The 288,358-nt window shown below is 42.1% G+C and overlaps 2 protein-coding genes and 1 pseudogene across 2 annotated transcripts; 2 read left to right on the forward strand and 1 right to left on the reverse strand.

Moving 5' to 3' along the window:
- The first annotated feature begins 44,276 nt into the window (after positions 1-44,276).
- On the forward strand, positions 44,277-223,233 carry LOC136881149 (homeobox protein goosecoid). Its single transcript, XM_067153815.2, has 3 exons — positions 44,277-44,529; positions 119,445-119,716; positions 223,084-223,233. Exons 1-3 carry the CDS (start codon positions 44,277-44,279, stop codon positions 223,231-223,233), a joined length of 675 nt encoding a protein of 224 aa, XP_067009916.1.
- Positions 152,203-155,414, reverse strand: LOC137502183 (uncharacterized). Its single transcript, XM_068229228.1, has 2 exons — positions 155,205-155,414; positions 152,203-153,233 (listed from the first exon to the last, which is right to left on the reverse strand). Exons 1-2 carry the CDS (start codon positions 155,318-155,320, stop codon positions 152,318-152,320), a joined length of 1,032 nt encoding a protein of 343 aa, XP_068085329.1. The 5' UTR covers positions 155,321-155,414; the 3' UTR covers positions 152,203-152,317.
- A 7,575-nt stretch (positions 223,234-230,808) lies between the features above and the next one.
- On the forward strand, positions 230,809-235,396 carry LOC137502199 (uncharacterized; annotated as a pseudogene).
- Positions 235,397-288,358: the final 52,962 nt, after the last annotated feature.

Consider the following 288,358-nt stretch of genomic DNA (forward strand, 5'->3'; position numbering starts at 1 on the left):
AGCATGAGCATCACGTCTCTTCGTGTCTCGTTGGTGTAATCAGTGTAACCTATCTCACATGCAAAGGTGTACTAAAACTGTATGCGGTGTAAATAAATCTATTATCCATGAGGGGTGATTTATTTATGGACGATGTGGAGCCGCCTACAACCAAGACTCCATAAATGGTGACCCCGTGTATAGAGAATACGCTCATACCATAACCTATCTTGGACCACGTGTTTCACCACAGATCACGGCATGTTACCACATTTTATTTCAAAGAGGCATTAGACTGTTTACTTCATTGGAACTACCACGTCTTTCGATATGAAACTAATTCGACAAACGACAAAAAACAGTCGCCAGGATCCTAACGGTCGTCGGCGATAGGCCTACTCATCGCTTCAGTCCGCACGCGGCAACTGCACGCCGCATCTGCTACTCTTCGAGAACGCAACATTTCATCTAACAACTTGTATGTATATAACCTACATTGTATTTGTTCCGGAATATTGCAAAATTATTCGTTGTGAAGTTGTACGAACATTACAAAGAAATCTATGCAATGGACAGTACCTAGTTTTCTAACCACAATTACAATATTGGTGTTAAATTGATGTACGCAATCCAACAATCTTTTGTGCAATTTTCTTTTCTTTCTCTTTTTGCTAATTAAGGCCTAAGATACAGACTACTCCACAATATAGGACTACCTTATTTGCTGTTCAAACAAGTAAAATTACTTCAGAATAGCCTACTCATGCATTACAACTGATTGAATTGTTGTACTTTTATTATATACTTGTATATATATATAAATTATTGGCATAAAGGAAAAATATCCACTGATGACAGTACAGGATAGGTCCAAATACAAAAAGCTCGTGGAAGGTCACAGATGGACAGACACCAGGATCCAGATTCAGATCACGGAAGCCGAGAGAAAGAGGAGGAGTGAGAGAATGAAGAGGTATTTGGGAAGAAAGAAGACGTACCGAACAAGTCACTCGTGATCCTCAGGGGTCGTAACGAACCTAATAATAATATATATAAATAGTAATCGTACCTTTTAGTGATTTCTAAGTTGTTATATTACAGGTATAACATACAATTGCATTATATGGACATTCCTCAAGACTTAAAATGGACATTGGAATCCATGGTTAATATTTTCATACACAACCAAAATCAATGTATAATCTCTGCAAGGTTATTTTGTTAACTTATCATAGTTTATATGTTTGTGAATCTCTTATCATATGCTAGGCCTACCTGTATAATATTTAGTTTCCAGCTAACCTTTAAGATTGTTTCAAGCTATTTGTAAATTTCTGCTTGTGCTGCTCATCCTCACACATCTTCATTCCCTTACAAACACAACTACACATCGTACCTCTGACTACTTCTTTGTCATATTGTCCGGTATTTACAGAAGTCTTATTTTCTTTGCCCCTGTGTTGTGTACCCATCTTGAGTATGGCGAAGGATCGATTAAAAGCTTTAGAGGAACAAAATAACAACTTACAGAACCAACTCCAACAACTTATTGCTTTGAAGAAGCCTTTGCAAGAGCAGAACAAAGCATTACTAGCTCGGCTCCAGGAGCATGAGTCTGCTGGTACCGTTGCTACATCTAGCAATATTGGCCAAGTTGCCAAAATCTCTGCAAAGCTACCACCGTTTTGGTATGACAGACCAACTGTTTGGTTCGCCCAGGCTGAGACTCAATTCAGGCTCGCAGGCATCACGGCCGACCAGACTAAATTTGATAATGTAATTTCACATCTTGACACCAAGGTCATAGCCGAGGTAGAAGACATTGTCATTAACCCCCCTGCCACAGGACGTTACGAAAAACTAAAATCTGAACTAGTCCATCGCCTTTCCGTATCTGAAGAGCAACGAGTTCGCCAATTTCTTGGTGACGAAGAACTCGCTGATAGGAAGCCATCACGGTTCTTACGTCACTTAAAGTCATTAGCCGGTAGCTCACTTCATGACGAAAGTATATTAAAACAACTTTTCATGCGTCGACTACCCCAACATTTGCAGGCTATATTAGCGGCCCAGTTAATGACTCTAGCTGATATAGCAGAGCTCACAGACAAGATCTTGGAACTTTCACCTACTGTCACACCACCATATAGCCACTTGGCCATACATTCTACAGCTGCGCCGAACACTTTAGCTGCCCAGGTGGAGGAATTGACACGTAAAGTCAATGCCCTGGCCCGTAACCAGCCCCGAGGCAGGAGTCACAGTAAGAGGAGATCTAAAAGCCGTGACCGTTCCTTTACGCCACAGAGCCGGCTTTGTTGGTACCACAAAAAGTTCCAAGATAAAGCTGTAAAATGTACTAGTCCCTGTCCCTGGCAGGCGGCAAACGGAACGAACAGCCAGTGGAGACGGCAACTGTCTGTTCTACATCGGGTCGCCGTCTGGTTTTTTTTTTTTTTGCTAGGGGCTTTACGTCGCACCGATACAGATAGGTCTTATGGCGACGATGGGATAGGAAAGGCCTAGGAGTTGGAAGGAAGCGGCCGTGGCCTTAATTAAGGTACAGCCCCAGCATTTGCCTGGTGTGAAAATGGGAAACCACGGAAAACCATCTTCAGGGCTGCCGATAGTGGGATTCGAACCTACTATCTCCCGGATGCAAGCTCACAGCCGCGCGCCTCTACGCGCACGGCCAACTCGCCCGGTTGTTTATTTTTGATCAGAATACCAAAGCTATAAAGCTATTTCTGATTGACACTGGATCTGACCTTTGCTGTTTCCCGCGTAAGCTTCTGGGAAGCACTTGCAAACACTCTGGGTATGAGCTGAGTGTTGCAAACGGTAGTACAATCAGGACGTACGGTAGCCTTTCCATGAACCTCAACCTTGGTTTACGTCGTGACTTTCGCTGGCAATTTGTCATTGCTGATGTTAGGACAGCCATCACTGGTTCTGATTTTCTGGCTTACTAGAACTTACTCCCTGACTGCCGGAACAGATGCCTCCTCGACGGCACCACTGGCCTACACGTTAAGGCATATGTAGCCTCTATCGAACAGGAAAGCGTAAAGACTGCTGTGGTATCCACCGACTCACCTTTCAGCATGTTGCTCGCTGAGTTTCATTCCATTACTCGCCCACCTGGGATCCAACGTGATGTTAAACACAATACTGTACATCACATTAGGACAACCGAAGGCCCACCGGTCTCTTGTCGACCTCGTCGTCTAGGACCTCAAAAATTGCAGATAGCGAAGAAAGAATTCCAGGAGATGGTAAGGTGCGGTACAGCGAGACCTTCTAATAGTCCCTGGTCCTCACCCTTGCACCTTGCACCTAAGCGGGACAACTCATGGCGTCCTTGTGGCGATTACCGGGCACTGAACGCAAGGACAATACCTGACCGCTACCCGGTACGACACATAGGAGATTTTTGCCATAACATTGCTGGGTCAGCCATTTTCAGTACGTTTGACCTTATCAAGGCCTACCAACAGATCCCAATTCACCCCAGTGACATTTGCAAAACAGCCATAATGACACCTTTCGGGCTGTTTGAATTTCCCTATATGTCAGTTGGATTACGAAATGCTGGGCAAACTTTCCAGCGTTTTATGGATGAGGTCACTAGAGATTTAAACTTCTATTTCCCATATATTGACGATATCCTGGTGTTCTCACGGGATTCTGACGAGCATATGCACCATCTCCGCATACTTTTCCAGATATTAGCTGATTACGGTGTAGTCATAAATCCATCCGAGTGCGTATTAGGTGCAAGTGAGGTAACCTTCTTGGGCTATCGGCTCTCAAAGGACGGTACAAAACCTCCACAAGAGATAATCCAGTCTCTCCGGGAATACCCTCTACCGAAGACTGTCCAGGGCCTCCGCCGGTTCCTGGACATGGTCAACTTCTATAGACGTTTCCTACCACATGCGGCTGAATTGCAGGCACCGTTGGTGAACGTCCTAGCCAATTCTAAGCTGAAGGATTCTAAACCCGTCCCCTGGACTCCAGAACTGCAACGTGCTTTCCACGAATGCAAAGAAAGCCTAGCGCAAACCACTCAACTTGCTCATCCATTGCCAGATGCGCCTCTAGGTCTCTTTACCGATGCATCAAATACTCAAGTTGGAGCATGTTTGCAACATAAAGTTGGACACCATTGGCAGCCCCTAGCATTTTTCAGCAAGAAGCTTTCTGCGCGTCAGGGTAACATGGCCAGCCTATTACAGGGAACTGTTAGCTGTGTACGAGGCTGTCCAGTATTTCCACTATATACTGGAAGCACAACACTGCACCATATATACGGACCACAAGCCTCTGCTTTATGCATTTTGTCAACGCAGAGAAAAATTACCCCCAGCCCAACTTAATCAGCTGTCCTTCATATCCCAGTTCACAACTGATATTCAGCATATCAAGGGAGCAGATAACGTTTTCGCCGATACAATGTCTCGTGTTGAAGCCATCTCACTAGAAGATGACTACGCTGCGCTGGCTCAACCCCAAGCGGACGAAGACGAACTCAAAGCCTTATTTCATGGTGGTACGTCGTTGACATTAGAAAAAGTAACCCTCCCGGGCAACACGACTACCATTATATGCGATACATCGACAGGAAAACCCCGTCCGTTCCTGACACTTCCTTTTCGACGCAAGTTCTTTGACAAGCTCCATAACTTAACCCACCCAGGCATTCGACCCACTTCTCGTCTAGTCTCAGATAGATTTGTTTGGCCATCTATTCAGAAAGACACTCGTGCCTGGACTCGTGCTTGTTTGTCGTGTCAACGCAATAAAGTGACGAGGCATAATATATCTCCTTTGGGGAATTTCGGAGCATCCACAGGCCGTTTCAGCCACATTCACGTGGATATTGTTGGCCCACTGCCTGTCTGCGAAGGCTATAATTACCTCCTCACTGCTGTTGACAGATTTACTCGCTGGCCAGAGGCATGGCCCATGCGCAGCATCACTGCCGAAGAAACAGCCGATACCCTAATAAGTGGTTGGATCTCCCGATTTGGTCTCCCCACTTGTATAACTACTGACCAAGCAAGACAATTGGAGTCTACACTGTTTCGCAGACTTTTGACACAATTTGGTACAACGAAAATCCGTACAACCAGTTACCACCCATCCGCTAACCGTATGGTGGAGCGTCTTCATAGACAGTTAAAAGCTTCGCTGATGTGTCACAGTGCAACGTGGATGAAAGCCTTACCCCTAGTGTTACTTGGCATGCGTGCGGTTCTTAAGGAAGATCTGAAAGTTTCCCCCTCCGAACTAGTTTTTGGGGAGCCTCTACACCTCCCTGGAGAAATGGTTACTTCTTCGCCCAGTCCTTCTACTCCAGTTGACCCTTCTGATTTTGTAAATCACCTAAGGAAGGTAATGGCCGAACTAAGACCTGTTCCTGCCTCCCGCCATAGTCAAGAGAAAGTATTCGTCTTCAAAGACTTGGCAACTGCCTCCCATGTTTTCCTGAAAGTTGACCATGTGAAGCCTCCTTTGCAACCCCCATACTCTGGTCCTTACCCTGTAGTCAGCCGTGGTGAGAAGACTTTGACACTAATGATTGGAAACAAGGAAGTAGTAGTGAGTACAGACCGTGTGAAACCTGCATACATAGAAACAAACCTTGCTGTTCCTACCCGCACCAACACACCTGACACATCTGCTACCCCCATTTAATCCAGTAAACCTTGCACTTATTTTACACCTGCCTTACCTCATGCGTCATCACCACCCAGAAAGTACACAACACGATCAGGACGAAGAGTTCGCTTTGCCCGTCTATTCGATTTGTGAACTTTCCTTCTCCGTGGGATGGGGGGGGGGGGGGGGTGATGTGGCGGCATCGGGAAGAATGAACTCGCCCCACATGCAGAACGCACCCTTTTGCACGATGCAACATTGCATCAGGGTATAGCTTGCTAAACTAGCGTCATTCTGCGGCGTGGAGTGAGCATGAGGCATCACATCTGTGTCTCGTTGGTGTAATCAGTGTAACCTATCTCACATGCAAAGGTGTACTAAGACTGTATGTAGTGTAAATAAATCTATTATCCATGAGGGATGATTTATTTATGGACGATGTGGAGCCGCCTACAACCAAGACTCCATAACTTTAACACAAGTGAACTTGACTACTTGAAATATGTAATTTTCTTTAGGGATAGATTAACTTAAAATATTTACAACTGATAAGCGTGTGCAAGTTAAGGATATTTTCTTGTGAAGTAATATCTCGTTTACTGAAGCAGAGTATCTCATAATAGTGCATTAAAATGCAAGTCTAATGACAATTTTGAACTATCAACGTATTTAATCTTTCGTCGCGAGCGCGTGATATTGTACCGCTTTCTACTCTACCGCAGTCAGGACTTGTAAACATTCGCGAGATGTAACATTTCGTCACTTTGAATAGACTGTGATCTCCGTATGATAATACTTGTAAATATTCACGAGATAATAACATTTCGTCACTTTGAATAGACTGTGATCTACGTGCGAAAACACTTGTAAATATTCTCAAGCTGTACTTTTATAAACGGCGATTTCCAGAGTCATAATCACTAACAATTTACTGCCAGATTTTGTACGTGTGCCCTTAACACGATACTGTGCTCGTCGTCTGATTCATAAATCTGAAATAGGTTAGTTAGGACACTTAATCAGCATTACTAGTCAGCTGAAGGTTTTTGTGTTTTTAAACCCAACAAAAACGCGTTAAAACCTGACGAGTGCCTATTATAATCATGTCTTCCTGTCAACGTGGGACTGGAGACGTGGTTTCAACGAGGGACATGGGACGTGGTCCAACGAGGAAGTTGAACGTGGTACCATGGGTGATGACGTCACGAACACGGCTGCCAAGGACGTTTACATGCTATTCGCTGAACCGCATATCTTCACAATTCAGTCCTGAGTTCCGGATTACAGGTGATATGAGTGTTTTTCAGACTCTTTTTAAAGTTCCACAAAACTAACTTTTCATTGGTGGAATATTAGAATCAGTGGATTTCGATGGCAGTTCAACAAACCATTTATTGACTCTTAGTGGGAATCGTAATGTCCTAGCAGTTTCATCACAGTGTTTGAACTTCAGTTCGTAAAGAAACAATAAGATGTCACCACACCAGCATGTTACGGTTCTATTCTTTTTTCAGGTGTCTCTTGCTGGAGTGCAAGAAATTTGATGAGAACTTGAAAAGGAAAACAAGGAACATATATGCAGACACTAAAATGGTGATGAATGGTAACTTTTTATTCTCTGTGTTCTAGAAATTTAGGGACCAGTTCAACCAATAGCTCATCAGTAGTAGCCTGGGATAGGTCAATACCGATACAGTCCATTTGTCCTGAATCTAAAATATCTGCTATTAGAAGTTGATCTTCACTGGAATAATCTTTCCTAAACCCGAACTGCCGTCTATCAAACCAGTCAGTAATTTCGCAGATCAATAATTTCGAAAATAAGACAATTGAATTTAACCGTCTTTAAATGTTTCTCTATGAATGTATTTGTACCGAAAAAGTAAATGATTTTGTAACATTTTGGCGAGGAATATTGACTGTGCCTCTGTGGTGTAGTGGTTAGTGTGATTAGCTTCCACCCGCCAGAAGCCCGGATTCGATTCCCGACTCTGGCACGAAATTTGAAAAGTGGTTACGAGGGCTGGAAAGGGGTCTATTCAATCTCGGGGGTTAACCTGAGTGGAAGGGGGTTCGATTTCCACCTCAGCCATCCTCGATGTGATTGTATGTGGTTTCCCACTTTTCCAGGCAAATGCCGGGATGGTGGGGACTACCTCACTTTACGCCGCGGCTGCTTCCTTGTCTCACCCTTTCAATCTTCCTATCCCCCTTCCTCAAGACTCCTGTTCAGCATAGCAGCTGAGACCGCCTGGGTGAGGTACTGGTCGTCCTCCCCAGTTGTATTCCAGACCCAATGTCTCCTGCCCTTGAGGAGGTAGAGTTGAGATCCTTAACTGAGTCCGAAGGAAAAACCAACCCCAGAGGGTTGACGGATTAAGAAAGAAACAATGAATAAAAGAAAGAAAGATATGGACTGTTCAATTTGCCTCGAGTTTGAGGTTCTGTTTGCGAGCCTTATTTTCGTGCTTCTGAGTTAGGGTTTAGCCTGACTCAGGCAAGGGTTTTACAAATGCAGTTACTCAAAGGAAAAGCAAACTTCAAAATGATGAAATAGTTTGCTATTCGGGACGAAGTCTAGTAGGATGCTGAACAGTTGGCATCTAAAACAGGATTTTGTCTACTCCTTGGCTCCGTTTCTTTCTTGCGGGGTTGGGGATGAGCGAAGATGATTTTATAAGGCATTATTTTACGACCGGATACCCTTCCTGACGCCAACCTCAGTTGGGGTCTGGGGCGATAATCTTCATGTATAGGGAAACAATATATCACCGAGGTCGATAACTGCAGTAGCTTAAGTGCGGCCGGTATTCGGGAGATAGTGTGTTCGAACGCCACTGTCGGTATCCCTGAAGATGGTTTTCCGTGGTTTCCAATTTTCTCACCAGGAAAATGCTTGCGCTTTACTTTAATTAAGGCCACGGCCGCTTCCTTCCCACTACTACTCCTTTCCCGTCCCATCGTCGCCATAAGACCTATCTGTGTCGGTGCGACGTAAAGCAAATTGTAAACCACCGAAGGGGAATCTGAACGACCAATGATCATTGCGAAGAGGTCCTCTATCTAGTGATCACCTCCCCTCCCGTGCCAGCCAACATTCTGATTGTAAAAACGTTTTCTACCAACTAATCACGATAAGAACTTGACGCCTTAACAAGTATGGCCACGACGCCGGAAGTGTGTACACTGGTCGTATGGAGCGTGAGACTAAGGCTCGCCGAGTGTTTAGTTAAATCCCATAGTCATACGGGGGTCGAAGGGCGGTCCCCCGCGGTGTGACATGGAAATGTCATCTCGGCTGTTGGCGCCACTTCCGACGCTCCACAAACAGCCGGCGGGGATTACTCGACATTCGGATTAGCGGGGCGAAGCGAGGCGACCCGAATTGAATCAACAAACACTAAAAGATTTCGCCTGCAGCTTTTTTTGTTATTACGCAGACAGTAGTATCAAATGGAAGGCTCGAAATATGTAAGCATTCCCATTTAAGATGGGTTGAGAATATTTTGTTAGAGGAAAATAAACGGATAAGCCTTCTGCGAGTGAGGGTGTCTCTCTCAGGCTCTCCACATCTTATCGCGGAGCGAGCACATCTCAAAACTCTTTACTGTTTATTGGCCTCAGTTCTTAGATCTTTCTCAACACAGTAATTAAACTACTCTTGTAGTATCCACGGAAATATAACTTTTTAAAATTCTCCGGTGCTAGTAAAGAGAAGGAATTGCTCCGAGACTACGGATAGATTGACTGAACACTGTCTTGGTGTAATAGCGACTTCTATCTTCACACTTAATGTGTTTGAGTCATCAGTCCATAGAATGGTTTGATGCAGCTCTCCATGCCACCCTATCTTGTGCTAACCTTTTCATTTCTACGTAACTATTGCATCCTATATCTGCTCTAATCTGCTTGTCATATTCATACCTTGGTCTACCCCTACCGTTCTTACCACCTACACTTCCTTCAAAAACCAACTGAACAAGTCCTGGGTGTCTTAAGATGTGTCCTATCATTCTATCTCTTCTTCTCATCAAATTTAGCCAAATCGATCTCCTCTCACCAATTCGATTCAGTATCTCTTCATTCGTGATCCGATCTATCCATCTCACCTTCAGCATCCTTCTGTAACACCACATTTCAAAAGCTTCTATTCTCTTTCTTCCTGAGCTAGTTATCGTCCATGTTTCACTTCCATACAATGCCACGCTCCACACGAAAGTCTTCAAAACCATCTTTCTAATTCTGATATCAATATTTGAAGTGAGCAAATTTCTTTTCTTAAGAAAGCTCTTCCTTGCTTGTGCTAGTCTGCATTTATGTCCTCCTTACTTCTGCCATCGTTAGTTATTTTACTACCCAAGTAACAATATTCATCTACTTCCTTTAAGACCTCATTTCCTAATCTAATATTTCCTGCATCACCTGCCTTCGTTCGACTGCACTCCATTACTTTTGTTTTGACTTATTTATTTTCATCTTCTACTCCTTACCCAAGACTTCGTCCATACCATTCAGCAGCTTCTCAAGATCTTCTGCAGTCTCAGATAAAATAACAATATCATCGGCAAATCACAAGGTTTTGATTTCCTCTCCTTGGATTGTGATTCCCTTTCCAAATTCCTCCTTGATTTCCTTTACTGCCTCTTCTATGTAAACATTGAAAAGGAGGGGGGACAAACTGCAGCCTTGCCTCACTCCTTTCTGGATTGCTGCTTCTTTTTCAAAGCCCTCGATTCTTATTACTGCAGACTGATTTTTATATAGATTGTAGATAATTCTGGGTTCTCGGTATCTGATCCCAATCACCTTCAGAATCGTAAATAGCTTGGTCCAATCAACATTATCGAATGCCTTTTCTAGATCTACGAATGTCATGTACGTGGGCTTGTCCTTCTTGATTCTATCCTCTAAGATCAGACGTAAAGTCAGGATTGCTTCACGTGTTCCTACATTTCTTCTGAAGCCAAACTGATCTTCTCCCAACTCAGCTTCAACTTGTTTTTCCATTCTTCTGTAAATAATACGTGTTAAAATTTTGCAGGCATGAGATACTAAACTAATGGTGCGGTAGTTTTCACACCTGTCAGCACCGGATTTCTTGGGAATAGGTATAACAACATTCTGACGAAAATCGGATGGGACTTCTCCTGTCTCATACATCTTACACACTAAATGGAATAACCTTGCCATGCTGGTTTCTCCTAAGGCAGTCAATAATTCAGAGGGAATGTTATCAATTCCAGGTGCCTTGTTCCTATTTAGGTCGCTCACAGCTCTGTCAAACTCTGACCTCAAAATTGGGTCTCCCATTTCATCAGCATCAACAGCCTCTTCTTGTTCCAGAACCAAATTATCTACATCTTTACCTTGATACAACTGTTGGATATGTTCCTGCCATCTTTATGCTTTGTCTTCTTTCCCTAGAAGTGGCTTTCCATCTGAGCTCTTAATATTCATACACCTAGATTTCCTTTCTCCAAAGGTTTCCTTGATTTTCCTGTATGCAGCATCTACCTTTCCTAGGACCATACAACCTCCGACATCCTTGCACTTCTCCTTCAGCCATTCTTCCTTAGCTACCTTGCACTTTCTATCCACTTGATTCTTTAATCGCCTGTATTCTTTTCTGCCCTCTTCATTTCTAGCATTCTTGTATTTTCGTCGTTCATCAATCAGGTCTAGTATCTCCTGAGTTATCCACTGATTCTTAGTTGATCTTTTGTTCCTTCCTAACATTTATTCAGCAGCCCTACTGACTTCATCTTTCATGACTCTCCACTCTTCGTCAGTTGTGTTTTTTTCAGCCTTTTCATTTAGTCATTTTGCAACATATTCCTTGAAACAATCCCTCACACTCTTTTCTTTCAACTTGTCTAGATCCCAACTTTTTGCATTCTTTCCTTTTTTCAATTTCTTCAGCTTCAGATGGCATTTCATGACCAACAAGTTGTGGTCAGAGTCCACGTCTGCTCTTGGGAAAGTTTTGCAATCCAACACCTGGTTTCTGAATTTCTGCCTAATCATAATGAAGTCTATTTGATACCTTCCAGTGTCTCCAGGTCTCGTCCACGTATACAACCGTCGTTGTGGTATTTGAACCAAGTATTGGCAAGGACTAAATTATGATCGGTGCAGAATTCAACCAGCTGACTTCCTCTTTCGTTCCCTTTTCCCAATGGAATTCTCCTACTGTATTACCTTCTCTTCCTTGGCCTACCACTGCATTCCAGTCTCCCATCACAATTAGATTCTCGTCACATTTTACATATTGTATTAAATCTTCTATCTCTTCATATATTCTTTCGACTTCCTCATCATCCGCTGAGCTAGTAGGCATATAGACCTGCACTATTGTGGTGGGCATTGGTTTGGTGTTTATCTTGACGACAATAATTCTTTCACTATGCTGGCCGTAGTAGCTTACCCACTGCCCTATTTTCTTATTCATTATTAAACCAACTCCTGCATTTTCACTGTTTGATTTTGTGGAGATAATTCGGTAGTCGCCTGACCAAAAATCCTGTTCTTCGTGGCAACGTACTTCACTTACATCAACTACATCTAACTTTAGTCTATCCATCTCCCTTTTCAGATTCTCTAATCTACCACAACGATTGGAACTTCTAACATTCCACGTTCCGACTCTCATAATGTCAGTATCCATCTTCCTGATGATCGCCCCCTCTCGTGTAGTCCCCACCTGGAGATCCTAATGGGGGACTAGTTTACCTCCGGAATATTTTACCCGGAAGGAAGCCATCATCAGTGCATTATTCATACAGAGAGAGCTGCATGTCCTCGGGAGTTAGTTACGGCTGTAGTTTCCCGTTGCTTTCAGCCGTGTAGCAGTATCAACACAGCTAAGCCATGTTGAGTATTATTACAAGGCCATATCAGTCAATCATCTAGACTGCCGCCCTTGCAACTTCCGAAAGGCTGCTACCCCCCTTTCGATGAACCATTCCTTAGTCTGGTCTCTCAACAGATACCCATCCGATATGGTTGCACCTGCGGCTTGGCTATCTGCTCCATTGGGACACGCAAGCCTCCCCACCGCGGCAAGGTCACATAGTTCGCAGGGGAGGCCACACTTAATAGAACTGTACAATCAAAGTGATCTCCGTGCAGGTGATGAAGGCTCTTGGGGGGGAGAAGAAGATAAAGTGAGAGTTCTGTGCCCGGCCTTGGCTTTGTACCTCTTACGTCGCTGTGAGGGAACTCCGTGGTAGTTCATTGCTCCCTTGCTAAAACCAAAACAGTAATTAGTGCGATTAAGAACTGTAACAAAAAGTGCAATAAACAACTGCGCCACTGAACAAATCAAATTTCTGGAACACATAAGCCTAGTTTTTGTCCTACCCTTGAACAACCCACTTTCACACAAAAAAAGTCGTAAATGAAATTAGATTTCACCGAATTTTACCACTTGCAAAATAATATTAATATCCCATTGATGCAGAACCAAAGTTCAAATAACTCTCATTTCTTCACTCTATGCACACTCGTCGACTATGCGCCCTCTTTTTTCACACTCGCATATTGTAGAGTGGGAAATCATAAGGAGCCATGTACCAAAACCCTTATTTTGAAGTGGAAGAGGGGAAAAGTGTATATTTCTTAATTTTATGTTATTTAAAATAAAAAAAAACCATTACGTGCACATTCATAGGCGTACAGCGTAAATAAAAAAGAAAGCAATTAGCATATTTGGAACACAAGATCATTTGTAAAAACATAAGTAACTCCCTATTCTCCTGCAGTGAGAGTGTTTGCTTTACGTTGCACCGACACCGGTAGGTTTATGTCGACGATGGGACAGGAAAGGGCTAGGAGCGGGAAGGAAGCGGCAGTGGCCTTAATTAAGGTACGGCCCCAGCACTTGCCTGGTCTGAAAATGGGAAACCACGGAAAACCATCTTCAGGGCTGTCGACAGTGGTGTTCGAACCCACTATCTCACGAATGCAAACTCACAGCTGCGCGACCTTAACCTTACGGCCACTAAGTATTTCTTTCATAACCGATTGAATTCATCAACAATTGCTGACCCTGCAACAATGCGCTCTGAATAGCAATTATGATCACCCTTTTCTTCAAAACAGGGTCGCGTTTTCAATCTTCAGTATCTTCTAAATGAACACCACGCCTTGATCTTCTGATATCACAAGTATCCATGATTCCTGGGATATGCTAAGTTTGGCTGTGCTGATGAATTTTGTCTATCCTTTCTTGTATGTCCAAAAAGTCAGTTTTTTACTTGAGCTATTTTAAATTTATATGGGGGGTTGAAGATTGTACAATTTTCTTGGAGTCGTTTAGTATTTAGTTCTTCAGTCATGAATCTCATAGATGGTTGATGACGTCGCATTAAAGTAGAGATCTCGATCAGCTGATTGTTGGGTACTGGGAAAGTTTTTATTTTAATTTAATAATATGAAATGCGCACAAGCGTGCATAGGCTATAGCTATGAAACGTAATATGAATTATACTACTGTTCTTTACTGTAGTCTATTCCATTAATATTTATTTATTTATTTATTTATTTATTTATTTATTTATTTTGTATGGCATACAATAAACGGCTGGACGCATGGGCTCTTCCTGGAAGCTGTCTGGCACGCCCCAGTATGCAGCATATCAAGGATCTGCACAAGTTCCCTGACTATTTCATTATTGGTGTGAGGCACGATTTAATATCCAACAGTTCTCTATTTCAACTCTAGTCTGTCGTATAGAGCAAGTTTTATTCGAAAAACACTCTTGAAAACTAAGTGTGACAGCTGCTTGATTCTTTCGATAAGTCCAAGGTGTTCATCAATTCTAATGGACTTGTGATTTATAAAAGAGGCTGCAATACCCGTCTGATTTGCTGCAGTGGATTTTGAAAGTTGTTCATGATTTTGTCTTGAAAGCATAAAAATTCTTGATGAGTGACTGTTTAGTACCTGTGTTGCATTTTTCTCCTCAATCGGATATTGAATTAAGTTATTTATGAGTGTACTATACCTGTATAGCCACATCAACAACAGAGATGTTTGAAAGACCGCAAAAAGCTTAAAGAGAAAGGTACTGCGTATGTTGCCCCTAAAAATAGACAGATGTGTGAAATTATTTCTCTCCTACAGTATTTACTAGCTGATGTACCCGTGCTTCGCTACGGGATTCTCAGAAAGACTGACTTTGTGGTTTTCCTAACTGAAGTCAACATAGGTAATTACAAAAACGTCAATAGGAAAGTAGTGAGTCAAAGCAATTTTATCATATAAAATACTCGACCAAATGAAAAACCGCACATTTTCTCACTTTAACGAACAGTACTACGGTGTCGATCTAACAGTCCAAAGTTCCAGAGCTGGAATGACCAGGCCGCAGACAGCCGTGAACACTCCTCTGCCATTATTCCGTTAAATATGCACACTGCTCATTCCAATCAGTGCCCCAGAGTAGGGATTGAATAGCTCGAATGCTATGATGAACCAGTGTGTTACGTACGAGTAGTATCAGAACTTTTATGAGCCAGGGGAATGGCATGCTAAAGAAGAAAGTTATCTAACGCCCCAGCTACTTCCCGCCTATATACAGGCAGGCTGTTACACTCGGTACGACCGGGAGAGTTGGCCGTGTGGTTAGGGGCGCGCAGCTGTGAGCTTGCATCCGAGAGATAGTGGATTCGAACCTCACTGTCGGCAGCCCTGAAGATGGTAGGCCTATTCCGTGGTTTCCCATTTTCACACAAGGCAAATGCTGCTCCCGGACCTTAATTAAGGCCAAGACCGCTTCCCTTCATACTCCTAGCCGTTTCCTATCCCATAAGACCTATCTGTGTCGGTGCGAAGTAAGGAAAATTAAAAAACATCTCGGTACGCAGCAGTAATCCTATCTATGGGAGATGAGTGGCAACAGAAGACACAAAGCACATCACAACAAACAATGGTCAATGTAATGTTATTGTTGATCAATTTTATGAGCTTTCTGTATAGTAGGTCTTCACATTTAGTTTTCTTTTGACTCTGTGATATTGTCCGGCTCCATGGCTAAATGGTTTGCGTGCTGGCCTTTGGTCACAGGAGTCCCGGGTTCGATTCCCGGCAGGGTCGGGAATTTTAACCTTAGTTGGTTAATTTCGCTGGCACGGGGGCTGGGTGTATGTGTCGTCTTCATCATCATCTCATCCTCGTCACAACGCGCAGATCGCCTACGGGTGTCAAATCAAAAGACCTGCATCTGGCGAGCCGAACATGTCCTCGGACACTCCCGGCATTTCATTTTTTTTTCTATGATATTAGGACGTCTTATAAAATTATTTATAGCGTAGACAGTAGTTCCTTATTCCCAGACTTTACATACCGATTTTCATTAAATTCTGCGTACCCATTATCATATGACACGGCGCTGATAAGGACTTACGTTAGTAACAAAAATCCAAATCTACAGTATATATATATAATAAGAGTTTTGTCTGTACATTGCTCAGAATTTGAAAAGAATGGTATTTCTGTATCGATCATGTCCACAGTAACAAGAAAATGCAGTTTTTACTTTTCCGTAATGTCTGTCTGTCTGTCTGTCTGTCTGTCTGTCTGTCTGTCTGTCTGTCTGTCTGTCTGTCTGTCTGTCTGTCTGTCTGTCTGTCTGTATGTATGTATGTATGTATGTATGTACACGCATCACGAGAAAACGGCTGAAGAGAATTTAATAAAAATCGGTATGTGAAGTGGGGGGGTGAGCCGCTATAATCTAGGCTATAAATCATTTTATTCACGCTGAGTGAAATGGTAGTTTTGGGGAAGGCCTAAAATTCAGTTCTCAAATATTTATATTATTAGTGGTCATATCGATAAATACTACATAAGTAAAGTCATATAGAATTAAATTTCTGATCATTTACGTCTTATGCATTTTTACCGTACCGGCTATGATAACACAGATATTCATGAATTTGAATTTTTGTTGCTAAGTCCATATCAGCGCCGATCCCCGACAAAATGGGAAACAGAATTTAATGAAAATCGGTATATAGAGTCGGGGAATAAGAAACTACAGTTTAAGCTACAAACAATGTTATTCATCCTTGGTGAAATGGTACTTTAGGGAAAGGCACCTAAAATTTAATTCTTAAATACCTATGTTCTTGGTCCTATGGAAAAGTACTACATAACAAAAGTTATAGAGAATACAATTTCCGATCATTTATGTTTTATTCAGTTTTACCGTACCGACTATGATAAGAGTGGTATTTCAGAGTCGGAAGACAGTTAATAATGTGAAGGCCTCCAATATCGAAAGCGCGTAACATAGATCAACAATAACATTACACTGACCGTTGTTTGTTGTAATGTTCTTTGTTATGCTGACATTCAACTCCGATAGATGGGATTACTGCTGCGAACCGAGTATAACAGCCTAACTGAATATTGGCGGGAAATAGCTGAGGAGTTAGATAACTTTTTTCTTTAGCATGCCATTCTTCTGGTTCATACATTTTCTGATACTGCTGGTACGTAACACACTGGTTCATCATAGTATTCCAGCTATTCGATACCTACTTTGACGCGCTATTTTGAATTAGCAGTGTGCGCACTTAAGTCAGAGGCTCAGTTAGTAGTAGTATGAACTGGTCTAGAATTACAATTTAGGCCTATTCCAAATTATAGTACCACAATTCACTAAATAACTCAAAATTCAACCCTTAAAAGAGCCGTTTCTTAAGAAAAGCTTCTTCCTCTTCACTTTTATTAAATCTACATTCATTTTATTCCAAATTAGCAGCGAAAATGTGGTTTCTTCTCTGGCTTGGAGTAAAAATTGTCTCCACGTCAGATAGTTCTTTCCCCCGCCAGTGTGATGAATTGAGATTTTTCGACTCATCGGGTACTCCCAGGAAACAGATAAGTAAACGGGCATAGTTTTTGCGCTGGGACTATACACTATTTCCAACAAAAGAGTACTCTTACGTAAATGTTACAAACTACGGACTTGGAAGATTTGAGAGTAAGGAGACGAACTTATTGACTAAGTGGTATGTTCCAAGCTGTTCGAATAGAGTTGTAGAGGAATAAGCTCGACTGCAGCTTTTAAAAGGCCTACACGTATTTCACCAAACAGAGTTGCTAATGGATCGTTAAAGGCACATACAAGTAAGTTATCAATCAATCAATCAATCAATCAATCAATCAATCAATAAATCAATCATCAATCAATCAATTATCAATCTATTCTGATCTGCATTTAGGGCAGTCGCCCAGGTGGCAGATTCCCTATCTGTTGTTTTCCTAGCCTTTTCCTAAATTACTTGAATGAGATTGGAAATTTATTGAACTTCTCCCTTGGTAAGTTATTCCGATCCCTAACTCCCCTTCCTATAAATGAATATTTGCCATAATTTTTCGTCTTGAATTCCAACTTTACCTTCATATTGTGATCTTTCCTACTTTTAAAGACGCCACTCAAATTTATTCGTCTACTAATGTCATTCCACGCCATCGCTCCCCTGACAGCCCGGAACATACCACTTTGTCGAGCAGCTCGTCTCCTTTCTCCCAAGTCTTCCCAGCCCAAATTCTCCAAAATTTTTGTAACGCTACTCTTTTGTCGGAAATCACCCAGAACAAATCGAGCTGCTTTTCTTTGGATTTTTTTCCAGTTCTTGAATCAAGTAATCCTGGTGAGGGTCCCACACACTGGAACCATAATCTAGTTAGGGTCTTACCAGAGATTTATATGCCTTCTCCTTTACATCCTTACTACAACCCCTAAACACCCTCATAACCATGTGCAGAGATCTGTATCCTTTATTTATAATCCCATTTAAGTTATGTGATTACCCCAATGAAAATCTTTCCTTGTATTAACACCTAGATACTTACAATGATCCCCAAAAGGAACTTTCACCCCATCAACGCAGTAATTAAAACTGAAAGGACTTTTTCCTATTTGTTAAACTCGCAACCTGACTTTGCCAGTAGTCTCCCATGATCCACCCTATCAAATGCTTTAGACAGGTCAATCGCTATACAGTCCATTTGACCTCCTAAATCCAAGATATCTGCTATATCTTGCTGGAATCCTACAAGTTGAGCTTCAGTGGAATAAACTTTCCTAAAACTGAACTGCCTTCTATCGAACCAGTTATTAATTTCGCAAACATGTCTAATATAATCAGAAAGAATGCCTTCCCAAAGCTTACATGCAACGCATGTCGAACTTACTGGCCTGTAATTTTCAGCTTTATGTCTATCACCCTTTACTTTATATACAGGGGCTGCTATAGCAACTCTCCATTCGTTTGGTATAGCTCCTTCATGCAAACAATAATCAAATAAGTACTTCAGATATGGTACTATATCCCAACCCATTGTCTTTAGTATATCCCCAGAAATCTTATCAATTCAGCCGCTTTTCTAGTTTTCAACTTTTTATCTTATTGTAAATGTCATTGTTATCATATGTAAATGTTAATACTTCTTTAGTATTAGTATCCTGCTCTATCTGGACATTATCCTTGCAACCAACAATCTTTACATACTGCTGACTGAATACTTCTGCCTTTTGGAGATCCTCACATACACACTCCCCTTGTTCATTAATTATTCCATTATTTCATTCTTACAATCTATTTTCCGTCCTACAGGTCTTCTGGTGGCGTTGAGGTAGGAAAGACCTAGGAGTGGGAAAGAAGTGACCGTGGTACAGTCCCAGCATTTGCCTGGTGGTTAGGGCTGCCGACTGTGGGGTACAGCCACTTGCTCGGCACAAGAGTGGAATGAATGAGTTATTTTCATCTTTGGCGTGTTGTTACAGAACGTATGTAGTAAAATGTGTTTCACGTCCCATTCATCACTAGTGCATGCGGAACACCCTGGAGTCAGAAATAAGGCTTTTTGCGGGTAATGTAGTAAATAAGACTGAAAATGGAGAGCAGGTGAACAGTGAGCTAGCGTGTGCAAGCACCAGAGTGGTCAGCACAGTGCCTCCGTATGCGAACATCTATGATAGGAATCCTAAAGCTGCATGTAGAAACACCACTACAGTTTGTGTCAGCATCAAGCCTGTCCAGCGTTCGATCAGTGAGTCACCAATTCGATTAAGTTTTAAAATGTCATATTTAATTGCAAGGAAACTTAAACCGTTCATTGATGGTGAAGGAATGTTTAATTCTAGTTGGTGAGGAGTACTGCAGGCAGTCCCTTGGTCCACTCTACCCAGTTGGTGAACCGTGGACGGGAAACACCGGTGTGACGTAACCACACACTGCACTGCTTCCTCGCAACTTCAGGGGGTCGCAGCGATGTAGGGGAAACCCACAGTAGCACAACTGACGACTTGGACATCGTAATGTTAATGCTGTTTGTTTAACTGGCCACACATTATAAACAATTACATTTCAGCCCTATGTTTTGAAAAAAAAACTGTTCTAGTTTACGTGAAAGACAACCATGTTGTAACGTAAAAAAGAGCACAGCATAATACAGTTTCCCCTGAGAACACCGGATTAAGAATGGGGTTTAAATCAGACAACCTGAGGATTCCATGCCTGGCCTTTGCTGATGACCTTACTTTATTAGCAAACGACATGCATGAGGCCACTATGCAGCTTCAAACACTGCACTCTATTGCAGCTAAAGCGGGCCTCATGATCAACATTGGAAAGACCGAGTTTATGACCAACATCAAAGATGCCCCTACAACAATTGGAGTCAGTGATACAAAACACATCAAGAGAGCTAAAAAATGTGAAGTACCTCGGAGAGTGGGCATCAGAGGACCTAAGTGAAACGATGGCTCTTGAACAAAGGAGAATCAAATTAGACACGGCCTACCATGCCTGCAGAAAACTGTATGCTTCAAAGCATTTATCAAAGAATGTAAAACTGGGACACTATAATACAGTAGTCAGACCATCAGTCCTCTATGCAGCAGAATGCCTATCCCTAACTAAAAAAAACCCACTGAGAGCCCTGGAAGTGCTAGAACGGAAATTCCTGAGAAGAATAATAGGGCCAAGGATCCTACCAGATGGAAGGCGATGGTACAAACCCAACAATGAGCTCTACCAGCATCAAGAAAACCTCATAGATGCCATCAGGAGAAAACGTCTGACTTTCTATGGACACCTATACAGAATGGATCCTAATAGATTATCCCATAAAATCTTCAAGGTTGCTAACAAAGGCAAAGCTACTGGATTCCCCTGGACCAAACAAGTGGACAAAGATCTTGCAGAGCTTAATATTAATCAAGCCGCCATTACTGACAGAAATGCATACCGTTTAATGGTCAAAACTAAAACTTTCCTAACATCCCTTACATCAGCTAGCCACAAAGGAGCCGGGAATTGGTCAGAGGAGCGCAGGAAAGAATTCAGCGAGAAAATGAAGGAATACTGGGCCAACAGGAAGGCTCAAGAGGCCACTAAGAACACAATCCAGTATGCTAAAAGGGGCAGACGAAGACAAAAACACAGCTAGAACACAAGCACCGTGGTCCACAGATGGCCTAAACGCAAAGAGAGAGAGAGTTTCCCCTGCAATTTAGAAGAGAATCATACAGAATAATTTTGTGAACATTTTCCTGCATTTTCTGTTTCGTTGTTCTTTTAGTTTATCAATGTTAGGAAATCATATCTGGGCCATGTGTAATCGAAGTCTACATGTTAGGTTGTGATCTGGACCTAGCAAACCTTCATGGCAGAAAAGAATTGTTCGCACACATATCCTATGTCGAACCGAACATACATAATATCCGTGCAGTCAGTGTATGATGAAACCGTTCGATACCACGCCATGAACACAGAAAGACATACGTGCCGTTTTCCGCATCATTCTATGAGGTATTTAGTTTGCAATAGCACTACGTACACTACATAATCACATACTTTGGTAAAATAACATTAAATATTCATTCTATTCAAGTTATTGAGTCTATTGATTCGTAAGTTATTCTGTGTCAACCAGAGGTTTATGTGCAGCCTAAGTGTTCTTATGTAGAGCTACATTTATTGTGTGATATCGACATCAGTATTCAGTGAAGGAGTGAATACAAATAATATAATAATTCAGGCTAAATAAATGAATTTCATTTAAAACCGGGTTACGTTATCGGTAAATCGTCAGTGCGCAGTGAGATATTAAGCACAGAGAACATGTGCCATAATTAGCTCATGCGCAGTTATTAGAAGCAGTAAATGCCATAAATAAAATGTCGTCACATCAGCCAGGAATGTGTACAATAAGTGAAGAGTGACGCTCAGTTGGGAATAGACACATTAGCGAAAACATCTGTCTGTCACGAACAGGTGCGAGTGGCGATCTTCAGAGACACTAATCGCTACTTGTGGTAGTCCATCTCGAGCTTTTGAGTGGTTAGGCCTACTACCATTGTCGCATTATCTTGCTTCAAATAACCTGACTTCTATTTATGTTGGCATGTATGTGAGTGCTCCTCGAACCCAGGGTATACCTCTTCTAGAACGCGCCTTTGTGCCAGAAATATTCTTGAGTACAGAGACGTGGGACTTGCGACGACTTGGAGGTAGCAGTTTCCAGGACACCATAAAGTCAAAGCGGAGTTGGGTGAACCCAGGACCTTCTACTAGCGAGACGGCAAGTCATGGGTAACTAAATACGTATGGGTATCGCCAGATAACAGCAGATTGCACACCAAAATGTTAAGTTCATTCCAGTTATCTCTTAGCATGAAAATCCGTCAATGTCGCAGTAATATGTTAGTTTAACTTTTGGGTAAAATGCACTTTGATTTCCTGTATAATGTGTAGATAACGAGATGTACGAGTTTCAAAGGGGTATAGTTTATTTCTTATTAATTTTATTTCCTATCTTCAGTGTGATTATGGGTTAATCACGGCATTTATTTCCGGAAATCTGCATGAACTAGTGTATTACGCCCTATAGGTTGTATGTCTGCTTAGCAAAGCACTCTTAGATAGGGTGGATTTCAAGAATTCGGTACATTTCCACAATATTTCCAATTAAATTCAGACGTTCCGATCTTAAATTTCAAACATTAATTTGTTCAGGTGCTTCACAATTTAAATTTGCATGACTACAGACGTCCTCCCGTTAAGTGAAGAAGATAATTACGATTTCTCGAGGTGCGCTCGATACGCGAGTGTTGAGGGCCATCTACATGTTTTAGAAGGTATTTGAGTAGTGTGAACATTAAGTACCTGTGTTTGAAATTGAAGGCGATAGAAATGATAGATGAAGAATAAGCAGGATGGGAGAGATGATGATAATAATAACCGGGAGGCTAGTAGGCCTACTGAATGTTGCTGGGGCATTAGATATGAATAGTGCCCGTGGAGGTAAGAACATGTGAGAGATTGCGCGCACACACCCAGCCTAGAAGTGGAGGGAGGGATTCCAAACCGTCAGCTGTTTTGCACGCCTGTAACTGGCAGAGATAATATCGCTCAATTCAAACACTGTACTTAAATATTCACGTGCTTAGTTATTTGTTTGCGAAAGGTTATATGTTCATTGATTCAGATTTGATGTATTCCCTCCAGTTAGGATATTGAAATAAAGTAGGAGTGGGGCAGCACCTCGAAGCTAAGATGGCGTAGTTCGATACCCGACTGGTATCGAAATTCTTGCATCGGTACCAGAAGACCTTTAAGGGGTCACAGACTCCGGAGAGCATTAAAGCGTATTATTATGTGTGCACATGAATAATGCTCCAGCATACTTTATGTGTTATTGTTTATGCCGTGTGTGAATTGTAAGTTGATTCATTTGTGGAGTTTCAGGCTAACCAACGTTGAAGTGTCCGCATTGTTTATATTAGAATTAAGTTTATTACCCGTATAATCGGTAGCATAGTAATGTTTAATGTGATACTGTAAGAATTATAGTGATAGGCGACGACGCGATTTTCACGACTGCGTAATTAGTGGGGTAGATGGAATGTACTCGTCAAACATCATGTCGATCTGGAATCTGTAAAAATGATTCACCAGAGGTGCCACCGTCTTCATGTAATGTGTGTTGTTATGTCACAGTATAATGGATATTCAAATGATATAGCCTAAGTATTCAGGTGAAAGGGACAGATCCCTATTCATTTGTAGTGAAGTGAAGTGTAGTATTCGTATATGCGGTGTTAAGTGATTGTGGGTTGGGAATGCCAGAATGAAATTCAGGAGTGGATAATGAACTGTTAAAGGCATTAAATGGCATTACCCATGTATTAAGGTTTAGTGTGTTATATTTTTAAAATTTCCACGCAGGCAATTATGTGGCATCTCTCGACTGTATAAAGTTTCTTAACCAATGATTTCTCTCAGTGATAGAAAGTATGTTGTGAATGCGGTAAAAATCCATTCTTATTGTTTAGTAGATTCTGTATTCCTCTTACTATAGGGCCTAGTGCCCTTATCTCACACGACTACGACCTGTATGCTCTCGAGCGTACATGTTGCGCTGAATGGAAATAGGGAGGATGGGACTTCGATGCCCGGGTTTGAATTTTCCGAAATTCTTCATCCATGAGACCTTTTTGTGAAGCAGGATTTACTCTGTCGAGGCCCAGGACAGGTGTAATACATCCTCTGAAATCTGGGTTGGGGAACATTCTTTTAAAAATCAGCCAAGTCCTTTGTCGTTGAAGACACTGGCACCTGTTAGGAACGCTGTTGAATACAGGGAGACGTAGTAGAAAATGTTTCTTGGACTCAAGCTGTTGACGACTATTTTGTAGAATTTGCACGTATTCTTCAGATAGACGAATATTAGGAGCAGATTGCTACAGCTGTCCAGTTGTACTTCCTTTTAAAACAATAATCACCACTGCCACCGCCAGTTTCGCACTGTCTGCCTGACATCACACCGCCTGAAACTGTCCTTCTCTGCTTTAGGCCTTCTAGCAAACTACCAAATCCCTCTTGGGCGTCTATGGTTGAGTCTTTTTATGAATGTTGTGGGTAAACAATAATTGTGTCACCAGAGACCTTTTACACGCCGGTAGAGTACGACTTGGAGTGTGCAATGGACATTTTTCCGCACTTCAAAAATCCGACTACCTCTTGTTAACTTGCGACTCGGAGGCCGGCACTCTCCCACTGATCCCGAAGTTCCTCGTGGGGACCACTGTAAGAATCTAGGAAGGATCTTCATTGTGGTAATCACATAAATGGGATTCTAAATAAACAGTACAGATTTCTTCATACGGTTATGAGGGTAGTAAGATTTAAAGTATCTGGCAATACCAAGGAAGTGGAACAGTATTTACAATGTGTCAGGATTTCAAAAGAAACGGGATGAAGGTGCAAACAAACTAATGCAATGAGTTCGCATTGCGATGAACGGTATTCTGTAAGAAGGCCGAAATTAGCTTTACAGAGTCCTCAGTCCATTGAATCGGAGAATTCCCTTTCAGCTCCGAACAAACTGAAAGCTTTTACTTACAATGGGTGTACACCATAGAGTTGGGTGTATGTATGGGCAACTGCAAAATTTCTTTCAGCTCTCCTTTGATCATCTGGTCAGCCACCACAACGGTGTCGTGTCATCAAGTCAAGAACCAGTGAACTAAGTATCTCTAGGCCTATGATAGAGAAAGTGAAATCTGTCTCCAGACGAGTAACTGTAGAAAGTCTCCAGGACGAAGGAATTACGTAGAAGTACATGGTGTGACTGCCTCTCTTTGGTGAACAATAATTGAACGAGAAATGCAACCATGCAAGCTAAGGGCGTCAATCTTTAAGTTGATGACTTAAAGATAAAAATTTATAATCAAGCTTGGACGGACTCTTATCACAGGGATGGGGTGATAGTGCACTAATCATTAAGCAGGAGAATTAGAAATCAAAAGGCTAATTAAGGCAGATTGATTAAAGTAAACTAGGAAAATACTATTTATTATATTGAATATAAATGACGACGGTTTAACGAGAACTGAATTTAAAATAGGAAATGAATTTAACAAAAAGTTGAATGACTCTACTTCGCGAAAACTTGCAATATTTTTAACTCGCTTGCTCACCATGTAGTCTTGTTCTGCTGGTCCTTGGAAAGCTTCCACCCTTGTAGCTGGAACATCACCGGTCGTCTTTGAGATATCTTCATCTGCAGCTAAGTACCATTCCTGCCTTGCAAATTGCATCAACCACTAATTGGATGATGGCTTTGAAACTATCACTCCCTGTTATGCTCTATCCCATATATTGGAGATGAGCCCTAAGTCATAGTTAGAAAAACCTCCTTGGGTTATGTGGAGAGGATACTCAATTAATAATCCTTCCAACTTTACTGAAAATGTGCACTGAAGTTTCATTTCTATCTAGTTTAATACTACCTATTGTCTTAGACTGGTATAAACTGGTCTAATACAGAGCTGTTCGTACTTCCTGATGAGAGTGGCTATACACCCATCATTCAGAAATTCCTAAGTACCACGTCGTGCTAACGAAGTAATGAATGTAGAAGTGATAAACAATCACACTAGTCCACTATGGTACAACAACCATAAGACAAGTTATCAGACCTAATGCGAAATACAAGATAGAAGAATCAAGATTCCAGAATCTATCCTCTGCCAAGAGCTCCAACACGCCCTTTTATAACCTTTTCTGGCTCTAATTACAGGTCGCTACACGTGGTCCAATCAGTTGACACGTCTCTCCCCACTCCAGATATTAAAGTTGATGGCTCCCAACCATGATATCAACTGTTCTTCTATTAGCCCTTTCACTCAGTATCCATGGCAACATGACGCTCCTTTGAAAATATAGGCGGTAATCAGTTTGAATTATTCTGGTCGAAAAACAGTAGCTGTCGTTACAACGCTTGAACACGTGCTCGCTTTTCCCAGAATTTGATGTCTAAATTTGTCCTTCCTTCTTCCTCAATGATGTGGCAAGATAGAGGAAAATCTACTGCAAGTTAAATTTAAACGAATGTCGCAAGAATCTAAGTGAATATTAGGATATTCAGCCCTCGTTTACAAGTCGTAGTTACAAAGTAATGAAATGATAATGAGCAAATGATCAAACGTGAATTATAATAAAATTACATTCCAAGATAAATATCATGACGTTAAATTCCTGAATTGAAACGTCGTATGGCTTTTAGTGCCGGGATATCCCAGGAAGGGTTCGGCTCGCCTAATTACACATAATAAAATTAACATAATTACACTGTGACGTCTGGAACGTTACATACGCCCCCATGAGTTCTTAACAAATATCACATGAGTTGAGAACTCACACACTTACTCCCACATTGACTTGAAATACCTCTATTACCTGCCCATTACGAGCGACATTATTTTCATACAATTAATTATAATTATATCTCACTGTCTCCATATCACTCTTAGACTGCTTACCATTGCGAATGTCTGTTATTTCAGTTCATCTTGAGGTTTAGATACTAAATTATGCCCAACATGAGCAACTTTCCATTTTTTTAAAACAAGATTATCTTTGAGAATATAACATAATATATATACAATTCAGATTACAAACTCTCCCGAGTGTCTATTAGTCCTTTTACTCTCCATCTTTCCGACATTCTTTGCTAGATAGCAGTAACACGTTCTCTTCGAATCTTTTACGTTAAAACCATGGAAAACAAATGATACAACCAATTTACACCTTAATCACTCTCTCGAATGTTTCAACCTTATCTTGAAGCAGGATGCAATACACTTCACACGAATACACACGCGATTTAAGCTCACGGTAAAATTATTGCAAGTTAGAAATGCACATACGGGAAAATTAATTATTTGCCGTCGTCAGCTTTAATTAGTCTTCGGTAACATCTCAGAAAACAGATAAGATATACAATTTCATGGCCTCACATACAGAAAACAGACGATCTATCGGCAATGAACGAGCGTAAATCTACCGCTACACACAAACACCTCCCGTGTTTACAAACACAACTAGGAAATACCACCACAATTGAGAGGTTAACTCATTCCGCTCGTAGTCTGACATAACAGGTAGCAACTTCCCCGAGTTACTGACCTATATCTCACAATCCGGTTCAGCCACCTCACACGACAGGTATCTCCGTAAACTACTAATGTTATATGAACCATTCATTACGCTCTCGCATTCAATACACAGACGTATTGATCCATTACACTTAGGTACGACAATTAAGGGATTAATGTATTGACTGTTTGATAATTCAATCACATCGTCTGCTAACATAGCTTGAATCTGATCCTCCACAGCTATGGCATATTTGTGTCGTATCGGATACCGCGGTCCGCTGAATGGACTCTTATCCAGCACAGAAAAAGAATGCTCGTACAGATGGGTAACACCAGGTTTCTCGGAGAAAATCTCCATGTGTTTACATAACACTTCAAATAACTTGTCCTTCTGGACTTCATTTAACTGATTTCTACCTACGGCTTCTTTCAAGCCACATATTTTATCCTCATTAATCCACAACTGGCACAACTTCAGGCCCTCACTAGCCTCTTCATTAACTTTAGAAACCTCTCTCATTCTCCACACTGTACTAACTTCCGTTTTCCTCTGAATTTCCTCCTCAAACTTGACCTTGATATCCTCATTATTCCACCTCAAATTTAGCACTGAATCATTGTAATTTAACTGAGCCAATTTTAACGTTGACCAGTCAGATCCCAAGATAAGATCAAATATCAAATGCGGAATTACCAAACATATCTGAACGCTAATAAAATTATTAATACAGATCGGAACAGCTACTTGTTTACCACAAATTTGCTTAGACCTCTTTCCAACAGCCGTAATGATGAAAGTAGACTTAACAGGCATTTCCTCCAACTGAATACCCTGTTTCACTAATGACTCATACCACTGAGAACTAATACATGATATTTGGCTACCAGAATCAATAAAAACTTTAACCCACGCCCCCCAAACTTTCAATTTAACAACTGGATTGACTACTTCATTACTTGAATCTCCATTATTCTGCTCGGGTTCATACAACAAATCGTCTCTAATATCTAGGTCATATGGTAACACTTTCATGACAAGACACTTCGCTACCTTCGTACTAGGCTGGAATTCTGACCTAAGATTACAGCCTCTAGTTAGTTTAAAGGTTCCCTTTGTGTATTGACGTTGGACTCATTAGTACATTGCTCTGGCCCCCGTTGGGAATTTCCTGTCCTATATTCAGGTGCTCCGCTCCTACTGTTATGCTGAGGTCTGAACTGATTGCGAGCTTCGTGATTCTGTGTTCTTCCGTTATGTCTCATTCCGTTGTGATGACTAAAGCTCTGAATATTCTCCATTCTACTCCTAAGGTTACCTAAAGCATCAAAACTGCCTAGTAGGTTCTCCATCTCCTGAATAGTACCAACTCTTTGCATGCAGGCCGCTTCTCTCACCCTGTCCGGAAAATGTCTCAAAAGTAGTCTAACTACATCAGACCCCTCGGTTATACCATCTAAGTTCTGACAAATCATGACATGGGCCAGGAAGTATTCGGTCATAGTGACTCCCTCATGCTGTTTGTACCTCCCAAATACCACCCTTTCTCTCTCCCGAGCTTGTATCGCTTCATTCCAGAATTTCTCTCTAAACTTATTTCTGAATTCTTTCAGGTTCGTCATCGTTTGCCTATATACCATGAACCAAGACCGAGTTTCTCCTACAAAAGCATGGTCAATATTTTCCATAACGTCTTCCCAGTCCATAGACCCTTCCTCTAGACGCTTTTCAAACCGTTTTTCTATCATATTTAGGAAATCTAGCGGGTTCGTTTGTTTCCCATTAAATTTAGGTAGTTCAATTTCCCTAATGTAGCTATTTCCTAGACATTGCTTTCCCGTGAAAACCTGTTTATCCTTTGCCACCTGTTTTAACTGATTTTCTGCTTTCTCCATCCGGCATTCTACATCTTTGTCTCTCCTATCAATTTCGCTCTCCAAATTAACCTGCTTCTCTTTCAGTGTCCTAATTTCAATCTTATTCTCTTCAGCTATCGCAAACCTTTCTTCACTTGCCCGGGTCTCATCTTCTATTCTAAGCTTTACTGTGTCAATCTCTTGTTGGACGTGGTCTTTGAATACCCGTATTTCCCCTTTTTGAGTCTCAACTCTCTTATCAATACTAGTGACCTGCCTCATTACTTCCTCCCTAGTAGAGTTGCCTTCCTTCCCCATTAATTCCAGGAATTTACTTCTCTGCTCCGCAAACTTTTCTTCTACCTCTTTCCCTTGCCGTTCACATTCACTTTTCTGTTCCTCTAATCGCTTATTAAAATGTTCATTTTTTACCACCAGATCGCGTAACTGCCTACTGTGTTCGTCCATTCTCCGATTCGCTTCCTCCTTATTTTCCCTCATCTCCCTGCTTAATTCAGCTTTAGTTTGCTCTAACTGTTCTTTAAGTTCATATTTAATATTCTCAATTTTAGTGTTAGTTTGTTCTAATTCACTTTTAAGCTCAGATTTAGTTTATTCTACATCTGTTTTAATTTGTTCCAATTAATTTTTTATTTCAGATTTACTGTCCTCTATCTTACTCAACATTAACTGCATCATTCCCATTAACTGATCATTATTATTACTTTCATTGTTAGTGTTTACTTCCGCTTCGCCCCCCATACTACTATCATCTGACTCCATACTGACTTCTTTCTGCTTGCCTTCATTCTCCATACTACTTACACTTCTATCTTCAATTTCCTCTACTAGACTACACAACTCTTCCTCTGAACTCAATACGTTATTGCCTTTTATCGCCCGTCCACTGCGCAACATCCTCTCCTCTTTCGTCTGATCAGCCATGACCCTCCCCACAATCAAACACTCCTAATGCAACTTGGATATCCAAATTTTTTCCCATAATACGAATTGTGATATCGTTACTGTCATTAACTGCTCCGTACTTAATGATTTTCTCGCCCTACGTTGGAGCGGCATTTTATGTGACTGCCCCTCTTTGGTGAACAATAATTGAACGAGAAATGCAACCATGCAAGCTAAGGGCGCCAATCTTTAAGTTGATGACTTAAAGATAAAAATTTATAAATAAGCTTGGACGGACTCTTATCACAGGGATGGGGTGATAGTGCACTAATCATTAAGCAGGAGAATTAGAAATCAAAAGGCTAATTAAGGCAGATTGATTAAAGTAAACTAGGAAAATACTATTTATTATATTGAATATAAATGACGACGGTTTAACGAGAACTGAATTTAAAATAGGAAATGAATTTAACAAAAAGTTGAATGACTCTACTTCGCGAAAACTTGCAATATTTTTAACTCGCTTGCTCACCATGTAGTCTTGTTCTGCTGGTCCTTGGAAAGCTTCCACCCTTGTAGCTGGAACATCACCGGTCGTCTTTGAGATATCTTCATCTGCAGCTAAGTACCATTCCTGCCTTGCAAATTGCATCAGCCACTAATTGGATGATGGCTTTGAAACTATCACTCCCTGTTATGCTCTATCCCATATATTGGAGATGAGCCCTAAGTCATAGTTAGAAAAACCTCCTTGGGTTATGTGGAGAGGATACTCAATTAATAATCCTTCCAACTTTACTGAAAATGTGCACTGAAGTTTCATTTCTATCTAGTTTAATACTACCTATTGTCTTAGACTGGTATAAACTGGTCTAATACAGAGCTGTTCGTACTTCCTGATGAGAGTGGCTATACACCCATCATTCAGAAATTCCTAAGTACCACGTCGTGCTAACGAAGTAATGAATGTAGAAGTGATAAACAATCACACTAGTCCACTATGGTACAACAGCCATAAGACAAGTTATCAGACCTAATGCGAAATACAAGATAGAAGAATCAAGATTCCAGAATCTATCCTCTGCCAAGAGCTCCAACACGCCCTTTTATAACCTTTTCTGGCTCTAATTACAGGTCGCTACACGTGGTCCAATCAGTTGACACGTCTCTCCCCACTCCAGATATTAAAGTTGATGGCTCCCAACCATGATATCAACTGTTCTTCTATTAGCCCTTTCACTCAGTATCCATGGCAACATGACGCTCCTTTGAAAATATAGGCGGTAATCATTTTGAATTATTCTGGTCGAAATACAGTAGCTGTCGTTACAACGCTTGAACACGTGCTCGCTTTTCCCAGAATTTGATGTCTAAATTTGTCCTTCCTTCTTCCTCAGTGATGTGGCAAGATAGAGGAAAATCTACTGCAAGTTAAATTTAAACGAATGTCGCAAGAATCTAAGTGAATATTAGGATATTCAGCCCTCGTTTACAAGTCGTAGTTACAAAGTAATGAAATGATAGTGAGGAAATGATCAAACATGAATTATAATAAAATTACATACCAAGATAAATATCATGACGTTAAATTCCTGAATTAATTACACATAATAAAATTAACATAATTACACTGTGACGTCTGGAACGTTACAATGGATATGATTAGTGAAAAGTTCCAAAAATAGACCGTAAGCAGGTTCAGGGTATAGAAAGAGAATGAATGCATACAAGGAGACTGCAGTAGAAACACCAAGAGAATGCCTAGGGCAACTGTGTGTAAAGATGAGAAGAAGCGAACATCTTGGTGGAATGATGAAGTGTGGGCAGCTCGTAAACGTAAAAAGAAGACGTATCAGAAATGGCTCCAAACAAGGGCTGATGCAGACAGGGAATTGTACGCAGATGTTCGTACATGAAATACACAGAGTGAAACAAGTAATTGTTGAATCCAGGAAGTCGAGAGAGGATTTTGATAATAACCCGGAAAGACTAGATCAAGCGGCAGGGACAGTAATAAAGAACCTACAAGGGGAGGGAAAAATGAAATGAATAGCCTTTTAGGTAAATCAAGTGAACTCATAATAGATCCCAGGATATCACTGGACAGGTGGAAGGAATATTTTGAAAATCTCAACGGTAAAGGAAATATTCCTGGTGGTGTCATGAGCAACCGCACTCAAGGGGAGGTGGACGACGATATTGGTGAATTTACGGTTGATGAAATGGAAAGGATTTAAATAAACTCCATTGTTGTAAAGCATCAGGAATAGATGAAATTAGGCCTGAAATATAGTGAGGAGGCAAGGATGTAATGGCTTCATAGAGTAATAAGATAAGCATGGAGTGTTAGTAAAGCACCTTCAGATTTAACAAAAGCAGTAAGTGGTGGTGGTGGTGGTGAATTTTTGTTTCAAGAGGAAGTACAACGAGGTAACCATCCTCCAAAAGCAGTAATTGCACTTATCTGTAAGTAAGGGAACAGGAAGGATTGCAACAACTATCGAGGTATCTCATTGATCGGTATACCAGACAAAGTGTTCACTGGCATCTTGGAAGGGGAGGGTGCGATCAGTGGTTGAGAGGAAGTTGGATGAAAACCAGTGTGGTTTCAGACCACAGAGGGGCTGTCAGGATCAGATATTCAGTATGCTCCAGATAATTGAAACATGCTACCAGAGGAATGGGCAGTTATATTTATCTTATGTTTTGTAGATCTAGAGAAAGCATATGAAAGTACGGAGGGAAAATATGTTTGCAGTACTGGAGAACTATGGGACTATTTATTTATTTATTTATTTATTTATTTATTTATTTATTTATTTATTTATTTATTTATTTATTTATTTATTTATCGTATGGCTTTCAGTGCCGCGAGTGTCCGAAGACATATTCGTCTCGCCTGGCGCAGGTCTTTGTACTTGACGTCCATGGATGGCCTCCACTCCTAGATTTGCGGGGGGGGGGGGGGCTGATGGTAATTAGAGCGGGATAGGGTGAAACCCGGTGTCGACACGGCATCTACTCCTGTCGAAGAACACAAAGACTGCTTCCACTGGATTTTCCAGAACTGGTTACTCTGAAGAAGGATCTTTCAAAGTGCCCCACTGCTGTTTCCTTGATTTCAGGCGTTGATGTTCTGTTTGTGCAATATCTTGGTCAATGAGCAGCTCTGGATTCTGCTGAATGTTTTTCCATACCTTTAGAAGTGCTTTTGAGCTTCTTAGGGCGGCAGGTGAAATATTCCTGAGAACAGGTAGCCTTAGAGTGTTCGTACTCCGAATACATCCCGTGATTATTCGCATAGCTTGGTTGAGTTATATGTTTATTTTCTTAGTTCGAGCACTATTGATCCAGGTTGGACAGCAGTATTCAACAACAGAATATGATAGGGCTAAGGCTGTGGATCGTACGATGTGGGTATTAGCTTGCTATGATGTACCACCAAGTTTTTGAAGGGTATTATTTCTAGTTTTGATTTTAGCAGCCACATTCAAGAAATGTTGCTTGAAGGTCAGAGTTCTATCTACCGTTATTCCCAAGTATTCCGGTGTACTACAACACGGGAGTACCTGGTCTGTTGTGTAGGTGGAATGCAGATACAACTGTTTTCTGGGGATTTAGGCGGAGGCACCATTTCTTAAAGTATACATCCATGTCTTCATAGTTTTAGCGTCAGGAAAGTCGGAGTACTAAATCATCAAACAAATGTCATCAGCATAAATGAATTTTCTTGAAGTTGATTCCATTAAGTAGTGTATGCATAGATTGAAAAGGAGGGGAGCCAAGACAGATCCTTGAGGTAAACCATCGTTTAGTTTAAACACTCTACTTCTGTCATTATCGGAGTAGATCTGAAAGTATTTGTTGCTTAGCACATTATTTAATAAGATCGTAAGATAACGGCATGGGGTAGCATTCACAAATTTCAAAAGGGGTCCCTTGCGTCGAACAGTATGATAGGCAGCTGACAGGTCCAAAAAGGCAGCCACGCCATGTGAGTAGTGGGAGAGAATACCTGATCTGAATCCTGCTTTAGGTTGTTGGTTGTTTTAAAAGTTCTGTTGTATGTAACAGTGTTACTGAACGATAGTTTTCCACTTTTGTGGGATCTTTGTTTAGCTTCAGTATGTCTAATATTTTTGTTTTTTTGTTTTCTTCATAAGAGGTGGGGTGTTACCAGTTTTCACGATATTTGAAAAGAAGCTGGTTAACCATTTTACTGTAGCTTGTCCATAGTGAGCCAGAAATTCAGGGTAGATTCCATCAAATCCAGCTGCTTTTCCAAATTTCATGATTTTGATTGCCTCTTTAGTTTCCTTTTCAAGGAATGGAGTTGAAATTCAGGAGACTGTGGGGCTTGTGTTGGCGTTTAGCTGTTATTTATTATCCTTTTTGGTTTGCTTGTCTTTTATGCTAGATGTTTACCAAAATCATTGAAGATGACGTCTGTTTTTGATCTTTTAGTTGCAGGGTTTGATGAATCTAATTTCCTAATGGGAGACCAGGCATTCATGCTAGAGTGAAATGAATCTAGGTATTCTACTCTTTCATGGTAGCCGGGCTGAGTGGCTCAGTCGGTTGAGGCGCTGGCCTTCTGACCCCAACTTGGCAGGTTCGATCCTGGCTCAGTCCGGTGGTATTTGAAGGTGCTCAAATACGTCAGCCTCGTGCCGGTAGATTTACCGGCACGTAAAAGAACTCCTGCGGGACAAAATTCCGGCACCTCGGCGTCTCCGAAAACCGTCAAAGAAGTTAGTGGGACGTAAAACAAATAACATTATTATTATTATTATTATTATTATTATTATTATTATTATTATTATTATTATTATTATTATTATTATTATTATTATTATTATTATTATTATTATTATTATTATTCTTTCATTGTAGATCCTTCTTGAACTGTCATCCAGGGATTGGAGGAGATCTGTTGCATTGTCAGAAGTAGGACGTTCTTCATAATTCCTTTAGTGGATCTTCAATCTCTGTACTCCAGCAGGCATGTACTCTTTACGGTATCCTCTGGAGATACAACGTTTGTCTGCGCCTTTAACAACCGCAACAAATCTGCTGTAGTTGTTATACGTTGGTTTAATTCATCTGATATTGGAGTCTGTCTGTTTGGGTCCAGTTGGCTTTTTTGAAGTTCTTGGTTTAGAATATTATCGTGTGCACTTGGCTGAGTGACTCGTGACCAGCGACATGAGTAACATCATAAATTAATTTAATGTTTTCTGTTTCCATCCAGTCCTCAAGAGCTTCACCGTTAAGGACAATCTTGTTATAACCCCAAAGATGATGATGATGATGACTGTTGGAATGATCGAGGAATGTAGTTGGATATTCCTGGGGTGGTAAAGATGGGTTAAGCCAACTACCGTAGTCTCAGGAGGCTTGTATAGATACATTAACTATTGTCAAGTTTTCAATCTTAACTGGAGTAGTGAAATTATTTTCAGAGTTTACTGACAGCAGTTGATGATTTGTTATGTGATTTTTGACGTAGGTTGCAAAGGCCATAACTCGTATTGTAATTGAAGGCTATCAATTTAAAGCCCGGTATTTTCACTGTACTCTGTATTTGTAGTTCGTCTGCTGTGTGTGTTTCTTGGAGTACGATGGCATCAGCTGCATATTTCTGTGGGAGCCTGGAAAGACTTACCTGTTCCACGTTCAGCTGAAAAATGGACAGAGATGGTCCAATTGTACGAACTTGAACGTTCTGAAAATGACCGCTTAACTCATTCTTATTCATTCTTTGACCGAGAGGTCTTTTTCAACAGTTCGGTCTCAGCTTATCTCTGTTGTTTTCTTAGCACCACCCGTGAGACACGTGTAGGAGAACGGACATGAAGCAACGTAGACCGGTAGTATAGTAAGTGAGGAGCTCCCGGACTGAGGATAACAGTAACAGACATGAAAGTAGCGAGACTGATTTCTGGTACAAACAGGTGGCAACAGGCAGGAGTATAAGATAGGAGTGAACTCGATGGATGAAGCTGTACGGTGGTGGGGTCATGCGAGGAGAATAATGGACTCTGTTATGAAGAGTGAGAGAGGTAGAGGGAGAACAAGACTCAGTTTCTCACTATTCAGAGATCAAAGGTATAGAAGTAAACGTGGCCACAGGGTGTTTAGTAAGTTGACAGAGGCTGAGAGGCAACTAAGAGTGTGACACAAGTGTAGCGGATACAGTATCGTCCACTAATGGAGCTGTTAACACGCGCTTTGTCCGCTAATGGCGGCGTGGGAGCACACCGCCTGACGTTCACCCTCGCCACTAATCACAAAGGAGAGATGGGGGTAAGAAAACAATCACTTAGTAGCGGAAGCCAGTGTGGTGCTGCTGGTGATTACTGTTTTAAGACGAAGTACAACTATGCAACGTTAATCAGAGGGAAAAAATGGAAGGGGTGCGACACTTCGAAATGAAGGTATCGACCAAAGGAAGACAAGAGCCACGAAGGGCGTGAAAATGAAAGACTTCCTAGGCCTCAAGTGGTCTAATACCATCGGGGTCGGAAAAGACAAGAGTTGACCAAGGGAGGTGAAATAGGACAGATAAAAGTAAGGAGTATGGCACAAGTAAGTGGAAGCAAATGCCACGTCTTGGCTAAGGGCACCGTGGTCGCCAACCGAGAATACGGATATTCCCTCCTCCAAGCTCCTTCATGAACTTCAGAGAGGCCAATTACTATTCCCCTCGTGGATTGGTTAGTGGACTGATACGAGATATGGAGAAAACTTGGAAGGAGGTTAAAGCGAGTGTCGAAGAGTCTCAGGTTCGAATCTCGGCCAGTTCGCGAATTTTGGGAACGTCTAGTTAATTCATCTCGGGGACTAGGTGTTTGTGTCGATCACAATTACACACTACATATCTCTCCACTTAAAGTTGGCGACAGGAAGATCCCCCCCCCCCCCTTAAAACTGGGCTCAAGGGACTCTTTTGTGTTGATCCCAGCTAACTGTCGCGTTTCTCTACGGGGTCGGGTATCACATGAGACGAACATGTCGTGGCGGATTTTTATGACCGGATGCCCATGTTGACGTCGACTCCATCAGAGGAGTTGATCAGATGAAATGAATGAGGTCATATAAAATTATGATAATAGGAAGCTAGAAGGAGAAGCCTACTCCTGTCGAATAGCATCAAGGGTTAACGTCGCCATCCGACCGACGAATCACCATCAACAGCGTCATATGTTCTCACTCCATACGAGCACGCGATCTACCTCCCCTGCCCTGCCCCTGATGCTGAAATTGTTTCGCCCAGCGGGACTCGAACCGACTACCCACCGTGTCAGACCGTTTAGACCACAGTGTCCGAGGTATGAGCGATGCAGCCTGTCCCTGTTTTGAATGGTGTAAAAATGTTACTCATGCGGTCGGTTGGTGTATGTGTGGGCTTGGCAGACTGGCTCAGTGCAGAAAGCAACGGGAAACCAACTCACTCCTCATTTCCCTAGTACGCCTCTTCAGTGATGCCTAGCCCATCTATGACGTCTGATGGCGGAGCTGTTGAGGATCCAAGCAGCCTTCGGGCTAAGGACTGAAATAATAATAATAATAATAATAATAATAATAATAATAATAATAATAATAATAATAATAATAATAATAGACTAATAATGTCCACCTCTGTGGTGTTGTGGTTAGTGTGATTAACTGCCACCACCGGAGGCACGGGTTCGATTCCCGGCTCTGCCACGAAATTTGAAAAGTGGTAGCCTACGAGGGCTGGAACGCGGTCCACTCAGCCTCGGGAGGTCAACTGATTAGAGGTGGGTTCGATTCCCACCTCAGACATCCTGGAAGTGGTTTTCCGTGGTTTCCCGCTTCTCCTTCAGGCAAATGCCGGGATGGTACCTAACTTAAGGCCACGGCCACTTCCTTCCCTCATCCTTATTTATCCCTTCCAATCTTCCCATCCCCCCGCAAGGCCCCAGTTCAGCATAGCAGGTGAGGCTACCTGGGCGAAGTCCTGGCCATACTCCCCAGTTGTATCCTCCGACCCAAACTCTGAAGCTCCAGAACACTGCCCTTGAGGCGGTAGAGGTAGGATCCCTCGCTAGGTCCGAGGAAAAAACCAACCCTGGAGGGTAAGGAGATTAAGAAAGATATAATAATAATAATAATAATAATAATAATAATAATAATAATAATAATAATAATAATAATAATAGGGCCTAATAATAAATCGAGATGATCTGAGACTGTTCGTAGAGCTCTTTGTTTGTTTTATCTCGAACTCATGTGGGTTCCTCGATTATCCTCCCGTATTGTGAACATGGCGCGGCGGCCTCCGGGGAGCCCCAAGTTCCTGGTTACTCACTGTTTGCTCACGGCCGGCTCTCTCTGTCTTATTGGATTTACTTTAGAAAACCGATTTACATGGAAATGGACAAGCCATCGTCTCTTTGTGTTGAACTTACCACCAAGTAATTGAGTAAACTCTGGAAATCGCCTTACACTCCACAAACAATGGCTGCAGCTTAAAAACTATTATCTCCTACCTCTGGCCGGACTACCTGCAGACCTATACTTAGTTCAAAGCGGAAAATATACGTTCTCAAATGTTCTATTTCTAACCAAATGCAGGTAGCTTTTATTTGAAAGTTGTAAGGACCTCATATGAAACCTTTCGGGAAAATTATGTACTTTTTCTCCCATCTTAGTAAAATAATTACTTTGTGAGCGGTTGGGACTGTACTTATTTCCAAGCGTATTTCTCTCCCGATATTGCGTTTTAAAACATACATAATAATGGATTTTATAATGAATAAGGCAATGAATTAGAATTAGCCTACTTCAATAACAACTAAGACTTATTTTAACTTCTTTTTTACAAGTTGGTTTACGTCGCACCGAGACAGGTCCATTGGCGACGATAGGACAGGAAAGCTATAGGAGTGGGAAGGAAGCATCCGTGGCCTTAATTAAGGAACAGCCTGGTGTGGAAATAGGAAACCACGGAAGACCATCTCCAGGGCTGTCGACAGTGGGGCTCGAAGGCACTATCTTACGAATACTGGTATTTTAACTTATAGCCTACATCTCCCTATGAAATGCTGGCCTACAGTTAATTCAGTGTTATCTTCTATCTCGGAAGACATGTTCTGTTGATACCTGTGGCCCGAACATTACTAACATTGTGTGAAAACTGACTTGTTAACTTTAATTCCTTCACTGTCGTTATATTGTCACCCTTCCTGCAGTGCTCGTGTTGTTCTGTGGGTCGTCAGCCGTCAGTGAATGCACGAAACATTCAGCTTATTTTTATTGTGGCCCGAACAATTATCAGAATAAAAAATTATGGAATGTTTCTCTTTAGAAAAACGCATTTAAAGAGGAGCCACTTTGACCTCTGCCACTACCGTCCTTATAAATGGTGAAATATGTTGAGAGGCCATGTTTGTAATATCACCACATGGGGTGGGTAGAATACCTTTCATATCACAGCAGCCTGTAATCCACTTATTCTGTTTGTCTTCATTAGAATCTGTTTACTAAGCTCACATGCCCTCCTGTGTCTGTCATAACTTTCCTGCAACGTTTCCTTATCAATTGAATTATTCCAAAAGTCACAAAGGGAACATTGGTCCTTTTCAGGGACAATTAAACTGAGGTAGAACTCTCTTTAAAAGAAATATTCATGTAAGTTGCGTAGTTTACAGACCCTTCAAGCTCTCTGTGCAGATCTCAATTGCTTTGGAACCAATCATGTATCCGCGAGATGACTGCTGCTTTTAATAATGAAATAAATACATCGAGGTATTCAATTAGCCTAATATGATTTCAATATTCCTATGGTCGGATCTAAACCTTTGTGGTTAGGATGTTCACATTCACTTTAGTGAAACCATAATCTGATTTCGTATCATTTTATTCCCCCACTGTCACTTGGAACCCTACTCGCGATTTATCACTTGTAACTGTTCGATATTTTGGATCTATAGCAATAACATGTTTCGCAGTGAATGATCTTTGAACGTTTAAGTTATGTCACCTGATTCATCTTCCTTCTCCCTTCTTCACATCTGAATACGCCGCGCTGAGTGGCGCAGGCCGTTTCACCCCATCCTGGCTCAGTCCGAAGCTGCACAAATACGTCAGCCTTTTGTCAGTACCTTTACTGACACGTAAAAGAACTTCTAAGGGACTAAATTGCCGCACCTCGGCGTCTCCGAAAACCGTAAAAGTAGTTAGTGGGACGTTAAACAACATGATTTATTATTACATTTGAATCTTGATTTTCCTGGCAGCCTGGTTTCAATTAGCAAGCGAGAGCCTACCTAAGTCTGTGTTACGTTTTGACTTAGGTTTTTTCCTACTCCTCTGTGTTTTGTACTCTCTTCTGGACTTCCTTGCAGATGTTTTTCATAATGCCTTCGCGGGTATTTATGCTTCAGCGGACAACATGAAAACAAGCAGAATGCAAATCTGTGGGAATAAGCACATTATCCCGTCTAAATAGTCAACAACTTATTATACAAGTATAATGTGCCACTTCTGTGCTATGGTGAAAGTAGGAGTAGGCCTAAGCTACGTGCCGGCACCGGATTTCACCTTCTTCTGTTTGAAGAGGTTGTTCATAGCAGGCCATCGCTCACCCACCACACCTACACACAATCATCACTCTATCCACACGCTTACGCCGCAGTTACAAAACCGTGGCACCGGTCATGGTGCCAACCGTCTGACTCTTCGGTTTCAATATGAATACATAAATAATTAAATAAAATTGCTTTCACTTACTTTCCAAGGTAACATTTAAGACTTCATTCTCAGCTGGTGGAGTCTGGTGTGTAAGGTCCGTCATCTCATCATCTGAACTGCTTCCTGGAGGTTGCAGGTTTTGTCGAATTCTCTTTCATCCTGTAAACATCTTGTGTAGTGAAATATGGCTTGTAACAATCACAACGTTTCTTAAATATTATTTTTGGTTAGGTTCTGTTTTTCATCATAAAAATACTAGTTAACATTAAATAAATGTCTACATTTATATGCTGCTTACACTCTATTCTTGAAGTAGGCCACTTCCTTGATAAACCACATAACGATCGAAAAGCCGCGGAAATTAGCCTAAAACTAAACATTGTTGTAACTTGTACCGCAGTCATTACAATTTATCTCCTACCGCTAGATGATAAGTTACGCTGTGAACAACGAGCATAAATACCGTCTGTCTTGTAGCCTATTGGTTGGAGACATATTGTTGAACATTATTTCGCCAGCTGTTCTTACGGACATGTTCATCGGAGATAACCGGATTCTGCAGTTCCCACCAGTGACGTTAACGACCGACTCACTTCGAAAGCATTGTGGCTCCCGCGTTCGCCTGATTTGTCACCCCAGATGATTTCCTTAGGACGCTAAAACTATGTGCATACACTGGAGGATCTGAACAGGCATTACAAGGATCAGCGTACAGATGATGCGCAGAGTTGTCTCAAACATGATAAGAGGAACTCGCACGCGCATTACTGAACAGGAGGTCATTTCAAGCACATATCCCGTGGTAAATTATTCCAATCCCTAACTCCCCTTCCTATAAATTAGTGTTTTACCCGATTTTTCCTCTTGGATTGCACCTTTACCTTGATATGATCTTTCCTACCTTTGAAAACTCCACTCAAGCTTTTTCGTCGACTGTCATTCCACTGACAGCTCTTAGTCCCATGTAATTGTTTATTGTACATACATACATACATACATACATACATACATACATACATACATACATACATACATACATACATACATACATACATACATACATACATACATAGCCTACATACATACATACATAGCCTACATACATACATACATACATACATTATCATTACAGACTGTTATGCCTTTCAGCGTTCAGTCTGCAAGCCTCTGAGAATTTACTAAACGTCGCCACATATTTCTTTATAATTTAATACCGTTGTCTGGCTCCGTGGCTAAATGGTTAGCGTGCTGGCCTTTGGTGCAGCCGATCAACGGCCGGGTCGGGAATTTTAACCTTGCTCGGGGCCTGCGTGTGTGCGTTGTCTTCAACATTAGTAATCATCTTATGGAGGCCTCCATCCTCATAGACAAGCAGGTCTCCTATAGGCCGTCTACTAGATTCACAACTAAGTATTTTTTTTTATTTTCCACCTTGTCGATACATTAGTAGCTTAAGGCAACTTATTGGTTAAAAGTGGTACATGTTTCGTATATTATTAACTTAACATCTTCAGCCACACAACACTGTTTAGATGAAAAATTCATATAAGTTATTGACAAAGTATCAATGCATTTTTTTTTTTTTAAAAAAAAGGACACTTCTTTCTCTCAAAGCATTGTTACTTTGTCAATATAGGGTCTATGAATGTTTCATCTAAACAGTGTTGTGTGGCTGAAGATGTTAATAATATACGAAACATGTAGCCTACCACTCTTAACCAATAAGTTGCCTTAAGCTATTAATGTATCGACAAGGTGGAAAATAAAAAATACTTAGTTGTGAATCTGTTAAAGTGCGATACGGACCGTGAAGTTGATTTTATGTAAGGCCGTCTACTATGAAAAAATGACCTACACTAGACCTTTCCGAATACCATACGCTGTTGTTATTATTATTATTATTATTATTATTATTATTATTATTATTATTATTATTATTATTATTATTAGACTATTATTATTACTAGTCTATTATTATTATTATTATTATTATTATTATTATTATTATTATTATTATTATTATTATTATACCGTAAGAAGCGTTGCTACCGGAACTCATCTCCCGATTGGTAATAATAATAATAATAATAATAATAATAATAACAATAATAATAATAATGAAATGAAATGTATGGCTTTTAGTGCCGGGATATCCCAGGGCGGGTTCGGCTCGCCAGGTGCAGGTCTTTCTATTTGACTCCCGTAGGCGACCTGCGCGTCGTGATGAGGATAAAATGATGATGAAGACACCACATACATCCAGCCCCCGGGCCATTGGAATTAAGCAGTGAAGGTTAACATCCCCGACCCGGCCGGGAATCGAACCCGGAACCCTCTGAACCGAAGGCCAGTACGCTGACCATTCAGCCAACGAGTCGGACTATAGACTAATAATAATAATAATAATAATAATAATAATAATAATAATAATAATAATAATAATGAATTAATCCTGTTGACAAGCTTTTTCATTAATATGGCATGCGTGAGTTTCATTCATGAAAATTTCGAAATTACGATGTCTTGTAAAGAACAAATTCAAGAGCTAAAACCGGCCTAAGGTACGGTAACTTATGAGCACCACGTGAAGCTCCGTAATTCTTCCAAACTAAGTTGTGAGTTAATTGTGGTGTACCAAGACCCGTTCCCGTTCTCGTGGGGTAGAGGACAAGCGCCGAGTCTTCTTTTGCTATTGGTTTTACGAGGCTAGTCTAGTGGTCTGCTGTGAAAATGAAAAACAATAGGGAGCCATTTTCGGGGCTACTTGCAATACTCATGTCCCGAAAGCAAGCTCGGTAGACCGGGAATCGAAGTCGAGACTGTATTAACCGAAGCGAAGTATATTAAGTGCAGTGTGTGCTGAAGTAGGCGGATTAGCACGTAGGTTCGATTGTAAGATTTGATGAAGTCAGTTAAGTAGATCTCCTCACCCCTCCCAGTGGGGCTATGCGCGTCACCGCCAGCTTCAGGGAGGGGGTATGTGATGACAGGGGGCCGAGCCTGTAGCCCCGCCTGTCGGCACTTGGCAAACCAATCAGAGTATTGGACATGTGCAGCAGCATTCTCGGCTTGGTGGCTCCCGCGAGAAGACGCTCGACTGTCCAACATCATCATTGTCTGCTGATGGCGGCTCTGCTAATCGTGTGAAGTGTGATAGTGACTTGTGTGCAGTGTAACAGACATTAACTCGCCATGTTATTGGGCACGTGTTTTAATCCCGAACCTAAACATCCCACTGTGACGGCGCCTAGGGCGACCGCCTCTTCATCGTCTACGTCGTCGTCTAGCTCATCGTCGTCGCTCTTCACCATCGACAGTATCCTGGCGCCTCGCCCTACCGCCCCTCCGGCTCCACCACCCCCACGTCTACCCACCGTGCTGCCGCATCCGTTCCATCTGGCAGCCGCCGCATCTAGCTTCGGCGCCGCCTCCGCCGACTTTCTGGGTAAGTTTTAAACTGTTGACAATACACCTTGCTCCTTGGTCATTTTAGTAGAAAACGGGATTTTAAATCCTTTGCCCGCTTTTCTGGCTTTTCTCGGATAAAGCATGCCTCAAAACGAGAGAAAACTGCTAGAGCAAGAAATATGCTCCTTTATTTTGGTGCTGAGAATGCTTTTTCCTGGAAAACTGCCAGATTTTGGAAGAAAATGGAGAGGAACTTCTTTTTGTAGCAAAGTCCCTTGTTTTAAAAAGGTCAAGCAGCTTATTTATTTTGAAGAGTCTGGGACGCACACTTTTTCTGATTAAAAAAACACCTGCTTCCTCTAATAAGCTAGAGTACAACTTTCTCTCAGAAGTACGAGACAGTTTTATTAATAAACTGCTGAATTGTTTAAAAAGACCTCAGAAGTGTCAGTGCGGTTGAACTTAGAGAAATATCCTATATCATAGTCATAAACTCCATCGCCCTCTCAAGTATGTACAGCAAACACTGGTGGTCAGTCAAGCGCTAAGCTCCAAGAACTACTTGTATCCGATGTTAAAATGTTGCGAGAAGAAATATTTCAATTAACTTATAAAAACTGGCCCGTCCTCTTCACAGACTGCCGGTGAGTGGATTCCAAGACTCAGCCACAGCTCAGTTTACTCTCCTACCCGGTGTAGAAGACGCGCAGGCGGTTTCCGGAGACCCCGAGCACCCGTGCCGCAGAGCTATTCTCGTGACCTGTCTTGGAACTGTGTGTAAATACGACCAACAACCTGGTACTTCCATCCGACAGGCCACTGAATCGTTAGTCAGGGTTCGAATTTATATCCTGGTCTCTTGTTACAAACTTAAGTTAAATTAAACAGAAACGACAACATGACTATTTTATCATTTAGTCACTTTTAACTTGTTGTAAATATGCTTATTTTTGGTTACATTATAATTAAGTATTTTAGCCATTCTGCAAGTATTATTCGCATGTTTCATGCCAAGTGTTCTTCATTATTTTGAATTTTATTTCCTTACAAATAGTTTGTGTTTAAATGAAATGAAATTTGAAGGTATCGAATTCTACGAGCAGTACAGTAAATTGTCAAATTCGAAGTACGAAAGATTGTTAGGATTGTGCTGTTGTTCTTGTTTCGGACAACATCTGCGTCATATTTCAATGTTTTAAAGTCACATTTGTAAGACATAACTTCCATATAGGGCCTATATATATTTTTTGCTAGTTGCTTTTACGTCGCACCGACACAGATAGGTCTTATGGCGACGATGGGACAGGGAAGGGCTAGGAGTGGGAAGGAAGCGGCCGTGGCCTTAGTTAAGGTACAACCCCAGCATTTGCCTGGTGTGAAAATAGGAAACCACGGAAAACCATTTTCAGGGCTGCCGACAGTGGGGTTCGAACCTACTATCTCCCGAATACTGGATACTGGCCGCACTTAACCGACTGCAGCTATCGAGCTCGGTCAACCAATAATAATAATAATAATAATAATAATAATAATAATAATAATAATAAAACCTGAAGCACTATACGACTCGGAAATCTTGATCATTGGAAGGCAGATCACTTGTTAAAGACATAGAGAAACAGGAGATAAAAATATTTGGTGCAGTCTACTGAGAGGGAACAGAAGTCTCGGGAGCATTAAAGTTCTATGGCCACATTCTCAAAATGAACAATGACAGGCTCACCAAAAGGATTCTCAGCCTTGCTCTCTCAGGAACAACTGGCTTATTCAAATAGAAAAAGACCTTCACGAAATTCGCATCCCACAGGAAATTACTCAAGATCGACTCCATTTCAAAGAAAAGCATTCAACAACCACCATTTTGCTGAGAAAATTAGTACCAGGACCAATAAATTATGGACTGAGGACCGGAGGAAAATTTTCAGTGCCCAGATGAAGAGATTTTGGGACAAGAAAAAAATCACCATCAACCAAATAAGTTCTATCGCGCTGCACAGATGGACATAAGGTTGTAAAATATAATAATAATAATAATAATAATAATAATAATAATAATAATAATAATAATAAAAAAACCTGAAGCACTATACGACTCGGAAATCTTGATCATTGGGAGGCATTGAATCAAGGTGTCGTAAAGCTGCAGTGAGCTCGCAGTTGCGATCAACAGCATTCTGTAAGAAGGAAGTCAGCTCCCAGACGAAACTATCTTTACATCGGCCTGTTTTCAGACCAACCTTGTTTTACGGGAGCGAAAGCTGGGTGGACTCAGGATATCTTAATCATAAGCAGTGTTACCAACTGAGCGGATTTTCCGCCAAATTTGACGGATTTTTTGACGTATTTTCAAACTTCTTTTAACGATTTTCAGCGGTAACAATATCACCTTTCATCACCAGGAGAGAAAAAATAGAACTTAGTGTGGCATAATAGTCTTTTTATTCCTGTTGTATTGAACTTATGCTGCATACTAGACCAGCTCTGGCCCACAGCCTCAGTTACTGTACTCTTGATGAGCCGCGTAGTGTCGTGTTTGATAACGTGTTTCTTTTGACATCGGGTTCTTTTTGGTACGTCGAAAGAAAAGGTTAAAAACTAGTCAGATATTTCGTAAAGAGTAATTACATAATTAAACTTTAAAAGACTAGTTGCTTGAGCTTCGCAGTGATGTCAAATACGGACGGTGCGTCTATTGGCAGTGCAGCGAAATTGTTTGACATTCATTCTTTAAACAATAAAAACAGTAATGAAAGTGAAAATAACTTTCGAAATAGATTTTAAAATTTCTGTATGGTCTTTGCTGCTGAGAACTGCTTCATGTGGCTTCAACTCAGCACATCTGCTTCAGAGCGTGTAGTGTTCGGAGGAGAAGATTATGTTCTGCAACTGGCGAGTGTTTTAGTAAAACACTGCTATATGCTATTTTGCTTCAGTTCGAAATTTAGCGGAATTTAGTGGATTTTCAATTAAAATTTAGCGGAGAAAATATTTATGTTGGCAACACTGCCTAGGAGAATAATGGACTCTGCTACTGAGGGTAAGAGAAGTAGAGGTAGACCAAGGCGACGATGGTTTTCTAACGATTTAAATATAAGAGGTGTAGAACTAAATGAGGCCGCAACAATAGTTGCAAATCGAGGATTGTGGCGACGTTTAGTAAATTCACAGAAGCTTGCAGACTGAACGCTGAAAGGCATAACAGTCTATAATGATAATGTATGTATGTATGTATAATAATCTGAGAACGAATATCGCCTGATGTCAAATACAGATGTGTAGCCCTCCCTACTCTAAATGTGGAAAGCTCTCTCTTGTTTTGTACGGTCATCTGTCTCGAATATCACGCAGAATTCTTCATCTTGTGATGACTTGCAAAATGTAGGCCCTCCAACTCTATGGCCAGGATAACTTATCTGAGACACTGCTTCAGGACCTCGGTACACGGGATGAAATATCTTTTGAGAAGAACAGCATTCCACCACGATGGAGGAATACTGAAAAGAGTTTGCCGTCGTCTTAAGTGGCCAAATAATAATAATAATAGTTTAGCGCATGGTCTCTTTGGGCTCTAGATCCGGCTCTAGAATGGCTTTTTTTTTTTGCTATTTGTTTTACGTCACACCGACACAGATAGCTCTTATGGCGACGATGGGATAGGAAAGGCCTAGGAGTTGGAATGAAGCGACCGTGGCCTTAATTAAGGTACAGCCCCAGAATTTGCCTGGTGTGAACATGGGAAACCACGGGAAACTATGTTCAGGACTGCCGACAGTAGGGTTTAAACCGACTATCTGCCAACAGCTGCGTGACCCTAACCGCACAGCCAAGTTGCTCGGTACTGTATTAATTAATTACCGACGTCGATGTCAGAAAATATAAATTAAGAGAGCCTAATCTTGGCTTCACTTTCCGTAATGAACCCGCAGAGAAGGACGATCAGGCTGTGTCTCAGAGAACTGATAACATACCGCCTCTTGAGGCGCGTTAGGACTTACCTGAATTCATCAATGCGTAGGGAAAGATTTCGGCATTTGGCATCCATCAGTGCTGAAAGAAGGTTCATGACTTCATTTTCAAGGTCGTAAAACAACAGGCCGTTCTCCTCATAAATAAGATGCAATTTCAAATTATGTCGTTCATGTAGCATAGCTTTCTCACATTTTGCGGACCTTATGCGTACGTCTACCAGTAATTGCGGCTGCAAGCTATTTAAGTATTTTTAAAAAAATCTTGTAAAATAATGAATTATTCGTCCAGGTAACTGAAAGTCGAATATTTACTCTATACAGGCTCAAGCGAATGAAAAGCGGGCAGAGGGCGAGTCGAGTGCTCATCGCCTCGTGTAGTATAGAGGCTAGCTGTGTAGTGAAAGTCATTTTACTGTTTTATTATTTATTTATAAAATGTAGTTTCTATTTAATTTCAATTAAAAAGTAAATAAACTAACTTAAAACTTTATAGAAGTTTAGTGTTCGCTGCGACACACGACGAGTTTGGTAAAAACTAGACCGTCATCGCGCTGTTGTGTGGCTCCATGTAAAGTGTTTGGACGTCTTAGCTTTAAGAATAGATAGCAATACAGCGATGTGATATGAGTAAAACAAACAGCCATGTTGAATGGCAATTCGGGTACCGTTTTTCCTTCTTTTTTCTAGACTGATTTTTCTTGAGGTAATGTTGAGCATAACCGGAGTTGTAACTCGTGAGAGGTGTTATGCAAGATTCCCCGATAAAGGACGCACAAGTTTAAAGCCCTAATATTTTGATATGTTCATGAAGGCACGAGACTCTGTGTTTTTTAGAAGTATCAGCAGATACCGGGCGATTTGGCCGTGCGCGGCTGTGGGATAGTGGGTTCGAATCCCACTGTCGGCAGCCCTGAAGATGGTTTACCTTGGTTTCCCACTTTCACACCAGGTAAATGCTGGGGCTGTACCTTAATTAAGGCCACGGCTGCTTCGTTCCAACTCCTAGGCCTTCCCTATGCCATTGTCGCCATAAGGCCTATCTGTGTGGGTGCGACGTAAAGCCAGCCAGTTGCTCATTGTAACAGTGGGGCAAAATAATGATCACCACTAATGTAGGATCGTCGGGCCAATCTGTCTGTCACGCTGTTTCTCTCAGTCCGGTGGTGCGTGTCCGAAAACCGTGACAGTGGGACTTAAATACTTCACTTATTATTATGCGTGAATGGGTCACTTATCACCACGCATCATCCTTGCCCAGTAATCCTTCATTTTCATCGATTGTTGTATTTCTGTTCCTCCGACCAAGAACGCCTTCTCATCTTCCTCAAATCCCCTTGTGCGTACAATTCTCCTGATTACATTTCTGTCCTGCAGATTTGCTGATCCTAATTCAGGAATGTAAGTACTTAGGTGAATGATTGCTGAAAATGGCTATGAAAATACATCAGCATCTTCAAAAATTCAGAAAATGGAAATTACTTTCCAACACACAGAATAAACACTTACCCAGGAACAGTAACAGCTCTTTTCAGTGTACATCGCAAAACTTAAAGGAACAATTAGAGATTAAAGAAAGGATAATCATGAGAAAAATCTTAGGGCCCAGAATTAAAAATGGAATACATTGCCCCAAACCCAACTCGGAAATATATTTCAAAATATCTAAACTTACTGATACAACGAGACTGCGGCGAATACAGTACACAAGTTTTTGCAAATCAAACGTACGGCATCAAAATGATATAAGCAAGTAGAGAATTCTCGTTTGATAAGTAGGCCTACTGACGAATTTTATACTGTCCCAGGCCAAGCATTTATTTTATAAACATTCTTTGTGTGCTGAAAAGTAATTTCCATTTTCTGAATTTTTGAAGGTACTGATTTATTTTCATAGTCATTTTCAGCGACCATTCACCTAAATTCCTTTACTCATAGCCATAAGACCTTCTGTGTGGGTGCGACGTAAAACAAATAGAAAAAACCTTTACTCTTAAAATTTTATTCACATCAGTGGTAAGTTCAGGTGGAGCAGTTTTAATTATTATTATCATTATTATTATTATTATTATTATTATTATTATTATTATTATTATTATTATTATTATTATTATTATTATTATTATTATTATTATTATTATTATTATTATTATTATTATTATTATATAATTCGCTAGGGCCATCGGACCACGTTAAGTCTTGTTGCATTTGACACTGAACTTGACTTTCTTTAGAGCCCAAATTTCCCTCATTCTTTGTGAGTGGGCCTGCTTACGCTCCTCTGTCCAAGGGGCACCGTGTCTTCTCTTCGGTTGCTCGTCTCGGTTTAGCCCGTTCGTCAATATTTTCTTGCGGAAGCGATCTCTGTTAAGGGCGTCTTCAGCTGACATATCTAGCATTTTCAGGTCTTCTTTGGTATTTCTAAATCAGGGAATTGTGGTCATGGGGTTTGAATAAAGAAAGTAAAAGATCTCTTTACCTAATTTTCTTCCGCCATTCTTTTTAGATGACCGTAAAATCGTGCCCGTCTTTTTCGGATTGTGTCGGTAATTTTCTATATTTTGCTGTAGACTTCCTCGTTGGATCTCTTTTGATGGATTCTATTTCTGTACTTTGATCCCAAGATTCGTCTCACAGTTTTGCGATCTTTTTTCTCTAGTTCTTCAAGGAGTCCTTCAGAACTGTTTCATAGTGACGTATCTTGGTGTTTTGGGAAAGGCATTATTTGTTGTAGATTGTGCCGGATTATTATTGCCGGTAAAAATAGGATTGTTGACTGATGGCCACTTGAAGATGGCAGCCAGCAACTACGGATGTTGTAAACAGGATGGCTTATTATCATATCTAAGAGTGAAGCTTTTAAGTGCGAACAATTAAAGAAAAACAGACCAGGAAATCAATAATAATCGGAATAACAAATAAAGAAACATTTGTGCTGGAACAAAAACAAGAACTACCACGCCTCGATAAGGATATAGGCCTAGGCTAGTCCTAGGGATGTGTGAGTGCATGTTCGAACATAAATAATCCGCTTTAAAGTAAACTCACTAAGTATATAGTATCTTTGGTTATTTCAATGATTCCTGCTTACAATTGAAGTCAAATTTTATCTTTTCATAGAACATTATTCTTGAGTCTCTACCTATATGGCTTTCATTTAAGAAAAACCGTCTGCTATTACTTCTGGTGGTGATGGTGGTGATTATTGTTTTAAGAGGAAGTACAACTAAGGCAATCCTCTGTTACTTCTGGATAGGTACAGGGGAGAGCCACACTGCTCGTCCTGCAATAGCACTTTCTGGCCCAGCGAAGAAGGCAATGGCAAACTTGTTTACTTCTCTCTCTCACTATGCCGTAAAGTGTCGCCTTGTACGAGCATGCTCCACACAACCTCATCTGACGTGATAATACTTCCAAGATAGCGGAGCCTTCTTCTTCTCGAGCTGATAGCTCAGAATGTCTGCTAATTCATACTGATTTTCTTTTGTAAGTCAGAAACTGCAGATGCGAGTAGGCGACTACTCCAGAACGAATGGCGTTGAACTTCTTTACGGTGTGTTCGATAAACAGGCAGGACCTGGACTGTCCTCATTGCCAGCTCCAGCCTTCTTTCTAACAAAATTATAAGAGACAAGAAAATAATTGGAAACATATTCTTATTCATTTAACGTCACTAAAAGTAATTTACTATGATTTGTAACATTGGGGTCCTGAAGATGGTTTTCCGTGGTATCGCATTTATACACCAAGCAAATGCTGGGGCTGTACCTTAATCAAGGCCACGGCCGTTTCCTTCCCACTCCTAGTCCTTTCCTATCCCGTCTTCGCCATAAGACCGGATTGTGTCAGTGTGATGTGAAGCAAATATTTTTAAAGTCAGAAATATCAAAATCGATTGCTAGGATTAACTTAATAGATTAATTATTTTTGTTTCCATGCACATGAAATAATAGATCATTCTTGTAGTCGCGTGGAGTAACAGTCCAAGTTGACGGCTGCGGTTCCGTCTCAGACCATTGGTATGCCCACTGGTAAAAAAATTCTTGCAAGTCCAAATTCCAGCACCTCTGGATCTATTAAAACCATAATGGTAGGGCCTACTTAGTGGGAGGTAAAATTATTATTATTATTATTATTATTATTATTATTATTATTATTATTATTATTATTATTATTATTATTATTATTATTATTATAAGGGCATATGGTAGAGTACAGTCTATGTAATTGCACGGCCTGAGAGACCGTGGGCAGGACGCTATTTAGGCTGCCTGGCCGTTCCGCTCCTCTCTGCGAGATGACAATGAAGCGGACCTATAGCTGAGTTTGTTTTGATCGGTGAACATGGCGGGTTTGAACCTTCGAACGTCCAGCACTGATGCACGGAGGGAGCGGCGAATCTTATGGGTCAGTCTCGAACCTTGGTAGCCAACAGTTCAGTGAGATATTCCACAAGAAGAGCTGTTCGTAAGCTCGGCAGTAACAAGGAGCTCGGCTACCGTACGCTGAAGAGAAGAGTATTTGCCGCTCCACAAACCGGAATATACTTCTGCTGGACAGTCTGTTCCGCTCTACGCCGGCCGCCTTCGTCTAGACTAATTTTTAAAATTATTTTTGCGATTTTGGCTTTACGTCGCGCCGACAGAGATAAGTCTCATGGTGACGATGGGATAGGAAAGGGCTAGGGGTGATAAGGAAGTGACCGTGGACTTAATTAAGGTACAGCCCCAGCATTTGCTTGGTGTGAAAATGGGAAACCACGCAAAACCGTCTTCACGGCTGCCGACAGTGGGGTTCAACGCCCCTAACCGCACGGCCAACTCGCTTGGTGCCTGAGGAGAAAGGGAAACATTGTTTCTAAGTTTGAAATACAATAGCCTGTCATTGTCATGGGATGGGACTGACAATTGTTATGATGGTGACAGCAATAATCGAAAATATGAGCGTGTTGCGATTTATTGTGGGGGAACGTTACTCGGCTACGGAGGTGTGCGCCTCTATCGACCATGTAATGAATTAAAATCCGCCGTAGGATTCAATTAAATATGTAGCCTCAAGCACAAGCGAGCTCCACATAGACGATGAGCGGAGAGGCTTTTAAAAAGCTGCGTTCTCTACGAGATCTACACGAACACTCAATATTAATAGAACCACTAAATTCGTCGTGAATATGATCCGAATTATGTTTAATACATTATTATGATGGCATACATGCTATATACTTGTAAGCTATTGGTCCCCGGGCCTATAATAACTGTACCATCAACTGGCAATGAACGGTCGGAGGGTGGAAGTGTGCCACCATCATCAACAAAATAAGATAACACTTTCATTTAGAATTAGAACTTGAAGGTAAAACACAAAAACAATGCGATGCTTTCAAAACATACCTCTGTTCAGTAGTGCACAGTGCACGGAGCTACCCTGTGACCCCGGCCTGTTAGCTCAACTGCTCTAGTTTTTTGATAAAGCTCCTTCGTGCCTGGACTATTGGAATCAAAAAGCAATTCTGTTGGATGTTTACTTTTCATTTTGAAGTTTATATCATTACCTTTGCTATAAAAATACCACGATCTATTTATCCGCAGGTCTACCCCTGGTAACGAATCATGGTATCCGATATATATTTTTACACCCAGTTTTATTTCCCTCTCTGGTTTTTATATTGAGATAATAATTTAAAGTCCGGGTTTGTTTTCTTGTTCAAATATTAAACATTTTCACCTTCATAGGCTAGTGGTGAATCAATTCCTGGTAAATTAAATGAGGCAATCAACGTTTCTGGAGGGACTGGTGAGAATGCTAAGAATAATGTGAACTAAAGTCATTCTAGAATGTAATCATTGCAGTTGTAATACAATCTGACGTGGAAAGAACAGGGATACCAAAGTACGGACGCCCGGTCTGTTCTATTTTGTCAGTCAAAGAACCATCATAAGATACCCAGCGAAGTTTAGGCTTTCCCTCTTTTCTGCTTCTTGAATGAGGCATTCTCTTCCGTTCTAACAGCGTGTTCTGGATCTTCGAAGCCATGTCACGTTCTTTGAATAATTGTTCCATTTCACAGTTATGTAATGCACTCTAAATTCCATTTTCATACTTCGATTCAAACATGTTTGTTATTATTTTCCTGTCATTTAACCCTTTGTCAACATCCGTGTTTCAGATCCAAAGTCTTATACAGATTGTTCCTCTTCTTGAAGTGACTTCGTCTATCGCTCATTCCGGCTTTGAAACTTTCGATTCGCCAATTTCCAGAAGTAAATGAGTGTTTTTGCCGTAGAAACGATATGCGGGGATCAACTCTGTCTTCATCATATAACCGAGGTATTCAAATCTACGAGGAGAAATGCATCCTTTCAAACACCGGGTTATACCAGATGTTTCCAGTCAACGAGATGCAAAGCATTTCCATGTGACATTACATTACAGCAATAGTTGCCTGCTAGGGTTGTTCCTGTCAGTTCCATCCTTGGCTTTGTATGTGCGCAGCCAGTCACTCAATGGTGTGAACAGACTGATATGTAATAGCAACTTCTGGCTCGTCGAGGAAAGCAAGGGGACACTACCTCACTCCTCAAGCCTCTCCAGTGACAGCTGAACGCTCTTCTTAAACGTTTTCAAGCCTTTGTTGTTGCAGACGATGCCTGTAGGGATATCTGCATATACGTGTTCCGAGCTGTCAGTGGAGAGATGGCGTGGGAGGACATCAGTAGACGAATAAGTTTGGATGGTGTCTTTAACAGTAGGAAAGATTACAATATGAAGATAAAGTTGGAATTCAAGAGGAAAAAATTGGGGCAAATATTCGTTTATAGGAAGGGGAGTTAGGGATTGGAATAACTTACCAAGGAAGATGTTCAATAATTTTCCAATTTCTTTGCGATCATTTAAGAAAAGGCTAGGAAAACAACAGATAGGGAATCTGCCATCTGGGCGACTACCCTAAATGCAGATCAGTATTGATTGATTGATTGATTGATTGATTGATTGATTGATCCGCTCGGATGCGTATTATTGATGATATTTCCCGTGCTTCACACATGCGTTACCGGGAGAGTTTGCCGTGCGGTTAGGGCGCGCAGCTGTGAGTTTGCATCCGGGAGATAGTGGGTTCGAATCCCACTGTCGGCAGCTCTGAAGATGGTTTTCCGTGGTTTCCCATTTTCACACCAGGCAATTGCTCGGGCTGTACCCTAATTAAGTCCATGGCCGCTTCCTTCCAACTCCTAGCCCTTTCCTAAGACCTAAAATGCCAGGACGAAAAAGTCACTAGCAAACATACGTATCATTTCAGAGCAGACGTTGAACAGGAGAGGGAATAAAATACACCCTGGCGAACTCCATAACCGGAGGTCTGGCCTTCCATTCTGACACTGGCCTTTTGGTTCTGGTGAACACTGAGTATGATTCGAATATCTCTGCTATCAAGACCTGTCTCTTAGAGAATCTCAATCATCTGCAAAGCAAGGCATCTCATATAGTTTCCTCATATTTTGTATAAGTCTTCGCATGAATTATTTTGAGGAATTCTTTCGGCAAATGGCACATGAGTAGTCTTCACATTTGGCGTTCGCAGATCTCAGCCAATCCTCTGTAATGTTGGCTGTACCTTTCCCGTTGTAGTGTCATGTCACAGGCTATACGCTAGTCAAAACACATTCATTTGACTTAACTGGAGGAATATATGATACATCCCTGGTAAGAAGACGACATTGAACAGACTGCATGGAAGGGAAACGCACGAAGATACGGGGCCTAGTTCAGGTAATAACAAACAAAGGCGAGCGAATACAGATTCACGCCAAGGCGGTGGCGGTGGGGCGGGGGTTCTTGCGCAGAAAGGAGACAAGACACACAGGATGAAGGTAAATAATTAGATATTATAAGTAAAAAAGAGAATATACCTGGTATTGGTGTATTTTCAGATCCTTTGAGGTAACATAACTATAATATTGCGGTAACAGCAAAGATGCATAATAACAAGAGGCATGGCTTATAACAGTAATGCGCGACCAGCGGAATCCAAATTTCATTTTTTTTTAAATACCTAACTCGACAAACACTACGTCCATAGTGAGTGGGAAAGGTTAAACAAACTGCAGACACACAGGGCGTGATGAAGAGTCTCACACAAATGAGGTTCGACTTTCTTTTCCAGGATGACTAAAAACACGCAATGCTAAAAAAATCAAGAAGGTCCAAGTTCGCTTAGTTTAACCTCTTGTCAAAAACAAAGGAGAGGGATACAGATTAAGTAGTGAGAAAGACGTCGGTCCCGCGGTGTAGGGGTAGGGTGCCTGCAGGCCCGGGTTCGATTCCCGGCCAGGATCTGAGGGCTGGTTCGAGGTTCACTCAGTTTGAGGAGCTATCTGAGGGTGAGATAGCGATCACGGTCTAGAAAGCCAAGAATAACGGCTGAGAGGATTCGTCGTGTTGTCCACATGACACCTCATAACCTGCAGGTCTTCGGACTGGGCAGCGGTCGCTTGGTAGGCCATGGTCCTTCGGTGCTGTTGCGCCATGGGGTTTCACAGAGGAAGAGAGAGTGCCACAAGAAATTCTTAGTAATAATATCGAACCGCAACATTCTAAAGGACAGGCCTAATACGTTATGACAAATTCCAAGAGTAATTATACCAAAGGAGTTTCTAGCAGCAAACAACACACAAATGTGTTCGATCCGCCTCGGTAGCGTAACGGTTAGCACTAAATTGCTGCCGTCTCGGAGGTCCGCGTTCGATTCGCGGTACTGCCAGAGATTTAAGAATGGCAGAAGGGCTGGTCTGTCTGTCAGTCAGGTCATTAGCACGAAGGCTGGCTGGATCCTCAAATAGCACCGCTAAAGGCTATGTGGTCGCAGGGAAACCGCTACAAGCGATGACAGCGCCAACATGAGGCAAGATGAGGAGTGATGTAGTTTACCATTGCTTTCCTCACGACTTACTTTCTCCTGTGCAGGAGGGTGCACCAGCTCGGGGCGAGGACAGGAGTTTATTGCCGGGAAGTGGAAAACGAGCTTAACCCAGCGTAAGGTACAGTTCATTGCAGAAGAGAATATAATTACAATGTAAAAATGGATCAAACTTTCTGCACACTTGAATAGTTCACAATTAATCAACATGTTCACGCCATCTCATCACACGCTTTCCTAGTTGTGTTATGAAGTCAAAGAATCCCACATTTGGAACAGAAAGGACTCAAAAACAAACGTTACGGACACCGTAGTCTTGTACATGTAGAGATCCAACTTATTTATTCCCTTTTCTTTCACAAACGGAGATGAAAGTCGCATGGAAACAAGACGTAGTTCCACACGATTGGCTGGCTAGTTCACCGAGCTATCCTTAAGCTTATTAAAAGGAAGAATAAACCGCATTAGTGGTCGGGGCGTGACGCATGAGAACAAACAAGAGATGACTGTGGGAGTTCGGGCGTAGAGCTGACCATCATCCACCCAACATTGCAGGATCATCATTAACATCATCAGCTATCGAATCGTGCTGATCTGGTCTCTTATCGTCAGAAAGGTCGTGAAAATAACATTCCCAAATCATCAATTTTTCTTTAGTATAGGTTGCAAGACTCCCATTATGATCTACTAAGACTGAATTGCCTTTTCTAATGTTCAGATTCTCTGTTATTTTTTTGTGCAATTTGAAGGAGGTATTCTGTCTTATTTTATAATCTTCAACTTAGGAACATTTTTCTGCCATCCCATCTTGGCTTTTACTTCCCTATAGGCCTATGTAACATCACTGCGACTTAACTAAACCTCGTATCATCGACGACTGTTTTCTACTGAGAGGAGCTCGTATTCACATGTTTGAGATCTGTAAGATGGTTGTCATTTTAACACACGTTTCTCCATTTTGAAGGTTGTTCATATCAATCACCATTTTAGAGAACTTTCTTTAATTTCATTTTCACTGTGATCTCACCCAATATCAACTCTTGGGTATTTCTGAAACAGTGTTTGGCAAGGATGACATCAACTTGATTACGGTCGTTTGTCCTTTGTGTAGATTCCTCGAACCGGCTCCCTTAGTCCAAAACTCACCTCCTGAGTTTCCGTGATGATGTGTAGATCACGCTACTTGTTGGCATAACACGATCAGAATAAGCCGTGGTTTACACCCAGCGAGTTCTGTATTATAGCATTAGCTTCACCTGAGTCTCCAGTGGAACCTAACTAATTACACATCGGTCTACCGGGACATTCATTATTCACAATTGTATAATCGCCGCTTGCTTTCATTGGAACGGTTCATTAGTTTATTCATTCATTGAACAAATAGCTTACTCTTCTGGCGTGCCACGGAATTTATTCTCAGTAGCTTGCGAGGAGGATCGCCTTGGTTCTAGTAGAATGACTTGGAAGATTCTCGCTCTCTGTCCGTGGTGGGGCCACATTTCAAAAGCTTGCAGTCAGCTCAATGACGAAGCCTTTACTTACAACATAAATCAGCACAAAGTCAGTAGTCTAGGGTGATACGAATGTTCATCTCCTTGCGTAATTCTTTGAAGGAGTGAAGCCTCTTCTAAATTGCCACAAAGTTTATTTATTTTCAGTTTCGACTTTGAAGTTCTCCAAACTGCAAAATGAGTGTGTCCCGTTCCCAGCGGGGCCGACAGTCGACGTGCACCAGCATAGCCACAAGGCGGTCACTTACTCGAGTTTAAGTGATACAGGTGTGGCTGAATTACAGTAGAATTAATTAGATTAATTACTTTATTACATCCTTAAAACGCCAGTGAAATTCACGCTTGAACAAAGAGTTTTTATTTGTGTAACAACTGAGTCATGTAGAGAGGTGTGTAGGGTTCCAGTTCCAGGTAGAGAGTCTCGTGAATCAATTAACAACGACGGGATCACTTAATGCTGTAAAAAATTTTTTACAGAAGTAATCCCACACCATAGATGAACTTAGAAACAATATAACTACACTAATTCGGACATTACGCATCAGGAACTTACGCGTGTGAATAGCAACTGCATTAGAAGATGCCAGGAATGTTGACGGACACCACTTTCAACACCGCCTGGAAAAAAAAAAAGTTTGTACTCAAGATAAAGGCTGTTGGGTGTATAAATGACCAATAAATGTAATGATATCGGTATGTGGGAGGTGTATTTATTTATTTATTTATTTCATGCCTTCATTTGTGGCGAAGTTAAGGCTCACGGCCCTCTCTTACACTTAACCACATATCTAATAAACTTTATAAAACAGAATAATGAAATAACCACATATCTAATAAACTTTATAAAACAGAATAATGAAATAATTTAACAAAATATAAATCCTAACCTCATTCATTCTTCCATTCATACTGCCATTCATACAAGCTGGTTATACATTTAGTAGGTAATCTCGGCAAGACCGCTTGAAAGAAGCTAAGGAAGTGCAATTCCTAACACTAACTGGAAGGGAATTCCATAGCCTTGCACCAGACACTTGAAAGGAGCGGTTAAATGAAGATGAGCGATGCACAGGAATTGAGAGTGTCGTATTCGATCGTGTATTGTGTTCATGAGAGGAGGAGAGGAAATTAAACTTTGAGGATAAATACTGGGGTTTAGATTCATTCAGCAGACGAAATACGAGAGTAGCAACGTGAAGATGTCGTAGTTTATCGATTTTTAACCAGGAGAGAAGCTCATAATAGGGGGAGATATGAGTTGAAAATTTAATTGAAAATATAAACCTAATGCATGAGTTCATTGCCCTCTGTAATTTTAGTGTCTGTTCCATGGTGGCATCTATCATTACAATATCACAATAATTAAGTATGGGAAATATGAGGGTCTGGATAAGTTTAATTTTCAAGCTTAGTGGAAGAAGTGATTGGCGAGTTTTGAGAGGGTGAAGTGACGAGTGAATTTTCCTACAGATGCTTGTTATGTGCTCACTCCAATCTAGTGTGTCACTTATGATAATTCCAAGATTTTTTACCGACTTCTGAAATGGTATAGCTACACCACAAAGCGAAAGTGAAGGCAATAATTTCTTATTAAGGATATTTAACTGCCTTTGTTGCCCTATTATAATAGCTTGTGTCTTTTTAGGATTAATTAATAAACAATTCTTATTAGAATAGGAGCTAATCAGATTTAAAATGGAATTCATCTGATGAATCCCAAACTCAATATCAATAGCTTTACAGTGATAATATATTTGTAGATCATCTGCATATAAATGATACTTACAGTTACTGAACTGAGAAGATATATCATTGATATATAGAGTAAACAGAAGAGGTCCAAGCACGGATCCCTGTGGGACACCTGTTTGCTTCGTCTTCCAGTCTGTGGTAGTGCCGTTTATGACAACACGTTGTCGCCGATTGGAGAGGTACGAAGCAAAGAGCTGAATAGCAGAGGGACTCAGATTAAATCTTTGTAGTTTCGCTAATAATATGTCAATATTTACTGTGTCAAACGCACTACTGAAGTCAAGTAGAATAAGTATACTCACTTTCCGCTCATCTATAGCTCGTCTAATGTCGTCTGTAATTCTTAGCAGTGCCGTCCCTGTGCTATGTCCTTTCTTGAAACCAGATTGGAAGGGGTCACGCAGAGAATATTTTTCCAGATATTGTTCAAGTTGGCTATAGATCAATTTTTCTAGAGCTTTAGACAGTGCTGAAAGAATGCATACAGGACGAAAGTCGGATGCTACATTAGCTGGCGACCTTTTTGGAACTGGGACAACTTGTGTATCTTTCCATTTTGTCGGAAAATAACTACGGGAGAGGCATGCATTAAATAAGTCAGTAATAACCGGCAATATTATATCCATAATGTTAGTAATAAAGAAAATAGGGATTTCATCAGCCCCTGTTGCATGAGATTTAATTGAAATCAGTACTCGTCTCACTTCAGACTCTGAAACAGTTCGAAATTCGAAGTATGGACGATCAGATGATTGTTGTCGTATTATAGACTTGATGGTGGCCTGCACTATATCGTGTTCAGGAGTAAAAACATCTGTTGAAAAGTGTCTATTAATATCGTCAACCGGTATTTCTGGTTTAGCATGGTTCACAGGAGGCCTTCCAATACCTAATGAACGAAGTTGTCGCCAAGTACTACCAGCGTTTATATTATTGGATAGACGCCGGAAGTAATCGAATTTCTTATTGCGGATAATTTGTTTAATTCGATTACGCAGTACACGGTATTGTTTAAATGTGTCAGCTGATAAATTTCGTTTGTAACGTCTATATAACGAATCACGCTGAGCCATCAAAGATTTAATTTCAGTTGTCAGCCACGGACAGGGCGGCCGTGTTACTTTCACACAGCGCTTAGGAGCATGCTTATTGTAAAGTCCATGAATATGAGAATTAATATTTTCCAGTTTTTCATCTATGTCATTCATTAGTATTATGTCACCCCAAGGACATTTGCATGCATCTTCTTTTAGGTGATTGAAATCTATATTTTTAAAGTCTCTAAAAGTCACGTATTTCGACCTATATTTAGGAACTCTTAGCGAATACGCTAAGTATATAAGGTCATGAGTTGATATTTCAGGAACAGGTATTTGACCGTGTTTAAGAACCTTGTGTGGATTATTGGTTATCATGAGATCAATCAGTGAATCGGAAGAGACGGTGGAAGTATGAACGTGGTTAGTTGGTTCCAAGGGCAATATTGTCATGTCACAGGAGAGAAAAATATTTCGAAAACGTATTGTTTCACTAGTCCGAGTTAACAAATTTGTATTAAAGTCGCCTAGTATAATCACGTGTTCATAAGATGGTAAAAGTCTCATTAAATCGTCCTCTAACTCACCAATGCCCCCTGCATTTGGAGGCCTATATACAACCCCAATGAGTACTTTAACAGTGTCTATAATAATTTCAACAAACATAAATTCAGGAACAGGTGTATCGCATCTTGTCTGGAAGACAAGTATCAGTATGACTTGGTTCTGCAGTAATCTCACGTGGGCGAACTCAAGAAAAACTCCTCGCACAAAGTGATGAAAATAAAAATCCACAGCCTGTTTCTAATCATCAGATCGGGTCAGGATTGAAGGTGCAATCTAGCGGCGAGGATAGGAATTGCGCCGGCTGCCGAAGCCTGTCCCTCTCCTCTGGGGCAATGACTAATGACTGACAGATGAAATTAAATGATATTCGAGAGTGTTATTGGAATGAAAGATGACAGGGAAAACCGGAGCACTCGGAGAAAAACCTGTTCCGCCTCCACTTTGTCCAGCACAAATCTCACATGGAGTGACCGGGATTTGAACCACGGAACCCCAGGTGAGAGGCCGGCGCGCTGCCGCCTGAACCACGAAGGCTTTACACACAAAGCGATACGGATCGTAAAAACTCTTTGTTAGCGACAGAACTGTTCACCGTTATAATGAATAACGAGTTACAAATCACTGTACCCTCGGAAGTGACCCTTGTCCAAGAAGGTGCTTGTTTCAGTTCCACGACGCAGCTTTTAAAACGGAGCTAGGCTGCTCCTTGAAGGGACAAAACAACGATCAGATGTCGGAAGGGTAAACAAATAGCTCTACTGGTATGTGGGCCATAGCCTACTGAAGTGGAATTATTATTATTATTATTATTATTATTATTATTATTATTATTATTATTATTATTATTATTATTATTATTATTATTATTATATGTAGCATAGTCCGATCGCCGTTTTAGGTGTCTTATATGAAAGATCCGTACCAATCGATTTATTGTCATATGAATTCCATTAAGAATAGCCTATTTGAAATTAAGGAGATGTAAAATGTATTTATTTATTTATTTATTTATTTATTTATTTATTTATTTATTTATTTATTTATTTATTTATTTATTTATTTATTTATTTATTTATTTATTGCACACTGCAGTGGCAACTACGTTATACGAATACGGTGGTAGGCCTACTTACATCTGAACTATAGCCTACTGTATTCTAAGTTTATCTAACCTAATCTCGTGTGACAATAAAGTTCGGTGAATAGTCCTGTACTATCAACATAGATGAACAATGCATGACAGTGACCTTACTGCTCTTCGAAATATTCCCTTCCCATAACTATGCACTGCTGAAATCGGCGATACATGTTCTGGAAACTTTGCAAGGAGGCTTCCTTTGGGATGTCCAAAAGCCTCGTCACGTTTCGTTGGATGTCAGGAATATCGTCAAATCTCTTTCCTTTCAAAGCGAGTTTGATGCGTGAATTTTCGGCTCTGACCTTTTTCCGACGAGGGGATCCCGGAGAACGCCATTCCATGCTTTGCCGTTTCGTTTCAGGGTCGTACCTGAGACACCAGGTTTCATCCTCAGTGACAATATAGTTCAAGAAATTTGCTGTCGCATCTGCCGTTTCGACAAAATCCTGTGGAGCCTCTAAACGTGCCTGCTTCTGATCGTCAGTCAAGTGATGTGGCACAAGACGAGAACACGTTTTCCTCTTCCCTAACTTGTGGGTAACGATTTGTCGCATCAATTTACGATTAATCTGCAGTTCATGCGCTATCATGCGCACAGTTAATCGCCGATCGTTCGTGATTAATGTCCTCACCTTCTCAATGTTTTCGTCAGTGACGGCGGTCGCCGATCTCCCGCTACGGGGGTTGTCAGTAACACTTTCCCGGCCTCTTCGAAAACGGGCGAACCACTCGTACACACACTTCAAGGACAGTGCTTGATCTTCATAAACACGCACCAGCATCGCATGCGTTTCTTTCGGTGTCTTGCCAAGCTTAAAACAAAACTGGTCGTTCACATTCCTGTTCGCAGTTCAGAACCAACGCACTAAACACGCGCTGTGTCAAACAGGTCTTACACGGCACACACATGATGCTCAACTGAACAACGTTGGGAGCAGGTGGTCAAAACCTGCTGCTACGCAGGTGCAGCGTTGTGTGTCGCCAGTGTTGCCGGATCAACCATTCTGACTTTATTCACCAAACTTTATTGTCACAGGTTGTATATCAAGGCATATTTCTAGAAACTAACGAGCCTTATATTAATATGGTGGAAAAATCACAGGACAAAGTAAAAAAGACAAAACTAATTGACCAGTTTACGTACAAGCATAATATTATAGAACTTCACATTACAATACATATTTCTTTGATTTCCCCTAATTTTATGACTTCCTACAATAATTGCTTGATGAAGTTCAGTTAGAAACTCGCGCATTGGCAGACTGAAGGCAAAGCTATTATTTTTCTGAATGGCGTTGTTGAAGATACTACGGAGACTGTTCACCGGTGAATAATCCTGGGCGCACGTCCTGGTTTTAAAAATGCTATTGTATTTCTGGAATTGAAGCGAGGTGCATGGAAATTTAAGAGATGCAGAAATACAGGATTATCAATAGTATAGTTTACAACTTTAAAAATATATTTTTATTATTAGGCCTATTATTATTAACTTTATGAGGCCACATTGGACAACTTCTTCTTCGTTCATATCGGTCGACTAAGGACCACGATATTCAACTACTCTATCGAACTCAATAGCTGTAGTCGCTTAAGTGCGGCCAGTGTCCAGTACTCGGGAGATAGTGGATTCGAACCCCATTGTCGGCAGCCCTGAAGGTGGTTCCGAACTTTTACATCAGCAAATGCTGGAGCTGACGGCCGCTTTCTTCCCACTCCTAGCCCTTTCCTATCCCATCATCACCATAAGACCTGTATGTGTCGGTGCGACGTAAAGCAACTTGAAAACTATTGCGTTTGGGGTGGGTTTTGAAGTTTGCCCAGTAATTGCGCATCCTTCCTCTCCTACACCTGTCTTCCTTCTTGGTGGTTTGTCCTGGAACCTCCTCCTGAGAGATGTCTCTCTGTTCGTCCCACTTCCTGCAGATCTTTACTTCCATCAACCACGATATCTTTGTCTTCCTCTTTGGCCAGTAAACGAGAAGCTGACATGATGCGTCCTGTAGACGTGTCCTTAAAATGCTAGGCGTCTCTTCGCGGCCACGTCCGGAATTTGCCGAGTTTTTGGTTGGGTCGTCTATTGTGTTCGTTCCCTTCATTTGACTGCTCCTAATATCTTCATCAATATTTTTCTCTCCTGGATTTCGAGCTTGTCCGTGGGTCCCTTCCTGCAGAATATTAGGCCTTCTGAAGTATATTGCTCAGCTGGTGTGCCACTTCAGGCTTATTAACCTCGAGTTGATAATGCTACGCCTTCAGAGAGATCGAGTTCCAGCCATTATCTCATGTTCCTAAACCTGTTGATTTCCTTGATCGTTCCTTACTCCAGATGCAGTCTACAAGGAGATTCACTGATGTTCGTGTTGTATTGTGTTTTCTCAAAAGAAATGTCTAGCCCTACCTTTGCTGTTTGTTGCCTAAGAAAATTGAGTTGTTTCACTGAAGTTATAGAAGATATTAAATAGAAGTGCCAAGTCGTCGACGAATGCCAGGCAATCAACATTCAATCCATTGCGCTTGTGTCCCAGAGAGATACCACATGGTATAACCTATCTCGTTAAGTCCTTTCGCCACTCTCTTATTACCTTTCCCAGGGAGGAGAGGGGTGAGGTCGTCTCCCATCCTCTCCTTTGTCCAGAGGGTACCTTCTTCCTTCTTGTTCGATTGTCCTGGAACCTCATTTGTTTAACCACCCTCCTTAAAGTCTGCTGGATATGGTAATGGGTCTTCTGGTCAAGTCCAAGTTCCTGCAGAATTTTCACGAGATAAGATCTATCAGCTGAGTCCTACGCCTTCTTTAAGTCGCCAAAGACGATGATATATTTTTTTACCAGCCTGACTTCACGTTGAGTATCTGTTCAATACAAGAGAGCCCTTTTCTGAATCACCGTTGGCACTCTCCTAGTTGTAGATCTAGTTGCAGTTTAGCTCTGTTTACTAAGACGGTAATCTAAATTATTATGAATAATAATTGAAATAAAAGTAATCGAAATAAAATAATTAATCGAATTGTCCGTAGTATGGGCGCCAGAGTTCACCAGAATGGATCCCTCGAATTTGAATAAAGCATGATCATCGTCTCTCCCAGGGCGCGTACATAAAGCTGCGTACATCTGCTGACCTTCTGAAGGCGACTAAATATATAGGAACTGCACCTAGGTTCACCAATAACTCAACTGATTCTAAAAAAGTTTACTATATTTTGAACAATATGCGTTCATGAGCACCTCATCGACACACCAAAATATACAAAAAGTACACTCACAAAATACTGCTGGAAGACTCCATGTTTACAAAACAACAACAACGGTGGGAAACCAAAAGCGAGGACCAAGCTACCATTTGCAGTCAGACCATAGAACAAAGCACATGTATGTAGATAAATACCCTTCACTATCTCTGTGTATCAACATAACTTGCATATTGTCATAATTGGCACTTGGTATATCACACAGATACTGTACTTTTACAATACTGTGTTCACTGACTCTAACACTTGGTTTAAAGATACATTCACTCGAGCAACACACGCTTGTTGTTCCAGAACATAAATTATGGAAAGTCTGAAATACAGCATCCCACAGCTCTCACCAACATAGAAGACACCAAGCCGCCACAAGTGATACAACACCAAGTGCCCCAGCACTCCACAGTTTGTAGGTCAGTACTACACATCTTATTCCACAAAATTTCACGTCAACCAGCAAAGATTTACATCTCTTCTACGTACACCAAAGCCTTTAAGACAACCATCTTTCACAAAAGTTACATCTGCTCTACGTTCAACTCCCTCTCTGTTTTCAGTCAAGTTCCTCCGTCGTTTTCTCACATAGACCTCAGCTTCCCCCTACTCTCACATGATACGTCTACATTCGTCCTGGGCATCCAAGATACTCTTGCCATACCAAGACCACGCCCCAAACCTCTTCGGATCCCAAGACAATAACAGCAAGAAACGTCATAGGAGTCTGGACTGTTCCACATTGACTCACAGAAAGTTTCCAGTTGTAAATAACACTGTTTTCCCATCCGCTTATACAAACAAATTACTCATATCACATATGAAGACCTTCCAGCTTAAACTATTACGAATAAATATGTAACTTAAATAATAATAATAATAATAATAATAATAATAATAATAATAATAATAATAATAATAATAATAATAATAATAATAATAATATCTCTTACTTCTGAATACAGTGCGAGGGTGTGATATATGAACTATCACAAGGCCTTGCAGAAAATGTTGAATGTGACAAGTACCAATTTGACCTATTATTATTATTATTATTATTATTATTATTATTATTATTATTATTATTATTACGACAATGGCAATCTTCGTTATTTCATTTATCTGAATACGTACATTTATGATGTAGCAGTCTATGTTAGTGATAGAAGTTTTAACATTCAGAATTTATGATACACCGAGCTCGATAGCTGCAGTCGTTTAATTCCGGCCAGTATCCAGTATTCGGGAGATAGTAGGTTCGAACCCCACAATCGGCAGCCCTGAAAATGGTTTTCCGTGGTTTCCCATTTTCACACCAGGCAAATGCTGGGGCTGTACCTTAATTAAGGCCACGGCCGATTCCTTCCCACTCCTGTCCCATCGTCGCCATAAGACCTACCTGAGTCGGTGCGACGTAAAGCAACTAGCAATAATAATAATTTATGATACTGTATTTCGGATTGTTTCTGTCTTGATTGCAGTGCACGGTAGATATACCATCGCAGTATTACTTAGAGTATAGTAGCATTGTGTCTATTTAATTATTTATTTATTATATGCTGGGCTGAGTGGTTCAGACGGTTGAAGCGCTGGCAGGTTCAATCGTGGCTCAGTCCGGTGGTACTTGAAGGTGCTCAAATACGTCAGCCTCGTGTCGGTAGATTGACTGGCACGTAAATTAACTCATGGGTGACTAAATTCCGGCACCTGGGCGTCTCCGAAAACCGTAAAAGTAGTTATTGGGACGTAAAGCAAATGGCATTATGTATATATTTAAAACACTAGGCTGTTTTTTGTTACTGCAAGTTTGAGAGAATGACTGAACGAATTGACATCGTAAAGTATTCTGACGAAAGCTCTTGGTCTGTCGTTAAAAGCATAAACATTTCTTGCCGCTTATTTTTAAATTGTTAAAGAAAATATAGCATTGTGATTGGCCGCAACGCTGGCCAGTACTTCAAGGTCACCGCCGGCCATGGGACGTGACATTTCTACACAAATGAGCTGTCAGTCGTGAGTATTCGGTTAGCCGAAGGGTGACGGTCCCAATGGCAGCACATGTACTACTTACTTTTATTATTTAAAAGGATCAACTACTTCCCAGACAATCCGGGATGCCACAAGGACAAAATAATGTGAAACCAAAACTTTAAATTAAACAAGAACTCTAGAGCAAGCGCTGCTGTCGGCTGTGCTCTTCACTCCACTGCTAGGCCATTGTCATTCGCCGTCAAATACTAAACGTAAAGGCAACAATTTTATATCAATTACGGCTCCTCTAGTTATTATTATTAGTATGGCCAGTCTTAGAGCATACTAGCTGCTGTACCCGTGCTTCGCTACGGGATTCTCAGAAAGACTGACTTTGTGGTTTTCCTAACCTAAAATCAACATAGGTCATTACAAAAACATAAGTATGAATGTAGCGATTAAAAGCAATGCTATCATATAAAATACTCAATCAAATGGAAAGCTGCACGTTTTATCACTTTTAACGAACAGTGCTGCAGTTAGATTGCGGTGCCAATCTAATAGTCCAAACAAAGTTCCAGAGCTGGGATGACCAGGCCGCAGATCGCCATGAACACTCATCTGCCATTATTCCGCTAAATATGCACACTGTTAATTCCAATCAGTGCCTCAGAGTAGGGATTGAATAGCTTGAATGCTATGATGGTCCAGTGTGTCACGTACCAGTAGTATCAGAAAATTTATAAACCAGGGGAATGGCATGCTAAAGAAGAAAGTTATATAACTTCCCAGCTACTTCCCATCAATATTCAGACAGGCTGTTACACTCTGTACGACTGGGCGAGTTGACCGTGTGGTTAACGGTGCGCAGCTGTGAGCTTCCATCCGAGAGATAGTGGATTCGAACCCCATTGTCGGCAGCGCTGAAGTTGGTATTCCGTTGTTTCCCACTTTCACACCAGTCAAATGCTGGGCCTGTACCTTAATTAAGGCCTAAGGCACTCCTAGCCGTTTCCTATCCCATCGTCGCCATAAAACCTATCTATGTCGGTGCAACGTAAATCAAATAAAAAATACTCTGTACGCAGCAGTAATCCTATCTACCGGAGATGAGGGGCAACAGAAGACACAAAGCACATCACGACAAACAATGGTTAATGTAATGTTATTGTTGATCAATGTTATGAGCTTTCTATATTGTAGGCCTTCACATTTAGTTTTCTTTCGACTCTGTGATTTGTAAAATATTTTATACCATAAACTGTAGTTTCTTATTCTCCGACTTTACATACCGATTTTCATTAAATACTTTTACCCATTTTCTCGTTACTCGGCGCTGATATGGACTTAGTAACAAAAGTCCAAATTCATTAATATCTTTGTGATCATAGCCAGTACGGTAACAATGTATAAGACATTAATAATAGGAAATGTAATACTATATAACCTTAGTTATGTAGCATTCATCGATTACACCTCTAATAAGAAATATTTGAGAATTACATTTTAGGCCTTCCCCTAAACTACTATTTCACTCAGCGTGAATAAAATAATTTACAGCCTGGACTATAGAGACTTATTTCCTGACTTTGCATACCGATTTTCATCAAGATATGACTACTAATAACAATATTTGAAAATTAAATTTTAGGCCTTCCCCTAAACTACCATTTTCTCAGCGTGAATACAATTATTGATAGCCTAGATTGTAGCAACTTGTTCCCCAACTTTTCATACCGATTTTCTTTAAAATATGACCACTAATAACATAAATAGTTGAGAATTCAATTTTAGGCCTTCCCCTAAACTACCATTTCACTCAGCGTGAGTAAAATGATTTATAGCCTAGATTGTAGAGGCTCATCCCCCGACTTCACATACCGATTTTCATTAGACCACTAATAACATAAATAGTTGAGAATTAAGGTTTAGGCCTTCCCCTAAACTACCATTTCACTCAGCGTGAGTAAAATGATTTATAGCCTAGATTGTAGAGGCTCATCCCCCGACTTCACATACCGATTTTCATTAAATTCTCTTCAACCGTTTTCTCGTGATGCGCATGCATACATACAGACAGACAGACAGATAGACAGACAGACAGACAGACAGACAGACAGAAATTACGGAAAAGTAAAAAGTGCATTTTCTTGTTACTATGGACATGACCGATACAGAAATACCATTATTTTCAAATTCTGAGCAATGTACAGACAAAACTCTTATTTTATATGTATAGATTAGCTGTCACTGAAGGGACAGTCACTTACCTTGCGCACAATTACAACTTTGTCGATCCTTCCTACAAAGAACTGGGGCTCAAATACTCGGCTGCTGGTTAATACCCTGAAAGTGGCTATACCTTCAGCGTGTTTACAATGTAAGGAACTATTGGACATAGAGAGTTGCGTTATGTTACCTTAGTACTGAAGTAAAGATGTCTAGAAAGACCACCGTTTAGAAAATATGAAGTATTTAACTAATGCAAAGTTTGAACATTTTCACAGGAATATTTTCCAAATCTTGTCATCAATTTTACAGTACGCTTGTTTGTACAGTTTCAAATGTATGGGAAACTGTTGAAGAATGCTATGATATCATTAACAGTTCTCCAGTCTGTCCATCACCGAGCGAGTTGGCCGTGCGGTTAGGTCGGCAGCCGTGTCCGTGGTTTCCATTTTCACACCAGACAAAGGCCACTCCCAAGTCTTTCCTGACACATCGTCGCCAGAAAGTATGTCGAACACACTCTGTTCTTCAGCAGGTTGATCGTCTCTACTATGGCAGATCGTTCTCCTTCTCCCTATTCTGTCTCCTAGTACCGGGAGTCCATGGCCCACCTGCGCCTCCGTGGCTCACTCTGTCACGTTTGTGCTGGGCAAAGCGGAGGCGGGACAGGGTTTTCTCCGGATACTCCGGTTTTCCCTGTCATCTTTCATTCCAGAAACACTCAGCAATATCATTTCATTTCACCCGTCAGTCATTAATCATTGCCCCAGAGGAGTGCGACAGGCTCGGCGCTAGATGGCGGTAGGAAGAGGGTGAAACATAATAGACTCCTTAATGCTGAACGTATCCATCCAACGGACGAATCAGCATCAGCAGCGTCATATGGACACTGCGGAGGGGTTCTCGTGCACTGACGGCCCGGCTACACCACCTCTGTCTGTCTTACATCTAACGTTCTTCCACCCCAAAGTTTCAGCGTGTTCTACACAATATCTTGCAGAACCTCCTTGAATGGTTTCTAGTCTGATGTAGTGTGCCACTACTAGAGTCTAGCAGTATCGACACTAGCGGCAGTATGGGCGCTGTCTTGCTGCTTACGAATTTAAAAACTTTACGTACACAAAAGTTTTAATTCGCTGCATTACTTTCATATTTGCATTCCGTTTTCTAGTAGAAGACCACTCAGACCCTCAGTACTTGGCCCTAAGGTTCTAAATTAGATTTTCTGCTGGTGTTGATCATGCAAATTTCTTCTTTACGCAGGGCACACGTTTCCTGAACAATGGAGGCATAACTTGCACAGATTACACAGAAAAATTCTCAAAAATAATTTTAAAAAGCGAATAATAGCAACACCAAGGGCGACATTTCCTTCATCCTCCAGGCTAGGTAAGAGTACAACACTCTACACGCCTGATACAAAATAAAACGCTTTTGTTCGTTGTTTCATGGCATATGTCATTTTAAACAGGAAATTATAAAGTTTCATAATATGGAAAGAAAAAGATTTTCCGCCCCAAATCATTTTGCGTATAGGTGCCGTTAAAGTGTTTTCGGTTTGATCTCTATAGAGGTTGTTGTCAGATCGTGGAGTTATTGATATTTTCCCATGACTCGACAAAAATTACAGAACAAATTAATACATTTCGTCACAAGTTTCACATCGATTGGCCCCTTTGAGCAGCTAAGATCGTGCCGATATCGCATTAGGACAACACCACCGATAGAAGAGGTGTTGCTTCTTCTCAGACCACTGACTCCCTTACTTCGTCAACAGCGATGCAGATAGAAACAAATCAATTTAAAATTTCTAATTTCTGCCACAATTTTGGATTTCACTGTAGGCCTATAAGCCATAAAAGTACCTAAAATAATGACTTACAAGTGAACTCAAAAACTATTTTACCCGATTAAAATGGGTTCTAGGTGGTTGGTGGCATACTTCTTCCTTATAAAAATATAGCCTACTCTTTACGATATTTGCTAGTAGCTTTTAGAACATGCATTGCTGTACCTCTTGTAGTTCGTGACAAAACAAAGTCATCTCCGCACAGGCCATCGGTCAGTGTAGGCTGAGTGAACCCCAGGGCCATGTGCACTCCGGAAGTGGAAATCTCGTAAATCGAACCCACGACCTTCTGGGTAAACCAAGTACGCCAAGCAGCCCCTTTAGTTCCCGAGAGGTATGGCTTAAATTTTAAAAATGTGACAGCCGTCGTGTTTAAAATGCAGCGGCATCGCTTCGTGCAGATCGCGGCTGCGTCACTCGATATTGCTCTCCGCGAGAAGACATACAACTTGAAGTATTAGTCTCAGCAGCCATCTTTAATACTGGGCTGTCATTTTTACGGATGCTTACTACTACACTTGCATTATCTAAAAGTGATATTTTATCATTCTGCATGCAGCATCAGCATTCTTTCTTTGGCTTTCACCTTCCAAGTCGCCTTTATTCACGAATCACTATTTGTTTTTTGCATTGCATTTCTCTCAAGACTTTAGTAAGCCTAATCTTCCTGACAGAAGGCTGCGAATTATAATAATAATAATAATAATAATAATAATAATAATAATAATAATAATAATAATAATAATAATAATAATAATAATAATAATAATAATAATAATAATAATTTGAATAACAGACGATGTAATACAAGACAGAACAACTTTCAGAAGATTGATACAAAATGTCAAGGGTTACCGGGAGAAGGAAAAGAGTAAAGATAACTTAATAATATGTGGACACATGAGGGGAGGAACAGCAAAGTGAAACGATCAAGAACCACTGGAAAACAAGGATTAAGAAGGGTTACTTTCCGTGGCCCTTACATGGCCAGAATCGAAGAAAGAAGAAATAATAATAATAATGTTATTTGCTTTACGTCCCGATAACATCTTTTACGGTTTTCGGAGAAACTGAGGTGCCGGAATGTTGTCCCGCAGGAGTTATTTTACGTGCCAGTAAATCTATCGACACGAGGCTGTCGTATTTGAACACCTCCAAATAGTCCGGCTCCATGACTAAATGGTTAGCGTGCTGGTCTTTGCTCAGAGGGGTCCCGGGTTCGATTCCCGACAGGGTCAGGAATGTTAACCATCATTGGTTAATTTCGCTGACGTGGGGGCTGGGTGTATGTGTCGTTTTCATCATCACTTCCTCCTCATCACGACGCGCAGGTCGCCTTCGGGCGTCAAATCATAAGACCTGCACCTGACGAGCCGAGCATGTCCTCGGACACCCCCGGCATTTCATTTTCATACCTTCAAATAGCAGCACTCAGCCCGGTGCACTCGGGACTATTTGTTGAGGAGCCAATTGAAACGTCAATTGTTGAAACCAAAAACGTCATCTTTTTCAGGAGGAATAAACAATGGTCTACTGTCATTTGTATTATTACGATTTCACTGGGATTTTTTTTTTTTTTTACTGAAAGAGAACTTTGTTCTGCTTGTATTCAATTAACTTTGTCTGCATCGTTTTGATTTTTAATAATTTCAAATTTTAATGACTTATTTGCTTTCAGCAATTGACAGACTATACGAACACATTTTTTTTTTTTTTTATGACTTCATTTGTACGCGCACTTACAAAATGATCTGACAACATCTACGAACTATCACCAATAATCACTGTAGCTATGGCTTTATTCGGTCACTGGCCTCTTTGCATCAGGCACATGTACAGTGACTGGGATTCCTGGTAAGTTGGGTACACGATTCTAACACTGTCGATTTATCCTGGAATGATGGTCTCATATCTTTTTATTAAACGAAAGATATGTATCATTAACAAGCCATAAATGTACGGAAGAATCGCCGCTCCATATGAAACACCACTTTCTAAAACGTTTTGGGTCGCCAGTTGTCAAAATCTGGTATTTCTTTTTCATTTACTGTTTGCTATTAGTTCCTTGTGGGTGTAAATGCGGTCATGAGTTTTTATTTTCCTCTTATTTGCTCCAGTGTCGCAATCACATGGGAGGAATGAGTGACCTTTCTATTGGACATTTGTGTATTATCGTTTTCAGTATTCTTGCTTGAACCATGTCCGTACACATTAGTATAAGTTAAGTTACATGTGTGCCGAGACAGCCATCGGCGAACAAAAGAAGTTCAGTCACACTTTTACTAAGGCGTTTTTAATGTACTCAGGAACGAAGCTACAGCCTCTTGATAGAAATACACAGTACAGCCACAGTTGGCGCAGGTAGAATATCTGGTGGACTGCGATATGCACAGTATCAGTAGATCGCGTTCTTTCCTTTGCATCCTGACTTACGAACAGTTAATTCCGCTCCGGTGACGAGCTTGGCTCTTTCATTTAAATGTGGGCTTTTCAGTTTGACTTCAAGCTCTTCATATTTGCAAGAGACATCCACTTGGAGTCTACCAAAGGAATAATTAAAATTGTGCCGATAATAATTACGATAGATATCATATTTCACATTGAACATACTGAGCATGATCCATACCTTTAATTCAGAGTTCCTTTTGTGAATAATGTGAGGTTTTTGTGGGGAAAGAAATTATATGCTCATGAATGAGGGCAATAGTCTGTTCTGCTGTCTTATTGATGTTCGGATTTTCCTCGCGTTTGTCAAAAGTCCCCTTCTCTGAGGTAGTAATTGATACACACGCGCATTCGTCACTATGTGTATAGGACCTATTCCAAAAAAGGACCTCGCATTACATGGTAAAGAAACGTTGCATCTCTGTCCTTTTCACCACATTCTGGATCAGATTTCTCAGGACCACCACCTCCTTTGCATCAGTAAGGCGTTGCAGATATTAAGTCTTGGACATCTTTGGTAGGAAGATCGAGAAATTTTGCCAACATATCATTTTGTCGATTTACGTCAATAGAATCATAACATTTCAAGCTGCAGCTGATAGGAAGTTAATAATAAAAGAATGTCTGTCAGACATGAAAATCAGTATTACTCCTATTGGGGCTTTGTTTACATCTCGTGCACTGTTGTTTCAGAAGACTAATATTGATCTGCTATCTCTGGAACATAATCTCCTTTGTAATTTCGATAAGGGAGTATTTCTGTACGAGCTGCCTTTACCTGATTTCTATTATAATTTACACTATCGTTATTGTGGAGCTGCTCGAATGGAAGACATTGAACACTAAAGTGATTGTTAGCGTCACAAGACGGAAAAAGAACAAGTCTATCAATAATGTCTAAGTATACTTTCCACGCGGGTATGAGGAAAGACGAAACAAGTCAGTGACTCCCCCTATTTGGTTTCAACAACGAACAGCGTAAAGCGTACCTCCATTTCTCGGACGATGGCATGTTTCATTTCAACAACAAATGATTGGTTACAGGCTTAAATGTAATATGCAGTGGGAAAAAAAAAAAAAAAAAAAAAAAAAAACGAAAATTGATTTTTTTTTTTTTCTAATTGACAAATCAGTTAGGCAGCAAGTGGCACCGTACTGTGGTCGAGCGTTTCGCTGATCAGATCAACACCGACAGCCAAATGACGCATGGTGCAGCATTTAACTTACTGTGGCACAAAGTAGTCGGTGCAACGTAAAAGTGATGTTAGTCTCTCTTATTAAGACAAACGGACATTTTATTATCATTTTTTATTCTCTTCATGCCTATAATAATAGAGTAGGGCGTGGTTATAGCACCATCCAAGGGACTTGATAACTCGTGTCGTAATAAACGATCCGTTGTAAGCGAGATTTGTACTGTCAATCACGTGATATGCAAAATAACATAAAGCATTTAAACCTGACAAAATGTAAGTAGCCTACGTCCAACAGAAGAGTTTTGTCTTCTCCCGTTTGCCCAATAAACAGTTTCACTGCTGCGATGCCTCCTCTTCACTTCACTTACCGTTTGTACCTCCGCCTACTCTTCCATGCGTTTCGTAGTCACACTGATTCTAAATATCACAGGAATTCAGATAGCGGCAAATTATCCTCATCGTCAAATTCGGTGGCCTTAAAAACCCGCTTGGCGGAAAGCTGTGGTTATATGAGGTAGGCAACAGCTGACGAGTTACCGTGCGCTCTCGGAGTGGGAATAGAAATATGCTAACATTCTTTGAATTCATTTAACATTGGGTAAGTCAACTCGAAAATCTGGTACCAGTAGACTATGCTAGGAAATCTGCTGCTGAATTTAATTTGCCATATCTTGAGACGACTTCTAATCCTGCTAACGAAGAATGCAACACTTGATCGCGATTTTCAGTGTTGATAGTAAACACTACTCGACTATGATACCCTGTGTGTCAAAACGCTAATCTGTTTTACATTAAATTTGAAGCAGAGGCATCCTACACTTGTTTTTACCTCAGGCCGTTGAGTAGAGTACCTCTTTTCAGCCAGATTCTTGCTGCCAGTGCGACAGCTGACTCTGGCTGGAGTTACATTTTGACGGGAAATAACCGGAATGTGGTGTACAAACAAGCTCTCAGAGACAGGTAATTAGAGAAAGTCTTTCTTACTCTCTACGTCTACCAACAGAAACCAAACATTCCAACATTAGGCCTACTTAAAAAATTTCAACGCATTTTGATGCAGTTTCCAGTGGTTATTACCTCAAACGAGCATGACTTACAACAGTAGGCCTAAGTTATTTAAAATGATTATTAGTACACAGAACATTTCATTCCAGTGCCTGATGAAGATGGTACGCCGGCGAATTGCACCCCAGTCCAATGAAAGAAGAGGGTTAGCTTAACAAAAAAGGGGGTGGGATTTGAGGTGGGGTGTATCTATATCAATGAGGACTGGTTTGAATGAGGTGGGGATAGAAACCAGCATGGAGTCTGAGCAACATCTATTACTACATACTATTTTATGGCTTTTAGCGCCGGGAGTGTCCGAGGACAGGTTGGCCCCATGGGTCTTGATGTGGAAACCCGGTGTCGGCATATCGCCTACTCCTCTCGAGTAACTTCTCCATCAGACGAACAAATCACTATCAGGCTCTCGACCCTGCCGGCCCGAGGGAGTTAGGGGCCTGTGAGCTTGCATTTGGGAGATAGCGGGTTTGAACCTCACTATCGACAAATCTGAAGACGGTTTTCCGTGGTTTTCCATTTTCATACCACGCAAATACTGAGGCTGTGCCTTAATTAAGGGCACAGCCGCTTCCTTCCCACTCCTACGCCTTTTCTATAACATAGTTGCCGTGTGTCGTCTTTCTTTCACCCTTACACGGTGTCTCTCTCTCAAGGCAGCGTCACATCTGATGACAATGCGGGATGAAAATGAAATGAAATGTCGTATGGCTTTTAGTGCCGGGATATCCCAGGACGGGTTCGGCTCGCCAAGTGCAGGTCTTTATATTCGACTCCCGTAGGCGACCTGCGCGTCGTGATGTGAATGAAATGATGATGAAGACAACACATACACCCAGCCCCGTGCCGTAGAAATTAACCAATTAAGGTTAAAATCCCCGACCCGGCCGGGAATCGAACCCGGGACCCTCTGAATCGAAGGCCAGTACGCTGACCGTTCAGCCAACGAGTCGGACACAATGCGGAATAATAATAAGAAGAAGAAGAAGAAGAAGAAGAAGAAGAAGAAGAAGAATGACGCTAACTTGGCAGCTTCGCTCCTGGCTCAGTCCGGTGATATTTGAAGGTGTCCAAATACGTCAGTCTCGTGTCGGTAGATTTACTGGCACGTTTAAGAAATCCTGCGGGACAAAATTCAGGCACCTCGGCGTCTCCGGAAACCGTCAAAAGTAGTTTATGGAACGTAAACGCAATAACAACAACAACAACAACAACAACAACAACATAATAATAATAATAATAATAATAATAATAATAATAATAATAATAATAATAATAATAATAATAATCCTGGTTCAAACTTTCAGAATGGCGATGGCTACATTATACTTTCTAATTGTGAGCGAGGAAAGAAAACAACTTGATCTTCCCCGAGTTGCGAGAAATCTTTTTCTTTAAAAGTTAAAATATTACCCGCCTGCGGCAACAAATCCAATAGAATGCTGGCTTAGGGCGCGCCATTTGCATAAGAGATATGCAGATCAATGTTATCGGCTGTGGACGAGTCGGCTGAAATAATAACCGACCGACGGACCGTCTGTACTAGCTCAGGCAGTATGGGTGGAGCCGGCCACCAAGCAAACTGCCCCACACAACCTGTTTAGCTCTGTGGCGTCGCGGTCTTCACTCCACCAGCTGTAATTATCTGCGTTGGCTCCATTTGCTGTAAAATGATCGCGGATGAAAGTAACTTCCTGGTCCTCTCAGTTGTGTTGAGATTGTCTTCCTGTTCTACGAGTACCGTGTACCAAATATACGTAATAATATAAACAATAAAACAAGCAGTGGGCAGTGAATTGGATGTGCCAGTCGATAAAAGAGTGATTTTATTGGTTCTGTGTCATGTACTAAACATAACAAGGCTGTCCTTTTTTGTAACTGTTATTTTGTGTGCATCTTGTTATCTGATGAGGGATCAGTTCCTCAACTAAACAAGTATGGCTTAAGATAAAGATTAGAGGAACATGAACATTAATGGAGACAATGTTATTTTTAGGTCAGCCTCTGTGGTGCAGTGGTTACTGTGATTAGCTGCCACCCCGGAGGCCCGAGTTCGATTCCCAGCTCTACCGCGTAAATTTAAAAGTACGAGGGCTGGAACGGGATCCACTCAGCCTCGGGATGTCAACTGAGTAAACGTGCGTTCGATCGCCACCTCAGGCATCCTGAAAGTGGTTGTCCGTGGTTTCCCACTTCTCCTCCAGGCAAATACCGGGATGGTACCTATCTTAAGGCCACGGCCGTTTCCTTCCAACTCCTAGGCCTTTCCTATCCCATCGTCGCCGTAAGACCCATCTGTGTCGGTGCGACGTAAAGCAACTAGCAAAAAAAAAAACCAGTTTCCTTCCCTCTTCCTTGTCTATCCCTTCCCATCTCCCACTTCCACCCCCTCCCCCTCTGCAAGGCCCCTGTTCAGCATAGCAGGTGAGGCAGCCTGGGCGAGGTACTGGTCATCCACCCTAGTTGTATCCCAGACCCAGAGTCTGAAGCTCTAGAACATTGCCCTTGAGGCGGTAGAGGTGGGATCTCTCGCAGAGTCCGAGGGAAAACAGATAAAGAAGAAGAAGATGTTATTTTTAGGACTACATTTAAATTGTAGTGTTCAATGGAAAAGAAGAAAAACAAAATGTAATTATAGATGGAGTCCGCCTCTGTGGTGTAGTGGTTAGCGTGATTAGCTGCCACCCCCGGAGGTCCGGGTTCGATTCCCGGCTCTGCCACGAAATTTGAAAAGTGGTACGAGGTCTGGAACGGGGTCCACTCAGCCTCGGGAGGTCAACTGAGTAGAGATGGGTTCGATTCCCACCTCAGCCATCCTGGAAGTGGTTTTCCGTGGTTTCCCACTTCTTCTCCAGGCAAATGCCGGGATGGTACCTAACTTAAGGCCACGGTCGCTTCCTTCCCTCTTCCTTGTCTATCCCTTCCAATCTTTCCCATCCCCCGCAAGGCCCCTGTTCAGCATAGCAGGTGAGGCCGCCTGGGCGAGGTACTGGTCATTCTCCCCAGTTGTATCCCCCGACCAAGAGTCTGAAGCTCCAGGACACTGCCCTTGAGGCGGTAGAGGTGGTATGCCTCGCCGAGTCCGAGGGAAAAACCGAACCTGGAGGGTAAACAGATGATGATGATGATGATGATGATTATAGATGGAACTATTGCACTATAATATAAAGTAAACATGAATGTTAAAGAATATATCACATGCAATTTCTTATTATACTCACAAGAATAGTAGGCATATGTAATGTTCTTTTATACAGTGTGATTCAGCAGCCCAACTTGCTATTCCCCTGCAGGCGTACTTATGTCCAGTGAGCACATTTGCACACGATTCTGAACCCTAGCGAAATGTTATATCATCCGTTCGCAAAACATGTAGCAACGTCCTTTTACCATGTAACTATGTTCTTGTGTCGTGCCTCGTGACCGGGTGTAAAGAAGAGGGGAATCAGTACATAAAACTAGGTAACAGTGCAGTAATTAATGCCTTAAACACTGAACCGGGTGGCGTATGTGCTCTGCTATCGTCGTACTACCAACGTGTTTCGAGCAGGGTAGCTTAGTGGATGTGGTTAGGCGTTCGCCTAGCAATCGACGGAATGTGCCAGCGGCGGTTCGAATTCTGCATCGTTCAAATATTTTTGCATCGTTATGATGTTTGAATACGTCAACGCAGGCCCACGTTTGCCACATTCAAACAGGAGAATGGCACAGTTATTCATCTTCTGCCCTGCGCATACTCCGCTGACTAGGGTCTGAAGGTACTGTAATCTCTGGTGTCATTCAGTATGTTTTCCACAGAGGAATACATTGAACATGCTCCTCATTTATGGGGAAGCAAGACAAAATGCGTGCGAGGCACAACGCCTGTACCAGGAACGGTATCCCGACATTCCGCCGTGTTCAAAGGCTCTTAAGGACAACAGACGTGATTTCCAAGCAGCCACCAGTCCGCGATTGGGTGAAACAAAGCAGGCGGCTCGTAACAATCCACACATCAGTACTAAGGGGATTGCACAACAGGCGATCGCCAGCCAGCCGTCTGTCTGGCGAATATTCCATGAACATAAATTTCACCCATACCATCTTGAGCTACACCAAGAGCTCCATGGACGGGATTTCGAAGCTCGAATGGAGTTCTGTCGGTGGCTATTAGGGACGCTGCACAATGATGCAGCATTCGTATCACACATCCTGTTCTCGGAAAAATCGCGCTTCTACGTCAATCACCTCAACATGCACTACTGGAGTCTCTGGGTGCGACAGGCGTGAATGTTTGGTGTGGAATCTTGGGGGATCGTCTTATTGGACCTTATTTCTTTGAGGGCGTTGCACGGGCCCACGTTTCCTGTACTTTCTGCGTCAGGAACTCCCACTGTTGTTGGAGGATGTGCCCTTGTGGTTCCAACAGGATGGAGCTCCATCACATTCGTAACCATCTGAACGAGGAACTGCCAGGGAAATGGCTAGGACGAGGAGGCCCTGTTTCTTGGCCCTCCAGATCACCGGATTTAACGCCGTTACACTTCTTCTTGTGGGGACATTTGAAGAACGTCGTTTACATTGAAGCGCCGGGAAACCCCGACCAGCTCCGGCAACTCATCACGGACGCCTGCCGAGCAATTACACCTGGAATGCTTCAGCCGCAAGACGATCTATTGGACACCGGGATTGTGCATTTGCTGCGATAAAACATTGTCAGGGCAGCTGTCTGTGTCCGGCGTGCTAACTAATCGGCCACAATGAACTTACATTACGTGCGGTACGTACTAAACAGATATTTCAAACATTTGTAATCGCCCCGGACTCGAACCTCGCACCTGACATGCAAGCCCGCTCCGCACGGCACACTGCACAGCTTATACCAAGTATTAGGTTTACTGCGGTCACAATAACAATTTAGTGTTTCGCCGGCGTGTCAAGTTTATATAATCTAGAAGGCACACCCATGTCTTACAGTGTTTGATGCGAGTATAACATTACGCTATCCTATCATGGTGATGCGGTAAATACCAAGATATCCGGTTGTGTTGTCTGAGCATACCGGCAGGGCAGATGTTTTCAGGACGGAATGAGTATTGTGGGTTTCACAAAACTACATGTCATTTTGTTGTTTTTCATCCAATGTCTGGTACAGTTGACCGACGATGACCTCGGTGACTTTCTTTCAGGCTTCAATTTTCGTTCTCCTGTTCTTTTAATTTTCATTCTTTCTTTCTTAATCTGCTTACCGTCCAGGGTTGGTTTTTCCCTCGGACTCAGCGAGAGATCCCACCTCTACCGCCTCAAGGACAGTGTCCTGGAACGTGAGTCATTGGGTCGGGGATACAACTGGGGAGAATGACCAGTTCCTAGCCCAGGCGGCCTCACCTGTTATGCTGAACAGGGGCCTATGTGGGGGATGGGGAGATTGGAAGAGAAAGACAAGGAAGAGGGAAGAAGCGGCCGTGGCCTTAAGTTAGGTACCACCCCGGCATTTGCTTGGAGGAGAAGTGAGAAACCACGGAAAACTACTTCCAGGATGGCTGAGGTGGGAATAGAACCCACCTCTACTCAGCTGACCTCCCGAGGCTGAGTGGACCCCGTTCCAGCCCTCGTACCACTTTTTAAATTTCGTAGCAGAGCCGGGAATCGAACCTGGGCCTCCGGGGATGGTAACTAATCACACAAACGACTACACCACAGAGGCGAACTTAATTTTCATTCACAGATTGTAAAGAACCGGATATTTTTATCTTCCATTATTATTATTATTATTATTATTATTATTATTATTATTATTATTATTATTATTTCTGTCTAAATCTGCATCTTTGTTACTTTTTTCACACGCCACAATGTCTTTGTCATTGAAGAAATCTTTACTTTTATTTTCACGTCAGCAGGAAGCCTGTTCCCGAGAGCAGTGAGAGTTCGCTCGACAAAGGCGTTTGCTGGTAAATTTTCTAATCCAGATGGAACGTTTGAGACTATCAAATACCTTCGTAAGATATAGGCACCGTCCGCCTCTGTGGTGTAGTGGTTAGTGTGATTAGCTGCCACCCCTGGAGGCACGGGTTCGATTACCGGCTCTGCCACGAAATTTGAAAAGTGATACGAGGGCTGGAACGGGGTCCACTCAGCCTCGGCAGGTCAACTGAGTAGAGGTGGGTTCGATTCCCACCTCAGCCATCCTGGAAGTGGTTTTCCGTGGTTTCCCACTTCTCCTCCAGGCAAATGCCGGGATGGTACCTAACTTAAGACCACGGCCGCTTCCTACCCTCTTCCTTGCCTATCCTTTCCAGTCTTCCCATTGCCCACCAAGGCCCCTGTTCAGCACAGCAGGTGAGGCCGCCTGGGCGAGGTACTGGTCATTCTCCCCAGTTGTATCCCCCGACCTAATGTCTCAAGCTCCAGGACATGCCCTTGAGGCGGTAAAGGTGGGATCCCTCGCTGAGTCCGAGGGAAAAACCAACCCTGGAGGGTAAGCAGATTAATAAGAAGAAGATACAGACACACGAAGATAACATTACGCTTTTATTAAAGAAAAGTAGCCTATATGGGACAATTTAGATAATCTGGAAATACGGGTGGGCTTACCGTTACGTAGGTGCCTTGTGGACCGATCAAACTGTCCGTATAAAGTCGGTCGACACTGCATCTAACTATAATCACTGGCCGAGGGTTAGGGACGCGCAGCTGTGAGCTCGCATCCGGGAGATAGTGGTTTCGAACCCCACTGTCGTCAGCCCTGAAGATGGTTTTCCGTGGTTTCCCATTTTAACACCAGCCAAATTCTGGGACTCTACCTTAATTAAGGCCACGGCCGCTTCCTTCCCATTCCTAGGCCTTTCCTGTCCCATCGTCGCCGTAAGACCTATCTGTGTCGGTGCGACGTAAAACAAATTTTAAAAAAAACTATAGTCACCATCAGTCACTTCTTAGATGTCCTGTAGACTACCAAGCAGTTCTGCAGCTGCTCTAAAAGCTAGAACCGGCACTCAACTACACGTTACATCGGTTTCTGGAACATGCATGATCCGGGCTTTTAATTAAAAATGTGCTAATCTGATTCAAAATTTCATGCAGAATTCAAGAATATGGTCAGAATGTAGATATAATAACTCCAAACACGATAAAAATCCAAATTAAAATACGAAAGTGTCACGTGACGCAAGCACGCGATCTCATTGGTCTGACATCATCGTACAGGTTGGCGGTGTTTGTGTGCTGTGAAAAACAGGATACACTAACACATTTCTACTTTATGTTAGTGTCTGCTATAATTAAATTCGATGTCTGTACATTGTGTAATAATCTAAGTGTTACTTTCTGGACTTGAAGTGAATCCTGCCCAGACAGTGAAGCAGAAAACTTATAAAAGGTGCATAATTCCGATGTGCACTAATACATCGCATACCACCCCAAACAAATAGATTATAAATGTGCCAAAAGACCCTAAAACTAGGAAAAAATGGATTTTGGAGAGACGGAGAAATGCCGGTGATATATCGGAAAAGTCTACGGTTTATTGCTATGGAGATCATTTTTACGTTAACTTGAATTTCTTTGAACTTTTCCATGTCAGCTGTTCTAGTGGAATAATTTAAAATTTAATGTATGATGCCTTAATTAAATGCTTCAATTACGTATTAAAATATGAAAGTAATAAACAGTGCATAAGTTAATGCTGATTATTGAAGTATTCTCCAAACCTAACTCAAGCTTTGAGTAGGCTATCTCAAAGTAATAAATCAAAGAGTTTATGAACCAAATTGACAACCCTAATTATGCCAATTTATTTTTGCCATGGGACAGTATTTATTTATTTATTTATTTATTTATTTATTTATTTATTTATTTATTTATTTATTTATTTATTTATTTATTTATTTATTTATTTATTTATTTATTTATTTATTAATGAGGATCTTACATTTGTAAACAAATTTAGGCTACAAGTGAATTCGCTATAATATTAAATAAAGTAGGCATGTACATCATGAAACAAAGGTATAAGCCTATCTCTACAAAATCAATGCTTGTCGGTTGGGGTGGTGTCAGTCTTATAACTTAACTATACTCAGTTTTAATAATTATCGTAATATTAATTAAATAAATAACACAATTGCACACTGCAGTGAAAATGCATGACAGGCACCACTGCAGTGTGCAATTGTGTTATTTATTTCATTAATATTACGATAATTATTAAAATATTGTACAAACTTAGCGTAAGTTTCAGGTTATACATGCCAAATCAATAAACCGAAGAGTAAAAATCACAGCACCCAAAGACATTCCTATACTGAGTGACTAAAATGTTCTTGCTTGATAATGCTCAGCTTGTGAGAAACTAGATGAAGTCATATTTATCTTCAAAAGAGTAGCAAATGGTCAGCAAAGCTCATAAGTTATCATTTATTAATTAAAATGTTCTTAATATTCTTACATTTTCCTTAATCTGTAATTTTTCAGCTGGAAAATGATAAGGAGAACTGGGTTAAAATCAGAATAATGGGAGGTCCAATTAAAATGTGAAGTCGGGAGTCATCTCCCACATATTTGACTGCCAGTCAGACAGGAAGAGAACAATCATTCATTCACCGAGGCCTGCTGCTGCCAAACGTTTGCGAGCTGAGTTGATTGAAGAAGTGATTAGGCCAAAAGAAATGCAAGAGAATACCCTACCACAGGAAGTAGCTAAAGAAAGTAATGTTAAGGGGGCAGAAGTAAACACCTTGTCTCACAAAAAATTGAAAGGTCTACACGTAATACCAGCCATCAGATGTTGGAATTCAAGTAGTTCCTCATTTTTGAAGTAAGGCCATTCAAACTAAACTCCGTGTGACAAACACTGCTTCATTTCCAATGAAATTCAACCATCTGGTTCCATCCCCAATAAAAACAGAGCGTTCCATACAGAGCCTGTGAGAGCAACGACTCTAATTACAAAGTTGAACATGGTGTCAGTGACAAAGAACTAGACGAGTTACTTTCAAGTAAAATTAAATTGTTAAACAAAAATAAAATAATTAAGACTAGGCTAGAACTAATAATTAAATGTATGACTAAGCTGTATCTTGGATTGCCAGAGCAATGTTTATATGTACTGGAGTTGCTTGTCAAGCAAACTAACCTTGAAATGACCCACATTTTACTAACACTAAAAAAAGTTAGGCTCGCTGAACCATTTAATATTCTAGCAGATGACTTTAGAATTTCGGCCAGTTGTGCTAGTCCTTTAATTAGCTCAGTGTTTGAAGGAATTAATATTTTGGCCTGAAAGAAGCGAAGTTGTACAGTTTTTTCCCATGCCATTCAGGGTTTGGTCTATTATTGACTGACTAGAAATTGAGAAACCATCCAATTCAGTGCACCAAGCACTTACTTCGTCAGAATATAAACACTGCAATATATCTTCGACACCAGATGGTTTCATCACTTTCATTTCTGAAGTGTCGCGTAAGTGAATCTCTGTTTGAAAAATGTGACTTCCTTCTGACTGTGCAATTATAGCTGACAGAGGGTTCAAACATGTGGGGCCACTTCTGATACAAAAAGGAAGCACACTGGTGTACGTATTGGAAGATGTAATGCAGGCGAAGAGAATAGCCAGCTTAAGAATTCATATAGAGTATTCAATATGTTGAAACCTCATGCATGTGATGACCATAATTTAATGTCTGTGACTGATGAAGTTATTGTAATAGCTAGAGCATTGATTAATTTGCAAGCACCACTGGTAAGGTATTAAGGCTATTAATAGAGTCAGACAATTAACAATATATATACTATATATGTAATCAATGAATGAAACCAATTGCATAAAAGCAATCTGTTCACATATACTGTACATGTTATGTGTACTGGTATGTATATTAACATTTTGAAATGAATTAGGCATAGCTAGTTTATTTTGTACATTGGTGATAATCACACAATTGTATTTTATTTTATTTATAACATATATATATATTTACTGTGCCTTTTACACATACACACACCCCCTCCCACACTGAACCCCATCCATACCTGTCATACACGAATAACAGTTTTTTTCTATTCTTATATCGGCAGGCCTATTTTACCTGCAAAAGAATCTTTAAAATATAAATCAAACTCTATAAACAAAGGCCAGCCTTCTTAATACTTATGGAATTAACATTTCTCATAAGTACTGGAAATATGCAATCTTTCCAGAATTTCTCTCCATCAATGATGACTCTAATAGGTATTAGGGAACATGCGCGATTAAAATTTTATTTTTTTGAAAAGTTTACCATGAAATAGTTGGTAAACGTATTAGGCCTACATTGTGATGGATTTAAGTCTTTCTTTCCCTCTTAATCTGTTTACCCTCCAGGGTTGGTTTTTCCCTCGGATTCAGCGAGGGATCCCACCTCTACCGCCTCAAGGGCAGTGTCCTGGAGCGTGAGACATTGGGTCGGGGATACAACTGGGAAGAATGACCAGTACCTCGCCCAGGCGGTCTCACCTGCTATGCTGAACAGGGGCCTTGCGGGAGGATGTTAAGGGATAGACAAGGAAGAGGGAAGAAAGCGGCCGTGGCCTTAAGTTAGATACCATCCCGGCATTTGCCTGGAGGAGAAGTGGGAAACCACGGAAAATCACTTCCAGGATGGCTGAGGTGGGCTCGAACCCACCTCTACTCAGTTGACCTCCCGAGGCTGAGTGGACCCCGGTCCAGCCCTCGTACCACTTTTCAAATTTCGTGGCAGAGGCGAGAAAGTCTACGTATTAAAATTAAAGCCTGTCTGAAAGCGGATCATGGTACAAATCCTCCAGGGCTAAGACATTAGACAGAAGTAGCCTACACGGATATGATTAGTGAAAGGTTCCAAAGAATAGACAGAGAGCAAGTTCGGGATATAGAAAGAGAATGGGTGGCTTACAAGCATGCTCTAGTAGAAATACGAAGGGAATCTTAGGACCATCCGTGTTTGAAGATGGAAAACAGCAAACATCGTAAGGGCAGCTTGTATTTGTCTATAAATTCTTGCCCTATATGCCAGCCATCTTGTCCGATATAACATAATTCCCATAGAAACCACTCTACACTACACTACCACATAATCTGTATTGTTTAATTACATCTATGCCCTATCTAAGTAAACCCGCCATCGTTAGGGCGGGGTCGATGTTGCTTCACGAGTTAAGAGAGCAACATAACTGGCTGCCACACAACTACATACCAAACTGAATAAGAAGATGACCCAACATTACAGGGCCAAACATCTAGAAAACTTGGCCCAAATATTAAAATATGTCAACTAAATATTGAGGGCATTAGTAGAACCAAATGGCAAATTTTACGAAAGATGTTGCTAAGTATAACATCGATGTGGTTGCCTTACAGGAAACTCATGCAGATACTGGAGATCAACTTTGTTCTAGGAGGAAAATACTAGGATATGACATCATTGGCGCAACATACCATCATGCGTATGGAGTAGCTACATACGTCCGGAATGTTATAGAAAATGCCCATCTGCTATCATCTTCCACAAATGACGATATTCACTCAGTGACAATCAAAATTGGGGAAGTAATCATATGTAATATCTACAAACCACCAAGCTCCCCTTCTTCTTCAGACGTACCAACATCCGGCAGTCTTTGTAGGAGACTTTAACAATCACCACACGCAATGGCGATAGAGAGTATCTGATACCAACGGTGAGGCCTTAGTAAACTGGGCAGATGAAAATAATATCCATCTTATGTTTGATGCTAAAGACCGTAATCCCTTCCGGTCAGGACGCTGGAAACAGGAATACGACCCAGATTTATGCTTTGTCACAGCTGATGATAAACATCACCTAGTCAGCACTACCCACAACATTCTAACAGATTTCCCTTGTAGCCACCACCGCCCAGCTATAGTAGAAATTGCTACAAATATCTCATTGATAACCTCAATCGCATGAACCGCACGGAATTTAAAAAATCCAATCGGCTTTGATAAATGTCTAGGCTGGATCCCGAGCCGTTATCAGTACACCCAGAGGATATCGTATTCCAGGCTGGGGCGAGAACTCTATAACGATTTTCAAAGTAGTGGTGACAGAGAAATAGCAGATGAACTGATACATAATCTGGATGCTGCACGCCGACAGAAGTGGATAGAAACTACTCAGAAAATCGATTTCAAAGTATCCAGCCGAAAGCATGATCTCTGCTACGAAAATTAAGATGAGCTAGTCGTACCGTACGAGAAGATAATCTCGCTTTTATTTTTTGCTTTACGTCACACCGAGAGAGCCAGGTCTTATGGCGACGACGGGATAGGAAAGGCCTAGGAGTGGGAAGGAAGCGGGCGTAGCCTTAATTAAGGTATATCCTCGGCATTTGCCTGGTGTGAAAATGGGAAACTACGGAAAACCATCTTCAGGGCTGCCGACAGTGTGGTTCGAACCCACTATCTCCCGGATGCAAGCTCACAGCTGCGCGCCCCTAACCGCACGGCCAACTCGCCCGGTAAGATAATTTCATAACACCCAACAATATTGCTTCACACATTGTTAACACTTCTAAAGGAATAAATCATCGTGCGACCACAGCCAATATTAAACAAGAACTAAAAAATACTAAAAGCAACAACTGGTTCTACTACAGAATATTCACACGACATCACCCTCGAAGAGGTTGCAGCAGCAATAAAGGATATGAAACTTGGTAAAGCTCCTGGCTTTGATGGCATACTCCGCGAGTTTCTCATCAAATCTGGAAAAAATATGAGGGCATGGCTAGAAAAATTCTTCACCTCATTGCTAAAAACAGGGAATATACCTCGAGAGCTTAAACGCGCCAAGATAATTGATCTCCTTAAACCAGGAAAACGTGCAGATCTTGTGCAAAGCTACCGTCCCATTGCATTGCTTAGTGTGATAAATAAACTCTTGGAACGAGTATTGTTTAATAGGATTGGCCAAACAATACTTTCGGCGATCCCTGTAGAACAAGCTGACTTTCGTCCCAATCGAATTTGCGCAGATCAAGTTTTGGCACCCACGTCACATAGTGAAGCAGGTTTTCAGAAGTAGATAAAAACATCTGTGACTTTCATTGATTTATCAGCAGCCTATGACACCGTCTGGCAGCAAGGCCTACTTTACAAGCTGATGAAGATAACATGATTGGAAACAGAGGATTTCAGGTTATTACGGGAAACAAAACCAGTAGCCAGAAATTTCTCCAAAATGGCCTCCCTCAAGGTTCTGTTCTAGCCCAACTACTCTTTACCCTTTTCATTGGTGATATGCCAAAAACTGTCAGCAAAAAAATTGGATATGCTGATGACTGGGCCATTGCAACTGGGCACACTCACTTTGAATCCATGTAAGAAACTCTAACATCTGATATGTCTGTGCTTGCAGGGTATTTTCGAAAATAGTGGCTTCGACCAAATGCATCAAAAACAGAGGTGACTTGCTTCCATCTCAACAACAGACAATCCAATAGGACTTTGGAAGTCTACTTTGATGGTACACAACTTACCCACAATAAGGAACCAACATATCTGGGAGTCACGCTAGACAGGACCCTGTCGTTTAAATCACATCTCACAAAAACTGCTGCGAAACTGAGAACAAGAAACAACATCATACAAAAGCTTTGTGGAACCACGTGGGGATCATCTGCCACAACTCTGCGGACGTCTGCGTTGAGCTTGGTATATTCTGCGGCGGAGTACTGCGCACCAGTATGGTTGAACAGCGCCCATACTAACAAAGTTGATGTCCAACTTAATAGTACTATGCGCATTATTACAGGAACAATCAGTTCTACTCCCACCATCTGGCTGCCTGACGTAAGTAACATACCACCCCCTAACCTGCGAAGGAAAGTAGCTTTGATCAGAGAATACAAGATCCTAGCGAACACTGAACTACCGGTAAACTCTGACATCTCGGACCTCAAAATCAAACGACTCCGTTCGAGACATCCACCTCTTGCAGCCGACATCAATCACATCGGGTTCAACATCGGGAAGAATGGATGCAAAATGCTCCAGCTACATGCCTGGAAATGCCATGCATCGATAAGACAGTTCCAGGGTTTGATCAACCTCGCAAGGTATGGTCAATAGTGGTGGGACATTCGATTCATTTTACTGAATCGATTCATTTGATTCCGTTCACGTTACTGAATCGATACAGTGATCCGATTCACGGCGCATTAGTCACCGCTCCTACTGCATCTGTGTAGTATGTGCTGGTAAGACAGCAGCAACAGCATTCAGTGCTCGCAGTTGCCATCTGGTCTTCATACTATGAACTCCTTTCTTAGAAAAAATGCTAGTCACTCTAATATATCGAAGGTTTCTGGCAACGCAGGGTGGGAAAGGTTAGGATTAGGAAGGTAGCAGCCATGGCCTGAAATAAGGTACAGTCCCAGCATTTCCTTGTGTGAAAACGGGGAAACTACGGAAAACTATCTTAACGGCTGCCGACGGTGGGATTCGAATCCACCATCCCCCGAATGCAAGCGCATAGCTACGCGATACTAACCGCACGACAACTCGCTCAGTCATTTTTGAAAATATGTATTTTTCTATCAGCTGAGGATTTTTTTTAATCGTCATATTTTGTATAGGCTACCCGAGATGTACAGTAGCCCGCTGGTTTTCTGATTCAACATACTGTTGGTTAAGTTATTGTGTCTGTCCACATATGATTGAAGTCTTGTGCAACGATGTGACATATGAACTGAGAGAATACTGAGCCGTTTTCCTTTTTTAAAAATATAAAACAGGTACTTTTGAATGGTCATGAGCATGACTCATAGTCATAGGGCAGGCTAGAGTCGAGTTTAATTGTCAAATGTCAACTAATTTATAATACTAAGATTCATTAAACTAATAAATAGTATAACCTTATAGCCTACCTACTTACTAGCTACTTCAGAATTATGTTTTGACTACCTTTTTAACGCTGCAAATGAATGCATCTATTATATAAACCTCCCTGTAAGAAGAGGACAGTGAATGCAAATGGGTATTATTTTCAAATGAGCTGAGCTCGAGAGTGCATTATAGCATACGATTCTTTGAGTGTACGATGGCTTACTGTATGTCTCGCTGCAGCGGAAGCTCGGCTCTCCGCCAGTGTCCAGTGTGGCGATAAGGATCCGTGTGTATCTTGTGTTTCACTGAGCCGTGCTCGGTCACGATTCTTTCGGTGTAACATGGCTCACTGTATGTCTCTCTGAGCGGAAGCTCGGGTCTCCGCCAGTGTCCAGTGAGCCGATAAGGAGCCGTGTGTATCACGTGTCTCACTGAGCCGCGCTCGTTCACGATTCTTTCGATGTGCCATGATTCACTGATACACTGTCTCGCTGCAGCGGAAGCTCGGCTCCCCGTCAACGTCCAGTGAGTGCGCCACTCAGCACTGTCCGCTGGGAGTAAGCTGAATCGTGTGCCGTGAGCTCGCCGTTCCTGTGAATCGATTCACTCGGACACTTGAATGAATCGATACACTGCTTCGAATCATGCATTCAGTAGCCAACACTAATGGACTGAGGACGGGACACGGAAGCTGTGGGGATTCACTTTTTAAATGGCGAATGCCGTTCTCACCGGTATGCGACTGTGGTGCACCGCGGACTGCAGCATGGAGACTTCTCGTTAGCAATCCCAAAATGTAGTGAGTACATACAAGGTCTAGATGTTTGCTTGTAGTTTAATTCATTGATTATTGTTGTTCATTGTTTGCCATACGCTAAATAATGAAAAATCTGAAAGTAAATATGGTTGTGATATTAGACTATTTCAAATGAAAGAAAATACTAAATCTTGCTAACAATGCCGCACACTTGTGAAACACAATCCACAGAGTCCTTCGAAGATACCGAAAAACATGTCTTGAATGTGTGTGTGTGTGTGTGTGTGTGTGTGTGTGTGTGTGTGTGTATAGAAGTGTAACATACAGTAGAAGAAGTTTCACGAGTAGTGATATTAAGCCGTAATACATAGCAAAAAAGTGATTGAAGCGAGTTGGAGTCCAAAGTGTTTGAGTCAGTCGCCTACTGGCTCCTTCGTCTCTCCCAGTGGATTCACATAGTTTTTCTCGGTCGTGTCGTGGGAGATGGTCCACACGTGGGCAACACGCAGGATTTTACATCTCAGTTATAGAGACGTCAAAGGCAATCTCTAACATCACATGTCCGGCTCCATGGCTTTGGTCACAAGGGTCCTGGATTCGATTCCCGGCAGAGTAGGGAATTTTAACCATCATTGGTTAATTTCGCTAGCTCAGGGGTGGGTGTATGTGTTGTCTTCACCATCATTTCATCCTCATCACGACGCGCAGGTCGCCTACGGGTGTCAAATCGAAAGACCTGCACCTCGTGAGCCGAACATCTCCTCGGACACTCCCGGCACTAAAAACCATACGCCATTTCATTTCATTAAATACATTTCACTAGAAATGAAGACGAAAATAAAAGTGAAAATCAAAATACAATAGTATACTGCTAGGCTAAGAAAACTGAAGTAATAGTATAACATTATAACAGATTGTCTCTAGACAGCGGTAACGAATTCCAAGGAAGTAGGCCTACTGAAATCTCCGGTGTTCTTACTACGAACAGGACTGTTGAAGATATTGCATAGTGCAGTCGCTTAAGTGCTGCTAGTATCCAGTAATCGGGAGATAGTGGATTCGAACCCCACTGTCGGCAGCCCTGAAGATGGTTTTCGTGGTTCCCCATTTTCACACCAGGCAAATGCTTGCGCTGTACCTTAATTAAGGCCACGGCCGCTTTCTTCCCATTCCTAGGCCTTTTCTATCTCATCGCCGCCATAAGACATATCTGTGTCGGTGCGACGTAAAGCAAATAGCAATAGATATTGCATACTCGGTTCAGCAGTGAATTTATGTCGGCAGATACCTTTTTTGTACATACGTGGCGTTGTTCCTTGAATTGACGCGCTATAGGTTACATGGAGATTTAAGAGAGAAACGCATTCTGAATCGTCAGTTGAATTGTTTATAATTTGGAAAAGGAATTCCATAGCATCTCATTTTATTCGTCTTTCATGACTACCTATTTCGAAATTTAATAGAAGTTTCTGATGCGGTATCAAGTGCGGATACTTGCGTAATGTTGAGACATGACCTACATTTTTCATCTAGAACAGCGCACACCGCTTGCATATTCTAATTTCGGCCTGACTAGTGTATTGTACGCAGCCTGATAACGAACCCTCGGCTACTATTAAGTGAATATTAGTTCTCTATTTAGCAGTCCCCAAGATCTTTATTATCATTCACGAAGACTTGAGAAGAACAGGCAGTATACGTGACTTTCATCGACTTAGATAAAGCTTTTATCCGAGTCGATAAGCAGAAATCGATTAGAAAGATAGACGCCTCGTACTAAATACATAGAGAATGCTGAACACTGATTTGAAATCAATGAGACAAAGAGAAATGCCAAAATAAGAAGAGGAGTTGGGCAAGGATGTCCATTCTCCCCTTATCTCTTCAAAATGTTTATCGAAGAAGCCATCACAGCTATGAAAGAGAAAAGAGCTGGGATCAAAATTAATGGTAAAGAAGCACATTCTATAAGATTTCCTATTTTATTGATTTTAGACAGATCATTAATGAAAACTAGGTTAGACCGTGAACTATTCCCGAATTTACTGCAAAATCTTGAAAATGTTTGCTGTGAGATTACACATACTGCTTCCTAAAAAGGATTATTTTTTTTACAAGTTGCTTTACGTGGCACCGGCACAGGTGACGATGGGACAGGAACCCCAGAATACTGGATACTGGCCTCAGCGACTGCAGATATCGAGCTCGGTAAAAAGGCTTATAAGCGAGTCTGAGAATCCTCAAATTTTGAATTATTTGAGGAGAACGTTGTGATTTATTTTGTCACATCCCTCGTCAAAGTCTATGAATACAACATTTCTTTATCTAGTTCTATGTTTGTGGTAGTAGAATAGCCGTGCTACACCCCACATGTTAGATGGGACTCCGCGAAGCAACAAACAGTTGAGTTTCCAACTATTCTTTAATGATCGGAGCTATTTGTAGGGTACCGCACAAAGCAGACAAGAGATTTACTACCCCTTAGGCTACGTCCCTCAGGATTCCGCCTCCCCACTTTGAAACCGCGTAAGCTGTTTCCACATTTTTAATGCCTGCTGTCAGATTTTTCTCAAAGCTGTTTTATTTGGTACACTCACTTCTGCTGCTTGGAGCCCGCTGCATTAAACAAGAGAATTCAACCTTCCCAAGAACAAGGGTCCAGTCGTAGAGGCGGCTGAGAACCTCAACTCTTTTTCTTTAGCCGATACCTTCATTCTTCCCCTCTATGATCAGTCTGTCTCCTCTTTATGCTCGCTATTCTCTGTATTCTTCCTGAAAGACGTGACTTTCACGTTATTATTATTATTATTATTATTATTATTATTATTATTATTATTATTATTATTATTATTATTATTATTATTATTATTATTAGGCCTCGTTTTTGCTGACCACTCAGCCATAGAGCCGTTACTACCGATGTAGTATCGTCCAAGACGTTGCGCGGTTGCTGCGCAGCAGTTCTGCGGCTGAAACTGCCAAAGCAAACGTTCGATCCTACATTGCTATAAGATCTGACCTTCACTTTGAACGCGACTCTAAGTGGGTATTGAAGCGATTTCCTCTATTTATGAATTCCTTCTGGGAGTGAAGCCCGACTCATCTGTACTCACACCTCGTTGCTGTCCAAAGCAGACGGACGTACACATGTTCTCTCCTGTCTCCATGCAGCTGCTGGGAACACTGGTTAGAGGGTGTGTCTTGGTCTCTCAGCCACGTAGATCTCAGCTTTAGTTTTGACCATCTCCCTTAGCCACGGCGCCAAGAGGCAGATCTCGTGCACTACGCACCACGGAAACTGAAATCATTAGCTAAAACACTTGCGATATATTAGGATTTGGTACAATTATTACATTTATTGATTTTCTTAACTTTATTACAACTCAAGTAGAAACACGTGTGTAAGATAACAGTTGTTCATGTTCAGTGCTGCGAAGCATAACAGTACACAACACGGCTTACTCCAGTCATTTTAGTGGACAAACACGATTTGAAACGAGCATTAGTTACACAGGAAAACACACGGTTTGACACAATTGTATTCCGACCCATGAAAAAGCACATTAAAATCTACAAGGAACCGTATCAAACTCAATTTTGTCCGTGGGTGGAATAGAACGTTATGTTGAGTCCTCGAGAGATGTTGAAACATCATTCCGCGGTGAGGGGCAGAGTGCGAGTTCGCCGCAGGCTGTGAGGGGTGAGGGTGTTAATGTTCAGGTGTTACAGCGAGCGGAGAGCGGGGAGCAAACTTCATACATGCACTGAGCTTGGCTAATTCCGGGACATCTTATCAGCGGAGAAAACAACATTTGACAATCTACTGCTACGACGGTTGGCGATTGAACGAGTGCGCAGCCATCATCGGACCAACCTAAAGTGATCTTTTCGAAGTCCGATGAATAAAGATCGATTTATTTATTTATTTATCGTGTCAGAAGTACACATCGGCCCATTGTCATTCTCCTGTGAGTGAATACGTTGGCATTGTGGATATGGGTAGTCCTCAAGCATCCTCCCTACTCACCGGACATGAGTCTCTGTCACTTAGATCTCCGTCCCAAACTAAACAAACTACTCTGAGAGAGACACCGCACTTCAAGAGGCAGGTGGCACTGTGAAGATGCTTCTCGAGCATCCTCCCTACTCACCGGACATGAGCCTCTGTCACTTAGATCTCCTTCCCAAAGTGAAGAAACTACTCCGAGAAAGATACCAACGACACTCTGACAGCGGGTGTAACATGTTGCAGGTATGCTGCTTATACAATGAATGTCTTCGTGCGTATGCATACTTTGCCACAATTTCAATTAGTGTATTAATTCAAAAGCTAAATTATAATATTTGTTTTGGAGTATAAAATAACTATAGGAAAAGAAATAGTAATCATTCACAAAATGTGTCATAAGTTATCCCAACTTTGCCTTAATATTGTGGATTTAGCCAAGTCTTCCCTACTTATATCTACACAATCCTCTCTGTCAAAGATCAAGTTAGAAATAATTTCAAAATATTGTAAAACGATAGTTTTGAACAAACTGAACACCGATTACTGTTGGCTGTAGGCGGTGAGTGAGGGAAGGGTCCAGTATTAGAATACGTTGTGAGGGACTTCACCGCTAATGAACCAACTAATGGCAGAAGTAGGGACTTGGAAGAGGCAGAACATAGGCCTTCTTACGAAGTAAGATCGACCACTGAAAATATGTGGACCTGTAAACTCATATTTTACTTGATCTTTCTTGTCTTTATCTACAGAGATGCCAACATTCGCACTTTCGAGTGGCTATACCCTTACCTCCTCTCAGAAGGAAGTAAAACTACTCTGTTACTGTAATTACTAATTCCACAGTCACAGCCCTTGTAAATTATATTTATTTGATTTGTATTCATTTATTTATTTATAAATAATTCTACGAATATAATCAAACATTAACATGTTTACTTTCATTAAAAAGCATAGAAATGTCTAATTAGTAGTTTCACAAAATAGCCCGCAGCCAACAATCTAATCTCTTTCAGATCGGTTGAAGCTTATTTCGAAGTACGCATAAAATTTGTTTTCCGTTCGTAAATGAATGCCAACCAGTAGTAGCTTCCCTTGAGACAACGTCAGTGCTTCAGCGCTCGATGGGAGTAGTTAGTATGACCACGGCCGACTTCTTACCGGCCTTGACAATCGGGTCCACGCGCTGTAATATGAGTAGTTTCATAGCTCGACACGTGGCGCTGGCGGCCTAAGTTTTTGCGGTAGAAATGCATACACCTCTGTGGAAAATATACTGCCTTTCATATATTGGTGTTCTGTGCTTTCATTGCCGATTTGTCGTAATTTAGATACGTTAATATTGTTAAAATGTATCAGGTCAGTATTCCAGACGACACATCATTACTATCATCCGTCTTAGATTTAATCATGCGCTTACACCATTGTATAAATATAAATTTCACTTGTCAACTCACTCACTTTGTGTATGTGGTTCTCCCGACGCAGATGCTAACCATATCTTTTTCAATTGTTCTTTATATCGTTCAGCTAGACTCCGTTTTTTACATCACCTTGTTCAGCATAAAATTCCTTTGCCTTCTAGCATATCTTGCTTACTTTATAATTTGACACCTAAAATCATTTCATTAATTACCACGTTTCTTGATGACACTAACCTAACTCTATAACTAGATACTACATCATGATTTCATTGGTCGTGTGTTTTGGTGAGTAGACATGTTCCTGGATTCCTTTGTGTTCGATTGTATATCTGATAATTCATCTCCTCCTGTTTCCCTGAACCTGCCTTTCTACCTTCTATACGAAGTTTTAGCACTTGCTTTAATTATTCTTCCCGCTATATGAGTTCATCAAGTGTATATTGTATATATTGTCGAGTGTTTTTATTCAGTGCTCAGTATGATTAGGTGTCTATATAGTTCTTGTTAACTACATAAGAATATTGACTGGGCAAAAATTAATAAATAAGGAGCCCAAAAAAGTTCACGAAGAAGAAGAAGAAGAAGAAGAAGAAGAAGAAGGAGAAGAAGAATATTGTTAAATTATTAAACCTAAAGATTGATATTTGCCAAAATAATGTCGTAAAATGAAACTGCGGAGAGGTGGTGCAGTCCAACTGACGTTCTGATTTGACTTTCATCGCCGATTTATCTTTATTTAGAGGGATGTAGGGGTATTTTACATTAACTAATTCTGTTAAAATGATTGGTCCAAAATAATGTCGTGAAATGAAACTGCGGAGAGATGGAGTAGTCCAACTGACGTTCCTTAATTGTGAGGAATAATAGAAATTCATTTTATTATCCATAGCATTTAGATACATAGCAAAACTTACCGGAATACTTTTGTCCTATGATGTTAATCTTGAGATTAAAAGTCATTGTTCAATTACATTTATAAAATTCTTCAAATGCTGATGTCAGGAAGAGGGCTTGGTCAAAATATAAAAGTCTTATTTTTTTCTAATTAAATCTTCGGTGTATGGATAACATAAATATTTTGACTTAAATATGTTTAACTTTTAATTTCAATGTATATAGTTTCAGATTACATTTCATTTATACCTTGCACTAGAATTTTCAATAAAAATTCAGTGAGAGAAAAGTATTTTGAGTAAATACTTGGCAAACTGTTCATTGCACATGGTTCCTACTTGCCAGCGTTTAAATCTTGTTGCTGTCGTTTGGCAAATAGGACTCCACCTAAAGGATTATTCAGTGAAAAAAAAATAGGGGTAATAAACACCCGAAGATAGAAACGAAAAACTAAGGTGAAAGTGCTAATTCAAGGGTGGTTGTAGGGAGCTGTACTACAAACATAGGTGTCTAAGTCATCCTTGTGCTTCTAATGCCATTTCTGCTTCAGGCATATCTCCACATTATAACAGCTGTTCTACAGTGAAACTGAGATTTGAAAATGATTTTGTAAGTAAATATCAACAATATCAGAATTCATCAGATTATTTTTTCATAGATTTCAACGTAGCGTTCTCTGCTAAGCGTCAGCTTGTTAGTTGTAGTGGGAGGCAATAAGTAATTTCTGAAAAGTGTAAAAGCATTGAAATGATTTCCTGAAATGAAGGCTACAAACAACAGAACAGAGGAAGCAGAATTAGTGTTAGGGACAAAGTTATCACGAGAAATTGCTTTGAGACACTCCTTAGTTTTGTCCTGGTCTACAGGGAATTCGTGAAATGCTATTGTTCATTTGCTCTTTTTCCTGTTCGAAGTACAAAAGGGCACACACAATAAAAATAAAAAAGAAGTGGCGCATAAATTAGATTTAGGACGAAGTTACGACGAGAACCATTTTGAACCACTCATTGGCCATTGGCTGTGGCATCATACAAAACCATTAACCCGGCTCAAGGGAGACAGGGCCATCTTCCCTATCCTTCACTTGAGTAATTCTTGTCTGGCGCATCCACACTGCGGGGGTGGATATCCTCCACATCGGTAGGCCGGTGTGAAGGAGAGCTAAGTTCAGGCAGAGACCCAGGGTATAACGTGGAATCCATGCCCAGGGTTACGGGTGAAGACCTTAACAGCATCTTAGGCAGAGAAATGGTGAAGATGGTGAATGAGGCAACCCATCCTCTCTGGGGAAAATTAGAAGAAGAAACCACTGCCTTGTGGAGAAGAGTGATCTTCAAAGGCTAAGGGAGTAAACTCCGAAAGAAAATCCTCAGATGTGTTAGGCTTAGCAGGTCAGCAAATGAGTACATTTGTACCTGCTTTCAACTATAATACAAGCTTCGGATGGAAGTTTAAAAATGGAAATGGAATTGACAAGTCTCTGGCTACAGTTGCACAGTACGATGGCAATCCTGATGTTTGTGCAAGTGTTAGATCAGAGAACAAAACCCGATTTGGAACAATACATATTTTAACAATGAATGGGAAGGAAAATGAATTGATTGATCTAATGGAGAGACACAAACTCGACATCCTGGGATTAAGTGAAGTAAACTGGAAAGGGAAAGGAATGAAGAAACTAAGAAAGGGGTACACCTTGTACTGGATGGGTAACAGTAAAGAGAAAAGAAATAGAGTGGGATTTGTAGTGAATCAGAATGTTGAACCAATAGCTGAAGCTGAGTATGTAAATGAAAGAACTATAATAATGCACACACATGTAAACAAGGAACTACTGAAGATAGTACAGGTGTTTGCTCCACAGACAGGATGTAGCGTGGAAGAAAAACAAGAGTTCCTCAATGAACTGGAAACACATTGTTGGAGATGGGATCATGATAATGGGATAATGGGAAGTGATAGAATGGAATGTGAGAATGTTCTAGGCCCACATGGGTATGGCGATAGAAATGAAGATGGAGAGAAACTGTTGGACTTTTGTATAAGAAATAATCTGATAATCAAGAACACATGGTTTATGAAGAGGAATAGCCATAAGGTCAGCCGATATAGTTGGGATGGACAGTATGGAACACTCATCGATTTTATAACAACAGACCGAGAATGGGGAAGATACGTCATGAATATGAAAGATAATCCCCAGTGAAAGTATGGGAGGTGATCATAGATTATTAATTGTGGAATTAAAACGAGTAAAAATTCCTAAAATTGTCTTGAAGAGGACACTAAAGATTAGGATTTGGGAATTGTAGGAGGAGGATAAAAGAATGGCATTCCAAGATTGTATAAAAAGGAAGTTGCCTAACACGGAAATACGAAGTGGAGAAGAAGAGTGGGACAATTTAAGACAGTCATTTGTGGAAGCAGCAATTGAGGTATGCGGGAAAACAAAAGCAAAGGTTAAGGGAAAGGAGACAAAGTGGTGGACAGAGAAAATAAAAAAAATAAAGGAAAGGAACAAGATGAAGAAAGAAATGGATAGGGAAAAGCAAAAAGCATATCAGAGGGATGAGAATAAGATAGAAAGGTTACATGTGGAATACAAAAGATTGAAACTACAAGTAAAGAGGAGTATCAAGGAAGAAAAGGAGAAATGTTGGGGAGAGTTTACCAACAAAATTAAGCAAGGTAGTCGAGGAAATCAGAAACTATTATACAGAGTAATAAAATCGTAACGAATAAATCAATAAAAAAATCAAGGCATTAGAGAGAGGAGATGGATCCATAGTACATGACAAAAAGGGTCTTCAGAAGGTGATGGCAAAGTATTTTGAAAAACTTGATAATGAAGATGACTGCTCGGAGGAAGAAAGAGATAAGAAAATGGAAGAAATAGATGGAGAAGAAGAAGAGAACCCGATAGCATGGTTGGAATTTGAAAAAGCAGTGAAAGCAATGACCAAATGTAAAGCAAGTGGAAAAGACGCATTCAATGCTGATATGATTAAGGCAGCAGGAAGCATTGGACTAGAGTGGCTATACAGAGCCCTCAATGCCATATGAAAAGATGAAAGGATACTTGAACATTAGCAACAAGGAAGCATTGTACGACTGTTCAAGAAAGGAAATAGGAAGAAATGTGAAATTACAGAGGTATAACTCTATTATCACATGGGCTAGAGAAAGTCATAGACTAAAGACTGAGGGATATAATAGAAACACAGTTAGAGGAAGAACAATATGGCTTTAGACCGAATAGGTCAACAATAGACTTGACATTTACAGTGCGAACGATAGTGGAAAAACATCTGGAAAGGAACAAGGATATCATCTTCGTATGTTTGGATTTAGAAAAAGCTTATGATACAGTTAAGAGAAAACATGCATGGGAATGCCTACTGAAAAGGAATGTACCAAAATAATTAATTAACAAGATAAAAATGTTGTATCATGAGAGTAAAAGCAGTGCACAAGTGGGGTGTGGCGACACTGAAACATTTTATACAAAAAAAGGTCTCAAGCAAGGATCGTGGAAAGGGAGAAAAGGGAATACAAAGGCGACTGGACATTTGGAATGAAAATCTGAAGGAGTTTGGAATGGTAATGCACTGTGGAAAAGAGAAAAAAAGAAGCCAAGTGAACATACACGGAGAACGGTTAGAGAATGTAGACCAGCTTACATATCTGGGTAGCATTATTAATGGAAGTAATGAAATCAACCCTGAAATTAATAACAGACTAAGTAAAGGTATAACATTTTATCATCAAGTCAGAGAGCTTTTATGGGATGACAAAATTCCCAAGAGAATGAAATTAACATTATATAAACAGTATTTCATACCAATTGTAATGTACGGACTAGAAACGCTGGTAACTAATAAGAGACAAGATAGTAAGATCCAAGCAGCAGAAATTAAATTTTAAAGAACATCAGTAAAAAAGACAAGAAGAGATAGAATTCAAAATGTTAAAATCACAGAAAGTAAGATTGAGATGGTTCGGACATGTAAAAAGAATGGGAAAGGAACGGGTAACAGGAAGGGAATTGGAAAGAGAAGTTAAGGGAAAGAGACCAGTTGGAAGACCGAGAAGAAGGTGGATGGATCAGATTTGGAAGGACATTATAGAAGCTGGATTGGATGTGATGGAAGTAATGGAGCAGGAAAAGTGGAAGGAGAGAAAGGAGTAGAGGAGGCTTGTTAACCACACCCGGGCGACTGGAGTGGGACATTGATGATGATGATGATGATGATGATGGTGATAATTTGGGACGAAGTTACGCCGACAAGCCACTTTGAACCATCATTACATTTTTTCTTGTTTGCGAAAAATTTCTGTTCGAAGTACAAAATGACGCACAACAACATCGCATCTGACTTGAAAACACAGTTTCAAAATTCAAATCAGCACACTATACAATAAAAAATCCTAATTAGCGCACAACTATGAGCTCTCAATAACAAGCCAATGAGAACCTCATTGCGAACACATTACTAACACTTACAACAGCAAAACAATATAAATTAAACTGGAAATGCGGTAATTTGCTGTATAGAGCTTCCTGTCAGTGACTTAGGAGGCCAGCGCTCCAGCAACATTATGGTGAAACTTTCCATTAAGAGCTTTATGCTGCGCTTCACAAGCGATTGTCAAGGCCGGTGCGAGAGATCCATTCGGCCGTGGCAGCTATCCTCGCCACTACTCACGGTGGTGCTGGACGTGTGAGACACGAAGAGTTAAGATGGAAATGCAGGAGATTTAATTCTGAGTCCTTTATGTTGCTCTTTTTGTCTGCAAGGCAGACAGTTCACCCTTTATATTGGTTTTCATTGGACAAAAGCGCGCCAAAACATAGAAACATATTTTTCTTGGGAAATTATTCTCAGGAATAAAATGCTGGGAAACGATTTTTCAGGCAGTTGAATCCTCTATCTTGTTCCAGACAGCCATAAGAACAAACAGCTGGTTACATTGGCCTACTGGGCGGCATATGGGCCCAGGAAGAAAGTAAACCCATCCCTGGAGACTCGAGAGGGGGCGACCCCGAGTGGTGAATTATAAAAACCAACAAAGGAGCAAGCACAGGGCTATAATGACGCGTGAATAAAACAAGCGGAAAGGGTAGCGGGCGAGCACAAGGAGACAAGCCTATTAAAGTGTAATGTCTGCCTGCTCCTCCCCGGTTACAAGGTGGAGAAATACAGTTCAGAAAATTAAACATTTCGGAAAACTTCGTTAAAAGGGACTTTTTAATCATGATGATCATCATTGTCATGTCACACGCAGACGCCTCATGGTCGCGGCACTAACTAACAAGGAGCCAACACTTTCCACTCAAGAATATTAATGATGAAACTGATCTTCTTTCTTCGTGCACTTCCTCGTAAAGTTCCAGGTTGATTTTTCAGGTCGTTCTTGTAATTTTACATCATATTCTATTTCTATTTCTATGCCTTTGCTGGCAAGATGTAGTGTTTACAGTGCACTGTGTCTTCTGGTATGGGCTAGAGCAATTTTGTTACTTTCATTGATCTGTCTCAGTCTTATCCTTGGCTTTGACAATATGAAAGTGACTGAGGTATGAGCGATGCTAGTAATGCAGCCAGTCGCTGCTATGAATGGTGTGAAAATGTTCCTCATAGGGTCAGTTGGTGCATGCATTTCAGTGGGCTTGGCAGACTGATATGTCATAGCAACTTCTGGCTCAGTGAGGAAAGCAACGGGAAACTACCTCACTCCTCATTTCCCTAGTGCGCCTCTTGAGTGATGCCTAGGCCATCTATGACAGCTGATGGCAGTGCTGTTGAGGATCCAACCAGCCTTAGGGCTGAAGACTGAACATACACATTATATTTCTGTAGCTTCAATGCGGTTCCTTGCCAGTTTATCCAGAGTTCCATATGTAATGAACTCTATACAAATGACTTTACAAAGAATTTTTCACATCTATTTTAATATGTTTTGCTGGTTAAAATGTTGTTCTTTGTCATAAATGGCTTTCTCTTCACTTATTGTCCTCATACGCTAAAACATATCTGTTAGTGGTCACAGCAGACTGTTCGTCCTATAAATGTCGGGATAAACTGAATTAATTTTCCCGCGGAAACAAGAAAATGAATTATCAGTTCACTGCAGAGGATACGTGCTAGCTGGTGCGAGTGAAGGAGCCACTAAATGTTCATAAACAAGCAAACAAAGTGACTTGGCACTGTTCGCAGACCGTCATTTTTGATGTTCCTATTAAAATGAGGGAATGATAAAAAATTAAAGATGTTAATTCCCAATCGAAATATTCGAGTACATCCTTTATGTGGCAGATTTCGTCCAGATATCAGGAGAAAATGTTCGAAAGTAGAACTGCACAAGCCGGTGACTGATGAAAGTGTAGCTGACTTCCGGTTATCGTGAGCTACGTCTTATTTGTTTGAAACTGCGTTCTCTGAAACACCGAGTATATCCAACAGCTTCATTATTTACATTAAGCTGTGACAGGCTCAGCCATACGAGAACAAGCTCAAGGATCTCGGCTCTTCTGGTACCTACAAGAATGATAATGAGACTTCATTCACTAAATCTAATCCTAGAAACGCCGAGCTGACTGGCGCAGTCCGGTGGTATTTGAAGGTGCTCAAATACGTCAGCGTCGTGTCGCTAGATTTACTAGCACGTAAAAGAAATCCTGCGGGACTAAATTCCGGCACATCGGCGTCTCCGAAACCCGTAAAAGTAGTTAGTGGGACGTACAGAAAAATAACACTATTACTATTCCTGGAAACAGGGTCACCCGTAGCACAGTACGTCTATAGGGTTTTAACTTACGTAACTTCATAGCCCTTTGTACGCAATTGTAAGAAATTTCCATTTGCTGAGAAAGACGACAGATATTTCTTAGGAGAATTTTTCAAGTATTGTCCAATGTATTCAAGACTAGCAAGATACCCGTGCTTCGCTACGATAATTGAATGCTTAACGTTTTGAATTCAATCCGCCGAAATTCGTGATCTGACTCGTTTTCTGAGAGATTACGGCAAATTTCCTCCCATTTTTCAATCTCAATCAGTCAATACTGATCTGCATTTAGGGCAGTCGCCCAGGTGGCAGATTCCCTATCTGTTGCTTTCCTAGCCTTTTCCGAAATGATTTCAAAGAAATTGGAAATTTATTGAACATCTCCCTTGGTAAGTTATTCCAATCCCTAACTCCCCTTCCTATAAATGAATATTTGCCCCAGTTTGTTTCCAGCAATCGATTTCGTACCTCCCGGGCTAGGTCCAGGTATTCCACCCGGTCAGTTGGGTCCCTAAATCTTTGCCATCTTTCCCTACAAGCATTTTCAATATGGAACAAATCCTTGAGGAGATCCGGCGTGGTGTCATCTTGGGTGCCTTGGCGGTACTGAACCCGCGGCCGGACTGCAATCGTAGTCATTACCCGGCCAGGACCCTTTTTCAGCGCGGTCCGCACATTTTGACGACGGTCCAGAACATTATTATTATTATTATTATTATTATTATTATTATTATTATTATTATTATTATTATTATTATTATTATTACGGGGATACCCGTGGAGCAGAAATAGGTTCAAGTAGGTGCCGGGTGAATGGGTCTCTCTACAATATCAGGATTAATTTAAAACTTGTACTTCAGAAAACAACAACATTTTTCACTTAGGGAACATAAGAACATGTCAGGTACAAAAGAAATCTTGAAACGAGACTAGGAAAATCCAAGATCAGTGAATTTTACAGATTCTAGGCTTCAAGACCCTAGTTTTACAATTCCAGAGATATCGGATCCAGTTTACAAAACTTTAATTAAAAATAAGGATTCATTAAGTGAAGGGCAGAAATCCCCTAATTCAAGAGCACTTGCTCCCAAAATACAATATCTACCCTTCGAGGGGCACTCGTTACCCTTACAGAACTTTGAAATAGAGCTAACAGGCTCTTAGTTCCTTACTGCAACATTACATCACTCTCTGGCCTCACAGGGGTATCTAGTGCCCAACCTACAGGGCCTTTGCGAAAAAGAACGGCCCGAACACAAACTGAATGGAGGCGTACCCTGCACTCCAGATAATGAAATATAAAATCCTACAGGGCTCTTGGCCGATGAAACAGGGGCTATTCCCACACTACTGAGGTGGCTCCGATGGAAATAACGTTAATACATTACCGAAACGAAAGGTTGCGAAAACATAGCCACCTCAAACCAAGATGAAGGGGAGCTCTAGAGGGTAACTCACTCTCTATCCCCGATTTACAGTTAAAACTTTATGAAATCTTTACATTAGCCGAAAGAAGATTTACATATTAGAAAGGTATTGCTACATAGTTAAAGTTTAGGACCTTCCCCTCAGATAAAGTTACGGAGACAGCAAGAAAGATAGAATTTTATGTGGCCATTACCTTATAGATGTTCTGGCTGCCGATGAAAGGGACACCCCGCCTCCTGCCTTAACACACACACTTAGAAAGACGGCGATCAATTGGCAAGGAAACACGAAAAGCCGCAACTTAATATACCCTCAGGGAAGGTTCGACAGAAGTCAAGACTAATCCAGACCCGCCATCTCAAATTTTATTGGTGACTTCAAAGTGAACAGGAAATGTGGGATTGATTCAACATTAAGTACAAAAATTTATGATTGGCCAGATTCAAACCTGGCGGAAAGAAAAAGACGTGTTGCCAACCCAAAAATAAATGAACATAGAGTCAGTTATGGACAACCTACAAATACAAAACTTAAGTTATAAGTTCTTTCACCTTGCACCAGACTGCATGATCAGAGATTTTTGGTAGCGTCATCTGTACAAAAATGTCCAAACTTCTTGATGAATAGCAAACAAAACAAGGAGAAATTCAATCAGTTTAGGAAACTACCCAGTAACAAAATTACTTAATATTTCAGTAGTGACATCTTCTGATTAAAGTTCTAAGTTCATGTTGTATCAGTTTCCAATTTGTTCGATAGAGGAGTTTCTTAAGGCGCTGATTTTAAATGAGTGGAGTAGGGGTGCACTTCCCGGTACAATTATTATTATTATTATTATTATTATTATTATTATTATTATTATTATTATTATTATTATTATTATTATTATTATCATTATTATTATTATTGATGTTCTGGACCCCACAGCGAGATGCAAGACCGCTACTTGGCGGTAAATTATATCTGCTGCCATTGTCATTGCTGAAAATGTGACCAGCACCATCGTCGCGCGTAGGCGAGTGCGCGAGATTTCTGGCCACACGAATGATATACTTCTCTGCATTATTGACCTTATTATAGAGGTGAACAATTGCACGGTCAATGACATTCCTATCGTTTATTTCAAATGTGTTTAATTTTTTATTTATATGCCAGGGGAATCTACTGTAATCTAACTTTATGTTCTCCAAAGTAAAAGATGGCTCTTGAAAACGAACCCAGGAAAGATTAAAAATGATCAGTTTATGATCAGAATACATTATGAACAGTAAAATCAATTGGTCTCAACTCCTTTTTCACCTCACCGCCGTTAAATTTATTTATCCCCTCCCCCCCCTCCCGCCACCACCACCGCCGCCAAAAAAATAAGAAGGCGTGTTTCTTTATGTTTAAAGGAGATTCCAAATACCAATGTTCACGTCTGTTACCTTCATTTCTGAGATATAAGTATCCCCATAAAATAATTCACTTTTTCACTCCTTTTCACCCCCCCCCCCCTTTAAGTGAATTTTCCGGCAAAAAATACTTGTTTCTTTAATAGTAAAGGATCTTCTAAATACCAACTATCACGACTCTAACATCTTCAGTTTTTGAGATATGTGTCCTCATAAAGGAATTCAACTCCGTTTCACCCCCCCCCCCTCCCCAAATACCAAATTTCATGTCTGTAACATCTTCAGATTTTGAGATATCATTAACCTAATTAAAAGAATTCAACCCCATTTTCAGTCACTTTTACCCCTCCACCCAAGTGGTTTTTCAGATAACAAAAATGCGTGTTTTTTATTTTTAATAGAGATAAAAGTACTAATTGTCACTTCGGTAAATGTTAAGTTTTTGAGATATACTGTAGAAATTTTCATTTTAAAATTTCATCCCTTTTTTAGTTCCCCTTAAGTGGTGTTTCCAAAAACTAAATCACCTACGTTTCTTTACTTTTACAGGAGATTCCAAATACCAATCTTTACGTCTATAACATTTTACGTTCTGAGATATACTGTAGATATAGTCTTTCTAAAATATCACCCAAATTCGTCACTCCTATTAAACCCCCATTAATTGGATTTTCCAAAACCAAAAAAAAAAAAAAAAAAAAGATGTTTCTTTATTTTCAAAGGAGATCCCAAATACCAATTCTGTTTCTGAGATATAAGTATCCTCATTTAAGGCATTCAGCCCCTTTTTCACCCTTTTTCACCCCTGGTATTGGGATTTTCCGAAAACAAAAAAATATGTGTTTCTTTATTTTTAAAGGGGATTCTAAATACCAATTTTTACATCTGTAATCTTTAAAAAATTTGAGATATAGATACACTCATTTTTTAAAAAATATCACCCTCTTTTCGCCCTCCTCCATTAATTGGATTTTCCAAAAATGAAAAATATGTGTTTCATTGTTTTTAAAAGGGATTCTAATTACCAATTTTTACATCTGTAAACTTTTCACCCCCATTAATTGGATTTTCCAAAATAAAAACCATGTTTCTGTACTTATAAAAGAGATCCCAAATACCAATTTTTCAGGTCTGTAATATCTTCAGTTTCTGAGATATAAGTATCCTCATTTAAAGGCATTCAACCCCTTTTTCACCCCTTTTCACCCCTCCTTTTGGGATTTTCCGTAAACAAAAAAATACTTGTTTCTTTCTTTTTAAAGGTGATTCTAAATACCAATTTTTACATCTGTAAACTTTTAAAGTTTTGAGATACAGATACACTCATTTTAAAAGGTCATCCCCCTTTTCACCCTCCCATTTATTGGATTTTCCAAAAACGAAAAATACGTGTTTCTTCATGTTTAAAGCAGATCCCAAATACCATTTTTCAGGTCTGTAATATCTTCAGTTTTTGATATGTAAGTATCCTCATTAAAAGCATTCAACCAGTTTTTCACTCTTTTTCACCCTTCCTATTGGGATTTTCTGAAAACAAAAAATACGCGTTTCCTTGTTTTTAAAAGAGATTGTAAATACCAATTTTTACATCTGTAAACTTTTAAAGTTTTGAGATATAGATACACTCATTTTAAAATTTCATACCCCTTTTCACCCCCTTAGCAACGGAATATCCAAAAATCTCCCCTTAGCGAGCACCTACATTGTACTATAAATATATCCTCAAAATTTAATTTCGTTATGTCCAGTAGTTTTGGCTCGGCGATGATGGATCAGTCAGTCAGTCAGTCAGTCAGTCAGTCAGTCAGTCAGTCAGTCAGTCAGTCAGTCAGTCAGGACTTATTTTTTTAACTTATACAGATTTTGTTTTGATAGCACTGGACGTCGCCTTCTTCAATTCCCATCTTTCCGAAATATTTTAACCGTCCCACGGCGTTGAACTCCAACACCTGGGAATTTCTCTGGAAATAATCTCCTAAGAGCACGAGGGATAAACACTCGAGACCTCACGCTGCATCACCCAGCACAATTTTGCCTTTCGATTATTTTGATACAATTTAATTGAAATATATTTAGTCTGCGGCTTGCTTTATTTCAGAACTCAGAGTGGGTCCGTGACAGGTGATCCTCAGCCTGAAAATTAGGGAACCAGACAGAAATATGAAGAATACTTGGAGAATGTTGGTTTTGGCTGAGATTTTAAGGCACGATGCCTCACCTGATACCACGTGACTCTTCAGGTGAAAATCTCAAACTAGCATAGGTCGGTATTTGAACCTAAGTCTTGTAGATAGGAATCAAGCAGTTCAGCCACTACTACTGATCCACATAGGGGAATAATCAATTCTCTTTTTTAATAAACGTTTTGCCTGCAATCCCGCTTCAGACAAGCCTCACATGATACAAAGTCTGCGGAGCGAATTGTGATCCGTTTAGCAACACGTGCATATTTTCTGAGTTCACGTCATACTTTATCTCTCTTCACTTGGCACTGCGGATTACAGTAGCGACTCGAACGGCGCCCCGCCTGCCATAATGCTCTTAGAGCAGCGCCCGGACAAAGAGGATTTGCATACCGCGGCAAGGCGCCAGCCCAAGACGCACACAGCGACAGCTCCGGCACACCACATTACGTAAGTCACTCGCGTTTCTTCAAAGTTTAATTTGTGCCGCGGTGACATAAGAACTACTGAGGCAATTGAAACGTGCATAGACAGACATCGCCAAACAATTAGCTGTATTCCTCCGCGGTCCCATCCTCTGACCTGTAAGGCTACGTCATTGTGCTAGTGACACATTTGATGCATGAGTTCAGTGATCGTGATTATGAGGTGCACAGCAGCAATTAGCCACCATGGTTAAGTACACCTGTTGAAACACATCTTTTAAAACACAAATCGTATGATAGGTGGGTGTATATCATCTGTCCATCCGTCATTTGTTTGTAAAGTGCCGTCTTAAAGAGAGAGAGCATACTTGAAGATAGGTGAGCTCAGAGGGAGTGCACAAGTTAAATGTTGCTACAATCCATGCATGATAGAAATAGATCCTTTGATTTTGATCATGTCTGACGAAACTTGCTTTCACTTCAGTGGGTACACTCAACACCGGGACACTAAAAATCCCCACGCGATACACGAGTTACCTGTCCTTGACAAGAAAGTGGGTGTGTGGACGAGGATTGGACGTATAATGAAACATGGACCTCCGGACGATACTTGTATCCCATGTGTAACATATTGACTGTGCAGGAGACTGCGCCAACTTTGTGCGCCACTGCAGCTGTCCGGTAACCGGATAATTACCGTGCTAGCAGATTATGGCCAACCAGTTCTCCAGATCTCAATATATACGAAACAGAATCTCTATCGATAAAATCCGCGGACGACTTAAGCCCTTATAGGAGAATTACGAATTACGACATATGTCACGAAATATCCTGCGAAGATGCCAGGTACTCATACACTAAAATAAATGGAAATAATATTCAGGAAGTATTCTGATATTAAGATGTGAAAAGAAAAATCATTGCCTAATTTCCTTTTTAAGTGGTAATGCGACTGTTTCCTAATTCCTTCATGTTGAAGAGAGCAGCGGCTGTTTCATGGTGATCAGTAGGCTCAGCAGAGTGGCTCAGTCAGACTCGTGTCGGTACATTTAAGGTCACGTACAAGAACTCCTGCGGGACTAAATTACAGCACCTCGGCATCTCCGAAAACCGTACAAGTAGTTAGTGGGACGTAAAGCCAATAACATTATTGCTGCTATTCGAAAAATGAGACATATCCTATTTTTTGGTCGTCCAATGGCTTAATTTCGAGAACGGCTTTGCTGCCTTGCAAAGGACATGGCACTTCGTGGCTAACATGAATACAGTACAAAGTTACACGACCTTCTGATGGTCTCCATGCAGAGGTACAGAGTAGGGCGGTACATTACCTCCCTCAGGTGCTCACAACTCTAGAGTCTTAGAACAGGGCGGTACATTACCTCCCTCAGGTGCTCACAACTCTAGAGTCTTAGAACAGGGCGGTACAATAGCTCACTCAGGTGCTCACAACTCTACAGGCTTAGAGTAGGGCGGTACAATACCACACTCAGGTGCTCACAACTCTAGGGTAATAGAGTGGGGCGGTACAATACCTCCCTCAGGTGCTCACAACACTAGAGTCTTAGAGCAGGGCGGTACAATACCTCCCTCAGGTGCTCACAACACTAGAGTCTTAGAGCAGGGCGGTACAATACCTCCCTCAGGTGCTCACAACTCTACAGTCTTAGAGCAGGGCGGTACAATACCTCCCTCAGGTGCTCACAACTCTACAGGCTTAGAGTAGGGTGGTACATTACCTCCCTCAGGTGCTCACAACTCTAGGGTAACAGAGTGGGGCGGTACAATACCTTCCTCAGGTGCTCACAACTCTACAGGCTTAGAGTAGGGTGGTACATTACCTCCCTCAGGTGCTCACAACTCTAGGGTAATAGAGTGGGGCGGTACATTACCTCCCTCAGGTGCTCACAACTCTACAGGCTTAGAGCAGGGCGGTACAATAGCTCCCTCAGGTGCTCACAACTCTACAGGCTTAGAGCAGGGCGGTACAATAGCTCGCTCAGGTGCTCACAACACTAGAGTCTTAGAGCAGGGCGGTACAATACCTCCCTCAGGTGCTCACAACTCTACAGGCTTAGAGTAGGGCGGTACAATAGCTCGCTCAGGTGCTCACAACACTAGAGGCTTAGAGTAGGGCGGTACAATACCTCCCTCAGGTGCTCACAACTCTACAGGCTTAGAGCAGGGCGGTACAATAGCTCGCTCAGGTGCTCACAACACTAGAGTCTTAGAGCAGGGCGGTACAATACCTCCCTCAGGTGCTCACAACTCTACAGGCTTAGAGCAGGGCGGTACAATACCTCCCTCAGGTGCTCACAACTCTACAGGTTTAGAGCAGGGCGGTACAATAGCTCCCTCAGGTGCTCACAACTCTACAGGCTTAGAGTAGGGCGGTACATTACCTCCCTCAGGTGCTCACAACTCTACAGGCTTAGAGTAGGGCGGTAAAATAGCTCGCTCAGGTGCTCACAACTCTACAGGCTTAGAGTAGGGCGGTACAAGAGCTCCCTCAGGTGCTCACAATTCTACAGGCTTAGAGTAGGGCGGTACAATACCTCCCTCAGGTGCTCACAACTCTAGGGTAGCAGAGTGGGGCGGTACAATACCTCCCTCAGGTGCTCACAACTCTACAGGTTTAGAGCAGGGCGGTACAATACCTCCCTCAGGTGCTCACAACACTAGAGTCTTAGAGCAGGGCGGTACAATACCTCCCTCAGGTGCTCACAACTCTAGAGTCTTAGAGCAGGGCGGTACAATACCTCCCTCAGGTGCTCACAACTCTACAGGCTTAGAGCAGGGCGGTACAATACCTCCCTCAGGTGCTCAAAACTCTAGGGTAATAGAGTGGGGCGGTACAATACCTCCCTCAGGTGCTCACAACTCTACAGGCTTAGAGCAGGGCGGTACAATACCTCCCTCAGGTGCTCACAACACTAGAGGCTTAGAGTAGGGTGGTACAATAGCTCGCTCAGGTGCTCACAACTCTACAGGCTTAGAGTAGGGTGGTACAATAGCTCGCTCAGGTGCTCACAACTCTAGGGTAGCAGAGTGGGGCGGTACAATACTTCCCTCAGGTGCTCACAACTCTAGAGTCTTAGAGTAGGGCGGTACATTACCTCCCTCAGGTGCTCACAACTCTACAGGCTTAGAGTAGGGCGGTACAATAGCTCGCTCAGGTGCTCACAACTCTACAGGCTTAGAGTAGGGTGGTACAATAGCTCGCTCAGGTGCTCACAACTCTAGGGTAGCAGAGTGGGGCGGTACAATACTTCCCTCAGGTGCTCACAACTCTACAGGCTTAGAGTAGGGCGGTACATTACCTCCCTCAGGTGCTCACAACTCTACAGGCTTAGAGTAGGGCGGTACAATAGCTCGCTCAGGTGCTCACAACTCTACAGGCTTAGAGTAGGGTGGTACAATAGCTCGCTCAGGTGCTCACAACTCTAGGGTAGCAGAGTGGGGCGGTACAATACTTCCCTCAGGTGCTCACAACTCTACAGGCTTAGAGTAGGGCGGTACAATAGCTCGCTCAGGTGCTCACAACTCTAGAGTCTTAGAGTAGGGCGGTACAATAGCTCCCTCAGGTGCTCACAATTCTACAGGTTTAGAGCAGGGCGGTACAATAGCTCGCTCAGGTGCTCACAACACTAGAGTCTTAGAGTAGGGCGGTACATTACCTCCCTCAGGTGCTCACAACTCTACAGGCTTAGAGTAGGGCGGTACAATAGCTCGCTCAGGTGCTCACAACTCTACAGGCTTAGAGTAGGGCGGTACAAGAGCTCCCTCAGGTGCTCACAACTCTACAGGCTTAGAGTAGGGCGGTACAATAGCTCGCTCAGGTGCTCACAACTCTACAGGCTTAGAGTAGGGCGGTACAATAGCTCGCTCAGGTGCTCACAACTCTAGAGTCTTAGAGTAGGGCGGTACATTACCTCCCTCAGGTGCTCACAACTCTACAGGCTTAGAGTGGGGCGGTACAATACTTCCCTCAGGTGCTCACAACTCTAGAGTCTTAGAGTAGGGTGGTACAATAGCTCCCTCAGGTGCTCACAACTCTACAGGCTTAGAGTAGGGCGGTACATTACCTCCCTCAGGTGCTCACAACTCTACAGGCTTAGAGCAGGGCGGTACAATAGCTCGCTCAGGTGCTCACAACTCTACAGGCTTAGAGCAGGGCGGTACAATACCTCCCTCAGGTGCTCACAACTCTACAGGTTTAGAGCAGGGCGGTACAATAGCTCGCTCAGGTGCTCACAACACTAGAGTCTTAGAGTAGGGCGGTACATTACCTCCCTCAGGTGCTCACAACTCTACAGGCTTAGAGTAGGGCGGTACAATAGCTCGCTCAGGTGCTCACAACTCTACAGGCTTAGAGTAGGGCGGTACAATAGCTCGCTCAGGTGCTCACAACTCTACAGGCTTAGAGTAGGGCGGTACAATAGCTCCCTCAGGTGCTCACAACTCTACAGGCTTAGAGTAGGGCGGTACAATAGCTCGCTCAGGTGCTCACAACTCTACAGGCTTAGAGTAGGGCGGTACATTACCTCCCTCAGGTGCTCACAACTCTACAGGCTTAGAGTAGGGCGGTACAATAGCTCGCTCAGGTGCTCACAACTCTACAGGCTTAGAGTAGGGCGGTACAATAGCTCCCTCAGGTGCTCACAACTCTACAGGCTTAGAGTAGGGCGGTACAATAGCTCGCTCAGGTGCTCACAACTCTAGAGTCTTAGAGTAGGGCGGTACAATAGCTCCCTCAGGTGCTCACAATTCTACAGGCTTAGAGTAGGGCGGTACAATACCTCCCTCAGGTGCTCACAACTCTACAGGCTTAGAGTAGGGCGGTACAATAGCTCGCTCAGGTGCTCACAACTCTACAGGCTTAGAGTAGGGTGGTACAATAGCTCGCTCAGGTGCTCACAACTCTAGGGTAGCAGAGTGGGGCGGTACAATACTTCCCTCAGGTGCTCACAACTCTACAGGCTTAGAGTAGGGCGGTACAATAGCTCGCTCAGGTGCTCACAACTCTAGAGTCTTAGAGTAGGGCGGTACAATAGCTCCCTCAGGTGCTCACAATTCTACAGGTTTAGAGCAGGGCGGTACAATAGCTCGCTCAGGTGCTCACAACACTAGAGTCTTAGAGTAGGGCGGTACATTACCTCCCTCAGGTGCTCACAACTCTACAGGCTTAGAGTAGGGCGGTACAATAGCTCGCTCAGGTGCTCACAACTCTACAGGCTTAGAGTAGGGCGGTACAAGAGCTCCCTCAGGTGCTCACAACTCTACAGGCTTAGAGTAGGGCGGTACAATAGCTCGCTCAGGTGCTCACAACTCTACAGGCTTAGAGTAGGGCGGTACAATAGCTCGCTCAGGTGCTCACAACTCTAGAGTCTTAGAGTAGGGCGGTACAATAGCTCGCTCAGGTGCTCACAACTCTACAGGCTTAGAGTAGGGCGGTACAAGAGCTCCCTCAGGTGCTCACAATTCTACAGGCTTAGAGTAGGGCGGTACAATAGCTCGCTCAGGTGCTCACAACTCTAGAGTCTTAGAGTAGGGCGGTACAATACCTCCCTCAGGTGCTCACAACTCTACAGGCTTAGAGTAGGGCGGTACAATAGCTCGCTCAGGTGCTCACAACTCTACAGGCTTAGAGTAGGGCGGTACAAGAGCTCCCTCAGGTGCTCACAACTCTACAGGCTTAGAGTAGGGCGGTACAATAGCTCGCTCAGGTGCTCACAACTCTAGAGTCTTAGAGTAGGGCGGTACAATACCTCCCTCAGGTGCTCACAACTCTACAGGCTTAGAGTAGGGCGGTACAATAGCTCGCTCAGGTGCTCACAATTCTACAGGCTTAGAGTAGGGCGGTACAATAGCTCGCTCAGGTGCTCACAACTCTACAGGCTTAGAGTAGGGCGGTACAATAGCTCGCTCAGGTGCTCACAACTCTAGAGTCTTAGAGTAGGGCGGTACAATACCTCCCTCAGGTGCTCACAACTCTACAGGCTTAGAGTAGGGCGGTACAATAGCTCGCTCAGGTGCTCACAACACTAGAGTCTTAGAGTAGGGCGGTACATTACCTCCCTCAGGTGCTCACAACTCTACAGGCTTAGAGTAGGGCGGTACAATAGCTCGCTCAGGTGCTCACAACTCTACAGGCTTAGAGTAGGGCGGTACAAGAGCTCCCTCAGGTGCTCACAACTCTACAGGCTTAGAGTAGGGCGGTACAATAGCTCGCTCAGGTGCTCACAACTCTAGAGTCTTAGAGTAGGGCGGTACAATACCTCCCTCAGGTGCTCACAACTCTACAGGCTTAGAGTAGGGCGGTACAATAGCTCGCTCAGGTGCTCACAACTCTAGAGTCTTAGAGTAGGGCGGTACAATAGCTCGCTCAGGTGCTCACAACTCTACAGGCTTAGAGTAGGGCGGTACAAGAGCTCCCTCAGGTGCTCACAACTCTAGGGTAGCAGAGTGGGGCGGTACAATACCTCCCTCAGGTGCTCACAACTCTAGGGTAGCAGAGTGGGGCGGTACAATACCTCCCTCAGGTGCTCACAACTCTACAGGTTTAGAGCAGGGCGGTACAATACCTCCCTCAGGTGCTCACAACACTAGAGTCTTAGAGCAGGGCGGTACAATACCTCCCTCAGGTGCTCACAACTCTAGAGTCTTAGAGCAGGGCGGTACAATACCTCCCTCAGGTGCTCACAACTCTACAGGCTTAGAGCAGGGCGGTACAATACCTCCCTCAGGTGCTCACAACTCTAGGGTAATAGAGTGGGGCGGTACAATACCTCCCTCAGGTGCTCACAACTCTACAGGCTTAGAGCAGGGCGGTACAATACCTCCCTCAGGTGCTCACAACTCTACAGGTTTAGAGCAGGGCGGTACAATAGCTCGCTCAGGTGCTCACAACACTAGAGTCTTAGAGTAGGGCGGTACATTACCTCCCTCAGGTGCTCACAACTCTACAGGCTTAGAGTAGGGCGGTACAATAGCTCGCTCAGGTGCTCACAACTCTACAGGCTTAGAGTAGGGCGGTACAATAGCTCGCTCAGGTGCTCACAACTCTAGGGTAGCAGAGTGGGGCGGTACAATACTTCCCTCAGGTGCTCACAACTCTACAGGCTTAGAGTAGGGCGGTACAATAGCTCGCTCAGGTGCTCACTACTCTAGAGTCTTAGAGTAGGGCGGTACAATAGCTCCCTCAGGTGCTCACAATTCTACAGGCTTAGAGTAGGGCGGTACAATACCTCCCTCAGGTGCTCACAACTCTACAGGCTTAGAGTAGGGCGGTACAATAGCTCGCTCAGGTGCTCACAACTCTAGGGTAGCAGAGTGGGGCGGTACAATACCTCCCTCAGGTGCTCACAACTCTAGGGTAGCAGAGTGGGGCGCTACAATACCTCCCTCAGGTGCTCACAACTCTAGGGTAGCAGAGTGGGGGCTCCTCCGACCTCGACAGTTCTGTATTAGCTTTGCAACTCTTATCAGTCATTCCCTGTCTTCCCAGGAACAGTTTGTTTCCTTCGTTACATGTGTCAAGAGAGGAAGAAATTTGCATTTCCACTCACATATTCCATGTTTCTTGTGAACACACAACCCAGTCACTGACTAAAATAAAACCATGAAACAAATTATTTGTCAGCTGTAACGCAACATCTCCACTGTTAACAAGTCCAACGCCAAATACAATAGGCCTGTACGAGTAACAGGTTTAAATTAATAACTTCTTCTTCTTCTAGAGCAGTATCGGACGTGTTGTTGGTAGATGGCCTCCCAGGGCGTCTCTTCCTCTCCATCTTCTCTTGTCTCACGAGCCCTACACATTACCATGTTTCTTCTTGGTGACTTTAGTCATAGCTCCCGTATGTTTCCGCCATTAAATATGTAAGCCTTGTAGGCTGTAGTTCAAGTGTGTCTCCTGTTATGTTTCTAGCCGTGGCGTACCCTAGTTTCTACCCAACGGCGGGGTACATGTCCCATGCCGCCGCTGCGCTCACCTCGGCCGCCATGAATCCCACCCCCGGCCTGCACCATCACCACCATCACTCAGCGCCGCCCCCCAAAAGGAAGCGCCGACACCGCACTATCTTCACCGAGGAGCAGTTGGAACAGTTGGAAGCCACGTTCGACAAGACTCACTACCCTGATGTGGTGCTGAGGGAACAACTCGCGCTCAAGGTAGACCTCAAAGAGGAGCGGGTCGAGGTGAGTACCCTGAGGAACTCTCTAGTATACCAAAATATGTCATAAAACTTGCAAATATTTCGCAAAAAGATATTACATAAGTTATATTGCTTAGAAGACACTTCTTTAACTCACCACTCTGCTTCTGGCCACAGTAGACTGTTCGATATTGTATAAAAATAAGTTAGAACAAACTTCATTCATTTTCCCCGTAAAAATCTGAGAATGTATTTAATTGCATTCATACTTCGGTATAATGTAGAGAGGACAAAAGGATTATGAGAAAAAGCTGAGGATAGCTACATTTCGCGATATTTAGATGATTTAACGTTTCCCGACTAAAGATAAACATTTCCCGAATTTTCCTTCTTTGTTTGTTTGTTTGTTTGTCCATCCGTTGTCTCGTTTCTCTACGAGGTCGGGTATGAGGAAAGACGAATCTGTCGTGGCGAGTTTTTATTGTCGAATGCCCTTCCTCATCAGAAGGATTACTGGGGTGAATGACCATGATAGCTAATTTAATAAAACTTAACGTTCAGTAGTTTTAATTTGGCGCATAATTATTTAGCCTACTTCGTCGGAATAATCGATCTGGGCCATCGCTTCCTCAGCTACGTACTAGTGATCGATCGCACACACGCTAATCGATAGTTGAATGACGATTTGATAATATTTTTGGAAGAGTTGGTTGTTTTGTGGTTTCAGATTTATGTCCGTGTGTTGGTTAGTCACGCTATGTTCTCCATACTTTCAGCAAAATGAAAATCTGAACATTATACCGTACGGTATTTATAATGCTTAAGTGAAGAGTGTGGGAGGATGTGACCTCACTTCCCTCGTTGAGAGGAGCAGTTGGTGGCTTAGTTCAAGTGATAGGAATGTAGCAAATCTACCAGCCTGTCCTGGCAGAGTCATTCACTGCCTGGAACGCACTTGGCAATACATGCGAATAATACTGGCAGTTTTCACACGACCTTGTTTGAGAGGATAGAGCAAAATAAGCATTGATATAACCAATAAAAACCGTGTCTTGTGTTCACAAAAGCCAGAAATGTGTTTAATTCAACTAAAGTTTGTAGAAAGAGAGAGCAGGATAAACGCAGTCCTAGTCCTAATAACAAGTAACTCACGTCACAATTCTCAAAATGAAGGCAATGATAAGCATAGGAATAAATACAAGTTGAAATATACAGGATGTCACAAACGTCGGGGGGTGGAAGAGACTTCTGAAATCAAAACAAGAACAAATGTCCTGTGCTCTTCGTCGTCCGGCAACATTTTGAACACGTGGCATTATAAACTTGCATAAGACACGTGGGAATGAACAGTGCGCGGTGTGGGACAGGCTGCTCCGGTCTGCTGGGTACGCATACAAGAGGAGTTCAGTACGATGTGATGGATGGTTTTCCTGTCATTCCCGCAATCGCACCCTAAAGATGGCACTTTACCCTGCATTGAAGGACATGAGCCATTCCTCATCCAGCTCCGCGAATACGAGCCCGCTGAGTTCTAGCGTCCTATAGGGCTACTCGTTCTCGAGCTTTGGTGGTGTTAAACCGTGCGTGCTACTCAGCTTGGCCTCGCTTCTTGTGTTAGATGGGAGGTGATGATCATCATAGTGAAATAGCACTTCAACATCGCTAAGTACATGACAATATTAGCGGTATAATGGCGATCTGGAAGGTTCTTTCTCCAGAAACGGTTACACGAATAGCGGTTAACGTGTAGAGGTACTGGTGCCGTATGTTACACAACGTCGTGCCAGCCCAGTGGCACTTCCAGGAAGGAGCTAGTGGCTCAGACCCTCCGCTTGTGGGTGGGGCCGGCCTTGCCGTCTGTTTTTTCCGTCGGTCGGCTTACCTACGAGTTTCTTGGAGATTCTGTCTCTAGCCACCTCGCGAAAATGTTGGCTCAAATCACCCGAGCTATAAAAAGGGAGGCTAGTCGCGGACAGTGAGGTTTGTGCTCCGTGCTGGAGCTAGAGTCAGAGTTGGGCTCTGTAGTGGAGCTATAGTCAGTGTTAGACTCCGTGGTGAAGTCAGAGTGAGAATGTGTTGGCGTTCGGTAGCGACAGAGGTGTTGGCTGTCGCTATTGTCCCACCGAAGTCTGAACGAGGAACTGTTGTTGTGGTATCGCAGAAACCAGTGAGTGGATGGGCTGGAGATGACTGAAGTGTGTGTTCCTGTATTTCTGTGAACTGAAGCTCGGCGAGGGAAGCCGCTATCGCGAGTGTGAGGCGTTAATGTTCGCTGTTGTGAGTATCGTCCTGCTGTTGAACATTGTTGAGCTGTTCAGTTGTTCAGTGCATGTGACTGGATTGTCTGTGGAGTCGAAGCAACGAACAGTCATCGTGTGTCGAGTAGCCCGTAGCCCTGTGTTCAGATCCAGCTGCGGTATGTGGGAACTTGCGGGAGTGAAAGTAAGGATTATCTGCCCCCAGGTATAGCAACGGGCCGGACCGCCTGCTGTGTCGTAAGGAAGAGAGATTTGTAAATAGACAGCAATTAGTACGGGTAGCCATTCATAGCTGATTAGAATTGTGTGTGTGTGTGTGTGCATTCATTGAGTCATCCTGAAATAGAGCAATGAAACAGATAGAGTTTTATTCATAACAATATCATTAAATAACAATTGGAAACTCGGGACGCGTGTTTCCTTTACATTAACCTTCACAGCGCTCTTGACAGCCAATGATGGGCTGGTGTCGCCTACGTTTGTAGTTATTGCGACGACGCGCAGATTCCAACTCGGGGCAAGAGCGAGGTGTCATGGTAGTTGAGAAGCTGCATGATCTTTCAGTAGCCTATTGTCGAATTAAAGCTGTGGTGGCGAAAAAGGACAGTACGGAGTAGACATGAACCATACAGGACAGAGTATTGCGCTACGGAGTGAGGATTATCGCATTAAGTTAGGCTACTTGAAGATTAATTTTGACTTTATTGAAGATTTGGACGCAAATATTGATTTCCTTTATAAAGTTTAACTTTATGAAGCTGAACTTATCGCAATTCGTGCTCATTTAAGAACTATTTATTTGATGATGGATGACGGCAGAAGAAATTTGTGCTCCTAATTTACGAAATGATGGACCCCCTTTGAATACTATCATGAACATGAATTCAAAGGCAGGTTTCGTTTTCGGGCTAATACTTCGGAAACCAATAGGTTTGACGCAACAGCCGTGAAGGGCCTTGGCCTACCAGGCCACCGCTGTTGAGTCCGAAAGCGTGCAGATCAGGAGGTCACACGTGGTCTCCTCTCGGTCGTTAGTTTTGGCTTTCTAGCCCGGGACGGCCATCGCACCAGTCCTTAAATCCGTAACGTATCCGGGGCTAGGCGGCTGGCCGAGACCGTGGCTTCGATCGATCAATCAATCAATCAATCAATCAATCAATCAATCAATCAATCAATCAATCAATCAATCAATCAATGAATCAATCAATCAATCAATCAATCAATCAATCAATCAATCAATCAATAAATCAATCAATCAATCATCACTGATTTGCCTTTAGGTCGTCCAGGTGGCAGATTCCCTAATTATCACTTGTTAAGCTAGAGTTTTCTTAAATAATTTCAAGGAAGTTGGAAATTGTTCGAACACCTGCCTGCTATCAATCAATATTTGTCCTCTTGAATTCCAACTTCCTCTTCATGTGATAGCACTCCGGGTTGTTCACTTAGTCTTTATTCACGTAACCCTACTGTTTTGTGGGAAAGCCCTGATGAGGGTCCCATACACTGGAACATGTGTTGAGTGGTTCGCTGATGCCCCTAGAAATGGTTTGCATGTAGCGATCAGTGTGTTGCTCTCCGGAACGCGCGGGGCTTCGCGGAGCACGGAGAAGAGCTACATCGAGCAGCCCCGAAATTAGCCGAAGCACTGTCCCGGAGCATGCGCTTAAAATTCGCCGTATGAAGGAATTTTAATTGCACGACGTAATTAACCAGAATGAAGGAGAATATTTTTGTAACTACAGTTTGTATAGCATCAATAGGCGTACGTAGCCTAAACTTATGTGATTAATGAAACTTTTAATTAGTGCTACGCGTTCTGTGAAAAGTAAAAGTATGAAAATTGTGACAGTACGAACAGTAAACAGCAAGACGACTACTGATACATGAGAAGCGCTCATTGTTTGGATGTGCCACCCTCAACGCCCCGCGTGTGTACTACATAATGTTTGACATGGACGACGTGTTTTACTGATCGAAACACATCATCATCATTCATATTGGCGCTATCAGGGGCTGCATGGGCGAGGCGGTAAAGACGTGGTCGGTTCGCCCGGAAGGACGTGGGTTTGATTCCCCGTAAGCAAGTGGTAAAATTTAAGAAACGACACTTCCACTTCCGGAGGTGGACATGGCCCTGAGGTTCACTCAGCCTACACCAAAGATGGCCGAGCGTAGAGCTAATTACTCTACCCCATCAAGTGCCTTCATGGCCTCTATAGAGATAATATTTTTACTTTGCTATCACTTTCTCTTTGTATTAGGCAGTCATTGGAGACCTTTGCTTGCCTACGCACAAATGAACAACTGAACGTCCACTCCTATATTGAACAATGGCACAGAGCGTCTAACTTAATAAAGTGTGACTATGAATACGAGAAATACGTGTCACCACTCTCCACTTTCAGTTCTTTACCAATTTTTTTTTTTTCAAAGATCTCGGAAGTTTTTCGAACGTTCCAATCCTTAATTCCTCTTGCTCCACTTTGTCCTCCGTGCTTTGCTGCGGTTTTAGGCTGAAAGTTATATTTCACTGGTCATCAGTTCTTACGACAATCAATTTTGGAGGAATATTTATTTGTTTTCTGATTTAACATTCATAGAACTGGAATGTTCTAAACCATATCTTATTTAACGCAGAGGCGAGCTTCTGACTTCCTGCGTCGAGCAGGAATGTTTCGTTTTAGGAGTATGATGTTTTCTTGTTTAACATGTAATATGCCTAGATGTAAAATTTCAAGTTTGTACGTGACAGGGTTTCGGAAGAATTACTTTCAGACCCAACGCCCATCTAAAGCCTTTGGAAAAATACACTGACTGACAGAGCAAATGCAACACCAAGAAGGAGTGGTTCGAAAGGGATGAAAGTTGGGGAAAAAACAGAGACGGCACGGACGAATAATTGATGTTTATTTCAAACCGATATGCAGGTTACACAATGCGCACGGCATCGACTCAGTAGGATGTAGGACCACCGCGAGCGGCGATGCACGCAGAAACACGTCGAGGTACAGAGTCAATAAGAGTGCGGATGGTGTCCTGAGGGATGGTTCTCCATTCTCTGTCAATCATTTGCCACAGTTGGTCGTCCGTACGAGGCTGGGGCAGAGTTTGCAAACGGCGTCCAATGAGATCCCACACGTGTTCGATTGGTGAGAGATCCGGAGAGTACGCTGGCCACGGAAGCATCTGTACACCTCGTAGAGCCTGTTGGGAGATGCGAGCAGTGTGTGGGCGGGCATTATCCTGCTGAAACAGAGCATTGGGCAGCCCCTGAAGGTACGGGAGTGCCACCGGCCGCAGCACATGCTGCACGTAGCGGTGGGCATTTCACGTGCCTTGAATACGCACTAGAGGTGACGTGGAATCATACGCAATAGCGCCCCAAACCATGATGCCGCGTTGTCTAGCGGTAGGGCGCTCCACAGTTACTGCCGGATTTGACCTTTCTCCACGCCGACGCCACACTCGTCTGCGGTGACTATTACTGACAGAACAGAAGCGTGACTCATCGGAGAACACGACGTTCCGCCATTCCCTCATCCAAGTCGCTCTAGCCCGGCACCATGCCAGGCGTGCACGTCTATGCTGTGGAGTCAATGGTAGTCTTCTGAGCGGACGCCGGGAGTGCAGGCCTCCTTCAATCAATCGACGGGAAATTGTTCTGGTCGATATTGGAACAGCCAGGGTGTCTTGCACATGCTGAAGAATGGCGGTTGACGTGGCGTGCGGGGCTGCCACCGCTTGGCGGCGGATGCGCCGATCCTCGCGTGCTGACGTCACTCGGGCTGCGCCTGGACCCCTCGCACGTGCCACATGTCCCTGCGCCAACAATCTTCGCCACAGGCGCTGCACCGTGGACACATCCCTATGGGTATCGGCTGCGATTTGACGAAGCGACCAACCTGCCCTTCTCAGCCCGATCACCATACCCCTCGTAAAGTCGTCTGTCTGCTGGAAATGCCTCCGTTGACGGCGGCCTGGGATTCTTAGCTATACACGTGTCCTGTGGCACACGACAACACGTTCTACAATGACTGTCGGCTGAGAAATCACGGTACGAAGTGGTCCATTCGCCAACGCCGTGTCCCATTTATCGTTCGCTACGTGCACAGCACAGCGGCGCATTTCACATCATGAGCATACCTCAGTGACGTCAGTCTACCCTGCAATTGGCATAAAGTTCTGACCACTCCTTCTTGGTGTTGCATTTGCTCTGTCAGTCAGTGTAGTTTGAACTAGGCCTATATGATATTTGATACCTAGGACATAAAATAAAAACCTTCTTATAAAAATGACAACTTCTTACGCCAATAGGTTTTGGAGGGATGACTAATTTCGTTTCCGGAGCTAACCCCATTCCGCTTAGGGATGGAATATTTTTTAAAAATTCCTGTTTCACACCTAGCATTTAAAATACTTACCGCCATTTGGAATTTTGTCTTTGTACGTTAAATGACTTCGGGGGAGTGAATATTACTTTCATCAGGCTTCACTGCCTTCCCAAAACTGCTTAGGACTGTATTTCTTATTTAAAATCTAAAACATATAGGATTAGCCTAATTATCACGTGAAATTTCAACCTCGTACGTCAAACAGTTTCAGCGGGTATTAACTTAAGGACTGGAACTTGTCCTCTCTGCCATGTGTCAAATTTCTACTTTGTCCGGTGGATGGTTTCAGAGGAATGAATGTTTAGGTTTTCAAGTTTTTACCCGCATTTCATTCCTTACAGGTGGAAAATTTTGAAAGGATTTCTTAATGAATGCCTACACTGTAACCCAAAAATGTAATTTCTTGATATCCTGCAGTTGTCTTTGGGTGTTGATTGACAATCAGCCACCCTAGGTGAGCCAGGCATTGTCACACCCTCCTTGGTCAACTCTTGTTCTCTTCCTACGCCGACGGTCTCGCCGAGTTCAGTGTCGGTGTGTAACTCTGTACTGCAGCTTGAGAATACCTGTTCGTACTCAGTCTAATAGCATGAAGGTGCCTGAAGGCAGTTCCCGCTGCCCTGTAGCTTTACAACAGTCTACGTGGAGGAAGAGTTTATAACAGATGAGCAACAAGTTAATGAATCTAGTTCTAGAAAGATCAGAATGGAAGTGCTGGGCTAGGAGAGGCCAACTTCACCTGTTAATTTTAATAATCGGAAGATCCAAGTGGCCATAGTACCGCCAAATAGAAGAACTTGAACAAATTAGACTGAAGCTGCCAGGTTACAATCCGCTCTCAACAAGCCATCCCAATACGCAACAGCGAGGTGTTTTAAACTGAGATAAACTCTCTAAATATCTAGATATAGAAACTGGCAGATTATTTCTATGAAGTTCTATGAAACACTTATAGAGCTAGTAAACACAATATCCCGGTAGTGGTGGGGGAACTATCCTCTGTTAACAGTAATCAGAGGGAGGAATGCAAGAGGTCCGAAATGAAGCTATTGGCCAAGGAAACCAAGGGCCACGCAGGGCGCTAGGCCCTAGGCCTTGACACCGCCGGGCTGGGAAAAGAACAAGAGTTGAGCAAGAGAGATCAGATAGGGTAGATGAAAGTGAGGAGCCTGGCACAAGTAAGTGGAAACAATGCCGGAATTCAGCTACGGGCCCCTTAGTCGCCTACCCACGCTCCCAAATCGAGAACACCTGAGGCCACTTTCAGTCGCCTTTTAGGAGAGCCAGGGGATACCGTGGATATATCCTACCGCCCCCACCCACAGGAGTTTATATTCCAAGAAGACCAATCAAGTAGCACGATACAGACATTTTGAAAAGGTCCTTCAATTCAAGCGTGGGTGAGGCGAGACTGACTACCGGAAGGCGAGCATGGAAACTGATAGTCAATCATTAAGCCCTCAATCTCGCCAGAATGCCATCGCACATCAGCTGGTACCGAATGCCAAAAATAATTCATGAAAAGAGCGAATCTAGACAATAAAAATCACCCCTTACACAGAGAAAAAATTGTAGTATATAAACATAAATAAGGTACCAGGATTGAACAGGTCAACGCATCACCTCCATGGAGATTCTTAAAACATGGACGAAAGGTCGTGTTGTTACCCTCCTAAAACCCTGCGAGGAACCAACTGAACAAAATCATTTTCGCCCCGTCTCTCTTTCGAGCCATGTGTACCAAGTGCTGGAGCGAATAGTTCTCACATCATCGACGCTTGATCCATAAAGTACACCACAGATTTATTATGGATGAGAAGGGGCGTTTCTACGTTACAGCTGCTGGAGATGGCAGAAGATTGTCCTTGCCTAGGGAAGTGTCTTTGCTCCAATGCTACGTAATATACTAGTGAGGTATGTCAAGGATGCAATGCAACAATGAAGTTACAGGATGTTGTTTATTGCATCACAACCTGGAAATATAAACAGGTTTTTCAAACAATATTCTACGCAAAGAAACAGTAATAATGAAAATGTTGCAATTTGTAGGGTTAATTATAGTGAAGCTGGTCCCTTCTTCACTCTGTCTTAGTAACGTGTGTGGCCTCATGGCATTGCTCAGGTCTCTAACACGCTCTGTTATGGTTGCCATCAGTACATACATTGGCGTCATACTGAGGAAGAAGGTCCCATTCCACCTGGACGACTTTAATGAGGTCTGGGAGTGTCTGTGGAGGTTGTGTATGATCAACCTGTCCCATGCGAGCTCAATGTAGCTCATGTCCGGTGAACTAGTTGGCCAACTCATATGGTTGATATAAAGAAATAAATGAACTGGATTAAAGCCACTATATATATATATATATAATAAAGCCAAGCTTTCAGCCAAATTTCATTGGCCTTTATCAGGGCATGTGAAGTTTTGCCTCCGACAGTGAGCAAAGAAATTCTTCCAAGGAACGTGGAAGTCATGCCCATACTAACCACGGCCTACCTCACTAACTGGACTCAAAGATCGTGGCGCTGTGCTGTGGTGGTTGGGAGGGAAGTTACTGATTCACCGCCCTCTGTCGACAGTTTGAGTGCGTCCCGCTGAGCCATGGTGGTGTTAGGCATGTAATTTTGCAGTACAGGTCTCCATGTATTTGATAACCTGAAGCCGTCTTCCCTGTTGATGTTATTTGGGCGCAGCTCGATCTCTATGGCTTCGCCCACAAGGCGAGCATAGAAGTCTTTTACAGGCGCGATGACCTTCGCCTGGTCAAAGAGGATTTCATGGTCTGTACTGTAGAAATGTTCTCCTATGGCAGACGGGCTTATAGCGTTCTCCATGGAGGATGAAAGAGCGACATTCTTTACCGATGTGATGTGCTCTTTCACTCTGGTGCTAACAAGCCTTTTTGTCATGCCAACATATGAACAACCACAACCACATGGAATTTCATATACGCCCGGTGTTTCAAGACGTGGCTTCTCTTTGACTGGTCGAAACAGGGATTTGAGCTTCCGGTCTGCGGTGAAAACTGGAATTATATTGTACTTCTTAAGAATGCGCCCTATTCTGTCAGTTATACCTGCCACGTAAGGAAGGAATACTTTTTTCTTTTTGCTGTAGTCCTGGTTGGTACTATCCAAGTTAGGCTCCTTGATCTTCACAGCTCGTGTTATGTCTCCTTATGTATAGCCGTTTTTCTTCATGGATGTTGTCAGTTCTCTCATTGCACTCGAGCGGTTATCATCGTCTGCAACATTATTCACCCTAGTATATAACGTTTGAAGGAGAGCTGCTTTTTGGGAGGGGTGGTGATGTGAAGACTTATGAAGGTATCTTTCAGAATGTGTAGGTTTCTTGTACATTGCATGGCCTAGTGTACCATCGTTCTTCTTATATACTAACACATCAAGGAAAGGTAATTTACCTTCATTTTCTACTTGTGAACTTGATCTTACTGTTAATGGAATTTAGGTGCTTTAAAAATTCATTTAATGTTTCCCTTCCATGTGGCCAGACCGAAAATGTGTCATCCACGTAACGATAGAAGCACTTGGGTTTCAATTGCGCTGTTGTTAATGCAGTAGACTCAAAGTGTTCCATAAAAATACAAATATTAGCAGCCACGGGTGACAAAGGTGAACCCATTGCTGCCCCTTCTGTATGTTCGTAATAATCCCCTTTGTAGTAGAAGTAAGTGGATTTTAAACAAACTGCTGCCAGATTGGTCAGTCCTCAGACAGGCATTCTCCAATGTAAGCCAGTGTTTCTTCTACAGGTATATTAGTGAAAAGTGACGTAACATCAAAGCTTACCAGGATGTCACCTTCGTCTACCCGTAGTTCACGTAACTTCTGCAAGAAATGTTTCGAATCTTTAATGTGATGTTCTGTCTTCCCTATTTCTGGCTGTAGCAGTGATGAAATATAGCGGGAAATCATGGGTCGCAAAACCAATGGTACTCGCGATTGGTCTTAGCGGCACGCCATCCTTGTGTACTCTTGGGAGGCCATAAATTACTGGAGGTACCAGGTCTGAATTTAGTAAGGACTTTTTCACGTGTTCTGGAAGTGTTGAGCTCTTCACTAGTCGAGAGACTTGTGTATTAATTTTCTTAGTGGGATTCCTAACTTTCTTATACGTTTCTTCTTCCAGTAGGTTGTTCATTTTTGTTTCGTAATCAGTTGTATTCATGATGACTGAAACATTACCATTGTCAGCTGGAATTACAATTATACTCTCGTTTTGCGAAACACATTAGCTTCTTTAAGTTCAGCTTTGGTCAGGTTTTGACGAGGTGACTTCGCTTTTCTCAGCACGTAAGATACATCTTGACGAATTTCTTCCGCCTTATTTAACGGTAAATCTCTGATGGCACTCTCTACCCCACAGACAATCTTCTCTACAGGGATTCGTCTCGGCGCCACAGCGAAGTTAAAACCTTTCTTTAGCACTGATATTGAGTTCTGGTTCAGTACTTTATCAGGAAATTTCAGAAAATGGTCCAACGCAAACCACCGGAATTAGATTATAACAATCTGCTGAGAGAAGCGAAGCAAACATTTCCTCGCTTAAAGCAAAAGGACTCGTGCAACCACGGCATTTGTGGTTTGTGAGGAAGTAAAGAAAGGTTCACAGTGATGCTGGGAGCTCATATGACGGGAACTTGTAGTGATCGGAAAATCGGTGAAGCCTCGCTGTTTCTCGGGTGTGAATTAATTACCGGTCACGTACGAAAGCAACCGCCCAAGTCGCGGATGACAAGCTCCAGTTACGAATCTCGGCTGCGTGGTATTGATGATAAATATCAACGTGAAGGGGGGAGACGTTAACAGTAACAAACGGTGTTAACCGAGGTATGTTTCTTGTTTCACTACTGTTCCTATCTTCTAAAGAGTTGCTATAATAAGGATTATAATTAAAGTGATACCGTAAAATAGAGTTTGCCTGTATATTTTTAAATAGTGTTAAAAATAATGTATTCACTATATGCCCGTAGATATATGATTCACTGATGTGCTATACACGCTCAAAAACGGTATTCGAAATTTGGATATAGCTCCCGTGGTGATTTGAGATATCGAGATTCCACTATAAACCTACTAGGGAGTGAGATTTCTCTTTCTACTTCTGAAGCGTATAACATTGTAGAGCAGCACTGAATACATTTCTTTGCACCCTTCTGTTATCTAGCTAGAGCTTCGCGAAGCTCTTTATGTTGCACAGTTTAATGTACAGTAATGTAGTGAATGTCCACGGATCATTTCGTCGATATGTTTCTTCTGAATCCGGGGCAGACTATTTGTAATATGTCAGTCGAGCAGTTTGTTTGTCATTATCTACAACTTAGTGTATAAAACACCCTCTTCACTCTTTCAAAAATGTTCAAAATTGCAGAGTTTAGCCTGACGTACAACAGTTGCTCTGCAGTTTTCTTTACAGCACTTAAAGATATCCCTAACCGAAAATGAGGGCCTATAAAAAAGTTGCCCCAATTTCCTTAACCTCTTACCTGAAGTAATATTGGGAGAGTCGTGTGGGGATTCGCGTGGTCAGTACGACGGCCGCCATCTCACCGTCAGCAGGCTGAGTGGACCTCAAACCAGCCGATAGATCCAAATAACAATTGCTGTCCTGGATCGGCCTGAGGGTAAGAGTAGGCCCGTTACTTGTACGCCGCCTTATGGAAAGGCGAGAGCACGATCCAGACTCGCTCCCAGGACTGGGTCTTGCTAGGGTGCGCTTTCAACTGATTAGCATCGGACAGCTTCTGTTCAACTTTGTATAAACCGGGTTATGTGAGGAAGATAGGTTACAAGGCGATGATCGTTAGATACAGTTTTCAACGACTTGAACTAATGAACGCATACAACCGGCAGAAGTTGCTTTGCCGACAAGGATACCTCGCCGTGTGGCGCGGAACTCGCGTAGCATTACAGTCTGGCGCGAATTATTAGGAACTATGCATTTATCTTATGTATCGTTCACAATCACATCTGTGTTATTTAATTATATTCCAACATCAAATAAATATTCGAAAGAAGCCCTTATTTGCCACTGTCTTAAGTGTACCTGTGAGTGTCGTGGATAGACCGAGCGAGTTGGCAGCCCTGAAGATGGTTTTCCGTGGTTTCCCATTTTCACATGAGGCTGTAGCTAATGCCGCATCCTTGCCTCGCCGAAAACCTTGGATGAGACGCGACTTTCCACAAGACATGCAGAACCCGTTACCAGCTGGCAGATTCAGTGCTCCAATTTACTGGCACGTAAAAGAACTTCTGCGGACGAAATTTCGTGCCTCGGCGTCAAAAGTAGCTAGCGGAACATTACTAGCATTTGTACGCGTCCTTCGGGCTCTATTCACACGTGACAAGTGAAGTGGCGTGCCCTATCGAGTAACATGTCCCACGGGACTTAAGTTTTCGTAATCATCTGCGTTATTATCTGACGTACGATAAATATTTGCATGGCGTAATGGGACGCAAATAACATGTTCCTAAACGTTTGTTCATATACAGTCTTTTGATAGACCTAATGTTAATGAAAATATTTGAGAATAATCTTCCTACAAATACCAACTCTATGCATCATATGCACCTGATAACACAATCCTGAGTAAGTAGATTCCAAAGACGTAGTTTCGTTGAAAGCAGTTTTCCATTTTTAGAAATATACAAAAGGTAGATAATCAGACAGACAGACAGACAGACAGACAGACAGACAGACAGACAGACAGACAGACAGACAGACAGACAGACAGACAGACAGACAGACAGACAGACAGACAGACAGACAGACAGACAGACAGACAGACAGACAGACAGACAGACAGACAGACAGAAAAGGAAAACGTTGTACCTCATGTTTCCTCGGTCTTCAGTTACATCAGGTGGGGTTAATTTTCAATTTGAGCGAAATACATGCATCCTCTGATTTTCTCTTGTTGTGAATCCTTGAAATAACGAGGGCTGCAGAGCGTGAAGCCAGTAGAAAATAGTAATTTTCTCCGTCACTTGAAGACTAAGCGAAATCATGCACACAAAAATAAACAACATAAAGGGGCTTTTCATGAATAGCGTAAGAGAAAATTGAAAAATGCTTTTTGGGTCTTCCTATAAACCCCCCTCTATTGGCTGATTTTTAAATGATATGCGCATAGAAACGTCCTCCTCAGACTCTATATAGCCGTTTGACCGTGATGGTGGCGAATCCCCTAGAACTTTATTTATAAGATTATTTTTCTCCAGGGAGGCGACTGGTGGTATCCCGTCACATTATTCACCATTTCCAGTGCTTATGACAATCAAGAACTTTCACTGGAGAATTGCTGGAAAGACTCTGATGAGTTACATGTATCTTTATACAGCTGGTCAGTAAATGTTCGATACATGGGTCGTGAGTAGTGGGACAATTGTGTGGCGATATGCAGGTGTCTAGATCTCGATAGTAATATGAGGTGAAAAAGTTCAAGAGTAAATACAAACACCAACATTCTGCATCTCCAGGTCCTCTAATTACTTCGTTAATGCCAGACGAAGTAAACGAGACCATGACATTGTTGGAGTATCAAAAATCAACCGAGAGAGTACAAGTTCCAGCGACCGTGAACGTGTTATCCTCACTGATATTGTAAATTCATTTGAGATGCATTGTCCGGTGTATTGATATTATGACGGGCGGGAACTAAGAAACTTGTAAAGTACTTTAACGGCTTCTAACATAAAGAATACTTCCTAATCATTCTGTGGGACGCTCGGTAATTCTCACAAGCCGTTTTATTCTCTAGGATGCGTTTTCGATCATGTATTGTCCGTATATCGCGACATTTTGCACTTTTCTCAGCACATTTTGTTTTCGCCGTATACTGAAGCACCTACAGAACACTACCGTACTTTGGTCTGCCTATTACTTGAGTCTGGAGCGCTGTAAACGTCTTGTAATGGGCAGGTAGTTGCCATGACGACGGGAATATAACGACCTGTCAGCAAGCGCTTCGCTCTGACTGTCTGCTGCACTTTACAGCAGAGATGTGCTGATAACTATCGCGCCACACCTCATTTCATCGAATACCTATGCCGTTTATCAAATGACGTCACTAATGAAAGGTTGAGCCTGTTAACAGGCGCTACCCGGCTACAACATTCTGGGTAAATCTCATTTTAAAAAAGGGAAGTAAAGATAGTGAGTTCTATAATTTATTTTTCCAGACCTTAAGTAATATGAAGACAGATTTTTTTTTTAAATACCTTACCTTTTCGATTTTTCTCCTTCGTGCTTATTTCATTAAAACTTTTTGCAAATCATTGCCCAGGTATTAGAGTAGAGACAAGTGCGGGGACAAGCAGCCGTCAAAAGCTGCGACCTTAATTATGCACTGCAGCGTAATATTCTTCGAAAAAATGAGACTATACTGCCTCACCTGGAGAAGTTCAATAGAATTTTGTAACAAGTTTCCCTTTAAAGATTTCAGTTTGGTGTCTCTGCGTTGTATTACCGCTCATCAAATCAATCTAATTAAGCGAAACACCGAAATAAACTCATTATGTAGACAGTCCGCATTCAAGAGTTTCGCACCGACTCAAAATAGTAAACTTGATTCAAAAACAAATCTGAAGTGGCGGTTCAGCGTCACAATCAGCGTAAAGTGACAGATTGTCCGTCTCCGCATCCCAACATAGGCATAGACCTGGGGGCCTGTAGTATTTTTAATATTTTGGAAGATGAAAAACACCCACGGTATCCCCTGCCTGATGGTTGTGGGGAGAGGGGGGGTACTACCACTTCTACGTAATACCGACTTTTAAATAATTTTCTTGAAATAAAAACGCCTGACTTCATTAGATGTTTGTCTTTCCCTGAGAGCTTGAGGGGGGTGGGCCGCGGCCCCCTTGCCTCCGAGCATGGGCGCCCTTAGGTTCAAACGCGGGAGAGGTAGTCGGATTTTTGAAGGGCGGAAAAAAGTCTATTCGACACTCCATGTCGTACGATGTCGGCATGTACAAGATCTCTGGTGACTCTAGAGAGTTTGGATTTACTCTGTCTGCCTACAGTAAAACTGAACGTCGAAATTTACGAGCACACAGCCAGATGACGTCACGGTAGCTTAGGCCATACGGTTATTATTATTATTATTATTATTATTATTATTATTATTATTATTATTATTATTATTACGATGTGTTCTTCATTCTTTGCCATCAATATTCGTATTTTGGCTATTATTTCACAATAGTGCATTGAAAGAGTGTAGTGACGTAAGCTTCCGGCTACAGCACTGACTGCTCATTGCCAGTCTGTGAAGGGTATGCTATGCAGTGAGGTGGTTTCAGATATTTTTTTGTTTTCAATATTTTTATTCACCTTTTCAAAATTACATTTCAAATTAATCAATCAAAAAGAAAAAAAAGCATGACAGTTTAAAGAAATGTAATGAGATGAAAACCAAAAGCCCACCTGTAAAAAAAAAATGCACTTTATAACAGAGAAATACAAAAATTAGAATAACACTCGTCTGAAAAAAATACAAAGCCATCTCACAGTTCTCATTACATCACCGTGTAAATACATAACATAATAAAAACATTTAAAATGAAATAATTGTTTTGCAAATTTCTCAATATTGCGGTATTTTACTATTTCCCAACGAACAGTTTTGATTGATCTGATAAAGTCCACCAAAGTTCATCCACTCTTATCGAATGATGTCAAATTCCAATGCACTGCCGCCGCTAGCAACCAAGTTACTGCATTCACTTCTGATTTGTCCTCGAGTTGAAACTCGCCAATCATTAACGTACCGTATTGACAGTGCATGCGCCGCTTATCTTCAGACAAGTTGTGACGAAAGCGCTTTGTTGCTGTTGGAACAAGTAGACTGATGACCTCCACTGAGTCGGTACTTGTTTAATGTTAGCATTTGACCACACCAGTGTCCATTTTCTTTGAGGGAATGTTTGTTCAATCGGTACTGGTCTCTGGAATCCTTTCAGCAGATAAGTGTAGAAATTTTTTGTCGAGTGAAATTCTTGTCAAGGATACCAACGATATTTCCGAAAGCAGGATGTATATGCCTATGTCGACCACCTCTTACATCAGGCTCCGGAGGGTGAAGAAATGTCAGTTCTGTTCGAGTGTGCAACCCTGATAGTGATTTAAGTATACTTTTTGGATGCAATTCAGAGACCTGCATTAAGGTGTTATCGACGTCCAATTCTCTCTTAGCATATCTTTAAAATTTTGTTGTAAAACAATTCCTAAGATCTTCAACTTACTTGCAATGGGCAGTGATCGATTAGGCGTAGGTGATTGATGTCGGCCAAGAAGCAGCATTCCGGACTTTTTTCTTATTTACCTTCGATCCTGAATGTTCCTCAAATTCGTGGATTATATTTAGAGTTCGCTCTTCTTACACAGGTCGTGAGCATACGCCCGTGCATCTAGCGCTAGCATACAGGGGGGGGGGGGGCATCCTTGACGAACTGATTCTTTTTTTGCTAGGGGCTTTACGTCGCACCGACACACAAAGATCTTATGGCGACGATGAGATAGGAAAGGCCTAGGAGTTGGAAGGAAGCGGCCGTGGTCTTAATTAAGGTACAGCCCCAGCATTTGCATGGTGTGAAAATGGGAAACCACGGAAAACCATCTTCAGGGCTGCCGACAGTGGGATTCGAACGCACTATCTCTCGCATGCAAGTTCACAGCCACGCGTCCCTAACCGCACGGCCAACTCGCTCGGTAAACTGATTTCCGTATAGGTATTTTCACAGTTAGATGTCCATTTATAATGATTCGTAAGGTGGTTGTTATATACAGTCCTTTAATGCACTCAATCAATTTAGGTGGAAAGGCGAAAGTTTGCATTGTGGACCAGAGATACGGATGTTTTATTGTCGACGGCCTTATGGGAATCCAAACTTTCAAACTCCTGTTAGGAGAATTTGATTAAGCTGCTGTGGTCAAAACACTTTCACGCACATACTGGTCTATACTTTCTGTGAGGTGTTGTACGGTTTTGATTCTTCACGTGCAACGTATTTGTTGACAACTTTCATCTGTAAGTTGTGAGAGTCCTTGTTACTGCCTCTTGTCACCTGCTAGCAAGGTCACTGCACTTTCACTAACACTCGGTCCTGTGATTGTATTAGAATCAATTACAGGGTCAGGATTGGGAGGATTTTCTGAATCTGGTGTGAACTCCATATCTTCACTGTGCAAATAAGCAGCATTCGTTTGTTTGTTGTCTGTGATTGGATGGTTTGTAAAATCTCGCTGTGTATACTTTTCTGCTGAGAGTCTTCTATTGGTGTATGGGTGTCTTTCGGAATTTCCATGTCCTCAGGCCATAGTTTTCTTTCTATCGGTGTATTTACTATTTGTTTCATTCTCTGCGACTGCCGCCTGATCTACAGCCTCCTTTCTCAACGTTGTCGCTACAAAGTGTCTTGATTGCTGTCAGCTAGAAGGGAACGTTCTTGAGAGTCATGTTATTGTTTATGCGGAGCGTGAGTACTGTTGGGTATTCAGGCGAGAGAGCTCGACTTGTGCATGTGTTGTGTGGCTCCCAACAGACTCGGCCACTGCGGAGCTGTATGTTTGTTTTCTACCCGGCGCTAACCACTGAGCTACGTGTTCCTTTACCACTTAGTTATTATAAGGCCGATTTTGTTGAGAATGCCCGGACATGTAGTTCACTTGCTGACCCGTCAATGTCTGCCTCCTACATAATCAGGCAGCATTAACCTGCCGCGGGCCTAGACAGAGTACTAAGTATAAAATCCACCTTCACAGATATATCATCGGATGGAAATCTTATGGATGAAAAACTTTGGAAAACAAACCTGGGCATGGAAGTTCCACCAGCACAACGGCATACGGCTCCGTGGTCTTGTTCGTTAAAATAAAGTGGGCAAATATCTTGAAAGTAGGGCACTAGAACAAGACGAATTCGCCAATCTAATAAATGATAAGAATGGATTTTCCCAAATACAAAAGCATAATTTTAATCACTGAGATAATCATTTGTGAACATTTTACACACACGAGAAATGCCATATAATTGCCTGCGTAGCAATTTTAAAATATAATACACTGAGCTTTATCGTATGGGTAATGCTTTCAAATGTCTTTATCAGTTCCTTGATCACTCCTGAATCTCATTCATTTTACCTAGATATCGATATATCCACTATTATTATAACATAAGGATGGCGTTCTCGGGAGACACATCATCATCTTTCTGTTGATAACATTCCCGCGTTATGAAAACCACGTCGTCGCTCGTCGCTAATAAGGTCTACATCATCACTCTGTCGAATATACGTGTTCCTCCGGGGTAATAACTTATTCTAAGATTTACAAAGCGGACACACGACGTTGGTTAGCCTGTAATTCCACAGAAATCAACATAGACTTACACAATACACAAATAATAACATATAATATGGTGGAGCATCATCCCTGTAAATACACAATACAGTAGGTAAGGGTTATTCTGCCCGAAGGCAGGTCCGAACCTCCGCAGAGGTGTTCCTGGGTCGGAGTTTACGTGCGGTAGGGTGGCCAGTTCCTTTCCGCTCCTCCATTCCCTTACACCCCACCAACAGCGCGTGGCAACCCATCGAACTTCTGACCACGCCCAATGTTGCTTAACTTCGGAGATCTCACGGGATCCGGTACAATACAGTAAATACACTTTAATGCTCTGCAGAAAATCTGTGACCCCTGTCAGGTCTTCTGGTGTCGATCCAGTTACTTCGATACCAGTCCTGTATCGAACCTCGTCATCTTGACTTAGAGGTGCTCTCTGAAAATCCCTACTACGATCTTATTTAAATAGGTACCCTATTTGGAAGAGTACATCACCTATCGGCTCTATGAAACACACAACCTTGCGATGGTAAAACAAATTATGAGCAAGTGAATATTTCAGTACAATGTGAAATCAGCAACACTCTATGCAGGTTACATTGTGTAGGCTACCGACGGATATCTAACGAGACAAACAGCTGAGGGTCTAGAATTCACTTTCTCCTACCCTCGATTCCATGGCCATAAATCACTTGCTTCGAAGACAGCCGAGCTTCCACCCCAGCTGGGCATCCACAACACTTCCATCCGGAACAAGCAAGTAATTCTTAATTCAATTATCGTGTGCTTTCCGGGCATGTACCCTCATGGGCACACTTCACATATAATCATTTTATCTCAATATCTCGGCCCAATTCAATGCTGCCTTATCTCATTATTATCTTTTTTCAAGCGAATGGATCACTAAGGACCACGCTACAACTTCATTTATTTCCCTTCGCGCGGAGTTTCCTCTTCATGCGTTCGCTGGCCTGCTTCCGTTGTTCATCTGTCCAGACTCTTCCGGTTTTCCTAGTTCTTCGTGAGGCATGAACCCCTTCCAAATTCCTCACTGTGTTCCTAAAGGTATTCCTTTCGAACAGCCGAACTTCTGAGATGTTTAACCTTTCCACATCCTTCTACGTTTCCTTGATCCATGCTGTAGTGGTCTTTTTTCTCCAGTTGTACACAAACATCTGTTTGGTAAGTCTCTTTGCATTCATTCTGCACAGATGTCCGAGAAACGCCAGCCTCCTTTTCTTCATGGTCTCTGAGATTCTTTCCACCTTCGGGTAAACTTATTTGTTGCTCCGAAGTTTCCATCCGCTTTCAGTTTGGACAGCTCCCTTAATTTTTCTGAGGATTCTTCTTTCCAGGACCTCTATTTTCTCCAGGTTGTAGTTCATGGACAGGCATTCTGTTTTGAACACGGTGTTCTAATGTTTTAATTTGGAATTCCAGGATAAGCACTTCTTATAGTAGATAATTTTTGTCAAGCCGTATGCATTTTTTAGATCCAATCTTCCACTGCACCCTTTTCTAGTCCATTCTCCTGTATGGTCTCACCAAGGTACTTCAACTTCTTGGCCCTTTCTATTCGTCCTTTCTCTGTTTCCAGGAATTTTGGTCCATCTTTGATGTTCGTTATGAAGTTGGCCTTCTCTGCTGAGATCCTCAGTCCTCTTTGGCTGGCGATTCTTTCCAAGAGGTTAATCTGGATGGTTGCGGCCTCTGGACTTCCTAATGGTATAGCAAAGTCGTCAGCGAAAGCCAAGCAGTTGACTTTAATCCCTCCTGATTTTCTCCCTACACAGATTGGGATTATCCCTTGATGTTCGAGTTCTGAGTTCGATATTCTCACTATCTTCTCCAGAACACAGTTGAATAGGAGAGGGGATAGTCCAACACGCCTCTCTTGATTTCAAATGATTGCGAGAGATGCCCGAAGAATTTTACCTTGAAGGTTGTGCCTGTTAGGGTCTCTTTGATTATATTTGCCAGTTTGGTTTTGACTACAAAATCCCTTTTGATCTTAGCCAAGGTCTCTCTGTCCACCGAATCGAAGGCTTTTTTGAAGTCTATAAACGACACCACTCAACATTCTGTAGCGGAGTATTGACTTCAGGTTGAATATTTGTTTGATACAGGAGCGTCCTTCCCTAAACCCTACTTGGCATTCCCCTCGTTGTTGGTCCAGATTCGCCTCTACTCTATTAAGAAGCAGTTTTGAGAGGATTTTGTAGGCGAAAGGGAGGAGGGACAAGCCCCTATAGTTGTTGATATCCTGTTTGTCCCCTTTCTTATTCAGCGGATGGATAAGTGCTGTTTTCCATTCTTCTGGGATTGTCTCCTTCTCCCAGATTTCCTTGATGATTTAGTGAAGATCATCTAAGATTTCCGGTTTTGCTCATTTCAACATTCCTGCCGTTATCGAGTCCTCTCCACTTGCCCTGTTGTTTTTGAAGTTTTCAAGAGCTTTCTTGACTTCTTCCTTTGTTGGTGGTTCGTCATCTTCTGAGTTCTGGAAATTCTAGTTTGGAGGTTGGGGAAGGACAATTCAAGAGAGTGTGGAAGTATCTGGCTAATATCTTACAGTTTTCTTGGTTGCTCAGTCCGATTTTACCCCGTTCGTTTCTGAAGCTCGAACTTGGCGCTTGGTATCCTTTCAGTTTGCTCTTGAAGTTCTGATAAAAGTCTCTGGAATTGTTCTTGACAAAGTCGGTCTGCATCTCCTCCAGTTTAGCTCTTTAAAATGATCGTTTAGTCCTTTAATCAATCAATACTGATCTGCATTTTAAGCAGTCGCCCATGTGGCAGATTCCATATCTGTTGTTTTCCTAGCCTTTTCTTAAATAATTTCATAGAAATTGGAAATTTATTGAACATCTCCCTTGGTAAGTTATTCCAATCCCTAACTCCCCTTCCTATAAATGAATATTTGCCCCAATTTGTCCTCTTGAATTCCAACTTGTCCGCCTGTGTGGTGTAGTGGTTAGCGTGATTAGCTGCCACCCCGGAGGCCCGGGTTCGATTCCCGGCTCTGCCACGAAATTTAAAAAGTGGCACGAGGGCTGGAACGGGGTCCACTCAGCTTCGAGAGGTCAACTGAATAGAGGTGGGTTCGATTCCCACCTCAGCCATCCTGGAAGTGGTTTTCCGTGGTTTCCCCACTTTTCCTCCAAGCAAATACCGGGTTGGTAGCTACCTTACGGCCACGGCCACTTCCTTCCCTCTTCCTTGTCTATCCCTTCCAATCTTCCCATCCCCACGCAAGGCCCCTGTTCAGCATAGCAGATGAGATCGCCTGGGCGAGGTATTGATCATCCTACCCAGTTGTATCACCCGCCCCAAAGTCTCACGCTCCAGGACACTGCCCTTAAGGTGGTAGAGGTGGGATCCCTCGCTGAGTCCGAGGGAAAAGCAGAGTCTGAAGGGTAACCAGATTAAGAAGAAGAAGAAGAAGAAGAAGAAGAATTCCAACTGTATCTTCATATTGTTATCTTTCCTACTTTTAAAGACGGCACTCAAACTTATTCGTCTGCTAACATCATTCCAAGCCACCTCTCCTTCGAAATATCCTGGATGTTTCTTTCCTCTGTTCCCTGAATTGTTCCATGTGTTCCTTTCCTCTGGAGCATTTCCATTTTCTCAATTTCTCGGACCTGTCCCTGACAACTTCCTCGCACTCTTCATTCCACCATATTTTCCTTTTCCTCCTAGCCGGTCGGAGTGTTTCCTTTGTGGCTTCATTGATTCCCGTGCCAGTTACCCTTTCTACTGGTTCGGATTTCGTCCCTGAAGTTTCTAATGATGTCTTCAGTGACGTTTATTTTGTTTGTGTTATATCTAATCACTTTAGGTGGATCTCCTTTTTGTCCTACTGGGAGAAAACGGATTTTAACTTTGGAGAGATAGTGGTCTGAATCGAATTCACCGTTCCTAATTACTTTGACGTTCATAACCTGCTTTGAGTTTTTTCTTGTTATCGCTACATGATCCGATTGGAATTCCCCTAGTTCGGGATTCGGAGATATCCATGTCTTTGATTTCCTCGGGAGATTCTTGAAGTGTGTTGACGTAAGTTTCAACTGAAAAGCTTTGCAGAGACCAATGAGCATTTTCCCATTCTTGTTTGTCTTCCTATGTGCTGGATATTCCCCTACGACGTCTCTGTGTTTTCGCTCCTTCCCAATCTGCGCGCTAAAATCTCCTAGCAGGATTTTTACGTTGATCTTCGGTATCCGGGTGATTTCAGTTTCCAGAAGATCCCAGACGTCATCAACTTTCTGTCGGTTGTTCTTGTTGTCTTCGTTGATCGGAGCATGACAGTTGTGAGAGTGTACCTCTTATTCTTGCATTTAGTAGTTACTGTAGTAGAGACAATCTTGATGTGAAATCTGTGACATTGTTTACTATCGTCTTGCTTATGCAGAAGCAGGTTCTGAGCAGAGGCATGTTGGAGTTGTTGTAATAGCCGGCTTTCCTTTGAATATTCTGTATTGGTTGATTTCTGTGATGTTTTCTTCCAAGAATCTTGTCTCTTGTACAGCAAGGATCTGGATTTGGTTTTTATCCAAAAGCTTTTCTAGTTGTTTTGCTTTCCAACTCTGGTAAGTGAGTTAATGTTTATTATTCCAATGAAATAGTTCGTCTTGAATTTGAGTTTGGAAGGTGTTTCAAGACGCTCCGACTCGTCTTTCTTGCAGATGCTTGGACTCCCCAGAACCCTAGGTCCCGTTGCATTGCATAGTGCAATGGTGGATTTCTCTGCCGAGCTGCCACTTGGGGTAGTGCTTTCTTTCAGATACATTTCCATCTTGCGAATTAAGTTGTGATTTGTGAAGGAAGGAATTAGCTTCCACAGTGAAATATTATTATTATTATTATTATTATTATTATTATTATTATTATTATTATTATTATTATTATTATTATTATTATTATTATTATTATTATTATTATTCCTGTGTTGCACGTTCTCACATATATGGTTTGCCCTTAATTTCACATACGTGTACATAATATCCACATTATTGAAACACATTGGGATGATCGTACCGACAAAACACATCACTCACTCGCGTATCTATATGGGTGATTGATTCGCACCTCGAGTCAATCGCTTCATTTCTCCACTTGTCCTCATCCTTAAACTAAAGGAGGAGTAACTGTAGTCATGCGTTAAAGTTGTGAAACCTCTGAACAATCTATATTCGAAATTTGAGAAGATCCTTATCAGCTGATTGAAATTGGAAAGGATTATGAAGTCCATCCCTATACGAAGACACGTAAGAAACTATGGGACCTTATACACCAGTTCATGCAAATTCCCGGAGATAACTTTGTGATTTACTAATAATCGCAGAAGACAAAAACAATAAAAGTAATAAAGGAAACTTTACCCAATTGAAACTCGCATATTGCGTTAAATACACGTTATATATAAAATTCAAAATTCGTGCTGCTAAATTTTATTTACAAAATTAAATTTACATCTTAATGAGACACAGGCTGATTTTCATGCTATGATATCATTGGAATGTACTCATCATTTTGGTGTGTAACCTGCTATCATCCCGTGGCACCGATATGGATTTAGTTATCCATAGCTACCGTCTCAATAGTAGAATGTCAGGGATTCATCTCGTTCCGTGTCCTTGACTGTTACCTCCAGCCGCTGAACGTTTCCCACTGTCTTCAAACAAGAATCCCGCTGGCACACAGACGTGATCTCGATGCTGTAAATCCTGAGTTCGAGGAGCACTCATATACATGCAAAAAGAATGAGAAGTCGGGTTACTTGAAGCAATGTTTTGACGACTTCAGAATAATGCGACGCTGGTAGATCTACTCATAAGCTCGAGATGGACTGCCACCAAGCGGCGATTACTGTCCCTGAAGACTACTACTCGATTCCCGTTCGTTATAGATAGAAATATTCACTGATCTGTGGATTCCTAATTGACGTCACTATTCATTGATGGTACAGTCTCCTCGCTAATCTGACAACGTTTGTTTAATTATGTTTATTGCCTCTGATGAGTGCACATGCGTTAATTATGGTGCAATAACCACTGGTTCTCTATACTCACTACGTCATGACGATTGCTGATAGTATTCATTTAGCCTGAAATAACATTATTTGCCTGCATTCCCTTACAGAACACTGAGATTGGTCCACACACAACGGCGCCAACTTCACACAAAGAAACTGTAGCTGCTACTGCGTATCGGACTAACACAGAGTGTCGATGAGCCTCGTACGGTTCCGTTTATGGATGACTAGGGTAGTCTGCTATGGTGAGGGAAACTCCTCCCACATTGGAAAAATCGCTCCACTATTTTAATAATCGTTTCTCAGAGTTGAATGGGTATTCAGTTGATAGATCTTGACATTCTCTATTTACTGATCGATTTTCGTTCGACTCGCATCACAGGTTTACAGGTAATTTCTGAAGCATGTTCTTACATTTTAGTGCGCGAACGGGAGTCCCCTTTCTGCGTTGAGATAAGTACCAGAACCATCTGGCTTCCATCAGTGCACGGCTATCTTAAGTGCCTCATTAAGAATGTGCTCGGTAAGTAATTCATCTTCTACACTGTTCAATGCTACAAATTATGTCGAGTTTATTGATTCCTTAAGGCCTACTTGTACCTTTTTGGGCTTGTGACGAAATTTCCTTGTTGTTATTATTATTACTTAAGCCGCGAAATTTGTGGATTGGTATCCAAGAATAGGCAGGGAAATCGGTGGTACTATCCAGCTCTAAAGGTAAAACTCTGTAAATTTTACCCCGCCTTCTGACGCAGGCAGCAGTTGAACATAGCGTCCTCTCTCGTGCTCCCTTCCACGCCAAAGCCAGGCTGTACTTAGAGCTTCACCCTCTTTGTGCACGTAACGACAGTTCCTGCATGCAAACTCACGCGGCGTCGTTCACAGAATGATGCGGAAAACGGAACATATGTCTTGCTGGGCTTCATGACATGACTATTATCGTCGTATTGAACTGTTTCATCACTTATTGGTGTACTGAAACTCCTATTCCTCCTTTCTTCACGAATAGGGAGAGTTATGCAGGTATTCACCGTTCAAGAACTCTGTAAGTTGCTGGAAAATTAATTCGAAATGTGCATCAATAAACCCAACAGAAACCAAAGCTTCACTTAGCACAGTAACTAAAAGTCAATCGCAGTAACGTAATATGGCGGCGGGTACCAATGCTGTGAGACGGACATGTCTGTGGTACTCTTTCAGTGCAGATCAACCTGAGAGAATGGAATTAATTTACACATTAAAACTAAAAATGAAACAAAACTCGCCCATTTAGTTCACTGTGAACATCTCGTCCTGGTTGACAATATCATGTATGTGTGTGTGAGTCTAGAACAGTGAGTAGCGCACCGCCCAATACCTACACGTATGAAACCCTTTTATTAACTTATCTCCAAAAGTACTCGTCGGATTTGCAAAATAATCACATCACTGGACTTGCCACTCGATTTTTAGTTGCTCTGTGAGAGAAATTTATAGCCTATAGTGCTATTTAAAAAAGCAAAGCTTCTACCAGTTTCTAGGTAATTAAGCCTACGTATGCGACAGACACAGAAGCCTCCGTAGCTCAGACGGTAGCGCGCCGGCCTCTCAGCGCTGGGTTCAGTGGTTCAAATCCCGGTCACTCCATGTGAGATTTGTGTTGGACATAGCGGAGGCGACAGGTCTTTCTCCGGGTTACTCCGGTTTTCCCTGTCGTATTTCAATCCAGCAAGACTCTCCAATATAATTTAATTTCATTTGTCAGTCATTAATCATTGCCCCAGATGAGAGCGACAGGCTTCGGCAGCCGGCAAGGTTCCTATCCTCGCTGCTAGATGGGGCTTCATGGAATGACTGGAAACAGATTGTGATAGACACGAATCGGACAGAGAGACTGGAAGCTACCGAGCGAGTTGGCAGCCCTGAAGATTGTTGACCATTTTCACACCAGGCCACAACCACTTCCTTCCCTCTCCTAGGCTTTTCTTCTTTCATTGTCGCCATTGTCGGTGCGACGTACAGCAAATTGAAATAACTTAAAGAAGTCATTCTATTAACAATGTTCTCAAAAATAAAATATGTTTTGTTCCATTGATAACACGTTTCCTTACATTATTTACAGGAGGAAATGAAATGAAAAAGGTTTCTGAAAAATCCACCTTAATTGTTAGTTGCTTAGAGGAAGATGTTCCTTCCTTGGTTCGGACCTTAGGAAGGTAAAAAAGAAAAAAAGAAAAGCAAAGTCTTCTCCGTACAGGCCATCAAGGCCCTGGAAGGGGTGGAAGGTAAAAGATTCCACTATCCGCGACCTCGGCACTTAATGGGGTAGAGTGGTTAGCTCTACGCCCGGCCGCCTTTGCCCCAGGAATTAACCTGGTACTCATTTTTGGTGTAGGCTGAGTAAACCTCAGGGCCATACGCACCTCCGGAGGTGGAAATCTCATTTCTTAAATTTTACGACTTCCTGACGGGGATTCGAACCCACGTCCTTCCGGGCGAACCGATAACGCCTTTACCGCCTCGGGCAGGCAGCCCCTCCTCAGGAAGGTGACGTAGGCTATTGGTCGGATGATTTGGGGATCTTGTGGACAACATCTGTACGGGAACACGTTGTGTACTGAAGCCTGTAATCCTTGTCATCTGCCTGGCATACTCCAGGGAAAGTTGTTTATTACAGAACCAAAGAAAACCCCATAGCTCAAGAGCCGCCAAGCGACTGTTATTCAGTCTGAAGGCCTCCAGATTACGAGGTGTCATGTGGTTAGCAGGACAATCAATCAATCAATCAATACTGATCTGCATTTAGGGCAGTCGCCCAGGTGGCAGATTCCCTGTCTGTTGCTTTCCTAGCCTTTTCCAAATGATTTCAAAGAAATTGAAAATTTATTGAACATCTCCCTTGGTAAGTTATTCCAATCCCTAACTCCCCTTCCTATAAATGAATATTTGCCCCAATTTGTCCTCTTGTATTCCAACTTTATCTTCATATTGTGCTCTTTCCTACTTTTATAAACGCCATTCAAACTTATTCGTCTACTAATTGTCATTCCATGCCATCTCTCCGCTGACAGCTCAGAACATACCACTTAGTCGAGCAGCTCTTCTTCTTTCTCTCAATTCTTCCCAACCCAAACATTGCAACATTTTTGTAACGCTACTCTTTTGTCGGAAATCACCCAGAACAAATCGAGCTGCTTTTCTTTGGATTTTTTCCAGTTCTTGAATCAGGTAATCCTGGTGACGGTCCCATACACTGGAAGCATACTCTAGTTGGGGTCTCACCAGAGACTTATATGCCCTCTCCTTTACATCCTTACTACAACCCCTAAACACCCTCATAACCATGTGCAGAGATCTGTACCCTTTGTTAACAATCCCATCACCGGGCGAGTTGGCCGTGCGCGCAGAGGCGCGCGGCTGTGAGCTTGCATCCGGGAGATAGTAGGTTCGAATCCCACTATCGGCAGCCCTGAAGATGGTTTTCCGTGGTTTCCCATTTTCACACCAGGCAAATGCTGGGGCTGCACCTTAATTAAGGCCACGGCCACTTTCTTCCAACTCCTAGGCCTTTCCTATCCCATCGTCGCCATAAGACCTATCTGTGTCGGTGCGACGTAAAGCCCATAGCAAAATAACAATCCCATCTATGTGATTACTCCAATGAAGATCTTTCCTTATATTAACACCTAGTTGTCCGCCTCTGTAGTGTAGTGGTTAGCGTGATTAGCTGCCACCCCCGGAGGCCCAGGTTCGATTCCCGGCTCTGCCACGAAAATTTGAAAAGTGGTACGAGGGCTGGAACGGGGTCCACTCAGCCTCGGGAGGTCAACTGAGTAGAGATGGGTTCGATTCCCACCTCAGCCATCCTGGAAGTGGCTTTCCGTGTTTCCCACTTCTCCTCCAGGCGAATGCCGGGATGGTACCTAACTTAAGGCCACGGCCGCTTCCTTCCCTCTTCCTTGCCTATCCCTTCCAATCTTCCCATCCCTCCACAAGGCCCCTGTTCAGCATAGCAGGTGAGGCCGCCTGGGCGAGGTACTGGTCATACTCCCCAGTTGTACCCCGACCAAGAGTCTGAAGCTCCAGGACACTACCCTTGAGGCGGTAGAGGTGGGATCCCTCGCTGAGTCCGAGGGAAAAACCGAACCTGGAGGGTAAACAGATGATGATGAACACCTAGATACTTACAATGATCCCCAAAAGGAACTTTCACCCCATCAACGCAGTAATTAAAACTGAGAGGACTTTTCCTATTTGTGAAACTCACAACCTGACTTTTAACCCCGTTTATCAACATACCATTGCCTGCTGTCCATCTCACAACATTTTCGAGGTCACGTTGCAGTTGCTCACAATCTTGTAACTTATTTATCACTCTATAGAGAATAACATCATCCGCAAAAACCCTTACCTCCGATTCCACTCCTTTACTCATATCATTTATATATAAAAGAAAACATAAAGGTCCGATAATACTGCCTTGAGGAATTCCCCTCTTAATTATTACAGGGTCAGATAAAGCTTCACCTACTCTAATTCTCTGAGATCTATTTTCTAGAAATATAGCAACCCATTCAGTCACTCTTTTGTCTAGTCCAATTGCACTCATTTTTGCCAGTAGTCTCCCATGATCCACCCTATCAAATGCTTTAGACAGGTCAATCGCGATACAGTCCATTTGACCTCCAGAATCCAAGATATCTGCTATATCTTGCTGGAATCCTACAAGTTGAGCTTCAGTGGAATAACCTTTCCTAAAACCGAATTGCCTTCTATCGAACCAGTTATTAATTTCACAAACATGTCTAATATAATCAGAAAGAATGCCTTCCCAAAGCTTACATACAATGCATGTCAAACTTACTGGCCTGTAATTTTCAGCTTTATGTCTATCACCCTTTCCTTTATACACAGGGGCAACTATAGCAACTCTCCATTCATCTCGTATAGCTCCTCCGACCAAACAATAATCAAATAAGTACCTCAGATATGGTACTATATCCCAACCCATTGTCTTTAGTATATCCCCAGAAATCTGATCAATTCCAGCCGCTTTTCTAGTTTTCAACTTTTGTATCTTATTGTAAATGTCATTGTTATCATATGTAAATTTTATTACTTCTTTGGTCTTAGTCTCCTCCTCTATCTCGACATTATCCTTGTAACCAACAATCTTTACATACTGCTGACTGAATACTTCTGCCTTTTGAAGATCCTCACATACACACTCCCCTTGTTCATTAATTATTCCTGGAATGTCCTTCTTGGAACCTGTTTCTGCCTTAAAATACCTATACACACCCTTCCATTTTTCACTAAAATTTGTATGGCCACCAATTATGCTTGCCATCATGTTATCCTTAGCTGCCTTCTTTGCTAGATTCAATTTTCTAGTAAGTTCCTTCAATTTCTCCTTACTTCCACAGCCATTTCTAACTCTATTTCTTTCCAGTCTACACCTCCTTCTTAGTCTCTTTATTTCTCTATTATAATAAGGTGGGTCTTTACCATTCCTTACCACCCTTAAAGGTACAAACCTGTTTTCGCATTCCTCAACAATTTCTTTAAACCCATCCCAGAGTCTGTATACAATTTTTTTTTACCGTTTTCCACCGATCATAGTTACTTTTTAGAAACTGCCTCATGCCTGCTTTATCAGCCATATGGTACTGCCTAATAGTCCTACTTTTAAGGACGAATCCTTTCGGCCGTTATTCTTAGCTCTCTAAACTGGAGTTTATAACACTACTGAAGCCCTACGAACATGTTGTGTGCAATTCCCGAAAAATGCACTATTTTGCTCAAATTATATCACTGAGATATTTTCTTACCGACTAACTGGTTGTGGCTGTACTCACAAACGTCGTAAGTTATTAATGTGGCTGAATTACGGTACTTTAATTTTCAGTGAACCGCAGTAAACTCCTTTTTCCACTCCTAAGCTTAGTTTATAATTTCAAAACGAATATCACTGTAGGAAATGTACAGCGAATCAATCAAATTGTCACTTTCTGTTTGCCGCTTGTGTCTCAAGATAATCTGCAAATTCTAGATATTATTAGAAGGAACTTTTTATAGACCGTGTCTTTATTAATAGATGAAGAACGAACACGACTCATACAGTGTTGACTGTAGCCTATTTAGGCTCCGAATTGCAATCAATGGATTGTATTGAACCACGTGTCTCTTGGGTAAGAGAGGGTTTGTTTTCCTTACTGCTACCTGCTGCACGGCTTCGGGGAGCAATCAACAATTAGCGACCGGAGGGTGACTCTCTCCCCTCTCCGTGAGCCTATGGCCTCCGCTTTCAACCATGTCCTTGTGCTTTCGTCTGGCCGTGGTTGTCGTTTATCCTTCATTTTCTGTTTGTTATTAAACCACTTTTTCCTGCCATCTAGGTTTGTCTCTGAACTCCGATCCATGCGGAGCGCGCACGTCCCATGCTCCTCCTTCGTTCTAGCGACAGGCGAACACGCCACGTGTCTCGTGCACCATGTAGATCTAGTCGTATAGTCATGGTGTTTCATGTGTAAGAAATAAACATTGAAATTCTAAATTCTAGTTCCATTCGGACGTGCAATATGGCAACAGTGTCAGATGCGGCCGGCACATCAGTCAGTGAAGTTTGTTTATTGAACATAGTTTTCTGGTGGTATTGTATACCACAAAAACAGAAACTTAACAAAGGTATTGGCCAGATTTTTCAAGAACAGTGAACTGGGAAATTCGGAATGATAGAAACAATAAAGCTTTGTTTGAAAACAGTTGTATCGCGCACATTTAATGAAACGCGCCGTTTCGATAAGAATTATTCAAATGTTTGTTCCATGTCAAATGAAGAAAGAAGAGAGTTCGTTTCACAAAAAGTCGAACAACACGGAAAACAAACTACTGTAATTCAGTTTCCATCTGCTACGATGGGCGCTATCATTAACTTAAGGCCCGCTCCCACCTAGTGGAATGGAATCGAATCGAACCGAACAGAATTTTTTTTTAACATGTGTTTAAATGGGAGATAGAGATGGCGATCGCCACGAGTCGAATCGAATCGAACCGAACGGAACAGGATTCTCTGCCAAGAATATTTTTCGACTAGCGGAGCGGAATCGAACAGAATTATCAACATTCGTGTAACTTCGTAAACGATCGGCATCTTTCGGTCGGGGATTTGGCGGCAAATGTGTATCAGGTGGAAGTCAGCTGTTTCCTACAGATTGAAGAGACGTTTTAATTTGCGATAGTTAATTTGCTTTATTTATAATAATGGACACAGAAAAACTGATCAGTTTAGTTCAGAAATACAGTTTTCTTTATGACAAGTCCCACAAGCACTACTGTAACAACAACGTAAGAGACAATGCCTGGGAGGAAATAAGCAAGGAAATAAAAAATCAAACAGGTTAGAAAGATTATATACAAGTTATTTCATAATTGTTGTTGACCTTACTATAAAATTGTATCATGTTGAAGTACACATATAGTATACTAGTACGATAATTGACATCACTTAGGCCTATATTTATTATATTTACAGTATTTACAATAAAAAATATATATTTACATTGAACAATTTCATAAGTGCTACACCTTGCTGCGGACAACAAACACTTCACAGATTTTAATTTGTGTTCAGTCTACCTCTATTAATGATGTCGTTTTGCCATGGTACGCAACCTACTGCATTAAAATAAGTTTTAAATTCATCACGTACTCCCATTGCAACAGAAGTAGCATTTCCTCCTGTAAAATGCAACCGCTGCAGAGCTGCTGAAGTTGAATTTAACGATTCCTCTTCAACGAACGAAATTACATCGTCTCTCAAGAAATTGTGCAGTACACAAGTTGTGAAAACTATGTTCTTTACATGTTGAGGAGTTTGCTGCAAACGTCTTTGATACAGTCTAAACTTTTGAGCCATTATTCCGAATGTGTTCTCTACTACATTTCGCGCTCTACTGAGTCTGTAATTAAATATTTTCTTTTCTTTGTTGCCATTTAATTGAGCTTTGGAGTAAGGTCGCATCAAATAAGTCTTTAAGGGGAATGCTTCATCCCCTACAATAACATGGGGTAAATGGATATCCGTACCAGGTAGATTTTTCTTTTCCGGAATATTCAAGTTTTTTGTTTCCAGCGCTTTTCCTAAATTTGAATTTTGAAAAATTCCTCCATCACTATTAGAACCAAATGCTCCAATATCCACGGCTATGAATTTATAGTTCGAGTCCACCAATGCCAAAAGAACAATAGAAAATGTGCCCTTGTAATTATAAAACAAAGAACCACTTTTATTTGGGGCTTGTATGATGACATGTTTCCCATCAATGGAACCTATACAGTTTGGGAAGTGCCATCGTTCTTGAAATCCCTTCTCAACACTTTTCCATTTTTCTTCAGTCGGTTTTGGCATGTATATAGGATGAAGAATGTTCGATAAAATTTCACATGTTTCATTAACAATTTTGACGACTGTGGAATGTCCTAACCTGTAGCTGAACGAAATTGTTCGCAAGCTATCCCCTGTAGCAAGGAACCTGAAACAAAATAGAGAAGAGTTCACTATATTTTGCCTTATATAGTATTTATGTTACAAATTTAAATTATGGTACTTATGGGCCTGTTTTCTTTTCCAGCAACTGAATGTAAAGAATCCTGGAAGCGTTTGAGAGAATGCTACAGGAAATCTCTGATCAAGAAAGAAAAAAGTGGAAGTCAGGGAGGGGTAAAAAAAGACTGGAGATTTCAGAATGAGCTGTCATTCTTGAAGCCATACCTTGCACCAATTTCCCCACAGTTATCCAATATTTCCACAGAAAACACATCCCAGAATTTAATAATAGAACCAACTCAATATTTTCTTTTGAATGACAATGACACCATTATATCAACCGAACCTGTAACACCTGAGTCTGTAGTGTATATTGAGCCAGAAACCACTGAAGGAACTTGTGCTGCAGATCCTAACCAGTTCACACAAGAAAAACCATCTACTTCACAGGCAACAATCTCACCATCAACAAAAACAGTGCATTCTGGTTTTAAAAGGAAACGATCCCAGACACCTCCATCCACATCTGTAGCTACAGTTTTGTCTAATTATCTGGAAAAGGTGAACCCTCTTGAAACAAACAAAACTGATGCGATAACACACTTCTTTTTAAGTATGGCAGAGACTGTAAAATCTTTGCCTCTGGACCTTCAAATTGCTACGAAGAGAAGGGTACTAGAAGCTGTGACAGATGCTGAGATGGAAGCAGTCAACCGACAGGGTTATCAATGAAGAGTACAAAAAGTACATTATTTTGTTGTTGTTCTGTTCACTCCTATAAGTTGTAATAAAATAGATTATTTTAAGATTCAATTACTGTTTTTTTTTAAATTTAAAATTATTGCAGCTTACCTCAAGTAATTATTCTCAGAAACTTCAAAACTGGGTAAACTTTTTCTTAAAATATACATTAGTCCCTCATATTATGGTGTATTCCAAGAAACCTTCCTGTATATCACATGTGTTATCAATGAATGCTACTTTTAATCTCTCTGTAGTGGTATCTACCTTCTACCTGTTACGAGTTATTCAAAATTAATATCAACTGCTTCCTATAACTCATATGATCTGGTCCCAATGAATCAAGAAATTAGAAAATATCTTACTGACAGGTTGTAAAAAGTTTGCTAAGAGACCTGCCTGTATATTTATTACAAGGTCTCCCATTAATAATGTTTTAACATAGGTACTGGAGACAAATCTACTTTCATCAACCATGTTAATACTACTGGTACAAATATCATTCAAATTAGGTTAACAATTAGTAGGCCAACTTATTGGGAACAACCTCAAACAAGAACTAAAAACAAAATAAAATTTGTTTTAGTTCCAATAAGAACTTGGGGCACCTTCATTATCAGGTACAACCAGAGTGCAATTAAAAATTAGTAGCCCTAGTTATTCAGTGAAAATTTAAATTTAAGTAATTCAAGCTTTGAGTTTTATGCCTAAATTCTAATTAGGCCTACAGCCTATATTATAATAAAATCTTGATCATAGTAAAATTAGAAGATCACGGCGGGATTACGCCAACTTGCTCTTTCCAGTAAATTTCTACAAGGTAGGTACCGGTAGAGATGCATGCGATGATTATTTCACGGTGAAGTGATGGAGCTAGTTTGCATTTCTACTGCAGTAATTATATAACAATTATTGCTTTTATTTACTTCTTTTGCTATCAAATTTCCCAGTCAGCTGACGACTGGTTAGGCTTCACGTTCGAGTTGACGTTAAAATAATATCGGTACTGCTATGGAGAAATTAACATTCTCCGTAACAGCTCGCTAGAATTTCGTCAATAATTTGTAATAAAACTTGCCCACAACAAGCTCACTTGCCGGAAACACTCAACAGGATTGATAACGAAGTGTCTAAACATAGGCCTACCCACATAATTGTCATTATCATATATTATGATATATATTTTCGGTTTTGGCTTAAAAATTTTACAACTTACCTCAAGCAGACGATCATTCTCAGAAGAGGAGGTACTGGTGCACGAAATCTTGTAAACTGTTTCGTTAAATGTGGTTCTGCCATCTGAAATAGTTGTTGAAATTTCAACACACTCATTCTGAAGTACTGCCGAAACTTAGCTTCATCGCGCAATAAATATTCAAATAAAGTTGCATACTCTCCTTTCGGCTCTCTTGTTAAATTAATTTCATGTACCCAGAATCTTCTCCGATCTCTTTTCCTCTCATTATCTTCATCTTCCGCCTCTTCACACAAAAGTGCTAGCGCTATTAAACTGTCCATTGCGTGCCTTATATTTCCCGCGTAGAATCCCGTTCGATTCTATTCCGCTGCTGGCTGCTAGATGTGAGCGGCCGAGCGGAAATTTCGACTGTTCGGTTCGATTCGATTCCACTAGGTGGGAGCGGACCTTTACTTTTCTAGAAATAATGTTAGGTGTTCTTAAAAGTTACATAGGCTATCTAAAAGTGTATTTTTTGCACCACGACCACGGAACATGATACATCTAATAACTAAAATATTATGAAACACAGTTGGGAATTAGGAAAGGGAGTCGTGAAGGCGGGGGGGATGTGTGTAGCCATTCCTTAAAGGAAAATAACAAGTGGCACAGTAGCCTGTCTCTCTCAACTAAGCGTTTAGAACCTCTCTTGGCACTCCAGCTCCTAGACTACCTGCGCGAAGTGAACGTTCCTCGCGCCAAGTCACTCAACGAGGATCATGCGAGTTGCTTACATGCTAGACGATACTTGCCACTTGCTTACTCGTAACTAAAAACCCTTTCCTAAATATCGGGTAGGAAATACCATTCTGGAAGTATTTAGAATGTGCATTCTTCCAGGATGGTAGAATCCATGGCACTGATGTGTCTTGGCTTACCAAGCGACTGTCAGCGAAACGAGTCCTGTCGGCTTTGTAGACCGGGACCTTGCCGAGAATTGAACCAGTGGCAGGAGACAGGCTCGCTGCCTGGGAGCGAAAGCTGGGCGGACTCGCAATATTAAGTTAGAAGTAGTGACGAAAAAGTGAAGAACGAAGGTGAGGATAGGAGTACTCGACCATGGAGGGTAAGAGAAGTAGAGGCAGACGATGATTGCTCACGGAAATGACAGAACTCAGTCTCCGAGCTGCCATGTAGAGCTAGTTCAAACAGAACAACAAGGGCTTAGCCTACTTATGGTACGTGTCTCTTTTAGGCCCTTCTTTTCATCATCATCATCATCTGTTTACCCTCCAGGTTCGGTTTTTCCCTCGGACTCAGCGAGGGATACCACCTCTACCGCCTCAAGGGCAGTGTCCTGGAGCTTCAGACTCTTGGTCAGGGGATACAACTGGGGAGAATGACCAGTACCTCGCCCAGGCGGCCTCACCTGCTATGCTGAACAGGGGCCTTGCGGAGGATGGGGAAGATTGGAAGGGATAGACAAGGAAGAGGGAAGGAAGCGGCCGTGGCCTTAAGTTAGGTACCATCCTGGCATTTGCCTGGAGGAGAAGTGGGAAACCACGGAAAACCACTTCCAGGATGGCTGAGGTGGGAATTGAACCCACCTCTACTCATTTGACCTCCCGAGGCTGAGTGGACCCCGTTCCAGCCCTCGTACCACTTTTCAAATTTCGTGGCAGAGCCGGGGATCGAACCCGGACCTCCGGGGGTGGCAGCTAATCACGCTAACCACTACACCACAGAGGCGGCCAGGCCCTTCTTTTACCATATGAAATACCCAAGCCATGTTCTTACGTCATACATTCCAATTGAGTGACAAGACTAATAAAAATATAGCAGGCGGCCTTTCAAAGGGAAGAGTGAGCAGCGAGACGTAGAGAAATGCGTGCTCGGGACCTTAATATGCTTATTGCTCCGTATAGAAGTAACAAGCATCATGTTCCAATCCAATGGCTTAAAGAGGTCGCCTAGCAACACGCCCCGCCCTGCCCCCACTCCTCCCACGCGCGCCAGCCAATGAAGGCGGCCTTATCTAATCCCACTGCTGGTATGTTGAACATTGCTCATACGGAACTGCTCTTTCCTTGACTTTCTACAGCATTTCGTGCCAAAACAAACTACGATAATAATAATAATAATAATAATAATAATAATAATAATAATAATAATAATAATAATAATAATAATAATAATAATAATATCATCCTGGTAATTTGACTTCATTTCCGTGCCTCTGACGTCAGACATAGCTCACTTTGTTAAACAGCTCAGTTGTTGCAGCACAAGGACGTGTACTGGAGCTGATCGCAGGCCCGGAGCGAGGGAGTGGGCCATGGAGGGTGGAAGTAATGGCAGACTCAGTCAGGAGTCCTGTGGTCGTTATGCCCAGCTCCGTCAACAGATGATCCGTAGTTGAAAGCAGTTGGTAACACAAACAGAAGCAAAGCACTCCCCCAGTCTGGGCCATGGAATAACGTCACTGTAGGCTACATGCAACTGTTTCCCTGGCTGTGTGTCTCAAGTGTGCACTTTCTGTCATAAGCACTCCCACTATCACTGTTCTACAATTTAATAACCGTCTTCTGCAATTTCAAGTTCTTTAAATCGAACTCGTCACCAGCGTCGTTGAATGTAGCACAAAGTGAATTAAGAACACAATAAAACACGATCAAAGAGCTACGCTAATCTACTGAACATCGACAGAGCAGCAACGACTGACTGTACTTGGCAAGTGGACGTATGATCAGACCCTCTCATGCTGAATGCTTATGGAACAGGGGCAGAAGTTCAGGTATGTAGGTCGTGTCTAGTGGCTCAGTGAGACATACGTGTTGCAGATGACATCCATTGCGTTGTTAGAACTTGTCTGCACCCAGCAGAAGTAGCTACAGACATGTCTCTTGATGAACGCGAGCATGAACAACATTCTCTTTGAATGTACAACAACAACAACAACAACAATGTGTGTTCAGTCGGGAGGCTGTTTGGAACTCAACAGATCTGCCACGAGCTGTCAAAGAGAAGCCTAGGCATCACTGATTTTTTTTTTTTTTTTTTTTGCTAGGGGCTTTACATCGCACCGACACAGATAGGTCTTATGGCGACGATGGGATAGGAAAGGCCTAGGAGTTGGAAGGAAGCGGCCGTGGCCTTAATTAAGGTACAGCCCCAGTACTTGCCTGGTGTGAAAATGGGAAACCACGGAAAACCATCTTCAGGGCTGCTGATAGTGGGATTCGAACCTACTATCTCCCGGATGCAAAGGCATCACTGAAGAGGCGTACTAGGGAAATGAGGAGTGAGCTAGTTTCCCGTAGTTTTCCTCACTGAGCTAAAAGTTGCCGTTACACATCTGCCTGACAAGCACCAACTGACTGTAAGAGCGACATTTTCACCACATTCACGACGGGGACTGGCTGCATAAGGACTGGATGAGACTGACAGATCAATGTTCCACGTCTCACCAGAAAAATAATAGACTAATAAGTTGGTTGTTTGGATCATCAGTAAAGACAGGCAAAACATGGAGAAGATTTAGCAAAAATATGAAATTTATTTAAAATAAATATTAAACTAAGGACATACAGTATAGTTGATAATGTTATTAAATACAATAAATAGGAATAATTTTCTCGTTGCCCGACTCGTTGACTGAATGGTCAGCGAACTGGCCTTCGGTTCAGAGGGTCCCGGCTTCGATTCCCGGCCGTGTCGGGGATTTTAACCTTCATTGGTTAATTCCATTGGCTCGGGGGCTGGGTGTTTGTGCTGTCCCCAACATCCCTGCAACTCACACAACCACACATAACACTATCCTCCACCACAATAACACGCAGTTCCCTACACATGGCAGATGCTGCCCACCCTCATGGGAGGGTCTGGCCTACAAGGGCTGCACTCGGCTAGAAATAGCCACACGAATTTATTATTATTATTTTTCTCGTTTTAAATTTTGTATTTGATTTAAACCAACAGACAAAGGGAAAGCTATTCTATTTACAGCAAGAGAACAACATAAAACACTACTTTCCTAATGTATTCAGCTATAAGCTCTTTTTGATGGAATTGCAATATGATACAAGCAGCTTTTTAATATTTTCTGGCAAAAGGTTGCATCTTCTGTCGGTAAATATTGTTTTGTACAATGAAAAAGATCGCTCCACATCAGATGATACTTGCACCATGCTATATTTCCTGCTATTTCACCGCTCTTAACTTGAAGCACCTTGTAATTTCGAGGTTAATAAAATGTGTTGGAATATTTTCCAGCTTTTTCAGGTGACCCTCAAACTTGAGCCAACATTCTCCATCACAGTAGATACTCCGTATGTAGGCTTCTTTCATGTTTCCTCCTGGCAGTCAAAACTATCAAACAACTGCTCAATAAAAAACACAACATATACGACACAATATTCATTAAAGTATGCCAAGTTATAATCATTTGGTTTTCTATCAATGTAGAAGAAGTGTCAATACATAAAATTAACGGAGGAAAAATTTTTAAACCTTACGAAATATGAAAGAATATATAGGCCTAGATTTTACGAAATATCCATATTTTAGTAAAATATTATGAAATATGAACTTTTTCTTGCATGCATTGCCATCTATATTTCACCATTCGCAGTTTTCAGAGCGCTAGCAGGCATGTGCTTGTCGCTGTACATCCCTTAACTTGTACAACCCTGTGATATTGATTGCTTGGTGCTGGAGAATTGTGCTTCTTATTCTTATTACTGGACGATGTGTTAATGTGTTTTGTGTGTCACATGATGTTATCTGTCATTCATGTGCTTTTAATGCGAAAATTCTTAGCTATCTGCATAAGATAATTTTGTGGCTAAAGATCCCCATACAGTTGGCATCTAATGAGGAACGTATTAAACAGCCTGGAGTCCATTTCAATGACAAGATTGTATTTGACGAGGAAACTCTACTTGGTGACTTAACGACAAACATTATGAGGTTATGCACCTCTCCTTTGCTGAAACAGTATCTAAAGATATCCATCATCAATCGGTACATATGCCCCAAACTTCAATGTGCTCCACGAACGAACTTTGTAGATGATGTTGATAAGCTGTTAAATAAATAATTGGCCCCCCTCGTAATTGGCCAGATGGAATGATATGTGTTCTGGGGCTTAAGTTTAGACCTTAAGCTCCTGTACAAAACTTCAATATCTGCAGCCATCTTCTTCCTGTTAGAGACGCTATCCCAGACTTACGAGCAGAAGAGAAGTACGTACTGGAGAAGTTAGATATGGATGATGCTAATAATCCGTGACTGGTGGGCGAATTCGTAAACTACTACGAGAAGAAAGCTTCCGCATTGCACTCTACACTCTTCAAGAGAAAACTTTCGGATGAGTAACCGAAAAGGACTATCAGACTCCGAATGGGCAAACGCGCTCAACATGTCCTGCACATGTCATGCAGACTGCGGCGGGATTGTGTTAGGACACTGCCGTAAGGGAACACCCGTCCTCGTAGAGTGAGAACACTGCTGTTACTGTTCATGCAAGGCCGAGGAAGAGAAGAGCATCGCAAAATTCGTCCGGTGATGTTCTGCTATTTGGAAGCAGAAGCATACGTGAGAAATCTTGAAAAAGATTGGAATCCAGCACACGACTTTGGAAAATATTATAGCCAACATTTCCAAAGATTCGGTGACAATTTTAAATCAGCACTTTTACTACTCCTAAATGATAAGTCGTTCAGTGTTTCCTTTCTGTACAAGAATTTTATTATTTACGCTTATCATTCAGGATCCTCGTGTTATTGACTTATGTTTTCTATTGTTTCTTTCTTCACTGCATGTTCCTATAGAATAGTAGGCTGCAGATCGTCGTCCTCTTACCATCACGCCTTCAGCATTCTTCTGTAACACCACATTTCAAAGCTTCTAGTTAGTTATTGTCCGTGGAAATCTTCAATAATATACTATTTCTAGTTTGAATATCTATGCTCGAAGTGATGTCCTCCTTACTTATTCTACTACTGCTTCCTCTCCTCTTGTATTATTTTCATCTCTTAAGACTCGCTGAAGATTAGCATTTCCACGACTGACTTCGCTGTACCTGGGTGGGCTCCTCTATCGTATTGATAAATTGGAAGTCGTCTTCGTCTAGGGATGGTTGATAGCAGTTCTCTAAGAGTCCAAACCTTCAGCTCCACTCCTCCGTTGGTTGTCTTATGCAGTTCAGTTTACGCCTGCCTCTACAGAACTCTCCAACATATTGCCTAGGAATCCTCATATAGTTCTTCAGGCATGGCGTCTCTCCTAATCTCCTCAGCACTTCCGTCTGTACGACAATAACTCGAATGTTTCTCCTCTCCGTCACGCCCAAGCTTTCCACTTCCTAACATCACTCTCCTCTCCATGAGCTCGGTTGTTCGCGGCGTCACAAGAAATATTTCCTTTTACATTTAGAATATTCTCAAAATGTTGTCCAGTGCTTTCCTGGAATCTATGATGGTAAGTTCGCCTGGTTTACCCAGAACACTATCCATTTCCTTTTCCCCTCCCTTTCTAAGTTTATTACTGTCCAGAAAGTTTTCCCTGGCGCTTGACCTAGCCTTTCCGGGTTATTACCGAAATCTTCCCATGGCTTCTTCTTAGATTTAACCACTATTTGATCGCTCTGGTTCTTTCATATACATACAATTCCCGATCTGCATCAGTCCTTGTTTGGATCCATTTCTGATGCGCCTTCTTTTTACGTTTTGCTTGATGCTTGTTGTTTAAAGGGGCTTAACATCGAAGGTCATCGGCCACTCTTTTTACGTTTAGGCCTACAAGCTGCTTCGTCATTCGACCGAGATGTTCGCTTTTTCCTTCTGTACACACAGAAGATCATAGCCACTCGACGTCCTCACTCTGATTTGTTTCAAACTTTTCACTCATTTATCCATGCACTTCTGTCTAGTTTTCTCATCCTGGAGATTTTTACCTTTATTTGTCTGCAGATTTCACTTCCTATATCCTAGGTCTTCACTATAGATCAGATAATGGTCTATATTATCGAAAAATTCTCATAAAACGCGCACATTCGTAACAAATTTATTGAATTCAGAGTCGGTTATGATATAAGTTGCAGCTATGATGGACCTGGTGCCCTTCCCCTCTCCTGTGTACCGGCGAATAGCCTTATAGGCCTACTTGATGAATGTAGTCGTAACCGCTAATGCCATTCTAGTAGAGAAGTCGAGTATAAACGTTTCTCATTCCTGTTAGGTTTAATATTTTCCCCACATTTACCAATCACCCTTTCGTATGCTTCAGTTCTATTTCCAACTCTCGCAGTGAAATCGGGCATCAGCACTATCCTATCCTTGCTGTTGATGTCACTCAGTGCTATATGAAACCAGTCAACTTCATCCTCATCTTCATCCTCACATGGTGAATACACTGAGACAATTCTCGTCCTAATTCCTCCAACTGTCAAATCTACCCACATCATTCACTCATTTACGTGCCTAAAAGAAATTATGTTGCGTGCAATAGTACAGTAGCACCCCACACACTGCCCTTCCCTTTTTTAACACCAGTCGAGAACACTTACAAACTCCCAAGTTTTTCTCATTATCTCCCCTTCCTCCAATATCATTAACTCCGAGCATATCCAGACTCATGGTCTTTGATGACTCGGCCAGTTCTACTTTGTTCCATAAGCCCCATTAATATTGATAGCTCCCCATCGAATTCCGTATAGTTTGCCAAGTTGTTTTCAAGGAGTCTCTCGCCTGTCAAATGGAACTTGATAGGTCCGAAGCTTGTACTCATAGTCCCAGTGAGAATCTCTCCTTTAACGGGTTAGGGACAACCGGTGTATTGTGAAGTCCTAGAGCCTAAGCACAAGGAGGGCCATGACTCAGAACATGGTCGAGATGCCCGCTCCTAGTGTCCCGACTGTCAAGACCACTTACTCTGCCGTTGCCCATGATTCACGAACACAGTAACCCACACTATGAACCAAATAAATAAATAAATAAATAAATAAATAAATAAATAAATAAATAAATAAATAAATAAATAAATAAATAAATAAATAAATAAATAAATAAGCCCAGGTAGAAAGCTGTGATGTAGCTGCAGTGTCAGCAGGACGGGGAGTGCATTACATTTGTGAAATGAACAAAACGCACAAGAACAATTAAAACAAGCTGCGTCATCACATGACTTTGTGTCAACAGTTCCCACCAACAGTTGCATGACAAAATATTAATTATAAATGATTTAATTATTTGTAAACAAAAACGCTAATTGAAGTTTTGCTCTCATCCCAACGCAGTAATACGTTTTGACCTTTTTTTGTTGTGCCTGCGGCGGGCTCGCATGAGCAAAGCGGATTGCTGATGACCACCGCGTTATTTTAACTCGGCCTATTGAAGCGTTTGTCTGCCGTCTGAGAGGTCGAAATTGACGCTCAGGCAGTGTAAGTAACTATTGTTAAACAACATCGTCTTATGGCCGAGTAATTCTTAATCTGCTAGATCCTCCATTCGCCTCACATGACACTTCATTCATCGAGTTTATTCCTAACTTAGCCTTTATTTGCTCATTTGGAAAGCCCTCCTGCCATTGTTTCCACCTGCCGTTTGCATGTGCTATCATTCTCGCTACTTTCATGTGTGTAACTGCTGAGTCCTGCCAGCTTTCACTCCTGTACAATAAGGTCCCAGGATCTGTATTAACAGAAAGATTTCCTTTTATGTTGCGAGGATTTTTAAATTATTCACTCCATATCTCCAAGAATAATGGCGTGTGTGGAGCACTGGAACTGGAACCACCAGGTGACCGCTAGCTCAACTTGATCACTAGTTTCATTTGACTTCTGGAAGGTCTCATTGCAGTTGTTGTTAGATAAATGACGTGCCTTCTTAACGTTCTGCGTCTTCATGTCCGCTCGTCTGCAAGACGTGAATAGTCCTCGGTAGGGAGCTGAGCAGTGGCGATTTCAGTGCGGGGCCCAAACTCTGAACGAGTTAGCATCACCTCAATAATAAGATACAGTATGTAATTCATTTGGTTTAAATATCTCTTGTTCCTCGTAGGCACACATTTCTCACGCGCTGTCCACAGGGTTTGATAAAATGGGAGGAAAATTCCCGAGGGTCTGTGAAGAAGGAGTAAAATAAGTGCGCACTGCCCACTCAGCAATTCAACCACGTTAAGTTTCAGAAGGCACCTTTACAGGACCTAAATGTGCTCATTACCTCAAACAGCAAAATGATCTGATAAAGTCTCTTGTTCGTGTTAAACGGCACTTCACCTGCTTACACCTAAGAACTATTTTAAAGAAACATAAACTTTTTTATAGGCCCTATGTTCAAATTTGTTTCATTGAATTGTGAACTACAGACGAAGGACCCCCGAGGGGTGCTGCTCATCCTGGTAAAGACAGCAGCCACTGATGCAGTGCATTGCAGCAGAATCGCATGTCATTCAATTAGAGCCAACCCAGTGGGCTGAACGCCTCATTTCATTTTTGCTACAATTTAGCCTAATAAATGTTTGCTGCAATATTTACATTTCCAGCGCACATCAATCATACAGCGAGTCAGCACGGCGGAACAAATGTCAACAAAAATAGTGAGGGTGGCAAGGGGTAATTAAAACAGCACTTCTTCAAGCAATTACTGCAACAATTATAAAATTAATTTTCACGAACAAACATCAGTCTGGTAAAAATAATACTGTTAATAATGATTGCACTGAGCGCTGCACCGCGTGTCAGTTCGCACATCTCCTTACCCATGTAATCAACATGTCTGCCACAACTTCATTTTGTACAAGTTAATGACACTAACAAGAGCATCTGCTCCTCTCAAATATTTGTGCCATATTACATATAAAATAATTTTTGCTAGGGTTTGGGGAGTTAAAAAAGTGTACTGAGAAGAAATATTTGAATCATGTATTCGGCCTTTTCCCTTTCAATTCATTGATAATCAACCAGAGGCACCATAAAGTAAAACATCTACTCATCGATCTGTTGAGCAAAAATGTAACAATGTTCCTCTGCTACACGGAGAAACATAAACGCAGATGTCGTAAACTCGTTGTCATGGTTACGCTATAGACATACCGTACCCGTGTTAAAAGCGATATGGATGCTTCGAAGAGGTTCATCCTTTAGATCAGTCAGGAGCTGAGAGATTTGTGGACATTGCTGCCTTCAAGAAGACTTCCAAACAGCCGTCGTTATAAATCCTACAATTAGGTACGAAATAAATGTTAACAATGAAAAGAAAAAGTAATTTGAAGGCTGTATTCCTTTCTTGCAGGAGCAATATCGCGCAGACTTCGGCGATCGGAATTTTGTTGCCCAGGGCATGCTGTTCAATCAATCACCACTGATCTCCATTTAGGGCAGTCGCCCAGGTGGCAGATTCCCTATGTGTTGTTTCCCTAGTCTTCTGTTAAATAATTGCAAATAAATTGGATATTTATGCAACATTTTCTTTGATAAATTATTCCAGTCCTTAAACTCCCCTTCCTATAAACGAATATTTGCCCCAATTTGTCCTCTTTAATTCCAACTTTATCTTCATATTGTGATTTTTCCTACTTTTAAAACATCACCGAAACTTATTCGTCTACTAATGTCATTCCACACCATATATCCACTGATAGCTCGGAACATACCGCTTAGTCGACCAGCTCCTCTCCTTACTCTCTCCCAACATAAAGTTAGCAAATGTTTGTAACGTTACTCTTTTGTCGGAAATCACCCATAACAAATCGGGCTGCTTTTCTTTGGAATTTCTCCAGTTCTTGAATCAAGTAGGCCTAACCTTGAAACCATACTCTAGTTGGGGGTCTTACCAGAGACTTATATGCCTTATCGTTTACACAGTGACGTGCGGTGAACATATTCATTACCCCAGCTGCAAAAAAGAAACAATTCCAGCCCTACAACTCTCTCTAAAGTCAACATTACCATTTTATAAGGCTACGTTCTTTGCGGAAAGGTCTGCCTGAGAAAAGATCTTTCAAGAATATGTTCAAGCACACGCTCGCTCATACTTCCAAATTTATATTCACGGCAGATATTCATAGCAGAGTTTAAACAATGTACTTACAGTTTCAACTGGTGACGCTTCGTGATACTGCAGTCATGGTTTTCACAACAATACACTGGGACTATTACTTAAAAAGCCTAATCTAAACTAATCAGCAAAATGTAACTGGTATTTTACCGTCACTGACGTCACACTCGCATACTGAGTGTACTTGCATCACTGACAAACGAGGGAAAATATTTGTCACGACGTATAACACACGTTATATTCATGAAGAACGCCACAGAACTCGCGAAACCTTCACCTATAATCCCAGAGGAACTTTCACTATATACCACCATCACACTCTGTGATGTGTTCATGCTGGCCAACCTGCGGCTAACGGAACAGATACTCTACACGTGCCATCAGTAAACTGTGTACGTGCCGAAATCCAAGACTTAACTATATTCTTCTATATTTCATATACTGGCTGTATTTTCATTAGCAAGACGATGTGCAAGTGGCCATCTTGCAGTCTCTAGTATGTGGCGCTGAAGACTTCGAGTGTCAAGTATTAAAACTAACACCCCTTACCTAAGCTGGCTGGCCTGTCGGGGGAGGGGCCACAGCTCCGCCTCGAGGAAGCTTCAAGGGCATGCGTCACCCAAGCGACCTTGAATTTCGCTGGGGGTAGCTCTCTATCGCGCCGGCAAGGAAACCCAGCTCGCTGGAGAAGCTGAACTGCGGTAGTGCGAGCGGATTGTCGAGACAGCTCAGATGTTCGCTATTTTTTAAACATTATAAAAAGCGTTCTAAGGAATAATTAGAAAATGCTAATACAAAGTTATTTACCCCAGCAGCGCTGGTGATTCAGTGCACACCACTGCCTTTAAATCCTTACTACAACTTCTAAATACCCTCATAACCACGTGCAGAGATCTGTACCCTTTATTTACAACGCTGTTTATGTGATTACCCCAATGAAGACCTTTCCTTATATTAACACCTCACCTAGGCGTGTCTTGTTGGCAGGTACATAGGCTAATCAAGTGACATCTGGTGACAAAGTTAGTCAAACACCGTCCACTGCTGTCCAGCCGTATGACGTGACAGGCTTGCCGGTTTCGCTACTTTTTGAACTGAACAGCCTACCAGTGCGATAGAACGCAGGCGGATCGTTTCACACTCTGTAGTCTTCATGAAGATTTTAAATTTGAAATGTCCTCCCCTGATGTGGTTACTCGGAGAATGATGCTGGTTACATTTTATGACAAATAAACAAGTTGAAACATGCCACCTTCTAGAAGACAATAGACTAGCTGTTTAAATGATTGTTGTTCATAGTGACTCAGGCGAAATAATTCAGAAATTCATGTCGCAATGGGGAAGTTTAATGGCACCATCGGCAGAAAATGCTGTGCATTTCGAAGATGACTTTTAAGTTTTTGGTAGAAAGAGAAAATTACATTTCATCCTTGTTACACCAAGACCTCGTGGAAAGTACGATCCTCGGTTGTTACGAAACCTTATGTCGACTTTCGTGCGAATAGCACGTAGCCTGTATTGTAATCCGCATATTACTTTTCATGCAAAAACTCGCAAATTCATGAGTTGGACATGAAGTTAATCCAACAATCCTTCAATACAGTGCATTCCTTTGAAACTGTCTCAATTGATCGTCCTATCGATCTGATGCAAGCCATACTTCTCTTGTCGCCTTACCTTCGTCCACCCATCCAGTTAATTCCTAACTTAGCCTTCATCTCATAATAATAAGAGGGCTGTTGTTAACTGGCAGCGCGCTCTCCGGGAGACAGAGAAATATTAGAAGTGATTATTAAATTCTGATAAAAGTTTCTTTGCCAAGAATAGGTAATTAACTGATATTAATTAACAATTTAAATTTATACGTCGTTAATGTTCTCCTTCTACTTTATATATAAAACATCAAAGAAGAAGAAGAAGAAGAAGAAGAGGAGAGGAACGTTGTAATTTCCTCAGAGCAGCACTTCATGCGCCACAGCCCCAGTGCGATCAGATTTTGAAAAACTCTGCTATCGAGTTGAAAGTCATTAAAAGATGAGCTACTTCGTGACTTTCACTGCGCTACACAAGTATCTATCATCATGATGTAAGTTCGAGTCCCATCAGAATGGACTGCTAGCCGCAAGAGTATAGCTCAGGCGGCAAAGTCTCGAAAACTCCATGGACATCAGCCCAACAGAGGTAATAATGAGTTGCGAGATAAAGCTTAGCTGTAATGCTACTTGAAGTGCTAGTTCGCGTTAGTAGCTGTTCTATCGGAAAAAATCCACATAAACAACGTTGTAGAAAACACAATTTCTAACTATTTTATCACAACATATAGGCAATAATAACGAAGATAATCCTGATTTTAGACTTTTGCTGAGTTGTAAGAATATTTTTAACAGAATCTAAAAACCTCGGAAAGATATCGCATGGGCTATAAATGATTTTTATTGATACTAAAATGGTAATTTCAGGGTCCAAATCTTTGTCTCATAACTCAAAGATTCATGGTTCGAGGCAGTTAAGAGTCAGACAGATATATCTCAGGTTTACTGAACTTTCTAACAGTAACGAGTACTAAGTTATTTTATGAGGAGCAGGAAGAGGTCTTACACTACTAAGTCCTTGAGGAGGAGTTCATACGCTAATAGGTCGGGGAGGAGGAGGAGTTCATACGTTACTAGATCGGGGAGGAGGAGGTCATGCACTACTAAGTCCTTGAGGAGGAGTTCATACGCTAATAGGGAGGGGAGGAGGAGGTCATACACAACTAAGTCCTTGAGGAGGAGTTCATACGTTACTAGGGAGGGGAGGAGGAGGAGTTCATACGTTACTAGATCGGGGAGGAGGAGGAGTTCATACGTTACTAGATCGGGGAGGAGGAGGAGTTCATACGTTACTAGGTCGGGGAGGAGGAGGAGTTCATACGTTACTAGGTCGGGGAGGAGGAGGTCGTACACTACTAAGTCCATAAGGAGGAGTTCATACGTTACTAGGTCGGGGAGGAGGAGGTCTTACACTACTAAGTCCATGAGGATGAGTTCATACGCTACTAGGTCGGGGAGGAGGAGGTCTTACACTACTAAGTCCATAAGGAGGAGTTCATACGTTACTATGTCGGGGAGGAGGAGGTCATACAATACTAAGTCTATGAGGAGGAGTTCATACGTTACTAGGTCGGGGAGCAGGAGGAGGTCATACACTACTAAGTCCTTGAGGAGGAGTTCATACGTTACTAGGTCGGGGAGGAGGAGGTCTTACACTACTAAGTCTATGAGGAGGAGTTCATACGTTACTAGGTCGGGGAGGAGGAGGTCTTACACTACTAAGTCCTTGAGGAGGAGTTCATACGCTACTAGGTCGGGGAGGAGGAGGAGTTCATACGCTACTAGGTCGGGGAGGAGGAGGTCATGCACTACTAAGTCCTTGAGGAGGAGTTCATACGCTAATAGGTCGGGGAGGAGGAGTTCATACACTACTAAGTCCTTGAGGAGGAGTTCATACGCTACTAGGTCGGGGAGGAGGAGGAGTTCATACGCTACTAGGTCGGGGAGGAGGAGGTCATGCACTACTAAGTCCTTGAGGAGGAGTTCATACGCTACTAGGTCGGGGAGGAGGAGGAGTTCATACGCTACTAGGTCGGGGAGGAGGAGGAGTTCATACGCTACTAGGTCGGGGAGGAGGAGGTCATACACTACTAAGTCCTTGAGGAGGAGTTCATACGTTACTAGGTCGGGGAGGAGGAGGTCTTACACTACTAAGTCCTTGAGGAGGAGTTCATACGCTACTAGGTCGGGGAGGAGGAGGAGTTCATACGCTACTAGGTCGGGGAGGAGGAGGTCATACACTACTAAGTCCTTGAGGAGGAGTTCATACGTTACTAGGTCGGGGAGGAGGAGGTCTTACACTACTAAGTCCTTGAGGAGGAGTTCATACGCTAATAGGTCGGGGAGGAGGAGGTCATACACTACTAAGTCCATAAGGAGGAGTTCATACGTTACTAGGTCGGGGAGGAGGAGGTCTTACACTACTAAGTCCTTGAGGAGGAGTTCATACGCTACTAGGTCGGGGAGGAGGAGGAGTTCATACGCTACTAGGTCGGGGAGGAGGAGGTCATTCACTACTAAGTCCTTGAGGAGGAGTTCATACGCTACTAGGTCGGGGAGGAGGAGGAGTTCATACGCTACTAGGTCGGGGAGGAGGAGGTCATACACTACTAAGTCCTTGAGGAGGAGTTCATACGCTACTAGGGAGGGGAGGAGGAGGTCATACACTACTAAGTCCTTGAGGAGGAGTTCATACGTTACTAGGTCGGGGAGGAGGAGGTCTTACACTACTAAGTCAATGAGGAGGAGTTCATACGCTACTAGGGAGGGGAGGAGGAGGTCATACACTACTAAGTCCTTGAGGAGGAGTTCATACGTTACTAGGTCGGGGAGGAGGAGGTCATACACTACTAAGTCCTTGAGGAGGAGTTCATACGCTACTAGGGAGGGGAGGAGGAGGTCATACACTACTAAGTCCTTGAGGAGGAGTTCATACGTTACTAGGTCGGGGAGGAGGAGGTCATACACTACTAAGTCTATGAGGAGGAGTTCATACGTTACTAGGTCGGGGAGCAGGAGGAGGTCATACACTACTAAGTCCTTGAGGAGGAGTTCATACGTTACTAGGTCGGGGAGGAGGAGGTCTTACACTACTAAGTCTATGAGGAGGAGTTCATACGTTACTAGGTCGGGGATGGGGAGGTCTTACACTACTAAGTCCTTGAGGAGGAGTTCATACGCTACTAGGTCGGGGAGGAGGAGGAGTTCATACGTTACTAGGTAGGGGAGGAGGAGGAGTTCATACGCTACTAGGTCGGGGAGGAGGAGGTCATACACTACTAAGTCCTTCAGGAGGAGTTCATACGCTACTAGGTCGGGGAGGAGGAGGTCATACACTACTAAGTCCTTGAGGAGGAGTTCATACGCTACTAGGTCGGGGAGGAGGAGGAGTTCATACGTTACTAGGTCGGGGAGGAGGAGGAGTTCATACACTACTAAGTCCATGAGGAGGAGTTCATACGCTACTAGGTCGGGGAGGAGGAGGAGTTCATACGTTACTAGGTCGGGGAGGAGGAGGTCTTACACTACTAAGTCTATGAGGAGGAGTTCATACGTTACTAGATCGGGGAGGAGGAGGTCTTACACTACTAAGTCCTTGAGGATGAGTTCATACGCTACTAGGTCGGGGAGGAGGAGGAGTTCATACGCTAGTAGGTCGGGGAGGAGGAGGAGTTCATACGTTACTAGGTCGGGGAGGAGGAGGAGTTCATACGTTACTAGGTCGGGGAGGAGGAGGTCTTACACTACTAAGTCCTTGAGGAGGAGTTCATACGCTACTAGGTCGGGGAGGAGGATGAGTTCATACGCTACTAGGTCGGGGAGGAGGAGGAGTTCATACGTTACTAGGTCGGGGAGGAGGAGGTCTTACACTACTAAGTCCATAAGGAGGAGTTCATACGTTACTAGGACGGGGAGGAGGAGGTCTTACACTACTAAGTCCTTGAGGAGGAGTTCATACGCTACTAGGTCGGGGAGGAGGAGGAGTTCATACGCTACTAGGTCGGGGAGGAGGAGGAGTTCATACGCTACTAGGTCGGGGAGGAGGAGGAGTTCATACGTTACTAGGTCGGGGAGGAGGAGGTCTTACACTACTAAGTCCATGAGGAGGAGTTCATACGTTACTAGGTCGGGGAGGTGGAGGAGTTCATACGTTACTAGGTCGGGGAGGAGGAGGTCTTACACTACTAAGTCCATGAGGAGGAGTTCATACGCTACTAGGTCGGGGAGGAGGAGGTCATACACTACTAAGTCCTTGAGGAGGAGTTCATACGTTACTAGGTCGGGGAGGAGGAGGTCTTACACTACTAAGTCCTTGAGGAGGAGTTCATACGTTACTAGGTCGGGGAGGAGGAGGTCTTACACTACTAAGTCCTTGAGGAGGAGTTCATACGCTACTAGGTCGGGGAGGAGGAGGTCTTACACTACTAAGTCCTTGAGGAGGAGTTCATACGCTACTAGGTCGGGGAGGAGGAGGTCATACACTACTAAGTCCTTGAGGAGGAGTTCATACGCTACTAGGTCGGGGAGGAGGAGGTCTTACACTACTAAGTCCTTGAGGAGGAGTTCATACGCTACTAGGTCGGGGAGGAGGAGGTCTTACACTACTAAGTCCTTGAGGAGGAGTTCATACGTTACTAGGTCGGGGAGGAGGAGGTCTTACACTACTAAGTCCATGAGGAGGAGTTCATACGTTACTAGGTCGGGGAGGAGGAGGAGTTCATACGTTACTAGGTCGGGGAGGAGGAGGTCTTACACTACTAAGTCCATGAGGAGGATTTCATACGCTACTAGGTCGGGGAGGAGGAGGTCATACACTACTAAGTCCTTGAGGAGGAGTTCATACGCTACTAGGTCGGGGAGGAGGAGGAGTTCATACGCTACTAGGTCGGGGAGGAGGTCTTACACTACTAAGTCCATGAGGAGGAGTTCATACATTACTAGGTCGGGGAGGAGGAGGTCTTACACTACTAAGTCCATGAGGAGGAGTTCATACGCTACTAGGTCGGGGAGCAGTAGGAGGTCGTACACTACTAAGTCTGTGAGGAAGAAGAGGAGTAGTTTCACACTACAGTGTCATAGATATGTTGACCAGCTTGGTGTGAAAATGAGAAAGCACGTAAAACTAATCTTCTGACCTTGGGTTGGAACTTACTATCTCTTGAGTGTAAGTTCACGGCCATATGACCTAAACACGTGTAGATAACTCGCTCTGTGTAAGAGGAAAGCGCGCTGACTCCGACTTCAGGATGCAAAGATCTTAAGTGTGATCTGACGATGCAGCATCAGGCTCTGAAACGTTGACTTCGCCATGCAGGGCAAGGTTAGAAAGACTTAACTTGGAATCAGTGTCATTGCAGTTTCCAAGAGTCTTTCCCCTCAGCTTGGTGACTGTACTGTATTCTGAATTCTCATCCTATGTTAGTCTACACAGGCATGAGCACTGTTTCTTGAGTTCTAATCTCTAACTGATGTAAACATTACAAGTCTCTAGGGTTCAAATCTATAAGCTCGAAAATGAGAGCGCGTTACAGACACCATCATCTTCAACATTCCAAATTCAGCTCCGATCCCCCGAGGTCGCCCTCCAACGTTAGGTTCCTATGAGTAAAGCATACGCACTATTTATTTATTTATTTATTTATTTAGTTATTTATTTATTTATTTATTTATTTATTTATTTATTTATTTATTTATTTATTGAATGCCTTTGTATGTGGCGAAGTTAGTGCTCACGGCACTCTCTTACACTTACACCATCTCCCTAGCCTATTGGTACATTGCGTATCCGCCATATTGATCAAAATTCAAGCTCATCTCCGAGTCCCTGAGGTTTTCTCTAGAATTACGCTTACGCCTGCACTCTTAGTCATATAAGGATAACACGTGGTCGGCGTGACGTTAAGCCTGCATTCTTAGCCACGGTGTATCGAACTTAAGTCTGTTTGGTGAAGCTTACACTCTTATGCCCGAATGTTGAACTTTGAGTCTGTTTGGTTAAGCTTGCACTCTTGGGCATAGGATTTGGGCATGTAAAGTTAACGCTCTTGTAAGTTTAAGCCTGGGGTCGAACCCATGCCTGTGAAGTTAAGCCTGCACACGTAATCAGCCGCCCTACTTTTTAAATCGTCTGCCAAGTGACGTCATGTGAGGTTAAGCATGCCCTCTTAGTCAGCACATTCCGTGAAGCGGAGGTCTTTTCCAGGCGCGTGAGGTGGAGGTAGCAGCAGAACACGTGAAAAGCTACTACTGCCCTGACCTCACTCCATAAGCAGCAGGCAACCCGAGCAAGGACCGGCTTTTCACAACTGTTGAGATTATCAAACTTCCCATATTTGTGTTGAGACGGTAATAATTCGTGTATACAGCAGCCGACAAAAACAGAGGACACGCATGTCAGTTGTCGCGACAAGGCCTCGAGAATGACGTGGGGAATGCAAATAGATGCACGACGGAAATGTCAGTAGTCGAGGCATGCTTTATCTGAGTCACCATCTTGCTTATGACTTTTTCTGCCATGATTTATATGATTTTTCACGAGAGTTTAATCCTGATGTAAACAAGGCATGTCCACGCCTCAGCCAAAGAAAGAGTTGTGATTCGCTGAGCGTGTAGTATCGACCTCCGCCCCGTCAACGTCTCGTGTTCGGACATACAGTGCTGCGCATATTACCTAAAATAGACGAGGAACAGTGTTTGAGCTGTGCGAAACTAAACAGAGGGGTCTAAAGGGAGATCTACTGCTGAAGATTAGGGTCTACGTTATTTATTTATTCATTTCTGAATATTAAAGAAAGCTGTCGTAGGCTAGAGCACCTCTTGCTCCATTTCTCTCACCGTGAATACTGACACTGACAGCTGCTGCAAGATGCAACACCTTATCTCCACACTGTACAGCTTGGGACTTTCCCTCGCTATGAGAAGACTTCCTGCATTACACCACGCCTTCTGCCTTCATATCTCGTTATTTAATCACTGTTTTATTTTAAAAAAATTATAGATACACACCGGTATATATGACAACCATATTTTAATTTGATTACGTACTCTTTCAGACTATCTAAATGTAATAAACTAAGATAAAATTAAATTAATGCCACGTACTAATTTTCTTCGAGCTCGCATACAATCCAGTGAGTGCGACGGTTGCTTCTCCAATCAACTACGTCTGTGTCCACGTGCAAAGCCAAGGTGCTCCGCCTATTTGTTTACATCAGGATTAAACTCTCGTGAAAAATCATATAGATCATTTCTGTGTATATTCTAAACGAGAGATAGTATGTTGTGCCGCGTTCCATGGCGCTGTGTGTGAGTCCAGGAAGTTGTGGCGTTATCGCATGGTTCTGACCTCACAACAGCCACAATACCTCATCCTAGTCATTTATTTCCTCTTTTCTTAAAAAAACAGTATTCCGGTCTGTGATTGTTTGAACTTGCTTTCTCCGACGAGCTATTTTCCAGTCTTAATACCATTAATCATTAGCTAAGGTCTTACGAGGGGCGCCGAGCTCGGCAGGATAGTCGCTACCAGATGGAAATGATGTGTTCACATGCGAATCTTCGACGGTGTCTGCTGCGGAGATAGTTTGTCACCCTGAAACACGAAGAGGCGAAGAACGCGCCCAACTTCGTCATTGTCACCCTTGGCTGGTTTCCCGCACACTCCATGAACAACAGAGCCAGAGGCCGCCATAAATCCGTCGTTCGTAACAATTTAGTCCTTTTGTTCACCGTTACACTACAAGTGACATTAGACGTGTCAACTGTTGTAAAACAGATGCAGGCAGTGGGAATGTAAAGTAAATACCACATCGATACAGCGATGAAGTTATCCTTTCGAAAAGCAAACCGCGGCCGCAATATATCATTTAGAGAGGCGCATTGCATTGACCGTTGATTCTCACTTTCAGTTTCAGACTTTCAAAGGCCTGTTTTATTTTTCTCTCTGAATGTAAACCAAATAAGGATTGAGAAACAGTAATTATATCCTTAATGACGCCCCGTCTAAATTTCGGGACTTGTTCCACTCTAGTGTAGATTTTGTATTATTCTGATATTCCTATTTTCCATGAGTATTTGTCACAGAGAATTGCTGCTGAATATTCTACTCTATCAAATACCTGTTATCGGGCGAGTTGGTCGTGCGGTTACGGGCGCGTAGCTGTGAGCTTGCATTCGGGAGATAGTGGGTTCGAACCCCACTGTTGGCAGCCGTGAAGGTGGTTTTCCGTTGTTTTCAATTTTCACACCAGGCAAATTCTTGGGCTGTACCTTAATTAAGGCCAAAGTTGCTTCCTTCCCATTCCTAACCTTTTCATGTCCCATCGCCGCCATAAGACTTATCTTGTCTCAGAAGCTTTTCTGAATCCAAATTGGGAGTCATCAAGGTCCATTTCATATCCATACGATACGCTATTAGATCGCTCATTAGGCTAACTGACCGGTAGTCATTGCATTTCTTGGGACGAGTTTCCTTCGAAATAATTGTCAATTTTGATTTAATAGCCTTACGTACATCTCGGGCCGAAGGACGTTCGCTGTGCTCTGTGGTCGACAAGTAATCCTTACTGATCTGCATTTAGGGCAGTCGCCCAGATGACAGATTCGCTACCTGTTGTCATCCTAGCCTTTTCTTAAATGATATCAAAGAAATTGGACATTTATTGAACATCTCCCTTGGTAAGTTATTCCAATCCGTAACTCTCCTTCCTATAAATAAATATTTGCCCCCAATTTGTCCCCTTGAATTCCAACGTTCCTTTCTTCGAAGTGATTGAAAACGTAGTGGAGCCCTATAGGTTCTCCACTAGTTCGTATTTATTATTTATTCCTGTCAGAGGTTCACCAATGTATGCAAGAAATTTCTTTCTCTGCGCCCGTATTCTTAAAACAGAAGAAAATCATTGAAGATTTGGAATAATAAGCAGTGTTTGAGCGAGCTCGTCCTTGTCTGTCCGAGTTAGGTGTGTGTATATTGATTGTGTACCTATGTGGAGTATTAGCAGCTATTGTTTGACACGTAGGAAGCTCATAAACACAACTCTGACATGTGCTGCCCTTCCCAGGCAGACCAATAAAAAGTGGACTGATTCATTTAGCTGGCGGGTGAAGGAGAAAGCATCCCGATGTGCGCTCGAGTGATCAACGTGGACTTTAAGTTCACCAACAAACTATATTATTCAGCCACAAATTAACACTTAACACGGACTCCCAAGAAGAAGATATTTGGACCTGCCATACTAAAAAAGTGTCACTGCCGTAGTTTCTGCCAGGTGTTTGGTTAGAGATGAAGATCTGACGGCTGATAGTGAACCCTGAGCTGAGTCCGACCTCACTGTCGTAAAAGGCGACTAAATGGGGGACCAAGGACTGTGAGCTGAGTGTGGCATTGTTTTCACTTACTTGAGTCGCACTTCTCATTTCCTATCCGACCTCACTTGGTCGACTTTTGTTCTTTTCCGATTTCGGCGGTAGACCTAAGGAGTCTTTAATTTTCACGCCCTTCGTGGCCCTCGTCTTTCCCTCTCATTAGTGTTAATACAGGGTGGCAAACCAGCAAATTTCCTCTCTTTGGATTGTGATTCCTGTTCCAAATTCTTGTTTGATTTCTTTTTCAGCCTATTCTGCCTATCGTGACTGATCCTGCACAGCCACAAGGGGCTGGGACTTCAGTCGCAGCTACACTTTACTCTGATGGTACCTCACTCGTTTCTGAATTGGCGATTCTATTTTCATAGCGCTCAATTGTTATCACAGCAGACTAATTTTTGTAGAGATTGTAGGCGATCCCTTTTGTGAGCATTTCATCCCGATCACCTTGAGAATCTGAAATAACTTGGTCCAATCAACGTTATCGGACGCCTTCCCCAGATCTACCAATGTCATATGCGTAACGGTCCTCTAGGATCAGGCGTAAAGTCGGGATTGTTTCACGTGTTCCTTCAAAAAGCCAAAATTATCTTCTCCGGGCTCGGCTTCAACATGTTTCTCCATTCCTTTCTAAATACGTGTTAACATTTGGAAGCGTCAGATAGTAAACTAATGGTGCGCTAATTGTCGGCAGCTTGAATACAGTCCGCCACGCTCCTTTCTCCAGGCGTCTCCCAGCTCATCAGCACGAACAGCCTCTTCCTTTTTCAGAAATTTACCATCTTCTTCTATCCGTTGATAGAATTGTAGTCAAGAAGCACTTCTAAGCTAGTTAATGTCCATTCATGATACACATTTCTGCTTTCTTCAAGCAATCTTGTGAAGGGGATGATTTCACTTTATAGCCGATGTAAGGGAGAGGAGACGATCCCCAGCTTCAAGGCTCACTGCTGATTATGCAAATGACGCCTCGCAACCTGTGGCGCACTCTAGAATAAATACTCAGAGCTGGGGTTAGTTCAGCAAATGGAGCGAGTGTTTTCTTAGCGGGGCCCGTTGCAGAGACAGCCCGCCAAGCAAAACACGGGCCTAATGAGGGAACAGCGCCTCTAATATAATATAATATAATATAATATAATATAATATAATATAATATAATATAATATAATATAATATAATATAATATAATATAATATAATATAATATAATATAATATAATATAATATAATATAAATATGTTTATTCTGAGACTTAGAGCGGGGCGGGGAGCTCGTTCTTGGCTCCCAGAGTGAATGTGACCGTCTGCTCTAGCTATAGGACACTAGAATTGTACTGCTTTGATACTGAAATGAAAATTGTCGGTGTACCGGTCCCAGGCTTCGGTTCAGAACCTTCTGGTTTTGATTCGAGGCCCGGTGGGGCTTTTAACTGCAGATGGTTAACTCCTCTGACTCGGGGACTGGGTGTTTGTCCTAGTGAGTACAGTGCTGTTCACGAAGGAGAACACGGCCTGATGTGGCATAAGAACGAGTTAGTCTGATCCCTGACGCCTTTGACACTGTTAGACAAACACTGCACTTGCCAGTCTAATGTGTTGCATTAGCCTATATGTGACATCTTTTACAAATTAACATATAGTTGATTGTTTACTATGTTCTTGAGGACAAAGTAAACTAAAATGCGATTGATGGAAGAGCTAAGAAGAAGAAAACTAAAACAGCTTTTCCCCTCGCTTTGACTTTTGACCTGGAGCCTCGGTCAGCGCTAGAAGACCCGTTCGTAGGCCTCTGGGGAAGGGAAACCTCGCGATTGAAAAGAGGACCGCGGGCTATGAAGTTGGGAGCGCGGATAGGCGACCATGGTCTTTCTAGCTGAGTGTCAGACCTCCCGTGGGTCGTTTTCGGACTCCAGCGGCATTCAAGGGAGTCTTTCATTTTGATGCCCTCTCATGAGCACCACCATCACTCTACAATTGGACTTCCTTAAACAAAGCTGCAATTACAACTGATCTAGTTTGTTGGTTAGTGGCTCCTAGCTCTTTACATAGGGTGAAAATATCAATTTCTGCCCAAGTTTCATGGCTTTACTGATTCTGCGAAGATTGTAAAGGAATATCCAATGATGGGATAGAAATTGAGAGGGAGAGTATGTTCGAGTGTTGTAATATGAAGAATCTTTTCTAGATGTGTAGATCGTCTTTTAGTAGAAGAACACCGTAGCTTTTACTGCTGCTTGTCTACTTGAATGAATACATGTCTGAAGGCAACCTACATTTCCCTCCGCTTGGATCGTGATTGCTCAACGCATATCTCGGAGTCTGCTAATGCTGTGGGAAGATGAGCGCGACTCTTTGTTTTGTTTTCTTTCAAAATTCAGGACTCAAGTGATCAGAAACCAGAAGTGCTTCTCGCTAGGCCTAGGAGTAACAACACTGCGGCTCCCACACTGGAGTGCTATTGCACGCATTAATATGTTTATTCTGAGACTTAGAGCGGGGCGGGGAGCTCGTTCTTGGCTCCCAGAGTGAATGTGACCGTCTGCTCTAGCTATAGGACACTAGAATTGTACTGCTTTGATACTGAAATGAAAATTGTCGGTGTACCGGTCCCAGGCTTCGGTTCAGAACCTTCTGGTTTTGATTCGAGGCCCGGTGGGGCTTTTAACTGCAGATGGTTAACTCCTCTGACTCGGGGACTGTGTGTTTGTCCTAGTGAGTACAGTGCTGTTCACGAAGGAGAACACGGCCTGATGTCCTCCACAACAGCTTTTCTTCCACTTTGAGTAAGTTAAGTGTTTATCACACGTTATTTAACTACAAACTAGGCGAACTGTACAGTAATGTGTTACGTGACTGAAAATGCTTTCAAAGCTTTCAGTCTTTCTGTTCACTTTAAACATTATCATTTAACATTAAATTACTGGCATATTTTTCAAAATAAAATAGTTTACATTAAATGTCTTCGAATAACACTGAGAAAGAAGTAGAGATCGAAATGCTGTTAAGCAGGGAATTTCTTAAGAATTACAGGATAATAGTAATTTCGTGTGGCTATTCCTAGCGGAGTGCAGCCCTTGTAAGGCAGACCCTCCGATGAGGGTGGGCGGCAACTGCCATGTGTAACTGCGTGTTGTAGTGGTGGAGGATAGTATTATGTGTAATGTGTGAGTTGCAGCCCCCGAGCCACTGGAATTAACCAATGAAGGTTAAAAACCCCGACCCGGCCGCGAATCGAACCCGGGACCTTTGGAGAAAAGGCCAGCACGCTAACCATGGGGCCGGACAATTACAGGACAAGTCCAAATACTTCGGTGAGAAAACTGCCATCAACCTCCCCCGATAAGTCTTTTTATGGCATCCAAACGCGGAAGCGACCCCACACATCTCAGTACATCAAAGATAAAACAGGTTCATATTTCCGAAAGGTTCGAACTCAAAGAACTTGGGATCTGACCGTATGTGAGGCGATTCAATAAGAATCTTCAGCAATATTTGCCTCTCTGTTCTAACACTGCATTGTAGGCCTACACACACTCGGACTGCCGTGTTCTTGAAGGTCGCTCCTACTTGAAAGAAACGGTCACGTGTGTTGAAAAGTAGTGTGCAAATGTTATTTTTATTATTTGTAAATTCTATATATAGTTCAAGTTATACGTATATATATTTATGTTAGAACTAAAAGTGAAGGAACCGAGTTCGATAGCTGTAGTCGCTTAACTGCGGCCAGTATCCAGTATTCGGGAGAAAGTGGGTTCGAACCCCACTGTCGGAAGCCCTGAAAATGGTTTTCCGTTGTTTCCCATTTTCACAGCAGCCAAATGCTGGGGCTGCGCCTTAATTAAGGCCACGGCCGCTTCCTTCCCACTCCCATCGTCGCCATAAGAGCTATCTGACTAGCTTCCTGTGGTCTAACACCCCCCAGTGCTCCCGAACAAGGCAGAACATCTCAACAGCTCGGACTGTGGCCACAAACATATGGAAACAAAATCAAACAAAGCCTAACAATACAAGAAAACGGAATCGGAATTAGATGTCAAAAAACAAAAACAAAGAAAAACGGAAACTGCATATCGACTCATACGAAACGAAAAGGAGAGAGAAAGACGTTTTTAGCGGCTGGCCTTTGGTTCAAGGGCTCCCAGGTTCGTTTCCCGGCCGGGCTGCGTGTTTGTTCCTCGCCTACAACTCTTGTTAGGTTTCGAGTTCTAGGGCCCTTGTTTTGCCGATACTTTCATTGTTGGAAGGTATTAGTAACCACGGCTCGAACCCGCGACCTTGGTACGCTACAGTACTTGGTTAAAGCCGCTAGTCCATGAAAATGCTGTGATAGCAGCCGTCCGTGGAGCACGGCCCCCTGTTGCGGACCGCCCGCGACGTCTTTTGTCAAGCGACGGCGACGCGGGGAGGGAGCGGCCTCGGGCCACGATCAATGCTAGTCTAATTAACCCTCCGTTGAATTTTTGATCCACTTGCTGAAACAATGAAATGTTTTCAGACTAAACAATATTAGCCTTCCCTCATGTTGATACGTTGTAATAGAATAATCTGCCACGAGAGGGCAGCAGAGGGAGGGCTCGTGGACGTTAAGCAAACATTCAAATTATTTCAGAACACTGATTGTATTTATTAATGTAGGGAGCTGGATGATCGCGTCCTCTTCAAGAAGGGCTCGCTTGTAAGAGTTAGCTTCCACAAATATTAAACGTGTTACAGAGAGTGAAACTGTTTGAACTACGCCGAGCCACTGTTCACTTTACGGCCAAAGAATGTTCGCCTTAATTCGATTCAGATTATGTTGGCTATTGGCCACGGCTCTACCGTGGTTCTACGCCTCTGCATTCGGGAGACGGGTAGGGGCACAGTGCCGGACTTCACGCCTGGTCCCACCCGTCCGCTGTCCTGAGAATGGTTTTCCGTGGTTTTCCATTCTCCTGCACTAAGGCGAATGCCGGGACAGTTCGTAGTATAGGCCACGGCCGCCCACCCCCTCACACATCTCCTTCACCGTAACAAATCTCCCGGCCTGAGAGAGGCCCGCCTCCCCCTTCAGGGGAGGAATGAAAACGTTTAGTAGTAGTGTTGGCTAGCAAACAGGCTGTAGCCCATAGCAACGTAGCACTGTGCTCTATTTTAACATGGCCGAGTGTTTCCCACAAATACCTGTCATTCCTTATCGACTTGGAGGCGCTGGCCTCCGTCTGCTGTGCCAAACAATAAATCACTAAAGAACTCACGTACAGCACCCACACCTGCTTCCATAGAAAACTTGTCGATTTTCGGGTGTTGCCTAGAGCTCGCTGGTTGTTTCACTATAAAGTATAACTTCGCTATCTGATTGAACCCATTTTGCTTTAGGCTCTCTGCGCATCAATTTCAACGTTCTGTTTTGGTCAGAGGAACGGTAACTGTATAGACAACCTTAATTGACTGTGACAGGTAAGACACCGCTACCATGTCTGAGTAAAAAACTCTACTACTGATCTCCAGCTGTTGTCGGCTCCCACAAGCTGATACATTTTTTGCAATTCGAGCTTTTTTTCCCTCCCACTTTATCGGGTAAGCCGTATTAGCTGAAAATGTGACTCTGAATAATTGAGAGTGGACTTGATTGTAGCGCGCTCACATGCCTGATGAACTGGAATTCCTAATACCACACATACTAGAACTCGCGTTTCTAGAAATGACCTTCTATGACATACAAATCTCGAAGTAAAAGAGTCTTTTCTTCACCATTCTTTAAAAAATATAATAACTCCTCTTGATCACAGCTGCTCGACCTTCAAACATTTCTGAGGGAAGGATAACATACTGTATGTTGAGAGAGCGGGGCGACCCTCCCCCTCAGTGTGCGACATTTCACTGTTCTTGTAGTAGACACGTTGGCCACCCAGCGCAGTACGCCACTGAAGCCTGGTGTGCTGAGGGCGGTTTCCTCTGCTTGTCATAAAAGACTACTAAAAGGGGGAACGCGGGCTGGCGACCCTGGTTCCCGGAGCTCAATCTCCATTGCTCAACTCTTGCTGTCTTTTCGCCTGATTACTGTGATTACTGTTAATAGATGACTGTTTCCTCTTAAAACAATAATCACCACCAGCACCTTGATCTGCACCAGTGGCATTCAACACCAGAACAGGCCTTCCAGTGAGTTTGTTGTTGCGACCTTTAAATATCCATCGGTGCATTCATTTCACAGTTGTTCCCACATTTTACCACTCAACGTAAAGATTGGGGTACAGGGCTCGGGTTCGCTTACCGTTCTCTGTTGCGTGTGGGAGTTGAGTGTACCGCGCGCTGCTGGAACAATCCCGTAATCTGCCCGCGGGTCTGAGCGCCACTGCTGTTTGATTTGTACTCAAGTTTTGCTTCATGAGCCGGGCCCGCTCGGAGCCGTAATCGCTTGTGTCCATAAGAGACGCCATCCAATCAGCGAGCGAATTGTGATCCACTTTATTCCACATTCCGGCGTACTTAACAGCCATTTACTTAGTAACAATAACGTTTCAGGGTCATCAGTCCATAGACTGGTTTGTTGTAGCTCACCTCGACACCCTATCCTGTGCTAAGCTTTTCATTTCTACGTAACTATCACATCCTACATCTGTTCTGCCCTACCTCTACCGTTCTTACCACCTGCACTTCCCTAGAAACAACTGCACAAGTCCTGGCTGTCGTAAGATGGCTCCTATCATTCTCCTCTCACCAGGCGATTCAGTATCTCTTCATTCGTGATTCGATCTATCAATCTCACCGTGTAACACCACATTTCAAAAGCTTCTATTCTCTTTCTTCCTGAGCGAGTTATCGCCCATGTGCCACGCTCCAGTCGAAAGTCTTTCTAATCGCTATATCGATGTTCGCAGTGAAGGCCTTCCTTGCTTGCGCCGCGCTCATTGGCTCAGGCGGTTGAGGCGCTGGCCTTCTGAGCTCACCTTGGCAGGTTCGATCCTTGCTCAGTCCGGTGGCATTTGAAGGTGCTCAAATACGCCAGTCTCGTGTCGATGGATTTACTGACATGTAAAAGAACTCCTGCGGGACTAAATTCCGGCACCTCGGCGTCTTCCGCAAAAGTAATTAGTGAGACGTAAAGCAAATAACATTGTTATTATTATTATTATTATTATTATTATTATTATTATTATTATTATTATTATTATTATTATCATTTTACGTCCTTCTTACTTTTGCCATCGTGAGTTATTTGACTACCCAAGTAACAATGTGTATCTACTTCCTTTACGACTTCACTTCCTGCATCACGTGACTTTGTTCGACTGCACTCCATTACTTTTGTTTTGGACTTCTTATACCAATTTTGCAAGATAAGTCCGTACCATTCAGGAATTTCTGCAGATCTTTTGCAGACTCAGATTCATCGGCAAATCTCAGAGTTTTGATTTTCTCTTCTTGCATTGTGATTCCCACTCCAAATTCCTCTTCGACTCCCTTTACCGCTTGTTCTGTATAAACATTAAAACTGCAGCCGTGCCTCACTCCTTTCTACATTGCTGCTTGTTTTTCAAAGCCCTCTATTCTTAACACTGCAGACTGACTTTTCTACAGATTGTAAATATAATTCTTCGTTCTCGGTGTCTGATCCCCATCACCTTCAGAATCTTAAATAGCTTGGTCCAATCAATATTATCGAACGCCTTTTCTAGATCGACAAACGGCATCTACGTAGGCTTGTCCTCCTTAATTCAATCCTCTAAGATCAGGATTGCTTCACGTGTTCCTACATTTCTTCTCAAGCGAAGCTGATCGGCTCCCTGCAGTAGTTTTCACACTCGTGATCACGTTCTTTCTTCAGAACAGGTATAAACACATTCTGTCTAAAAGTGGATGGCGCTTCATAATTCTACGTACTAAATGGAATAACCTCAGCATGCTGGTTCATCCTAAGGCACTCAGTAATTGTTATGGTATGTCATAAATTTTAGGTGCCATGTTCCTATTATGTCTCCCAAAGCTGTGTCGAGTTCTGACTCCCAATTCATCAGCATCAACAGCCTTTTCATGTTCCAGAATCACATAATCTACTTCTCTCCCTTGATAGATCTGCTGGATATGTTCCTGCCATCTTTCTGCCTTGTCATATTTCCCTAGAAGTGCTTTTCCACCTGAGATCTTAATATTACATTTCCTTCCTCCAAAGATTTTCTTGATGTTCATGTATGCAGCATACATTTCTCCTTCAGCCATTCTTCCTTAGCTGTCCTCCACTTTCATTCTGCCCTCGTAATTGTTTCATTCTTGTATTTTCCTGGTTCGTCAAACACGATCTTCCTTGCCCATGCTGTGAACCACCATGTCAACCAGCTACGAACCACTTCAACGGCAAAAGCACAACATGAGTTCACATATTTAACTCAACTCTACATCCCAAGACTGTCCTGTTATAAACCTTGCCTGGCCGGGCTTCCACAAAAATATGACATAGCACGCTTCCTCATATCCTCTCGAGTCTCCAATAACCTATATACAAATCAGTAGACTGGGTTATGGGCGCGCAGCTGTGAGCTCGCATCCGGGAGATAGTTGGTTCGACCCCACTGTCGGCAGCCCTGGAGATGGTTTTCCGTGGTTTCCCATTTTCACATCACGCTGTACCTTAATTAAGGCCACGGCCGCTCCATCCCACTCCTACCTCTTTCCTATACCATCGTCGCCTTAAGACCTATCTAAGTCGGTGTGACGTAAAGCCACTAGCAAAGAAAAAAATCAACAGAACATTCTGTAACGTGCGTTGTTACTTACCTGGTGTTGCTCAACATTACATCACGTGTTCTTACATTAAATAAAGTCGTATTAATAATTATACAGCAGAAGTATCGTGACATAACCTCACAACACACAAATAATACGACCACGATAAAGTCCCTACTGACAACCTGTTTTACATAACTATGTAGATAATACTAGACGTAAGCAATTTCACTAATCGAAATACCAGCGTATATCGGCTCACTTCACAAGTCATAATAATAATAATAATAATAATAATAATAATAATAATAATAATAATAAGAAGAAGAAGAAGAAGAAGAAGAATACCTACTATTCGAGCTCGATATTTTCACTATTTACCCGTGGCTTTAGATAACTGTTTTCAAGTCCATTACACTTGCATCTATATCGCCCCCTATAACGTGAAAAAATGTTCACAGTCTATCACACTCGTCGACTTTGCCTTGGTCGTAGATTACATCTTCTCTCTCCTTCTCTTGACCGCATCGTGCCGTGTCGCCTCGCCGCCAGCCACCTCGTCGGTGGTAGTCGATGCATTCTCCTACTCATGACCAGATGGTGCCGTGACATCAGTAGACTCTCCTTGAGGTAGACCCGTGGCAGTAGCTGTATGCGCAGCGGTTGGGTGACTCGCCGCAACTCCGATGCGTGGACCTTGACAGGAGGTTTGGTCTTTAATAAGTAGATCCCATGGCCCAGCTGCTTATCGACGTGGACGGGACCAATCCAATCAGGTGCGAGACCTGCGTAAAACCCTCCAGTCTTATTACTGACGTGTGTTTACGTCGCTGTGTTTGTTGGCCTGATAGGAAGATCTGGGTCTCTTCGACATCTTGAGCCTTAGCCTGGGTAAGGGATCTCTTCTCGACCAAAGTTTGCTATTCCTTGATATCCTGCTGCTGCTTATGCTACCACTCTGCTAGGGAAACAGCTGCATCATCTTGACCAGAAGTGTTTAGTGGACGACGCTTCCAATCCCCGGTGCCGTGCGGCTGTCGACCAAGGAACAGCTCCGCTGGGGAAAGGCCAGCGACACCGTTGATGCGTCGTTGCAGGGTAAAGAGTGATTGCGGTATTTGACGGTCCCTCCTTGTATATTAGGTGAACCCTCTTTAGCTCTTGGTGCCGTCATTCCGTTGGATTGTCCCTTGGGTTGTAGACCAGTGTTCCCGGTCTAGAAAGCGAAGAATAACGACCGACGTGCTGACCGAGGCTGGCATTTGCTTGATGCTAGCTTACAGATTTACTAGTATATAGAAGAACTCCTGCGGCGTATTCCGCAGAAATCACTAATAGTATTGATAGTATTTTATCATTTTATTTTTCTATATTTGTATGCATAAGACCTCTCTGTGAGGTGCGACGTAAAGCGATTCCTAATAATAATAATAACAGCACGTAGCATCCAGAGAGGCCTGGTGTAGGTCTTCTGATTTGACTCCCATAGGTGACCTGCGCGTCGTGATGAGGATGACCTCTGCAACTAAAGACCAGCACGCTAACCATTTATCCATGGAGCCCCCTTGAAACCCCGGCAGCCGTACGTGGTATCCCATTTTCACACCAGGCAAATACTGAAATATATTCGGTAGTCTTAATTCGTATTATCAGAAAGAAGATCGTCCGCTATTGTTGCCTAAAAATTTTAAAAATAATGCACAGATTGTAGTTATAGTCTGCTCTTCCATATATAATAAGAGTTTTGTCTGTACACTGCTCAGAATTTGAAACGAATGGTATTTCTGTATCGGTCATGTCCCCAGTAACAAGGAAATGCACATTTTACTTTTCCGTAATTTCTGTCTGTCTGTCTGTCTGTCTGTCTGTCTGTCTGTCTGTCTGTCTGTCTGTCTGTCTGTCTGTCTGTCTGTCTGTCTGTCTGTCTGTCTGTCTGTCTGTCTGTCTGTCTGCATGTATGTATGTATGTACACGCATCACTAGAAAACGGCTGAAGAGAATTTAATGAAAATCGGAAAGTAAAGCCGGGAGATGAGCCACTACAATGTAGGCTATATACTAAATTATTTTATTCACGCTGAATGAAATTGTAGTTTAGGGGAAGGCCTAAAATGTAATTCTCGAATATTTATATTATTAGTGGTCTTATCGATAAATATTACATAACTAAAGTTCCATACAATTAAATTTCCGATCATTTATGTTTTATACATTTTTACCGCACCGGCTATGATAACACCGATATTCAAGTATCTGTATTTTTGTTGCTAAGTCCATATCAACGCCGAGCCGCGAGCAAATGGGTTAACAGAATTTAATGAAAATCGGTATATAGAGTCGGGCAGTAAGAAAGTACAGTCTAAGCTTAAATAATTTTATTCGCCTGGATGAAACTGTAGTTTATGGGAACGGGCCTAAAATTGAATTTTTAAATACCCATGTTATTGGTCCTATCGAAACGTACTACATAACAACAGTTATAGAGAATACAATTTTCGACCATTTATGTTTTATTCAATTTTACCGTACCGACTGTGATAAGAGTGATATTTCAGAGTCGGAAGAAAACTAAATGTGAAGGCCTACAATATTGAAAGCGCATAACATTGATCAACAGTAACATTACATTGGCCATTGTTTGTTGTGATGTTCTTTGTCTCTTATGCTGACATTCAACTCCGATAGATGGGATTACTGCTGCGTACCGAGTATAATAGCCTAACTGAATATTGGCAGGAAATAGCTGAGGAGTTAGAAAACTTTCTTCTTTAGCATGCTGTTCCTCTGATTCATACATTTTCTGACACTGCTGGTTCGTAACACACTGGTTCATCATAGTATGTCAGCTATTCGATCCCTACTCTGACGCGCTGTTTTGAATGAGCAGTGTGCAGAATTAGGCAGCTCATTTAGTAGTAGTAGTAGTAGTAGTAGTAGTAGTAGTAGTAGTAGTAGTAGTAGTAGTATGAGCTGATCTAGAATTACAATTTAGGCCTATTCCAAATTATACCTCCACGATTCACTAAATAACTCAAAATTCAACCCTGAAAAAAAATCGTTCCTTAAGAAAAGCTTCTTCCTCTTTACCTTTATTAAATTCTACATTCATTTCATTCGAAACTAGCAGTGAAGAGGGGGTTTCTCCTCTGGCTTGGAGGAAAAGCTGGCCTCCAAGTCAGATAGATTTTTCCGCCGCCAGAGTAGTGAATTGAGATTGTCTGACTCATCGGGTACTCCTAGGAAACAGATTAGTAAAAAGGCATAGTTTTTGCCCTGGGACTCTGCACTATAAGACAACCCCCCGCCGAAGAAAGACGAAGAGTACTCACGGTTCACGGCTGTCTGCGGCTTCAATCAATCAATCAATCAATCAATCAATCAATCAATCAATCAATCAATCAATCAATCAATCAATCAATCAATCAATCAATCAATCAATCAATCAATCAATCAATCAATCAATCAATCAATCAATCAATCAATCAATCAATCAATCAATCAATCAATCAATCAACCAATCAATCAATCAATACTGATCTGCATTTAGGGCTGTCGCCCAGGTGGCAGATTCCCTATCTGTTGTTTTCCAAGCCTTTTCTTAAATGATTTCAATGACATTGGAAATTCATTGAACATCTCCCTTGGTAAGTTATTCCAATCCCTAACTCCCCTTCCTATAAACGAATATTTGCCCTAATTTGTCCTCTTGTATTCCACCTTTATCTTCATATTGTGATCTTTCCTACTTTTAAAGACGCCACTCAAACTTATTCATCTACTAATGTCATTTCACGCCATCTTTCCACTGACAGCTCGGAACATACCACTTAGTCGAGCAGCTCGTCTTCTTTCTCCCAGTTTTTCGCAGCCCAAACTTTTGCAACATTTTTGTAACGCTACTCTTTTGTCGGAAATCACCCAGAACAAATCGAGCTGCTTTTCTTTGGATTTTTCCAGTTCTCGAATCAAGTAATCCTGGTGAGTGTCCCAAACACTGGAGCCATACTCTAGTTGGGATCTATATACACTTCCAATAATTGCAATGCAAAAGACCATTTTAATTAGTCGAACTATTCAGGCAATAATTTGTTAATTGCTGGTCAGGGGCTAGCCAACCGTCGGGATTATGTAATATTTGAAGGTGAAACATGAGAAAATGGACTTAACAAGTAACAAAAGACGACACGTTCAAGAGGAATGCCACTGAAGAGTACCTCTCTCAACTCACCGGCTAAAATTAGTACCAAAACTCACGACTACAAACTAGTATCCAAGTAAACATTTTAATGAGTATCAGAATTCACGACTTCGGACAGCAGGAGGGATATGGCCACACGCCATATTATACATTTATGTCAAAATACGTTATATTAGCTTTAAGACCACAGCAAAATATTTTCACGTCTGACTTTCATTCAGCAACCATTACTTTCCCCCGTGATTTGGGGTGGCAGAATAACGTTCACAGTATCCCCTGACTGTCATAAGGGGTGACTAAAAGGGCTAGATAAACAAGTGATAAGCAATCTGACTAAATGCATAGAGTGGTAGAGCGACCGCGAGGCCCTTAGCATTGCTTCACTCGCTCCTTGCATCCAGCTACCCTAACCGACTCTCCTTAGTCACTTCTTGTTCTTTTCCGACCCGACGCTATTAGATTTGCAAGGCCTATGGAGTCTTTCATTTTCATGCCCTTCGTGGGCCTTTGTCTATTTTCTCGATACCTTCAGTTTTAATTTCTTTTCCCTCTGATTGGTGTTAATAGAGAACGGCTGCGTAGTTAAAACAGTAATCACCACCATCTTTTCCTTCACTGTTTTCAACCCTCATTGATATGCATTTGCCATTTGCACATTTTCTTGACTGGAGACAGACGCTCCATCACAAAATATCGTCAACAGCGCTCTGGAGTATTTTCCAAGTCATTTAGCGACAGAATTTCAAAGATAGCGACTTCGTCTTAATTTAGATAAAATTGTGACGAGTTTATTTGATTGATGGATTTGGTGAGTCGATACTACATAGCACTGGTGGCGCGTGGAGACCGTCTGTCGTAGCCGCTCACTTCCTGTAAGGGAATGGAAGTAGGTAATTGTCATTTCCCTGTGATGGTAACGTTAGGATTACTTCTCATTGGATTATTTCGAAGGCATTCACTATTCAATTGCCCCAGTCGTTCTAATGAATGATCGACAAATGGAGTCGCTTATTTCAGTCGATTATCCATTTGACACACTTAAGCCGAAAAATGTATATCCGATTATTCTACGCGAAACGGAATGATACATGAAGCTCATTCGATTGTTTGATTATTTAAATATACGGATGGAAGTTATTCAATTATCCCATTACTGAACTGGCCCTGCTCGTGAGTTCCGAGGCGGCACGAGTGCAGAAAGTTGTGTGCCGTGGACTTGGTCATTCCAGCTCTGAAACTTTGGACTGTTAGATCGACAGTGTGGTACTGTTCACTGAAAGTAAGAAAATTTGTGGTTTTGCATTTGATCCAGTGTGTCATGTGAAAACATTGCTTTAAATCGCGCCATTCCTACTGACGTCATTGTAATGACCTGTGTTCATTTCAGTTGGGAAAACCACTAATACCGTCTTTCTGAGGATGTAAAAAGGCAGGTGGAGAGTGAGTGTCTGTCATTATAATGAAAATTCCCCGCCTGATTGTGACTGATGGCAGGCAAGCGGGCCTACCATTACAATGAAAATTCCCTAACCCAGTCTTGATATGATAAAATACGTTTGGTGACTTCCCCGTCGCGTTTCTATGGTAACTTTAAGAGCTATGCAATTTAATACAATCCTGCTCACAACTGTACACTACCTAACCTAGAATTGTGTAAACAGTGTAGAATTCCGTAGCGAAGCGCGGTTACATCAGCTAGTATTATAATAAATCTATAAAAGAATATCCTGTCGATATTCGTTTAGAATTTAAAACACAACGCCTATTGTCTTATTATTCATTTGTGTAATGATACTTACCATCTTCTAAAGAATATTGTTACAAGACAAAAAATAAAAAGGATCGAAATAACATCTTCTGCCACAGTAAAGAATTAGTCAGTTGAACAATTTTTGCACTTTTTTAACATAACTAAATGCGATTTTAACAATATCATCCTTGCTCTGACTGGGAATCGAACACGTGAATACTATCTTACGTAGTTGTGGAACCACAACGCTGTAACAATTGACAGGAGGGCTGTGTATGCAAGTAACCTGGGTAGGAATCGAAACCGGCCACCACGAACTAGCCCATACAAAATACCAAGCAAATGCTAGGACTGTATGACACAGCACCCCGACAATATTTTTCCGTCTTTTTCGTAAAATGATCAGTGATATTACCACGCAAATGCTGGGGAGGTATGTCTGTAAAAGATAAGGGACCTACCTACGCCCCCTCTCACCTTCGCTATTGGTATTAAGGATAAAATCTCTTTCGACTAAACAATTATATAGCCCCTGAGCTTGAATAAAAAATCTCTATTACAGAACCTTGAACTCTCTTTGAAGTAAACAACGGGAAACTAACTTGCTGATTTTCTTTGAATGCCTCTTCTGTGTTGCCTACACAATAAAGAAAAAAGCATTTTCCTTACGCGGCTGTATGGCAGCCAGAAAGAAGATCGTCTGTCATCGTTGCCTAAAGATTTGAAAAATAATGCACTGATTGTAGTTATAGTCTGGTCGGCAAATTGCTAAAACAAGCCTCGTAGCAGGAGGGGGCTGTGCCATACAGTCCCAGTGTTAGCTCGTGGCCCCGGGTTCGATTCCTTTCTCTACTGTATAACAGAGAATGTAACACATCAAGCTATGTGCTACACCCTGTTTCCTGTTGTGGGCTGCAGAGAGACACGCGCATGCTCATTCATTTGATAAGACAACACACACGTGAAAGTGGGACACCACGGAAGACTATCGTTACGGCTGCTACCATGAGTTTCAAACGTGATTTCATGGGTTGCCAGGTCTGAAGATAGTTTTCCGTGGTTTCCTATTTTCATTTCACTCATATCATGATAATTATCAAGCAATTATAAGGATGAGAGAAATATCTAAATAATAATATTCATGGAATAGATAGTCTGTACATAACAGTGACCACAGAGCTATAGATGTAAACCCCAGTCAGGTCCCCGGGCTTGATTTCCTAGGGGGCAGGTCAGGAAAAACTGTATGTATATGCGATAGAACAGCGTCAGAATCGATTAACAATACAACAGATAGTTAATTTATTATGTTTTTTACATTGTTTAAATATGACTGCCCCTACACCGTGACACAGCGCTTTTAAATGATTTTATTATAATTCTCAGTAAGAGGACTTGTCGTGCAGGGGCCAGTGCTGCATTGGAATAACACAATTAAAGTAAGGGACTCGTTTCTTGGCAATAACAAAAAATTCAACTAACGAAACTTGAAGATAATAACTCCAACTATGCAGCAGAGCAGTGCTAATGGCTCTACAGCCGCTTCCTTTACATTCCTAGGCCTTTCTTGTAGGCTAAAACCTGACCTTACCGGGAATCGAACCCGGTAAAGAATTAGTCAGATAAACAATTATTGCACTTTTTAACGTAATTCAATGCGATTTAAGAATATCATCCCTGACCAGGAGGCTTTGAGAAATACCTGACCTGGCCGGATATCTTTACTACAAATCCTGAGAAATCTATATATATAAAATAAGAGTTTTGTCTGTACATTGCTCAGAATTTGAAAATAATGGTATTTCTGTATCGGTCACGTCCATAGTAACAAGAAAATGCACTTTTTTACTTTTCTGTAATTTCTGTCTGTCTGTCTGTCTGTCTGTCTGTCTGTCTGTCTGTCTGTCTGTCTGTCTGTCTGTATGTATGTATGTACACGTATCACGAGAAAACGGTTGAAGAGAATTTAATGAAAATCGGTATGTGAAGTCGGGGGATGAGCCTCTACAATCTAGGCTATAAATCATTTTACTCACGCTAAGTGAAATGGTAGTTTAGGGGAAGGCCTAAAATTGAATTCTCAACTATTTATGTTATTAGTGGTCGTATTTTAAAGAAAATGGGTATGCAAAGTTGGGGAATAAGTTGATAAAATCTAGGCTGTCAATAATTGTATTCACGCTGAGAAAAATGGTAGTTTAGGGGAAGGCCTAAAATATAATTCTCAAATATTGTTATTAGTAGTCCTATCTTGATGAAAATCGGTATGCAAAGTCAGGAAATAAGTCGCTATAGTCTAGGCTGTAAATTATTTTATTCACACTGAGTGAAATGGTAGTTTAGGGGAAGGCCTAAAATGTAATTCTCAAATATTTCTTATTAGAGGTATAATCGATGAATGCTACATAACTAAGGTTATATAGTATTAAATTTCATATTATTCATGTCTTATACATTGTTACCGTACTGGCTATGATCACAAAGATATTAATGATTTTGGATTTTTGTTACTAAGTCCATATCAGCGCCGAGTAACCAGAAATGGGTAAATAGTATTTAATGAAAATCGGTATGTAAAGTCGGAGAATAAGAAACTACAGTTTATGGTATAAAATATTTTACAAATCACAGAGTCGAAAGAAAACTAAATGTGAAAGCCTACAATACAGAAAGCTCATAACATTGATCAACAACAACATTACATTGACCATTGTTTGTCGTGATGTGCTTTGTGTCTTCTGTTGCCCCTCATCTCCGGGAGATAGGAATACTGCTGCGTACAGAGTATTTTTTATTTTACTAACGTCGCACCGACACAGATAGGTTTTATGGCGACGATGGGATAGGAAAGGGCTAGGAGTGCCTTAGGCCTTAATTAAGGTACAGGCCCAGCATTTGACTGGTGTGAAAGTGGGAAACCACAGAATACCATCTTCAGCGCTGCCGACAATGGGGTTCGAATCCACTATCTCTCGGATGCAAGCTCACAGCTGCGCACCGCTAACCACACGGTCAACTCGCCCAGTCGTACAGAGTGTAACAGCCTGGCTGAACATTGATGGGAAGTAGCTGGGGAGTTGGATAACTGTCTTCTTTAGCATGCCATTCCCCTGGTTTATAAATTTTCTGATACTACTGGTACGTAACACAGTGGATCATCATAGCATTCGGGCTATTGAATCCCTACTCTGAAGCACTGATTGGAATTAACAGTGTGCATATTTAGCGGAATAATGGCAGATGAGTGTTCATGGCAATCTGCGGCCTGGTCACCCCAGCTCTGGAACTTTCGACTATTAGATTGGCACCGCAATCTAACCGCAGCACTGTTCGTTAAAAGTGATAAAACGTGCGGCCTTCCATTTGATCGAGTATTTTATATGATAGCATTGCTTTTAATCGCTACATTCATACTTACGTTTTTGTAATGACCTATGTTGATTTCAGGTTAAGAAAAACACAAAGACAGTCTTTCTGAGAATCCCGTAGCGAATCACGGGTACATCAGCTAGTTATCAATAATATTCTGTAATAAACCTAACACTTATCGATTTATGCAGGCCTAATAATCCTTCTACTCTAATTTTAACAGTAATTTTTACATCGTTACAACATATCCTTAAAAAATAGAAGAGATCTAGGCTACTATTATTCAATAACTAATCTAACCAAAATCAAAAACTCAAGTTTGTTACATTGCTTTACGACTCATCAACACAGATGACCATAGAACAGGAAAGAGCCAGGAGTGGAAAGGAAGAGGCCGTAGCCTTAATGTGAAAATTGGAAACCACGGAAAACCATCTTCAGGGCTGCCGACAGTGGGGTTCGAACCCACTATCTACGACAGCTATCGAACTCGCAACTGCAGAATAAAGTGTAAGGTAGATTACTGCATATCAAGAGTAATGCGATATGATTACTCTGTAAATAAGGATCGGTTTTCGACCGGATCAAGGATAGAATGAAGCCGCTATCTAGCGATAGTGTGTTCCATGAACTTTGTATATTGCATGCATACATTTATAGAAGAATAAAATGATAATATGATTACTATTAGTGATTTGTGCGGAATACACCTCAGGAGTTCTAGCAAATGCTAGGGGGCTGTCGGTCAGCACGACGGTGGTTATTCTTCGTTTTCTAGACCGGGGTCGCTATCTTACTGCCTGGCCTATAGTTGCAGGTAAAAATCCCTGACCTTGTCGGGAACCGAACCTGGGGAGCTAAAAGATAACAAGGTGTATCTGTCCCACGCCTCCGCACAAATCTCACGTAAAGTGACCAGGGATGTAAACCACGGAATCCAGCGATGCGCCCTAGAACTCAGCTATGTGCTCCGTAGTTAAGAACCCGTGCTCGCACATGACCTAGTCGTGGGGAATCGAACCCGTGTCCCCCCGAGTAAGAGGTAGGAACGCTACCCCTAAAGCCGCAGCCCACTGCACTGTTTCAAACGAGCAGCAGAGATATTTTCTGACAGCGACGTGCAAGCTGACGCGAAAGTCTCACTCATTTCTTTTTATGCCCCCCAAGCATTGAGTGCGCACCTATCTTAATTATGTTCGATTTTCCCTTATTTTTAATTGTACATGTAAGTATAACAGTAAATCTGAGCTAAGGAAATAATGTGTATGCTTTCTCTAAGTCGTTTGACTGCGTGCAGTGTTGTAAGAAGTGGCGTAGTTTCCCGTTGCTTACATCATCAAATGTAGTGCGTTTGTTTTTTCGTAAATAATCTGTTGTTTTCTTACTCGTTTTTTTGTGATGATGAGAAAAGTTTAGAACAGTTCACATATAATCTGCTGTAGGGTTCGTCACGCACAGTGTCTGGTTGCCTGTGTCCATTGTTTATCACTGCGCCCGCCTTGTCTGAGAACGCGACGGAATGAATGCTCACTATTCAGAGCTTTACAAAATACATGTATATTTGAAATTTATGAGTAAGGTGAGATAAAAACAGACTGTATGTTCTAAACACAGCACAATGCATTTCCGGTCCTCTGTGACACGATTGATTGTCGACGTGTTTAGTCTTGTTCAGGTTCGATAAGGAGGGGACGTCACGCGTCGGATAGAGACGTAAGGCCCTGCGCAGGATGGTGACTGGAAGGCGGGTATCTCACAAGAAGGGCGTCGGGAAGGGAGATCTTCCAAGATTGTGTCGGGAAGGGCAGCTAGCCTTAAAACTAGGGTCCTCTGGGGTTAGGCCCCTCTAAGATGATGTCGGAAAGGGCACCTAGCCTTAAAACTAGGACTATGTGTTGTTAACCCCTGCAAGATGGTGTCGAGAAGAGCAATTGGCAATATGGCGTTGGGAAGGGCATCTGGCCGTAAAACTAGGTTCTGTATAGTTAGGCCCCAGTCGTTGTCTCTTTGAAACCACGTGGCTAAGTCCCGTCAAAATGACAGCTGTGAGGTTAAAGTCGTTCTGTTTTCCGAAAATTCCGCGCCTCATACCTGTTAAAAGCACGTGGCTAAGTCCCGTCAAGTTGACAGCTGTGAGGTTAGGGTCGTTCTCTTATTCAACTTCCACCGAGCTCGATAGCTGCAGTCGCTTAAAATGCGACCAGTATCCAGTATTCGGGAGGTAGTAGGTTCGAACCCCACTGTCGGCAGCCCTGAAAATGGTTTTCCGTGGTTTCCCATTTTCACATCACGCAAATGCTGGGGCTGTACCTTAATTAAGGCCACGGACGCTTCCTTCCCACTCCTAGCCCTTCCCTGTCCCATCGTCGCCATAAGACCTATCTGTGTCGGTGCGACGTAAAGCACCTGGCAAAAAAAAAAAATCAAATTCCGCGTCAAACAAGTGCACGTGCTCAAAAAGTCGGGTTAGGACCTGTCAAGATGACAGCTGTCAAAACGCGAGCGACGTGGTCTTGTTTGTAAACAATAGCACGTGGTCGTGACGTCGTGGCCACCTGACCATGCCGTCGTAGGCTCAATGACCTTGCCAGGAGTCAATGACCTCGCAGAAAATGCTGACGCAGCACCCATTGTTTTAGAACCCGTATTCTCCTACTGCTGTCAAGTCTGAGTATACATCACTTGTGTTCAGTGGTCAAGTCTGAGTATACATCACTTGTGTTCAGTGGTCAGGTCTGGGTGTACATCACTTGTGTTCAGTGGTCAAGTCTGAGTGTACACCACTTGTGTTCAGTGGTCAAGTCTGGGTGTACATCACTTGTGTTCAGTGGTCAAGTCTGGGTGTACATCACTTGTGTTCAGTGGTCAAGTCTGGGTGTACATCACTTGTGTTCAGTGGTCAAGTCTGAGTATACATCACTTGTGTTCAGTGGTCAAGTCTGAGTGTACACCACTTGTGTTCAGTGGTCAAGTCTGGGTGTACATCACTTGTGTTCAGTGGTCAAGTCTGAGTGTACATCACTTGTGTTCAGTGGTCAAGTCTGGGTGTACATCACTTGTGTTCAGTGGTCAAGTCTGAGTGTACATCACTTGTGTTCAGCGGTCAAGTCTGGGTGTACATCAGGTGGTTTAAAGTATTGACAACGGTTCACCTTTGCTGTAAGTATGCGATGGCAGTGCCCAAGAGAGGTGAACTACATTGAGGTACCGGAATATTGTCTCGGCACGAGGCTCACGTACTTGAACACCTTTAAATACCGCCGGACTGGGCTCGACCAACTGTATTTTCTAGGAAAGATCTCTTTAGATCGTGACCTATGTTACTGTAGGGAATGAAAGCCAGTGGGGACAATGACATGAGGGTACTTGGAGTGAGAAGCTAAGAGACACATGAAGCGGCTTGGGTGGTGGGATAGTGTGACGCGAATGGAGGAAAGTGTCACTCAAGGTGATAGAGGTAGAGATTTAAGGAGGCGCTGGGCCACATTAACTTACTTATACTGTTTTCTGGAGATACCAAGATGCCAGAGTTTTGTTTCACCACAGCACTTCTTCTATGGACTGCACTTCACGCCGCGTGGTACAGAATTTACACCAGCCGTCCAGGGTGTGTCCTCTTTCACCGAGAATTAGGGCTCATTCATAAACTCAACGACTGGGGCTGTGTCCGAACTCTCGTTTGCACTGTAATAGGACAAAAGGGGGTATTTCATAAATTAATGGTTTGTTTAAATAATAATAATAATAATAATAATAATAATAATAATAATAATAATAATAATAATAATAATAATAATAATAATAATAATAATAATGAGCGTGCGAGGTCAAACCACAAACATCCTTAAAAGCGACCAAACGGAACGAACTGGTAGGCGACTGAGTAGGGTTAATACTGCAGTAAACAAACAATAAAAATTTTACTTTTAATTGTAACTCCTTAAAACCTGCAACTGTTTCACTACAACCTATGTTTCAGTTGAAGGTCTTAGGGCTGTTCATTCATTAACTGTGGCACTCAACAGAACGGGATCTTGGCGTAGTTCATTGCTGACGACCCTAGCTCACACAGAAGCAAACAGGAGCTACAAATAGCAACAGAAAAACGTCTAGACCAACTTTACCGAGATACAGATCTTTGAAAAATGACAGTTTGCACTGGAAATCCAGTCTTACATATAACCTACGAGTTGGGCGTGAATAGGATTTCAAAGAGGTCTCCTTTGAGATCAGAGAAAATGCGTTCTTCTCATAGCGCTGATTGAACATGCCGGAGTGGACGCACTCCTCACTCTTAGTCTTACCCACCATCACCACAGAGGCAGCTGAACTTCACGGTTCGATCCTTGCTCAGCACGGAACAACATTCCAACATTTCGTAATCTCCGGAAACAGTAGGAGTTGGTCGGACGGAGGCAGTGCAAGCTCTTGTGGTTGCAATGCGCCGTGACGTACGATGAATATGCAACACACCGAACACTGTAGAGTGCGTGTTGCCTATATCCCCCCTACCCTGTTAGGGACACCTTAAAAAATCGTGTTTTCAAACCCTTAAAAAATAATTATATCGCAACTAGGGTAGTAAATTCTGGTAAAATAATTTTGTAAATGACAGTAAATGGCTCTTTTCGACGAAACTCTGCACATGCCCATAGCTAAAAGCCGATTTTTCGATCTGCGACCGTGAAAGTCGTATGCATTAAGAAGCAAAATGTCTGAGAAAACTCCTATAAATTGCAGGTTTGAAATATTTCCCTCATAACTTCTAAACTGTGTGGTATGTTTAAAATTTTTTTTCTTATTTAGGTAATTCGTAATGTAGGAAGAAGAGAATTGAGAACGTCCGCACCGGTTAACTGACGTGTTGTTGTAGCGTATCCTTCCAACATGTCCGTGAAGCAATTAATGTGAACGGAAATAATTAATTAGTATAATTCAGTTGCCCGTCAGTTGAAGCACATTGCAACTACGGTCACTTTATTCTACATTTTTATACATTACCATAGTACTTTCAACAGATTCCTGAAACCTCTCCCGTTATTTTATGAAGTTTCACTTAGTGTCTCCCTGTGGGTTGGAGCCCGCTGTCGGTGGGGGTTCTGTCCCTACCCCTCCCCCACTTTTGCTACACCGTCACCGTCCTTGTGAAATAATAATTTTGACTTTTCAAGACATTTGACGGCACATTAAAGGAGAAAAGTATTAGTTTAGAGATATTCTTCAAACACTATGTAAATTTAAAAATAAGGACAAATTTAATTTTGAAGCATTAGTGCATGAAGCACACGGCTCATCTCAATACATCTGAGAAGGGAAAAACATTAAACTTAAACATTTACAAAAGACCCATGTGGCTTATGCTTCGACCTAATTCCAGCTTAATTCAATTCCAACCCTAATTGTGCGGTCACCAAAGTCAAGCTCTGTAACACCGAAGTTCTCTGAACATAACGACACCTCGTGCTGCTTTGCTCTCGACGATTTACATGCATTCCCATTTATAAAGGCACGCGAGTTTTTGTTTTGCTAGTTGCTTTACGTCACTCGGACACAGATAGGTCTTATAGCGACGATGGGATACGAAACGGCAAGGAGTAGGAAGAACTTGTCCGTGGCCTTAATTAATTACAGCCCCAGTATTTGCTCGGTGTGAAAATGGGAAACCACGGAAAACCATCTTCAGGGCTGCCGACAGTGGGGTTCGAACCCACTAACTCCCGGATGCAAGCTCACAGCTGCGCGGCCCTAACCGCACGGCCAACTCGCCCGGCACGCGAGTTCTTTGAGGTGGCGATCGTTTAAGCTATTTGTAAGGACGAAAGTGCATTATCTTAGTTTGATTACGCAGGGAACGTTATTTGAGCTCCATCACTACATTACAGTTTTATTTCTTTGAATCGAGTACGCTTCCGCGGCTCCACATTGCATTTCCAAAGTGTTCATTTTTCATCTTTAGGTACACCTTCCTCAGCAACGTTCAGAGGAGCACCGGAATAAGTACTTTGTACAAGGTGCAGGTTTCACGGAGAGGTGCCTGCAACAGGCAGACAGTTGTGGGCATGTCTGCTGTCCCTCACCCGACCTGCTGTGTCCATGGCGACCAACACTCCCACCATATTAAACGCACTGACTCATTCAAACGCAATGCATTTTTACTGTTTCATTTAATTCGTATTGTAACACGGTCCTCCGCACAAAGCAAGCTCGCCGCCATCTTGTTACAAACTCTTGCTGGTCACTAAACTCCACCTTAACATTAACTATCTGTCTGCCTCTCGAGCACGCATTTTCATTTCGAAGCGGAAAAATAAATCTTCTCAATTATTTATTATTGAAAGCTTTCAAAATAGAATCACATTTTCTATTAAAAATACAGGTGAATTTTCTTTCAAAAATGTAAAGGCCTTATGTGAGGCCTCTACATTCTTGAGAAGATAGTGTAATGCACGAAAATGGTAAGGAACACACACATCCAGTGTGCAGTAGTAAAACCTCGGTGCAAGGTCGCTCTCAGGTGGGGCTCTAAAGTTTCGAGCGTGCTTTCGCGATCATGGGGCTCTTAGCTGACTCCAGGCTCCTCAATTTCATCTTTCCTATCCGACCTCCCTTGGTCAACTCTTGTTCTTTTCCGACCCGGACGGTATTAGACAATTCGACGCTTAGGGAGTCTTTAATATTGACCCCATTCGTGGCGCTTGTTTTTCTTTGGCCGATACCTTCATTTTCGAAGTGTTGGATCCTTTCCACTTTTTTCTCTGATTAGTGTTATATAGAGCATGGTTGTCATGCTGTGCTTCATATTAAAACAATAATCACCACCACCATAATGTGCGCTCTTCTTCTTTAGGTCTTTCGTCCAACTTATCTCAATCTGCGTCTTCATCACCCTCCTCTTTCCTCGTGAGTCATAATTTACAGTAATGACGCTCGCACCCACAAAAAAGATTTTCAGGTGTATGTAAAAAGTATATTAGCCTATTAACATGTACTATCAGAAAGGAAATATTCCTTTTCTTCAAAACTTTGGAAGTGTACAGCAATTGTGATAAATGTGACAGCCGCCATACACATCTCTGTACCGAGGAAAGTAGACTCTATTCAAAGAAGTGAACAACCAAAATTTGAATTTTTGATTATTTTGTCGTCCAAGCCTCTCACCTCGCCATGGCCACACAACTCTATTAGTGGTCCTAGACTTAGAACAGTTTTCCAGAAAGATTTGTTGTTTGAGATTACTTGGGTTGGCTCTTGTGGTGGCTGAGAACGCCATTTCGCCAAATTTATCAATGCTTATCATTTATTGATAACATTTAAATTTCATGCATAGTAAAGAAACGTATCTATGGTAAATCTTTTTAAATTGATAAAGTTTGTTGATTGAAAACGTTTTTCAAATATATGTAATTAACACGAACTAGGCAGAGAATATCGAGCTACCAACACGTGAGGGGAAAGCTAACGTCGCGCCATCGGTGACGCAAAGTACAGCCCCAGCATTTGCCTGGTAAGAAAATGGGAAATCACGGAAGGACTTGTTAACATTATCAATATACAAATGTGTGTCACATGTGAGTCACAATTTGCTTTCAGACCTGCAGTAGTTCGTACTTACTGCACCCGTCTCGATCAGTTCATAAACGTATGTTTAAGGTTTTCGATAGTTTAGGATGTATTACCATAGTTAATCAAAGTAAAATGCGAACGTTAAAGCGATGCTCCAGCTTTAAGAGAATGCCCCTGTGCTCTCGCCGTAGTTCGTTCCTTTATTCTAGTGATGCTTTCATACAGGAGGTGGCGAAGATCATCCATATTAACGAGGAGGGCCAAAGTGTGACGGGAGACATAGTCGCTACGTGGTTTGGGTCAGCTTGCATTCGGCAGCCCTATTTTCACACATCACGCAAATGCTGGAGTTATACCTTACTTAACGCCTCGGACACTACCTTCCCACTCCTAGTCCTTTCCTGTCCCATCGTTGCCATAAGACCTATCTGTGTCGTTGCGACGTAAAGCAAAATTTAAAAACAGATTATGGTTCAGCAAATTGTCACTACGTCACTGGTAATCAAGAAAGTGCTGTCTAAAACTGACCAAAGAAAATTTGTCAAAAACCATTTGTAAAATATATAATAGCACAATAATTCCACAAAGCCGCTTTTATAAATGTTCTGTGACGAAAGGTTTGTGCATCGTTCGCAGTTCAACTGCAAGAGTATGATTTAAGTACAATTTTTCAGGACTGCCATGTTATACTCCATCTCTTTCTTCTCACTGACTCCGCGTGTTATGAACATATTCCGGTAGCCTACTATATGCAGACTTGTTGCTAGAAAAAAGGCAATCTTAGCTCTTTTTGTCAGATGAGTATTTTCTTTATCATAAATGTTGACGTAGCTTCGTCCTTTGTTAAATTTGTTCATTTTGCTGTCGTCGTTCGGTGACTTGTTCTTGTTTGTTAACTATTGAAGTAGCAGTTCTACTGAACTATGAACCAGAGTAGCAGCCTACATCTAGCGTTCATTCGACGAAAACAGAGTGGCAATGTTAGGGCTGTTAGCCTCTCTTACACAATTACAGACCGGGCTGTCTTATTCTAAAAACACGCAGGTAGTGGTGAAAACAGGATTTTTACATTCAATGTGCAGTGAAAAGTGGGAAATAACATATTTACTTGATTCTGCACGCAACGAGATGGCTGGCGAAACTAATTTCTTTTTAAAGTAACTTTAATTTTAGAGTTCTATAACAGACTGCTGGTACAGCTTACGCTGCGAAGCAAAGCTGGTGTTACGACAGAAGCTTGTAGTGTAGGCGCTAGAGAAATAAAACGAAGCTGCTAACAAGGACACGCAGGTAGACAGAAGGAGCTCAATTTTCCGGCCAAGTGCAGAAGATGGTGGCACCCTTTGAGACCGCGGTGAACACACCGGGCGGGCCAACACGCTTCGCCGATACCCTCTCGCCTCAGCGCACCCCCTCAAAGGCCACCCACACACCACAATGCGCGATCAATTGCTGAAGAAAATCCCTGCAAACGGAATGAAAATGATATTGTGTTGTAAACGTGAAGCGGCTAAAGCTGGGTACAATGGAACAGATACGATCTTAAGCTGCCATATGGCAAGAAGGAGATTACAAGCGTACGAGTTACCAGCACCGCCGGCGGTAACTTCACAGCTCCTCTCCGACGAATTGGTGATTGACACACTGACATCACGCTACATTCCTGAGCTTTACATGCCGTTATTGAGAACAACTGAGTAACAACTTACAGTATGTGATTAATGTTAACTGTTTCATTGATTTTGTTTATAGAAAGTGTTAGAGACGAATTGTCTGAAGGAGAAACAACATTAAGAGGAGGACTATTTTATGGTAAGGAGTCAGCGAAGGAGCGGGTGACCCGCAGCTATTTCATTTAGTCTGTGTTATATTTCTAAGGCTTGGTTTCAAAAACTGGTAGTTGGAAATATTCATGTCCGATGCAAACTCATACCCCTATGGCACATACCTTGGCCTGTTAAGCGACGGCTGCTCAACCCTTCCTCTCGGCCACTGTCTCACCGTCACGAAGGCTGAGTGTAGCTCGAACCAGCTCCCAGATCCACGTAAAAAATCCCCGAACTGGCCGGGATGCACAATCATTGAAACGTTCCTCGCGTGATATCAAAAACTCATTATAGCGCATCACTATGATGTTCAATCACTTGATTTGGCTTAAGCAATATTCATGAAGTCGAAACTGGCAGGCTAGTGTAATTCACTTAGACTAAGACGACCGCGAATTCAATATTATTCATTCTATTAATTCATTCACTCGCTCATTCTAGAGACCCATTTCGATAGCTTCAATAATAATATAAGAAGTATTCAAGATGAGCATTAAAATAGTTATCTATTTTGAGAATACTTTCGACCAGACAGTTCATATTCTTTAAGAATCTTGGAAATACTGAAGCCATGTCCAGAAAACCAAGACATGCATCGGTTTTCTGCACAGAAATAATTGTCGACCTTAAAAACGCTGTCGATTGTGCGTCGTATAGTTCGATACCCCAGAACGAATACGTTAAACAATCTGCGAGTGGTGGTGGTGGTGATTATTGTTTTAAGAGGAGGTACAACTTGGCAACCATCCTCTATGTAACACTAATCAGAGAGAAAAAAAAATGGAAGGGGTCCGACACTTTGACAAATTAAGGTATCGGCCAAAGGATGACAAGGGCCACACAGGGCGTGAAAATGAAAGACTCCCTAGGCCTCCATACGTAATACCGTCGGGGTCGGAAAAAACAAGAGTTGACCAAGAGAGGTCGGATAGGATAGATGGAAGTGAGGAGCCTGCCACAAGTGGAAGCAATGCCAGGACTCAGCTAAGGGCCCCCTCGTCGCCAACCCACGCTCCAAAGTTCAGAGCCTATGGGGCCCCTTTTAGTCGCCTGTTACGACAGGCAGGGGATACCGTGGGTGTTATTCTACCGCCCCCAGCCACAGGGGATAAACAATCTCTGAGCTCGCCGATGAAGATAATTAGGGTTCGTCACAGGGCACAGAATTAGGTCCGTTATTATTTATTAATGATGTAGATAAAACTGTAGCAAAGGACGAACATAAATACAAGTTATATAGTTGTTTATGTTGAAGAAATGAATCTTCGTAGCGACGTTCTACGACCGGATGCCCTTCCTGACATCACTGTCATCAGAGGAGTTAATGACGTGATAGCGGACCTCGGCAGTGGCACAGCTAAAATATGAACGTTAAAACACGATATCAAATCAAGGATAATATTTTATCAAACTACTTGTGCATGATAATCACATCTTCACAGAGTTTCAATAAAATAAATCACAACTAAGAAGTGTGACTGATGATGTTCAGTATAGGCTAATGACATTAATGATTTTTCGCGAGAAAAAGGATTTACACTTATCGTAGATTTCTACATAAAAAACCGGACGAGTTGGAAGTGCGGTTAGGGGCGCGTAGCTGTGAGCTTGCATCTGGGAGATAGTGGGTTCGAACCCCACTCTCCGCAGGCCTGACGATGGTTTCCCGTGGTTTCCCATTTTCACACCAGGCAACTGCTGAAACTGTACGTTAATTAAGGCCAAGGCCGCTTCTTTCCCACTCCTAGGCCTTGCCTATCCCTTGGTCACCATAAGACGTACGGTGCGACGTAAAGCCAAATTGTATTAAAAATCTACATGGAAAGAGTCCGTATGGTGCTGCCATAACTAATAAATGACATTTCTGAGTTGGGCTGGGGTGCGATTATGATAGTAGGATAGCCTTAACGTCCCCATCCGACGGACGAATCACGAACACTGTAGAGAGACACCATCAGGACTCGAACACGATGTATGCGAGACGCCTTAGCGATCATGGCCACCGGACCAATGAACTGGCCTGACTTCCCCAAATGTCAAGGTTTATTGTGACATGCAATGAACTACTCCTCCTACAACGGGAGGTCACCATAACGTGTTCAAATGTTGAGGATTTTCCCTTCATTAAAAATTATTTTAACACTGCTGGAGCGTTTTTGTTTTGTTTGAAATCTGTCCTCAAACTTTTGTCACGTGGAGCATGGACATTCAATATTTATTTTTTTAGATTACATCAAATAATTTATTATTTGTTGTTGTTTTTTCTATTTAAAATATTAATAAATATTTACATTATCGTTTACAACTTTCTTTCTTTCTCAATCCATTTACCCTCCAGGGTTGGTTTTTCCCTGGGACTCAGCGAGGGATCCCACCTTTACCGCCTCATGGGCAGTGTCCTGGAGCGTGAGACATTAGGTCGTGGAATACAACTGGGAAGGAGAACCAGTACCTCGCCATGGCAGCTTCACCAGATATGCTCAACATGGGCCTTTGTGGGGATGGGAAGAGGGAAGGAAGCGGCCGTCGCCTTGAGTTGGTTACCAACCCGCCATTTGCCTCGAGGAGAAGTGGGAAACCACGGAAAACTACATCGAGGATGGTTGAGGTGGTAATGGAACTCCATCTACTCAGTTGACCTCCCGAGACTGAGTGGACCCCGCTATGGTTTACAACTTGTCACATTTTCACTGAATCGCTTGAGCTTGACTCATTATTTGGATGGTATTGGAGGCGGCGTCCGGGAAACAGCTGCCACCCGCGATTCCCTCTTCAGCCATCCTGGAAGTGGTTTTCCGTCGTTTCCCACTTCTCCTCGAGGCAAATGCCGGGATGGTACCTCACTTATAGCCACGGCCGCTTCCTTCCCTCTTCCTTGTCTACCCGTCCAATCTTCCCAACCCCACACAAGGCCCCTGTTCAGCATAGCAGGTGAGGCCCCTTTGGTGAGGTTCTCGCCCTCCTCCCCAGTTGTATCCCCCGACCAAATGTCTCACGCTCCAGGACACTGCCCTTGAAGCGGTAGAGGTGGGATCCCTCGCTGAGTCCGAGGGAAATCCCAACCCTGGAGGGTGAACAGATTAAGAAAGAAAGAAAGAAAGAACGAAGGGCACTTTGCAGCAAAGAAAGAATATTTGATCATGTCCACAAGAAAGTTGGTGATGGATGACACGTTCAAGCGACAAGAACGAATAATGATGTAAAGAAACGAAGGATCAAATGCTCTAAAACAACAGAGAAGACAGCAAATAAATTATTAAAAAATAAGGCCGGACTCGAACTCGAATACAAAAGTTTGAGGATGGATTTTAAACGTTAAATTTTGAACAAAATAAGGCGCATGGGCAGGGCTGAACACTTTTAAAGAAAATCACCGACGATGATTTCTTAAAATACATGTGGAATGTCTTGTGAGATCATCATTATCCTCAACTTTCTCTCCGCTTACCAACAACTTTCTCTAGTGTCCAAACGATTTCACCTTCGTTTCCTCCATGTCTAGCGCTACATCCAGAGTGCCGGGCGAATGACTTGTTGGGGAGACAAAGCTCTCTCGATGTCGCGCGATCTCATCTCGACATTTGCTTGGAGGAGAAGTGGGAAACTACGAAAAACGACTTCGAGAATGGCTGAGGTGGGAATCGAACCCTCCTCTAGTCAGTTCATCTCCCGAGGGTGAGTGGGCCCCATTCCAGCCCTCGTACCACTTTTCAAATTTCGTGGCAAAGGCGGGAATTGAAGCGAGAGTTCAGGGGGGGGGGGGGGCAGCTAATCACACTAACCACTACACCACAGAGGTGATGTTACTGCTATAGTGTTGCTAGGTTATGTGCACCCATATTGTGTGTTAGTGCTTGTACGTCCAGTTGCCGTTCAATTAAGGAACGAGCTAGTTTTTGTTTCGTACTGATAAACAGAAGCCCGTTAACTGTGTCACACATTCTTAGATATTGCACACCTACATGTGGCCACGAGATGATATTATGTAACTTGGTGTGAACAAGAAAAAATATTTTATTACGAATATTTGTTGGGTAAGTTAAGAGATACTTCAATTTTCACGAAAATCTGTTTGCTTGTTTATTTCTTTTACACATTTCAAACCGAAGACATTCCATGTCCATACTGTAACAAGTTGTAATGTTTGCAAGACTCTTGACTCTTTGTGATCGCGCACTGAGCTGAGTGTGTGTTGACCACCAGATATGATCTTCTGGTGCATATAGTGTGTTGACACTGCTTCACCTACGTTATATCGTGTTCTAAAGGTGAGCGGAAATCATAGGGATGTTCTCTTTGCATCTTTAAAAATAGAAATAGAATAAATTGCCAGCGTTTGCTATAAGAGATCAGATAGTGAAGATTTTGTCTCCAAAATCATTCATATTTTGGGAAATATTTTGATAGTAAATGTGCTCGAACAAGCAGTGTTGCCGCATGGTGTGGCCCTACCCTTTAAACCTTCCCTGGAAACGTGCGCTATACCGCGCTCGCCGCGCCACTTGACTTGCGCCGCTCAGCAGCTGTCTGTGACGGCGCCATTGTGGCTCGTGACGAGTCAAGCACCAGATAATCATCACCGAAAGCCAATTTGTGGTGAGAGCCACCCTTGTTTGTGCCGGAGGGGAGAACAATCTGCATAATAATTGGTGTAGTCGATGACACTTTGACTGCACTGTTAATTGCTGGCTCTGCCACTTGGTGTCACCCCGCGCTAGTTAATGGTCATCGAGCCTGACGAGGGCTTGGCTCCTGAGTTTTGCAAATGGCTGCATTCTTGTTTCACAGTGGATGATATAAACACTTGATACTAAGTTACGTTTGATGCGTTTCTTAATTCGCGAGCACTACCTTTGCGAGTCAAAGCCAGATTATAATTGTTCCGTTTTAAATAAGTTTGTTACTTATGTTGAAAGTTTTGGAACTTTCCAATTTAAAAATCTAGAATGATAAGACAGACATTTAACACTATAAGATATTACTCCTTGAATTGACTCAGAACTCACCAAAAGAGTAAAGCAGTTGTCAGAACGTGTATGCTGGGCCCCCGCGCGCGCGTTGGCGGGAGTGATATCAGTACACCGCACAAAACAAGAATCATCTTCACTATCACCTGCGAATATTCAAACCAGTCTTGATAACAAGTTCGTTTTCTGAGTTTCCTTGGAATCAGCCGGGCTGCAGTATAATACCACGGAATGAAGGTGCAGCAGGATGGAGGTTAAGAGAAGTAGAGGGAGACCAAGTTTAATGAAGTAAACGAGGCCACAGCACGGGAGTGTAGTGAACAGTCTCTCATAGGTTACATACTATTTTACGGTATTCGGAGAAGCCGATGTGTCAGTATTTTGTCCAGCAAAAGTTCTTCTTCCTGTCGATAAAGCACCAGACTGAGCCGTGATGCTCTCAAGCAGGAGAGTTTCCTTTGAGAGATTGCTGTGCCAACATTATCCTGCATCTTACAATTCATCTCCTCTCAATAATTCGGTCCAGTCATCTCACCTTCAGCATTACTGTGTAACTACACATTTCAAAATCTTCTATGTTTTTATTTCCATACACGTGTCTTCTAACATGCATGTCAATGTTTAATGCGAACCAATTTAATTTCTTAAGAAAGCCTTCCTTGCTTCTCCTAGTCTGCGCCGTATACGTGCTTTAAGACTTCAATTGCTATTTCCTGAATCATGTGATATCCCATTACTTTAGTCCTTCTCACGTTTCTCACGTTTTCCCACGAGGATGCAGACACAGCTGCCCAAATAAACACATATATTTCATTGATTCAGGAAGATCCACTAAGTGAAGACACTATCTCAGCTGGAAGGAAACTCTTTCCTCAATTGCAGAGGCAAACAAAGATGCTTCGATCAAACTTATGGAGGAAACAGACATGTCAAGGGATAGCGGAAAGGCTTGGAAGCTTCTCAAACGACTTAGCAACGATACAACCAAGGGACCAGTCCATGCAAATGTTACGGCAAATCAAAACTTGTCATCAATTGGAAAACAAATCACGCAATAAGGAAAATAGAACATAATATCCTAAATGAGGTAATGAAGTCCAGTAACCTATCCCGGTCATTTAAAATAACGGAATTGCAGAAAGCGATTCAATGTAGCAAAAATGGAAAAGCGGCATGATTAGATGATATCACAATAGAGCAAATAAAACACTTTAGTTCAACCACACAGGCATGGCTTTTGAACTTCTTCAACAAGTGTTTTACTTCGCTGAAAATTTCAAAAATATGGAGAAAATCCAGGGCGATCGCATTTCTGAAACGTGGAAAGCAACCTTCGGATCCCAAAAATTTCAGACCAATTTCCTTACTCTTCCACGCGTACAAAATAATGGAAAGTAGGTTGCACAGTCGCTTAATGGGAGCAGTAGACCCTCAGCAATGTGGCTTCCTCCCAGCACAGCACAGATTCTACATCTAATCCAGAACATTGAGGACAGGTTTGAAATGAGGAAGATCACTGGGGTGGCTTTTGTGAACCTCTCAGCCGCCTGCGATAGAGTAAATCGCAGGATATTATTACACAAGGTTTATAGAATGATTACAGACATCAAGGTAACCAAGATGATAGCTACTCTCCTGGAAAATCGTCGCTTTTTTGTTGAATTCGAAGGATGCCGATGCAGATGGAGAAATCAAAGGAATGGACTATCTCATGGCAGTGTACTGGCTCCTATTATTTTCAACATCTACATAAATGACCAGCCATTACCAGAAAATACTAAAAGCCTTATCTATGCTTATGACCTTCCACTTACTACTCAAACTGATTCCTTTGATGGAGCAGAGATCCCTTTAACTGCTGCATTAGAAGAGCTAGGTACATATTATGCGAAAAACCAAGTGAAACCAAATCCAGCTAAGACTCAAATTCGTGCGTTCCATCTGCGGCATGCACATGCCTGTCAGAAACTCAGTGGAAAGGGAACTTACTGGAGCACTGCTTTACACGAAAGTACGTGGGAGTTATGCAGGATCGCACATTAACATATAAGAAACATTACCAAAATTTAAGACAAAGGATAGCTGCAAGAAACAACATCCTACGCAAATTGCTAGGAAGAAGTTGAGAGACACAGCCACAAACAATTAGAACATCAGGTCTAGCTCTATGCTACTCGGCACAAGAATATGCCTGCGCGCTTTGGTACAGGTCAGCTCATACGAAGCAGGTCGACATCGCTATAAACGAAAGTTGCAGGATCATTATTACTGGATGCTTGGAACCCAAACCTATTGAGAAGATCGAACTTTTAGGTGGTATTGCTCCCGGTGAGATTCGTAGCGAGGTAGCAGCTAACAAAGAAAGGCTCCAGTCGTCTACTTCAGAAGCACATCCTCTGTATGGATACCACCCAGCCACACATAGGTTAAAATCTAGAAAAACTTTCTCCGTGCATCAGTTAAGCTTGAGGGGAAAGCAGAGAATGCTAGGGTCAAAATGTGAAAAGAAAGAAGCAACCAACTGGATAGAGTCGAAGGAAAGTCCTCCATGTGGACACCAAGAGAAGTGGACAATCTGGAAAGCCCTTAACAGACTCCGCACAGAAGTCGGCAGAACAAAAGTAAATTTGCGGAAGCGATTCATCACTTTGTAACTGCGGAGAAACAACATCTATGTGATGCAGCCTCCCCCCAACGCTCTCGAACTGTTGTTTATCTGATTGTTTGGTACTTCTGACAAGAACAAAGAAAGAGTCGTTCTCAAGCCTGCGTGACACCGTGGTTACGAGCTTCGAGTCGCGTTAGTCGAAAGAACTTCACCGTCAGAATGTTGGCCGGCAGGGTAAGAGGTATAGACTGCGTGCAGCTCAATGGCAGGTCACAGGAGTCCCAGGTTCGATTTCAGGGCGGGGCTGGATATTAGTGCGCAGACGCGCAGGTCGCCTATCAGCACTAGATTGCGTGCCACAAACCGTGATGACATATGACGTTGTTGATGATGATTCGTCCGTCGGATGGAGACATTAAACTTTGAACAGAGCCCTTGGTGCTATTCTACAGGAGTAGGCTATGAGCCGGCACAGGGTTACCTCATTCACTAACTGCTCTGATGAGGTTTACGTGAGGAAGAGCACCCGAGAAGACTCACACGGGAAGTGTCGGGGGTGAATCTACATTTAATGGTAATAGTCATTAATATTTGTCATTAACTGGGCGGTGGTGTTATAAAAATTAATTGTTGAAAATAGGTGGTGGACTCGGAACAGTCAGCTGATGATGGAGTACAGTGAGTATGAGCAGCATACGAACATTATATAAATATAAGGAAGCTAAATCTTGGTGATCGACATCCCTGGCGCATGCGACAGTCACCAACCAGCGTGTGTCAGCCACTCGCTTCATTTCCATTGATTGCATTCATGTGTGTGTGTGCAATATTTTTATTTGTTTATTATTACTAATTAAATAGACAACAAATAGGCACCTCTCGCTCCCGTTCGCTACATAATTATGCCCTGATTGCATTTATAACAATCACCATGAAAAGGGTTGTGATTTTATAGCAGAGAGGGCAATAAAAATATTAGTTGGCCAATCTGACTGAGCTCTGCGCGCTCTGTTATTCTTTCCCGAGTCACTCATTAAACTCGCTATAATTAAAATTGCATGAGGTTATACGGCACGCATTTTGCAGTCAAAACTTTGCGCCGCATATCTATATTTTAAAAAATAATAAAAAAGAACCTCTCTCCCTTTTTAGCGTTTGAACAGAAAAAGGAATATGATTTTTTTTTACGAAAAACCTCTCTCTTTTTCTCTCATTGGAACAATCGTTAAAATTATTAGGAGTTATGATTTCATAGCATCATCTACCGCTAAAGTTCTCTTACAAGCCTGACATAAAGCATGTGACAACGCAAGACGGAGTACGCCTTTCAATTCTCGTGACTCGCTTTTCTCTTATTCTTATTCTGGTTTTCCTTCTCGTTTCGATTATAAGATGGGCTGATGATGACGGTGATCGCGTTGGAAAATTGATTGTCTATATTTTTATGTACAATTTTTAGATTAAACTGACCGGTCTGAGTGGGTTCGATCCTGGCTCAGTCCGGTGGTGCTCAAAAACGTCAGTCTCATGTCGGTCTCCTGCGGGACCACGTAAAGCGAATAACATTATTATTAGATTAAACTTTTTTTTTTGCTAGTGGCTTTACGTCGCACCGACACAGATAGGTTTTATGGTGACGATGGGATAGGAAAGGCCTAGGAGTTGGAAGGAAGCGGCCGTTGCCTTAATTAAGGCACAGCCCCAGGATTTGCCTGGTATGAAAATGAAAAACCACGCAAAACCATCTTCAGGGCTGCCGACAGTGGGATTCGAAGCCACTATCTCCCGGATACAAGCTCATACCGCACGGCCAACTCGCCCGGTAGATCAAACTAAGGACAACGCACGCGATGTGACAGATACCGTAGTTCATCATTGCAGGATCAGACCAAATGAAACGCACATTACAGGTGACTACGTCGCACCGACACAGATAGGTTTTATGGCGACGATGGGATAGGAAAGGCCTAGGAGTTGGAAGGAAGCGGCCGTGGCCTTCATTAAGGTACAGTCCCAGCATTTGCCTGGTTTTCAAATGGAAGACCACGCAAAACTATCTTGAGGGCTACCGACTCCCAGCTGCACGCCCCTAACCGCACGGCCAATTCACCCTGTCTCATATCACAGTGTACCTCCCTCTGGCGTGCAAACGATCATACTGTCTACTGCGGTAGACTGTCCCAAGCATCTTTCACCTTTTGATGCAATTCGGCAATGGTTCAGGCAGCCCGCTTCATCATGTCCCACACGTGTTCAATTGGCGAGAGATCCGGTGGTGTTGCTGGCCAGGGCAATTTTTGTACATTCCGAAAACCGAAAAACTAGTACAGGCAATAACGTTAACAAATTGTTATTATTCATAAAGTATATTTTTGGCTTATGGCGTGTAATTAATTATAAACACACTCTACGCGTTTCAAAACGAACCTTGCCTTTCTTAATCAGGAGACAACAGAGGAATTAAACGACGCATGAAATTTTGCCAAGAAAAGGCAACAAGGAACTTGAAATGGTGCCCAAAGATGTAAAAGGGATGCCATTTTAGCCCCATGCTAGAGACAATGAATGGAAACAGTAAAGCATTACTCTCTAATGGTTCTGATAATAGGTAGCCATGATTCACTGAGGTTGTAACCTGTATCGCGGTTGAAATTATCTGGGTGTTTACTGTACGTATTTCAACCGCCTCCCTGATAATTCTTGGAAAATATTGCTTTATACGGGCAAGAACATCCACTTCTTGGAACAAGACGTCATGACCAGGTGTTAGGGCATGATCAGCAACAGCTGATTTATCAGGTAGCTTGAGTCTGAAATATCTGGTATGTTCTTTGATGTGAGTACAAACCGTTCTCGAAGTCTGCCCAATATAAACCTTGCCACAAGTACAGGGAACTCTGTAGATACCAGGTTGTTGCAATTCAGGCAAACTATCCTTAGTTGGTAGCAGGAGTTGCCTAATCTTAATTGATGTTCCAAAAACAGTTCGTACATGGTACCTGCAATACGATCCGTCGTGTTATGTAAGTAAGGTAGGTAAGCAGTTCCTTTTACATCTTTTTCCTTAACAGACATCCGATTATGCACCGATTTCAGAACCGTTGAGATCAAAGCTCTGCTGTAACCGTTGCTCTCAAAAGTGGTTTCCAAGCTGACACTTCACAAATCCTCGTGGCCCTGGTAGTCAGAGTTATAAGGATATCATGTTTCTGGGCAGGGTGTTGGTGAGAATGTGCGTGTGTGTGTGTGTGACACGAGCGCTGCCGGAGTGTGGCGACCCAGCACGTACTCGTCGGTGGGGCACGAACACGGTCCTTCAGGATGTTGCATGGTTTTTTCCGGCAGTGTATTGCGAAGGTTGTGAAAAATGTACACTGGCTTGTTTCTGTTCCTCGCATGAAAGAGCTCCATCTATCGCAATCTGCCAGACATTTCCTAATATTCGGCACCTCTTATGATGTGACCAAAGAATTGGAGAATACCAATGATGTTCAGCTCTTTCAGGATGGCTTGTCCACATTCTTTCCCAACATTACATTTCAAATGAGTTCGAGTGTCCATCCCGCAAGGTCCTGGTATCAGTACCATAGTCTAGCAGCGATGGAGCGAGCCTATCAAATGTGAGACAGTTGAACGTAGGAAAGAAGTTTCATTTCTGTGGAGGCGATGGTTTCCTATCAGCACGTTGATCCGCAAGCCCAACTGTGGCCATAGCGACCTCACGCAGCATGAAGCTGAACCTGTCTTCAGTTTGTTTGGTGACGTATCGCACTTTACCTACGTTCAAAACATTTTCTAAACTTGTTTTAAAAGAAGAGTATTTTTTCTTTCTTAAAGAAATAATACATTTAATTTCATTCATTTGTGGAACATCAATAACTTAGTTAGTCTGACGTCCACCACTCCTCTGCCTTCTTACAACAAGTTCCGGTAATATCTCCAGCACTTATCGTAAGTGTTGCGCACACAAAAGCTTTCTAACCCGCACTTATCTCTCTCATCCTCTCCAGAGTGACGTCACTCCTTCTCTGGTGACAACTACAATGTTTTCCAGCTTCTTGTTTCGGAGCCAAACTGATTTTCTTTTACATGTTACGCTCGAAAGCGCACCAAGTTCTCCCATGAAAGTGTAAGTGCACAACGTATACATTTCGGATTGTCGCTGTGCATCTACCAGCAGGACGAGTACAGTCAGTTAATAATCTTGGCTGTAAACTGAAACCAACTAACGTACACAATTTGTCTCGTCTGTAGTTATCACGGGACGGTCCTTCACACTCTCTATCGGCAAGAAGAGGCACATCACAAGAAAACAGCTGAACATAATTTAATGAAAATCAGTGTGTAAAGTTGGAAAATGAGGCACTACAATCTAGACTGGTTTATTTTTTATTTATTTTTTTTTTGCTATGGGCTTTACGTCGCACCGACACAGATAGGTCTTATGGCGACGATGGGATAGAAAAGGCCTAGGAGTTCGAAGGAAGCGGCCGTGGCCTTAATTAAGGTACAGCCCCAGCATTTGCCTGGTGTGAAAATGGGAAACCACGGAAAACCATTTTCAGGGCTGCCGACAGTGGGATTCGAACCTACTATCTCCCGGATGCAAGCTCACAGCCGCACGCCTCTACGCGCATGGCCAACTCGCCCGGTAATCTAGACTGTTGATTCACGCTGAGTGAAATGGTACTTTAGGCGAAGGCATAAAATTGGTTTCTCAAATATCTAAGTTGTTAGTGATCTTCTCGATAAATACTACACAACAACTCACAGCACGGAGCCCTAATTTAAGAGTCGGAAGAAAGGCCTACTGTTTCTTGTTTCGCCACTCAACTCCGATAGATGTCAGCTTCGTGCGACACACTGCTTCCAGCCATGAGGCCGCTGTCTGTACTGTTCGCGAATACGGACTCTATGTTGAGTTCAAACTAAGGTTTGTTTGTACCTGTTACAGCATAACGAGAAAGTGGATTTTAAAAAACTTGGTACTTCAGTTTAGAATAAGCTTTTTGCTATTCGCTTTACGTCGCACCGACACAGATAGGTCTTATGGCGACAATGGGATAGGAAAGGTCTAGGAGTGGGAAGGAAGCGGCCGTGGCCTTGATTAAGGTACAGCCCCAGCATTTGCCTGGTGTGAAAATAGGAAAGCACGGAAAACCATATTCAGGGTTGCGGACAGTGGGATTCGAACCCACAATCTCCCGTTCAAGCTCACAGGTGCGCGACTCTAACCGCACGGCCAACTCGCCCGGTGTTTAGAATATGGTCGAGCAGGATCTTCATACGGTTGGACTTACACGGCGAATGTTTGTTCTATAGCTTCTTTTTTCGGTACAGTGAATAACAAGAGAAATATCAGTGGCCGGTGGTAACTCACTTCATAGAGAGATGTTTTAAAGTCAAGTAAATGTTGAATATTAACGAGATATTAAATCAAGATCAGCAATAATGGTAATACGAAGGAAGCGAGCACGTATCTTGTCATGCTCCATGGGTCTCCTTCTGATGTCGTGATTTAAGAGTGACCGTCACATCTCCTTTACTCGACATGAACGACTTTCAATTCTTCTTTCAGAACCACCTTTTACTCAGAAAATAAAACAAAGAAAAGAGAAGACGCCATAATTACATTCTTAAACTTATAACATTCATCCTATCCAAATTCAGATCAAAGACTTCCTTTAAGACAAGACTTGTAAATGCGGGCATTTGGGACGGAAAAACAATAACAGATTTTAAGCTTTGCACTTACAAGACGATTCCTCTGACCCTAATAGAAAGGTCTGAAAGATCTGAATCGCGACTTTACGGTAGCAACTTGCATATAACCTTGGAGCATGTTCACCCGACTGCAAACTATCTTTCAGGTGGTGGTGGTGATTATTGTTTTAAGAGGAAGTACAACTAGGCAACCATCCTCTATATAACACTAATCAGAGGAAAAGAGGGAAGAGATCCGACACTTCGAAAAATGAAGATATCGGTCAAAGAAAGACAAGGCCACGAAGGGCGTGAAAATGAAAGACTCCCTAGCCCTCGCAAACCTAATAGCGTCGGGGTCGGAAAAGAACAAGAGTTGACCAAGAGAGGTCTGAGAGGATAGATGAAAGTGAGGAGCCTGGCACAAGTAAGTGGAAGCAATGCCAGGACTCAGCTGAGGGCCCCGTGGCCACCAACGCACGCTCTAAAGTTCAGAGCCCCTGAGGCCCCTTTTAGTCGCCTCTTACGACAGGCAGGGGATACCGTGGGTGTTATTCTACCGCCCCCACCCACAGGGGGAAAACTATATTTCATCTCTCCTCTTTGTGTGGCTGTGCTGCTACTGCACACACAATCATGAAAATAAATATAATCAATCAATCAATCAATCAATCAATCAATCAATCAATCAATCAATCAATCAATCAATCAATCAATCAATCAAGTGCCTCCTTTCTATTCCATTCAGTACGTAGACATATAATTGCTTGCTTCATTTCTCGGACCAACGGTCAGCAGACGCACGTGGAGGCAAAAGTTGATTTTTTTTATTTATTTCTTTTTTTGTGTCGAACTGCTTCTTTATTCGTTTGTAATCGCTGCCTTCTTTCATAACAAAGAGCATTTCATCAGTGACGAGCAGTCCTCAGTCTGTACCGTGCGCTCTCGTGTACACAATGTAATATTAATTCTCCACCTTTTGACAAGACTAAGAATGTGTCCTTTATTTTGGGACTTACCGAATAAAACAAGCGTCAAAACACATAGCAGCATTGTTTCTTGTGTGTGTAGAAAAACTTGACACATTTGGCGACTTGTGACGTGCGAACACACTACTTTTAAAACACCACACAAGCAGCGCCATCGATAGCTCGAAACATCTTCTTTCTCCCAAGTTGACAACAGTTTCGTCTATTACCCTGAACTAATTGGGCTACTTGCCCGATCACTAATCAAGCGACTTTACAACCTTCCTACAACTTAACCATACGAAGACATGAAGCCTTCGTCTTGGTGGAACTCATATCATTAATATGTAAAAGGAAACTCTTCTGTCATTCATTCTTGTCTGCCAATGTTCTGAACCGTATTATTCTACTGTGAGGTTAACCGCGAGCCTTAGGGCTATTCTATGTGTTCTTGAAGGACCATTTTAATTGTAGTCTAATGGTTTTTATAGGATTGTTTATTTTCCTTCAAATTGTAAATATTTTGCGTGTGACTACTGTTAAGACTGCAAGCTTGCTTGTCATGTACCTTTGCTTTTCATTTTATTTTCAAAATGCTGTTTGTTCCGAGCGTCGACCTATGAAGATCTTTTGCCCCTGAACCTGCGTGTATTATGTAAATGGAGGAAGTGTAAAGTGTTCAATGTGAGGAAAGGAACGTTGAGGACGACACAAACACCCAGTCCCCAGGCCAGGGATATTAATCATTTACAATTAAAATCCCCTGACCCGGCCGGGAATCGAACCCGGAGCCGCCTCCTAGACCGCGGAACCGGACACCTTTGCTTTAAATCACTACACTGTAGTGTTCCTTGGAACTGGTTACAAGTGACACTCACACAGTCGTAGTGGTGGTGATTATTGTTTCAAGAGGAAGTACAACCATCCTCTATTAACACTAATCAGAGAGAAAATATTAAGGGGCTCGGCACTTCGATAAATTAAGGTATCGGCATAAGAAAGAAGGGCGGGAAAATGAAAGACTCCCTACGTCTCGAGTGCTCTAATGCCGTCGGGATCGGAAAAGAACAAGAGTTGACCAAGGGAGGTCGGATAGGAGGAGCCTGGCACAAGTAAGTGGAAGCAATGCCAGGACTCAGCTGAGGGCCCCGTGGCCGCTAACGCACGCTCCCAAATCAAGATCCCCTGCGTTATAGGGGGACTTGAAAGTGTGAAGACCTGTTTACAGTTGTAAACGAGTTAGTTTTGACTTTGGCAGCCTCCAGATGGGAGCGGCACATCCCTGTTAGTGGCATTTCAGATAAGTGAGTATACTGCTTCTATCGAAACATAAAGTAACGACTGAAGGAGGGCTCACCTAACCTCCTTGAGCTGTTCTTTCTATGGCCTATCTCCTGATTAGCTGTTGTTGTTCTTCACGACACGTGTATTGTCAACAGCACATCTCATTTCTCAATATCACGTTTGTTTCTCGTTAGAGTATATCATGTAGGAAGTATTCTGGCACAAGTTGAGAGTGAATATTGCCAGTAACGACGGGCGGTCCGTGATTTGGACAGTCAGTGCAACAAGAATGGCGTGTTTAATGCAGAATGCCGCACGTGTTTATATTTTCAACACTCGTGTTTTGAACATTAGAGGTTAGAAACTAACAGAGACTGACCTGTCGTCTCACAGTGGAAACATCCCCCACGGCACTTAACGCCCTTGAATGGGCCTTGGTCTGCCCAGCGACCGTTGCTCAGCCCGAAGGCCTCCAGATTACGAGGGGTCGTGTGGTCAGCACGACGCATCCTCTCGGCCGTTATTCTGGGCTTTCGAGACCGGGGCCGCCATCTCACCGTCAGATAGTCCTCAATTCTAACCGCGTAGGCTGAGTGGACTTCGAACCAACCCCTCAGGTGGACGGCTGGCCTGGAAACGAACTCGGGGCCTCCGAGCGAGACGCAGGCACGCTACCCCTAGACCACGGGGCCGGCACAGTGGAAACATTGCTCTATCAAAAAGGAGAGTGACCGCTCTGCTGACCTGACACAGGGCGTACCTTGTCAGATGCTAGGTGGACCGAGTGGTGCACGAAAGGTTTTACGACCTTCTGTTCGCCTCTGTACCGCCAGAGGCCGGGCTGTCTGGATGCCGTCTGCTCTGAACTTTTCTTCAAACTATCATTTCCTCCATCACCACTCTCGCCATTAGCAATCTTATGTTCACAAATCCTTTTACCTTTCTGTGGCAGTGAGAAGAAGCACACACCTCCACATTCACCAACGGAAGCTTCCAGGTGATTGGCGGTTGATCCAACAGATCAGCACAGCACACCAAAGTCTTGGGGCCACGGAAACTGAAACGCTGCACACTCCCTCTATTGTCAACATCTCCACACACGTCGCCCGCTCAGTTCAACCCACCCCTGTCGGAACCCTTTTTTTTTTTTTTTAATTATTAAACCACTCACCGGACCCCCATGCTATCTTTTCCAAATTTCAGAACTACGACATGTGCCGTGAAGAAATCGTCGATATTCAACACAATTTCAAATGGTAATGTAATAAAGCTGTGAAGCTTGAGGGCTGTCTGGGTCTAACACTCTTACCGTACAGCTGTGTGATCAACATCACATCTCGGAACTAAGCGTGGAAGCGTTTCGCATAAAGAAGTGAAGAGGACCTACTTTTATGGTTAGGATTCTACTCCCTACTACAGAGTCGTGTTGCAATTCACTGACATCACCGCAATAGAGCCCATGGCAAGGCTAATGCGGCCACTGCGCACAAAACCATTCAACACTCGCTCATCTTCAATCAAACACACATTTTAATTTGACCCATAGCCCTGCAGGCCCCTGCCTCCTATTCATAATTTCACTCTTCCCACATCAATCAATGATTTATCTAATCAGGAGGGTATCTGGATGAGTGGGGAAGGATCATATCGTATGAGTTGAATCTTCACAAGTGATCAGTTGGTAGGTGGAAAGTAAACCCATCACACATGTAGCCTCATCTCATCACATCCAGTCGTCCATTATTAACTTCCTCACAGACATTCATCCACACTTCATCTCACAGTCTCCCCGTTTAACCAAGAAGCCGAATATTCTCTGCTCGTTTAATACCCGCCCCCTCCTTGAAGACGTGCAACTGAGGAGTAACCACAGCCTTAGTTTATAAGGTCTTGTGGCCTCGGCAGGCCTCAATATGGTTTTCTGTTGTTTCCTATGTTTCATCCATTTCATACAGAGCATTATCATCTCATTTACATAGCGTCTTCACATTTTCTCATTTTGGCATTTCTATGTTATTTGTTCCAATAATTTGTAAAAGCCACCTATAATTGGAGCGTGTCTATGTTGATGGCACATTTATTAAATCAATTAAATTAAATTAAATCATAATAATAATCAACTTATAGCGGGAAATCACAAGGTTTCGACTGTTTTTCTTTCTTTTCTTTCAGTTTTTCCGCCACAACCTAGTGGTCAACTTCCTTACTTCCTCAAACAAAGGCAGTATTGTTCTTGTAATCGAACTCGAACATACATTCCACAGCTCTTGGTATCCGTGCTGTTCTTCCTGCTCACAAGTCTTTGCAACATGAAACATGTTTTCCTTTGACAATAGTAAACACAAAAAATACGTACTTTACCTCGATGATTTTTGGGTACAAAATATGAACTATTTTCTTTAGAAACTGCGTATTATCCTTGAGTCATTTATTTAAATGCAAAATTACCTCCACAAAATCTTCGCTACTTGTATACGTTTTCGGTGATACCCTCAACACATTTAACACTTTCAAAATACATCTATTTCCAAATAATACCGGTACGGGTGCAGCTAGAAAAGTTGGTTCCGGTTTGTATCCCTCGTACACTCGCACACATCGCGTGTCATGCCGTCATGTGAACATAAGTGGAAGAGAAACTCGTACACGGTCTTGGTGCCCGGAGGCCGACATTGCATAGTGATCTACTAGCACGCTCCAAAAATCCTTCTGACGAGATATTAGGCCCCTCATTCTTTTTATTTGATCTCTCGACGCAGACGAAAAGGGTGAACACAGCAATAAGAGAAAATTATTCGCTGTGGATGCAGAATTAGATAAAGTATAGAACACAACAAGCAAGGCTATCGCCGTTAAAATGCCGCGGTTATTTGACTGTTTATTTCAATGTAAACTATATCAAATTTGTTTTACAATGATTCAGTTATTTATTCGAACTCATGAGTTCTCTCTGTCTGTTGTTGCAGGTGTGGTTCAAGAACCGAAGAGCCAAGTGGCGCAAACAGAAGCGTGAAGAACAAGAGCGCCTGCGCAAACTGCAAGAGGAACACAGCCGGAAGACGGACATGACGTCACACCTACACGAAGATGAATCTTCAGACCTAGAAGTGGCGTAATGCGTGTTACTTTGGAAATCTAGTCCCGGGACAAACAGTGCCATTCACGTAAACTAGGTTCGTTTTCACAAGAGTCGAAAATTCCACTGAGATAGAAATGGATACGTCATATTGGAATTTGGAGAGTTTAAATATCTACCGTATTTCTCTTTTCCCTCTATTCATCCGTACCTTTACACAATTTGTCTGAAGACAGTCCCCGAGCAATTACTGTATACATTTTGACAATACTTCTATCCAAAAGGATAAGCCAAAGTATGTAAGGTTCGGGGTTATTTTAAATTCTCGAAATATGTGCTTCGTATCATTATTTTCCAAATTTAATGTTGTTCGAATTTCAAATTCTCATTGCGTTTTAAAATGATAAACTAAAAATAAAAATAAAAGATAACTTGATTTCACACAAACCATAGACCATGACTAGTAAGCATAACAATGGAATAAATAGGGGTAGCTGACATATTGGGGAAAGTACGTCTCCTACATCGAAAATAGTCCCTAGTAAATAATATTTACTAATTGACTTTGGGTTTCAAACAGGGCACTTTCAAAAACACTACAAGCTCTACATTTTTTGATAAATTAATATCGACTTCGATTTTTAGTCTAGCATTTTAAAATGAAATATCAATTTGAAATTCGAACTTGGGTACATTTGAAAAAATATTCCAAACGAGTGTACATTATGTAGTTTCTGAACTACAGTAACACTGATAAAACGTAGTATGTTAGATATACAGCTACTGACCGTTGAGGGCACGGGGAGCAGAACCCCTCATAACTGGGTATGAAACAACCCTTTTGTTATTTGTACACTTTGTATGCCTTTATTTTCGAAATACGATTGGCAAAAAGGCGTTATAGGGTGTGTTCAGGCTCGAGTAAGCAGAACTGAAGCTGACAGGGCGGCCAAACTCAACTAATACATATTACTAACGCATACAGTGTATCAATATATCAAAATATTGGGGTTTTAATAGTTCTGAATCAAGCACAGATGAAGAAACTGCAGTCCAAGCCAAACAGTTCCCCCGTAACTTGTGTTGCTTGGTCAGTAAAATCCAATGGTCCAAATAATTCCAGCCGTGTTCGTCTTGTAAAAGGGGTCTGCTAATAACTGTTACTCTTCTCAAAGCCTTTACAATTTACGTCTCCAAACACTAAATGTCCTAGGACATAGCGCATGGTAAAACCATCATCCAGAAGATATCAGAGAAACCGAGCTGGTATTTAGGATATAGAGATTCACTGAACAGTTGCTTTGGATTCAGCTGGTGAAAGTGTGTGTCATAGTGGGAAAAGAACTATGTAAATACGGGTTGAGAATGTGAACAGCTGTGTTCTGCTCTTCGTCTGTGTGTTCTGTTCTCAAATAGTGAATGTGTATGTAAGTGGTTCTCCGTTGGAAACGTTACAGAAAAGTTTCAATTATTTTTAGAAGAACACATTCCAGCAGTGATTCTATGTAATGTTTCCAGTTGTGTTTTATCTCTCCTCCCTCCAATCACTTCTGGTGATGTGTTGATGAATACACACTGAAATAGATAGTATGATCATTCAAAAAATATTCCACACATTACTTCATCGATAGTTGGGATATCGATACTGGTATATAGCATAGGGACGGTGGCACAGGAATATGAAAATTCATAAACTACTGAAGGAATTTAGCGCCGTGAGAAAATGTTCTATGTTATATCGTCTGAAGAAACACAGTGAAGCACATGTCGCTCGTGCATAACGCATAGGCCAACGTTATGTAAGCTTTCTATTTTCGCATATTGGTATTTTCTCTTCTTCAAGACTAAGCCATCCATGAGGCTTGTTTTCTGACTGCTGTTTCTCACAGCCAGTGGCAGGGGTGAGCAGCCTCCCTGTTCACCAGATCTGAATCTCATTCCGAATGTGAACCAGCCGTTCAATTTGACGCGCTTTGTAGACAGGGCGGCATATCGGAACATTACAGTCGTTAGCAGTCATGTGTTGACTTCCTGGGGGACTATTTTGATGAACATTAACTGACTGTAACGCACCTTTGTGTTGACAGTTCACTGCGTTTTGTGTGCGACCGCCAACCCCGGCGTGCTTCTCTGAGAGGCCTTTGCAGCGTTTTCGGACGATACAACACAGACTATCGATATCCCACCTGTCGATCTCTTGTTGAGACCAGGACTGCTGCACTTTCAATAATAGAGTAGCAGGTCAACATTCGACAAGTAGTTGTTGAGTACTCAGTACCTCTTGTCCACCAAGTCTTTTCTTAAGTGATTTCAACCATTTGGACATTTATCGAACATCTCCCTTGGTAAAATATTGCAAGCCGTAATTCCTCTTTCTATAAACGAATATTTGCTCCAATTTGTCGAATTCCAACTTTATGTTCATATTACCAGCCATGTTTATTCCACGCTAACATACCGCTTAGCTGAGCGGCTGGTGTCCTTAGTCCCCGATCTCACAATCATGGTGTTTTCCTTTGGATCTTGAGGCCGATGACGTAGATGTCAAGCCCCTTTAAATAATAACAATCATCATCATCATCATCATCATCACCTCTCATATCAGGTAATCCTGGTGTGGCCCCATACACTGGAACCATACTCTAATTGGGGTCTTACGAGTGGCTTGTACGCCCTCTTCATTACATCCTTACTACAATCCCATATGAAGATATTTGTAAACTTTGAATTGCCTAACAAATTTGACCCTTTTTTTTTTTGTCCTATATTGCTCCATGTTGACTGTGACAAGCAAACAGACAAAGGCTTCTTAACGGGTCTGTTGTCATTAACAACCTTTTGTGTGTTTGTTTTTAAACTTTACAACCTCATTAATATGATTACCCCAATGAAGATCATTCCCCGTATTAGAGTGATCCCCCATCAACACAGTAATTAAAACAGAGTTACAGCAGCCGGCCTTCACGTTCTTCATAAGACTAATGTTATGTTAACATTTCTCTTGCTTATGTTGCGCATTGTTTATTCATTCATGTTATTATTAATAAATATAACTTTCTTTAGAACATACAATGTTATCACAGATGAAGGTGAAGGATCTGAGGTGGCCCGCGGCTGCCGAACGAAGCACGTTTTGAAGACGTTCTATTTTCTCGACAACTACTTGTAAGATTATGAAAATAATTACATCATCCATAAGTCTAATACTATGTGTAGCAAAGAGTGCAAAATACTCCTTGGCAACATTACTGGAAGTGATTTATAGTTTTACGAGTTATTTTCGGCGAACATTTTACCTGTATTCTGTTATTTTCGTTTTTCATGTATCAAAGTGAATTTAACCAGAGCTGATGGGTGAAGTGACGAGGCGGCAGTTGGCAACATTTTGACTTCATGTGTATACCTTCCCTGTGTTATATTATTGTAATATAATTTATCGAATAACGTGTACAATTTGTTATCGTAAAATATATACGTTCTGTCAATTTCGTTTTATATATCTTCCCCTACCTCCTCCCCTTTATCACTCAGTATATCTGGAAGATTGACACCTTTACATGTGGCGGGGAAGCCACTTAGGCTGCCAGTAAAGAGCTAATGTGATCCCACGATCTTGCGAGGATGGCGAGGAGCCCGACCAGTCCAGTTATGTTCACCGGAGTCAAGCTGAACAAACAGATGACACTGGAGTGGCACGTGCTCTGGGCTTGTCCCCTCTCTTGGACTGTATTTACTGACAGTACATGTAGAACATTTCTGCCTTCCCAATACACGAACATCACATAGTTACCTGCTCAAATGCAAAGAGAAGATAACATATTGTAATGTGTCAAATTATGAACATAAAGGAAGATTTTTCAACAACTTCTTTATATTCTGTACATAATCTTATCCAAGTTATATTAAGGAAACACTGAATTGGTGTGATGCAACTGACGTCCAGTGCGCCGGCTCTTGTAGTTTCTTGTATATTCAGCACAACGTTCAAGTGGTAGACTTCTACTTGCAACACTCCAGCACCAGTCGCAATGACGTCACTCTCTATCGAGATGATTCTGATTCTTTTCATCATTCGAATCGTATAGCTGCAAAGTTATGAGGCCATGACGCTAGAAATTCTACGACGAGCACAGTGGGATCTAGCCCTTGATTTTTGGCGGGAGGTTGCCGAGGTGTAGCAGTAATCTAAACAGTTATTACACATGTTCCGGCAGCAGTCGTTAACCCACTTATCCCATGAGGTTAGTTGATGCGGCGTCACGCAGCTGCCAGCTAAAACACCACTGTCAGCAAGTATCAGTTGATTGGAGGACCAGACACACTTTAATAGTGCGTACATGTCTCGCAGCCGCATGCACTTCATCACAACAACTTTATTCACCACTTACACACCCGCATAGGAAAATGAACTCTACGAAAACTGTTCTGGTGGACTCCACGTGAAGAGCACAACAGCGACGACATCATTTGAAAGTAGTCTTTTGAGAAACACGTCTGCTCCGAAATGCCAGAGTGTATTGAAAACGACATTATCTTATGGCCATCTTTGAATTCACTTGAACTACTGGCAGAACATGTGCTTATTTCCTCTCAATCTGCCATAGAAAGAATCTGGAAAAGTTGAGTACGGTCTTCGAGAAGGCGTGCAAGGTTAAACCAAATAAATAAATAAATAAATAAATAAATAAATAAATAAATAAATAAATAAATAAATAAATAAATAAATAAATAAATGTAGGCTATGAATTCAGTAGAATTAAGTCAGGCGAGGGTTGACCAAGAGAGGTCCAATAGTAATATTAAAGCGGGGAAGCTGGTAGAGTACCGTATATGAAATGAATGCTACATCCAGATCTGAGTCCGGTGGTCTCAACTTTAGAATCTGGGGTTACTCGGTTCGTGGCTCCTTACGACAGGCAGAGGATGCCGAAGAGAAATTCTACCCCGCAACCAAGGGACATATGTGTTGCTTGTTGTTCAGCAGTGATAAGGTGCTAGCATTAGGGCCTAGGGAAACAGAAACATGCCCAGAGAGGAAGCTAGGTGGACCGAGGTTAGGGAGCTTTCCATCTGTAAATTCATCCGTCTTTTATTCAATGGTAACAATATATTTACAATACCATAATTGAAGAACCTTTTCAAAGTAATCCAATAAACTCCTATTGGCCTCGTATATACAACCGAGAACATAATATCTTTTAGCCACAGGAAATATAACAGAAACACAATTATTACGAGAATATAACATTTGAAAAAAACATACTACAAAAAGAAACGGCCTTCAACTGGCCACCTGGACTACGAACCCGGCATATCCACACAGAAGCACAACACTAATCCAATTACACACCCATTCGCGGGCACAACCACTAACCTTTCACTCACGACTTACGCTCTGATGTTCGCAACCCAGAAGCCTCGGGTTCGAAAAGAACCCCCAAGTAGATGCTCTCGAGAGCGACAAATAAATAATGGGGATCAAACGCTGGATACAACCAGCCACCAAGACTACGATTGAGAAGGGAAGGGGAAGGAACAGTAGGGGGAACAACGAATGTAGAAACAGAATGTACACTCAACTCATAGCGCAGGTGCACTTCTTTTGAGTCTGAGAGCGTAATTAGATGAAAACATCTGTGATAGTAGTTCTCAAAAGGTAGCCATAAGTATCAAAACGCATAAAACCTAACAAACTAGATCAAGGAGCAAACTTAAAAAATTCTACCAGAATGACACTGAAGGTGTGTCATTAAAAAGCGGTGGAATCTTTCTCTGCGCGTGTGAACTCGTCAATGAACTGGTCTGCGTATAACGTGTGTTTCTGTAGTCAATGACTTGAATGTTAATGAATGATGCCGAATTATCCGTACTTCTACAAACGTAATTCTTCTTTTAACCAAGCAAATGCCTGCGGTTATTTCATTATAACATTAAGAGTGTTTGAAAATGTCGTGTTTATTTTTAAATAAAACTTTAATTTGCAATAACATATAATGTCATCAACTCATTGAACTGCCGTGCCAACCAGGGGCGCTGTAGTCTATGTCTTTCATGTCGTCCAAAACTTTGAAAGTTGATAAGTTATCGTGTGGCTGCCAACACCAGACACGGCCGCTCTCTATCTGTGTCGCTGCGACCTAAAGCAAACATATTAATAATAACGCTGAAAGGTAGAGACTGGGATTTGAAACAGCCTGAGCTATTATCCCATTGGTCATCCTGTCGATAAATCGAGAACCGTCCACCAAAATACAGCAATCCTCGTTATCGCCCACAGTTATGAGAACCATTTATGTTATGCTTAATGTAACAAGGAACTAAGTTACCATGTTTTGTGCAATAACCATAAAATATAGTGCCTAATTAAGGACAAGCAGATAATAACAAGAATAAAAATAAATAATATGCCTTCTCTCTATAATATGAACCAAATGATATCGTCCGTATTGCTAAACAGAGAAACCAAACGAAATAAACGAATTACGATAGCAATACTGTTTGTGTTGTTCCAGTTAGTGATCACTACCATATCCCATGTCGTAACGTTATGTTATCATTTACCTGGGCTACTTGTCGATCTATAAATCGGAACTCAGTGATGTCTACAAGCTGCACAGGATTTCCCTGATCGATGGGTCTCTAATGTGGTGGATTCTTGGACTTTAGCTAGCAGCCAAAGTTCGTTCGGTGAATAAGTTAAATCTGGGAAGGAGAAAGTGGCGTGGCGTGGTGCTGAGTTCTACAGGGAAACCAAAGAGATAGATGGTATAAATGATCATGCATTTTTGTCGTAGTTAAAAGTAAATGACAAAGAAAGGAAGGTTATAAAACTACGGTTATTGAGCAATACCATACGGTCGATAGGGGAGGAATGGAGGAATTATGACGAGTGAAAAATGGTAAATAAAAACGTAAACAGTCCATGGAATCGGTTTAAAGCAATTGTTAAGGAACGTGAAAACAGGTATATATGCACCTTTAAATGTGGTAAGGAATGGAAAATGCTCGCCTTATTATACCAGAGAAGTAAAGAAGTGGGAGGTGTAGGTTGGAAGGATATAGAATTAGGAAAGGGTGTGGAAGTAAGCAGAAATAGAAAGAATTTACTAGACAACTCAATATAGCAAAAAATTCAGATAATTGGTCATCATGAATTTTAGGGGAAAATGGAAGGGTATGTACAGTTAGTTACTTTAAGGCAGAAACAGCTTCCAGGAAAGACATTTCAGGGGTCATTAATGAACAAGGGGAGTGTGTATGCGAGAATTTACAGAAGGCAGAAGTATTCAGTCAGCAATTGTAAAGAGAGTTCGATATAAGGAAAAGCAATTTACAAATACTGGAGTACTAAAATTTATCTATGGCTAATACAATTATTCACAAAAAAAAAAAAAAAAAAAAAATACAAAAGTTGAAAGCTAGAAAATCAGCTGGAATTGATAAGATTTCTGGAGATATACTAAAGGCTATCGATTCGAATGTAGTGGATTGATTGCTGTTTGCATGAAGGAGCAATGTCAAATGAACGGAGAGTCCAGTGTACAAGGGTAAGGTTGATAACTTTGACATGTGTTGTTTGTAAACCCACCTCATGTCACACACAAGACGAGCTCATATGCTGATTGATCCCACTGTAAGCTTCGAGGAAAATGAACAGCAGAGGGAATGGGAAGTCATTGGCGCTCTAGGGACACTTCCTAACGAGACGCTGAACAATGCCGGACACCATCATCCAGCCACAGCGGACTCTGCGATTGGCGATTGTCAGACACCATTTGTATTCCTTAACTCTTTTTTAAATAACAGCTGAAAAGACAAGCTGCCTAATGGTGGCAATTTTACTCTTGAGTTAAAACTCAACCCCTGCTTAATCTAAACATCACAAAATAAATATTGTTGATATGAGCTGATCTTTTGACTCCGTAGCTGGGGAGGCTAGAAGGTGGATTATATTGACACGTTTAACTGTTTTGATCGAAGGCGCAGTCAGGCTCAGGAGAGACAAGTGCGGGCTGTTATTGGCTACAGTTGTAAAGTGTTATCTGAGAGGCTCAATTCTTGGACCTTTTTGTTTTTATATAAATGAGTAAAGAACTGGAATGAGGCTGCCAGTGGGAGTGTATGGGGTCGACATCAGGACTACTTGCTACGACAACTGGAAGAAAAATCAAAAGAAATTTGCTCGATTTGTTCTGCGTGAGTTTCGACAAAAGAGTAACGTTACGCAAAGTTTAGGCTGGGATGGTTTGAAAGTGAAGAGACGAACTGCTCGAGTAATGTCAGTGGTGGTGGTGATTATTGTTTTAAGAGGAACTACAACCGTCCTCTATTAACACTAATCAGAGGGAAACGGGGTGTGACATTTCGAAGAATGAAGGTATCGGCCAAAGAAAGTCAAACGACATGAAGGATAGACGAAACTGACGAGCCTGGCACAACTGAGATGGCGTGGTAAGACATTAGTAGACGTGTTCGCTTGACGTGAGATCATACTATGAAGATCGAGTTGAATTTCAAGAGGACAGACGAGGCTAAATATTCGTTTATATTAAGAGGAATTATGAACGCCAATAATTCACCGGTTGGATAAATTTCCAGCTTCTTTGAAATGATTTATCAAAACAACGCCCAGTGATGTTGTATGAGTTTTTCATTTAAATGATTCAATTATTTACGTGACATTTATGGAAATTATGACATAAATATTGTTGTGGTGTAAGTGCTTCTGTATGAATATTACACTGACTGACAGAGCAAATGCAACACCAAGGAGGAGTGGTTCGAAAGGGATGAAAGTTGGGGAAAAAAACAGAGACGGCACGGACGAATAATTGATGTTTATTTCAAACCGATATGCAGGTTACACAATGCGCACGGCATCGACTCAGTAGGATGTAGGACCACCGCGAGCGGCGATGCACGCAGAAACACGTTGAGGTACAGAATCAATAAGAGTGCGGATGGTGTCCTGAGGGATGGTTCTCCATTCTCTGTCAACCATTTGCCACAGTTGGTCGTCCGTACCAGGCTGGGGCAGAGTTTGCAAACGGCGTCCAATGAGATCCCACACGTGTTCGATTGGTGAGAGATCCGGAGAGTACGCTGGCCACGGAAGCATCTGTACACCTCGTAGAGCCTGTTGGGAGATGCGAGCAGTGTGTGGGCGGGCATTATCCTGCTGAAACAGAGCATTGAGCAGCCCCTGAAGGTACGGGAGTGCCACCGGCCGCAGCACATGCTGCACGTAGCGGTGGGCATTTAACGTGCCTTGAATACGCACTAGAGGTGACGTGGAATCATACGCAATAGCGCCCCAAACCATGATGCCGCGTTGTCTAGCGGTAGGGCGCTCCACAGTTACTGCCGGATTTGACCTTTCTCCACGCCGACGCCACACTCCTCTGCGGTGACTATCACTGACAGAACAGAAGCGTGACTCATCGGAGAACACGACGTTCCGCCATTCCCTCATCCAAGTCGCTCTAGCCCGGCACCATACCAGGCGTGCACGTCTATGCTGTGGAGTCAATGGTAGTCTTCTGAGCGGACGCCGGGAGTGCAGGCCTCCGTCAACCAATCGACGGGAAATTGTTCTGGTCGATATTGGAACAGCCAGGGTGTCTTGCACATGCTGAAGAATGGCGGTTGACGTGGCGTGCGGGGCTGCCACCGCTTGGCGGCGGATGCGCCGATCCTCGCGTGCTGACGTCACTCGGGCTGCGCCTGGACCCCTCGCACGTGCCACATGTCTCTGCGCCAACCATTTTCGCCACAGGCGCTGCACCGTGGACACATCCCTATGGGTATCGGCTGCGATTTGACGAAGCGACCAACCTGCCCTTCTCAGCCCGATCACCATACCCCTCGTAAAGTCGTCTGTCTGCTGGAAATGCCTCCGTTGACGGCGGCCTGGCATTCTTAGCTATACACGTGTCCTGTGGCACACGACAACACGTTCTACAATGACTGTCGGCTGAGAAATCACGGTACGAAGTGGGCCATTCGCCAACGCCGTGTCCCATTTATCGTTCGCTACGTGCGCAGCACAGCGGCGCATTTCACATCATGAGCATACCTCAGTGACGTCAGTCTACCCTGCAATTGGCATAACGTTCTGACCACTCCTTCTTGGTGTTGCATTTGCTCTGTCAGTCAGTGTATTTGGACATGAAATCAGATTTCTAAGATGTGGTTGAGCTTCTACCAGTGGCTCTTCATTTTGTTGTCATTATTTCTTACACCATATGGTGAACATAGTCAGTGCATTCAATTTTCTCCAGAAATGTGTACAGAAAGTAACAAATGTGTTCCAAATAGTCCAAAAAATGATAGTGTGGTATGCTGTCACATGGTTTCAAACACTGAATTCTTATTGAAGGAGATATTTTCAGGACTCTCTAAAATTACATCATTGTACATGTACAATGTGTTTGCTTCAGAGTTAATTATTACTGGTGGCAACATTACAAACATTTATGGAATCAACCATTTTGCCAACATCGAGTGCCTCAGTCTCTCAAGAAACTCTCTTTCAAGAATTGATACAGATATGAAGTCCTTAAATAATCTGCGTCTTTTGGACCTTTCTCATAATAATTTAACAATTCTACCAGAGCTTGCTACAGAGAATCTAACTCTTGATATTTCAGGCAACGTCAGAATGCAGTGTCACGGGATCCAAGATTTGATGATATATATGAAAAACTACACTCTGAACTTTGAGAATAAAGACACTTCTCTTTGTTTAATTGGTCTTTTCTACTGGTTCAATTCTACAGAATATGTGACTCTGCGTCAGCTTGAGGACCTTGTGAAGGTGGGAGAACCATGCCGAGAATATCATGGAATTCATGGAATATATCAGGACTGGCCACAACGAGGCTCTTGACACCAACCTTAGAGTAAAATTAAATATCTAACGACATCTCGCGGCTGGCGGCAGTCAGTAGCAGTGATGTGCGCTGTAGGTCAGTGGTAAGACATGGGAGGTAAAGATAGTTCCGGCGCCTTCTATTTGATAGTGCTTTGAGCGGGAAAGTGTGTCGTGAGGTGAAGCCAGTCGCGTTCACGTATGGGCAGTAGCGAGTGTCGATACTTTTCTGTGTGCTGTTGTGTGCTGTTGTGAGCTGTTTCAGTACAGTATCATCGACACTCGTTACTGCCTATACGTGAACGCGACTGGCTTCACCTCACGACACTGGCTCACTGACACACTCTCCCGCTCAAAGCAATATCTTCCTTGTAAAGATATTTCCGAATTGGCCCAGTCTGTATTTAGCTTTCATAGAAAACTGAAGCTTTTTGGGAAAGACCTTCAGACTAAAACATTACTGAAAACCTTCCTGGCGTTCAGATGGAAACTGAAGATTACATGAGTAAAATGTCTGGCCTTGCTGAAGAAATCAATTGCAGATTTAACGATCTGAGATCACTTAAACCTTAATTTTCATTCCTGGAAAATCCTTTTCCTGTTGATGTTGTGGGCGATGGCAGTCCCGTTTCATCACCAATAACAAAGCATACAGCAGCTGTAGAGTTGGAGCTACAAGAACTGCAAGAAGACGAAAGGACCAAAAGGACTCAAACGAAGTGGCATTTCTACCATAGAATTTTGGAAGAATATTCCAGAAGAAAAATACACACTAACAAAACAGTGTGCCAAACGACTAATCTCAATCTTTGGGACTACTTATGTGTGTGAATCACTGTACTCAACGATTAAATTCATTAAATCTACATATCGGTCTGAACGAACTGATGAACATTTAAGTAAACATGTGCGAACTGCGCTTACCAATTATCAGCCAGATTTCAAAAAATCTAAGAGCAAAAATGAACACTCAAAATAAAAGTGCTTCTCAAAAGTAAAATCTCATTCCTCGATGTGTACCTGAAAAATAATGTTCTGTGCAGTGTAGAAATTAAATGTTCCTTCATTTGTTTTAAAATGAAAAACGTGTCTTCATTTTATATACCATTTTCTAAACATGCTCCCAATTTTTCGTCTCCTAAATTTGCGGCTCCCAGAAGTAAGGTTAGTGGCCACCCCTGATCTATTATATAATTGCTGGAGAGGTAGCTCTCCTGATCTTCCTTATAATAAGGTGTCTTATGACTACTGGATATTTAAAACAGCTGGCTACTTGCCATGGCCAGCCTCCAAACTACCAAAATTGCTTTGTGATTGGGTATTTGAGACATAGTCTTATTTGTTCTGCTTGAACGTGTGTGCTATGCCAAAATTCCTGTCATATCAGTGAAAATGCCATTTTTTGGTACAAGTTTCTGCACACTTTCATAAAAGCATGAAATTCTTTGCAGCTTTTTCATGGACTGTGAGCATTCTGGGTTTCACCTAAGAGTGGTGTTAATATTGTTTGAGAGAATTTACTAATAGGACTAGGTGAACCGCTGCCACCAGAAGTTCAAATGAGGTGCTGTGTTTTCTATGAAGGATGTTGCTCACCAAAGATCTACCTCAAAGTACAAGCCAATTCGTACATTAATAGAAAACTCATACTAGGTGAATCATATGTGACGGCACATGTCAAAACGTGGAACGTACATGATAGAAAAATAAAAGATGTCTTTGTGAACGTGGATTTGTGGTCGAACCGTTTACAAGATAATGGTGGACGTATTTTGATGCTCCATCGTGACCTTCATGGCTTGTACACGTGGACTCATCCATATTTCATACACCAGGTGTCCTATTTCCAAGTAAGACGGAACCCAAACATTCTCCCCGTAGCTGGTATTAGCATTCCCGTTCTATCAATGGTACCAAGGCCGATGTCACATTATGTGTGTACCTGTTACAGTATAGTATTGCGTCCAATTCCAAGGACGACATTTTGAGCAACTTCTGTAACAGCTGCATATGTACAATACTGTATTGTAGACATGATCATTTCTTTATGAAAGATATTGTTAATAAGATCTGTTTCGGTATTTTAGTACTAACTAGGACAATGACACCAGGTGTAAAAATATGTAAATCACATGATGTGTCCATGTGTGCAAGCAGTCACTTCAGTAATGGAGCATTATTATTATCTCATGAACGGTTTGATTGCAATGCCTTGTTTACGGAGGCATTTTTGCTTGTCCTATCTTATACGTTTTGGATGTATGATCACTTTTGATATGCTCTGGATATAAATGTGTTAAAAGCCTGTCAAACAGATTAGATGTTTATTGGTATAATTCAATCCATACGAAAGGGATAAGTTAGCGAAGTTCATTCTTGTTGTAACATTTCAACAGGTACACATAATCCTAATGATAAGAGTAAAAAGAATCAACAGTTGTGGTAAACAATGCTTTGTCCGGCTCCATGGCTAAATGGTTAGCGTGCTGGCCTTTGGTCACAGGGGTCTTGGGTTCGATTCCTGGCAGGGTCGGGAATTTTAACCATCATTGGTTAATTTCGCTGGCAGGGGGGCTGGGTGTATGTGTCGTCTTCATCATCATTTCATCCTGATCACGACGCGCAGGTCGTCTACGGGAGTCAAATCAAAAGACCTGCACCTGGCGAGCCGAACATGTCCTCGGACACTCCCGGCACTAAAAGCCATACGCCATTTCACTTCATCAAAAGATTAGGTAAACAATGGATAGGATCTGCCACCTGATTGATTGATTGATTGATTGATTGATTGATTGATTGATTGATTGATTGATTGATTGATTGATTGATTGATTGATTGATTGATTGATTGATTGATTGATTGATTGATTGATTGATTTGTGTGAGCTAGCACTTGAGGTTGATCGATTTCCAAATTACAAGTTGTTGACAGTTAACAGTGACAATATAGCCTCACTGATCATAAAGGTTTACACCCTGATGTGTTTTAGATTATAGGGAAAATGTCTTTTCTCTCAAAATGCTGCTCACGGACCGGTGTTCCCTATTCTGAGGATTGTGTGTCTGCCATCGTGAAGTGAATGTAGCAGCTAAAGCTAATAAAATCTTGGGACAGGAATGAGCCAAAAGCTGGCTCAAGATTTGAACCCTCAAAGAAACTTCACAGTAGAACTGAAAATGAGGTTGGCACAGTTTTATTTTCTCTTTCTAGTAAAATAATGCTTTAATAATCAATTTATTTTTCCATATTCATATTCAAAGCTCTAATTTTTGTTCGTTATTTCACTGAAATTACCATATAAAAATAATCTTACCCTACCGTTACCGTATCTGATACAAAATTACCCTACAAGTGGGAACGCTGAAATCCACTGTAAAACCACACGGTAGCCAACCACCGAGCACGACATTCCTTCCAGAGCCGTCTGGTTGCAGGGACACACGTGCAGAGTTATAATAACTGTGAGAAAATATTGCAAAAATATTAGTGCAATTTTGACAAGTTGAAGACATATGGTGAGCGAAATTTCAGGAGATGACAAAGAGCTGGTGCCACATGCGACAGGACCCTGCTTGTAGTCGCGGGAAGACTTGAATTATCTCGATTCGCACGACATATTAACGTTAATAAAAACTTTTCGGTCACATGCTGGAACTGCCCTGCCCAATATTTTTAAAACGAGGTTGAAAATATCCATTTAAGGGTTAAGACATAGCTCGCGAAGTAAGACACACGCGGCGCTCTAATTAAAACATGAATAGTACATGCGCAGTGTTATTGTGCGAGCCGGCTGTTTGTTTAAACCTGGCTCGCCTTGTAATTGAATTGATTTTATACGGATTCTCGTTGTAATGAGATTGCATGGAACTTTACCTCCAACGCCCACCCGCTCGCCCGATACAAGCTCGTAATCCGCAAGCCCCACAGTTACCTCGAGCTGTAACGTGCCGGCCGCCAGATAATCGATAGTTTAATTGTGAAGTGGATCTACGATAATGTTATCGCTCTGCAGGTTAGAGCTGTACTACTGCACCCGACTGATAGGGCTCACAGCAAAGGGGCTGCCTAAATGTGTTCCTAGAAAATGGCCGACTCTCCGAGGTTTCTAGTAAAATCTTCTCTGTCCCTTGGCACAGCGGAAACCAAAAATAACAGCTAATATGTTAGTCTTACAAAGAGAAGGAGCATGTTCTCCACACAAATACTCAGATGCATTTTCTTTGTAACTCTAACGAATACCCAGAAATATTTTTACGTGTGAAAGGAACGTTTCGAGCCTGCGACAGGGGCGCTCAGTTCCAGCGTGAAGTGGAAAACTCTGTCGCTGAAATCCATGGACCAATGTTGTAAAAACCTCCAAGATCTTGTGAAAATGATCTATACGGTAAGAAGTAGAATTTACTAACGATCAATAATATGTGCACTTTCGATCAGACGTACTAATACTGGTCAATGTCGTCCCCTGAAGGGGGAGACGGGCCCCTCTCAGGCCAGGAGAAGGAGAGAGGGTTGGCAGCCCTGGCCTGTCCCGGCATTCGTCTTAGCGCAAGGGATTGAACCATCCTCAGGACAGAGCTGCTTTAACAGTACAAAAGAGGTGCGACACTTGCAGGAATGATGATATTGGTAAAAGGAAGGCCTCATACCGTCAGAACAAGGGAGACTCCTACGGGACAGCAGAGAGGCTCATTCATCACCACTTCCCGTTCTGCATCTATCTGGGGGCTGTAGTTTCGGTGTGATTCAGCAACCATCTCAATTGAGAATCTCTCAGTGTAGTGTCTGGCTCGGAGACTGGGTGTTTGTCACACAACCAGTGCTGTTACCCACATCGTGTTTCACAGCGCCAGCAAGCAACAGACTGCTGAAGGAGATATCGCTGCTAGTCGAGTAAGTTAAATCAACTGATGATCTTCGACAATAACAGAAGGTAAAAGAAAAAGCGATACAAAGGAAAAACTTTTTACCGCCTCCTCAAGACAAACTCGTACAATTAGCCTACTTGTATACATAAGTAAAACTCTTGAGAGATTTCTCGTGAAATGTTTTTTTCATTTTTCATTTTATATTTGTAAACGAGTGAGCACTGCGGAACAGAGCACGGGTTTTCTTGGAAGATCTAAGCACTTCCTGTACATTTTGTGAGTTATGACTCGTTGTAACTTATGGGAATATTTTACATAACCAATATTCAAGATTGTCTCATTCTATGCATTTTTCATTCTAGGACTTGAAATGATAGAAGAAATGTGTTGCTCCAGCTATGTACATAGAAAATAAACCGTGACTTGCAGCCTGCGTCAGTTCTAAACGACTGAACATATTTCAACTAAAATTCCTACTTAGGATCAATAGAATTCTCGAAGATCCTTTTATTCAAACAGGTATTAGTACCTCAATATTATTTTAAAATTCTGAAATAGTGCGAACAACATGTTAACTCCACAAAACTGATTAATATATAGAATACAACTTGAAGAACAGGAAAACATCCAGTGATGTGTTTTCCAGGTTGCGCGATAAAATAATTAAGGCTAATGCAATAAGCAATCGATACAGCCAATAAAGGCGGGTACAGACATGCGCGCCTAACTCCGTAACGTAACCACGTCGCGCGCCAAGGTTAAACGGGGCAATGTTACGCACCGCGGTTGCGAGGTAAACTTTTCTACCACGCGCCGCAGGTCGTAACGCGTAACCTACCAGCGTTCCGCCAGTTGAGACAGTGCAGCTTTGAAAGATGGACTTAGCTGCAGCAGCCTATATTTATTTGCATTATGCAACTAAACGGAAACATAGGCGATAGTGGCAAACTCAGCTATATTCACGTAGAACTACACATGGTGGTTCAAATTTGCTGGCTGACATGAAGTTTCAGACAGTTAGTGGGCGTTATAAACATTTTACTTGCTAAACCTGACCAAGGCGTCGTTTCCGTTTCCAACGCTTTGTGTTGATTTTTGTTTTCGAGTTCCGCGCAAGAGTATTATTGCTTAGGCAATCAAGTCGGAGGTTTAAATGTTTCAATATGGGTAGAGTTTTTTTTATGGATAGGTCTTATGGCGACGATGGTATAGGAAAAGCCTAGGAGTTGGAAGGAAGCGGCCGTGGCCTTAATTAAGGTACAGCCCCTGCATTTGTCCGGTGTGAAAATGGGAAACCACGGAAAACTATCTTCAGGGCTGCCGAGAGTGGGATTCGAACTCACTATCTTCCGGATGCAAGCTCACAGCTGCACGCCCCTAACCGCACGGCCAACTCGCCCGGTAATATGGGTAGTGAAAGCATAGTAAAACAATTATTAAACACGTTTTTCATCGAGTGAAAATAAACAAGTGATTGACTGTAGCCGACCCTGCTCAGCGATTTTCAGGCCTGACGACGGTTTTCTGTACTTTAGTTTTACAATATTATATTATTACAGTATATAAGATTTTACAACGGTGAAGTGACTGAACTGGCCGAATTACACATTTCATCTTTGAAAGAAAGTCGTAATTCTCTGCAGACTTCTCCTTTTTTTTCCCCTCCTATTACATTCATTCATTTCGTGATCTGAATAATTTGGGGAGGGTGTGGAGGAATGTGCGCGCTTATATTTAATTCATAAATTTAATCTATAACAACGCCTGAACTTCTGGGGCAGGAAATACCACTGTCTTATGCGTGTTGTACACCATTACATTTTCCTGTCAGTTCAACATTTCACAAGAAATTTGTCAAATCTTGTCGAAGACTGTTCAACATTGCTGAAGGTTTGATAAGATTTGAAAAGATTTGGCAAGGTTTGATAGCATTTCGTTTTAACATAGAGGAAAGGCAAACAGCTGTTGTAGTTGTTGGACTAGCAGCGGGGTACAGTCTTAAAAAGAAGAGAAACGCCCCCCCCCCCCAAAAAAAATACATGGGCAAAATATTAATGTAGTTATCTTCAACATAATTTTTGCAATGTACAGTATTTACTGCCATAACATCATTTGTAGAGGTTAAGTTATACTGCATAGCTATAATCACATTAATTGAATAAAAATGACAGCAATGAAACGGAAATACGTATCTTATTACATGAAAACATATTAGAAATTCCATAATAATAATAATAATAATAATACATGTCTTTCCTTCTTTCTTAATCCGTTTACCCTCCAGAGTTGGCTTTTCCCTCAGACTCAGTGAGAGATCCCACCTCATCAATTTGATAGGGCCTAAAATTGCTAAGAAGGATACCCACATTCAGAGAGGCTATCTCGGTGCAAGAGAGACTGGCAGTGACAGTACGATTTCTAGCAACCGGTGATTCAAACACTAGTCTGCAGTATCTTTTCAAAATATCCAAACAGTCGATTAGTGTTATCATACCGGAATGTGACAACCTCTGATTGAAGCACTAAAAGAAAATATAAACGTAAGTAAGGAATTTATTGCTGGGATATTCTAGGTTTCATGCATCAAACATTATCTATTTTAATTGCTTATTCAACACAGAAACACTACTTTGTAAGTCTAATCAAGTCCTGAAAATCCATATCCACATCGTGGGAATTGCTTACTGTATTTCACTCAGTGGACAGATTAGAGTTGGAGTGAGGAGAATTGGGTGTAGTAGTAGTATTCGGTGAGGATAAGGAAGCTGAAGGAGTGGGTGTTGAAATGGTGTAACCTTGAAAATGTGATGGGTTCGGCAGCTGATGAACATTATGTTGTGCAGCATGATGGGGATATTGGGAATATGTAGAGTGAACCGGAGAATGGAGTGAATGGGGAAAGTGGTCATTCCTTAAAATTTTGTTGAAATGCCTGGGATGGCTAGTTAGCCACTACATTTCCTTAGCTCTGTACATTTCAATAAAATGCAGTGTGTTTTGCTCGGTCCACAACATTTTTACTGATCAAGCAGACAGAGGCGAATGTGTGTTACGCGCCGAGGTCCTGTGTACGTCCAAGCTTGCTGTAACTTCCGCGCGCGCAGCTCTTTGATGTGACGCGGGAAAACCGACAAGCAGTGGAACGCAGCGAACCTCGTTCCGTATCGTTCATGTTGCGGGCTAAGGTTGCGCGACGTGGTTACGCAGTACCGTCCAGACAGGAGCGCGACGCGGTTACGTTACGATGTTCTGTTACAAGTCTGGACGCGCCTTAACGTCCCCCGTCTAAAATATAGTATGAAGAGCTAAACTTCGATTAGAAAGATAGCCTAAGTATACACCAGTTCTTCTCCTACCATGTACACACTCGCTTGTTTCTGACAAAAGTGTACCTGTGAGCAGCATGCGACTGTACACATACAGTAGTTAAATAGTTTTAAAATTACGAAATAGACCGGGAGTATCTGTATGAGTGGCCGACGTGCTGAAGAGCAGTGCAGTGATTTGGCAGCTCCACGTGTACATCCATACTGAATGCGGCTGGATTAGAACAGCCTTAGGGCCGAATTCATAGACAGCACTCATACATAAGTGCCCCACATAAGCCAGGTTTTATTTCATATTACCTACTTAAGTGTCCCACTTACTACTATAAGTGGACCTCCCACACACACTTAAGTGTTTCACTTATGTTCAGCAAGATGGGGGATAATGATTTTGCTGAATATGTTGCATTTCATTCACAGAATGCTTTCCGTGTACACAGTAGAGATGGAAAATCCTCTTGAAATGTAATGTGAGAACAATTTAAAGAAGGTTTCGTTTTAGTAGAGTGAGAGTTATGAATATTCTTGTTCCTTTCTGTGAAAGAGTGAACATAACCTTTAGAGGACTCACTATTTCACCCTTAATGAATATATTGTTTTGAGATTTTATGCCACCTCTTAATTTCAGGTTATTATTATTATTATTATTATTATTATTATTATTATTATTATTATTATTATTATTATTATTATTATTATTATTATTATTATTATAACCATCATCATTACCGGTATTTCGCTTAATTAATTGGAAACATGTTACAAATTGATAAGTTATCAAGACTGTAGGCCTGTGGAATAGTAAAGAACTATATTGAGTTATAAGAAAAATGAACGTGTTTGCACTACCACCATTTATTTTAAGGCTGACTTGTGCTAATTATATCAGGTTAGTCAACCAAACGTTTGCCGGATTATATCAGAAGATTCTGAAATTATGGCACATCTCCAATGATACTGTATCAATGAGTGTGCTCTTTAAGTGCTGTCTATGAAATGTAAACTCATATAAGTGAATACTTATTATAAGTGATCCCTTATTACTTAAAGGTTCCACTTAGGTATAAGTGCTGACTATGAATTCGGCCCTTAGTCTCATTTTCAATAACAATATTTATTTGGCTGTCTCTACACCGTGCGCGGAAATCTTCTATCTCCGTACGTGGGGAGCACACATTAACATTGTACGCGTGGGCTGGGACTTCATCCAGCGCAGAATGAACGTATAACAGAGCTGACAACCTGAACATTGTAAAGAACGGTTACGTGCTGTATCCAGGATATAGCTTGGCGGACTGATCCTGAACAGGATGCAAATAAAACTTGATATCATCATCTGCTATAGATACACAACCCCCATCACTTTCTCGAGTCGTTCGCCTGAGAGACGCAACTTGGTGCGCTGATGTTTAATTCCGTGCGATAGTAATTTGTGAAGTACAGTTCAATCCTTTTTTGCATTTCGCTTTCCATGGTGCAGCCTTATCGCCGGCCGTTCTGTGTAAGGCGTCATTTGCCCCTGGTTCCACCTCATCTATTGGCGTGGCTTCATCGGCGAATATTGCACGTAAGGTGATGATGTAGGTTATCGCTTACAGTGTTCAGTCTGCAAGCCTCTGTGCTCCGTGGCCTTCCAAACTCTATCATTAAATCTTTAAAACTAAGCCTTATCCCCCACGGCAGAGTCCATTATTTTCCTAGCTAACCTATCCTCTGCCTCACATGACCCCATCAACCAAGACACTCCATGTCGTACGATGTCGGCATGTAAAAGATCTCTGGTGACACATTTGGGGTTTACCCGACAAAATTCATTAAATCTCAGCCATAGACGCCCAAGAGAGTTTCGGTTTACTCGGTCTGCCATCTGGTGGGCCTAGAGTAAAACGGAACGAGCAGACAGCCAGATGGCGGCACACGATAGCTGAGGCCATATTATTATTATTATTATTATTATTATTATTATTATTATTATTATTATTATTATTCCATTCTGACTTCCACCTCGTTCAGTCTCTGGCACTAGGGAGTCTTCCTTTATTCGCTCCTCCTCTGATCACTGTTGAGACACCTCCATGTATGTATGCGGTTATACCAAACGAGACGAGAATGTCCCTGCCCTGAACGAGCGCAATGCGGACACCCCTTGTGTGTAAATAACGAACCAAAACTCTCTCCGTGTTATTTTAACATGGCGGTGACTCTTTAATTGGCCGTCATTTTTATTTTTTAGATTGGAATTATAATTGATTATATTTCTGTAATATTATCAAAACACGGCCAGGGAACATTTCCGATCACTCGGTCCGAGGTTCCTAACGTTATACAATGTTTTCATACAATTCCATGTTATTTAAAACAGAAATTAATCGCCAGAATCAGTGTAAGCTCTGATCCCTGCTTTAAAAAAACAAACGCTGTCGGTCCTTCGTTTTACAATTCATATGCGCTCGACTTGTAAAAATACAGGACTCGCGGCGCCTTCGAGTGCCAAGTAAACACTAAGACCTGTAATCTGTGCACAGACTAAACACTATGACCTAGGTTTCTACTGAAATCTGTACAAAGAGTAAACACTAAGACCTGTAATCTGTGCACAGACTAAACACTATGACCTAGGTTTCTACTGAAATCTGTACAAAGAGTAAACACTAAGACCTGTAATCTGTGCACAGACTAAACACTATGACCTAGGTTTCTACTGAAATCTGTACAAAGAGTAAACACTAAGACCTAGGATTGTACTGTAATCTGTGCACAGACCAAACACTATGACCTATGATTGTACTGTAATCTGTACAAAGAGTAAACAAGATTTTACCATAATCTGTACAAAGAGTAAACAATATGGTACCATAAAAGAGCAAAGAAAAATATTTTATCGTAATCTGTTAGAAATTAACATCCCTAGTGAATGGAAAATACCAAAGCTCATAATGATCTCCAAGCCCGGAAAAGACCTCAAACTTACAGACCCATACACTTCTGTCTCACATTGTAAAGATGCCCTCAATTCTCATTTGACGTAATACGACGTAAACAAAGATAACAACTGCTATGGTCATGGATAATATACAGTACTGTACGTATGTCCAACCCTTGTCTCGTTTCTCTACGGAGTCGGGTAGGGTGACATGGATCTTCCTGACGTCAACCTCATCAGAGGAGCTAATGCCATGAAATGAATGACGTGATATATGATAATAGGAACGGAGAGGTTGAAACCAGGTGCCGGCATGTAACCTACTCCTGTCGAATAACATCAAGGGGTCTGCTGAAGGCTTAACGTCCCCATCCGACGGACCAATCACCATCAACAGCGCCATATGCACTCACTCTATATGAGCACTGCGGAGATTTCTGGAATTTTATCCAGGCTCTTGACACTCAATCGAGTGATTAGAAATTGTATACCCCCACCTTCCCTACCCTGACGGTTAACATTCCGATGGTGAAAATGTTTTCGATCAACGGGACTCGAACCGATAACCTTGGTGTCAGAACCTCCTTAACGATCTATCCACCAGGAGGGCTTATAAAATATAGGAAATAAAAATTATTCTGTTAAATGTCTATGGCTTCATTGTTATGTTCTCGTGATGATTTCGTGAAAACTATTATTATTATTATTATTATTATTATTATTATTATTATTATCATATGTAATTCGCTGGGGCCATCAAGGACCACGTTAAGTCTTGTTGCATTTGACACTGAACTTGGCCTTCTTTAGAGCCCAAATTTCCCTCATTCTTTGTGAGTGGGCCTGCTTACGCTCCTCTGTCCAAGGGGCACCGTGTCTTCTCTTCGGTTGCTTGTCTCGGTTTAGCCCGTTCGTCAATATTTTCTTGCGGAAGAGATCTCTGTTAAAGGCGTCTCCAGCTGATATATGTAGCATTTGCAGGTCTTCTTTTGGTATTTTGGGGTTTGAATCAAAAAAGTGAAAGATTTCTTTAGTTAACTTTCTTCTGTCCATTCTTTTCAGATGACCGTAAAATCGTGCCCGTCTTTTTCTGATTGTGTCGGTAATTTTCTCTATTTTGCTGTAGACTTCCTTGTTGGATCTCTTTTGATGGATTCCATTTCTGTACTTTGATCCCAAGATTCCTCTCACAATTTTGCGTTCTCTTTTCTCCAGTTCTTCAAGGAGTCCTTTGTTGGCATTTAGGGACAGGGTTTCGGCTGCATATAGAACTACTGGCTTCAGAATTGTTTCATAGTGACGTATCTTGGTGTTTTGGGAAAGGCATTTTTTGTTGTAGATTCTGCGGGATGTTTGGTAGGCTATTTCCAGTTTGCGTTCTCGCTCCTGAAGTGCTTCTTTGTCCAGTCTATTTTTCATGATCTCACCCAGGTATTTGAATTTGTCTACTCGGGTGATGTACCCGTGTTTTGTATGGAGTGTTCGTGGAGCCTCTTTGATGTTAGTCATTACTTCTGTTTTCTCAAACGATATCTGCAAACCAGTTTGTTCGGCAATTTCCTTTAAAATTTCAACTTGAGCTCTAGCGGTTTCTATGTCGGTTTATTATTATTATTATTATTATTATTATTATTATTATTATTATTATTATTATTATTATTATTATCGCCGTTGTTATTACAGACGCACTCTACACAGCTGCGAAATACGCACCTGTACGGTTTCGAATTAGAAAGGGCTCGCCTGTTGCTCGGTGGAACTTGCGAGGTCTCTCAACAGCCAACAGCTTTGCTGCACGTTCGCTTATTCCAGGATTACAAAGAGCCAAAAAGTGAAAGCCTTTAATTCAACCGAAGCCTCTGTGTACTGACCATGCCATCTCTACACGGCTCCAATACTGATGGCTTATTCGAGATAAAAATGTCAAACAATTCGATATTTTTAGTGGAGGTGATCATTGTCTTAGAAAAGTTGTCGACAGATATTACTAATGTTCTTAGCAGGTTCTATTATTCCAACTAAATACGAAATAGATTCATTATATTGATCTGTGCTCCCTTAAGTATAACTGACAGAAAAGCTTCTATTATTATTGGCCACTTGTCTATCCCTCAGACCACGGGGTGGGGGAATGCCAACTTCAGCTGAGGAGCTGGCTGTAGCCATTTGCCAACGGTGGGGCTCGAACCGCGGCCACACGAGCAATGTACTGCATCTCAGTGCCAGTCTCAATCCTGGATATAAGAGGAGGCAGAAAGTAGTGCGCCGCAGGTCACAAACTACAGATAAAACATGTGAGTTGGCTGAATCGTTATGTCTGGGGAGGTGTCGGAAGTACCAGGGCAGCAACTGTACTTATTATGTCATGCTCAGATGATGAACGTTATAACGTTTGAACATACTTGCTCCTTCATTGGCGGCAACCTCAACTGCCACTGTAATGGTTTCGGGAGTATGCATGGAGGCTCCGAGTATGGCACACACATCCGTCACAACACAGCACGTAGGATGGCTGGCTTCCCACAATATCGCGCTTCAGCATAAGCTATTCGTGCTAGATTTCTACCTTCATCTCCGTGCACGCACCAGACCCATCGCCCCTGCACAAGCAGTACAACTCATGAAGGCCATCAACCCGCTCCCTGCGTACATCAAGACACTGCACAAATCCAGCAAAGTGCAAAAGGAATTTTGGCTATTACGAAACCAAGAAGGCACTTTGAAGGACAAACAAGTGCGGTGGTGATATCCAGAGTGCTGTAAAGGTTAAGAATACGCATTTCAAGAAGTGGATCTATTCCAGGACAGAATCAGACGTAAACCGTTACCACGACCCGAAATCTGCAGCAAAAAGGCAGTTGCAGCCGCTCCGCGACCTCTGACTAGAACCTCGTCATCATGGTACAGAACATGTAGCTCATATTTCTCTGCTCCTTCGCTGGCGCAATTACTCTATTGTGAACATCCGCAACCGCCGATCCTGTAGAAGGGGACGCCACCCGTCTGCTAATAGAGAGGCATTTCGAGAAGAGAAGGATAGCGTTTGTAGAACTGCTTTCCACACGGCGTTCCAGAGGCTTACGTTCACATTGTCCCCGCGGCTATTTGTGTTATTTGTGCACTCTACTGCATGCTGCCCTGCGATGTACAGAATAGACTCAATTTAGATCAATGGCTCCTTGCAGCTGTTTTGCCTTAATGAAAATGTCTACTTTGACAGGCATTAAAAATATCAAATGTCAAAAATCACCATCAATTGTTTCAACTTACTTTACGTCGCGAAGATGGGATATGAAAGGGCAAGGGAGCATGTGTACAGCCATGGCTTGCCCGGTCGCCAAGAAAGTAAGCGGACCATTCTGTTCTAGAGGGCTGTGCGTCCTTTCTATCATCGATAGGATATTTTCGTAAACGCAGGAACATTTTCTCAGGAACTATAGAAGTCGTGATGGCCAATATATTCCTGCAGATGATGAATGTAACTTGAAGCCACTGTGGGCTCAATACAGGACGGGCACTGAGGGCATGTTCTGGGGACATGGTAGAAATAGGACCTCCACCCGCTGGTAGCGGTCAGACTGTTGTTACTTGTACTAAAATGTGTTCAATCCCTACCCTGGCGGAGTAGGGCGGGCCTCCCTCAGAGCGCACGTGGCCCATGACGTCTCGCGAGGTTCGAGTCACATTTGGGAGATGATCAGTTCGAATCCCAGCTTTGGCAGTCCTGAAGAGGGTTTTCGGTACTTTCCCATCTTCATATTAGGCCAATGCTGAAGTTAGTGCAACATTAAACCAGTAGCTGATGGCTCACTGTATCAAGGTGACAGTGGGCTCGGGGAGGAAATGAACGGGAAACTGCCTTACTCCTCACTGCTCTGTGTTCACCCCTGCCCTCCATAATCTATTCACGCTATTTCTGTCTCTTTCAATTTCATAATTGAAAAGTGCCGACTTGCCAAGGAGTAGATTGAGCAGTAAAATTGAATTGAAAAACTCCCCTCCCCGGGAGCTGCGCGCTCCGTCTGCGAGAAGACCTACAACCATCACTCGACAATAGCACCTGCATTTTACTGACTTTAAAAGAAAATATAAATAAGCTCACATCCCTCCAGAGCAGCCTGGGTCCCTGCATTAACTAGAAAACTTGAAATAGGAAGGCTCACACACCAGTTTCTGGCGATATCGATACCTATAATAATAAAAGGAAGTGCTTGTCTGTCTGTCTGCCCAGCAAATCTACGGCAAACAAAGATCTGAAATGTTTGTCATAGGTGGGCACAGGTTTTCACCAATTACGCATGGCTGTGTCAAAGAGCAATTCTTGCTCCAAGAAGTGAAGCTGTCAACGTCATCAACAAGCGACTTTTACAAGAATTACCCGATGTTCTACGAAGTTACAAGTCTATCGACTACACGGCAGAGCTTTTGAAAGACTTGGAGTCACCTGGAGGATCCTCGAACATCTTAGAGCGGACGATCGTGACACCGATTATCCTTCTTAAGAACAAGAATCCTGCCCCCTGCAATAAACACGACTCTGAAACTGATGACTAATATTACTGAAGCCATTCTCGTGATTGGGCATGCTCGAGCGAAGTAATATTCATTCCTCGGATTCGAATAATTTCTTCGGATATACAGTTTAAGTTTAGATGTCTGCAGTTCCCCGTTTGTTTCAGTTTCGCTATGAACATCAACAAGGCACAAAGTTGTAGGACTCCATCTTCGAAAAGGCTGCTTCTCCCATTGTCAACTGTATGCGCTTTGTTCAAGAGTTGGAAAGGCAAACGCACTATACATCTTAGCTCCATTTGGAAGGACACTAGTATAGTTCAACTGGAAGCTCTATAAGGAAAAATAAGTTTTATCGTTATATAAAACAGTTGAATTAATAAACGCGGGTTCATGCTAGTCTCTAATAATATTTGTAAGAACATTTTGACCAACCGTGGAATTTTTGAAATGTCTCAGCACCTACATTTAAAGAGGTGGAGCCTGGAGGTTCTCCGGGTTCGATTCCCGGCAAGGCCAGGGATTTTTACCTGGATCTGAGGGTTGGTTCGAGGTCCACTCAACCTACGTGATTAGAATTGAGGAGTTATGTGACGGTGACATGACGGTCCGATCTAGAAAGCCAAGAATAACGGCCGAGCTGAGCACATGACACCTGGTTATCTGCAGGCCTCCGGGATGAGCAGCGGTCACTTCGTAGGCCAAGGCCCTTCGGGGCTGTTGCACCACGGGGGTTGGTTTTGGAGCCTGGAGGTTGCTAACACACTGCACTGCGTGAGGTGCCTCCTCTTTTCAAAATGGCCCCCCAATCTCGAGCACGGTTTATCCAATAAAGAGCGAAATAATGGGCGAATGGTCAGTTGTACAGAAAGGTCGAGCTAGCCGTGCGGTTACGGGAGCATTCGGGAGACAGTGAGTTCGAACAGCACTCTCGGCAGCAACGAAGATGGTTTTTCGTGCTTTCTCAATTTCACACCAGGTCCTGTACCTTAATTAAGGCGATGGCCACCTCCTTCCCACTCCTAGCTCTTTCCTTTCCCATCGTTCCCATGAGACCTGTCTGCGTTGGTGCGACGTAAAGCAAATTATTTAAAAAACAGAAAGGTCTTACGCGCTCTTGAATGATTGCCGAGCAAATGGAGCTTTAAAGCATCGCTGGCGTGTACTCACTGCTGTCACCTTATCCTACCTGAAATACGGAACGACTTGGGCAAGCGGTTTGGGTCCCGTAAGTGTATTCGCCAGATAGTGGGTTCGAACCCCGCTGTTGGCAGTCTTTCGCGATTTCCCACCTTCTCACCAGGCAAGTTTTGGGGCTCAGGTTTCATTAAGGCTACGGTCGCGGGACGGAAAACCCATAGAAAAACAGAAAGCCCAACATTTACCAGAACTGTAAGACTAGAAGTTCTCTTCACTCTTACCTGAAAGTGTTAAAATATTACTCTCGCTCCAAGGAGAAAATGTGTCCCATATATTAATAAATAAATAAATAAATTAATTAATTAATTAATTAAGAAGCAAGCAGACCTGCCAGGCTGGGTGGCCTCGTTCAGCTTCATGGGTACATGATTTCTCTGTCAATAATCGTACGGCCTTAGCTATCGAATCGCACACCAGTGCCATCTAGCAGCGAAAGGTCAACTCTCGTAGACGAAGGGATGGACGGCGCAGTGGAGCCTTTCTGAGATCTCCTGTGATCCACGTAGGCCATACAACTCGGTCCTGCTGGGTCTCGTCACCCCTGTGGTGACATTACAGTCACTAGACCACTAGGAACAGTCCCGGGAATCGCCTTAGTGCAGGATAAGGGAAAACCATTCTTAGGACAGCCCCTCTGTACAGCCGTGACCCACCTTACACGGAAATAACGGCGCGGCGTTTCATTTGTGTTTCTACCGTTTGATTTTTTTAGAAAATTTGCAGTAATCTGAGAAATCACTTATCGTGCACCAAGTGTCAAGATTCATTTACCATCAAGGAATTGCAATCACTAGACAATTATACGAATGTTCCTGTTTTTATTTGTAATATTACTTCCTTCCTCGAATCTGTTTATTTTTGTTACATATCTCAAAGTTCACAACAAACAAGCAAACAGTCGCGTACTGTTTCATTCTCTCACTTGCTATTGTGAGGGAAGGCTGCAGGTTTTAGCACAACCGGAGAAATATTTACATTTGTATAAATTCACAGAGTAATGTATTAACAATACAAATATACAGCATATCTGCAGAGATTCTTTTTTAAATTAACATTTTTGCGTCTGATACAATCCACTTAAAATAACAAAATAGGTAATTATGAAAGTTGCGATGCGGATTGCGAGCATTACGAGCGCGTCTGATTGCTGCCGGCGAGCAATTACAACTGCGTCAACAAGGGACTCGCAGCTGGTGCCTGGGTTCAAATACCTTGTAACACATTCCTTGTTTGCCTGACAACATTATTTAAATCTTAGGCCAAGAGAAACGTGTTTCTGTCAACAGGTAGAATAGAGCGAGATGTCGAAATTGAGAGGCAGGCAGCCTGAACGGCTCTGACTACTGTGGGCAACGTGTGCTGTGTAATGGAAGTGAAGGTTGGCTGCGGGGCTCCTCTTACGCTCCATTCTCCTCACCAAGTCCATCTCCCATTGTTCCCATCTGTCTGTTATTTCTAGCTTATGAACAGCATGTCCTGAGTCCACACAGTTTTCACTCCCATAAGCCAGATTCATCCTGGAAACGGAGAGCGAGTGAGCTGGCCGTGCTGTGAGGTAGTAGGTTCGAACCCCACTGTCGGCAGCCCACGGTTCCCCATTTTCACAGCAGGCACGATCGCTCATCCTCGCTCTATTGGAGGTGAAATGTGTCGGCCGCGCCCTTTCAACTGCGCTCAGCCGGACTGCAGACTTTCTTAACAAACGACAGCAACTTCTGACTTAGGCTGCGATGAAATTAGAAAGAAAAGAAAACAATAACAAATATTTCGAATTTTAAGGGTTGCAGATCCTTTCGCCGGAGAGGTGTAGGTGAGTTTCGAACCTGGCCATCAGCTGCGAGAATTATTAATGCGCTAGTGAATGTTCAAAGTTAAAAGCATTCTCACCAGATTCATTAATTAAACTCGAATTAATAAGGATATATTAAAGCCAACCGTCATATGGAAATGATTACTCCCCCACTAGAAGAATATCTTATCCGCTAACACGCCGGTGGGTTTCCCAGAACACCTTCCTTAATTGGCGAGATTTAACGCGATACTTGGAGAAATTAATTATCTAACGTTATGTAACTTTTTTTCTAGATGTGAGCCACGGGGTTGGCGACATAATTACACATTTCGTTAAGGCTTCTAGAATGATTAGAAATTATATTTTCCTCGTCTCTGAAATAAATCTTTACTTTTGATGTTAAAGCTTGTCGATCTAATCTGAAGTTACTTCTTGGCAACACACAACTCGAGGAGTTACAGAGTGCTAACCACGTGGCCAACTTGCTCGGTCCGTAGCGATGGTCGATACCTGTATTTGTCGATACTCCGACATTTTCATTCTTGAAATACATAATACCCCTGGTGACGTCACAATGTTGGCCGGGGTGATGGTCTAATCACCAGATTGGGTGCCAAAAGCCACTCCGCACTGTTCATACGAAACATGACGCTGTTGGATGGAGACGTTAAACCTTGGGCACATCCCGTGGAGCTATTCAACAGGAGTAGGCTAGGCGGCAGCACCGGGTTTCACCCTCTCCCTTCCCACTATCATGCATCACAAACTCCTCTGATGAGGCTGACGTCAGGAAGGACATCCGGTCACTTCACATCCGAACACGTAAGTATCTGTATAATTTAAGATTAAAATACATTGTGGCGTGAAGTTGTAGTTTTTCACAAACCAAATGTATTTTCATTTTCATGAATGATAAATCAGTAACTTAATTTTGTTATCAGATTTTGTTAAAAAATACAAACATTGTCATTCTATCGGGGTCGGGTCTACTTCCTTTCCCGTGCTTTATTTCACAACTAGTTTTCGCACCTTTGTATTTGTAAACACCCTTGAAAGGCGGATGCGGGCAATAACAGATCTTATTTCTGATATGTGGTGATTTCATCTTTAGAAGTGTTAACTGGCAATGGAATTGCTGTGTTATTTTTCTTAACGCTGCTGTACAAGCAGTACATACCAGGCAACTTTGCTGGCGTCGAAGAATGGGTCATTTGAAATAAGATACTTTTAACAATCCTTATTCTAACACTTTTAAGTGCAAGCGACATTTCGCCGAATATTTGAACACACTGCATATTCAAGTGGATGAGCAATTTGTAGCAGTTTGTCCTCTTCAGTGTCTTTGTACTGCAATGACTGATCCACTGTGGGATGGGGATTGCGACCAGTATTGATTGAACAAAAATGTGTAATGTATTGATCAATAAATCAATATGTTCCCATTGCGATACTGCAAGGGGGAGATCGGCACATGCAACTATTGTACAATGCCTCTCTTTTAGCATATGAAGAGTTCATCTTCAGTCAGGCGGTGTTGTGGTACAGGAGCTGCTGACAGAATCTTTGTGGGTTTTGAGGAAATTCTGAAAATTCTTTCTAATTTTCTACTTGATGCAATGAGGTTCTCAATATTTTTTGAGCGCCGATGACCTTAGATGTTAGGCCGCTTTAAACAACAAGCATCATCATCATCATCATCATCATCATTAATATTCTTTGAAGTGAAAATCCCTCTTTCAGAACATTTTATAGTATACCAGCCCCACACAGCACTTACGACCGTTATCATGAAACACAGCCGCTATTGTGTTCGTCAATATTCACACCGGGTTGTCGGACTTCATTGCACATACGCTTCTGGTTGCTGCTTACATCCACAAATTCGTCGTTTCGTTGACATGCGCTTACGAGTAGGCATAAACTATCTAGGTCCAACGTGCCGAACCAGCTGCTTAAATCATCTACATGCTAAATGACCTATCATGCAAGCCATTTCCCTGGTAATGACCTCCGATCGATTACCTCCCAGTTTAACTTGAGGTTTGCTTACTCTCCGCAGTAGGCGGAGTACTGAGCTCATGTTGATGACTATGAACGAGCACTGCCATTCCTTCACTTGTTACTCATGTTCAGTAAAAACGGAACTGAGGTTACGTGCTTCTTCAGATTGCTAATGTCGTGACATTCCTCCTCGCGGCAAATGGCACGGGTTATCACTCATGGTACATTCTGTCACTTCAAAATGACAACTGACTTGAAATTTTAAATAGTAATCTAAAATCAAAATCGGCTTTCACGTTAAATGTGCTGACATTTCTCCAAAAAGTTGTTTCCTTGCTTGTGATTTGTTTTCTGTTGTCGGTCACACTCAGAACTAGGTTATTTTTTGTAGGCGGATTACAGATTTTTCCACAAGCGCACAAACTGAAAATAAATACTGCTAACAATTAGTGCAATATCACGTTCGAAAGTATGTTCCACAAACTAGAATTGAACACGTGTTATTGCCCTACTAGCGCCAGAACATCTGCAGGTCCCTTTTGTGACGAGATCAGTAGAACTATAAACGAAGCCAGTTTCTTGCTACAAGTGCTGTTTTGAATCTTATGAGTGAGACGTGTGCTCCTTGCGACCACGTAAAATCTGTCACCTCAGAAATATTTTAGAGCTCATCTGTAGTAGACCTATATCGATACAATATGTTGAAGCCATCTCTTATTATTATAAAGTCTTCGGTGACAAAACGAGGCCCGGAACACTAGCACGTTCTAGCAATCTCAGCCAGTGGTGAAATGGGTAGAGAAAGAAACCAGCATTCACAAGCTTTTTCGCCACTAGTCTTAAATCTCATCGATAATCACACTCGACACATTAAAATCCTTTGACTGGCGACGTGCTCGCATCTTGTCATGCCTGTGGAAGAACATCGAACTACAAATGTAGAATATGTGAACAGTATTGGTACAATTCTGAAGAAGAAGAAGAAGAAGAAGAAACCATTTACCCAGAAAATAGTATATTTTTTAAGTAGAGCTACCGGACGTCTAGAAATGCCCAGACATGCCTTAAAAGTTGTGAGGCCGTGATCGCCCTGTTCGTTACGTCTTACAACAGGCAGGGAATACCACAGTTGTATTCTAACGGCTCCACCCACAGCATTTTTACATGATTTCTGTTCATTGGTCAGATGGGAGGAACAGTATAGAAGTTGAGGCCCTTAAAATGCTCTGAATTTTCTGATTATAATGACTGTTTAGTAAGGCCTATGTTCACGGTAAAAGTAGGACTTAATATTGCTTATTTCTACACATTTTTGCTTTCGGTGCATAATTTGCCAACGCCCTACATTCCACTGAAAACATTTAGTGAAGACGGACATTCAAAGTTTAAGAAATAGTTTTCGAAAGAAATTGGGAAAGAGAAGCTAAGGAGGAAGTAATTCTGTGGTGTTACAAGTTAGAGATGCTGATGGCGGTATTGAGAATGTGGAAGAGGGTCCTAAATGAGGGATATTTACCTAAGTTTAATATTTGATATTTAACAAGTGACAGAATTTGGGGAAGCCCTTCTCAAATTGTTATTACTGTACAAACCAGTACCTGACTGCTGCTAGTTAATTGTTCCGACTCGGGGACTCGCTGTTGTGCGACACCAACACAGTACTGCTCACATTGAACAATATGTTCGGTCTGAAGTTGGTTCAATCACCTTCTCTCAACCGAATATGGAAGAGGAATTAAAATATAGGCAAAAACTGTGGAATGGAGGGGCCACGAAGGGCGTGAAAATGAAAGACTCGTTAGGCCTCTGAAACCTGATGAGTTGATAGTGAGGAAGGAAGATTGGATAAAAAGAGACTGGCACAACTAGAAGCCATGGTGCCCCTGGGGTCCCCTTTCAGCCGCAACAGTACGATTTGTTGTTGCTGATCTCCGAGAAAATAGTCGTGTCACAAACATGCTGCTAACTTTGGGAGTCAGAAAACGAGCTTTCAGGTGGTGGTGATTATTGTTTTAACAGAAAGTGCATCCTCTATTAACAGTAATCAGACAGAATCCGACACTTCGAGAAATGAATATATCAGCCAAAGGAAGACAAAGGCCACTCCCTAATACCGTCGGGGTCCGAAAAGAACAAGAGCTGACCAAGGGAGGGCAGTGAGGAGACTGGAGACGAATGTTATAGTAGGGAAGTAAGTTGGAGGACAAATGTCCAAGAAAGGCCTGACCGTCCCGCATCCACAAACTAACAAAGTGCTACTGAAATCCGAGGATTGTTTTATTTCTACATTGAGGAAAGATTGAGAGTTCTTCAAGGTATTAGGGTGAGTCAAAAGATAGATTAATTCTTACATCTGTTTTTTCTCAAGTTGTCACATTTTTACACACTTCGACAGCTTAGTGTACCGCTTAAGAAAATGTACATGTTTTTACATCCATCGATAGCTTCTTCTACTAGGTCACGAAGAGTCTGCTAAATAAAACAGCTCGAAACAACATTGTATACTTCATGTACTGTCTGTTTTGAATAAAACTGGAAACTTTGATGTGAAACAAACGTAAGTGCATTTCCTTGTCTGCAAAGTATACAAAGAAAACGTATCTTATTAGTGAAATGAGCCAAAAAAGGTTTTTCCAGACTTTTCACGGATTCAAAAAGAAGGTCATTTGATAGGGGAACAAAGGACAAAACGGCGTGCTTAGTACGTTCTGGAAAACTATGGATCTTGAAAAGCAGTTCAAAGTCACTCGGCTCGTCCATGGGCCTTCATGGGCTGTACGGCGCGCGGTAATTCTCACCGTCGTGATCTTAGTTTCTGTGGTATTGGAAATGTCAAGTGGAAAACGACAATTTCGAAAACATCAGTTGTTGAATATCAGCCATAATCCCCATCTTGCCCACATATTGAACCCTTAAACTTACCGTTCCATCATTGCTCGTTTGCCTCGGCTGCCTCAGTAGAACAATATCGAGCTCTTGGATCTTGGGGGTCGTTTCGAGTTGTTTCTGTCACTTTATCAACCAAACGAAATGGTTCAGAGGAGAGCATATCTACTTCAAATGAGGAGCAAAAAATGTGCTTACTAAAATATTTATTCAATTTAAATCACGATAAAAATATTTATTAAATTATCCAGGAAAATCCCTTAAAATGTTTACATGTTTTAACGCAGTCACAATACATAACGTGAGTTTAATCACATTATTGTCCTTCGAAGAATGAAAACGTAGTATAAAATTCGTGGACAGAAAAATCAAAAAATGAGAATAAAACCTGAAAATCGGCCACCGTTGATCCAAACCATAAGTGAGAGTTAATTCACGCGATACGTGGAAAATCTGACCTTCAACAAGTAGAATTCCAGATTTATATTTAATTAAGTTTATCCACCAGTCTACTATCCTATCGGATATTGGAACATCCCCCGAATGGACCCTTAATCAAACCAAATCGACTATCAGTTGCTTTGGATAGGTTGCGAAATATTACTAGAAAGCATGGTGTTCATTATAAGTTAACAGCAATTGTCACAATCAAAAATAAAATTCCACCATGTAGGCTCGTGACACCCTTAAGTTACAATCCCGATGATGAAACATGTATCACCCCAAACAGATGTTCAGAAGGAACCAACAACACTTGATTCGATAGGATCTTGCGTTACGTCGTCCTAAAGGAACAAAATTGCCAAATGCTGGAAAACATTAATTCATTATGCATTTAGAAGAAATGCCAAACACAGAAGTTAAAGAAAAGTGATAAATCACTTGAAAATGTTCTTACTAAACCAGCTTTCAGGGTATAAAACAATTACGTCGTTAAGTTTGTTAAATTACAAGTCCACAATATAACACAAATAAAAGGAAATCTTTCCAATATTCTACAACTACGACTACCATTACCTACACTTGTCCCATTAAACTAAACTACAAGTGATCGGTAGATCAACGTCTCACATAAAATAAAGTGAATAAGGAAAATGAAATTAAAACATATTAACAGCTGACGAATCGAAACCGCATTCGTAGTTTAAATCATACATAAATCCACTAAGTGTGAACACAAGATACCGGACATCCAAACAATAAATCTAAAAGTAAAGGAAAAGTAAAGAGAAAACGAACTTGAACACGCGCGGCTAAGCAGTCTCCATTAGGTAGGTTTCCACGCGGGCCAAACCTTACATTCATGCCACTAGTGGTGCAACCTTCTGCCTAGTAAGAATTATGCCGAGACATGGCCTGAATAGTACCTGTTAATACTTTTCACATTCGTATCCACTACTGCAAACACTAACATCGTTCAGGTCGCCTAACCTATGACTTGACTACGTACAAACGACGCCCTAATCCTGTCGTCGAGCCAACGTTAAGGTATCTACACATCATTTATGCTGTCAGGCGAAATCGAAACTTTTAACACAATCCCAGATATTTAAATCTGATCCTCATTGAAACTCTAACACATGACGTGAAATTCGCTACAAAATGAACTCGAACTCCTTCAATAAAGCGTGACATCGAAATTAAACAGCATTGAAACTCAACTCTCGTTTAATATCACTGAAAACAATAATCACCACCATCACGATATCACGTGTGTGAGGCCCCACTCCAAACATGTATCACCGTGAACTGTCCAATGAAGTAACTTTGCATCAATCTACTCAGGCTAAACTCTCATTCTAATAAAATTAATGTTTCACAGCCGCAATGTTTCTAGTCAGCGATAATACAGAATAGAATTCAATTTACAATAAGCAAGTGCGTCAGAATGTATTTCGTTCTTGAGGTAGGCTATCCCAAAATGCACTTCGCTGGTATCAAATAGAACTGTCACTTAGACCTAACTGCCCTGGCATACGGTCTCATATAAAATAGTAAGCATGGGAGAACATCTACTTGTACTTAAAATAGGCGTTGCAACGCGTTCACTTGGTTCTGACAACCTTTAAATTCATCAACCGTTCTGGATTGCTACAGGACATCGTTCATCATACACAGCCTGCCTCAGAAGCATTACATCTTAACATACACCATGTCACAAAAATTCGTCTCCGTCGAAATGCAGGGCCTCTTATCCTCATCATCCTCCTTATTCTACATCACTCATAAAACACAGGCTTACACTACCTTTAACATCTCCCTAACTATTCTCATGATATTCCATTTCCATTAAAATCCATTTCTTCTTGTTTGAAGCTTTTTTTTTCAAATACAAGCAATCCCATGACCAAACAACTTTATAATGATCTCACAATTAACTTCTCTAAATTTTCCTGACCTCAAGACCAAAACAGCATATCGTGATTTCTGTATCACAAATACACGGTGTCACAAAATTTAAATATCCCAAAATAAATGCCAACTTTATCATACTTCACTGGATTTCGATATAAATCGCAAATATCGCTTGGCATTACTGCTGAACACATAATTTACCATATCATATTTATCCTGACGTGATTATTATTATTATTATTATTATTATTATTATTATTATTATTATTATTATTATTAGATAATGTGATATTCGACTTTATCACACTATACCAGTCTCACGACCTCCCCAAATCGTCCAGACCGGTCAGCAAATAAATTAAACAAATGTAAATAAAATAAAATAAAATTAAGAGAACTTACCATAAACAGTGCAGGTGATAACAAACCGTGGACCGTGGTTACTGTACTAAAACCTGATTAACTACTCCAAGAATAAACACCAGACATAGAACTGAATAAATACATTTATTTCAAGAAAATAAATATATGGCGAAATTAAAGGAGAAAAAGGAATTTAAATTGAAATTAAAGGTTTTGAAATATTATTTAAACTCTCTGGATAACTCAAATAGACTGTGAAAAGTCTTCCAGTAGTGGAATGCTCAAAATCAACAAATAAAGAACCAATTAACTTAGTTTATAAAATTAAGAGTTTTAAAATGACATTAATTTAAAAGGGACAACAAAATATAAATTCAATAAATAAGTTTTTAAAGAAGATAGAACGCTAACCTCGATAAGAAAACTAATGAAACACAAGAATTGAAGCTTACCTACTCGGCCGGTCGCCTACTCTAAAATTGTTAAACTTAAAATCTAGAAAAGTTAGGCCTAGGTTGTAGTAAAATTCACCACAAGATAACTCTTACTGGACGGCGAGCCTTCGCAAGGGATAGTATATAATAGCACCAAAACACACGAAACCACAATTCAAAATTGACAGAACCGGGAAAAATAACTGGCGAAATAAATACAAGTTGACTTTACACTTAGAACACACGAAAATCAATCACATCCACACTAAGGAATGAACCACAAAGACACCAAGCCCCAATAGATATCCAAGTTAACCAAACAATCCCATTAACAAAACCCCGTTGCCAAGGGCAACAACAACAACAACAACAACAACAAAGCGTGTCCCCAAGTACAAAACGGACACGGAAAAACCCCAAAGGAAATAAATAAATTAATAAGAGCCAGAAAAGGCAAAACATTAATCAATAATAAACCGAAAAACCAAACCCCAAAGAAGAAAATTTAGGAAGGTTAACTCAATTTCGAGCAGAACCTTGCGGTAGCTCTCCATTTACATAAATTTCCAGAAAAATTTTCAGATGAAATCATAGTTATATTTAAAGTAAATTTTGAATTTAGTCCGCACTGTACTTTCCTACTAAAACACTAAGATGAAGCTTCTTTGTGAACACATGGTAACGTAGCGAACATGCAGTCATTACACCGATCGGAGATTATTATTATTGTTATTCCGGGTAGAGATCACTTTTATCACTTCTGACCGAGATTTTCCTTGAAAGATTTCAGTTCTTACATTTTTTAAAAGTAACACAGTTTTCGATCCATGAACAGGGAAGAGACGCCGCGAGCTACATTCAGTTACCTTACTCAACCAGGCTTCAAGTCGACTATAAAATGCAGTTTAACTGCTCGAAGCCAGCTTCAAGGTTTATAGGGCACCAAATGCCCATAGGAGCCTGGTTTTATCCATTATCGAAGCTACTGCCCCGAACCATACCGCCGATCCAACACACACGTCTACTTTCCATGGCGACTCAATTCGATCTCACGGCGTCCTCACGCCTCGCAGCGGGCTTGCCTTGTTGCCGCGCGCACAAGAGCAGAACCCTTCGTGCAGACATGAAAGCTTAAAGCTAGGTTGCCAGAGCGTCGCACTTCACAGCGCGACAAGATAGGGTAATCCAGATCAAACAAGAGTGACGAGAAATTTCATATTAAATGTGAAACAATAATGTTCTTTCACAAGGTTCATTGACACACATCTCTAGGAGTACAGGACCCAGTCCAAAGGGTTCACTTGGGAGGGTAGGTACCTTAAATACCGTCACAACACTCATAATGGTTATTTTATCGTTATCATTATTTGTAGCTTTTACCAGCATGATCATTATTTCACTAATTTTCATTATCATATTTAAAACTTCATTTTTTATTTTTTAAAGAAATGTACACACATTTTCAAAGTCTCGCCCCAACACTGCAATACACTTAATTGTTACACACGGCACATATTAATTTAACGGGGCAAGCTTGTACATTTCTAACTACAAAACATGATATTTAAATTAGACAGACCTGTAACTGCGTCGTGGGCATGGCCTTATCTTTAATTTTGACGCTAGCAATCTCGTATTTAGCCCCTCATAATTGCAGAGCACATTCTTCTCTTAAACATTACTTATAATTACGCAGATTTTGAACTTTACTTGATTCCATACACGTAAGTAATAAATTATTCTAGACACATATAACAGTGAAAACCGCTTCGCTTCTTGCCGAGAACTCAACTCTCATTGTTTGTGGAAATATCCAAGTCCTCCTTTGCCAGGTGTTTTTAAAGGTATGACTGACCGTGAAAACCGAAGCTTATCTCCGCCAGTCTACAGTTCCCCTTTACCGATTACAAAAATACACCATGTCACAGTAATTCACGAAAGCTATCTATGGATTCGCTGTTTCCATTTGGGAAGTTCAGGAGCCCTATAATAATTCAACTAACGAATGTCTTTACTGATCATGATAGATGTCGTAACTACACTGAATCAATAGCTAATTTTTCTTCATTCACCATTTAACACTTGGTAAATATATTCTCCCTCGAGCCAAATGACTTTAGAAATTTTACAAGTTCATTCTAGCCCACTTGAAGCCCTCTTCTTGATGTTGCCTGACGCAGGTCCACACACTCGGACCACGGAATAGTAAGTGAAGCTGCTGTTTGAGGAGGGGGTATTTAAAGCAGGGCCGCTTTGCTTGGCGTGATGTATTGTGATGCAATCATACTATTTGATGACCACTGGACCGATTTCTTCGAGACTCACCCCAAAAATTCCACCTAATTTTCCAGTCATGATGGTGTTGTTTGCTGATTTTTCCCGTTACTCTAACGGACGTAATTAATTAATTAATTTCGTGCATTAGGTTTGCCGCACATTTGTACTGTATGTCCTTGACAAATGTTTCCTTCACGGCCAACATAGATGCCAACTTCTCTCCAGGCCTAATGAAATACATTTCCAGCCTGTGGACTTTAGCTTCCAAATATTTCCTAAAATTCTTAATTACTTATTTCATGGTTAATGACACTGCCTAAATCTCTCGCAATGAGGGTTATTACCTAGAATTTCATTATTAATTACCAGAGGTCTGCCGAAAGCTTCCGACCTCGTTCCAATGGGTGGGCCGCTTGCTCCCCACGGTGAGTTGTCATGCCACGGAGCTTGCAATAAAACATATGGTTGCACTCCATGTTGTAGTTACAATTTTCAGTAAGGTAGAATTATGGGTTCAATATGGCACTCTCAATGTTGAGTGAAAGACAAGTAGACAGTGGTGGTCGTCGCCGTGGCAGTCCTAGTGATGTCCTGTCTGATGATCCCTCAGACAGAGAAACTGCACCTTGAGCAAGGCTCATCCGTACAAGAAAGTGACGATGCTGATTGGTGGGTGATACCACAGTTCGAGTACGAGGCAGCACTTGTTTGTTCCGGATAGGTTCGAACACTACTGGACTGATTGAGTTGAAATATGTATAGGTCTAAATGCTATGAGTGAAGAAGTGGAATCTGAGATAAGGCTTTTTGCAGATTATGCTATTCTGTATGTATGTATGTTCAGTCTTCAGCCCTAAGGCTGGTTGGATCCTCAACAGCTCTGCCATCAGCTGTCATAGATGCCTAGGCAACAATGAAGAGGCGTACTAGGGATATGAGGTAGTTTCCCGCTGCTTTTCTCAACGAAACAGAAGTTGCTATTACATATCAGTCTGCCAAGCCCACTGAAATGCATGCACCAACCGACCCTATGAGCAACATTTTCATACCATTCATAGCGGGGACTGGCTGCAGAAGGATTGGCATTACTAGCATCGCTCATGTCTCAGTCACTTTCATATTGTCTAAGCCAAGGATAAGACTGAGACAGATCAATGAAAGTAACAAAATTGCTCTAGCCCAGTGCACTGTAAACACTACGTCCTGCCAGCAAAGGCATATGCTATTCTGTACAGAGTGAGCAACTGTAACTGTAAAATGACCTCGATAATTTTGTGAGATGGACAGCAGGCAATGGTATGATGATAAACGGGGTTAAAATTCAGGTTGTGAGTTTCATAAATAGGAAAAGTCCTCTCAGTTTTAATTACCGCGTTGATGGGGTGAAGGTTCCTTATGGGGATCATTGTAAGTATCTAGGTGTTAATATAAGAAAAGATCTTCATTGGGGGTAATCACATAAATGGGAATGTAAATATAGGATACAGATTTCTGCACATGGTTATGAGGGTGTTTATGGGCTGTAGTAAGGATGTAAAGGAGAGGGCATATACGTCTCTGGTAAGACCCCAACTAGAGTTTGGTTCCAGTGTATGGGACACTCACCACGATCAGTTAATTCAAGAACTGGGAAAAATCCAAAGAAAAGAAGCTCGGTTTGTTTTGGGTGATTTCCGACAAAAGAATAGCGTTACAAAAATGTTGCAAAGTTTGGGCTGGGAAGACTTGGGAGAAAGGAGACGAGTTGCTCGACTAAGTGGTATGTTCCGAGCTGTCAGTTGAGAAATGGCGTGGAATGACATCAGTAGACGAATAAGTTTAAGTGGCGTCTTTAAAAGTAGGGAAGATTACAATATGAAGATGAAATTGGAATTCAAGGGGATAAATTGCAGCAAATATTTGTTTATAGGAGGGGGATTTACGGACTGGAATAACTTACCAAGGGAGATGTTCAATAAATTTCCATTTTCTTTGCAATCATTTAAGAAAAGGCTAGGATGACAACAGATAGGGAGTCTGCCAGCTGGCGGCTGCCCTAAATGCAGATCAGTTGTGATTTGATTTGATTTGATTTGATTTGATTTGATTTGATTTGATTTGATTTGATTTGATTTGATTTGATTTGATTTGATTTGATTTGATTTGATTTGATTTGATTTGATTTGATTTGATTTGATTTGATTTGATTTGATTTGATTTGATTTGATTTGATTTGATTTGATTTGATTTGATTTGATTTGATTTGATTTGATTTGATTTGATTTGATTTGATTTGATTTGATTTGATTTGATTTGATTTGATTTGATTTGATTTGATTTGATTTGATTTGATTTGATTTGATTTGATTTGATTTGATTTGATTTGATTTGATTTGATTTGATTTGATTTGATTTGATTTTTTCTGACCCCGGGGGTATTAGAACATTCGAGGCCGAAAGAGATGTTCTCCCCTTTTTATTCACTTGTTTATTCCTCCTTAAAATTTCGAGTGTCAAGGTGTAGACGAAGATGAAGTGCACCCAGTAATGTGATGGAATCCTACCACCACTTCTTCATGACAATTGTGATGGCACTTGAGAAAAGAGTTTCAAAAACATTGTATGTCTTTGTAAAGACAAACATAAGTTAATGTAACTTCATATATTTTTCTTCGGCTTGTTTGGTGGCATGAAGAGGTATATCAACAATAAATTAACATATAAATAATTATATATATATAATAAGAGTTATGTCTGTACATTGCTCAGAATTTGAAAAGAATGGTATTTCTGTATCGGTCATGTCCACAGTAACAAGGAAATGCCCTTTTTACTTTTCCGTAATTTCTGTCTGTCTGTCTGTCTGTCTGTCTGTCTGTCTGTCTGTCTGTCTGTCTGTCTGTCTGTCTGTCTGTCTGTCTGTCTGTCTGTCTGTCTGTCTGTACCCGCATCACGAGAAAAGGGCTGAAGAGAATTTCAAAAAAATCGGTATGTAAAGTGGGGGATGAGCCACTACAGTCTAGGCTATAAATTATTTTATTCGCGCTGAGTAAAATGGTAGTTTAGGGGAAGGCCGAAAATTCAATTCTCAAATTATTAGTGGTCCTATCGCAGTTACATAGAATTAAATTTCCGATCATTTATGTCCTATACATTTTTACCGTACCGGCTATGATAACACAGATATGCATGAATTTCGATTTTTGTTGCTAAGTCCACATCAACGCCGAGCCACGAGAAAATGGGTGAACAGAATTTAATGAAAATCGGTATATAGAGTCGGGGAAGAAGAAAATATAGTCTAAGCTATAAACAATTTTACTGACACTGGATGAAATGGTAGTTTGGGGGTAGGCGCCTAAAATTTAATTTTTAAATACGGTACCTTTGTTATTGGTCCTATAGAATAGTACTACATAACAATGTTATAGAGAATACAATTTCCGATCATCTACGTTTTATTCAGTTTTACCGTACCTACTATGATAAGAATAGTATTCCAGAGTCGGAAGAAAAGTAAATGTGAAGGCCTACAATATAGAAAGCTCATAACATTAATCAACAATAACATTAGATTGACCATTGTTTGTTGTGATGTTATTTGCCTCTTATGGTGCCCTCAACTCCGATAGATGGGATTACTGTTGCGTACCGACTATAACAGCCTGACTGAATATTGGCGGGAAATAGCTGGTGAGTTAGAAGACTTTTATCTTCAGCATGCCATTCTTCTGGTTCATACATTGTCCGATACTGCTGGTAAATAACACACTGGTTCATCATAGTTTTCCACCTATTCGATCCCTACTCTGACGCGCTGTTTTGAATGAGCAGTGTGCACACTTAAGGCAGAGGCTCAGTAGTAGTAGCATGACCTAGTCTAGAATTATAATTTATGGATATTCCAAATTATAGCACCACAATTCACTAAATAATTCAAAATAACCCTGAAGAGAGCCGTTTCTTAATAAAAAAAGTCTTCCTCTTCACTTTTATTAAATTATACATTCATTTTATTCCAAATTAGCAGTGAAGAGGGTTTTTCTCCTCTGGCTTGGAGGAAAAATTTCCCTCCAAGTCAGATTTTTCCGCCGCCAGTGTAGTGAAATGAAATTTTCCGACTCATCGGGTACCTTACTCCTAGGAAACAGATTAGTAAAAGGGCATGGATTTGCCCTGGGACTCTCCACTATCCGACCCCCACCCCCCCCCCCCTGCCGAAAAAAGATGAAGAGTGTTCACGGATCACGGGTGTCTGCGACTTGGTCATTCCAGCTCTGGAACTTTGGACTTTTAAATCGGTAGCGTAGTTCTGTTCGTTAAAAGTGAGAAAATGCATGTTTTTCATTTGAGTGAGTATTTCATCAATCAATCAATCAATCAATCAATCAATCAATCAATCAATACTGATCTGCATTTAGGGCAGTTGCCCAGGTGGCAGATTCCCTATTTGTTGTTTTCCTAGCCTTTTCCTAAATGATTTCAAAGAAATTGGAAATTTATTACATCTCTCTTGGTAAGTTATTCCAATCCCTAACTCCCCTTCCTATAAATGAATATTTGCCCCAGTTTGTCCTCTTGAATTCCAACTTTATCTTCATATTGTGATCTTTCCTACTTTTATAAATGCCATTCAAACTTATTCGTCTACTAATGTCATTCCACGCCATCTCTCCGCTGACAGCCCGGAACATACCACTTAGTCGAGCAGCTCTTCTTCTTTCTCTCAATTCTTCCCAACCCAAACATTGCAACATTTTTGTAACGCTACTCTTTTGTCGGAAATCGCCCAGAAAAAATCGAGCTGCTTTTGTTTGGATTTTTTCCAGTTCTTGAATCAGGTAATCCTGGTGAGGGTCCCATACACTGGAACCATACTCTAGTTGGGGTCTTACCAAAGACTTATATGCACTCTCCTTTACATCCTTACTACAACCCCTAAACACCCTCATAACCATGTATAGAGATCGGTACCCTTTATTTACAATCCCATTTATGTGATTACCCCAATGAAGATCTTTCCTTATATTAACACCTAGATACTTACAATGATCCCCAAAAGGAACTTTCACCCCATCAACGCAGTAATTAAAACTGAGAGGACTTTTCCTACTTGTACAAACTCACAATCTGACTTTTAACCCCGTTTATCAACATACCATTGCCTGCTGTCCATCTCACAACATTTTCGAGGTCACGTTGCAGTTGCTCACAATCCTGTAACTTATTTATCACTCTATAGAGAATAACATCATCCGCAAAAAGCCTTACCTCCGATTCCACTCCTTTACTCATATCATTTATATATATAAGAAAACATAAAGGTCCGATAATACTGCCTTGAGGAATTCCCCTCTTAATTATTACAGGGTCAGATAAAGCTTCACCTACCCTAATTCTCTGAGATCTATTTTCTAGAAATATAGCAACCCATTCAGTCACTCTTTTGTCTAGTCCAATTGCACTCATTTTTGCCAGTAGTCTCCCATGATCTACCCTATCAAATGCTTTAGACAGGTCAATCGCGATACAGTCCATTTGACCTCCTGAATCCAAGATATCTGCTATATCTTGCTGGAATTCCTACAAGTTGAGCTTCAGTGGAATAACCTTTCCTAAAACCGAATTGCCTTCTATCGAACCAGTTATTAATTTCACAAACATGTCTAATATAATCAGAAAGAATGCCTTCCCAAAGCTTACATACAATGCATGTCAAACTTACTGGCCTGTAATTTTCAGCTTTATGTCTATCACCCTTTCCTTTTATACACAGGGGCAACTATAGCAACTCTCCATTCATCTCGTATAGCTCCTCCGACCAAACAATAATCAAATAAGTACTTCAGATATGGTACTATATCCCAACCCATTGTCTTTAGTATATCCCCAGAAATCTGATCAATTCCAGCCGCTTTTCTAGTTTTTAACTTTTGTATCTTATTGTAAATGTCATTGTTATCATATGTAAATTTTATTACTTCTTTGGCCTTAGTCTCCTCCTCTATCTCGACATTATCCTTGTATCCAACAATCTTTACATACTGCTGACTGAATACTTCTGCCCTTTGAAGATCCTCACATACACACTCCCCTTGTTCATTAATTATTCCTGGAATGTCCTTCTTGGAACCTGTTTCTGCCTTAAAATACCTATACATACCCTTCCATTTTTCACTAAAATTCGTATGACTGCCAATTATGCTTGCCATCATATTATCCTTAGCTGCCTTCTTTGCTAGATTCAATTTTCTAGTAAGTTCCTTCAATTTCTCCTTACTTCCACAGCCATTTCTAACTCTATTTCTTTCCAGTCTACACCTCCTTCTTAGTCTCTTTATTTCTCTATTATAATAAGGTGGGTCTTTACCATTCCTTACCACCCTTAATGGTACAAACCTGTTTTCGCATTCCTCAACAATTTCTTTAAACCCATCCCAGAATCTGTTTACATTTATATTTACCGTTTTCCACCGATCATAGCTACTTTTTAGAAACTGCCTCATGCCTGCTTTATCAGCCATGTGGTACTGCCTAACAGTCCTACTTTTAAGACCTTCCTTTCTATCACATTTATTTTTAACTACCACAAAAACAGCTTCATGATCACTAATGCCATCTATTACTTCAGTTTCCCTATAGAGCTCATCTGGTTTTATCAGCACGACATCCAGGATATTTTTCCCTCTGGTTGGTTCCATCACTTTCTGAATCAGCTGTCCTTCCCATATTAACTTATTTGCCATTTGTTGGTCATGCTTCCTGTCGTTCGCATTTCCTTCCCAATTGACATCTGGCAAATTCAGATCTCCCGCTACAATCACATTTCTTTCCATGTCGTTTCCCACATAGCTGACTATCCTATCAAATAATTCTGAATCCGCGTCAGTGCTACCCTTTCCCGATCTGTACACTCCAAATATATCAAGTTGCCTATTATCTTTAGAAATGAGCCTTACACCTAGAATTTTATGTGTCTCATCTTTAACTTTTTCGTAGCTTACAAATTCTTCTTTCACCAGAATGAACAGTCCGCCTCCCACCCTTCCTATCCTATCTCTACGATACACACTCCAGTGCCGTGAGAAAATTTCTGCATCCATTACATCATTTCTCAGCCATGATTCAACTCCTATTACAATATCTGGTGAATATATATCTATTAAATTACTTAATTCTATTCCTTTCCTTACAATACTTCTACAGTTCAACACTAACAATTTTATGTCATCCCTACTTGACTTCCAGATCCCTGTTCCCTTATCACCGCTCCCTAGGCCATCCCATTTCCCTGAATGTACCTCCCTATTACCCTTCCAAACAAATTTCCTAACTTATACGAACCACTGCGGTTTAAATGAAGGCCATCTGAGCGCAGATCCCTATCTCCTACCCACCCATTTGGATCTAGAAATTTCACTCCCAGTTTCCCACATACCCACTTTTACTTTTAATCGCACCATTCCTACTGACGTCATCGTAATGACCTATGTTCATTTCATTTGGGAAAACCACTAAGATAGTCTTTCTGAGGATGTAAAAAAGCAGATGGAGAGTGGGTGTTTGCCATTATAACGAAAACTTCCCAACCTCATTGTGATTGGTGGTATGCAAGCTGGCCTACCGTTACAATGAAAATTCCCTAAGCCAGTCTTCACATGAGAAAAGACGTTTAGTGATTTCCCAGTCGCGTTTCTAGGGTAACGTTAAGAGCTACGCAATTTAATACAATCTTGTTCACAACGTGTACACTACCTAACCTAGAATTCTGTATACAATGTAGAATTCCGTGGCGAAGCACGGCTACATCAGCTAGTACATAAATAATAAACAATTAAATAATGACTCTGCTTACGCTTAAAGACTATTTTGGACGTATATTTTCCTTTATGAGAGACTTTACTTCACAATTTTTTACTCGCGTTTATAACCGAAATAACCTATCAAAGATTTGTATTTTTAAAATGTTTCTGTCTCTTCGAAGGCCCAGTACTGGGTTTTATAGCCTCCAGTGCAAGTGATTAGTTGACTGTACTGTAAGATAAGGAATCATCATCTTATCTAAAGATAATAACAAACGCAAATTGTTTTAGCTCACGTACAAATACTGAAGAAGTGCAACTATAGGTACACGATGTGTGTGATTAGCCCCGGGACACTATCGGGGACGAGTGGCAGCACACATCACAACAATGTTACTGTTCATCAGTTTCATGAGCTTTCGACATTCTAGGTCTTCACATTCAGTTCTCTTGACATTCTAGGATATTGGGACATCTAATGTAAAGGCAGTCCTTCCTTCTTTCTTGTCTTATTCTTCAAGCGATCGTTCCTTTACAACATTTTCTTTATTTTTGTAATCATCTTCACAATTTTTCGTGTCGATATGGGTCAATGATCATGCAGTTTTACGACAATCATGACAAAAACCATCGCCAGTTAACACAATTAAAGAACATTTCCATGTTAGCAATGCTCGGGACTAAGCAACAAAAGTCTAAATGCATGAATTCTATTATCATAGCCGGTATAAGCCGTAAATGATCGGAACTTGTGTTCTCTGTAACTGGATGAAGTAAACAGCAATGATGCTACTGGAAATTATTGTTATGTAACATGAAACTTACTGGTAAATATAAATTAATGCGGTTTGAGATTCCGCTGACGTCTCAAAATCAACACAATGCAGAACTGAGAAATTGTTCACACCACATTGCTGTGATGCGTTAAAAAGCTCCAAATTACTGAACAAGGAAGGGTTAAAATGAGGCACATTTTTATAGAACAACCAAACGGCCTTTTGTCGTCGGAATTCTAGACTGCGTCACTCTTGTGCTCAGCTCAACAGCTAGAGAATGAGTACGAATGTTAATATCTACGCTATGTTATGTTTCTGCCCGTTCATTGTATAACAGTACGTCACTACTTGGCTTGCCTTACGATCTCTAACAAATACTGTTGCTGTAGCAGTGCAGTGCTTGGCCCCCGGAGTGGAAGCCGGGACCCACTTGTGGCGTGTGTACGCACACCGCAGCTAACCCCATGCTTTTAAAAAGCTCTGTTTGCTCGGCTGGAGGACCGTTAATGATAGACTCGCCCATGTTTAGTTAACTCTGTGATGGGCGTTACATTACGATCTTAACTTAATTACCGGGTTTTAGCAGCTCAGTAATTTGTGACACTCACTACAGCTGCAGCTCAAGTTACCTGTGCTAATGGCTTCGCTCTGCAAACACGGTGACTAATGGGGGCTCTTAGCTCCCACAGGAAGTGAACATCCGGCTCCAGCGAGACTCGAAGTCATGACTAATTTTCATCTCGACATGACAAGGTCTGTCGGTAACTGTTTGATTAGAGACGAGAGGGCTTTAAATAAAGTGATGACGATTTGGTCTAAGACTGGCAACCAACGTCCTACATCCGCATAACAGAATCGTCCGAATCCGAAACGAAAAGCCATATTGCTCTTGTTTAAGTATCACTTGTGACTGGGATGCCACTGTTATGCCGGGAAGTGCAACAACAGATTGCTGTTTTTAAATGTTGGCTGTACCAGGCTGAATACCACAATACCGGCCAAAACTCGAATACCATGATTATTTTTGAGGCGCTGGCACGGACACGTCTTGTTCCCAGCATCTGCCTGGTGTGAAAATGGGAAACCACAGAAAAACTCCTTCCTTCTCATTTTAAGCTATTACGCGATAAATAACATAATACTGCTAGGTCAATATCCTTCTGAGGATCTGAAGGCGGCCTCTACGCTATGAACATTTGAGATCGAAAAAACGCCACGGTTTTATTATTTAGCGTATGGAAAAGAAAACATGCTTACCATATACTATACACAAAGTAACTTCACAAGTTACTGTGGATAAGACACAGGACAATTCACAGCCCATTATCCATGCAAGTGAAGCTGGCAAACCATTGAGGAAGTCTGTCCAGTTCCCGCGATAGGCTCGTAAGTTATTTTCAGATGTTACATGAGTCCTTTATAATTAAGGGAACAATATTTGATATTCAATCCTTCTTCAACTCACCTTCAACGAACCTTGCTCCGACTAACAGTGTTAATAAGCTCGGTGTGTACAAGTACTGACGTGAGTAATCTCTAGCAACATGACATGTGTAATGTTATCAAACTCATATGATTAGCATTATTATTCCGCCATCAGCGATACACAAACAGCCAACATCTGCTACAGCTAGAAGAGCAACACTGCCTCGGGCTCGGTGACATCGTAGCTTCTCTTTCCCCGTGGATAGTGTTTACTGAACAGCTCCTGGAGCTACAACAAACTGCTACTGTAACCGTGGCCTTAATTAAGGTACACCCTAGTGTGAAAATGGAAAACCATCTTGAGGACTGTCGACAGTGGGGATGAACGGCCAGCTCTTGACAGAGTTAACAAGTGGCTCGTTTCCTTTTTAAATTTCGATTTTGGCTTTTGAGCAATCGACCAGACGGGCACTGTCACACACAATGATTACTGTGAGATGATTCAAGAAATCCTGTGGCTGACTTTTCCTTTCATCTTTTTCACAATTTGCTTTACGTCACACCGACACAGACAGGTCTTTTGGCGACGATGGGATAGGAAAGGGCTACGAGTGGGAAGAAAGTGGCCTTCGTTAAGGTACAGCCTGGTGTGAAAACGAAAAACCACGGAAAACCATCTTCAGGGCTGCCGACAGTGGGTTTCACAGCTACGGCCCTCCTCTGGTTGCAAGGCGTTAGCACAACCTACAAACTTGTTAGTAATGACTTGCTATATTTTGAATCTGCGACACATAAACACAGAGCCATGAGTCAAACACGTACATGTCAGGCTGATAGTGGCTATTGTGGGTTCAAATACGGCCTCTAGGTCGATTGTGGTTCATTCGGTGGTAAGTGTTCTGACCGGTGTAGGGAAGTGGGAAAGCGTCGAATACTGTCTTTTGCAGAAAGATAGACTTTTTCGTTGTGCTCTATAGTAGATGTATGTTGTAGTATATCACAGGTGTAACAGTGGGTTCTATCATTCCAATTTTGGCAGTCTAGACGCTGTAATGCTCTACGCCAATCTATTCCTTGAACTGATCCGTGCTACCAGAGTTTCGCAGTATAAACTGATGTTGATACCCATAGGAAAATCCATCCGATAAGGATGACCCTTGTCTATGGTTCTATTTGTTTTGGCCATTGAACCCTTAATTCATGATCTTGATAAAAATCTTAGAGGTCTTAGTATTAATGGTGTAAACGTAACGATCCGTGTATATGCAGATGAGGTAACAGTATTAATCACTAGAATATGCAGAAGCCAAACAAATATTGGATACATTCTCGCAGGCTGTAGGTGCAAGAATCAACTTCTCCATATCATTCTCTGAAGCAGCAGTCACATGAGCTAGGAATACGAATTACCGGAAACTGCAAAATTCTCGGAATAACTTTCGCTCCTAACATGAAAGAAACTGGCCAGCCCTTTTGAACGTTATGAGATTTCAACTGAAAGAAAAACTTATCAAGCAGACTGAACTTCATACATCAATAGCTATGCCTTATCTGAATTGTAGTACATTACTCAAATCCTTCCTGCGCCACACGTGATACGGCAGTTGGGTTCTTCTTGTGGCCCGCATACCGTTATAGAATTCGAGGATATCAATTAAATATGCCAGAATGTCGTGGTGGTCCGAATTTTATACCTATCGAAAACAAATGTTTGCGTAGCTAGCACAAGGTGATGAACTTCCGTGCACCTGCTTCGCATCGTCCAATTCTAAAAAGGCAAGCCTTCTTCAGGAAATAATTAGATAGCTATACTCAACAGAATAACACACAATACAACAAATGTCCACACTGCTTATACAAGAACAGTCAGATACCAGCGAGGGACTGGACGAACAGATCGCTTGCACGACCTTGCACGAGAGTGCCTACAGCCCACGGTCAGAGTACGGAGCGCTGGACACTGTGGAACATCGAATAACCAGCAGTCAGCTCAGAAACCATAATTTACAGGGAAACACCTTTGCAAACTTATTAAAACTTATCCGTAATGAAAGGTGGAAAGTAGTAAAACTTCATTTAGTGTTTGATCCGTATCAGGAAGTGCTTCTCTCTCTATCACAACGAAGGTAGTCATAGAAATCCGAATGGAAACAAAAAACAATGTTAGAGAAGTACAAAGTGCAGTGATTTATAAAACATTAGTATGCGCGTTTCTCTTTTTCCTACTTCTCGTACTTTGAAGTGATGACATCAACAAACTGAATAATATTCTTTGGTGATAAGATCCATGAATGATGGTTGTTATTTTTCTGTTGCTTAATTGTAATATTTTAAATTGTCATGAAATTTGAGCAAATATATATATTTTTTTAAAAAACATGCGTCAAGTCAGCCGTGGCTAGCTTGTTCTAGTCCCGCTGGTGTAAAAATGAGAATGTTGGCGGCAAGGTAGGAGAAGTGATATCTAACCACTAAACTGCGTGCCAGAAGCTATCATATGCTGTCGGGGCAGGTCGTGCAACAGGCCACGCGGACAAGAGAAGCGAAACTCGGTCCTGTAGACGTCATGCACTTGTCTTAGCGCAGGCCGTGAAGTCACTAAAAGCTTACTGTTATTAATCAGGGCTGCCCAATGTTTCTCGCGAAGATTCTATGCTGGAATTCACAAGCCCCACGACCGCTCCCTCCAAGATTTACAACGGATCGTACACATCCTCCAGATTACGAGGTGGCATGTGCTTATTCCGACAAAAACTCCTTATTCTTGGCTTTGTGGACCGGGGCCTTCTTGTATTGAGCACGTCTATATCTTATCCCCGAAAGTGAACCGACACTTCTTGTCTTGAGCACGTCTATATCTTATCCCCGAAAGTGAACCGACACTTCTTGTCTTGAACACGTCTATATCTTATCCCCGAAAGTGAACCGACACTTCTTGTATTGAGCACGTCTGTATCTTATCCCCGAAAGTGAACCGACACTTCATCCCTTGAGCACGTCTATATCTTATCCCCGAAAGTGAACCGACACTTCTTGTCTTGAGCACGTCTATATCTTATCCCCGAAAGTGAACCGACACTTCTTGTCTTGAGCACGTCTATATCTTATCCCCGAAAGTGAACCGACACTTCGCCCCTTGAGCACGTCTATATCTTATCCCCGAAAGTGAACCGACACTTCTTGTCTTGAGCACGTCTATATCTTATCCCCGAAAGTGAACCGACACTTCATCCCTTGAGCACGTCTGTAACTTATCCCCGAAAGTGAACCGACACTTCTTGTCTTGAGCACGTCTATATCTTATCCCCGAAAGTGAACCGACACTTCGCCCCTTGAGCACGTCTATATCTTATCCCCGAAAGTGAACCGACACTTCGCCCCTTGAGCACGTCTATATCTTATCCCCGAAAGTGAACTGACACTTCTTGTCTTGAGCACGTCTATATCTTATCCCCGAAAGTGAACCGACACTTCGCCCCTTGAGCACGTCTATATCTTATCCCCGAAAGTGAACCGACACTTCATCCCTTGAGTACGTCTGTAACTTATCCCCGAAAGTGAACCGACACTTCATCCCTTGAGCACGTCTATATCTTATCCCCGAAAGTGAACCGACACTTCTTGTCTTGAGCACGTCTATATCGTATCCCCGAAAGTGAACCGACACTTCATCCCTTGAGTACGTCTGTAACTTATCCCCGAAAGTGAACCGACACTTCATCCCTTGAGCACGTCTATATCTTATCCCCGAAAGTGAACCGACACTTCTTGTCTTGAGCACGTCTATATCTTATCCCCGAAAGTGAACCGACACTTCTTGTCTTGAGCACGTCTATATCTTATCCCCGAAAGTGAACCGACACTTCATCCCTTGAGTACGTCTGTAACTTATCCCCGAAAGTGAACCGACACTTCTTGTCTTGAGCACGTCTATATCTTATCCCCGAAAGTGAACCGACACTTCTTGTCTTGAGCACGTCTATATCTTATCCCCGAAAGTGAACCGACACTTCATCCCTTGAGTACGTCTGTAACTTATCCCCGAAAGTGAACCGACACTTCATCCCTTGAGCACGTCTATATCTTATCCCCGAAAGTGAACCGACACTTCGCCCCTTGAGCACGTCTATATCTTATCCCCGAAAGTGAACCGACACTTCATCCCTTGAGCACGTCTATATCTTATCCCCGAAAGTGAACCGACACTTCTTGTCTTGAGCACGTCTATATCTTATCCCCGAAAGTGAACCGACACTTCATCCCTTGAGCACGTCTATATCTTATCCCCGAAAGTGAACCGACACTTCTTGTCTTGAACACGTCTGTATCTTATCCCCGAAAGTGAACCGACACTTCATCCCTTGAGCACGTCTATATCTTATCCCCGAAAGTGAACCGACACTTCACCCCTTGAGCACGTCTGTAACTTATCCCCGAAAGTGAACCGACAATTCTTGTCTTGAGCACGTCTATATCTTATCCCCGAAAGTGAACCGACACTTCTTGTCTTGAGCACGTCTGTAACTTATCCCCGAAAGTGAACCGACACTTCTTGTCTTGAGCACGTCTATATCTTATCCCCGAAAGTGAACCGACACTTCATCCCTTGAGTACGTCTGTAACTTATCCCCGAAAGTGAACCGACACTTCTTGTCTTGAGCACGTCTATATCTTATCCCCGAAAGTGAACCGACACTTCATCCCTTGAGTACGTCTGTAACTTATCCCCGAAAGTCAGCCGACACTTTCTGAGCCACTATGGTTACGGCACGCATTAATGTTAGTAAACTTCCATGCTTAATTGTTTCTTAAATAGGAGATCATAATGGTTTTAAGATAAAGCAAGACTAATTTTGCTAAACCATTAGTAAATATATTATTAGAACATTTTGGGTTGAGACCGTCCGACATATAATTGCACTCATTTTCATCAGAAACGATTACCATTTCAGTCACCTCGGTTCAGCATGTGTCCTTTTGCCTAGTAGGCACTGGGTCCTCCATGGGCACTATTAGTTATTCCACGCGTGATGGCATCGACGTGTCTAAGGCGCGAATGGCGTCCTGGGGTATAGCCATCCATGCTGCATTCACCTGGTGGTTGGCATTGGGTCACAGCGCCGCACCCGTCGTTTCACCATATCCCACACATTTTCGATTGGCAACAAGTCCGGTGATCGGGCGGGCCAGGGCAACAGTCTGACATTCTGTGACAACGAGAAGGCAACATGTGGTCGCATCACGTCAATGGTGCCGTACGGGTGGCAGAATGTCACTCGCGTAGGTCAGGCTGGTCACAGTGCCCTGGACACGCACGAACTGTACCCAATAGCACCGCACACCATAAGGCCTTGATTTGGCGCTTTATGTCTTGTGCGAATGCAGTCAATGTGATGCCTCTCCCCCTGTCTGCAGCGAACCTGTTTTCAAACAAACAGAACCTGGATTCGTCCGAAAACACTATATGTTGCCATTCCTGTCCCCAGTGACGTCTATTGCAGTCCAGCATGTTTATGCACATTAGTGAAACGTAGGCGGAGAAGTAAACGACCCATCGGTGACCCACACCGTAATAAACGGCGACACACGTGACAGTGTACGATGTGTTACACTGTATCACTGTGTGGACGCAGGTCTGTCCTGCAATGCCATTCGGATGAGGTGTCGATCTTCTCCGGCGGTGTGACCAGAACACATCTCGTCGTGATCTACGGCCTTCTGTGAACCATTCTGTACTCACCCGCTGCACTACCGACACACTTCGTCCCACACGAGCAACAATATCCCGTGCCCTCTTCCAAGCTCACTCATTTGACGGTTTGTTCTCGCATGCGTCTGCGAGGCAACCTGCACGTCTGCTCAAGTTACACTTCGGTTTATAGCGACAACGAGAGCCGCAGGCACATTTTGCTAGCGCTGTTAACGGAGCGGTTGTTTACGGAGCGGAGGCTCCGGGCGCTTTCAATCGTTTGCCTCCGGAGAACCTCCGATTGAATTGCAAGCGCGTAGTTTGAACTTGGCACGGGAGAAATGAACGAGCATTTGTACAGGAATTTATAACTTGTCGCTATTAATGTGAAAAACTACGCCCCTCCGTTAATACTTCAATTATTTGGCGATATTACAAATAGGCCTAGCATTATTACGTACAGACATAATAATTATGTAACAGAACCTCCGATTGAATGACAAGCGCGTAGTGTGAACTTGGTACGGGAGAAATGGAAGAGCATTTTCTCAGGAATTTGAAACTTGTCGCTACTATTGTGCGAAACTAGGCCCCTCAGTTAATACCTTAACTATTTATCGATATTACACATAGCATTCTTACGTACAAACATAATTATGTATTTTCTTAAATATAAACATGTTATAATTTAGGCCTTGTCCGTGACTGTAAATTACTTCGTTATGAAATAATTAATACTATTATCATTGCATGTTGGGCTGAGTGGCTCGGACGTTTGAGGCATTGGCTTTCTGACCCCAACTTCGCAGGTTCGATTCTGGCTCAGTCCGGTGATATTTGAAGATGCTCAAATTCGTCTGCCTCGTGTTGGTAGATTTAATTACACGTAAAAGAACTCCTGCGTAACCAAATTCTGGCATCACGGCGTCCCCGAAAACCTTATAAGTAGTTAGTGGGACGTAAAGCCATTATTATTATTATTATTATTATTATTATTATTATTATTATTATTATTATTATTACTAGCTGATGTACCCGTGCTTCGCTACGGTATTCTCAGAAAGACTGACTTCGTGGTTTTCCTAACTGAATTCAACATAGGTCATTACAAAAACGTCAGTAGGAATGTAGCGATTGAAAGCAATGTTATCATATAAAATACTCGATCAAATGAAAAACCGCGCACTTTCTCACTTTCAACGAACAGTACTACGGTGCCGATCTAAGAGTCCAAAGTTCCAGAACTGGAATAACCAGGTCGCAGACTGCCGTGACCACTCCTCTGTCATTATTTCGTTAAATATGCACACTACTCATTCCAATCAGTGGCTCAGAGTAGGGATTTTATAGCTCGAATACAATGATGAACCAGTGTGTTACGTACCAGATATATCAGAAAATGTATGAACCAGAGGAATGGCATTCTAAAGAAGAAAGTTATCTTACACCCCAGCTACTTCCCACCAATATACAGGCAGGCTGTTACACTCGGTACGACCAGGCGAGTTGGCCGTGTGGTTAGGGGCGCGCAGCTGTGAGATTGCATCCGGGAGATACTGGATTCGAACCCCATTGCCGGCAACCCTGAAGATGGTATTCGGGAGATGATGGGTTCGAGCCCCACTGTCGGCAGCCCTGACGATGGTTCTCCGTGGTTTCCCATTTTCACTCCAGGGAAATGCCGGGACTGTACCTTAATTAAAGCCACGGCCGCTTCCTTCCACTTCCTAGACCTTTCCTATCCCATCGTCGCATAAGACCTATCTGTGTCGGTGCGACGTAAAACAACTAGCAAAGAAAAAAAAACATTGAATGACAAGCGCGTAGTGTGAACTTCGTACGGGAGGAATGAACGAGCATTTTCACAGGAATTTATGACGTCGCTGTTTTTTGCGCGAAACTACACTCCTTCTTTAACTTTTTTAAATGCTATTTGTTCGGGGCGACGCCCTATGAAGATCCTTTGCCCCTATTTGCACCATATATGAGGAAACCTGCGTGTATTATGTAAATGGCGGTAGGGTAAAGTGTTGAATGCGAGGAAAGGAACGTTAAGGATGACACAAACACCCAGTCCCCAGGCCAGGGATATTAATAATTTACAATTAAAAAACTGACCTGGCCGTGAATCTAACCCAGGGCCGCAGGGTGACAGGCGGACGCGTTGCCACCTACACCGCAAGACCAGTGGTTAGGAGTCATTTGTGCCATGTTTTACAGAGCAGCATTTACAGATTTGAACCGCTTGAACTCCTCCCTCCGCTCGTAAATAATCATCCCTTACTTCTGCCACGTCTTTCACGTGTTTTACATATGTCCAGAAATTAAAAACGAATTCAAATTTAACTTCAAATTACTGTATTCTAGCGCCAATATAATGGGAATATTTCCATAATAATGATAATAATAATGAACGAACCACTGTGTAAGTTCTGCACAGGTAGGGCCTGTACTTTTCTGAGGAACAACTGAACCTATTAAGATATATTGTTTGTTGTATCTACAGGGTTTATACCTACAGGTATATGGGGTATGTATTATATGTCGATATAATTGCATTTTCTTGATAACAAATGAGAGGACGCATTAATTATTCTGAATGACTATACGTTCTTTGTTAAGGGGTATTGTATGGAATATCGGTGATATAGATCAATTTTTGTTTATGTAGGTAACGATTTTTATAGGGCGCCTACATTCATGGACGTTTGAAATTACAGCCCACTAAGTCCTTACACTCGGAGCTACTGTTGCGAATAGAGCTGGGAACGGAGCAGTTGCTCTTATGATTGCAATCGGTAGTGCGAGTGAGCGCTCCCTCCGGTATTCTCCGGTAGTAAACTGTTGCTGGGAAACCAATCGGTGCTTCGGCACGCGAGCGGAGGACGGAGCAACAGTACTGAATGTGTGCCTCGCTTGCCGTTCCATCCGTGGTGCGCAACGGATGTGCTAGCGACATAGTAAATACTGCTTTATAAGTATGAAGAAGGAGAATATAGGAAATATATACATTCTCATTTATCGTTCGTGTTTCATTTGTCGATTACTTTTGTAAAAATTTGCTTTACGTCATGCCGTCTTATGACGACGATGTGATAGGAACGGCTAAGGAGAGTAATTTCTAGGCGTGAAAATGGAAAACGACGTAAAACCATCTTCAGAGCTGCCGACAGTGGGGTTCGAACCCACTTTCATCCGGAAGATAGTGGGATCGAATCCCACTGTCGGCAGCCTTGAAGATGGTTTTCCGTGGTTTCCCACTTCTCCTCCAGGAAAATGCCGGGATGGTACCTAACTGAAGGCCACGGCCGCTTCGTTCCCACTCCCAAACCTTCCCTATCCCATCGTCGCCATAAGACTTATCTGTGTCGGTGCGACATAAAACAAAACCCAAAGTCTCACGCTCCAGGACACTGTCCTTGAGGCGGTATAGGTGGGATCTCCCTCTGCGTCCGAGGGAACACCCAACCCTGGAGGGTAAATTGATGGAAGGATTATTATTATTATTATTATTATTATTATTATTATTATTATTATTATTATTATTATTGTACTCCCATAACCACTTCTGTGGTTTTCTGTGACGTTAAGGTGCCGACATTTTGTCCCACAGGAGTTCTTCCATGTGCCGGTACAGTAGCGGCGATTAGGGGGGGCGAGAGGGGACAGTCGCCCCCCTACTTTGTGGAGAAAACTTTGCATTTGTATTCCATTTTAGCTGGATGAAACAAGGTATTATAGGAATTATTAAAACAAGCAATTTTTACAAGCCCTGTTGTCTTATCAGCTAATTATTTGCTTTAATTAATAACGAAATTATTAGCGGAAATACGCAACAAAGTCGTTCACGCGGTTAACCGATTTGTATAGCGCCACAGCGAGTACTGTAGTGGAGACTTTGTATGTGCTGTGAGGAAGGGTACGCGTGCATTCGTTAGTCTGGCAGTCCATTTAGTGTCAGTTTTTTTTAGTTTGTATTCAAATACTAAATGATTTTAATTATATAATCACGCCGTACGTCTATTTAATTGTAATACATGTGTAATATTGTTCCTCTCGTGAAAGTTTTATTGTATAGTATTGAATCAAAATCTCAAATAAATATTATCAACACAGGTAAGTTGATAGGCTGAGAATCTTTACCTCTCTGTCGAAATTCCATTTAGTAACTTTTTATTTTCAGTTTTAATGTATAACGTATATACCCCCCCCCCCCCGCTATATCCCACAAACTGGGGTACTTTGTTGTCTTTACATTTCCCCCCCTACTTCTACTTCCCAATCGCCGCTACTGCCGGTACACCTGAGCACCTTCAGGTACCGCCGAGCAAAGTCGGAATTGAAACCGCAAGCTTGAGCTCTACCGTCTGAACTACTCAGCCCGGTACAGCATATAACCAGTTTCAATCAGTTCGTACTCTTCAGTAAAAATTGAAATGGCGTATGACTTTTAGTGCCGAGAGTGTCTGAGGACAAGTTCGGCTCACTAGATGCAGGTCCTTTGATTTGACGTCTTTAGGCGATCTGCGCGTTGTGATGTGGATGAAATGATGATGAAGTCGACACATACACCCAGTTCCAGCGCCAGCGAAATTAGCCAATTAAGGTCAAAATTCCCGAACCTGTCGGGAATCGAACCCGGGACCCCTGTGACCAAAGGCCAGCACGCTAACCATTTAGCCATGGAGCCGGATGTACTGTTCCGTAATAAATGAGCTACGAGTATAATTAATGTAAGAACATCGTATATAATACATGTTGACATGCAATGGGATATAATTACCACTTAAACTATTTTACTACCAGTATTAATAATATTGTTAACGCATTTGCAACAGTATAATATATGCCAATATTCAATCTACAGTATTCTATACACCTGCACCTATTGCAAACTGAACGTCAGCAGATCAAAATCTGTTATTCATAACGTAACAAATAATGCGGCGATCTTGAAACGACTACATCATTTGAATGACAAACGTAGGGGAACACATGCATCTGTGGAATTAGTACTGAAATCTAAATTGTAATTCCTCCTAAGATCACCGTTGCAACATTTGAATTTTCCGCCAGTGAATTCAATCGGAGGACTACCGGAGGTCTCCGGAGGAGAGCTGTAATCGTATTATCCGATTCAATCAACAGGAGGTCCGCCTCCTCTTCACAGCGCTACATTTTACCAGTCGGTGGTGGTAGTGCGCCGAGATATCAATGTAACCTTTGAACCTAAGGACCGACATGGTTCAAATGCTAATCCTTTCTTCAAAACGCCTTGTGAATATGAACTTCCTATCTCTAGTCTTTCAACGTGTTCTGTTTTTCATGAACATGAGTGTCTTTGTAGGTGAGGGTTTCATTTCCCTGTTATTGTAACTTTGTTTTGGAAGCTCTAGCTTCTTAATTTATATGTTAACAAATTGTAAAGTGCGATTACCCCTCTGAAGAGTAAATTTGGTAGGAGAGGCTAAAACTTCCCTTGCATCTCACTTGCCAAAGAATTAGGCAGACCTACCGGTCTGGTGAGGACATACAAAGTCGTGTGTTGTTAAATGAGAGCTCCCCCGACCGCCGCGTTAAAACTTATGATATTGTAAATATCCTACTTGTTCAAGTTGTGTTACAATTTGTTGTTGTTCTGGAAAGAGAATCAAACAAAATAAAATATAAATATAAATTTAAAATATTCTTGGTGTGGCGATGCCGTTTTCTGCTCCGCGGATTCCCATGTTATTATTTACACGTCCCAGTAGGAGTCCTTTACGTGGCCTGTGATCCTGGCCATCCCTGACATTGCACGCACAATCTAGCGCAGCAGTGAGCCAGCTCATTCCATTAGAAGAGTCTGTTTGAACAACTAATACGTGGCGATGACCTGCCGGGGATTTGGCCATCACTCCTATATAGATTACTGTAAATCTGCTCCAGGAATTTGAGGATTGTACGATAGAATGCATCCCTGCTTCCCTACTAATTCAGGGGACCAGACAAGTAGCACATGAAGGAACGTGCAAGAGCTATACTCATACATAGTTCTTGTATTGGGATGACGCTTGTTTGTGACCTGGTGGACTCCCACACTGACAATTGAAAGGAAGTTATCACATATTGCAGGGTTAAGTTGTAGCAATTTAAATGACAGGATAGGCCCTACTTCCACTGGGCCCTCAATACCAGATGTGCCCTCTTCAAATGTTCTTTATCCGAGAATACGTTTTGATAATGAAAACACTCTTCGAACTTATTTTGAAGACTTCTGCACAGCGGATTTCTTCAGGCATGGACTTGAAAAGTTTAAGTCATTAATAATACAGGACAATATGCTAGTACATTCTTGTGATGTCTGCCTCGCACATGTTGATTTGGCCGTGTTTTACGGCCGGAAGCCCTTTCTGACGCCAACCCTACATGGAGGGTTGTCATTTCTATTGCGTATTTCTGTGGTGTGTTTTCTGAATACGAAGAGGAGAGCGTTGGGACCAACACAAACACCCAGTACCCGAGCGAGAAGAATGAATTAGAAGACATTAAAATCCCCGACTCGGTCGGGAATCGAACCTGGGACCGTCTTAACATTCATCCAAGGAGTTGGACCAATTTTTATACAACAGTAATTAGCTTATATCTCAAATGAGTAAAAATGCAGACTTTTCCAGACAGCGGAAAAGCGCTACCAATATACTGAAGTGTGGCGCTGTGTTGATGTCTCCTGACTGCCCTGTACGTGCCTGCAGCTCATTTTGTGATAACAGTGAAGTACCATATCTACATTTTTATGGCTGTCATTTTCAAACGTTTAATGATTGAAAATTCAGAAGAGGCCAGAATGTCTGAGATATATTCGCACCAAATGTCATATCAATGGTGATAATGAACGAGAAAAAAGAAGACACCATATTATTTCTAGCTATTATGCCATTTTTTGCAAATCATATATTTTCAGGTCACTATTTTGAAACAGACATGTGCAGTTTTCTTTGAAAATGTTCGTGTAAAATTTCATGAAATTTCGACAAGCAGTTTAGCCGTGGGAAGACAAATCACTGTGAAACTACCATCAAGAGAAGCGCGAGTGAATACCAAGTGTGCATAGAAACATTTTCACACGTAATTTCTTCACTGCTCTAACAGTTTTCCAGGAAAGTAAGCAGGCTTTACCCGATAACAGAAATAATAGGCAAATTGTACGTCTTACCAGTGAAGAACAAATACATTTCCTACATGTACTTACTTCGTAACTCCAAACGATTTATAAAAATATAACTGTTTCTTCGTAGAAGGTAACAGAATACGATTTATTTAAAGCGCATTCCAGAACTCACATTGCTATTATAACATCCCAATTACAGTTCTTCCAATCCTCTCCTTTCAGAACCCCTATCCATGCACTTAGTTGGTTGGTCGGTCGGTCGGTCGGTCGGTCGGTCGGTCGGTCGGTCGGTCGGTCGTGGCTGACATTTGTGACAAATTTAGGACTCACGCCTCTCTTACACTTACCCTCTTTCAATAATAACATTTAAAAATGTAAACATGAAAATAAAAGTCCCAGAAACTAAATACTAGCGACAGATACACAATGCTTAATACTTAACCCTAAAACCACACCCTGCACAGACGACCCACTAATTCAGGCAACTGTATAACACAACGTATGTTTAATTTTTGTGTTACTTCTCTCTTCATTGATCGTGAATATCTATTAAAATACTCTTTGCTGTTAAATATGAGTCTGTATAATATTTTCTAGTAATTAAATTAGTAGTAAAATAGGTAATTACCATGTTACACAAGGTAAGTATTTGGTAAATAAATGATTTCTTAATTGCTTTTTCATCATCATCATCATCATCTGTTTACCCTCCAGGTTCGGTTTTTCCCTCGGACTTAGCGAGGGATCCCACCTCTACCGCCTCAAGGGCAGTGTCCTGGAGCTTCAGACTCTTGGTCGGGGATACAACTGGGGAGTATGGCCAGTACCTCGCCCAGGCGGCCTCACCTGCCATGCTGAACAGGGGCCTTGTGGAGGGATGGGAAGATTGGAAGGGATGGGCAAGGAATTGGGAAGGAAGCGGCCGTGGCCTTAAGTTAGGTACCATCCCGGCATTCGCCTGGAGGAGAAGTGGGAAACCACGGAAAACCACTTCCAGGATGGCTGAGGTGGGAATCGAACCCACCTCTACTCAGTTGACCTCCCGAGGCTGAGTGGACCCCGTTCCAGCCCTCGTACCACTTTTCAAATTTCGTGGCAGAGCCGGGAATCGAACCCGGGCCTCCGGGGGTGGCAGCTAATCACGCTAACCACTACACCACAGAGGCGGACTTAATTGCTTTTTACACATGAATATTACCGCACAATGGTATACTGTTATCCTGTCGTCTTTGCAATCATCTGCAAATTCTAAGAGACGAGCTGAAATGAAAATTCAGGTCTCTGTGGTTCGGGTTCCACGTAAAACTGGAGATCAGGCCTGCAACACGGCTTGAACAAGCCATTTCTACAGTTCTTTACCTGAAATTACGTTCATGTAACCAGATACTAGCAGCATTCACGCGACCCCGCCAACATTCAGGTGTGCATCTTATTGCCGTGTGAGCTTTAAACAGCTGGAGTAGCTTTATGCTTGGCAACGAGTGTTTGCAAAAATCATTCTAACACAAATAAAGACAAGATTTATCAGCCTTCAAAGCGGAAAGTAAAGCAGATTCATTAATAAATTAAAAACCATAGTATATTCAGGATCAAAAATTCTGTACGATTTAAATTGGCAATAGGGATGTACTGAAACACTGCCGATAGATGTCCCACGAGTGGTACACGGTATGCGCTTGTCGATCGTCTTTTGTTCCCCTATGTTTTTAATGGAAGTTTTCTAGTTAATACATGAAGTTAAAGTTTTAAATATATCGCACTGGCAGAAAATAAAACAAGAAAACTCTTTTGCCTGACTATTGCACTATTCCAATGTTCCAAAATTAAGCTAAATCGTATTCATACCATCAATTTCCTAAGGAGGAGCCCTTCCCCAAAAAGTGGTTGCATGCGCTTCGTAGACAGAATCTAAGAAATAAAAGTGTGACCCTTAATATTAATGTGTGTTCAAAGCATTTTGCAGTTAAAAGATATTATCATTGCTGAAAGGAGTGAATGAGATAATTAATACTAACTAAGAAAGTAATTTTATAATAAGTTAGTGACGTTCTCGGACAGTAGAGCGCTGGCCTTTTGAACACAACTTCGCATGTTCGATCCTGGCTCAGTCCAGTGGTATTTGAAGGTGCTCAAATACGTCTGCCTCATGTCGGTAGATTTACTGGCACGTAAAAGAACTCCTGCGGGACAAAATACCGGCACCTCAGTTTCTCCGTGTACTCCGGTTTTCCTTTTCATCGTTCATTCCAGTAACACTCTCCAAATTCATTTTATCCGTCAGTGATTAATTATTGCCCCAGAGGAGTGTGACAGGCTTCGGCACAATGCCTACGCTCGCCGCTAGATTGGGCCTGGAAACAGGCTGAGGATTTTCAGTATTATTCCATAATTTTAGGTGAAAGAAGAAGACTTAAAGAGAACGCTGTACCTTCGATATTTTAATGGAGTGGTACCAGCTCCGTAGAAATGATCCCGAGAACAAGAATATTTAGAAGAAGGGAAGCAGCCATAACATCACGTGCGGTGGTTTACCCTGAAT

Source organism: Anabrus simplex, chromosome 9 (genome assembly GCF_040414725.1).
Source record: "Anabrus simplex isolate iqAnaSimp1 chromosome 9, ASM4041472v1, whole genome shotgun sequence".
NCBI classification, from domain to species: Eukaryota; Metazoa; Arthropoda; class Insecta; order Orthoptera; family Tettigoniidae; genus Anabrus; species Anabrus simplex.

Coding starts and splice junctions, on each gene's coding strand:
- LOC136881149 (XM_067153815.2), top strand. CDS start 44,277: ATGTTATTGGGCACGTGTTTTAATCCCGAACCTAAACATCCCACTGTG. Junction 44,530..119,444: donor CGCCTCCGCCGACTTTCTGG/GTAAGTTTTAAA, acceptor TTATGTTTCTAG/CCGTGGCGTACCCTAGTTTC. Junction 119,717..223,083: donor TCAAAGAGGAGCGGGTCGAG/GTGAGTACCCTG, acceptor CTGTTGTTGCAG/GTGTGGTTCAAGAACCGAAG.
- LOC137502183 (XM_068229228.1), bottom strand. CDS start 155,320: ATGAGTGTGTTGAAATTTCAACAACTATTTCAGATGGCAGAACCACAT. Junction 153,234..155,204: donor AGAATGATCGTCTGCTTGAG/GTAAGTTGTAAA, acceptor ATTTTGTTTCAG/GTTCCTTGCTACAGGGGATA.